At 43.7% G+C, this 220,170-nt stretch overlaps 4 protein-coding genes across 9 annotated transcripts; 1 reads left to right on the top strand and 3 right to left on the bottom strand.

The window, feature by feature from the left end:
- Positions 1-66,572: 66,572 nt before the first annotated feature.
- On the bottom strand, positions 66,573-162,017 carry TBC1D4 (TBC1 domain family member 4). Of its 3 annotated transcripts, none has more exons than XM_079972435.1 (20): positions 161,381-162,017; positions 120,950-121,546; positions 115,850-115,939; positions 112,226-112,330; positions 110,294-110,426; positions 107,273-107,364; positions 106,802-106,912; positions 105,489-105,611; positions 100,247-100,321; positions 97,004-97,230; positions 91,612-91,761; positions 82,814-82,974; positions 79,977-80,186; positions 78,201-78,359; positions 76,886-77,044; positions 75,372-75,616; positions 73,420-73,579; positions 72,596-72,765; positions 70,316-70,492; positions 66,573-69,067 (listed from the first exon to the last, which is right to left on the bottom strand). In XM_079972435.1, exons 1-20 carry the CDS (start codon positions 161,828-161,830, stop codon positions 68,855-68,857), a joined length of 3,807 nt encoding a protein of 1,268 aa, XP_079828561.1. In that variant the 5' UTR covers positions 161,831-162,017; the 3' UTR covers positions 66,573-68,854. The 3 variants fall into 3 exon arrangements, with proteins under 3 accessions (XP_079828561.1, XP_079828562.1, XP_079828563.1); XM_079972436.1 differs by having other exon boundaries at positions 105,489-105,608; XM_079972437.1 differs by lacking the exon at positions 78,201-78,359.
- A 5,562-nt stretch (positions 162,018-167,579) lies between these two features.
- COMMD6 (COMM domain containing 6) lies at positions 167,580-180,374 on the bottom strand. The gene is made up of 7 exons (XM_079973103.1): positions 180,195-180,374; positions 177,588-177,646; positions 174,184-174,249; positions 174,009-174,085; positions 173,048-173,216; positions 171,885-172,037; positions 167,580-168,050 (listed from the first exon to the last, which is right to left on the bottom strand). Exons 1-7 carry the CDS (start codon positions 180,250-180,252, stop codon positions 168,000-168,002), a joined length of 633 nt encoding a protein of 210 aa, XP_079829229.1. The 5' UTR covers positions 180,253-180,374; the 3' UTR covers positions 167,580-167,999.
- A 3,834-nt stretch (positions 180,375-184,208) lies between these two features.
- LOC307214300 (mediator of RNA polymerase II transcription subunit 22) lies at positions 184,209-188,298 on the bottom strand. Of its 3 annotated transcripts, none has more exons than XM_079973132.1 (2): positions 187,913-188,298; positions 184,209-184,971 (listed from the first exon to the last, which is right to left on the bottom strand). In XM_079973132.1, exons 1-2 carry the CDS (start codon positions 187,934-187,936, stop codon positions 184,558-184,560), a joined length of 438 nt encoding a protein of 145 aa, XP_079829258.1. In that variant the 5' UTR covers positions 187,937-188,298; the 3' UTR covers positions 184,209-184,557. The 3 variants fall into 3 exon arrangements, with proteins under 3 accessions (XP_079829258.1, XP_079829259.1, XP_079829260.1); XM_079973133.1 differs by having other exon boundaries at positions 184,209-184,968; XM_079973134.1 differs by lacking the exon at positions 187,913-188,298 and having other exon boundaries at positions 184,209-187,350.
- Positions 188,299-188,443: 145 nt separating this feature from the next.
- UCHL3 (ubiquitin C-terminal hydrolase L3) lies at positions 188,444-217,594 on the top strand. 2 transcript variants are annotated; one of them, XM_079972863.1, is made up of 10 exons: positions 188,444-188,596; positions 190,581-190,592; positions 194,050-194,178; positions 198,940-199,096; positions 199,461-199,546; positions 201,532-201,579; positions 210,356-210,562; positions 214,933-215,008; positions 216,966-217,024; positions 217,376-217,594. In XM_079972863.1, exons 1-10 carry the CDS (start codon positions 188,555-188,557, stop codon positions 217,457-217,459), a joined length of 900 nt encoding a protein of 299 aa, XP_079828989.1. In that variant the 5' UTR covers positions 188,444-188,554; the 3' UTR covers positions 217,460-217,594. The 2 variants fall into 2 exon arrangements, with proteins under 2 accessions (XP_079828989.1, XP_079828990.1); XM_079972864.1 differs by lacking the exon at positions 210,356-210,562.
- Positions 217,595-220,170: the final 2,576 nt, after the last annotated feature.

Raw genomic sequence — 220,170 nt, 5'->3', positions numbered from 1 at the left:
CTTTTAATTTTATTTAAAAAGGACTTTGGTCTTGAGCTTAGTCTGACCAAGGCTGAATTGACCAAATGATTGTTGTTCGCTTTAGCCAGCCAAGTAGCCAACATACAGAATCAACAGTCTGATCATAAGCAGATTTCCTCCTTCGCATGGGACTTACTCCCATATATGTGTGTACAGAATAGCATCCTCAGTTCCTAGTAAATATGCTTTGGATTACAGCTTTATGCTTAACAGCTCAGCAAAAGCATGAACCTGAGAGTTCTGCAGGATCATCTCCAAATTCAACAGCTGAAGAAATAAATCTAACTTCATTATGTCACTTCTCCAATTTCTTTCTCTCTTTAATGTAATGTACAACAGATTTCCTTCTGCAGAGCATTATCCGACTTCACTGTCAGACCAGCTTATTCAGATCCCATCTGTGTGCTTCCAAAAACAATAAAAACAATTTCTTGAACAAGACTCATATTATCATAAAGACTAAAGTTAGCAAAATCTCTCCAAAAGCACACTTTTTTTGGTCTTCTCTGGAAAGAAAAAGACCCTCAGATTAGAGTGTATTTTCCTCCTGTCTCCCTGCAGTAAATTTTGCCATTTTCCTGGGCTGTTCCTGTTGGAGAGTGGCCTGTTTTGACCCAGATGAAGAACCTGCAGCACAATGTGGAGGAGAGAGGCCTCCATCAGTGCCTAAGCTTCAGTTTTTCCAACCATACCTCCTTCTTGGGGCTTGCAGGAAACGGGGTCTTATCCATAGAGGCTAGTGGCTGGACACAGCGCCTCCCAGCATCAACTTGCCACCCTTGCCCTGCCTCCACCATGCCAAGCCAAAGCAGCGCCGTGCCCGGAGCCTCCGTCTGCCGTGGCCACCGCAGCATGAAGCAGCCAGCTGAACCAGGAGACACCACAGCCAGCCTCCGCCTCTTCTCTGCCGGAGGAGCCGCCCTCTAACCACTGCCCACCTCCTCCAGCCCCGCCGGCAGCGCCGTCCTCCCTAAAAAAATGGTCAACAACTCTGGGAAATGGGGGGCGGGGCCTGCTGGAGGGAGCTTTGCACCACAGCGCCAGATATACTTAAGATGGCCCTGCTTGCAGGGGAACTCTGTGTGTGTGTGGTAGCACCCAGTTATGTCAACATAGCTCACATTCCTCCATCTGAGCAAAGGGAGGGGCTTCCACCATTTCCTAGGGCTTCCCAACTGACACGACAAGTGTACAATTGTTGCTCTAAGTTCCCTTTTCTTGGAGCAAAATAGATGAATAAATATTGTAATTGGTATAGGTTGTGACTTCAGATCACGGGATGCTTGGCCAATTAGAAAACAAATCCAGGAACAAAAAGTCAATTTCAAAAGACTTTACAGGCACAGCTTCGCCATCAAGCTGGAGAAAGAACATCTGCAAATAATCAGCTGACGCGTCTTTTGGGGCAGAGTTGAAACAGCAGGCAGTTTCTATTATCTTGGTCACTTCATTACTTTAGTCATCCAGCCCTGTTTGGTGATCCTGGCAGATGTATTTAAGTGCAGAATGGAGCACATAATTCACAGTGAATAATTTCATATGAACAGTTCATTCTCTCATTCGAGTGTACAGGACGCCGGCAAAAGTACAGATACCTCCGGTTTAGTCATTATTTTAAAATGTTTGGCACTGTGTGTTTTTTTCTGGCAGCCTCCATTATGCAGTGGCTTAAAAGTCACAGTATCAGCCAATGAATGAACCAGAATTTTTTTCCAGGGAATAGGATATTAATCTCTTCATGAGCAGGCAAAAGTCCAGCAGCAGTGCTACAGACTTCAGGTTCTTTTCAATGAATGAGCAATTGAGACCCTTGCTGCCTTTGGAATCTATCTACTTACAATTGTCTAAGTAGACTCCTAAAAACAGGCAGCAAAAAAACCACCAGTCCTGAATTAGATTCCCACTGACCATTTGAATGGCCTCTGCAGCGCACACACTTTCCTGATCGCTTTTAATCCAGCTGAACATCAAATCAAAACCTCTCTCCCAACTGGAATGGCAAAAATATCATTTTTCTGCCTCCTCAGTTTTTAAATACCATTTAGAGATCATCCCTGAGTTGGGGAAAAAAAAAATCAGTTTGACAAACAATGAATGCGTATACAAGGAGGCTACATTTCCCGTTCTAAATTGGTCAAAAAATCAAGTCCATTTTTGTATGTGCTGCAAAAATACATAGGAAGATGTGATTAGTCCTCCCGAATCTGAGTTATCGCTCCATCAACTTGCCATTATCAACTTTCGGTCAAAATCAAGCTCTTAAAAAAATCAGAAGAATAATGGTCTTCATATTCCAGGTGCTTACATTAGGTGGTTAAAGCACTAAACAACTTAGGCCCCAAACACCTGAGAGACCACCTCCTTCCCTACAGAGCCTCTTGGGTGTTAAGATAAACAGAGGGGGCTTCCTTGGCAGTTCCAACGCCTTCGGAAGTTCAAGGGATGGTGGCCCAGGAGACAGCATGCTCTCTGGCAGCCCCTAAACTGTAGACTTCCCTCCTAGCAGGGATCTGGCATCTTCATTATCAGTTCTCATTGTTTGCTGACGGTATTATCCTCACACCTCCGCTGGCTTTGCTGCTTCCATGCGGGGAAACCTGATCTTTAGTGCTGAGTTGGAACCAACAACAATTGAGTTTCCCAGGGATTGTTGTTTGTTCTGATTTAGCACTAAAGAGTGCGTTTTCTGGGGGGAAGTGGCGGGCAAAGGCAAAAATGCTCAGAACGGAAGTGTGGAATAGCCTGAAGATCCAGCTCTTCATCCTGGCCTGTGACACCTGACATATTTTGGAGACCCACCCTATTCTTGAGAATGTGGTTTGTTTTACATTGTATTTTAAATTGTTGTAACCCATCTTGAAGCCTTATGGCGAAGGGTGGGTGATAAATTGAACAACTAAATAGTAAATAATGGTGCTATTTAAAATGTATTCAGGCCTCTTAATTTATAGTTCTTCACTCAGTAGCAGGTGGCATGGTGGAGCAGCATTGCTCACCTGAGCTGTAGTTGATTGTGTCGTTGCTTACGAGGAGGTCAAACAGTGATGTAAACAACAGCAACACTTTGGCCAGAGGACAGGTGAGTATCCCCACCCTCATCTGCTCTCAGCCTTCTAGTTTGCCCAATGGACAGCTGGGAACTGAAGCTGAGAAATAGTGTTTGTCAAAATCACACTTAGCTTGTGGTTCTTCGTTTTTAAATTGCATTTATATCCCACCTCCGAAGGAGTTGAAGGTAGAGTACAGGCATAGGCAAACTCGGTCCTCCAGATGTTTTGGGACTACAACTCCCATCATCCCTGACCACTGATCCTGCTAGCTAGGGATGATGGGAGTTGTAGTCCCAAAACATCTGGAGGGCCGAGTTTGCCTATGCCTGGTAGAGTACATCATTCTCTCCCTCCTCGTCTAATCCCCGCCACGACCCTGTGAGGTAGGTAAGGCTGAGAAGGAGTGGTTGGCTCAAGGTCATCCATTAAATGTCATGGCTGAGTGGGGATTTGAAGCCGGGTGCCACAGGTTCTAGTCTGACACTCTCGCAACCCTGGCTCTCCCAGCTCTGCCACTGGACTGCAATTAAACCAGCCCCATTTGAATCCTGATGCTAATTGTCAGATTGGGTTTCCCTGCAGAGATGCAGCCCCTTGCTGTCATATGGAAAGCAGAAATAAGGATCACTCTTAGTTTAGGATTCTGTGCTCTGACGTGCTTTTGCCCGTCGAGCCCGGGCTAATCTGTCTCCTTGCTATTCAACACCTGTCTCATCTATTTCGTCTTTCCATTTTATCTGTTTACTGCAGTGACTGCTCTTCCAGCATTCTGGACAAGCATCATTTCACCTTGCGGCAGAGTTAAACAGCTGTAGCTGCTTTCCTGTAGAAGAATTACTCAGTAGAAGCCCTTTAGGATAGCTGGTTTGAATAGCCAATGACTGCGTCCATATGTTTACCCTAGGACAGCTTAAAACAAAGTAACAGAAAAGGACAGGTTTGAAAACTAATTACAAATACCATTGCCACTCAAGGCAGAACAGCTACTATGTGGAGGCAAGAAAACAGTCAACGTTGCATTTCAAAGCTTTTCTATATAGACAACCAGGCTTGGTAAACAGACGTTCCAGGCAGGGCGCGGTTTGGACTTCTGCCTCCCCAATGCTCTATCAGTTCATCCTTCTTCATCCAATTCTCTCTCCTTCCAGAAACACACTGCCTCAGGTGCATTCTGCTATTTACCTGAACACCCTGTGAATGAGGGGAGGGCTGTGCAGTTCACGTAATACCCCACCCCAAGTCCCTGGGCACATTGGCTCTTCTTCAGACCTTTGTGCATTCGTGCAGGTCACATTCACACAAAGGTCTGAAGGGGTTTTAAGTGATCTTCTCCCTGCCCCATTTGGATTCCCAGTTGCAGAGAGATTTCAGAGGGCATCCGACAGAATGCCTGTAGAAGCCCCCGTTAGACCTTTGCACTAAACCTACAAAAGTCTGTAGGGGAGTTCTCCTGCTCAGGTAAAGGTAAAGGGACCCCTGACCATTAGGTCCAGTCGCAGACAACTCCGGGGTTGCGGCGCTCATCTCGCTTTATTGGCCGAGGGAGCCGGCGTACAGCTTCCGGGTCATGTGGCCAGCATGACTAAGCCGCTTCTTACGAACCAGAGCAGCGCATGGAAATGCCGTTTACCTTCCCGCTGGAGCGGTACCTATTTATCTACTTGCACTTTGACGTGCTTTCAAACTGCTAGGTTGGCAGGAGCAGGGACCAAGCAATGGGAGCTCACCCCGTTGCGGGGATTCGAACCGCCGACCTTCTGATTGGCAAGTCCTAGGCTCTGTGGTTTAACCCACAGCGCCACCCGTGTCCCCCCCTGCTCAGAGCCAAGGCTTATATGCATGTATGTCCCCACCCCGGTGAAGTTTGATCATTCACATGCTCAGATATGTGAATACACACACACTTCTGAGAAAATAGCAAATGCCCCCAAACAGTTTATTGTTAAATAAAGAGTAAATATTGGGATGCCGATGCCGGTGACAGATTTGCCCATGGCTCATTATCTAATTAAAGGTAAAGGTAAAGGTACCCCTGCCCGTACGGGCCAGTCTTGACAGACTCTAGGGTTTTGCGCTCATCTCACTCTAGAGGCCGAGAGCCAACGCTGTCTGCAGACACTTCCAGGTCACGTGGCCAGCGTGACGAAGCTGCTCTGGTGAACCGGCACCAGAGCAGCACACGGAAACGCCGTTTACCTTCCCGCTATAAAGCGGTACCTATTTATCTACTTGCACTTAAGGGTGCTTTCGAACTGCTAGGTTGGCAGGCGCTGGGACCGAACGACGGGAGCTCACCCCGCCGCGGGGATTCGAACCGCCGACCATGCAATCGGCAAGTCCTAGGCGCTGAGGTTTTACCCACAGCGCCACCCGCGTCCCCAATTAGATGGCAGCTAATTTTGAAAGATTACGAACTGCCTTATATTCAACTCGAATCTATAAACAAGAATATTCTAATATAGGAGATAAAATGATTTTGTAACTTCATTTAATAGGAAGCAGGTGGTGGGAAACTCAGGCCTGTGTCAGGATGACTTCATCACTTTGAAGGGGATTCCCAGTTAAAAAAAAGAAAGAAATTCACACCTGGGATTTAGTGGCCTTCAACTTTCAACAGCCATAAAATCTCTTCCATAGTTCTCTGCAAACGGTTGGCAGCCAGTCCAGGTTTGTTATTTCCAAGTGTAGGCAACAAGCTGATTTAGAGTAATCTGCAAAAACAATGATGTGTTTCCTTCACTTGTGATTCTAGGGAGTTTTCTCCTTCCTTGCTTTAGACTCAGACTCTCAGTGTGATGGTTTCTGCACAAAAGGATGGAAACGGGTAAACTAAAATGATCTCAGCCTGGCTTGAACTGTCATCAGGAACATGATTTTGAACAGCTGAGAAGGACTTTGGCAAGTGGTAAGTGAGGGTTGAAGTTCTGGTTTGTCCTTTGGTATTATTAGTCCTGAGACCAAACATCTCCTCAGACCATGCTCATCACTTGCGCCTCAGTAAGTTCCATCGAGTTCAAAGCAGCTTACTCCCAGGTAAGCGTGCCTAAGATTGCAGCCTTATGCAACACAGAGTCATAGCTTGGATGGAGCTAATTGGTGGGATAAAATTTTTTGGTGATTAGTCATTACAGTGGTATCTTGGGTTAAGTACTTACTGTAATTCGTTCTGGAGGTCCGTTCTTAACCTGAAACTGTTCTTAACCTGAGGTACCACTTTAGCTAATGGGGCCTCCTGCTGCCGCCGCACTGCCATAGCACAATTTCTGTTCTCATCCTGAAGCAAAGTTCTTAACCTGAGGTAATATTTCTGGGTTAGCATAGTCTGTAACCTGAAGCGTATGTAACCCGAGGTATCACTGTACTTTTCTAGTCCAATCCGTAACACCACGTTCTGGCAGGTAATCAGTATTGGGGTCTGAGATAACAGTAAAACTCAGAGCTTTGCGCTACTCCTCACTCCACCCCTAGCAAGCATCCAGGCTCCACCTAGTATCTCACAAAGTCCCCACACTGGCTCTGCCATTCATCCCATCAGAATCTGCCCAGGTTCCACCCTGATGCTGCCTCCTCACCTGCCAAATTCAACCCAAGCCTTGAGCTGTCAGAATCTGCCCAGGGGTGGGCAAGTGATAATCTTCTTATATTGCATCATACAGATCAACCCACCCAAACCAGATGACAGTGCAATGCAGTCTGCAGGTACGTAACAGTCTCCCAAAAAATCCTTTCCCACCTTTCAGGCATTTATCTATCATTAGTTGCCTGACCTCAGTTTCAAAGGAGCAATTGTCCCCTATTGCACACGCCCTATTATGTCCTCTAAAACAAATATTGCCGCTAGTGTAATTCTATTCGGCCCGTGGTCATTTCAGCTGAACCCTTCCTGACTTACCTACTCTTGACATTAATGGTTTCCAAACGCTTCAGATTTAAATCATCAAAATGAAAATCTTTGCATCCATATCCGGTTTTAAAGACAGCCTTTTAAAAAAAGAAGTCAATAATCGCTCCAGAGCTTTGACATTAAACAAACTAAACTTCAGATAATACAATGATAGAATAGATTTAATAAACTCAATGTCCAACTTCAGTAGTACTTAATCTCCCAGAATTATTATGTCACCCACTATCACCTCATAAGAAAAATTCCAGAAAGCAATTTCCCAGTGCACAAAAGCACACTATTTTATGCTTTTCTGTCACATTAGAAAGCAGCAGCTATATGTCTAACTGTTAAGGAGTTTCCACTGGCAGCATACGGTATATATGAGACAATAATTTTGGCAATAGGGTATGGATAGATAACTCTTGGTCCAAGGGCCGGATTCAGCCCACTAAATTCTGCAGCCAGGCTGCATTTGCCAAATCTCCTTCCTCCCACCCTCCACCCCACTTATTCCTCCTGCTTCCTCCCCCCAACCCCACCTACCTCCCATCCTAGGTGAAGGGAGGAGGACTGGCCAACGGGGTGAAAAGGAATTGTTGGGTTCACATTTCCATGCAATCGCACCTTCCCAAATGAGTATATGTGAACTGAAATGAGGCTATCCTTCAAAATTTGCACTCCTCTGAAATCTGCAATGCAGTTCTATATCTTTAAAAAAAAAAGCATTTGAAAAGCACGTATTAGGGGAGAGTATATTGGTGAAAATAATGTACAGAATCCATTGCGCTGGGTAACATTGCTTGCAAAGTTGCGCATTTATAGGGAAGCTGCATGTGAACACGTGTACGTCTAGAAATGCACATGAAAGTATATGGATTTTCATGATTTTTTAAAACCACAAACTGAGCTGGAAATGGGCAGAACTCAGCTTAAGATTGGAAACAAATGAAAAACTGAGGAAAAAATGAAATTGACAAACACCTCCGTCTTTGCTGGCTGGCAACTCCTCCCCATTCCCTTCTCCTCACTCAACCTCAGCCAATCAGGAGTGTTGACATCACCTTATTTCCTGTATGTTGGTCAAGCCTGGCATGGCCAGCCATGCCATCACCTCTGTCTATTTCAACACCATTATTTGCTCTCTCTTTCCCAATTTTTTCTGCATGATAGCCAGTGGGAGCTCATACCTGGACCAGAAGCTGAATCCAGAGCTGGAGGACAGGTGGGGTGTTCAGTCCCCAACCTTCCTCATGCTGAGTGAGGGATGTGAGCAGTAGAATTTTCCCTACAACTGAGGAGCCTGTCGTATCGCCTCCACCCATGTGAATTTACCTGTAAGCTAATGTCTTTAGCAGAGGCCTTTTGTGTGACCCTCTGCCGTGTGAAATATAGAGAGTAGGGACTGTGAACAGGCCGAACCCAAACCTTGGGAAGCCTGAGTCTGTCTTTGAGCATGTTCCTCTCGTTTGACAGTCTGTTCCTTTTCCCAGGGAACTCTGCAAAGGGAATAGGGGACCTCCTAACAATTATCAGCACTCTTAACAAACTAGAGCTGCCAGGGTGCTTTGGGGGAAGCCATGGCTGTTTAAAGTGGTGTGATATTGGTTTGAATATATAGGGCAGGTTATGCCTTAGCATGAGGCAGATCCCAAAACCAGGTGGGGAGAAACAAAGATAGATTTCCTGCATTTATCCACTCGCTATATTTATTTACTATACCAAAGAACCAATAGATTCCTTGCCACATAACTGAAACCAGTCAGTATATTTTAAATCAATTTTAAATATTCTGCTTAGAATATTCTGCTGCAGACTGCAATCCTATATCCATTTACCATGGTGTAAGCCCCATTGAATCAAATGGGACTGCTGAGCAGACAAGTACCAAACTTGGAAGCCAGTAACTGTGGATAGGTAGCTGGCATGATGTCATCTTAACAAATTTAATTCTTTCGCACACCTTGAGCAGCCATTCACTTTTGGTAATGATCATGTATTTCACACTCTGGCACAGGTCAACCTAGCAGATTCAACCTATGTATCCTCTTTTCAGAACTTCTACCAGAAGTTCTTCCAGAACTTCTACCACTGTATCCAAAAGCAACTGTGCACCCAAACCAGTTAAGCAAGGCTAAAGAAGATGAAAATATATTTAAAAAATCCCCCGACTGCTAGAATGGGAAAGAAATGGATAACCTGAATTATTTGCTGAAGCATTAAAACAATTGAATAATTTCTGGTGTTCTGATCATGAATACAATGCAATGCATAATCAGATGAAATAATTACTTTCTCAAATGAGAATATCACTCATAATCCCTGCATTGCTTGCGTTCTCACCACCTGTTAGATTTCATCTGTAGTACAGAGACAAAGGGCAAGTGACAAAATTCACAGCATTCTCAGAAAAAAATGCGACAATATATATTCAGGCATTTGCAACAAGAAGACATCCAATATGGTTGGGCGATTAGTAAAATGGAGGGGTATATATATTCCCCAGAGTGGCTGGGGAAACCCAGCCAGATGGGTGGGGTATAAATAAATTATTATTATTATTATTATTATTATTATTATTATTATTATTAATGAACTAAAACACAGCCATCCTTCCAGATTTGCACATGTTGTTATAATAAGGTAAAATGTCCATAAATTAGTGAAAGCAACGCCTTATGTTAGGAAATATCAGTCTATGTATCTATACCTACATCAATGTAGTGTGTGTATTAGGGGAAATATGCTTTGCAAAAATGTGCATGTTATTATTAATAATAATAATTTATTAGGCAAAATCGCATGCGAAATGTGTGTTTAGGAAGAATTAACACAAAATACTAATGAATTTTCATGCAGGCTTTAAAAAAACCCACAAACTGATGTGGAGATGCAGGTGCCTCACATTCTTGCTGCATCGAAACCACATTATTTCTTACAGGCCAGGGTATGGAAATGGTGGTCATCTCCCAAAGGGTAGCAAGGGGACCTGTTGCCAGCTCATGTAGGTCCATTTATCACTCCAAAAGAAAGTAGGTGGGGAGCGGCAGTGAGAAACCATCGTATTTTCAAGAGCAGCCCTCATGTCTCCCCAAGGACTCATCAGAAGCTAGAGCCAGACTCTGCCTGTAAATGAGTCTGGAAGCAACATCCGTTTCCTTCCGATTGGGAAAAAAAAACAAAAACTGAGAAACTGTGAGAAACCCAACCTGACAGATTCGCCCATCCCTAAGTACGCCATCTGTCCTATTTAAAGCAGCTGCAGTTTTACTCGCTGTGCTTCAGAGATTGTCAACGTGATCTTGTTTAGAACTAGTTTCAGAAGGTGGTTCAGGAGGTGGCACTGGCTCCATTTGCAGTTAGTTAGACACATCCCTGAGTGTAATAGATAGATAAAGGTTTCTAGATAAAGGTTACCAGAAAACTCTCTCTCGTGTGCCATTTAATGGAAAGATAAAATTCAGTTTTAGCAGTATAAGCATGATGAAAGGAAATATGCCTGCCAAGTCTCTGACCAGCTTGTGAAGAACAGCCAAATCTTCAGCCTGGCCTTGTTCCTGAAGCATAAGGAAAGGAATTAATTGGGGAAGAAACATGCGAGGCAAAAGAGGTTCACGGCTGAGAGGCCAAGAGATCACTCATCAACTCTCCAGCCAGGGGAAACTCTTAAGATTTATTGCAGGGTGGGAATCTATTTAGGGCTAAACCACTAGATGACTGCCATGCCAAAAGGAGGAGGAAGACAAGAAATAACGCCAAAAAAAAAAAAAGGTGTGGCAGGGTGAATGGAAACCAATTTGTTAATTCAGAAAGCAGCAGCTGCTCCCACCACTCTTCAGATTCTCTTTGCCCATCTCTCTGTCTTTTCCGTGGATGCTGTTTTACCTGTTTCCTTCTCCCTGGCTGGTTTCTAGGCAACCTTTGGAACCAGCAGCGTACCCAAATGAGCTCAGAAATTTCTTGACTTGTAGGCAGCAGGAGAGGATTGGTCTGTTGGCTGCTAATGTCACGAAAACACTCGGGCTGAGAGTCTCGCCAGTTCCTTTCCTCAGTGAAGTGACTGGGACAAAGGGGCTTGTAACCAGGCATATGATGTTATTTCTGTGGGAAGGGTAGCAAGTTCCTCAGACATAGCCAATTAAATGCATGCATGCATGATTTTATTTCTATGCTGCCTTTCCGCAGTTCAAACCAGGCTCAAGGTAGCTTACGACATGAAAAAAATACATAACTACGACATAAGAAAAGTAGTCATAAAAATAAATAAAACATTTTTTAAAAAAACAACCATACTGAACAATTTCCACATAAAGCACAACAGGATTGTTATAAGAATTTTAAGGTCTCAAATATAGAATAAATATTCATAAATGCACACATACCTAAGTATAAGAACCATATGTCTGAAACTGTATGGGAGAGCAATCCTGAAGCCATTTCGACTCTCCCAATGACCTCAAATATTCCTCTGCAGTAAGGGAGGCAAATGGGGAAAGCCTTCCCAATGTCTTTTTGCTTACAAATCCTGTCTTAAGGGTGTATTTGTGTATGAATAGGGTGAGCCTGTGATCTGCATTCAGGAAATAAAGTGCTAACCATCACAAATGAATAGCCAGACTGCCCAGCTAATGCAATTGGTGACCATTATCAGGTATCCCGGCAGACAGGATGTCTGCTGTAGACCGCCTCCTTCTGTGATGTATGTCTGATTTTTTTTTGGGGGGGGGGGCTACAGGGTGGGCAGTTTCAAAGTCTATATAAGGCCTTCGCACCATTGTTCAGGGTTTTCCGCCCTCCTGTGTGTGGTGAGTGGAGACCCTGTTGCAACAGTTCCTTTAAAAAGATCAGGCTTACTAACCGCTTTGCTTCTCAATATACTCTAGTTGGCCTCTGTTATTTTCTCCTACCGATAGGGAACCCATTTAAGGACTCTATACTGACTCTGGAATACCCCATAAGGGAAAGGGAGCAGTTTTTCTTATAAAAGGATCTAAAATAAAGCTACAGAAGACCAACAGCAACAACAGTGATAACACCCTCCAAAAAAAAAAAAAAAAAAAAAACCCTCCCAAAGAATACCCCAGCCCAATATCCTGTTCTGCAATCTCAGCTTTTGCAGTTGGAGTCTGTCCACCCAGGCCAGGTGAATGCTGATGTCATGAATGCTGCAATTCCTCCCTAAAAACAAGGGAAATCAGTGTGTCGTCCTAGGCAGTTCTGATTAGGGGAGGATCTTTGGGGAGCCCTCTCCCAAGTGAAAGGTTGCAGGTTTGCCAAAGAATCTATTCCCGCTATTGGCATTGCTCTTCACACAGACCGAGCAGTGCAGAAGGCATGAACTATGCATGGAGATCAGGAGAAATGGGGTTCTGCTCTCCCCTCTCACTACCTCTGTGTACTCTGCTTTCAGTTGTCTGTACAGGGCTTTAGTTTCCCAATGTTGTGCCGTAATAAATTACTGAAGATCTGGGACTTTGCTTTAGAAATACAGACTGGCGATTTTCAGCCTAAGTAGAAACACTTTTTTTTTTCTTTTTTTTTGTAATGAAGGAGGGAAGGCCTTTCCGAAGAAAGGGATAAGGAGAAACTGCTCTGCGGATTTGGAGAGAGCGAGGAATTTAGAAGTAGCTCCAGCAAGAGATCTCCAAGTAAAATGCAGTAGAAGAGGCCAAAGCTGGGAAATGATTGCGATTTAGCTCAAGTTGCAAAACACGCAGAGGTGGGGTTGGGGAGTCCGATTCAGAAATTTCACCAGGTGAGTAGGAATAATCACACTGGTGTTTTCATTTTGTGGTTGGCAGACTTAAAAAAAAGGGGGGGGGGCGGGAATAGTCTCCTTTATTGTTTCCTCTCCCACTCTACACCCAAGCCAATAATCCTAAGAAATAACATGCTCTCTGTCATTCCGTTTACCAGAAGAACCCAATTACAAAAGAGGGGAGTTGCACCTGAGCAATGAATGAAATCAGCTCTTTGCAGGATTATCGCCTCTCCCCATGTTGCACAATGCACATCTAATTCAAGCCACAAGTAATTTTTGTTTTTTCAAAAACAGTGGTGGTGATTTTAATTTTACATTAAAAATCTTGTCATAGCAAATTCCTATGCACGCATACTCAGCAGTAAGTCCCACTGTGTTCTGGGGGGCTTACTCCTAGGTAAGTGGACATAAAGGTTACTTCCTGCATCTCTTAACATCCCTGATTTGTGTTAAAATGTTTTTGAGCCACAAGAAGAGGCACAAGTACTGGTGGAGAGATCAGAGCAGATTAGTGTTGCGCAAAATTCCATTTGTTTAGAAGCAGTATTGACTGGGAAGAACTAAACTTTAGGAAAATAACAGGATACCCCAATGGAAGGACAACAGGAAACCTTTTGAATCCCATGTACTCTGAGTTGTTTTATTCTGTGTGTTTCATTGATCTTTCCCCACTAGCTGTTCACATTAGCACAGCTTCAGTTCATTTCTTTTGTGTACATACCAGAACTGGAATTGATGTTGGTTGTTGGCATCCAACAATGGACTATGCCTCTGGGGGTGAAGCCAAACTGCTGGGTTAGCAGCACCAAAGTGACCTCCCTGGGGCGCAAGCCTGGGCAGTGTGTATGGAGCTCCTGGGCTGCCAAGACGACAAGACCCCCACCTCGGCCTCGCTGATGTGGTCCAAAGGAAAGCAGAGCAAGACATTTGGCACCAGCTTGGCTGCAGGAGTTGCCAGAAGCAGGCATACAAGACCCCATCCAACCATCTTAGGGACTCCACTCCAGATTTGTAATAATAATAATAATAATAATAATAATAATAATAATAATAATTTATTATTTATACCCCGTCCATCTGGCTGGGTTTCCCCAGCCACTTTGGGCGGCTTCCAACTGAATATTAAAAACAGTACAGCATCAGACATTAAAAACTTCCCTAAAGAGGGCTGACTTCAGTTGTCTTTTAAAAGTAAAATAGTTGTTTATTGCCTTGACATCTGCTGGGAGGGCGTTCCACAGGGCAGGCACCACTACCCAGAAGGCCCTCTGTCTAGTTCCCTGTAACCTTACTTCTCGCAATGAGGGAACCGCCAGAAGGCCCTCGGCGTTGGACCTCAGCGTCTGGGCAGAATGATGGGGGTGGAGAGGCTCCTTCAGGTATACAGGACCGAGGCCGTTTAGGGCTTTAAAAGTCAGCACCAACACTTTGAATTGTGCTCGGAAATGTACTGGGAGCCAATGCAGATCTCTCAGAACCGGTGTTATGTGGTCCCAGCGGCCACTCCCAGTCACCAGTCTAGCTGCCGCATTCTGGATTAATTGCAGTTTCTGGGTCACCTTCAAAGGTAGCCCCACGTAGAGCGCGTTGCAGTAGTCCAAGCGGGAGATAACCAGAGCATACACCACTCTGGCAAGACAGTCCGTGGGCAGGTAGGGTCTTAGCCTGCGTATCAGGTGGAGCTGGTAGACAGCTGCCCTGGACACAGAATTAACCTGTGCCTCCATGGACAGCTGTGAGTCCGAAATGACTCCCAGGCTGTGCACCTGGTCCTTCAGGGGCACAGTTACCCCATTCAGGACCAGGGAATCCCCACACCCGCCCGCCCCCTGTCCCCCAAAAACAGTACTTCTGTCTTGTCAGGATTCAACCTCAATCTGTTAGCCGCCATCCATCCTCCAACTGCCTCCAGGCACTCACACAGGACCTTCACCGCCTTCACTGGTTCTGATTTAAAGGAGAGGTAGAGCTGGGTGTCATCTGCATACTGATGAACACCCAGCCCAAACCCCCTGATGATCTCTCCCAGCGGCTTCATATAGATATTAAAAAGCATGGGGGAGAGAACGGAACCCTGAGGCACCCCACAAGTGAGGGTCCAGGGGTCCGAACACTCATCCCCCACCACTACTTTCTGGACACGGCCCAGGAGAAAGGAGCGGAACCACTGTATAACAGTGCCCCCAGCTCCCAGCCCCTCTAGACGGTCCAGAAGGATGTTATGGTCGATGGTGTCAAAGGCCGCTGAGAGATCCAGCAGAACTAGGAAACAGCTCTCACCTTTGTCCCTAGCCCGCCGGAGATCATCAACCAGCGTGACCAAGGCAGTTTCAGTCCCATGGTGAGGCCTGAACCCCGATTGGAAGGGATCCAAATGGTCCGCATCCTCCAGGCATGCTTGGAGTTGTTTGGCAACCACCCGCTCAATCACCTTGCCCAAGAATGGTAAATTTGAGACTGGGCGATAGTTGGCCAAATTGGCTGGGACTAAAGATGGTTTTTTAAGAAGCGGTTTAATGACCGCCTCTTTCAGCGGGTCTGGGAAGGCTCCCTCACAGAGGGAAGCATTCACCACCCCGCAGAGCCCATCGCCCAGCCCTTCCCGGCTTGCTTTTATCAGCCAGGATGGGCAAGGATCAAGGAGACAGGTGGTTGGTTTCACTTGTCCAAGCAGCCTGTCCACATCTTCGGAGGTAACAGATTGGAATTGAGCCCATGTAACAGGACTAGACAGAACTCTAGCACTCTCCTGCCCTGGCCCTGCTCCCACGGTGGAGTCTACCTCCTTCTGAATCTGAGCGACTTTATCTGCAAAAAACTTTGCAAAAGCATTGCAGGAGATCTTGGGGTCCCTACCAGGCCCCGGTGGTGCAGGTGGTTCCGATAGATTGCGAACCACCTGAAAAAGTCTCCTGCTGCTGTTTTCTGCAGATGCAATGGAGGCGGCGAAGAAGGCCCTCTTTGCCGTCGCCATTGCCACTTGGTAGGTTCGACGTTGAGCTCTAGCCCGTGTCCGGTCTGATTCAGAATGAGTTTTCCGCCACCGGTGCTCTAGCTGTCTCAACGATTGTTTCATCGCCCTCAGCTCTGGGGAAAACCACGGGGCTGTCCATGCTCCATGCAATCGGAGAGGGCGCTTCGGAGCCAGACAGGCAATAGCCCTGGTTAACTCCGCATTCCAGCGGGCCACCAGGGAATCAGCTGAAAGGCCATCAACTTGGGATAAAACATCCCCTACCACTCTCTGGAAGCCAATTGGATCCATTAAGTGGTGGGGGCGGACCATCCGAATCGGTCCCACCTCCCTGCAGAGGGGAAGGGTCGCAGAGAAGTCCAGTTGCACCAAGAAGTGATCTGACCATGGCACTTCTTTTGTTTCGCTTTTAGTTAATGTCAGATTTGTGTAGGATTTACTCCTTAGCCAGAGTGGTGTAGTGGTTAATAGCGACAGACTCGTAATCTGGGGAACTGGGTTCGCGTCTCCGCTCCTCCACATGCAGCTGCTGGGTGACCTTGGGCCAGTCACACTTCTCTGAAGTCTCTCAGCCCCACTCACCTCACAGAGTGTTTGTTGTGGAGGAGGAAGGGAAAGGAGATTGTTACCGCTTTGAGACTCCTCCTCCTCCTCCTCCTCCTCCCAAAGGTATTCTGCAAGACAGTGGAAGTTTAGGATCAGAATCTTCCTTCTCCTTGACGAGCCCCTCACTTCCCTATACAGGATGTGCAGAAACTGCCTTCTCTTGACCATTGGACCCACTATTGCCACGTGCTCTACGTGGGGCTACCTTTGAAGGTGACTCGGAAACTACAACTAATCCGGAATGTGGCAGCTAGACTGGGGACTGGGGGCGGCCGCTGAGACCATATAACACCGGTCTTGGTACATTGGCTCCCAGTACGTTTCCAAGCACAATTCAAAGTGTTGGTGCCTTGGCCCAGTATACCTGAAGGAGTGTCTCCACCCCCATCATTCAGTCCGGACACTGAGGTCCAGTTCCGAGGGCCTTCTGGTGGTTCCCTCCCTGCGAGAAGTGAGGTTATCGGGAATCAGGTAGAGCGTCTTCTTGGTGGTGGCGCCTGTCCTGTGGAACGCCCTACCAACAGATGTCAACAACTATCTGACTTTTAGAACCTTCTGAAGGTAGCCCTGTTTACGAAAGTTTTTAATGTTTGATGTTTTATCTCTTCTTCTTCTTCTGTTGGAAGCCACCCAGAGTGGCTGGGGAAATCCAGCCAGATGGGCGGGGTATAAATATTATTATTATTATTATTATTATTATTATCCTCATCAGATCAATCCTGTCTTTGCATGCAGGGGAAGTCCCTAATTCACTGAGGGGTTGAGACCCATCGGCTAACCTCACCTGGTTTAGTTGGCCAGTGGAAATCATTCTTGAGTATGGCTGCTGTTGCCTGCTGACAGCTTCTAGGAGCCACAGGTGAGTGCTGATTATAGGATGGGGTCAAAAGTGGACAAACAACCCCAGAAGGAGCATGACCCACCAGAGGTACTACCCCTTCCCTAACACCCCCCACACCCCCAGATCTGGAATCAAATACTTTTATCCACATTACACCAAAATTTAAAAAAGTTCCAGGTCAGGCTTGATTTGAGCTACTAGAGGTGACACATCATGGCCGTTAAGTCACCTCTGTCTTGCTTCAGCTCTCGCACGACTTGACGGAAGCTGCGTCTGAGTCTCCGCTTCCTGGAAGGTGAGAGGAGTCATGCGTCCCCTGGCAATTTCCACAAAAAGGCCAGCGCCATATTTTGAGAACCTTTGGGCTTCGGCCAGCTCTGTCCATGGCTCCCAAAGAGAGGATTTTAGGAAGTGTAAAACATAGGCAGCATATAAAGAAATTTATATTTCTGCGAAAAGCCAAGGAACACCTGTTATCCCTTCCTGGCCTTTACAGGATTCATGAGTCCCCAGTGCATAGCACAGAGGAAACTCAAGGTTTTGCTGATGTAATAGTGATTTGGTTTAGTGTGACTGAGAAAGAGCAGAAGGAGGAGAGAGAGAGAGAGAGAGAGAGAGAGAGATTCAGAGACTTATTTACATGCCTTGTTTGTTGGAAGTATTATTAGAAAAGCACCTAAGAATGGGCATTAAAGGCCTAAAGGAGGAAAATCAAAACCTATCTGTAGGTAGCTGGGTAGGTAGAGATGAGATTATATAAATTCTACAGATCAGTGGGTTGGACAAATGGTCTTTAGTTAAACTTTTTCTACAGCAGTTAAGAATAAAGGGATTATCCAGCTTTGGGAAGTGGAAGACTTAGCTGAACTTTGACTTGGGAAACTTCCATAACTAGCATGCACACACACACACACACACAAACACACACACTGTTGGGGTGCTTGACATGTAGATCAATCCAAGTATGTACGCTTAGTGTCTGGAGGTGGTTGGAGGATGGATGACAGCTAACAAATTGAAGTTGAATCCTGACAAGACAGAAGTACTGGTTTTGGGGGACAGGAGGTGGCAGGTGTGGAGGACTCCCTGGTCCTGAATGGGGTAACTGTGCCCCTGAAGGACCAGGAGCACAGCCTGGGAGTCATTCTGGACTCACAGCTGTCCATGGAGGCGCAGGTCAAATCTGTGTCCAGGGCGGCTGTTTATCAGCTCCACCTGGTACGCAGGCTGAGACCCTATCTGCCCGCAGACTGTCTCGCCAGAGTGGTGCATGCTCTAGTTATCTCTCGCTTGGATTACTGCAATGCGCTGTATGTAGGGCTACCTTTGAAGGTGACCCGGAAACTACAACTAATCCAGAATGCGGCAGCTACATTGGTGACTGGGAGTGGCTGCTTGAAAGACCTACATTGGCTCCCAGTACATTTCTGAGCACAATTCAGAGTGTTTGTGCTGACCTTTAAAGCCCTAAACGGCCTCAGCTAAGTATACCTGAAGGAGCGTCTCCACCCCCATCATTCTGCCCGGACACTGAGGTCCAGCGCCGAGGGCCTTCCCTCGCTGTGAGAAGCCATGTTACAGGGAACCAGGCAGAGGGCCTTCTCGGTAGTGGCACCCGCCCTGTGGAACGCCCCCCCCCCCGATGTCAAAGAGAAAAACAACTACCAGACTTTTAGAATACATCTGAAGGCAGCCCTGTTTAGGGAAGCTTTTAATGTTTGACGGACTATTGTATTTTAATATTTTGTTGGAAGCCGCCCAGAGTGGCTGGGGAATTATTATTATTATTATTATTATTATTATTATTATTATTATCAAAAGCAACTCCCACTTAGTTCAGTGGGCATGATCCTGAGGAAGGGACAATCCTGCTTTGAGCCAGCCTGGGGGGTGGCATTGAATTGGACTGAGGCAGATTTAGGGGATTGCAACTGGTTCACCTGCAAGGGGCACGAAGCCTTGGGGACATTGTTTTGCATTCCACAGTCAGAGTACTGTTGGGTTCCCACGGGAATGGGAGACTGGATGTGACGTTCACTGGTTTCCTGTTTTTCACTGTTCTCTCGGTGTTGTTTCCGAGAGGAGTTGCCTCTCTGCTCTCGCAGAGGCAAGATGCATGTTTGTATTCTCTCAGCATAGAAGTGTAAATAAAGTTAAGAATGTGGCACATACTGCTTATCCTTCCGCTGTGTGTGACGACGCTCTGTTTAGGCTCAAGATAAGACGAGCCGGTATCAGCTTCAGCTTCAGATGGGCCGAAGCTGGTCAAAATCTCACACAACTAAGCTTTAGAATGGAGTGCGAGAGGCTGGGGCACCAAATTTTGCCGTCACACAGGGGACAAGTCCCAAAATTCCACCACCGTGGTTGGATTGGGTGGAGGCTGATCTGCCAGCAGTAGCCTTTGGAAGGCCCCCCAAGTGGAATCTTCTGACATCAGGGTTGGAAGAAGGGCTGCTCTGCCGCAGGATCCCAAGTCAGCCTCACTGTGGGCCGGATCGCTGCACCGGCTCAAGGCTGGACCAGCTAGGGTTGCCATATTTCAAAAAGTGTAAATCCGAAGCTTTTTTGAGGGGGAGTTGTTTAACTTTTCTGGCAAAATCGCCCCCCAAAATTTGACGTTTTTGAGCTATTTTTCAGGGAAATCGGCAAAAACGATACTGCCGACATGGGTTGCCATACGTCCAGATTTCCCTGGACATTTTGCCAATTCCCACCCAGACACTGCTTCCGACTGCGATATTCTGGGTCAGGTGTATCCAGGAACCTTCAGACGTATGGCAACCCTAGGACCAACTATTTGCCTGCTCCCACCAGTTTGGACAGCGCTTTTTGATAAATATATAGAACAATTATTTACTTGGGTGTGAGTGTCTACTGAAGGCATATGGCAGGGGTCAATAAATAGGAGGACCTCTTCATGTTATTTCCACTATAACACATTTATTTAAAGTATAAGTCATTTATGTGATACCTTTCTTCTGTGGAATTCAAGAAAGCATGCGCAGGGTTTCCAGATATCCTCTCATCCAGACGCTGAAGAGACCTAAGACTGTATAGTTTCAGAAAGATTCCACGTCATGAACCTTCAGACCATGCCTGGGAGGAAGACCACTCATAGTTTTGTAGCTCTCCATTTCCACAAAAATAAGAGGTTGTACAGCGTAGTTTCTTCTGCCGGGTCTCTTCTGTGGCATTTGATATTTGTTCAACTACCCACCAGTGGGTATTGGACAATTTGCACCTCTGTAGCTCCCCACCCCTCTGTGATGGCCTGGGAATCCGATTCAGAGGCTGAACCGGAGGAATCCCAGCCTGCACAGGAGTCCCCGCCTCCAGGGCCGGCTGAACTGGGGCAGGGCCTTGATTCTGAAGCGCCTGCACCTGTGCCGGATCCTCAGGAGCAGGCACCAGGTGATTCCACTCTGGCTCCAGAGGTGGTTGAGGACTCAGTGCCTACAGGTGAGTCTCCCTCTGGGTCCAATAACCCTTCAGCCTCTCCTGAACTGCAGAGGCTCAGGGCAGAGAGGCGAAGGGAACTGGTTTCTCCCAGGAGGAGTGCTCGCCTTAAGGCCAGGAGAGGCGGGTCTCCTGGGGGCCGAGACCGCTCCTGGCCTCAGAGAAGATAAAGGCCGGTCAGCCCGGTCCCAGGTTGCAGGAGCAACATCGTTGATGAGCTGTTTCGGCCAGCATCCAGTCCTGTTTCCCCCAGAGTTTCTGTCCTTGCCCGGCTTCCCTCTGTGGACCCCGCTTCGCCCGAGGAGGACTGTCTGCCGACCCTCAACTCAGGTCCTGGACCTCGCCCCACGGTACCCTCCCCCCTGGACCAGCACACCCTCAAAAAAATGGTTCCTTGTTTGTTGATGCTCCTTCTGCGTTGTCAGAGCGACAGTTTCCAGTTGCTCTATTAATAGTGCTACTCAGTAGGTGGCTGTGATGCTGTCAGCAGCCGAAGACTAACGATAATCAATGAATCGTCCCAGGGATAGCTGAGAGCATTGCACAGGGATATGCACTGCAGCCAGCGCCATCCATTTTAAACTCAGCAATAAAAGCAGGCAGCACCAATACTGCAATGTTTAATAATGAAAGCATTGGTGAGCCAATTGCCTCTCGATCTGGGGGCACTCGAGACGCAGCTGATGCAAGGGAAGAGGCTGAAAAGCAAGGGGACGACTCTGCGGGGAGAGGAAAAAAGTAAATTAAATGAATGGCGATGGGGGACAGAGATTTAAATCTCAACCTGGAAAGTTAATGGGGTGGATTTTGAGGGACCTGTTTCAGTGGGAAACAGATAGCATAACACTATTGGCTTGGAAGTTGATTGAATTCTTGATTGAATGAAATCTTTGAGCAGAAGAAGCAACACAAATTTATGTCATCTGAAGGTGTAGAAATGCATTTGAGGGAGCCTGTTCTTGAGGCAGAAAGCATAACCTGATGAGATTTGATTGTAACAATTACAACTGATTGGATTTTGAGGGAAACAATACTGGTAGTATTAAATTTCTACTTGAGCCATGTTCCATTTCCATATTTAACACACCTAATTTTTCATCTCGGCCACATGTACTTTGATATGTGGTTCCAAGGGGGTTGGCGGCCCTCAGCCCCCAAATGGTTACCCCCCCACACACACACACACTCTACATGTTGGTATAACCTGCGTTCCATGCTCTAGAACTGTGCACTGGATCTAGCCAAGCCAATTTGGGTTGCCCCATGAGTCAACTGAATTGAGCTGAGGCAGCTACAGATCACCTTGGGTCAAATCGAGACCACGCGGTGGGGGCCACTCTGACAACAAGGAGAGGAGGGGAGAAGGAGACATGCTGCCAAGGATTCAGAGAATCCTATCCCTCCCACAGTGGAATGCCAAGAAGCAGAAAAAACAAGAAGAGTTCTTACCAAGTCGTTTATTCAATATTCACAGAGAGAGAGACGAAGAAATGTGGTCTCTCTTCGATAATGGCATTGTTCCAAGTAAAGTCCCACCCCCTCAGTCCCTCCTTTTCTACGTCACCCCTGCGCCGGCTGATCTGTGCTTTCTGCCTCTGAGTTTTCTGTTCTATTACTCTCAATGCATGCCTTGTTCTGGGAGGGGGGGTCAGGAATGCTTTCAAGAGACACGGAGTCTGTTAGCTGTCTCTCCCCGGTGCTGCTTCTTCCTGCTGCTCTCCCAATATTGTTGATGCTGACCTTTAAAGTCCCAAACGGCCTCAGCCCAGTATACCTGAAGGAGCATCTCCACCCCCGTTGTTCTGCCTGGACACTGAGGTCCAGTGCCGAGGGCCTTCTGGCGGTTCCCTCACTGTGAGAAGTGAAGCTACAGGGAACCATACTGAGGGCCTTCTCGATAGTGGCACCTACCCTGTGAAACGCCCTCCCATCAGATGTCAAGGAAATAAGCAATTATCCTACTTTTAAAAGACATCTGAAGGCAGCCCTGTTTAGGGAAGTTTTTAATGTTTAATGTTGTATTGTATTTTTAATATTTGATTGGGATCCGCACAGAGTGGCTGGGGAAACCCAGCCAGATGGGTGGGGTATTAATTAATTTATTATTATGAATTATTATTATTATTATTATTATTATTACTATTATTATTTCCCAGCTTCTCCCCTCTGCAGCCTCTGAACTATGGCCTTCTGCCAACCACTGTTCTAAATCTGTCCTCCTCTTCTCGGGAAGGTGCAGAAAGAAGGGGTGGCGATTCCCACCATTCCTACTCAGTCCAGCCCCTGACACATGTAGGCAGCCTGTGTGCACCTCCCCACCCAGGAGGGAAGAATGAGATGTGTGTCCCCCTTCTGATTTCATGTTTAATTAGGGTTTTAAACCCTAATATGGTGCAAGTAGATAAATAGGGACCGCTTACCAGCGGGAAGGTAAACGGCATTTCCGTGTGCGGCTCTGGCTTGCCAGAGCAGCGATGTCACGCTGGCCACGTGACCCGGAAGTGTCTCCGGACAGCGCTGGCCCCTGGCCTCTTAAGTGAGATGGGCGCACAACCCCAGAGTCTGTCAAGACTGGCCCGTACGGGCAGGGGTACCTTTACCTTTACCTTTAAAGATATGGTGGGGAGGCAGAAGAGATGCATATCTCCTCCCCTCTCCCAAGCACATGACTGTGCAAGGCCCCCAAATTGCTTCAGGGTCCAGATCCATGTTGGTTCATCCTGGGTCACATAAAGGCCACTTCGAAGTCTCAGATCAAGGGGTGTTCACAGCCCTTCTAGAAACTTATACTAACCGTGCCATTAGGTCCAGTTGTGGACGATTCTGTGGTTGCGACGCTCATCTCGCTTTATTGGCCGAGGGAGCCAGCGTACAGCTTCCGGGTCATGTGGTCAGCATGACTGAGCCGCTTCTGGTGAACCAGAGCTGCGCACAGAAACACTGTGTACCTTCCCGCCGGAGCGGTACCTATTTATCTACTTGTACTTTGACATGCTTTCAAACTGCTAGGTTGGCAGGAGCAGGGACCGAACAACGGGAGCTCACCCCATTGCGGGGATTCGAACCGCCGACCTTCTGATCGGCAGGTCCTAGGCTCTGTGGTTTAACCCACTGCGCCACCTGTGCCTACTGGATAACAATTAGGCTATACAAAATGATGTACCGTAATCTTTTCACTTATGCATAGCAGTGGGACATGTCCCAGTTATTATATCATGTAGCAAGAATCCCTGGATCACTGCATAAGATCATATATATATATATATATATATATATATATATATATATATGCTTGCTACAGGCAGGAAAGAGATGGAAGCTGGAAGCCCCAACAATTCCAGTTTCCCCCCACCCCCTTTTTATTCCTAACACTTCATCCAATAACATCCAAATGTAGCAGTTTTTCAAAGACAGATTTATTGGCTGATAACAAAAGTCTGTGAGGGTGAGACGAGCAAGAAGGCTGACAAAACCCATAAGAATTGTGTTTTTGGTTACAAATATTGCATCCATATGGAAAATGTCATTTTGCTGGATATTTTCCCCTTGACTCTGAGGAGACTTGTCATTGATTTAAGAATCTGCTAGAATGAAACAAAGGGGTGTGTGGAATGGCACAACTGTTTAAGAGGAAAACACTTTGCTGTTGTAATTCCAATTAAGTAAATAATAATATTAATTAATTACTTCCCTTCTTAGCTCATACTGTTACAAATAGTTGCATAACTGGTATCTAGCTTCTGAAACTCACCGCCATATGATACTGTCAATGACAAGTCACTTAGATGACTTTAAAAAGGGATTAGACAAAGACATGCTAAGCCAAACCTTGTCTTACTTTCAGCAGGAAAAGGGATCTGTGAGGAGCAATATGTCTCCAAGAATTTGCATGTTTGTGCAGGTCTCATTAAGCCAAGATAATGAGAGTAAGAGAGTTAGGATTTATAGAGATATAGAAAAGGAGTATTATCTGTTCTAAAATAATTTGTAATAACCTGTTTGGTTTGATCGACGGATTTTCACACACAACAGCAAACCATCAGGCTTCTGTGTGCCCTGCAAGGATCTTGACACAGCCACAAAATAGATGGCTTGTGGGGAGGGGAATGTCCCAGAATGCAGAAAACGGCCCCATGCTCAAGAAATGGGAGAAACACTCTTCCAGGGCAGTTTTGTGATTCTGTTGCTCTTGCCTTTTCTTTTTCTTTTGCATGCTGCATCTAGAGACTTGTGTATGCTAAGTTCTCTAATATCTGGACCATTTAAACCAGGCCGGCACCGATTTATGTATAATCCAGAACAGGTACACAGAAGAACAAGGAGTAGCAAAGCTGGTCAATATCATAGCTGTCAACCTTCCCTTTTTTTGTGGGAAATTCCCTTATTCCAGCGCCATTTCCCGCTGCTATCCCGGGTTGTTAGATATCCCGTAGACTGTCCCCGGGACAGGTGAGGCTGCTGATCCCTTATTTTCAAATCTGAAAGTTGACAGCTATGGTCAAGATCATATTGCAGATATTAATATTGAGCAGTTTGAAGCGGCTGAAAGCATAAGAATCGACTCCTTGTGGAAGAAATCATTATCCAGACCCATAAAAATATTATTCCAAGTTTACTTACAGAACTCCTCGAAAATAAAACAGAAACATCAAAAATACATTTTTAAAAATCCATACAATAGATTGTGTAGTCCAGCATCTTACAAAATATGAAGTCACCCAACAGGCCTATACTGTAAGCCAGTGTTTCCCAACCTTTGGTCTCCAGCTGTTTTTGGACTACAACTCCCATCATCCCTAGCTAGCAAGACCAGTGGTCAGGGATGATGGGAATTGTAGTCCAAAAACAGCTGGAGACCAAAGGTTGGGAAACACTGCTGTAAGCAAAGATCTCTCTCTCTTTAACTGGCTTCCATTTCACCTGGAGCTGTTTTCCTTGAGAGCTTCATTTAGATTTTCACCCCACAGAGTCTTGAGACAAAGGACTAAAGACAACGCCCTTCAAATCGAAGAATTTGCAATTCACCCCCCACACACACACACACATGTTATCTAGTAGAGAACAACAATCTGTTAATTATCAATTACCGGTAGTTAAAGCTCAGAGGCAGCTCTTTTTGCTTTTCTAAAGTTTCAGTGTTCCTGTTAAACCCTTTCACCAGTACACAGGCATTCCCATTTTCAGTGTGAATTAAACCAATTATAATTAACAGATCTTGCAAGTCACTGTGCAATGGGAAAAACCGGATGTTTGAATTTTCACATATAGGCTTGGGCTATAAGGGAATAAGCTGTTGGTGTTGATCCAGAAAGTAATATAAAATCAATGTGCACACTTAAGGAAACACAATCATTTGGTGAGAGAATGGGAGACTACAACCTGAAGCACCATCTATACCCATATAAGCCTACCTGTTAATTCAGATCAGCATCAAAGGCCCTGTTCACAGTCCTGCCTCTAAGGCTGATTTGACTGGCAGGAGCAAAAGACAGGGGTCTTTTCAGTGGCCCCCAAGTTATGGAACTTGTTTCTCAAGGAGCAAAGTTCCAACCTGAAGCACATTTTCAAAACCTATTTATTTCAAGCTGCCTTTTCTTAAACGAGGTCTCTCAATGCTGCATGTTTTAAATCATGGGTGGAACTGTTTTGAGAATGTCACAGTACTCCTAGTATATTCTGGGCCACTATTTTATTCATTAAAAAAACACAATAATAGCTGACTGTCAGGGACTGGCTGGACAAGGAGTGGTGGAAGACTCCAGAGAACCCCTAGGGAAACCTCAGAGGAGGAAGGAGTGGTGGTGAGATACAGGTCCGAGGATGAAGGGGGAGCAGAATGGATGGATGCCAAACAAGCAACAGGCTTGAGTGAGAGAGAGGAACCAGAGGCAGAAAGCACTGCAGATGCAGGACCAGCAGCTGCTGAGGAGGGGACAGAGGATACAGCAACTTCACAGGAGCCTGCTGGTCCTACTATATTCAACTCCCCTCTTCCCTTGCCTCCAAGGGCACAGAGAGCCTTTCATGTAGCAGAACAAAGAGCACAGAGAGCCTTTACCCAGTGGAGTTTAAGGCTGCTGGGAAAACATCCAGCCAAGGAGGAAATGTAGGCGGAAGTGGGAGGCACAGATCCTCAGTTGTGGCAACTGCTTTACTGCGATCTAGACTTGCCCATAGGTTTCTCTCTGTGTATTCTGTTTCCTTGAATAAAGAATTAACTTTACTGCTCGTCTCTAAGTCTCTGTGCTGACCTGCAGCTGAACCAGCCCTGACACTGACCCATGTATTGAAAGATTTTATTCTGGTTTCTTTCCTGCTGGTTTTTCTTACGCAAGCCCCGTTGTGATGGACATCACCTAAAAGCTGGCCTATAAATAAGGATTTAATTACACTCATCACCACCATCTTGGGAGACTTTAGTAAGATAAATCAGCGTCAGTCTGCGGACTCAATGACTGCGATGACAGCAAGGGGAGCTGCAAGAGTTATTGTCACAAGGATCACTGTGAGTCTGATGATTTTCTTCTACAGAGCAAGGATATTTCTCAAGAAATGGAATTTGCCACCTGGATTGACTAGAGATTCTACAGCTTTAAATTCCATAGCAACACATAACAATTAAAGCTATGGGGACAGAAAGGTAAATCCAGAGTTGTTTACCTTCTGTGGGTGTAGACATGTTGCTATTTTATGAACAGAGAGCGGCCTCTTAGAGGCTAGCACATTTATTACAGCATTTGTGGCCTGCGGTTCACTTCATCAGATATACGGTGTTATCTTGCGTTTCAAGTATGTACACACAGCGGTTGTGGCAGCTGCATTGTAGATGGTGAAGTCAGAGATCGCTGAAATGAAGAAAAGGACAGACCATGATCATTACATAATTAAGAGCAGGAATTCACAAAATAGCTGTTTCATTTCTTGTGGTGCTCTGTCACATGGGAGGGGTGACCATCCCAGTCGAAAGTAAAGGGATACATTTACAGCACTTGGAAAATAGTTGAAGAGGAAGTTTTTCTAGTTCTGATGAAGATTTTCAGAATATGTCCTTCAGCCCATTTCCGGCTCAGCCCAAATTTAAATTATATTTCAAACGCTGGACATTCAATTTTTTGCCTGGTTTTTCTACATTGCAACTTAGTGTATATTTGGATGTTGACATGATCTTTGCAATGTCTCACATATCAATTACATATATTTCCAAAGGCCAGATATATCATTTTGCATATAGAGTCATTTTAAAGTGCGTATATCCCTGTGGTTGTAGCTTTGATTGGTGTTTCAGTAATAGGCTTACTAGATGGTCCTGGAGGGCAAATGATGTCTTCAGACTCAGTTTTCCTATCTGTAGTAATGGCCTCATTCATAAGAATGTTGCTGCACAGATCAAAGAAATTAACATCCATATTCCTCAACCAAGTGCTGTAGAGACAATAACAATGGCCACTGAAGGAAACTGGGTCAGTAAAACATTGTAACCATATTACATCTTTCAGCATGGAAGAAATTGGGGCAAATCATTATGATTCACATGCATATCTTAAGCAAACTCATTGGAATGATTCTTCTGCAGGGTCTGAAGTGCTAATTTGGCCAGATTGTTGCAAATTGAGTTATAGCTAAATCAGATCTGAAAATATCCGAATCATTATTTAAAAAAAAATAATCCATGAAGCCAACTTCTGTCCATTCAGTCTTCTACCCAATCAGAGTTTGCTGTTTTTCCTCCTGGCATTTGAATTTAGAAGCTGCAGTAATGCCTACGAAGCAATAGTTTATGCAGAATAATCCTTTTACCACAGAATTTCAAAATCTTTTATTCCTGCAGGTTCCCAGAAGCTCAGTGCTGTAAAATTGGGATATGTTCCTTATTTAAAGGATTAAAGGATTTAAAAGATGTTGAGGGAATGAAAACCACAGTGCTGTATGAAAACGCCATATATTCTCTGATGGACTATGTGTTTATTGTTTAAAGAGGAACAGCGATTCATGAATGAATGAATAATATTGCTACAGATCTGGGGGAAAGGAGTTTAGAGGTGCAACGGCATCCATAACTGTTAGTGTTATAAATTAATAAATGGTAGAATTTAGTCAATATTTTGGATACCGAAGGGGAAATACAGCTTCAGCGGTTCTCCAGAAGTGTGCCAAACATGACATTCCTGGTTTAGCCTATGCAAACTAGCCTTTCTGGCCTCAATGAATGCAAGGATCACTGAGTTGAAAATGCAGAGAGAAGAAGGTATCACCAGAGCCAGGGCCTTTTCAACACTGGCCCCGGCCTGGTGGAACGCTCTGTCTCATGAGACCAGGGCCCTACAGGATCTGATTTCTTTCCGCAGGGCCTGTAAGACAGAGTTGTTCCACCTGGCCTTTGGCTTGGAACCAGCCTGATCCTCTCCCCCTCTTTCCTTTTCCTTCTGTGATGGAACCCCTATTTGGGGACTTCCTTGGCTTTTCTGGCCCATGTAGGACTAGTCTGGATAGTTGGCCTTGGTGAAGATTTGACGTTTTCTCCCCCCCAAACAGTTTTTTTATCTGGGCTTCCACTGAAATGAGGCTGCATTTTAAGTAGTATTTTAATCTTGTTTTTAAGTTGTATTTTAATCAATTGTTTTTATACCTGATGTTAGCCGCCCTGAGCCCGGTCTTGACTGGGGAGGGTGGGGTATAAATAAAATAAATAACAGCACAAAGTCAGGCTCGCTGAATTTAGTTTATACTTCGGCCTTTCTAGTAGCTCCATGCTTCCCTGCATGCATGTTGCCTCCCCATCCTTTAAATATAGATTAAGGCAAGTAAGGTTGAAGCCCCCACCCAACCACAAAATGAAAAACTTGCTTAGGGGCCTTGACCCAGCCTGACCTACCTCACTGGGTTGTTGTAAGGATAAAAGAGGAGGTGGAAGAAACCACTTCCCCCTGGCTCCTTGGAGGAACAGCAGGATAAAACAGAGACGCAAATAAATTTTCTTGAGAACATGAAAAAGGAACCTGTCCTCTAAAATTTATTACAATCTAGAATGCTTTTTCCAGTGCCCAATTCCGTTTGCTATCACTCTATCCAAAGTCTTGAAACACTGCCACGATTAAACATCTCTTAATATCATCACATTCTTGTCACAAGGTTCAGGCAGCAATCCTATACCTTCCTACTTGGGAGTAAGCCCCAAGGAATTCACTTATTCATGTCGACAAGTGGAGGATTGTGCCGCCAGCGCTCTGAAAACTTCCCTCACTGTTGTTGATAAATTCAGAGAGACTATTTTATATCTTTTCTCCCCTCCAAGAAACTATTCATTACAGAAGTTAACGAGCACTCGCTTAGCAAACTGCCTTTAAGACAAAGCTGAGGACATGTTAATGGTGTAATGAATCAGTTGTTACATTCAATGATCAGTTTTCACAGTAAAGTATTATTGCTTTATTGACCCCCACATCTAAAGATTTATCACAGTGGCGTTTTATAGTGGTTACAGGACACACAGTTATAAGGCAACAGGGTGCCGTTTATTTTATATGGTACTTTTTATGTTTCACTGTATTGTGAACCTGTTGCGTTCTGAAATCCCAAATAACGTTTGGCGGGAAATCATTAAGTATGTCAGGTTTCTCAGTGACAATGTGGAGCTTCTGTTGCAACTAGGAAGAATCTTCTCCGCTCCCTCAACCTGTTTCAGTTCCCTAAGAAAAATGTATTGAAGTCCATTTAAATATATGGCAGATATATAACTTGAAAAAAGAAATGAAGAACAGCACTATATATATATGGCTTTTGCCAAACAGCATCTTCAAAACGGAGCCATATATTTGGTCCCAAACCCACCATCAGACCAACTTCCTGCAAGAATTGCATATTGGAGAATTTCAAAGTGGGGTGACCCAGTTGTGTAGAACCCCTGAAGGTGAGTTGTTACTGTTGTTTAGTCATTTAGTCGTGTCCGACTCTTCATGACCCCATGGACCAGAGCACGCCAGGCACTCCTGTCTTCTACTACCTCCCACAGTTTGGTCGAACTCATGTTAGTAGCTTCGAGAACACTGTCCAACTATCTCATCCCCTGTCATCCCCTTCTCCTTGTGCCCTCAATCTTTCCCAACATCAAGGTCTTTTCCAGAGAGTCTTCTCTTCTCATGAGGTGGCCAAAGTATTGGAGTCTCAGCTTCAGGATCTGTCCTTCCAGTGAGCACTCAGGGCTGATTTCCTTAAGAATGGATAGGTTTGATCTTCTTGCAGTCCATGGGACTCTCAAGACTGAGTTAGGTTGGGTTTTACTTTCTCTGCAGGCACAATGTACATTGCAGGGTTGTTGCCAAGGCTTCAGGGAATCCCATCCATCCCATGGTGGCATGCCAAGAAGCAGAAAAAACAAGAAGAGTTCTTACCAAGTAGTTTATTCAATATTCACAGAGAGAGAGACAAAGAAATGTGGTCTCTCTTCGATAATGGCATTGTTCCAAGTAAAGTCCCACCCCCTCAGTCCCTCCTATTCTACGTCACCCCTGCGCCAGCTGATCTGCGCTTTCTGCCTTTGAGTTTTCTATTACTCTCAAGGCACGCTTTGTTCTGGGAGGGAGGGGGGTCAGGAATGCTTTCTAGAGACACTGAGTCTGTTAGCTGTCTCTTCCCTGGGGCTTCTTCTTCCTGCTGCTCTCCCAATATTTCCCAGCTCCTCCTCTCTGTGGCCTGTGAACTATGCCCGTCTGCAAACCACTGTTCTAAATCTATACTGTCCTCCTCTTCTTGGGAAGGTGCAGGAAGGGGTGGCAGTCCCCACCATTCCTCCTCAGTCCAGCCCCTGACAATTGTTCCAAGATGACCCAGGTATATTCCCAGTCTGTCATCAATGTATACCCTACCAACAGTGTATCAGGTTGGCATCAGGCCAGTGAAGGATCTCACATCCAACACCTGCCTTTTCTAAAGAGGTAGGCAACCTGGGGGATGCGGGTGGCGCTGTGGGTTAAACCACAGAGCCTAGGACTTGCCGATCAGAAGGTCGGCGGTTTGAATCCCCGCGACGGGGTGAGCTCCCGTTGCTTGGTCCCTGCTCCTGCCAACCTAGCAGTTCGAAAGCACATCAAAGTGCAAGTAGATAAATAGGTACCACTCCAGCGGGAAGGTAAATGGTGTTTCCGTGCGCTGCTCTGGTTCACCAGAAGTGGCTTTGTCATGACCCAGAAGCTGTATGCCGGCTCCCTTGGCCAACAAATCAAGATGAGCACCGCAACCCCAGAGTCAGTCACGACTGGACCTAATGGCCAGGGGTCACCTTTTAGGCAATCTGGAGACAAAATATGGTAGCATGGGAATGTTTCTCCACCTACTCCTTTTCAACTGCAATTTCTCCCTCTCTCTTTCTGCTTTCCTCTAGGCTGTGTGGTATTCCAGACAGACATCTGGGCCGTCATGCTATGTGGTGTCAGAAGAGGCTAGCATTTGAAAATCATTGTTATTTCTTTAAACAAACCATTGTTGTTTTCTCAGCAAGCATTCTGAGTTTCACTTATACGCATGCCATTGCAGAGCAGTTGCAAATAGAATATTTCCATAACAACCAGGAAAAGATATCTTTCCTTAAAATGAAGAGGCAAAGGGAATCACCATGAGCATCGATTCATTGCCAAATAAATTATTTGGTTTTTTTTCTACTAAAGTTTGAAAAGCATGCACATAGGACTATTAAAACACAACCAGAAAAGAACAAATATTTTGTGACATTTCATTTGTAGGAATGTTCCACGTACATTCATGCTAAAAGAGCATCTTACCATGCCAAGATACCTTCAGTCGTATTTAAAAACATTATTAAAGTACTTTAAAAAGCCAAATATGGTCTCATGGAAAGTGTTGAATACGAACCAGGATTAAATCCCTGGGAATAGGCTAGAATAAGGGCGAGTGAGAATGTCAGTTCTCATTTAAAAGTGAATTTACATAACTCACACTTTCCCAAACAAAATGCAAACCAAAACATAGCCGTCCTTCGAAATTCACACTTCTCTGAGTTTTGCAATGCAGTTCTCCAGTCAAATAATATATACAAAATGCATATATTGGAGTAAAGAATGCATATGTGCATATTTTGTTGTAAATAGCATACAAGCATGCATTAAATTAGGGAAAATTGCTTTGCAATAGTTCATTTTATTAGGGGAAATTGTGCACATCAGAAGAAATTCATGCTAAAATGCTAGTGAATTTTCATGAGGGGGTGGTGGAAGCAGAAGCAGATGAAAGAAACCAAAACTGGCATATTAATCCATTCCTGGTTACAAGTTTCTGAAACTTAAAAATGCCGTCCTATGAATGGCTCCTCAGGATTAAGACCTACTGAATTCTACTACAGTCATACCTCATGTTGCGTCCCCTTCAGGTTATGTCTTTTCAAGTTGTGTCCCATGGCAACCTAGAAGTACCAAAACAGTTACTTCCAGGTTTCGCCACTCGCGCATGTGCAGAAGCACTAAATTGTGCCATGCGCAGGCACAGATACTGCGCTTCTGGATGTGAAGACTTTGAGTTGCGGACGTGCCTCCGGGATGGATTATGTCCGCAACTCGAGGTTCCACTGTATTAGAGTGAGAAACTAAAGATGAGGAAGTCAAAAGTGTGGTGATAAAGTGGGCACAAGACCTGGCACACAACAAACAAACGGAAGATTGGGAAAAATTATGGAAATTTAATTTAAAGTTTACGGATTGTATATTGTTAACAGAGAATTATATGAAAATGATGTATAGATGGTATATTACACCTGTGAAAATGGCAAAAATGTATAGAACAGGCTCTAAAAAATGTTGGAAGTATAAAGAAAAAGAGGTTACGTTTTTACATATGTGGTGCGATTGTAAAGCAATTAAGAAATACTGGGAAATAATATATAATGAAATGAAAATGATGTTTAAGATAACTTTTGTCAAAAGTCCAGAAGCCTTTTTACTAGGCATTACAGGCCAAGATCTGCCAAAAGAGAAGAAGAAAATCTTCATGTATGCTACAACGGCGGCCAGGATACTCCTAGTCCAAAAATGGAAAAGTGACGAGATACCAACTAAAGAAGAATGGCAAGATAAACTTATGGACTACACCAAAATGGCTAAACTGACAGAGATTAAGAGATAAAGACAATAAAGACTTCAAAAAGGAGTGGGAACCATTTACGATGTACTTACAGAAATATTGTAAAGAAATGAACTCACTAGTAGGATTTGACTTCGGAAGAGAAGCTGAAATTACAGGTGTACAGTCTCAAAAATCTAAGACATAATGATGGAAGATCTTAACAGCTATGCATGACATGGGAAGCCAGCATCAAATTGCTGGTATGAGTACACAATATTTAAATTCTAGGCTGGGGAAAAGTTGAAATGTCTGTGCACCTAGGTAGCCAGGGACCTGGGATCTTTTTTGAATCTCTGCTCATTCATTTTCCCAGCCTTCCCAGACACAGCTATATATTAGACCTGATCAGAGCTTCAGCTGCGACTGAGGGGCTAAGGTTCCTGATAATAATAGTCTTTTGCCATCACAAATCAAGCAAATCGAGGCTTTCCGTAAAAATTATTAGTGAAATCCATTACGGTCAAAGGGGGTCGCAAAAGTATCTGCAATAAATGTCGAAAACATATAGGGCATCATTTGATAAACTGTAGTATAATTTCGTTTGATGTTTACTTTGAAAATTGGTGGCTCTGCACAGGGTATTTTCACTACAGCATATAGTCATTTGGGAAATGGTGATTCTCCATTTCATGCCTGATGGCTTTCTGGACATAAAGGTAACATGTTTTTGCCTTCACCTATCCGTTTTTATTATTCAAAACTACCCAGAGATGGCTGAAGGGGGATAGCCTTAGTCGCAAGATTAATTTGCTTTCAGTGACGGCCTGTTTTATTTAGGATGGAGGACATAATAGAAAAAAGGAGGACAGCGTGTGTCTCCGAGCTACAGGTTGAATCTGCTTTGTAACTTTAATTTGTTTGTTTGTTTGTTTTGTATACCACATTTCATCCAAAGATCACAGAGCAGCTCACATTGCACTTTTGAGAACACAAAATGCATAATAGAAGAAGAACAAAAGCAAACCAATAAACGTCAGATCTACATATTAGCGAAACAAATGCTGACTCAGGCATCTGCATGAGGGCTGCTTGTCTTTTTTAACTGTTAAGGGTGAAACATGAATGTTCATGCTTTTTTTTCTGTTTATCTGTTGTTATAGTATTTGGGTGGGGGGTGTAGTTAAAAAAAGAGAGGACAGAACTTGCTTTTAAAGTGCAAAAGGACACTTTAAAAGAGGGAAGGTGTTTCTTACTGACAAAATCTGGTGTGCACTGCACTGCTACCTCACAGAATCTGTTTGTTCCCCTGACCACAACTGTGGGAAGGAACAGACTGAAAAGGTGGGAAACTGCTGACCTAGTAGGCAAAAAATTGTGGCTGGTGGAGCTAAGTTCACCTTGGGATGCCACAAATTTTGCAGGCATGCCACACTACCGTTTATAAATAGGGTCATCAGCAAGCACACAGTTTTTACATATATCTCTTTGACAATTACGAGACAGAGGGAGAGGCCTCCTTCTCCTCTGTTTTTTGTTATTTATGTTTGGTGCCATTGATTTGTGCAATTAGGCAGATTACAGAGAATCATGGGTTCGTACATAAACAGGTGGAATTTGAAATAGCCACATGCGCAGAGGATTTATTATTCGTAGGCCCTAATTGTTTCTTTCAGAATTAATAAAATGGATGAAAATTTTTGTTGAATTTTGGCTATAATTTTGGTGCAATTTCTAGTTAGGTAAAGGGACCCCTGACCATTAGGTCCAGTCGTGGTTGACTCTGGAGTTGCGGTGCTCATCTCGCTTTATTGGCCGAGCGAGCCGGCATACAGCTTCCAGGTCATGTGGCCAGCATGACTAAGCCGCTTCTGGCGAACCAGAGCAGTGCACAGAAACACCATTTACCTTCCTGCAGGAGTGGTACCTATTTATCTACTTGCACTTTGATGTGCTTTCAAACTGCTAGGTTGGCAGGAGCAGGGACCGAGCAACAGGAGCTCACCCTGTTGCGGGGATTTGAACCACCGACCTTCTGATTGGCAAGTCCTAGGCTCTGTGGTTTAACCCACAACACCACCTGTGTCCAATTTCTAGTTAAACACTGAATTAATGCCAATGAGCAGTGTAAAGTCGTCTAATTGGCAGTTTGGTTGGAGTCCAGAGGCTATAACATATTTAGGTGTTTTGGTTTCTAGACACATTTCTCAAATGATTAAATTGAACTTAAATAGACTGGTGACAGAGTCCTCATCTATTGATTCAGAAAGATGGGCATTCCTAACAGAAAGGGCTCTGCCACACTTCAACTTGTTCTGTGCCTTGAAAGTACAGCTCTGTTTGCCTTGCCACTTTCCCCAGGAAAACCCACTCTTTAGCACTGAATCTGAGCAAACGTCAATCTGCAGAAAACCCAGCTGACGTTTCCTCCAATTCAGTGGTTAAGATAGGGTTTTCCCAGGGGAAAGCAGTGGGGCAAGCAGAACCCTTAGTAGTAGGGGCAAAGTTAAGACACATGGGGTGTTAGGGGAAGAGTAGTACCTGTCATGGGCTAGGAGTCAGCTTCACCTGCTGAACAGCAGCCTGAAGGGGGAGAAGGCAGAGTGACTCCACCTGGAGCTGATCAGCCTTCAGTTACACAGAGGAGAAGGCACTGATGAGAACCAGCTGGCTTCAGCCTTCCTAAGCAGAGCTTACAGCAGCAGTCAGATGCTGGCAACAACACTTGTTGCTCCTGGCTTGTCTGTGCCCTTGACCCCACGACCATCAGATTCCTTGACCCCTGGACCATCTGACCACGTGAACTGCTATACACCCAACCTTAGGACTGGACCTGGCTTTGCTTATGGACTCTGTTTCCAGGCAAGTACCCCTCTGAAACTCTACTGGTTGCCTGGCCTCTCACTCCACTGGGCTGTGCTTGTGGGTGTGCAGCACAGGACTATGGCAGTACCTCTTGTGGGAGACATGTTGTGCTTCTTCTGGAGTAGTTTGTCCACCTTTGGTCCCCATCCTTCCCTCAAGGCTCACCTGTGACTCCTGGAAACTGTCTGCGACAGTGGCCACACACCAGGAGACGGCTTCAACTGGCCGGCTAAACCGGGTGAGGGTAGCTGACGGGTCTCAAACGCTCTGTGAGTTAGGGACTTCCCCTGCATGAGAAGACAGGCTGTGGCAGATTGAGAGGACAAGACCAATCGTGGGTTCAGCAATTAAGAAGGTTTCTGCATGTGCTGTAGAGGGAAGTGAGGGGCAAATGTGATTCATCGACCTGTATGGTACATAGGCCATCTGGGAGAAGAAAAAGTCTGATTCTTAACCTCCACTGCCTTGCAGAACATCTTTGAGAAAGGAAAAGGCTAAGGCAGGCATAGGCAAACTCTGCTCTCTAGATGTTTTGGGACTACAATTCCCATCATCCCTGACCACTGGTCCTGTTAGCTAGGGATGATGGGAGTTGTAGTCCCAAAACATCTGGAGGGCTGAGTTTGCCTATGCCTGGGCTAAGGAATAAACCCTGCAGAAATTCATAGTGGAGTCCCTAAGATGATTGGATGGCCTGTTGTCTGCCTCCTTCCAGCAACTCCTGCAGCCAAGTTGGTGCCAAACATACTGCTCTTTAGACCAAATCATTGAAGCTGAGCAACCCAGGACCTCCATACACACTGGCCAGGCTTGCACCTCAGGGTGGTTACTTTGTTGCTGCTAATGCAGCAGTTTGTCTTCACTCCCAGAGGCACACTCCATACTTTTTCCAGACAGATGGATGCCAACAATAGACATAAGAGAAATATTTTTCCACATATAATTTATGTGCTTGTGGTATTCCTTTATATATTTCCTGTGTATTTTCAAAGATTTAATGCAGCATTTTGGAAGTTTTTTGGGGGAACCTCTAAACCAGGCATAGGCAAACTTGGCCCTCCAGATGTTTTGGGACTACAACTCCCATCATCCCTAGCTAACAGGACCAGTGGATGGGAATGGGATGATGGGAATTGTAGTCCCAAAACATCTGGAGGGCCGAGTTTGCCTATGCCTGCTCTAAACTTTGGTGTGTTTTTTTACTTTAAAAGATGCAGTTGTCAGTATTGGAAAGAGGGTTTAATTTTACAGATCTCTGACTATATCATAGGCCATGCCTTTTAGCACACAGAATTGATTGGCAAGTCTGCCTTTTTTTCGCAAATAATCCTGCCTGCGTAGTCTTGGAGATGACGTATTCGGCACCTCTCTACAAATGGATGGCGTTGGGGAAATTTCCACTTGTGATTTCAGTCATGAGGGATCTGTGGCTTATAGTCCCTTGTCAGGTACACTTTGACCCATATGCTCATGCTAAGATAACTTTATGAGGTAATCCAGATTTGAAAATATGGAAGAAGCGGGTTGATAGTGGGATTTATACATTAGATCAGTTAATAGGATGGGATGGAGAACTCTCATCATTTTCAATCTCGTGGCTTCAATACCACTTACCTGCTAGTGTTGAATGGCAGTATCTTCAACTGCAGAACCTTTTAAAGATCTGTTTGCTATTTAGTGTCAGCTTTGAGGCCCTCAGTATCTCTGCTGGAGGACATAATTAGTTATTTGCAGAAAGCTAACCCTGTATTAGTCGCTTATAAACATTTTTTGGAATGTAGTAGGACAGAGAGTTCCATTCAGCTCAGTCTGTTTGTAGTGTTTCTTTAGATTTAAAATTGAGATTGGTTGAACAAAAAATGGATGTTCCTGGTATCTTGGGACTCTGCAGCACCTTTATACGAACCGATTGGCTAGTTCAAATAGACGCTAGTGACTTAATGCTGAAAGTGCCTCTTTGTGTCATGGACTGGCTGGTGGGAGGCACCAATGGAACCCCCCAAAAGATGCTCAGAGTCAGGGGATTGGTGGTGGGACGGTGATGAGTGGTCCGATGGATAAGACAGAGCAGACTCAGAGGAGGAGCTGAAGAGGCAACAGGGTTTAGTGAGCAGAAAGAGGCTGTGCCAGAGAGCATTCCAGAACTAGAGGCAGAAGAGGAGGATGGGCAAGAGGCAGAGATCATGCAGGCTGCTGAAGAAGCCAGGAGGTCTCCCCCTCCTCCTGCGACCAGCTCCCCTCTCCCCTGGTCTCCCAGGACCAGAAGAGATATGAAGTGGGTGGAGCAAGGACAGAACAATGCCGCCTCAGATTCCTTGGGGAAAAAACCGGGGAGGAGGAGCCTTACGGAGCTGTGGGAGCTTCAGTCTCCACAACTGCCTCATAGGGGAATTTCTACCAGGAAGAGTTGCTGTGCTCACTAGCCCTGGCCTCCTGAGTCAACCTTGTTTCCTTGAATAAAGAGTTTTCACTGAAGCAGTGTGATTTATTGCTGACCTACTCCTGGCACCCGCCCCAGTGGTGTCCTCCTCCTGGTTGTAAATTATTGCTTGCATTAACTGTGTTTCGGATAAATCCTTGCTATTTGTGAATGTTCATGGACTCTTAGATTGCAGTCCTGTGGTGTGGGGACCAACAAATGAACAGCAAAAGTGGATTCTGTTAGCCCTTTTGGTGGCAAAGGAGACCTATATTGCATTTCTTTGTTGTTGTTGGTATTTGTCTTGAGAGACCACGGAGTGGGCCTCTGTGAGGTAAAACTGCAGCATTAGCAGCATTGATACGACCTCCCCGGGGCACAAGCGTCTGGGCATTGCGTACAAGGTCCTAGGCTCCCCAGATGACAAGGCCTCACTTGGCTTTGCTGGAAGGACAGATACTCACCATCCATGACTCAGTGGTCTGAACATCTCACTGCCTTTTCTATAATTGTCAGTCTTGGTTTAGATAACTGTCTGGACATATGAAGTGCTTATATTGCTTCATACACTTAAATTAGGATTGATGGAATATTCTTATTGTTAATGTCATCTGCAGATTAAAAAATTAAAAAACAAACACACATACACACAGAGAGAAGGAGCTTTTACAAATAACTCTTTACAATTCCGGGTTAGTTGCTATCCCTAAGCATGTGTATACCTCTTGGTTATCAGCGGGAACACAGAGTCCAGCTGATAAGAGAAATCCTTGGAGTGGTGTAATAGATAACTGAAATCTTGCCATTGAAATATTGCAGGACTTTAAGGCAAAGAAAAAGTCAATTGCATTTCATCGAAAAGTTATTATTGTAATAGATTTTCTGCTGAGGTAAACTAATCCCAGGCATTAGAATTGTAATATCTCTATTTTCTCCGAGCTTTGCTACTTTGGAATCTTAAAATGAAAGGCTGCCGTGTCGTTTTCTTCCTGCCACCTCACATAACGTTTAAAAGTATAAAAAGATGTTCACAGGGGACTCAAGCATAATATGGTAGTGGCAAATGTGTCGTCCCGCGTTGGCCGCCTTCTGAGAGACGCATACCTGGGGGATACTGTTGGTCTCTTCTTGCTTGAACTGAGCCCAAATCTAGATTTCGTCAGAAAATGAAATAATTTGGTGTGGTGTCAACTGCGTTTCTGGCAGGCAAAGTCTATTCCATTATTGCTTGGGGCCTCCTGGCAGCACAGTAAGCTCCCATAATCCTTGCCTACACCGAAGTTGATCGGGAAATAAAGAGGCGGCTTTTCAATGTTTACTGCAGCGTTTGTAGACCTATCATTTTTAATACAACAGTGCAATAGACAGGTTCATCCATTCGAGCTTGAGTGGTGGCAACAGGTGAAATGATGAGGCGAGCCTGATTCTACTACACAACATATACTTTTAGATGATTAATAAAAACTAACTGCCCAGTGCTCTAGGAAGAGGGCTGCCGCAAACCGGCTGTTTGCCAAATGTGGCATTATGCCAGACTGAATGGATATCACATTAACAGGACACACGGAAAAATCCTTTAGAATGGGGTGTGAATTAAAGTGGTAAGATGGTAACCCCCCCCCCCCCCAAAAAAATGTGAAAATAAGGCCTGATGTTAAACACACAGAGACACTGCAACTTGTTTCTTGAAGACTGAGAATTTTGTCCAAGAAAGTCTGTTCTACTTTCATCCATAATACATTGCCTTTTGCACAGTCTTATCAGAAGGAAGTGAAAGACAGAGGGAAATCCTATATAAGATTTCATACTATTAAACTTCTTGTTTATATTTTTACTATTGAAAAACAGGCCAACCTTTTCCCATCTAATACAAAATAATAATACTCTCACAAGAAAGAGGGTAAAACACTGAGAAAATGAAGTTTAAAAAGAAAGTACTGGTCAAACGGAACCATACGGTTGCACTTTTACTTAAGACTTGCCTACTCGTAGTAACTGTCCCAATTTAATGAAATTAATTCCTTCAAGTGAGATACAGTCAACTGCTAAATCAGATTAAGTATAGCTTGTGTCAGTTTAACAAAATTATTCTAAACCCTGTGTGCCTGCATTGGTGGCTTACACCAAATTAAGAGAGGAATCAATTACAGAACTGATTTAGTTAGATCAGAGCAATTTCTGTGTGGAGAAACCTGGTCACCCAGCCACTTACAGCCCAGCCCTGTGCATTTTGCTCAGAAGTAGCCACCACTTGAAATTTAATGGGACTTATTCCCAAGTAAGCACACTTAGGATTGCACACTTTATTACACACACTGGTAGATATACTACCTTGCTAATATAGTGACAATTTAGGGGCATTCTTCTCCATTCACTGTTTTAATATGGAGGAAGTAAGATTTAATTGTATCTTTGCACCAAGCTAAATCAATTGCTATTTATTTGCCATGTGAATTTAGACAACCAGCTTACCATATTCTATAGAAAATGTGGAGAGGTTTGCCCATTTCATTAAGGTGTGGTGTGCTAAAGTGCAGCGACGCATGAGGCTCCATACATAAATACTGACTTTGCTGTGGAGTGGAAAACCCTCTTCTCCCTCGGGATGAGGGAGGAAATTTGATTCAGTTCACATGTAAAGGTGACGCTCTCCAATCCACCCTTTCCAAAACAAGGCATGTTGGGGAACAAGTGAATTGATTTTATGTATGTGCAGTTGTTGGGACGCAGGTGGCGCTGTGGGTTAAAGCCTCAGCGCCTAGGGCTTGCCGATCGAAAGGTCGGCGGTTCGAATCCCTGCGGCGGGGTGCGCTCCCGCTGCTCGGTCCCAGCGCCTGCCAACCTAGCAGTTCGAAAGCACCTCCGGGTGCAAGTAGATAAATAGGGACCGCTTACCAGCGGGAAGGTAAACGGCGTTTCCGTGTGCGGCTCTGGCTCTGGCTCTGGCTCTGGCCAGAGCAGCGATGTCACGCTGGCCACGTGACCCGGAAGTGTCTCCGGACAGCGCTGGCCCCTGGCCTCTTGAGTGAGATGGGCGCACAACCCCAGAGTCTGTCAAGACTGGCCCGTACAGGCAGGGGTACCTTTACCTTTACCTTTACCTTTATGTGCAGTTGTTGATATAAACGGTTTATATATCTTTGTAATTGCTTATATAGATGCAATTGTTTTTAACTATTTTGAGATATCTAACTGCTTTAGATATCTCATCTTAAAAAGCAGAGACATCACCTTGCCAACAAAGGTCCGTATAGTTAAAGCTATGGTTTTCCTAGTAGTGATGTATGGAAGTGAGAGCTGGACCATAAAGAAGGCTGATCGCCAAAGAATTGATGCTTTTGAATTATGGTGCTGGAGGAGACTCTTGAGAGTCCCATGGACTTCAGGAAGATCAAACCTATCCATTCTTAAGAAAGTCAGCCCTGAGTGCTCACTGGAAGGACAGATCGTGAAGTTGAGGCTCCAATACTTTGGCCACCTCATGAGAAGAGAAGACTCCCTGGAAAAGACCCTGGTGTTGGGAAAGATGAAGGAGAAGGGAATGACAGAGGACGAGATGGTTGGACAGTGTTCTCAAAGCTACCAGCATGAGTTTGACCAAACTGCGGGAGGCCGTGGAAGACAGGAGTGCCTGGCATGCTCTGGTCCATGGAGTCACGAAGAGTCGGACACGACTAAAAGACTAAACAACAACTGTTTTAGATAGGCGTTTATTGTATTGTATATTGGGTCCTCCCTTAAAGAGGGCACGTGTTGAGGTGAGACCTCTGCGGGGCATACCAGGAGAGGCAGTCCTGTAGGTACGAGGGTCCTAGGCCTAGGTCCTAAGACAGCTCCTAAGAAAGCTGAGCAGGCTGGCAAAGGAAGTTTTCCTTCAATGCTGGAAACATAGGGTCCTTTGCTTTACCTAAGAGCAGCAGACTGGCGACAAATGACACACACCAAACCTCGCTCCCTGCTTCTCCCCATCCTTTTGTCACTGCCATCTGATGCAGCTGCCTCACTTTTTCTAATGATAGGGTGGGAACTGGACATTTTTCTGTCTTAACTGGTGGTTGTTGGCTCAGCTGCTACGATTGTGAATAGGCCAGGCAGGCAGAGGATTATTGTTTGAGCTAAGCTGCCAGGCTGAGAGAAGAAACACACAGAATTGCTCTCTGGGAGAATCTTATAGCGCAGTTCAAGAAACCTGATGGGGGAACAGAGCACTAAAGCTATGAACGATCTGTCTTACGCTCAACCCTAAATGTGTATGTACAGCGTAAATAAAGCCTTACATAAGAAAAGCTACATCAGGCTCTAGTGATCTTAAGTTCATGAAAACCAAGGTATGAGGTATGAGTGGAAACCCCTGCAACCTCCATTATGAAGCCACACGTGTAATTTTCAAGTATCCACAATGGTGTTGGAATGAGCATGCTGATTATATAGACTAGAGTTGTTGAAAAGTTGTCACTTGATGGTCACGCAGAAGCGTAAAATGTTGCTGTGTCCTGAGGAAGATTCCCTTGCCCCTCCCCCCTTGTTCCCCTCTTTCAGTTGGATCGTCTCTCGCTCAGGGAACTCAAGACCCAGAGACAGGAATCTCTCATTTAGTTTTATTACAGTCATTAGAAAGCTTTGCTTCCCTTCACCCCTCCCACTTCAGTGTCTCTTTTTTAAATTTTTTAATCAATTTTCAAATATATAAACATACAACATAAAGCAATTCAAGATATCGAGATTACTCTGAATCTCCTGGCTCCCCCCCATCCATTCCAGGGATCCTTTTGATTCTATTTTCAACTGCATATCAATACTTTTCCGTTTTTTTCATCTTCCTAAATTATCTATAAGTTGTTACATTACAAGTGTATTTATTATCCTGCTAATGTTTTGACCTTTTTACAATGATTTTGTATATACATTATAAACATTTCCCATTCTTCTTTAAATTTATTGTTGTCTTGATTCCTGAGCTTCCCAGATAGTTTTGCTGTTTGGGCATAGTCCATCAACTTGGTTTGCCAGTCTTCTCTGGTCAGAGCTGTCTCTTCCTTCCATCTCTGGGTTAGTAACATCCAGGTAGCTGTTGTAGCATACATAAACAGTTTTCTCTGGTCCTTTGGTATCTCAGTCTCTATAATCAGTGCTTTTTTTCTGGGGGGACACAGGGGTACGTATACCCCTAAACATTTTGTGAATGTTTGGCCTCATTGAGGGGCAGTATTTCAATATGAGTAGGAAAATGTGGGTACCCCTAAACATTTTTTTAGGGGGGGGGAAGCATTGCCTATAATGCCTAATAAAAAAGCTTCTGGTTTTTTAACAAGTTATTTTGAACATTTTTTTCAATTCAGTATAAATCATTTCCCATAATTTTTTGGTTATGTTACAGATTCACCACATATGATAAAAGTACCTTCTTTTTCTTTACATTTCCAGCATATATTGGTACTTGTTCCATACATTTTTGCTAGTTTTACCGGAGTCAAATGCCAACTGGTACATCATTTTCATATAATTTTCTTTCAATAAAGAACATGCCGTAAATTTCAGATCTATTTTGCATAGCCTCTCCCAATCTGTCATTTGTATAATATGTCCCACACCTTTCACCCCCAGTTCAGTGTCTCTTTTAAAAGGTTCCTCCCCCAATGCAGCATTAACAGGCTAGCACCTTTGGGTCCCGGCAGCATCCAGATTGTGGTGCAAGCACTGCAGTACACAGGGCAAAAGGACCTTTGCAGCATAGGGGTTTTGAGCAACACACTGCATCATGCCTGAAATGAGCCCTAGGTCAGGTTAGCCAATGACAAGGTAGCTGTGAAAAGCTTCTGGCATGCATAAGATCCAGCCAATTAATAGTGACTTGTAGCACGCCATCACTAACCTAAGCAAAGCGTGTTCTCCTTCATGGAGAGCACGTGTTGCGGTGGGGGCTGCCAGGACACTCCAAAGTTGGGGGCGGGCTAATTGATCATTGGCCACTGATGCGATTGGGGCTTCCCTTGTTGTTGGGAAGAAGTTAATGTTGCCATTTATTGATTGACAGCCAGAAATAGTAAAACTCCTTGCATGAGGCTAGGGCTTTCTCTTTTCGCCCGTGCGTTGGATTGCCCGTCCCTCCCTCCCTAGAATAGGGTTGTTTGCTTTGACCTTGCTATGCCTGTCATGGGGTCGTCTGCTTTGGAGTGGGGGCCTGGTAGGAATTTTGTCCATCTGGCTGATTGGCTGGGGCCATTTGGTTTTTGCCTACTGCGTAGCAAATCGTCACAACTTGTAAGGTTCGCGGTTAGGCATTGGTTTATGGTTTGGTTGGTTGAGGGGCACGGATTGGCTGTGCCTGCCCCTCTAATGCTGCTGCTGCAAGGGATTCTGTTAAAGGAATTGGGAGCTAACTATTGCTTGTCCACTCTGTCAAGGGGGCTCGGGCCATAGCAATGAGCTCCTGGTTGCATTTGGGGTGAGGGCAGGTTCCCTGCTCCGCGTAACCCCCAAGTGTATTCCCCCATTCTGACTTTCGCATCGTGCGGAATGTCAGTCTGTCCCCTATGGTGGGTGCAGATAGTCGCAACCAATGCCTATGCAACCACTCACAAATTTGTATTTTAATAAAGTTGTGGCCAAAATTATGCCAAAAATCTTAAACAAAAATTTCTGTGTGATGTGTGAGTTACTGGGGTGGACCTGGGGACCTCGACACGCAACTGACGTTTCTCCCCACAACTTCTGTGGGCTGAGATGGTTGTAGCAATGGGCCTTTGCTGTTGTGTCTTATGAACATTTTCCCTCGAGCCCAGAGGGAACGAGTGAGCGTGGAAAAGCAATTTGCCTGTTTTAGGATGGGGGAATTCAGTTCAGACCTCCACCATTTCCCTAACCTCTTACATAACGGGTGATTTTTCTTTGCTCCCTCCCTTGCCCTTACGGCCAGCAAGCGCCAGCCATTAGTCACCCCGGCATTCCGGTTGCATCCTGCAGTATAGGCCCTTGCCAGAGAGACATTTACCACACAGAACGACAGCCTCACCGAAGTCCTGAAGTGGCCAATCCCTCAGCAGGGTTTGTGGGAGTAATTTCTTCTGTTCTTTCCCTAGTGCAACTGGCCATCATTGCACGATGAAAGCCAGTATGTTGCCTAGTAACAGAAGTCCCTTTTCCATCCTTCCCAGAGCCAATGACACGGGTGGCTGACACAGAGATAAATGGCTGCCAAAGATCTCTAGCGGCAGGACCCAGCCCAGAACAGATGCCCCACCCAGGCTGCAAGGCAATAAGGAGACGACACGCAATCCATTTCCAAGGGTTTAAACAATGCTCCGATGTATTAGCTTTGCCTCAGTTTCCAGTTTCTGCGACATACATATTTAAACAGGCCATTTTTGCTGCAGAACTGAGCAGCCTCTGCCTTTTGTTTTCAAGCTCTGGAATTACTAAAAGCCTAATTTGTATGCAATTTCTTCCAGGACAGTGTTATAATACTCAAAGAATAGTGTCAGGTCTGCCTTCCTTCTGTCATCTATTGAGCTATGATTTTGCTCATTCGATATTCCCTTTTTTTTATAACTATGCTGACTCTTGTTCAACAAATTAGTAAGCTGTGTCATATTGTACTGCTGCTTAATTATGCATGTGAGCATTCATTTTATCAGAGCTCTACCTTTCTTGCGCAGGTGGCAGAAAACCAAGTTATGGTTAAAATTAAACATGAACTGATGTCTTGTTTGGAAGCAATGCCTTTGCTTATTCATGCGAGTTGATAGCCTGCGGGTTTCTGAAGAACCATCATTTGGTCATTTTTAAGAGCCACAGGAGACGAGATTCTGCTGGAATGCCCATGTGGGCTTCTCCTCATGTGAAAAATTGCCAGGGAATTTCATGAGAAGTCAAGCCCAGGGTAACTGAGCTTGTTTTGAACTTGGTGAAAGCAAATGTGGAGGTTCTTCTCCAGGTGCAATATTTGAGGGTGGTGGTCCACTTAGATGGTCATTTCCAGAGGGTGGTGCTTGGAGAGTGCTCTTTGACCTTGTGAAGCCTTCAGTGTGGGGTTCCTCAGGCTTCAGTGTTATCCCCCATGCTGTTTAACATTACATTAAATCACTGAGTTGGGGTCACCTGCAGTTTTAGAGTACAGTGGTGCCCCGCAAGACGAATGCCTCGCAAGACGGAAAACTTGCTAGACGAAAGGGTTTTCCGTTTTGGAGGTGCTTCGCAAAATGAATTTCCTATGGGCTTGCTTCGCAAGACGAAAATGTCTTGCGAGTTCCTGCGGTTCCCCCCCCCTTTCCCCCCTTTTTTCTAAGCCGCTTATCCGCTTATCCACTTATCCGCTAAAAGCCGCTAAAAGCCGCTAAACCGCTAATAGCGCTAATCCACTAAGCCGTCAATGGGCTTGCTTCGCAAGACGAAAATACCGCTAGACGAAGAGAATCGCGGAACGGATTCCTTTCGTCTTACGAGGCACCACTGTATGTTGTCAGCAATATGCTGATGAGGGAGTGCTCTGCTTCTTTACACCTGCAGGTGAGGCAGTGGGTGTGTAGGACCATTGTCTTGCCTCGGTTATGGACCAGATGAGAGCCAATAAACTGAAGCTCAGTTCAGATAAGACTGAGACACTGTTAGTGGGTGGTTCCCTGGACCGGATGGTTGGGAGGTTGCTAGCTCTTGATGCGATTATACTTCCTCTGAAGGAGCAGGTTCATAGCATGGGGATACTCCTGGATCCTTTGCTGTCGCTTGAAGCTCAGGTGGCCTCAGTGGTGTGGAGTGCCTTCCATCAGCTGCACCCCTATGTGGACAGGGATAGCCTAACTTCTGTCATCTATGGTAATCTCTAGGTCCTACATGCAGTGTGTCCTACATGGTGCTGCCTCTGAAGATGTTTGGATACTTCAGCTGGTGCAGAATGCAGCAGCCAGGTTACTCACTGGGACAAGACGATTTGAGCATATAACACCAATCCTGGACAACCATGGGGCCATCATGGAAAAGGCCCTGCCATTGTTGCCTGCTGGAATAAGTTCCCTCCTTCATGGGCATGGAAGTAGAGCCTTTTAAATCTTAAATAAAGCTCTTTGTAACCCAGAGGCAGAGCTAGCACCTGGCACCTGGGGGGCGGGCGAACGGCGAGCGTCCCAGGGGGGTGGGCCGGCAATGTCAGCCCTCCCTCAGGGATGACACCCAGGGCGGACCGCACCTACTGCACCCCCTTCCTCCGCCAGCACTGTAACCTTAGCTATTCTGGATGCATAATAACACAGCCTGTGATCATTGCAAAGGTTGGTTTTTCCATCAAATAGCATTTAAACATTGTTGGTATTCTTGCCGGTTTTGCCATATGAACTTTGCTATCAGTTTCTACCATGTCTGTATTATGTTCCAGAGGGATACTGGTAGATAAAATAATAATAAACTCTTTACAGAGTGCACCCTGCTATCTTTCAAAGCCAAGATAGTTGATCAAAAGAACCCTACTTATTTCTGAAGGTAATGTATTATGAGGATTACATAGATATATCCTTGTGGGATTAGATCCCCAGGTATTGAACTGGAGTCCGTTTAAATCACTAATTTAAACTACCTGCATATGTGAACATTACTTTGAATGACAGACAAGAGACAGTTAACACTGTTTTTATAATTTATGGGCAATGCCTACAAGTTGCAGTTTTCTACACCCATTGTAATGTGGGCTTAAACCACTCTTAAGTGCTCTGAGGTGTACATAGCCCGCAAAGTACAATCTTGAGAAAAGTTCCTACTAAAATATCGTTAGTAGACTGATGTGTTAAGGGACCACCTAACTTTCCCAAACTGGAATTCCAGAAGTTTTTAGTGCACAAATAAGCTGCGTCCATATAGCATTAGCTAGGAGGGAGAAGGCATCTCATCTGTGCCATAAACAATCACTTTTGTAATGATCGCAGTTATTTGATCTTTCATTTTAACTGCATCATAAAAACCTATTTATTATCCAAGCAGCCTGGTTTATGAGATCAGCCCTATGATAGACTTGGCGTATTCAAAGGGACCTTGCAGCACATTTTACTAATTTGTTCAGTGCGCTCTGGGAATACGGAGCAAAAAAACCCCACCCTGCCTCAACCCCCCCCCCCAAAAAAAACCCCACCTTAAAGCCAAGAGAGCTCTGTAAGCAAGTTGCCTCGAAGAAAGGCCTCGCCCACTGGCAGCGAGAGAAAGAGGGAGAAGCTGCAGAGGCTGGAAAGAAAGGAACAAAGAAAGATAGAAATGTACATCGTAATCTAATGGAGCCGAGGCAACAACTAGACTGTCAAATTACTCAGCTGGAGAGGCAAGAGCAGGCTGGGGCTTTTCAATTCTGCTGTCTCCTCCCTGGGGTTAGAATCGAGACTGGTTGCCATGGATATCCTGGATTCCTGCAGCTAATGGGAGGGAGTTCTGAAGCCGTGGTATCCTGGGGACTGTCTAGGGCGGAAGATGAAATGGAGGCCTGTGGGTGTGGTGGTGCGGCACCGGGGAAAAGGAGGTCAAAGGGTCGGCTTCCAACCGCGTTAAAGCTGAAATTTCATTTCAAGTCACATTCATCTGGCAATCTCCGTGTCAGACCTCGTTTGTCCTCCTCTCCTCTCTGTCCTTTTCCAAGGCTGCCAACATTGTTGCCTTAAAACGGCTATTATCAAAGCACTTAATATTGCACATAATTGGATGCACGCCGACAGTTCGGGGGATTTCTGTCCCCTCCCCTCCCTCACACACCACATACCTCCAGTATTTGTATAATTTGAGCCGGACTGGGATTTAAAACCTGAATTTCCAATTTCTAAACATGAGGCAGTAGCAGTGCTATCTGGATTTACATCTGCTACAAACACAGAGGATTATTTTTTAAAACAAAAAAACAAAAAACCCACACCACACCATCTGGAGTTTCTGGGTGTTTTCACTTTATAATGATGTATCGGTCGACTTTTGCAGAGTTTCGTCTGCGAGAGTTTTTTGTTCATGGCTATCCATAAAGAGGAAGGTCATCTGTGGGCGTGTCATTATATTTAGCCAGTATATTTCTCCTCTCCTTTGATCTGTGACAACATTACTGCGTCAACATTTCCCCCCTTCTGGATTTCTCTTCAGGAAAATGGCACTCTTCCATTGGGTAGAATTAAAGGAATCTCTTCCAGTCCCATAAGGCATCCGATATACCTGAGGAAACAGGCTTTGATGCGCACAACCCTAGTTAGGCTGGATGGGGAGTTGTGTGAGGCAGTTCTGCACGTGATTCAGCAGCATAACTTGTGCACAGAACAATTTTTTAAAAAGAAGTTTTTCTTCCTTCCCTTTCAGTAAATCAGCTGGTTCAGGAGAGGAAGCAAGGGCTAGATTCATTCCTCCTTTTCCACTATTTCCACTTTTCGCAGCTGTCTGGCAGGACCACAGCTGCCCAAAATGGCTACATGCACTCAGCCCTACCTGTGCCACAGGTACTCTGTTGGGTCAGAATCGCAATGATGACTTTTTTAAAAATTTAAAAATACTGATTTTCCTTCTTAAGACACCACCATGGGATTAAAATCAACCACAAAGGAACTTTCCCATGATGAATTTGCACATAGACATCCCACAATGTAGTTTTCCTAATAGGTAAAGGTAAAGGACCCGCAGACGGTAAATTCCAGTCAAAGGCGACTATGGGGTTGCGGCGCTCATCTCGCTTTCAGGCCGAGGGAACCAGACTTTGTCCACAGACAGCTTTCCGGATCATGTGGCCAGCAGGACTAAACCGCTTCTGGTGCAATGGAATACCGTGACGGAAAGCAGAGCGCACGGAAATGCTGTTTACCTTCCCACCGCAGTGGTACCTATTTATCTACTTTCACTGGCGTGCTTTCAAATTGCTAGGTTGGCAGGAGCTGGGAGCAACGGGAGCTCACCCTGTCGCACGGATTCAAACCCCCAGTCTTTCGATCTGCAAGCCCAAGAGGCTCAATGGTTTAGACCACAGCGCCACGCGCACCCACACAGTTTTCCGAATAGATTATCACCTGCAGAGTAGTAAGCAAATGTCCCTGAATTTTAACCCCATACCAGATAGGGTTTTCTTCCTGAATATAAAAGAGCCTAGGCAATATAAGCTGATCAGTGCCCTTCTTTTGATGCTACAAGCATGGCTTTGTTGGGGACATATGACTACCCTGGGATACATTGGAAATTGCCTTGGGGTAGTAAAATGTGTTTTTTTTTTAATTGCTTATGTCAGCTTCTGACATAAGGCTGTGATGACACTTTCATTTACCTCCATGCCCTCTTAGCTTCAGCAGTTCTACAAGGTGTATGAAGTGCTCCTAGCTAATTCAATAAGCCCATGTTCATTAGAAGTTACCTGTGGACGTTACCCTAAATGACTGTAGGATGGTAGTTTGGGATGCTTCGTATTAGGCAAACCTGAAAGCATGTTCAGAGTTGTTTATTCCAATATCTGCCTCAGGACTTGCATAGACAATGTCTGCTCGTGGTATCCTTCTGGAAATCGCTGATATTATAAAAAATACTGTACATTGTACATTCATATTATTACCAATTATTATTAATAATAATAACTGAGGAAGCTCTACAGAGACTCATCAAACCTTTTCCCCAAGCCTGCATGGAGTTTTGCCTCACCATCAGTCCTACCAACATATTGGGTCAGGATGTTGCCAGCACTTCATGTATTGTCATGGTGACCACACGCTTGAGGGTAGTAGACACTTTTGCCTTCCTAGGTTCCACCATAACTAGCAACCTTTCCATCACCACGAAGCTTGAGAAGCGTATTGGTGCGACAGCTACGGCAATGGCTCGCCTCCCCAAAAGGGTATGAATGCCAACAACCAATACCAAGATGAAAATCTACCAGATTTGCATATTAAGTACACTGCTTTATGGTAGTGAGACGTGAGCATCTTACACCAGCCAGGAGCGACACCTTAATGCCTTCCATGTGAGCTGCATGGGGAAGATTTTGGGCATCAGATGGCAGGATAGTCTCAAACAAAGATGTGCTCCTTCAAGTCAACTTTCCCAGCATGTTTGCACTTCTGTCTCAGCAACATCTAAGCTGGCTTCGTCATGTCCACAGAAGATGGCAAGATCTCCAAAAATGTGTGCTTTATGGAGAACTGGCTTCAGGTACCAGGCCTGTTGGCAGACCAACTCTACGATATAAAGATGTCTGCAAACTTGACATGAAGGCTGGCAATGTTAACCCCACTGTGTAGAAATCCCTTGCAGACAACCACAGTGTCTATAGACAGGTTGTGTATCCACAACAGTGACTAGAGGAGAAATGACCACTGGGAAGAGGAAGAAGAGGAAGAGGAAGATGAAGAAGAAGAGGAGGAGGAGTTTGGACTTGATATCCCGCTTTATCACTACCTGAAGGAGTCTCAAAGCGGCTAACATTCTCCTTTCCCTTCCTCCCCCACAACAAACACTCTGTGAGGTGAGTGAGGCTGAGAGACTTCAGAGAAGTGTGACTAGCCCAAGGTCACCCAGCAGCTGCATGTGGAGGAGCGGAGACGCGAACCCGGTTCACCAGATTATGAGACTACCGCTCTTAACCACTACACCACACTGGCTTGCATCTGTAACAGTGAAATTGCATGCCTTCATCTGCCCCAACTGGAATAAAACATGTCCCTCCCGTATCAGACTACAGCAGACTCTGAAACTCTCCAACAGTTTGACTTTACTCTTGATACCACTGTCTCTCAAGACTGACGTATGCCAACAATAAAGAAATACCGTACATTGCACATTCATATTATTAATTATTATTACACAGTCTAGTTTAAGCAGAGACCTGCTTAAACAAGGCAAAATTTCCCATGCTGCTTGCAGCGGAGCAGGAAAGCTAAGTTGATGTGTAGCCCCTTTAGGAATGACAAGCCATAGAAATATGGTTGCAGGCTGTTTCTCTGGAGAAAGCCACTCCCAGAGGGTCAGTGAGCACTAAGCAGGCAGGCACACAGAAATAAATGTTCCCTTCTCTTTCCTTAACAGGAAAATGGAGAGTTGTGATTTACCTATTCACAAAAGAGAAGCGGCAAGATTTCATGAATTCAGCCTTCCAGTTGAAACACTGCTCACACACATAGATACCTCACACAAACAATTATTATTATTATTATTTTATAATAATTTTTATTAATTTTCCAATTTTAAAACAAAACAACAACAACAACATAAAACCGTCAACAAATACAAACAAACACACAAATATAAATTCTTAACCTCATTTTCATAAACCTCCTTTCTCGGACTTCCCCATACCTCACCCTTTTTGCATCCTTATTTTACAGTTTTTCAGCAACCCTTTTAGCCAATTAAATTTAAATTTGTTATCTTTCTCAATTTCACCTTAAGTCATCAAACATTTTCAGCTGTAATTCTGCATCTTCCTTCCCCTTGACATTTTAGCACTCCTCAATTTTATAACAGTTCTTAAGATATACTTTAAACTTCTTCCAGTCTTCCTCCACTGTCTCTTTCTCTTGGTCACGGATTCTGCCAGTCATTTCTGCCAGTCCCATAAAGTCGATCACTTTCGTCTGCCATTCTTCCAGTGTGGGTAATTCTTGTGTCTTCCAATACTTTGCTAGAAAAATCCTTGCTGCTTCACACAAACAATTATTGACAGGGGCACGACAGCTGCAGCTACATCTGGAGAGAGTTTTCTGAAGGAGAATTTGCTTTGGCCCCGTGGGATCTGGACACTTCCTTATAGAAGTTGTTGGCCAAAGCAGCTGGAGGACAGTGGGCCACCCACACCCATTTACCACCCCAGGCCTGTGACACTCCGGGACCAGACGAGAACTGGACTTCAGAGGCTCTTCAGCTGTACATCCCTCTGCAAGGACACCCAGGATCCATGGCTATGATCCGCCGAAGACATTTTGGCACCTGAGGCGAACCGCAAAATGGCATCTCTCCTCACCAGGGAAGAAGGGGTGAGTGAAGATCTACATCAGGAAAGAGGAGGGAATGAAGATCTACCTCAAGAACAAGGCAGGACTGGAGACCTACATGGGGAAATCAATCAACTGCACCCATAATAGGGGGGAAAGGGGCATGCCCTGAATCATGTAGGATGGGTGCAGAACCCAGGGGCTCCCAGGAGGCAGCCCCCCACTATTTCCTCCCTCAGCCAGCAGCACCTCCTGAAAGGATGCTGTGGAAGTGGTTTGAGGCAGGGGCTCTGGAGAAGGAGGCACATCTTGGCCTCCAAGGACCACACAGCAGTCACTGCTGCTGCAAAGGCAGCAAATAATGTGTTTCCTCAAGGCTAGATCTGCCACCCCTGTAGATTCTGCCACCAGAGGCAGTAAAATTCCTGGGGATGTTGTTCTAGGGTTTCACAAATGCTACAATAATTACTGCGAACAAAATTTGCCAAGCGATTTAGGAAGGCTTCTATATATAAGTTAATTAACCAATCACTTAATTGAGTAAAATGCTCAATATCGCTGAGTCTCAATAGACCCCCCAGGAGCTTCCTGCTGTAAAGACACAAAACCCCAGAGAATTTGTTCCTCTCTGCTCCTCCAGTCCTAAACAAATTCCCACCTTTCCATGCAGACAGACACACAACCAGTCTGCAGTCTGGATTACAATATTCCTGCAGCAGCTAAGCATGAAATGCAAAGTGCCAGATGCCCCTGACCTTAGTGATTGTTTTTTGCTTTTACATTTTATTATAATGTTTTTAAACTGTGCATGCGTATAAGAAAATAATTACAACGGCATATGACATATATCACCCCGTGGTCCGTGTCAGACCACTTCCTTGAGAATTTTGGACTTAAGTGTTCGATTCTGCAATCAGGGATGGTGGACTAAATATCTGCCCTAGGAAACAAATGGAATCCAATGGATTTCTGAATGCTCTTGGTTTCTTTCCCAGTGGATAGAGCAGGTGACCCTACTGAAACCCACACTGCAGAATACAGTGGTACCTTGGCTCTCAAACTTAATCTGTTCCCAAAGTCCGTTCCAAAACCAAAGCGTTCCAAAACCAAGGCATGCTTTCCCATAGAAAGTAATGCAAAATGGATTAGCCATTCCAGACTTTTAATAACAACCCCTAAAACAGCAGTTTAACATGAATTTTACTATCTGACGAGACTATTGATTCATAAAATGAAAGCAATAAACGACGAACTGCAGTCACACAATCAATCAATCAATCAGTAGCTGAACTGGGTTCCACACAGTCACAAAAACAAAACAAAAAAACAAGAAAGCAAAATAAATAGCAAAAAGAGACTGACCTCAGCATAACACTCAAAACGGAAGTGTGGCACTCAAATCGGAAGCGTAAGACTCAAAACGGAGCACATTTGGCTTCTGAAAAAAGTTTGCAAACCGAAACACTTACTTCCAGGTTTGCAGTGTTTTGGGTTCCAAGTTGTTTAAGTACCAAGGCGTTTGAGAAGCAAGGTACCACTGTACTGAGATGCTTTGAGCTCTTAACAGCACCCTTGAGCACCCTCTCCAGCACAGTGGAACGCATTCTGCATTTTGGTGCACCATAGAACTAAGGGCGATTAAACATACCAGAGAATGGCTAGAACACATGTGGTAAATGAGGCACTGAAAAGTCTGCTGAGCAGGAGGAAGAGCTCACCATCATGCCTGCTGCATGACCTCAAGGGTGGCAAAGAAGACTGCCTGCTCTCCCTGCCTCATATCCTTAAATAGCCATCCTTTTGTATTGTCCAAAGTCTGTTAACAATGGTGTTTTAGACCCTTTGGAAGCCCATGGAGATGTATTTGCAAGGCATTTTGAGGGTAAGATTGCTTGCTTCCATCGCAGTCTTGACCCTAAATCCACGTTCACTGCAGTCTCTTGTGAGGTGCCCGGTACATCTGCTGCAACATTGTGGGATCAGCTTCAATGGATGTGTCTTGATAATGGGGCGAAAGTGCTTGCGACAATGTGGCCAACAAGGTGTTCTCCTTGGTTCATTAAAGCTGATAGACGGGGTGCGATCAGGTGCATTTAGGGTGTGACATATACATCCCGTTCCAAAACATGGCAGCAATTCTTCCTCGGAAATAGGGAAAAAACTTTAGTCAGGCTAATTGCAGGACAACCTCACCAGCAAGGTCCATAAGTTCAGATTCCAAGGTTCTTGAGCAAGGCAAGAGATTCAGAAATCGATGGAAGCTACATAGGAAGATGTCCCAACACTTGGACATACCCTTCCTGCCAAGCTTCTAAAGATGGGGAGGGGCAAGCTCTCCTGCCCTACAAGTCTCCTGCAATTACCGTAATCAAAGGCATCTCCAAGAAAGATACCTTTGACACGATCTGCTCTCCCTTTTTATCTTTTAACCTTCAAAGCCCTATACGGCCTAGGACCCTCGTACCTACGGGACCGCCTCTCCTGGTATGTCCCACAGAGGAACTTACGGTCTGCAAATAAAAACATCTTGAAGATCCCAGGCCACAGAGAGGTTAGGCTGGCCTCAACTAGAGCCAGGGCCTTTTTGGCCGCGGCTCCAATCTGGTGGAACGCTCTGTCACAAGAGACCAGGGCCCTGCGGGACTTGACATCTTTCCGCAGGGCCTGCAAAACAGAGCTGTTCCACCAGGCCTTTGGTCAGGGCGCAGCCTGACCCCCCTCCTCTGGCAATCTGCACAGAATTTTGTTTATTGGTTGCCATAAATTTGATTTTAATTAATTTTTATAATGAAATGTTTTTAGAATCGTTGGATTGTTTTGATTGTTGTTAGCCGCCCTGAGCCCAGCTTCGGCTGGGGAGGGCGGGATATAAATAAAATTTATTATTATTATTATTTATTAAAGAACAGGATATTTCAACGCCATCATCATCACCACAGAGGTGTCTATGGAGGGGATATATTGGTTGAAAATGTCAAGCTAACCAGATTGCTAGTTGGGTTCTTATTGAGGATATTCGGCCAGCCAAGATGACAGTGATGTGGGGTTGAGGTTTATGGAAGTGGACAAAGCTGTATTGTAACTTTTGAACACACACACACACACACACACACACATGTCCCCTGTATGTGCACACACATGCATACTCCAGCTGGCGCAGGTGCATTAGATCCCATGTATGTAGGCGGTGCCAGTTTCTAGGCAACATAATCTCTTGATTCAGCAAATCAAGGTGCAGTTAAATCCATACCTGGCTGGTCTTTATTCTGGCCCTTGATAAGTTCTTACTAGGGAGAGGAGAGTGTGGCTTTCACGGTAACCACTTACTTTCTTCTTTTATATAATTCTGCTACCCTGAGGGCCTTCTAGCCCAACCCCCTGTCACTGAAATCATGTTTTTACAAGCCTACAGCCTGTTGCCATGCTAATAATTGAAATGTCATAAATTCACCATGGAAATGTTCCTCAAAAACAAAGGAGGAGAAAACGACAAGTGTACTGGAGCGAAACAAATAAGTTGTGAAGTATGGAGAGAACTTTGCTAGATAATCAGACAAACGCCCATCCCAAAGGGAGCAAAATAGTTGTGGAGATTTACCAATGGTGCACATTCTCTCCGCTGAGGGAAGCGGGACATTGGCACTCATGTGGAAAACCAACCCAAGGCTTCTTTCACACATGTGGGTGACATGGCTGCTCCCATTTGCTGTTGGGAATGTATTGGAAACTTCCGCCCACATGGCTGAGCTTCCACTCGGATACATAACACAGAAGCTATGTTACAGGGACACGGGTAGCGCTGTGGGTTAAACCACAGAGCCTAGGACTTGCCGATCAGAAGGTTGGCAGTTCGAATCCCCACGATGGGGTGCGCTCCCGTTGCTCGGTCCCTGCTCCTGCCAACCTAGCAGTTCGAAAGCACGTCAAAGTGCAAGTAGATAAATAGGTACCACTCTGGCGGGAAGGTAAACGGCGTTTCCGTGTGCTGCTCTGGTTCGCCAGAAGCGGCTTAGTCATGCTGGCCACATGACCCGGAAGCTGTATGCCGGCCCCCTCGGGCAATATAGCGAGATGAGCGCCGCAACCCCAGAGTCGGTCACGGTTGGACTTAATGGTCAGGGGTCCCTTTACCTTTACCTATGTTACAGTGGTGTAAATGCACGAGGAAGCCCATACATCTGGGTAGACATTTTATATGATGCCATGTTGGGGCAAATGCGTTAACATCCGTGTTGCCCCAGAGCGTGCAAGAGCCTGTGGCAATATTATTTGAGGACCAACCAAATGCTCATATCCACAAGGAAGACTTGCGCTGTGCACACACAGTACAACTAAAGCACATTTAAAGTACCTGGCTTCTCCCAAGGAATCATGGGAACTGCCCCTCAATGAGCTACCATCCCTGGACTTCTAGCAAATTACAGTTCCCAAGGTAGTTTGGAGAAATCTTTAAATGGCACGGAATGAAAGGTCTTTATTCTCTTCGGTTTCAGTGCAACTACGAGAAGCTTCTGAACTGAAGGGGATCTCTTGTATCATGTCTTCTTTGATCTTCAGACGCAAAATTAAAAAAACACACAAGGATCTTTAAATGTGACTGTCGTCTGTGCAAAGCACTTAAATGGCGTTTTATTCTATGATAATCACCTGCAAACCAAACCTGCCTCAGGAATTAGCCTGTAGTCTACTCCTCTGGCCAATAGTCTCAATGAAACTATTTGTACAGTAATAATAACTCAATAGCCTTTCTCAGGGGACATGTCCTGCATTTACAGAGAGATCGCCACAGTCTTAGAGAGCTTTTCCTGGAATCATCTCTCTCTCTGTCTCAAGAACTCTCTAATATGTTAACCTTTCCCCCTCTTTTTTTTTAGAACACCCGCCTTAAAAAAAAAATCAGCTTGAAAAGGTGCATTTTTCTATAATCAGGAGGGTGGGGGGGCAGGGGGGTCTGCTCAGAAGAATTGAGTCTGAACCAGAAGAAAGACAAGAGAAGAGGATGCAATAAAATAGATGAGGAATTTCACTTGATTTGATTGCCTGCTACTGCTTGGGAATCTAGCGAAGGAATGCCTGAGCTGAGAAGGTGACCAAGGTGATAATAAGAGCAATGTGCTATCCCTCTCCCCCCGCACAGCAATTATTTTGTGCAAGAGAATTCACAGGTCCAGGGGAGATGGTCCATGGAAGATCTCATTCTGTAATATCTGGAACAAAGCCAGGATTCAACCACACCCCTGCAGGGCACACATGCTTTTCGAAAGAATTATTTCTCCTGCGCTTGTGCAATGTTTACATCTTTACAGAGCGATAATCTGAAAAATCACCTTGGGAAACAAGTTGCCTTGGGAATCCTCTGTATCAGGCTAGGAGCATTATTCGCCTGGAAATTCTTCTTCGGAGATGGGGCGCCATCTAGTGGCCTCTCTGCAAAACACAAGATTAAGGTGGCTTTTTTTAGAAGGGTGGGCTTGCTGAAATATGGATTATCTAGCCCAGGTTTCTGTTCACACACTGGCCAGCCAGGTGCCAATGGGGAGAGCGCTTTCCCCACTTGTTCCCCCCAACAACTGGCATTCAGAAGCATGCTGCCTCCAACAAGTGAAGGCAGCACATAATCTAGCAATATCAATGTCTATGAAGTGCTTTTGTCTGTCCTGAATTTTCTGACATTCAGCTTCACTGAATAGCCGCGAGCCCGAATAACCCTGTACATTGTCTTGAGGAAAGGGGCATAACATATTTCTTTCCAGAGATGGAAAGAAGAATCTGTACCAACCAAGGAGGAGTGGCATACTAAACTAATGGACTATGTCGAAATTGCAAAACTTACGGAAGCAATCAGTAACCAAGAGGGAAAAAGACTTTGTCAAAGACTGGGGGAAATTTGTGGATTACCTGAAATGGTATTGCACACATATAAGTTCATTAGCAGGGTCAACTTAAACCAAGCAGTTAAATTAATGCTAAAAGAATTAATAATTGGAGTAATGAAGGAAATTAAGTGTTACAAATTGAAAAGTATGAAGCTCCGCCACTGGTCAAAATATGTATGTTTATTGGGAAAATATTGGGCTTTTATTTCTGTTAAAATTCCTTTTTTAAAAAGCTGAAAAATAAAATTTATAAATAAAAAGAGAAAAGGCGCATAACCAGCACTTCCACATAGACCTTTTCCATCTATTGAGGCACTTGCGATGTATCAGGACATCCGCATTTTTAAAACCCAGCTTGATAAAACAAGACAATGACCGCTTTCTATTTTGCAGACAAATTTGTCTGTTTTTCTCATCCAGCAACACTTACGTGTGCTCAAGTAAATCACAGCTAATGCCTATGGAGAGCAAAATTAAGGGGAGATTTTCCAGCGCTGGGTAGTTATCGTAAAAATCTCTACAGGTAGCCGAAAAAAAGAAAGAAAAAGGAAGAGCAAGAAAAAGGAACCACAGCCAGATTCTGTGTGCAGCAAAGGCTTGTAAGTCACATCAGTTTCTTTAGAGGTGGGGTTTGTAGTGAATTTACTTTTCTCCATAGGAGTGAATTTTTACCTCTTACTTTTTTGGGATAATGTAAAGGGGTTCACTTGGAAGTACTATATAGCATGAAGGCGAAATCCAATTTTTGCCCTTGGTGAGCCCAGCAGCTGAGCTTTGTTTCTTCGCTGCACAAAGTGTGATGAAATATTGGTGATGAAATCCAACTGGCCAGCTATAGAACATGCTGGAATGCCTGCAGATGTTCTTCATCTGGCATCAAAAAGACATCAAAAGTGGGCAAAAGATTTACATTCCATGCACTGGGTACCCCAACCTTCTACCTGGGTACCACACACCTATATTTAATGGCAGGCAGGCCTACAGAAAAGCTTCAGATGACTTGGAGTTTGTGGGTGTAAAGTTGTTTTTATTAAGTTGTCCAAAATTCACACATGTATTTCAATACATAATAAAATCATCTTCTTTTTTAAGACTTCCCATCCCCTTTTCCATGATGTTTCTGTTTTTTTCTGCGTCACCATCTTCTCTCTCTTAAACCTTAACAAAACTATTCTAATCTTTAATCCCTTCTGTTGCTCATAGTTCAAATCCTGCTAGGGTGTTCGTCATACAATAATATTTCTTTAAATAATCCGGAAAGGGTTCTTCCAAAAAAACCTTCGTCATTAGGTTCTCTTCTTCTTTTTTGTTGTTGTTTAGTCATTTAGTCGTGTCCGACTCTTCATGACCCCCTGGACCAGAGCACGCCAGGTGCTCCTGTCTTCCACTGCCTCCCGCAGTTTGGTCAAACCCATGTTTGTAGCTTCGAGAACACTGTCCGACCATCTCGTCCTCTGTCGTCCCCTTCTCCTTGTGCCCTCCATCTTTCCCAACATTAGGGTCTTTTCCAGGGAGTCTTCTCTTCTCATGAGGTGGCCAAAGTATTGGAGCCTCAGCTTCAGGATCTGTCCTTCCAGTGAGCACTCAGGGCTGATTTCCTTAAGAATGGATAGGTTTGATCTTCTTGCAGTCCATGGGACTCTCAAGAGTCTCCTCCAGTACCATAATTCAAAAGCATCAATTCTTCGGCGATCAGCCTTCTTCATGGTCCAGCTCTCACTTCCATACATCACTACTGGGAAAACCATAGCTTTAAGAATACGGACCTTTGTTGGCAAAGTGATGTCTCTGCTTTTTAAGATGCTGTCTAGGTTTGTCATTGCTTTTCTCCCAAGAAGCAGGCGTCTTTTAATTTCGTGACTGCTGTCACCATCTGCAGTGATCATGAAGCCCAAGAAAGTAAAATCTCTTAACTTTGTCAGTTCTGCGTGATCCATCGCTTTGCTTATTGATTCTTCTTCAGTGGCTATTTCTGCTTCTTTCCATTTTGTGTGTGTAGAGAATCCTAGCTGCAGTTGTAACGTACATAAATAACTCAATCATCTTTTGGGGGACTTCTGTCTCTATAATTCCTAAAAGAAAAGCTTCAGGTTTGTCGTCGTTGTTGGTATAGATTCCTGAAAGCAATTTGTGCAATCTTCCAACCCAATCCAATCCCTTTTCAGGGCCCGGTTTTCCAGCAAAGTCCAGCTCGAAAGTCTAAGTCCCCCCCCACACACACATTTAAATCTCATGCTCTCTCATGCCATGTACCCAGACCCCACCTGGGCAGGTGCACTGTTGAAGAGGGAAGGGAGCCAGAGTCAGCCACTACGAACCATCCCGTCCTTTTATGAAATCGCTAACCTCCATTAGGGCAAGACCATAGAGATGGGCCAGTCCCAAGCCATAGAGGCTGCTGTAACTCATATACACGAGATGATGGCTACATAAAAGAGCTCCCACTTGGAATGACTCAAAAACATTGTCTTGGTTTTCTACAGGGCTTAGGAATTGCTCCCTTTTGTGGAGTGAAGCTTTCTGTGGGGAATGGAGGAGACAGCAGCGAGCTCTTGGGGCTACCCCTGCGGGGGGGGGGGGAGAGAACAGCCTATTTTAAGCTTGCTTGAAAACCTCTCCCAGCATTATGCGCTCCAACTTCACGGAAGAACGGTTTAATCTCCGTTGCCATCATTAATTTTTGACGGAGGGTACCGCTCAACATCCTGTTTACAGCCCACTAAATCTCCATTATGAAGCTCCGGCTTTGCAGAAAGAGGAACCCTATGAAGGGCTGTGTTAACTTTTACGATTGCATTCCAACTCTGAAACGCACAAAGGAAGGGGCTTAAAATTGCCGCGATTTCTTTCCGGGGGTGGGGAAAACAGCAGCCACACTTTGGGATACAGCAAGAGAGATTATGAGCACGCTGTTCATCATTATTGTCACAGTTGCCATGGTTACTGTATGCTCTATGACTGCCAGGAAGGAGCTGGTGGCGCTGTGGTCTAAACCACTGAGCCTCTTGGGCTTGCTGATCAGGAGGTCAGCCGTTCAAATCCCCACTAGTGAGCTCCCATTGCTCTGTCCCAGCTCCTGCCAGCCTAGCAGTTCGAAAGCATGCCAGTGTAGTAGATAAATAGGTACCACTGCAGCAGGAAGGTAAATGGTGTTTTCATCCACTCTGGTTTCCGTCACGGTATTCTGTTGCACCAGAAGCGGTTTAGTCCTGCTGGCCACACGACACAGAAAGCTGTCTGCAGACAAATGCCGGCTCCCTCGGCCTGGAAGTGAGATGAGCGCCGCAACCCCATAGTCGCCTTTGACTGGAGTTAACTATCCAGGGGTCCTTTACCTTTTCTATGCTCCACTACTGCCAGGCTCTGGCAGAGCAGCAGCAGCAGTCACCCAGCCCCCAATGAACCAGCTGGGTCTGGTGTAACTTTACTCTGGCTTAACTTACTTGCTTTATGCCTGTTTCTTGTGCGTAGATAGCTCCCTTAATAAGTATGAAACTATCAGAGAAAGAAAGGTGTTTGAATGGCACATATGGCAACACATCTATGCTAAGTTAAGTTGCACTGCTGTGGTGTTACGTTGGTCACACACAAAACGCTGCATGTAAAACATATTACAGTGATACCTCGGGTTACATACGCTTCAGGTTACATACGCTTCAGGTTACAGACTCTGCTAACCCAGAAATAGTACCTCGGGTTAAGAATTTGCTTCAGGATGAGAACAGAAATTGTGCTCCGGCGGTGCGGCAGCAGCAGGAGGCCCTATTAGCTAAAGTGGTGCTTCAGGTTAAGAACAGTTTCAGGTTAAGAATGGACCTCCGGAACGAATTAAGTACTTAACCCGAGGTACCACTGTAGTTAATATAGCACCACATTTTCTTAATACTAAGAACCTCAAAGAATAGAAAGTTAAAACATATAGATTTGTTGGGGGGGGGCACTAAGTGTTTCTGTGACTAACGTAACACACTTAAGCAATGAAGTTTTAGTGCCCTAATATTGACTCCGTATTGGTTCAGTAATCACAATGCTGCTGAATATGTATCAACACTTCCAGTGAGAAGGGAAATGTCTAGGAAATTTCACTAGGGTATATGAAAGGTACAGGGCCATCTAGCGGCTAATACAGAGCGAAGAAGAAATTGTTTTAAACCCCTGTGTGCCAGGAGCTCCATACCAAAGGCAGATTTTCAGAGAAATATCTGCAGATATTCATTTTTTGCACTCAGTTTTGGACAGTTTTTCAGGTACTTACAATCAAGTTATCATCTAAGCTATCATTTCCCCCACAAGCAGCCAGTCTTCTTATGTGGTGTACAGCAGTTGATCCTTTCAGAAATGTCAATCAGAGAAACCCAAGAGGTCCTGACTGAACAAATTATTCCCAAGAAGAGATTTTTGGCAGAGATTTGAGGCTGAAACCTATAATGGTATGTTGCTTTGAGACATTCCTGTCATGAGCAATGAATAAATGCAAAAAATAATAATAGCAGTAATAATTACAGATAAGGTTAGATTTGGAGAAAATTCCATCCAACTGTCTAAAACAATGGAACCATGTACATAGGTGAGATCAATGAAAGCTTGTTCCAAAGAATATCTGTGTGCTTAATAATGCTGATTTTCTGGACATCATTTCTTCATGTTGTGGAGTACACAAAGCAATAACCATTATTTATCTTATTTTAAAAATATTTTACTGTATTTTATTTTATTTTTAAAGTGTAGCTTTCATAACACAGTCTCTAGTCTAACCTAGTTAATGTTGAGTATTGACTTACCGTACTTTCTTTTGTTTTTTCTACAAGATTCAGTTAAAAAATTTAAACTTCTTTTTACTCCTAGAGACTCCTAACAGCTCATAATTTATCTTAATGCAGAAGACAATTGTCTAGATGAATGTTTTGAAACTTTTGCTGGTGCCCAGTGCATCTTCATAGTACATTTCTCCTTCCAGAGACCCTGCTGTCAGCATTTCCTGCTGTTTGTTCTTTTGTTCTTTTGTATTATTATAGTTTACTAACTAAGGCATGGTTTTTATTTTTCAGTGCAATATTTGGTTCACATTAAGAACATAAAGGCATCTCCCCTGGATTAAGTCAACAGTCCACCTATTTTTTAACACCCCCCAAAAAAAAAATTTTCAGAAACAGTTTGACATAAATACAATCCAATATTTTCCAACTAATATATGTATTTTGAACTCCCCCCCACTCCTTTTGGGGTTTCTTATATTTTTAAATTTATAACACAGCATCTGCTTCACTACTCCCATTATTAACTGCTTCCTAGTTATCTTTTAACATTAAATACAACTGGTTGGTTTAAGTTAATCCTTCTAATGAACTTATATGTGTACAGTAACATTTCAGATAATCCACAAATTTTCCCTAGTCTTTTATAAAGCTCCCCCTGTCCCACGGTCTCTTGGTTCCTTATTGCTTCTGTACGTTTTGCCATTTGGCACAGTCTGCAACGACTACTTGGCTAGTACTGAATCTTCTTTCCATTCCTGAGCATAAATCATCCTGGTTGCGGTCGTAGCATACATAAACGGTTTCTTTTTCAAACATATTTTGGTAACTCTGTACCAATTAGCCTAAAAGAAAAGCTTCTGGGTTTTTTTTTAGTAAAAGTTATTTTAAGCATTTTCTTCAATTCATTATAATTTCGCAGAAAGCTTTTACACTGGTACCTTGGTTCTCAAACATCTTGGTACTCAAATGCCTTGGTTCTCAAACGCCAAAAATCCAGAACTAAGTGTTCCAGTTTTCAAACGTTTTTCAGAAGCCGAACATCCGATGCGGCTATCAGCTATTGTTTCCGGGGCTCCTGCACCAATCAGAAGTTTCTTAGTTTCTGAACATTTCGGAAGTCAAATGGACTTCCGGAACAGATTAAGTTTGGCGCTTTTGTTTTTGCTATTTATTTTTTGTTTTTGAGACCTTTCAGTTAATTTGTTTTTGTGACTATGTGGAACCCAGTTCAGTTACTGATTGATTGTGTGACTGCGGAAATGGATAAAAGCCCCCCATCCAAACAATGACTATCATCAGTGCAGGTAAGAAAAAAAAATAATTTTAATTTTTATCATCTAGAATGCTGTCTTATTTATTTTATTTTATAGTACAGTACATTGATTATTGCTTTCAATTTATGGATCAATGGCCTTGTTAGAAAGTAAAATTCATGTTAAATTGCTGTTTTCGGGGTTGTTTTTAAAAGTCTGGAACAGATTAATCCGTTTTGCATAACTTTCTATCGGAAAGCGCGCCTTGGTTTTGGAACGCTTTGGTTTTGGAACGGACTTCCAGAATGGGTTAAGTTTGAGAACCAAGGTACCACTGTACACACTTACAAGACCACCACATATGGTAAAAAGTACCTTCTTTCTCCTTAAATTTCCAGCATATATTTGATTTTGAGGTCGAGGGTCTATCCAGGTCAGCATTCAATTTCCCAGAGCAGCCAGGCGGTCAGGTGTCCTGAGGATGTTCATAAACCAGCCAGGAGGTTGGCTTGTTTATAGCCACTGCTACAGAGAGGTCCACTGTGTTTCAATATGGAGGCTTCATATTTAGCTAACAAATTTAGCCACCAATTTCCTTCATGGATGTGTCAAATCTAAGCCACTCCCTTTGGGCAGCTAATTCCATAACCTTTTCCGTTAAAAAGCAGTTTGAATAGATGCTCTCTTTTGCTAGTCCTGAGCTTACTGCCAGTTAATTTAATTGGGTGACCCCCCCCCCCCAAGTATGAGTTTTGCTGATACACAAGAGGAACAAGAATTCCACTCTTCACATGCAAAAGATCTGTATCGCGAATGAAAACAACCAGAGCAAATGCAGCAATGACATTTATTGGAAATTCTCCAAATGATACATGTGAATAAGTCCAACTTAGGGTGAAACTTTCTCTGCCTCTAAAAAAAAAAAAAAGTTCTGAAAAAAATTGCAATGTGCGCCTTAACAAGTTGATCAATGCAGTACACAGTTCAACGGTTCTATGGGACGGGTTCTGTATGCACAATATTGCTTCAAGTGAAATTGCAAAAAAGAAAGAATTACTTTCCCTCTTCCATCTGGGAAAATGCAATTATTAGTATGATTTCACCGGATTCCATGTGAGTTTATTCATTTGGGTAAGAGGCAACAGCTGCAAGAAAATAATGCTAGGCACAATCTCTTAGAAATCTGTCTTCCACAGTGGAATTTCCTACAATGTCACCTATTTGTTTCCTCCACTCCTGCTAGACTGTGCCCCATGATGATCACACCATGGTTATCAACTAACAAGACAAGACTGATACTGCCATTTTAAATCGGCAAACCAACTTTGTTGTCCCTCGGACTTGCTTGTCGCTTGCATTATGCATTTTACAAAGGAAACATTGGCACTCTCTCCGGCTCACCCCACACCTATGAGTAAGACACTTAGCTGAATTTGGCACTTGGCTTCTTATTATTTTTTTATATAAAAAAAAAAATACCTGGAAAAATATAACAAATAAATCCCCACTGGATGTTACGATAATTTGATTCAAGCATGTTCCCACAAATGCAAATTTCCTGCGCATGATTAACTGCTATTTTCATAGCTCCCTCAGATCAAAGACTGACTTCAGGGTCGTGTCTACAAGACAGAAATGGCTTCCAGAAACAACAGATCTTCAGCGCTGTGCAAAAGCAGAGACTGATAAAAGAATGGAAAAAGCCCGGGAAAAGCATTGAACTGTGTCTATTGGTATTGAATCCTGCTTCTAAACCAAACGAGAAAAGGTACGCTACAGAACAGATATTGTAAGCTGAAATGTAGTAACCACTAGATTTGGACGACGAATTCCCTGCTTCTCTGAGGCAAGGGCATTTTTGAGGCATCGTAATAGTCTACATAGAGAATCCTGAAGGTTTGTCAGTGCCCATATCCCAATAAAGGAAAAAATCTGGACGGGTCATTGGCTCTTTGCACAGAGAGAGGCTGGGGACTCTTACAAGGTTTCTCTGGCTCGTTGAAACCATGTATTCATCACATATTAAACTGCATGAAGCAGCATTCAAATCAAAGGTTATCTTATGTGCCAGCAGGCAGGCAGGCAGGAACTCCATGTAACGTATCTGTTGGTGTGCATCATGTGAGAAAATGGGTGAGAAATGAAAACTTCGATTCTTTCCCCCCATAAAATAATTCCTACACCTACAGAGCTAGTGCGTCAGAGGGAAAAGCTACCTTGGAAACACGTGCTAGTTCTGTACATGAAGGGAGTAGTTTATTTCAGGGAGCGTTCACACATTTCACAGCCAACCGGCTATTCATCACGGTGTATCTCCAGAAAGATACATCATGCGAGATTTCCAAGAGCCTGTTTCGGCTCTTAATTTCACACCACAGTGAACGGGGGAAGAGGAACGGCTTCCGACCTTCGCTTTTCCTGCCTCCGTTGGGGAGAATAAGGCATGGCCACTTCTCTACATGCAGGAGAAACATGGCACCATTGAACTCAACAGCTGAGCCGCAAAATGACAGCCGGTCAGGGTTATTCTTGGACGTATGTGGAAGTCAGCAGAATGAACTGCAGGCACATAAGACCTTACAGGGATGTCCTCCACAAAAATGGCCAGAGACACACACACACACACACAGAAAAAAACCTTACACGAAACACAAAAGAAATCCCCAACTAAAATGGAAAACATGCTGTTCTTTGGAGGGGAACAATTACATTCTTGTTTTCTTTTCAAGTATTGATCAATGTATATAAAGACAACAACATGTTCCTTTCACTAGATCCAGAGAACATATTGAAGTTGACATTTAAGTTACCAGCGGTCCAAAAGGGTGGACTTTCATCTCTTTCCCTTTACACCAATCCTAAATATACATCTAATTGTCTTCTTTAGATCCAATCTTCTTTTGCTTTCCATTTTTTGCATTGCTATTTATGTACACCCATTATTAAAAACATTTAACCTGGGATTTGCATATCAAGATTTTAAAAGGCCTCTCCGATGCTAGAAGAATCCCAGTACCCGTGTGTGATTATGCAGATACCTTCTATGTTTGTCATTTTCCCTTTTCTTTATTGTTCGAAACCGTGTTGCCTGCAACGCTTCACTTATGGCTTATTTCTAAATTTTGCTTGGGTTACAGTTTGCTTCCTTTAGCAGCTGTTCACAGTCAGGCAGCACCTCTTCTGGCAAGTATTTACAGATTTTCTCAATAGTCTTTCTATAGAGCGCCTTCTCTTCTTCCAGAGACTGAATTAAGCTCTTCATCTTGCTCTCCCTTTCTAAGACGTCTTCCAGGTTCGATTCCACACTCTGGATTTTAGCATGGGCTGCCTAATCGGAAAGTAGGAAAAGGATTTTTTAAAACGAGTGTCCTTGAGAGCAGAAACACATAGCAACTACCTGCATAAATTGCTTGCAAATACGTTATACAAATTGCTCACTGTTCCCTTCAGGTGCATTGGGGATAAAGCATTTCCTGTTTGCTCGCTGTAGTTCTTGTGATACAGGCATATCTAATTTCCAGCTTACTGAAAAGAACTAGTTGCACAAAGCTATTTTATTGTGGATCTTAACTTCTAGTCATAGTCTACTGCACTTTGGCAACAGCCATTCCAAAACTGTGTGCGGGGGAACCACAGTGTCTAAAGGTAAAGGGACCCCTGACCATTAGGTCCAGTCGTGACTGACTCTGGGGTTGCGGCGCTCATCTCGCTTTATTGGCCGAGGGAGCCGGCATACAGCTTCTGGTCATATGTCCAGCATGACTAAGCCGCTTCTGGCGAACCAGAGCAGCACACGGAAACGCCGTTTACCTTCCCGCTGGAGTGGTACCTGTTTATCTACTTGCACTTTGTGCTTTTGAACTGTTAGGTTGGCAGGAGCAGGGACCAAACAACGGGGATTCGAACCACCAACCTTCTGATCGGCAAGTCCTAGGCTCTGTGGTTTAACCCACAGCGCCACCCGCCTCTCTACTATCACAGTGTCTACCCAGCTCCATATTGTCTACACTGACTGGAAGCATTTCTCCAGGGTTTCAGGCAGAAATAAGTTCCTCTCAGCCCTCCCTGGGGATGCACCTGGGACCTTCTGCACACAAAGGAAATGCTCTCCCACTGGGCTATGGCCCTTCTACTCTGGCATGGATGGATACAACCTGGTGTGTTTTCCTATCCTACCTCAATGAACCTGAAGACCAAACAAAGCTTTCACCATCAGATCTAGATGTTTGACAAATGTGTAAAAAAAAACGGGAGAGGATGGAATTTGAAGAGAACTGTTGGCAGGAGCGGCTCACTCTTCCTCCATAATCCTCTTCCGCAGCCACCAAACAAAGGACTGGGAGTTTTCCTCTGAGGAAGAGAGGCTGGAATATAGGAGGGCGTCAAGTACCCGCTCCTGATGTTTCTCCTTTAGTTTAGCCCAGACCTGGGTCTTCTGCTAAACATTTAGAGAATCAGAGAGCCTGAACGGACCTATTAGGTTTCCTAGGCCAACCCCATGTGCCACACTGGTTCTGCAATAAAGTCACAACATGCAATAAAGTCACAACATGCAGCTTGTTCCTTGGTAGTTTACCTGTAGTTTCTCCAGGAGGTCCATATTCTGCCTCTTCAGCTGATTGTTTGCCCTTTCGAGTTTCTCGGGAGCTTCCCCATCATCGCAGAGATTTGAGTTCTCTTGCAGTTCATCTTGCAGAACGTGGTACTCCACCTCATAGGCGTGCAGCTGTTTGGAAATATCCATCTCAAAGACCTACCGACAGAAGAGAAAAGATTTGGAGAATATTTAAGGATTATACGAGATCATATTGTACCAAGCACACCATATTAGCAGAACTTGAGTGATACTTGTAAACACAATGAATACCGTTTGTGGAGTAGATGGGAACAATATTAAAGAATATAAAACTGTGCGGGAAAAACGACGGTATAAACAGTACAATGAGAATGATTGGAAGACTTGTTTTGTCAGAAGTCTTTTTTATTTAAGTGCTTATTTAAGCATTAATTAGGAAGATTAAGTTTTTTTATGCACATAAATCTGCTTTTTCTTCTTTCTTTTTTCTGTAATGACTTCTTTTCTTTATTGTTTTTTCTTTAATTTTCTTTTTGTAGTATGAGATTGTAAATTCTTTGTATATGTGTGTAATTTGTAATGTGTGTAAAAAAGAAAAGAAAACCAGTTTCCTTATGAGAGGTCCCACCGTGTTTAATTCAGGCAAATAGGACCATATGAACTATAAACAAAGCATGCCTACGAGGATGCCTCATCCAACTGGTTACATGAGTCAAGGAGGTGTTCACACTTCTCCCCCAGAAGGGATGACTCTCAAGACTAGAAGCTGCTTCTGGATAATGAGCCTGAAAGATGGCAATCTTGAGGAATCAGCAGCATGCATGTTCCAAACTGACGTTTGGTGGAACCTGTGCAACTTGGGTTGATGTGGCTACATTAACACACTTTCTGGACAGGCCAATAAATAGATGAATCTTACCAGAGGCAGAGACTAATGTCAGTAAGATAGCTGGGGAATTTTCTTGACCTTTTGCCAACATGCTAACTCAAAGAAGTTTCAAGGATTAGCAGCTAAGTACAGGGACTAGGGTGGCACTGTGGGTTAAACCACAGAGCCTAGGGCTTGCCGAACAGAAGGTCGGCGGTTTGAATCCCCGCGACAGGGTGAGCTCCTGTTTCTTGGTCCCAGCTCCTGCCCACCTAGCAGTTTGAAAGCACCTCAAAGTGCAAGTAGATAAATAGGTGCTGCACTGGTGGGAAGGTAAACAGTGTTTCCATGCGCTGCTCTGGTTCGCCAGAAGCGGCTTAGTCATGCTGGCCACATGACCCGGAAGCTGTCAGCTATCTGCGGACAAACGCTGGCTCCCTCGGCCTATAGAGCGAGATGAGCGCCGCAACCCCAGAGTTGTCCAAACACCCACCCAAGCAACCAACCACACACACATTTGTAATTGCACATGTACATTTTTTAAAACGCACACACATTTGTGATATATTCCGATGACATTTGGAGGATGCTGCAAGTATGCATTTGTTTAAAATGTATTTTGCTGTTAACCTTTGCCATTTGTAAAACATTTATACAAAATACAGCAGGCTAAAAATATACATGTATGATAATAATAATGCCTATACATTAGATAGGCATATATGTAATTGGAATTGCTCACTTCTATAATGATGTAGTATACCTTTTCTTTTACCCTGTTCAGTTAAAATGTTCTTTAAACATTCATTTAAAAAATACCTCGAATATGGCAATATCTTGAAACTCCAAAATAAAGTTATAGCACTGACCCACAGAGAGTGCTCTCTTCAGTTAGTCCTTCACAGAACAGAGTTTTCAGTCTCCTCCATTCGCCCAGATATAAGCTAACCAGCCAACTCCTTAAAGATGGCTTCACACCAGAGCTTTGCACTCCCAGGATGGTGTCAAAGGCACTAACAGCATGTACATGAAATGGTTCACAGCAAGCACCCAGTCTGCTGGCTTGAGGTGGAAACTGAAAGAGCCAGGGTATGAGGAATATGACTCACAGCGTCGGGATTACAACCTAATATTTCTCATTAGAACAAGAGTGAACTTTACAGAGTGCTTCCTGTACATCAGCTCAGTAATCCTTACAAAAAAACCCTGTAAGGAAGGCCAGATATTATTCCCTGTATCCTAGACAGCGGCTTCCCTCAAGCCACCTGGTGAATTTATGGGAGAAGCGAGGTTCAAGCCAGGGCCTTTTGGTTCACAGCTCAGTTCTTTAGGCACTATCATATAACTGAATGGCCAAGTGATGCATTATCAATGCATTATACTGTTTGTGTGGGGGTGGAACAGACTATTACCTGCGTCATAATCTTTTCCATTTGGAGCTTTGTCATGTCTGGTAGAGTGTTTTTCAGAAACTCGACGATGCTTTCAAAAGCCTCGCACATCATGATGTGTTCCTCTTGGCTGCTTAGCAAACTTAGTGCTACTTTAAATATGACTTCTGTTCCCTGAAGAAATATAATGTCTAGGGCAGAGAACAAAACATAGATTAGATTGTGTTTCCCATTTAAAACGTTGTTTTCTATACATATTTATGTTGAAGATTCAAGGGGATAAAAAAGTCATTTTTTTGTGTTCTTACACTTATCTGTTAAAAACATGTTTTATAATTAACATATACATCACAAATGCTTTAGTATTCCAAGTCAAGAAAATGTGTCGTGTCTTCTCAAGTAAAATCCAAGCACAACACATGGCTTGGTTAGCATCAGTGAACCATCACCATAGCCCAAGATCTAATGAAATGTAAATTGTGTTCCTGCAATACACTTTTAAAAAATTCCTGCAGAAGGATTAGTTTCAGGAAAAAAGAAGTCTTAAACAATTGTTCTAGTGCAGAAGGAGTGCCCAAACTACTCAAAATGATGTTTTGTTACATACACACACAAATTAGGGAACTGTTCTTACACATGAGAAGCTGATGTCAAATAAGCCAATGTATGTTAGCCAGCGTAAAGCAGAATAAAATGTGGCTGGTCTGGTATAAATCTGTCACTAAAGGCACTATGATTATGTCAAAGGCATGTTGCGGAATAGGAACCACCCCCCCCAATGAAACCACCAATTTGGAGGGGCCTATTATTGATCTGCCCAACCAATACATAGAAAAGCTTCCTACCGAACACTCTGGCTACAAATCCCAATGGAAACTGCGAAGCAAATAAAGTCAGAAACCAGGGGGCAGCATAAAGGCTGGGGCTGATCTCGTTCTCTTCAAGGTGGTTGTAGAGGTCTCTGTGATAATCATGCAGTAGCCTCGACAGCTGGTACATCTGGATCTGTATTAAAATATGGGAGAGTGAAGAAGAAGAAGAAGAAGAGGAGGAGGAGGAGGAGGAGGAGGAGGAGGAGGAGGAGGAGGAGGAGGAGGAGGAGTAGTTTGGATTTGATATCCCGCTTTATCACTACCCGAAGGAGTCTCAAAGCGGCTAACATTCTCCTTTCCCTTCCTTCCCCACAACAAACACTCTGTGAGGTGAGTGGGGCCGAGAGACATCAGAGAAGTTTGACTGGCCCAAGGTCACCCAGCAGCTGCATGTGGAGGAGTGGAGACGCAAACCCGGTTCACCAGATTACGAGTGCACCGCTCTGAACCACTACACCACACTGGCTCAGATTAAGAATTTCTCTGACTTCTTGTGCAATTCGTACCTGCTATCACAGTTTCCTCAGGAGGAAACCCTGAGGCTGTTTGGGTCCCCTCTCCCTGTGGCTGCTGTTCACATGATGCTTGGTCTGTCCAGAAGGTGTGGCCACATGTGTATATGCGCATAGCTAGAATTCACTGCCATAAGAAGTGGTCACAGTCACTAATGCAGGCAGCTTTTCAGATTCGCAGCACCCAAGGTTGTATTTCAGGTTGGTTTTTCTAAGCTAGAAAATGATCACAGATCTCCCAAATAATGTGTTGTTTGTCCCTTACTCTAACTGATAAACTATGTTGAAACAGAGTACTCTCCTGTGAACTAGCACTCTGGAATTTGTCTTAGGAATTCCAACCAGAGGAGGGAGGGATCTGCACAGCTCTCCCTCAAAATTGAGAAATGAAAAGCAGGGAGATATTGATCAGCTGCCACGTCTTATTACTTTGCCAACAGAGGTTTACACTTAAAGAAAGACACTATTTCTGAGGGAGGGAATAGTTTGCTACATCAGCAGCTCGGCTCTATGCATGCTTCTTGACTTTATAAGCTGCTTCCTGGGATCCAAGTTTCTAACTGCAGGCCTCTCACTTTGCCGCTGCAACAAGTTGAGCGAGGATGAAACCCGGCCAAAAAGCGAGCTAGCTTCTAACACCGTGTTCCTCTCATTCATCGCTTCCACTGAAGGTACCTAATAAAGTCATGGAGCAGCAGAATATTTGCCAGCAGAGTATGCGGTGAATAGTAGTGTATGTAGGAATGATCGCTGGGTATGGAGCAATCTCCCCGCCCGCAGGCAGCCTCAGCTGCCTGCACGCGTTACCTTGGGGTGCGGGGCACACTCCCCCTCACAGATAGTCATAGCTGTTTGAACATCTTGCCCTCTGTCTAACCTTTTGCGATCTCAGTAGTCTGCCATGTCCTGTCTGAAACCTTTGTCTCCTTCGTCATACATTGTGCAAGGGGAAAATGACACGGTGGAAACAGGCTCCAAAATAACTTTGTACCACCCCACGATCTCGAGACCGGAAGATGTGTAAAGGTCACAGCCCAAAATCTATCTGCCTGGGTTTGCATATTGTGTCAATAAAAGGAGCCTCCACAGAGCTGGCTGGCAGCTTGCTTGCAGCTGACCTGTGCGCAGCTCACCTGCATTATCAACTCCTGCCTTATGTCCTTCACTTCAGTGTAAACTGCTGAGGTGGTTGAGAAAAACATAGGGAAGGGAGATGCCCAACAAGCCAATGGGAACTTTTAAGGGACAATACAGGAAACGGTGGTAAGAGAGGTTGTTCTGAGTACGACGAGAGATCAGAAACCAAAGGGAACCAGGTGGCAGGCCACATTTAGTTCATGAGCCTTCTGCAGTGCTGCCCCCAACTCCCAGTGTAACATCTTTCTCCCAAGCAGAAGCCTATTTCTGCCTTACCTGTAGTGACATCATGTCCGGCCTGTACTGCTTCCGGAAGCCGAGGTCGTACATGAGGAATTTGAGCATTTCAAAGGCTTGTTCTTCACTCATGTGGAGGAGCAGCACCCCAGCTACAAAGCTGATACCTTGGCAGTAGCCCACCTCCTTGTCCAGCAAGGAATAAGCTTTCAGAAGATTGAAGAGGGAGAGTTGCCCTGCTCCTAATTGAGCAGAGAAGTAAGGATGTGTTGGGAAGGTCCTCCCTGGTGCAGAGAGAGAGAGAGAGAGAGAGAGAGAGAGATGTCATCTGGAATGAAGAACTCACAGGACACTCAGTCAGAATAAAAATCATCAGAAGTTCTATTACCAGTGTATGTTATCATTTGGGAAGCAAGCCATGACTAGCTCCCAAAGTGATTGCTTATACACACATACACAGATATAACCCTTGTTATATACACTTCCTAACCGTGGGCATTAGTCAATAATAATAATAATAATAATAATAATAATAATAATAATAATAATAATATTGGGCAGCCCCCAACAAAATATCAAAACACAGTAATGCATCAAACATTAAAAGCTTCCCTAAACAGGACTGCCTTCAGATGTCTTCTAAAAGTCTGGTAGTTGTTGTTCTCTTTGACATCTGGTGGGAGGGCGTTCCACAGGGCGGGTGCCACTAGCGAGAAGGCCCTCTGCCTGGTTCCCTGTAACTTGGCTTCTCACAGTGAGGGAACCGCCAGAAGGCCCTCAGAGCTGGACCTCAGTGTCTGGGTAGAACTAAGTTTCACTCAGAGCAAACCCATTGAAATCAATGGACCTAACTTAATCATGTTTGTTATTTTCAATGGGTCTACTCTGAGTAAACCTTCATTGACTACCACCCCATTATCCAATAGCAACAGAATGTTAAACTTCTCTTTCGTCTCTTGGCAGGACTAGGAAGCCTCTCTCTCTCTCTTGGTTCCTTACACTGTGCTGCTACTCCTGAGCCCATGATCACGAGAAGTGTGAAAATCAACCATCCTAAGCAAATGAAAAATGGGGTGCTTATTACTGGGGGCATTTTCCAGGCATAACAACTGGCAGCCATAAAACAATAAATGTAAGCAGGCTGCAAGATTTGGGTGGCACAGAAGAAGTACAGAACTGAACACTAGGCACAAAATTCAGGTTCCCAAAAAACCTCTTTTCTTTGTTGAACGTCAGATTTCTAAGCCTCGTGGCTAAAATATGCATGTTTACAGATAGTGCCACCTAACGTTCCAGAAACCAGAGCGGGTGGCTGAATAAGACTTCAATAGAGAAAAAGCAAGTCTTCAGTGCTCACATCGTTCTTTACCCAGTGGCTAGCAAAACAAAAATGAATTTATACAAAATAAAGAGGCGTTACCCTGGTACTTGTACAATTTATACAATCTGCAGAACCAGATTAACTTGGAACAAGTCCCCTCCCCCGCCCCCCCACACACCTCCACCTCCAACCTGTTCATGACCTAAAGTCCTGACTATGGAAAAAAAGTTACCTAGGTCTACAAGGATCGCATGTTGCTGAGCTGTCAACTGTTTCAGGAGTTCTTTGTAAGAGATATCAGGGGGTTGCTGTTTATTTGGTAGCCGGTGCCTTACGCGATGCTGCACGGCAAGAAACTGCCATATTTCTCCCCGGCGACTTTTGGGAACACCTGAAGACACGAAGATATAAAACAAAATTATTCAGGGGATTGTGGGGTGGTTTAATAGAGTTCACTACAAATATAAAGATTACCCATTTCTAATTTATAACCATTAGGGTCATTATTTTGAACTTCTACACACTCTGTTCCACATGAACACTTTCAACATCTCATTTATTGCAGCCTCGTAATGGGGCAAAAAAATGGGATCCGTTTGCTGGCCCAGTGACATTCTCCAGGAGCCTCAGAATTTTCAGCAGTGGCGTAGCGTGGGGGGTGCAGGGGGGGCCGGCCGCACCGGGCGCAACATCTGGGGGGGGTGCGCTCGCCGCCTCTGGAGCCGCCGAAGAGCCTCGGGCGCAGGCTGTAGCAGAGTCCCATGTCTTGTGGAACCGACGAGCTGTGCGCACGTCCGGGCTGAAGGCGTCCGGCAGGCAGCGGCTCTCAGCGCTTGCCGTGGTCCCTGCGCATCGGGGCCGTGGAGGCCGCGCCAGGCAGCCCCTCCTCACAGCCCCGCCGCCGCTACTGCTGCAGCTGCTGGGCCATGTTGCATTTTCCTCGCCTCTCTGCCCTCCTCCTCCTCCGGGCAAGCGGCGTCGTTTGGGCGGCAGCGCCAGCGGCAACTCGCCTCAGATCACCTGACACAGACCCACCACCGCCACCGTGGCTACCTTACCGTAAATACCCCAGCCCAGGCAGCAGCAAGAAGAAGCTGGCAGCGGCGGCAGGTTAGGGGTTAGGGGCGCAAATTACTTGCCTTGCCCCAGGTTAGGGGGCACAAATTACTTGCCTTGCCCTGGGTTAGGGGGCGCAAATTACTTGCCTTGCCCCGGGTGCTGACAACCCATGCTACGCCGCTGATTTTCAGACCTATTTTCTGAGCTTCGGTTTACTTTTCCACCCAAATTCAAGCGGAGCACTCCCTTTCTCTAGTTACTGTACAGCCCAGAAATCTTTATTTGTCAGCCACTCCTTTTCCAAAACTCAAAGTGACTATAATTTCCCAGTTTTCAACTGGAAATGCAAGGCAACAGAAGCGAGGGAAAATCACCAGAAAAATGTCGTTGCTTTGCATCAGGCTCATTCCCTGCCTATGGTGGTGTTCAAACAGATGAAAAATGCAAGGTCTCAAAAAAAAAAAAAAAAAAAAAGCACTCAAAATTACCATCTTTCAGAGTTGCATGGATATCTTCCATATCGCATCTGATTTTGGCTCTGCAATTCAACAGCTTCTTATCCCAGATATTGATAGCGTCTTTCTGACAAGTACCAACTTCCTCATAGTCCAGCTTAACCTTTCTGGACTGGAGCTCATCTCTGCTTGCTGCAAGAGAGAACACAAGGCACAGACCATTTCAGATGATGGACCACAGACCAGCAGTTAATGCCATGTAGGCCACATATCAGGTTATGTCCTGTCAACCATCCCGAGGTTTAGGAAGGCATGTTTGGGGGCAGTTACCCATAGTAGTGTTCTCTTACTGTGCAAAAGCTCTGCACACTTACAGCCTTGTACAACCAGTTCTTAAACTAAAGATGTAGAAAGTTCGGTAAGACTCAAGAATAAATAGCAGAAGACTTTCTTAAAACCTGTGGGAAGGTGAGAACATGCGCTCAGCTGTCTCCCCTGAGCCAGCCTGGTACACAAGCTCCTTCTGCAGATGATCTGAATTCCACTGTATGGTTCACAATGTGATTATCCTGTCCTAAAGCTAATCACTAGATTTGGTGGAGTTGCAAAGAACATGGCGGTTGAATAGATGGAAGCAGCACATGCAAGAAGTAAAGCTACAATTCCATCACTCAAACTGCGAAAGATTTAGTGCTATTCTACTACTGCAGTGCTTCCAATAGTGAGTTACATATAAGGAGGGGAAGAAAACATTTTGCTTACGTGCATCTTACCTTCTATAAAAGAAAATATAATTCAAGCTTCCTCGACAGCATTAAGAAGAATAGGAAGTATTTTTATTAGTATTTTGTCAACAAATTTCATCTGATGATGAGTAAGCAAAGAGGGTGTACGGGCAGGAATAAATTGCACAAAGGCAGGAGCTTTATCAACTTAACTCTCTGTGCATGGGAAGGTGAGGAAGAAGGGAGGCAGGTTTATACGTTGTCTCAGCCATCGGACGATGCAACGTTAAATGCTGTGTGATATAGCAAAGAATTTGAAGCTGATGCAAATCAGCCAGCTGAAACAGACTGATTAGAAACTTCCACTCAAGCAGAATTCCCACTGCCACAGTTTGTTTTCTCATTTTCACCACTTCATAATTCAACGTTATTATGGAAGAAAGAGAAAGAGGTGTTTGCTTTATGCTTTTTTAAACCCACAAAGCTATGAAAAAGGGATTACAAGGCACTTCTGTCTACAATTTCTTCACAAGCATCTCTGCTAAATGGTGTATGATGCAAATGCCCATATGCACCTCCCAGACAGTTCAAATAAGCTAAAAATAAATAAACAAACAAAATCCAAAATCTGTGGTATTGTTTGAAAAGTTGAGTGTCCCATTTAAGGGCCTGCTTATCCCAAAGCCACATCATTAGAGCTGAAGATATGTGAGTGACTGAGTGGGTGAGGGCTGTGAAGCTGGAGGCAAAACTGGAAGCAGGAACTGCCTATCATCTTACAGATAAAGGAAAATAAACATAGTTATAAGGTGCTGAACTGCAACAGGGATCGCAGGTCCAGCCAGACCCAAAAGCCATCCAGGATGGGCTTCTCATTTGCTTAAACAGTTTTTTCTTAATTTTGTGACACATACCAAAAAAACCTTTATACTGAAGGACAAAATGTAAGCCCATGAAATATGGCAGTCGCACAACACCATTTCATTAGCTACTTCAAATCCGCAGGGAATTCGTTAACTAATTCCTGGGACGTCCAAGCCCGGAAGGCAGAGCAACCATTCTTTATCTTATAACCTTCACTAACCTTCCAATTTCTGGTTTTCCTTTTCCATTCGAAGTAGCAGTATTTGCTGATGGATGGCTTTTCTCCACAGACTCTGAAGCTCTTCAGAGTTCTTTTTCTCCCCAGTCTTATCTTGAAGATCATCGTTTTGCAATAAGGAAACAAGGGGGTCTTCATCAAAAGATCGTGCAAGGGGAGACAGCGGCAACAATTCATTTACATCACCTCCATCTGCAAAATATTGCTGCATTAGACATGGAGTTATTAAATACTATTTGAGAGTTCTAGTATGGTGGCAGAAATATGCATGAACATCCATCATTAGGGTTTTATTTATTATATTACTGTATATGCTCACATTCACCCATCTCCCTTGTCTCTCCTCTTAGGAGAGAGACCTGGGTTACTGGGGTTTTGGTTTTTTTGCTTATTCTGCAGAACTGCCATGCACATTGATGACACTCTATAAATAATAACAGTAGTACGTAGTATTTTTAGTCTGTGCTCCAGCACTCAATAACATATATACTACCCTAACTGAAGGGACGCGGGTGGTGCTGTGGGTTAAACCACAGAGCCTAGGACTTGCCAGTCAGAAGGTTGGCGGTTCGAATCCCCACAACGGGGTGAGCTCCCGTTGCTCAGTCCCTGCTCCTGCCAACCTAGCAGTTTGAAAGCATGTCAAAGTGCAAGTAGATAAATAGGTAACGCTCTGGTGGGAAGGTAAACAGCGTTTCTGTGCGCTGCTCTGGTTCGCCAGAAGTGGCTTAGTCATGATGGCCACATGACCCGGAAGATGTACGCCGGCTCCCTCAGCCAAGCGAGATGAGCGCCGCAGCCCCAGAATCGGCCACGACTGGACCTAATGGTCAGGGGTCCCTTTCCCTTTACCCTAACTGAAGCCCATGGACCTAAGGACATGTTGCTACAAGCCCAACTATACCCTCATAAGAAAGCAAGATGGAACTTTTATAATGTCACCCTGATACAGCCTAACTCTGGGATTATTATCTCATCCAATACTGCTTCTTCACACACCAGTCAGCAAATTTGTTTTAAGATTCTTTGCATCCACAGTTTGCCCTGCTAGACAGACAGACAAGCCATTCTATAACAGTGTCACCTATTGCGTGTAATTTTGGAAATCAAGTTCATCTTCTGTGGTTCTGCTGAATATAACAATCGAGTCAGAAAGTGCAAGCAGACATACATAATTCTGCAAGCTTTGTTCTCGAGAGTAAAGTGCCAAGGCTGTATATTCCCTTATGAGCTGCAGACTGGCTTTAGGGAAAGACAAAAGTTTAAATGTTTGAACCCTTTCTTTCTGGCCTATGGCCTCCCTTGAATAAATACTTCCTAACTGCTAATTGCCAGATGTAATTAGTGTTCCTTTTGATTTAGCATCCAGAACTGTTACTAGAGCACTCTCCTAGCAGCAGAGCCTGTCAATATGATAAGTGGATGTTATCCAACTTAGGCATTGAAAGCAGTACTGCAGCGAACTTGCAATTAGCAGAAAGTTTCCTCCAGGGGTGAAACTTTGCCATTCTTAACCAAGAGTTGATCTGGCTTTGCCCAGTTGGCCTTCATTACCTGAGACAGATCTGGTGATCTGGCACACACCCAACATCTGCCTTTTCCTATGCTAGGAATTTGTATTAAACAGGACACAAAGTATCTCTAACATATTCTTTTAAAACCAAGGAAAGATGGTCCATAGCATCTGAAAGGTGGTATGATACAGGCCCAAATGATGCAAGGTGGTTGACAAGCACGGGGTGAAGAAAGAGGAGAGAGAAGTTTCTGTCCCTCCCTTTTGTCCCTTCCTTTCATCCAGTTTAACTGGCTGGCAGGAGATTCAGAAGAGGTAAAAGGAAGGGATATGATCATTTGCCTCGATGGTCTTAATGCAGACTGGCAAATTCATGGAGGACAGGGCTACATGTAACAATATTAACTCTGATTGCCAGCTGCTGAGAAGCAATTACATAATGCAGGCATGGCCAAACTTGGACCTCCAGATGTTTTGGGACTACAGCTCCCATCATCCCTAGCTAACAGGACCAGTGGTCAGGGATGTTGGGAACTGTAGTCCCAACACATCTGGAGGGCCAAGTTTGGCCATGCCTGACATGAATTTACTTCAGATGCACCTTTCCAGATGCACCTGTGCATAAGGACGATATTGGGCTAGATCAGGAATTCCCTCCAGCTATTTTTGGACTACAACTCCCATCATCCCTAGCTAGCAAGACCAGTGGTCAGGGTGATGGGAACTGTAGTCCAACAACAGCTGGAGACCCAAGTTTGGGAAACCCTGGACTACATGAACATTGGATCAGATCCTGCAGGACTCTTCTTATGTTCATTAGCCTGTTGCCACCAGACATCTTCTCTTGCACCACCCCATACAACTTCCTTAGCTGTAACTTGAGGTCAAGGCAGTGTTGGCGACAAAGATACGTTGCATAATATAGTTGTTAACCAAATGTTACCAGGGAGGTCAGAAGGAAACATGATTCGGAAACAGATAGGAGGAGATGTGGCCATGTGTTTCTGGAGACAACTGAAGTGGTTACTCTTAGAACAACATGTTGAAAGATACAGGGATAGTCAATCATAGACTTGACTCAGACTTCGATGGCATACTGCCACAAAAAGGCCAACTACCTGAAAAAAAACATCCATTTGGAACCTTAAAACGAAACATGCACCTAACAAGCATATCAAATATTCAAACTTGGGTCTTGCAGAACTTGCCCACTTCTTTTAAGAGAGGACTGGAAGCTGCCACTCTTAAACAGAGAAATGAAATCGAATTGTCGTTACATAGACTGCCGCCTCAAATGAAAACTGACCTTGAAATTGCATTGCTGAGGGGGATTTCTTCATGGGCGATGCCACCCTTAGGAAGATTCTCTGCCTCCAGGAAATCCGGCGGGGGGTAAGAGTAATTCCGCCAGCATTTAGAGAGTCATTGCTGCATACAGAGGAGGTCCTTTTTCTTCTTTCCCCATCACTGCAGGATCAGGAGGAAAAGACAACAGCCCAAGTCAGCATCAAGGAAGACTGACAGAAGCCTAGGCATGGCCATGCAAAGCCAGCGGAACAGCCTTGAACACACAAAGGATTACATCATTCCAATGTAATCGCCATAGAGCGAGGCTTCCCAGATCTTTTCATTAAGGACACCGGCCTCATCTGGGCCCAAGTTCTCGCCGTATTTTTGTCCTAGACACTGTCCTGTTTCTACAACCAGAAACCTGGAAGTTTATCCACAAATCTCCAACAAGTTTTTTGTAAGTCCCATACAATTTTGGAATCTACGAATACAGTGGTGCCTCGCAAGACGAAATTAACCCGTTCCGTCAGTCTCTTCGTATAGCGGTTTTTTCGTCTTGCGAAGCAAGCCCATTGACAGTTTAGCAGATTAGCACTATTAGTGGCTTTTAGCGGCTTATCAGCTTAGCGGATCAGCTGATAAGCGGCTTAGCTGCTTAGAAAAAGGGGGGGGAGGGAAAAAACCCCGCAGGAACTCGCAAGACATTTTCGTCTTGCGAAGCAAGCCCATAGGGAAATTCGTTTTGCGAAGCGCCTCCAAAACGGAAAACCCTTTCGTCTAGCGGGTTTTCCTTCTTGTGAGGCATTCGTCGTGCGGGGCACCACTGTATTTAGAGTTGCGGCAAACTATATTGCACATTGCATATTTATTACAAGAAGGAAAACTGTATTTAACAGAACCCTCATTATCAAAATTGGGAATAGACCCTGTGTCTGTGTTTTTCCCTCATGTCCATATATCTGTAATCTAAGCTAAAAATGCTATTGATCTCAACTTCTAGGTTACCTGAAGATTAACAATTGCCTTAGGCTTACTGGATAGATAAGGCTAAACAACACAAGGAACTTGATGTGAAGGTCCAAACAAGCGTATTAAGTCTCTCTTTTTCAAACTGCACCCACATTCCATGAGGCTTGTATGTGCATGAAAGCAAATGAAGTATCAAAATTTTACTTCTTCTGAAGGATCAGAGTTTGTTCTGTTTGCAGCTGCGATGTCAAAAGTTTTCGTAGATAATGTGTGGTAAAGATGACACTGTTATCTCTCAGAAGTGGAGAAGCCCCTGCCATAACTTCTTTCTATTTTATTTGCACCCAAATTTGTACCACCACAAAATGGACAAAAAGGGAAACGCACAACAAGGCTGCATGATCAAGAATGGTTTCTTTGTCCAACTCCTTTGAAGAGAAACTTTAAAAATAATTTTTATAGCATCAATGCACATGGAGGCGCAGGTTGCAGCCACAGCAAAGGTAGCATTTTTCCATCTCCACTGTATTAAGCAGTTGGTCCCTTACTTTTCTCGCCCTGATCTGGCCACAGTGATCCATGCGACGATGTAACTCGCTCTATGCGGGACTGCCCTTGAAGCTGACCCGGAAACTCCAGCGGATGCAGAATGCTGTGGCAAGGCTCCTTACGGGGTCCTTGCCGCGGGATCACATTCATCCAGTGCTTTACCAACTGCACTGGCTCCCGGTGGAGTACAGGGTCAGGTTTAAGGTGCTGGTTTTGACCTTTAAAGCCCTATGCGGCCTAGGGCTCTTGTACTTATGGGACCGCCTCTCCTGGTATGCCCTGCGGAGGACCTTAAGTTCCAAAAATAATAACACTTTCAAGGTCCCAAGCCTCAAGGAGGTTAGATTGGTTTCAACTACGGCCAGGGCCTTTTCAGCACTGGCCCTGACGTGGTGGAACGCTCTGTCACAAAAGACAAGGGCCCTGCGGGACTTGACATCTTTCCGAAAGGCCTGCTAGACAGAGCTGTTCCGCCTGGCCTTTGGTTTGGACTCGGTCTGACCCTTACGTTTCCCTCCCCTTATGGTCTTGATTTATCAGCTACTTTAAAATGAGGCTGCATTTTAAATTGCATTTTAACCTGTATTTTAAATTGGTTTTTCCCCCTATTATGTTTTTACTGTAATTTTACTGGTGTTAGCTGCCCTGAGCCCAGCTCTGGCCGGGGAGGGCGGGGTATAAATAAAATTATTATTATTATTATTATTATTATTATTATTATTATTATTAATGAGGACATACAGACCAATTTCCTAAGTGGATCAATTTCACAGGTTCCAGTTTGTTTCTGAGCCTAATTTAGACTGCTCACTGCCTTTTCTAAAGCATTATATGCGGTGTGGGCTTTTTTTCAGGGGGTACTTAAGAGCATGCAGTACTGGCACCTCTTTTTGCTGTTGTTAAAAAGTGTAGCACTAAATGTAATAACTTCATGGTGAGTATTGGCATCTATTGTTCTAGGGGAAAAAGCACTGCCTATATGGGCTTTGGTCCAGGATATCTGAAGGAGCATCTTCTCCCCTACAAACTTGCCTGCTCATTAACGTCTTCTTTCTGCATGCTGCCAACATCCAAGTTCCAACTGATTGGAACATGAGACAGGGCTTTCTCTGGGGCCAAGTCCTGGCTTTGGAACTCACTGCAGAAGGGGGCTTTCCTTGAAGACCTTCACATTATTGCACAAAGACCTTCTGTTTCCTACTGGAATTTGACCTGCCAAGCTGTTCATCTCCCTGGCATTTCTTCTGTGGAGTTTTCAACATATTTTAACTGCTGATATGAATGGTTTTATTTTGTTGAATTTTGCTGTCATTCTGCTTAGCCACACTGAGGATTTTTTTAATGAAAAGGAATCACCAACACTTGAATATTGGACTCAAAAAGAGAAACAACTAACAGACTTTTAGAAGACATCTGAAACAGGGAAGCTTTTAATGTTTAATAGACTATTGTATTTTAATATTCTGTTGGAAGCTGCCCAGAGTGGCTGGGGAAACCCAGCCAGATGGGTGGGGTATAAATAATGAATTATTATTATTATTATTTGAGGACATACAGACCTAGCAACTGAAGCAAAAAAAGAAAAAGGGTGTGTGTGTGTGTGTGTGTGTGTAAATAGATACATTATAAGTCCAGTGAATGGGTTAGAAAGCAGTTTTTCTTCATCGTGAAGTTGACCAGAACAGCCGCCAATTGTTAAATTCTTAATTCCTGGGCCTTTGTGTGTGCTTTAAAGAATCATGACTGAAATATTCTAGAACCTGAAATTCGTAGACAAGAAAGAGTTTCAGGAGATGATTTTGTACAGCATAACAAGTAGTAAAACACCATGACAAAGAATGAAACTGAATAAAAGCAAGTCCCATCATATTAAACGAAAGAAAGAAAGATGTCTAAAGACCTTTGCTCTCTTATGTAAGCATTAGCTAAGAACCAAAGAGTATTTTCTGCCAGCACCTCAAAAAGGATCTTTAATGTGCCACATTTCTAAGCTAAACAGAATGTGCAACTATTTTTTTAACCTCCACTAATGTAACATTACATTAATATTCTACTTAATAGTTAAAGCTAACAGTACAAGATCAGTACATAAAAGCAATGCAGATATAATTAAAAGAGTTTGGCTGCTGTGATAGAGTTAAAAATCAGACTGATGTATTCTAGACTAATGAAGAGTGAATATAGTCAAACACAGAATTACAAAGACTGAACTACAAAAGAGGAAGAAACTAGAGCCATAAAAAGGAGAAACACATGGATTTTCGGAGAAAACCCTCTAAACTCTCTCAAAATGCATTGCATTATTGTGACGAATCAAAAGTATGTAGAATGCCCTTATTTGACAATCTGAAATATTTTAAATACATAGCAAGTGGGCGTGAGATACCTTTTATATAAATAATGCACCAAGAAAGAACTATTTCGACTTCTTTTGTGGCCCCCACACTCATCACTAAAATGTTAAATTCTAAACGGGATAGCCATAGATGCTCCCTACTTTAGTTGTGCAAAAACTGAGCTCAGATCAATGAATCCTGTGCAATATGTCTTCCCGTAGCCCTTTAATTTTTCTGATCCCAAGTAACCTAGTTTTCTGAGCAGGTAGCAAATGCAAGTCTTCGCTAGGTTTTTAAAAAAAATGGTTTCAACAAGAAATGGCAAAATCCCCTAGAGCTTAGCAAGATCAGTTTCTGGGGGGGGGGGAGTAGTACTACTAACTTTTGCTTGTAAAGTGTAACAGCAGCTTTAGAGTGAAGCAAATATATGAGAGCTGGACCATCAAGAAGGCTGATCGCCGAAGAATTGATGCTTTTGAATTCTGGTGCTGGAGGAGACTCTTGAGAGTCCCATGGACCGCAAGAAGATCAAACCTATCCATTCTGAAGGAATTCAGCCCTGAGTGCTCACTGGAAGGACAGGTCGTGAAGCTGAGGCTCCAATACTTTGGACACCTCATGAGAAGAGAAGACTCCCTGGAAAAGACCTTGATGTTGGGAAAGATGGAGGGCAGAAGGAGAAGGGGATGACAGAGGATTAGATGGTTGGACAGTGTTCTCGAAGCTACAAACATGAGTCTGACCAAACTGCGGGAGGCAGTGGAAGACAGGAGTGCCTGGCGTGCTCTGGTCCAGGTGGTCATGAAGAGTCGGACACGACTAAATGACTAAACAACAAATGCAAGTAAGACTGCCTTCTGAAAGAGAAATGTGCTTATTGTTTCCCTACATTTTAATTTAAAAAGCCCCTACATTGAAGCTCCCACCGAGTCCTTTTAGAGATTGCTCTCACAAGCACACACCACAGTTCCCACACAAATAAAAAGGGCTTCCATTAACCCATACTAAAGCTAAGTTTTAATGCACCTTCTGAGAGACAAAGCAGGATAAAAGGAACCAAATCAAAACTGCAAAGAAAACCAAAGTTCAGTTTCTCACTTTGTATTTTCACTCTTAAGCTGCTGCTAAGTTGTGAAACATCAGAAAGAAATTAGCAAAACACTTAAAACTACCTGGTTGGCCATGAACCCAGTCTCCTATTAGCCAGCTGTGAGATCCTGTGAAGTTTGCCTCTACTTTTGCAAATGTTGACAGGAAAAAGAGGTTCTTTTAGAACGATCTGGTTCCAAAACCACACTGTAATTACAAAAGCCCTTTTCTATTCCTTCATCAGCATAAGCATTGAGCTTCTCCAAATAAATGCAGGGGATTTCCTAAGTGACAAGAGCAACAAGCCCTAGATTTCTTGGTAGCACAGTTCCACAACCGTCTTTCAAAGATAATTTCCCTTATTTTGTTCACAAATGGAGCGTTTTTGAATTTTAACCCGCAAGCCGTAACTCACCCAAAAGTAAATCTTTAGGGCTGCAGCATATGAAAAATCTGCATTGTCTCCCAGCTTTGCTTTCAGTTCAACTTCTCCTTTCCTTTGAAGGAAAGCAGAAAACTAAAAGGGAAATTCACGCCTCAGCCTGTGTATGTACTCACTGATGTTAGCTGAAAATGAAAACACACCCACCCCATGAATAGAAAAGAGCGGCTCAGATGCTTACACCTTTCACTAATGTGTCCTAAGGCTGAAAGATTCCTATCAGTTTTAATCCTGGGTTGACTATGATGTTGCTTATCTCTCTCTGTATTACTCTGAATTACACAAGACCACACATCCAATTTTCCTGGTTGCCCTAAAAGTGCAAGAAGAAAAACCTAAGCCCTAGATGATAGATAGATAGATAGATAGATAGATAGATAGATAGATAGATACATACATAGACAGACAGACAGACAGACAGACAGACAGATTTGCTACTGATGAAATGTCTGAAATATTAAGAAACTCAACAGCTTTACAATTACATATGTAACTTGTAAATAAGATGGCCAGTCAATGAATTGGAGTGCTCATGACTTAAGTCTGTCACTAACGGTTTTTGTGTTTTGTGTATTGTTATTTTTCGATATCTTTCGTGTTGTTGTTGTGTGGAAAATACTAATAAAATTTATATTAATTTTTTTAAAAAGTCAGCCACTAACAGTGATAACCTGTTATGCATGCTAGGAGCAATAAGAGGCCATAGAATAACAGAAATGTGGAGCTGGAAGAGACCACAAGAGTTATCTAGTCTAACCCCCTGCAATGCAAGAATTTTTTGCTCAACTTGGCACTCGAACCCATGACCCTAGAGTAAGAGTCTCGTGCTCTGCCGACTAAGCTAGGAAGATGAGGCCAAGATGTTCCTCCCCACAGAAATATTTAGTAAAAAGAGGCAAAGATCAGGCTGAGAACGGTAAAAGGTTTCCTCCGTCAGGTAGGCGGATTTTAGCTGATAGTTATAGGATAACACAGATAAAAAGAGAACCTATTAAAAGTAGGGCTATAGCCAGATTAAAGAAGCCTTAGTCCACTAATTTAGCAGATACAGTTGATCAATTAAATCTGCATATACAGTGGTGCCCCGCAAGACGAACGCCTCGCAAGACGGAAAACCCGCTAGACGAAAGGGTTTTCCGTTTTGGAGGCGCTTCGCAAAACGAATTTCCCTATGGGCTTGCTTCGCAAGACGAAAATGTCTTGCGAGTTCCTGAGGGTTTTTTTTCCTTCCCCCCTTTTTCTAAGCCGCTAAGCCGCTTATCAGCTGATCCGCTAAGCCGATAAGCTGCTAAAAGCCGCTAAAAGCCGCTAAAAGCCGCTAATAGCGCTAATCCGCTAAGCTGTCAATGGGCTTGCTTCGCAAGACGAAAAAACCGCTAGACGAAGAGACTCGTGGAACGGATTAATTTCGTCTTGCGAGGCACCGCTGTAGTTGCCTACAGTAAATTTTAAAGAAAGACACATGCACGATATGTGTTATCTTATAAAAGGCATTCCTCACACAGAAAAGAATGCTTTTCTTTTGCCTGTGGCATTTAAGCACTTCCATTAGAAAGGTAGTTTTCATAGTTCTGCTGCCTCCTTCAGCCATCGACAGTGCTTTAACTGCTTAAAATCAGGAACAACACTCCTGCTCCTATTAAAATCTGTATCAACCAGAATGCTAACACCCACTTATTGTTTTCAAAGCTCATTGCGGTTTTAAACTTGCAAAGTAAAGAGATACGAGCAACAGTTTGTTATTGAAGTCGCCACAGCTGAAAAATCTTGAGATAGTTTGAAAGCAAATGAGCTTGGCGTGAAAGAGATGCTGGCTAGATGTACTCCAGATTTAATCACATTTTAAGTTATAATATGGTTAAATAATAATTTTTGGTTGCATCAGACAAACACTGTCACTCTAATAAGATGGTTTGCAGGGTGACATTTGGGTTTAGCAGGAAAGACACATCCCCGTGATATTTCTCAACTACAGTTATCGCTGTTCTTCGCTGAAAATCCTGCTAAGCCAATTAATTCCGTGTGAATCAGTGTGCACCACCAGCCTCCTCGATTCTTTGGGTCCAGGTCCAAAGTTTCTTGCATACTCACAAGCCAGTTTGGCAAAGAACGGTACCTGAGACAGAAGGCCACAGGCTGGGGCCAGTGGACACTCTGCTGGGCCTGTAGACCTCCAGTTAAATAGAACATTGCTTTGGTTCAGTGAAAATAAAATCCAAACAGAGACATTAGAAGTAGGCCGGAGCACAATATCCTCCACATCAGGGTCCGCAGACTGCCTACACTTTCGCAAGCAGCAAAAGTGGTGCAAAATCACAATTGTGAAGCCATTCAAGGGCATCACCAAAGAGATGTACCACTGTTACTTTTTGATGCTTTCCTCATGCACTGGGGCTTCACAAAACCTTCATCACCATGCTCAGAAAGTGGAGGGAAATTCACACTTGCTGTATAGTATGTGTCTTTGTGTACTGGAATCTAAACATAGCTGCAGCAGTTGAATCGTACCAGTGACTGGGTGCTTTCAAAATGCAAATATCCAGGTTGGCCAAAGGGAGGTCAGTTCACACAGCCTATAACAAGCCTCCCTGATAGCAGGCACTAGCAGCCCAGTGCAAATTATATTCCTCATTTAAAGCATTAAAAACAACAAAAGCATGCCAATGTTAGTCACACACGGGCAGCCTTCACATTGCCCCTGCCATACAGCACACAATTAAGCAGCTAATTAGTATAATACCAACTAATATCATCAACATTGCCATTTTTCTCTCTCCTTTTTTTAAAGTTCCTGGGTTATTTTCTTTACATTGCTAACTCAGCAATAAAGGTCGTTTATTTTTTAAAATCTGAGACACTTCAAAGTGTGTAGTGTGAAATGCCCTGCTTGTTATCATCTCCTCAAACGAACTTTACAACCATTCTGTGTTGTAGAACAAGATTGTTCCCATTTCTATGGATGGGGTGCTGAGGATGACAGAAAATCTGTTTTATTCGAGCAATAAAAGTGTTTCCACATCCAAGTCTTGTACTAGACTACACTAGGGAGACATGCAGAGATTGTCCAGAGGAATAATTTAAAGTCATATACAGATTTATGCAGGTTTTTTTATAAAAAAAATCCCATCTGGGGAAAAACAACAATCAGTATATTTAGAAACCTTATGATTTTTCACTTACTGGATTTGGCAATGTTGATCTTTTTTTTTCCACATTATTTTGGCATTAGTCAGAAAACAGTGTAGTAGTTATGCAAGATCTCTGTGCTGTAACCCTCAGCAGGCATTTCCAAAGAACGCTCTGTTCACAGGTTTTCCACGAAACAAGTGAAGTATCTCACTTAGAAGCAAGTGGCAAAAATTCCTTATCGCAAGCCGGCTGCATAGGAAGTGCAAAATTGCAGGCCAGGCAAAAAACCAGTGTTCTCACCTCTGGGGGAGCTCATTTTCAGACTGAGGAGATGGTTTTCCTGAGCTCTGGTAAAAGCTTTTCAGGAAAGATGGGGCAGAGAAGGAAGAAGGGAGGCTCGACGGCGCAGATGATTCACTCTCACTGCGAGTGCGTCGGGCAATTGTAAGCCTGACAGCAGGCGATAAGAAAAAGCGTAGCAAATGAGTTTCAGTACAACATTTTAAAGCGTTCCCACACTCCATACTCACCATGTAAGAGGTTCAGTCAAGACCTGAATTGTAATTGCCATTATTACTGTAACAGTGTGAAAATTTGATGCACTTTAAGTTTAATGCACCACGAAATTTTGCTGAAGTTGAGTTGGGGGTCATTTAAAGAAACCAAAAAACTGAGTCATGTACTTGGCTTCACATTCCCTCAACCTGCACATCTAGTCAAGGTAAACTACCCCCTCCTTCCCCTTTCAGGGATATACAGTGGTACCTCGGGTTACATACGCTTCAGGTTACAGACGCTTCAGGTTACAGACTCCGCTAACCCAGAAATAGTACCTCAGGTTAAGAACTTTGCTTCAGGATGAGAACAGAAATCATGCTCTGGCGGCATAGCAGCAGCAGGAGGCCTCATGAGCTAAAGTGGTGCTTCAGGTTAAGAAGAGTTTCAGGTTAAGAACAGACCTCCGGAACGAATTAAGGTACCACTGTAGGGACGTGGGTGGCGCTGTGGGTTAAACCACAGAGCCTAGGACTTGCTAATCAGAAGGTCGGCGGTTCGAATGCCCGCGACTGGGTGAGCTCCCGTTGTTCGGTCCCTGCTCCTGCCAACCTAGCAGTTCAAAAGCACGTCAAAGTGCAAGTAGATAAAGAGGTACCGCTCCATTGGGAAGGTAAATGGCATTTCCGTGCGCTGCTCTGGTTCGCCAGAAGCGGCTTAGTCATGCTGGCCACATGACCCGGAAGCTGTACGCCGGCTCCCTCGGCCAGTAAAGCGAGATGAGCACCACAACCCCAGAGTCGTCCACGACTGGACCTAATGGTCAGGGGTCCCTTTACCTTTACCTTACCACTGTACTAGACCCTAAAGGTTCAGCTTTCATTAAAACTTAAGAAGTTGCAAGTCTTGTGACCTACTGGGAACTAAGAAAAACCACGCAAGCAGTAATTCCAACAGGAAGGTTAGGTGGCACTGAAGACAAGATCCTGATAAAAAACACCAGCACCACACCTTAACTCATCCTTCTCCTCCTATAATATCACATAGAATTTACCCATTGCCTGACATTAGAACATTCGGAGAAGAAGGAAGTTCTGCTACGTGTTACAAGGGGGCGTGGGAGCTGCTGGATGCAGGTCTGCCATTTGTGGTGGCAACTGCTTATCCAGTACTTCAGCCTACAGCATCTCAACTATTAACACAAAACAGGAAAGGGAAAGTTTCTCAGTTTTAGGTCGCCTGCCCTGCATGCAAAAGGTTGCAGGTCTAACAATCAGCATCTCTAGGCTAAGGCAGCATAAAGGGGCTCCCTATGTCCCTAGCACAACTGCCCGTTTTTTATTTTCTCTTATTCAAACTTACCGTATTGGCCTGAATATAAGCTGCACTTCCCCACCCCCCAAATTCCAACTGTGAAAAGTTAAAGTGCGGCTTAAATTCACAACCTTACAAAACCCGGCTTTTACCATATCGCTGCTGAAACAGACATATGGTAAAATGGAACAAAAAAAAATGTTTTATTGCTGATTTGCGAGTTTGAGACTGTTGTGCAATTAATTCTAATGTCATTCGTCGCTTTCCCCGTATTTTACAGTGCAGTATTGATTTTTTATTTGCATTTATGGTGCCACAGATTTTCTTCTACATTTGTCATTTACGGGTGTGTCTGCAGATTTATTTATTTTTTATAATATTTATTAAATTTTAGTTTAACAATACAATACATAGATAGTAACACAGTCTTTTCCAGTATCCACATTTCACATTCATCTTTGGACTTCCTCACGACCCTTGTTCCTGCTTTCTAAACTCATAAATTTTACCAGCAAATTATTAACTTAGTTTGATTCATATAATATAAATTTCCAATATTTAATATCTCAAATTTTGGGATTTAACATACTCTTATTGAAGCTTAATCATAAAATATTACTTATCCACAATTTATCTTTTCATCTTCCAATTAAATTTAAATTTATGTTCTTTATAACTAGTTTGTTGGAGCCATGTTTTTGCTAATCTTACATCTTTCTTAACATTCATACAATTTGCAATATTTTTGTAGATAGTCCTTGAATTTCTTCCAATCCTCCTCCACCAGTTCTTCTCCCAGGAGTGTCTGCAGAATTTTAAGGGAGCGGCTTATATTCGGGTATTGTCCCCCCCCCCGCCTTGAATTTTAAAGGTGTGGCTTATATTCGGGTGTAGCTTATATTCGGGCCAATACGATAATAGATTCACAGTTACTAATTTGCTTATGATCAGGCTTCTATCAACTCATATTGACTTACGATTTCCCCTTCTGCAATGTACCTGCAAAGTGCTACACTGGCATCTTGTTTCAGGTACAGGCTTGCTTTCAACAAGAAAAAACACAACATTTCACCAGAAGATTATTTGGAGTGGGCAGAAAGATGCTACCGGGGGGGGGGGGGAGATACAAAAGCATGCAGTTATTTTACAGTGATAGACTCCAAAATGATGGAGTCGATCAAAATAAACGTGTTCTAGAGTTGGTGGAAAAACTTAAGTATCCTCAGAATTATTTCAGGCTGTTAGAAGGTGAATCATTACAAGCCTCCGCCATCAAATATTTCTGGGGCGATCGTTTTTGAGTCTACACACATGCACAAAAGCAACTTACGATCAAACTGTTGAAGAGTTGCTGTTTTGACTAGAAAACTTGCTGAGCAAGAAAAAAGACAACAGCTCTGCAGCAGTGGGCAAAGAAATGTTGTCAGCAAGTCTAACACAATTATTGTTCAAGTTTCCTGTTTCACCGCAGCATCGTAATGATTAGGGTCTGAGGGTGGGGGGAGCAGCCTAACACGAAATTTATCGGCAAAAGACAAGGTCACTTTGCTGACAAGCTACAAACTGCCAGAAGAGGGTGTTGAGAGGTGTCAACTAACCATGGACACAGAAAGGAGGATTAGCAACAGATACTCCTGCCGGCAACCAGACTTACTACTAGAGGGAATTCATTGGAAAGTTTGGAAAGTGGTTACTACACAGAACTGCAGCAACCTGCTTAACAGGGCAAGATTGATACCAGTCTTTTAGGGATGAAACAACTTGACTGGCTTCAATCACTCTGCAATCCATTGTGGATCCGGTCACAAACACTGGATAAAGGGAAGCTCAACTTGGCGATCGTGTTAATTAGCACTAACTGGGAAAAATGGATTACCTATCTCTAGAAAAAAGGATCTCAACTGCAAGGGCTGCTGTTACAACTGGTCTGGCTGTGGGGCTGACTGTACAATTAGAAATAAATGAATAAATGGTTGTCTCAGTCATTTCAACAGAGAAATACAGTACAAAAAGGCTTGGTGCATTAAACACTTGGAAAATGCTTGCTTTCTCTACCCTAGATGTTAGGGGGAAAATCTCAGCTAGGGGTGTCCTGAACCCAGCTCATTCTTTGCATTAATCTTCTCATCTCAATTAATTTAAAAAGTGACTTGGTATTAAGGCTGCATGGTTCAGGGGGGGTTATGGGAGTATTTGGAATCCAAGCCTTCATCCTACCCTCCTAAGAGTTAAAATGGCACCACCATGTATCTCCTCAGCAGGCCTGACAGAGTGGGTGTCAGAACATAGTGTATTGTGATTCCTTGAAATTGCATGGCCACTGTCTGCAATGGAGGCTCATGAAGACCGCAATTCACCTCTGCACATTGTTCTATGAAGGTACGGTGTTCTGCAGTTTCAAGGAGAAGTTCTGCTTAGGATTACGAACAAAACCGCCTAAATTAACTGAACTTATTGTGTTACTAGTTTTGAAGGCATTTAAGGATTCTTAAGGTGCAATCCTTTCCATGTTCAATGAGACTTACTTCGAAGTACTGGACCACATCTTAAACACTGCAGCTGTTGCATAGGAATTATTCAATATCTGGATGGTGACACTGCCTTCTAGTCAAAATGTACTGAGGCTCTGGCTGTTGTCTTACATGCCTTGGCCACATCCATGTTCAACGGCAGCAATGCACTGTGTGTGGACTGCTTTGGCCAAGTGTTCAAAAGCTGCAGCCATTGAAGAAGGCAGTGGCCAGAGAGAATAAAAGGGGGTGCCTTTTTTGCGAACATGTCACTCAGAAATTATTTGATACTTCCAGCTTGTTTTGAAGCCTGATCCAAAAGTTCTGGTAATAAATTATAACTCCCTAAACAGGTTGGGAATGAAGTTAAAGAACCACCTGCTCCCATATTATCCTCCCTTTGTCCCACCATTTTTAGAAGTGCAGTTGTTGGAAATTCCTCTTCCTCCAGTATCAAAAGACTACACTTATTCTATGTCCTTTTGAGATTAGGTGAGCTATGTCTCTGCTCCCCTCTCCTGGCTGAGAGGTGCCAGAACAGTTCTGTTGCTGACTTTGCTTTTGCATTGCTTAAAATCCTCATTGTTCAGTGTTTGCTTCTTCTTACATAATAATATTTTTATCCAAGATAATTCAAAGTATATTTTTTCTACGGTGCTTTGAGAGTTATTTTGGGAAAGAAAAGCACCCTAAAAATGTTAGTCTGAAATAAACCATTGTATTGTAAATCCCTGAATGGTGGAAAGAGAAAGGGATCTGTACTGCACCAAAGCACAAGAATTGAACCACTCTGGAAAAAACAAGGCAGATCTTTTAAACAAAACTGTTACTTTACTTTATACAAAGCACGAAAGGCCTTAAAGATCTACATAAATAAAGTCCACGAATCAGTGGGTCCAATCGCTTTTGTGCATCTTCCGTTCATTTCAAGAGGTTTGTGCAGAAGAGTGAGCCATGTCCAAAGAGCAGATCTTTATATACCCATATTTGTATTGGCTGGCTATAGCTGCTTTTTGATTTATATAATGTAGAACACCATCATTACAAGCACCTAATTGCTTCAGATACTTTACAGCTGTCAAATGAAAGTGTTTTTATTAACAACAGCAACAACAACTCAATCTCTATTTGTAGGATGCAAAGCCCTCAACAGGAAGAAGTCTCACCACTCACTAGAACTTACTGCTGAGTAAAATATACTGAAGATATATGCTGTAAACTGTTACTCTCCGGTTGCCTGAGATAGAATGAAAAACCCGGGCAACTACTCCAATATTCTTATCCTTGTTCCATCAAAAAAAGATAATGGGGAAATAAAAGATATCCAGACAAGCCTACAAGATTCCTGTGCAGTTGCTTGGCTCAAAACTCACCTGCTATGCTCCACAGAGTTCTGTCTCAGGAGAGGAGACTTGACACTTTGAGACCTTCCGTCTTGGAAAGTAATCCTCTTTTTGGCGCTGGATGGTGGGTGGCTAAAGGTATGAGCTCGTCTCCTGAACTGGGGAGAATCGGAATCCTCTTCGGGGAATGGCTGCCAAGCTGAGGATATGGGAGAAGCGGGGGGCGTTGTAGAAGGAGATTCCCCAGAAGAGCATTCCTGGAAGAAGTCAGCCACAGTCAGGAATGGGGTTGCCCCTTTTACACCCTATAGCTAGTCAGTGAATGTCAGAGTAATCCCAGCAAGTTAACAAGAGACGAGATGAAACTGAGCCTCCTCCTCATGGGCGGAAAAAAACCGAAAGCAAACCCATTGTATGCTAATTAGAAACTATGCCAAACATCCTTTGCCCCTGGAATTGCCATGACCTCTCGCGAATAAAACCGCAAAAAGAATCTGAATAGTTTACTGGCACTGTTACTACATTTTCAAGCCTGGGTTCCAATCAAAACTGGCTTCTTTTCTCGGCCTATCATGTACAGATTTCCTGTCCTGTCAGAGCTCTTTCCTGGAAGAGGGATCAGCTAATAAAAAGTTGCATTAAGAGCAACAGGAAAATTAGAAGTCAAAAGAACCGCTCTGTTTCCACATCTCTCGGAGGAGAAATAATAATAATAATAATAATAATAATAATAATAATAATAATAATAATAATGTGTGTGTGTGTGTGTGTGTGGAATTGCTATGTAAAAGAGGAAATAAATGGAAAATGTACAAGGAGCTGTTTACACATGCTGCACAGGCAGGCTAACGGCAAAGGATGACAGATTTAAAATGTCATTGTTTAAGAGACATGTATCAACTGGGATAGGGGACGCAGGTGGCGCTGTGGGTTAAAGCCTCAGCGCCTAGGACTTGCCGATCGAAAGGTCGGCGGTTCGAATCCCTGCGGCGGGGTGCGCTCCCGCTGCTCGGTCCCAGCGCCTGCCAACCTAGCAGTTCGAAAGCACGTCCGGGTGCAAGTAGATAAATAGGGACCGCTTACCAGCGGGAAGGTAAACGGCGTTTCCGTGTGCGGCTCTGGCTCTGGCTCTGGCCAGAGCAGCGATGTCACGCTGGCCACGTGACCCGGAAGTGTCTCCGGACAGCGCTGGCCCCTGGCCTCTTAAGTGAGATGGGCGCACAACCCCAGAGTCTGTCAAGACTGGCCCGTACGGGCAGGGGTACCTTTACCTTTATCAACTGGGATAAACAAGGGCTTTCAGGTTTTTTTTCTGCTTTACATGCTTACTTCCCCTAAGTAGGTTTCATTTCAATTGGCAATGAGTTATTCTGTTTACCCTCATAAAAGCAAGTAGGATTTTAGAATTGATGGAAAGGTTCTTGAGAGTCATCTAGTGCAACGCCCAGCAATGCAGGAATATGCAGGAGGCTTGAACCCACAACCGTGGCGTTATCAGCACCACGCTCTAACCAATTCAGCTAACTAAAGATCCTCTTACATTAGTGGTGTGGAACCTGAGGCCCAGGGGCCAAAGGGAGCCCTCTCTCCAGGCCACCCCCTCCACTGGCCTTGCATTTCAAGCCCAAATATTTTTGCCCCATGGAAGGTGGGCCGGTCCCCCACCTCTGCGCCCTAGAGAATGACCCAATTCAGACTTCTGTTTTACTTATATTTACTAAACAAAGCTTAAAAAGTTTTGTTGTTGTTTAGTCGTGCCCGACTCTTCGTGACCCCCTGGACCAGAGCACGCCATGCACTTCTGTCTTCCGCTGTCTCCTGCAGTTTGGTCAAACTCATGCTGGTAGCTTCAAGAACACTATCCACATGAGTTTGACCAAACTGCGGGAGGCAGTGGAAGACAGGAGTGCCTGGCGTGCTCTGGTCCATGGGGTCACGAAGAGTCGGACACGACTAAACGACTAAACAACAACAAAAGTTTTTAAGTTTTTTTTAAAGTTTTTAAGCTTAAAAACTTAGCCTTTCCTAATATGTATTTGCAGTTGGCACCCATTGTTTTTGACTAATGAATTTATGAAACGGAATGTTTTTCCACCAAGAAATAAAATATCGGCCCTGCATCACTGCTCCTTGTTTTTCCCCCAAGCCGTCTAGTTACCACAAATGTCTCTTCCAATTTAGACCTTCTCCCCTGCTGGTTTGCCAGGCAGTGACTCTAACCAGCCATAAGCTTACAAGGTAAAGGGCAGTTTTCAAGCACTATTAGGCTACTTATTGTTTTGTTTTGCCTGTAAAAGTAAATAGCCAGCTGTCAGGGCTGCCCGAGGTCCCAGCTCACAAAGGACCAACGCCAGTCCATTGTTATATACAAAAGTCTTTATTGAAACGCAGTTTCGATTTCAAAGCCGCGGCGTGCAGCCCTACGTCTTAAACCCTAGACCGCTGAAGCTCCGTCTGAATCTCCACCCCCCAGACACCAGTTTAAGACTCTAGCCTTGCTCCACCTCTTCCTTTGCTCTTTCCTCCTCTGGGTCCGCCTGTCCGCTGGGGTCTTGCCCTTTCTAGACTCTTCTGACGCTGAGTCCCCTGAGTCTTCCCCCTGCCTCCGGCGGGCTTTAGGACCTGGTTCCCAATCCGGGTTACCTGCTGTGCCCCGCGCCTGTACATTTGAACTTGGCGCGCGCGCCCAGCCAGCAACCTTCCTCCTAACCGTTACACTGCTCCTGTCACTGCTTCCCCCTTCGGAGAGGCTAGCTGGACCTGACCCCCCCTCCGTTCCCTCACTCTGCGATGGAGGCGTGGCCAGCCCTGATTCATCTTCTCTCCCTGCTGGAGGAGAAGCTGGTCCTGATACATGAGATTCTTCCCCCCCACTATGCTCTGGTGGAGGAGCCGGTCCTGATCTCCCACTGCTGCTTTGGGAGTCCCCGCTGGCCCCTTGCTTCTGGTGTGTCCCCCCTGGGACCCCCCTTGCCCTGGCCGTCGGCGCCCCCCTCTGGGAATCTTCTGATTCGCTGGAGAAGCTTATGGAATCTCTCGGGCCACTCTCATACTCCCCTACGCTGCCCTCAGATTCTTCCCCTTCGCTCTCCATTTCCTCTCTCCCCTGTGCCTCTGCTCCTGAGCCCCTGACACCAGCAAACCATAATTTTATCAGAAAGTGAGCTTCTCACAAGTTTTTTTTTTAAAGGAAAACCCAAATAAACTCCTATATCCAGCATAATTTTGCACTTTTTTTCCCCACCCCCCACGCGCGCGAAGCCCGTTACTTACTTTGTCAGACGTGAGGTTGTTGCACCTTTCAAAGCTGTCCATGCTCCCCAACCGGCCGCGCATTCGGTTAGCTCCCTACGGAATAACAGCAAAGCATCCCACCTGTTAAGATCCCATTCTCCACTCTCTGCAATTCACAAACAGCAGCTTACTTTCGGCTACAAGGGAGCAAAGCCAGGAAAACAATTCACAAAAGGATTTCGCCTGGAGCGTTAACGGCTCAACGACAGCCTGATGAGGCCAGAAGCAGCCTGTGGACCCCTCTGAATTTGGGAACTTCCCCATTTTGTAGTTCCTTTGAGGAAGCTGGCAAGGATAGTACAGAGTGCTTGAATGTGCTGTGGTGCTTGAATGTGCTTCTAGCACTATCTGTACCAATATAGCTGTCAAGTGCTGAAAGGCAAGCCATTTAATTCCATGCTGAAGAAATATCCTTGATAAAGAAATCCAAGTTGGAACGTGCTGTGAACCAACCCCAAATTGGAACACTTACTTGAAAACTGAAATCCTGTGCAACTTACATGCGCATTACATGCGCAACTTACATTCATGTGTCAAAAAAGGATACAGTCCTGAATCCTCTGATCCCATAAGCAGAAATCTGTTCATGGGATTCTCCCGCTGGGGAACAGATAGGAAGGCAATTCTCATTGACTCCCCCTTTCCTGTCACTAAACCCCTGAAATTCTATGTCACAGGGATAGGGAGCCATCCAGACAGTGTTCGAAATTAGCTGGGCACCAGGCGCATTTTGCACCTGGCTTTTAACCACTTGCACCAGGATGGTGCCCGGTATCTCCAGCACCTGGGGATCATTGGATCTGGACTGCTTTCACATACTAATACCCCATCTGATAGAATTCTATCAGTTATATTTTATCTGTACAATTGGAATAAATTTCAGGAATCAAAATGCTATTTCTGTGCAGCCTGAGCAGCAGCAGCAGTCACCATTAAGAAAAAGAGATTGGAAATAGCCAATATATATATATATATGTGGACTGTCCCTGGATCAAGTGACTTTTCTTCTTTAAGTACTCAGAACACAAGGTTGTAATCTGTACTTGCCAGATGTTTAAATGAGAATTAATCACAGTCAAGTCAATCATTTGAAAGCTAAGACTTCAGAGCCGCTTTGCCTCCAAATGGCAAATAGACATTCCATTTTGGTGACTGCAAGCCTGCCTTAAGGAGCAGGTGTGGAGGACTCCCTCGTCCTCCATGGGGTAACTGTGCCAATGAAGGACCAGGTGTGCAGCCTGGGAGTCATTCTGTACTCACAGCTGCACATGGAGGCACAGGTCAATTCTGTGTCCAGGGCAGCTGTTTACCAGCTCCATCTGGTACGCAGGCTAAGACCCTACGTGCCCACGGACTGTCTCACCAGAGTGGTACATGCTCTAGTTATCTCTCACTTGGACTCTGCAACGCGCTCTATATGGGGCTACCTTTGAAGGTGACCCAGAAACTACAACTAATCCAGAATGCGGCAGCTAGACTGGTGACTGGGAGCAGCTGCCGAGACCACATAACGCCGGTCTTGAAAGATCTGCATTGGCTCCCAGTACATTTCCGAGCACAATTCAAAGTGTTGGTGCTGACCTTTAAAGCCCTTAACCACCTTTGCCCAGTATACCTGAAGGAGTGTCCCCACCCCCATTGTTCAGCCCAGACACTGAGGTCCCGTGCCGAGGGCCTTCTGGCAGTTCCCTCGCTGCGAGAAGCCAAGTTACAGGGAACTAGGCAGAGGGCCTTCTCGATAGTGGCACCCGCCCCGTGGAACACCCTCCCACCAGATTTCAAAGACAAAAACAACTACCAGACTTTTAGAAGACATCTGAAGGCAGCCCTGTTTAGGGAAGCTTTTAATATTTAACAGACCATTGAATTTTAATATTTGTTGGAAGCTGCCCAGAGTGGCTGGGGAAACCCTGCCAGATGGGTGGGGTATAAATAACAAATTATTTTTTATTATTATTATTATTATTATTATTATTATTATTATTATTATATAATTTGGTGCCTAGTTAATAGATCTGAGTTTCTAACACTGCACCCAAAACAGCATAGAAGGTGCAGGAAGAGTAATTAATGAAGCTGCCTTCTCTCTTTTTGCCAGCGGGATCCTGTTGCCTCAAAAGCAACTGTGAATGGGAGTGAAGCACAGGATTCAAGCCATGGGGCTTAGTACAGAGGGCTGTGTGAACTTCAGTAGGCAATCAGGAACATCTGGGTAGGAATGGTAGGAACGTGTGGGACACATGCAAATCCCACCCTCCACAGCCATGTGTGCGAACTTGGATGCCATTGTGCTTTCATCCCAAAATTGAGTTTGATTGTTAGACATATCAGAAGTGGCCCTTAATGATGACGCCTCCATTTGTCATTAACCTTGCAAGGTAACTGAGCATTGGTGCTATACCTACTAAGGCCTGTTGAACAGAACTCTTGTTAAGGGAAGCAAATATTTATCTGGCAGCAAAACAGCAGGAGATATAAATGAAATTCTTAAGAGGCTCAGGATTTTGCTTCAGGAAAGCATCAAGATTTCCTTTCAATGTTCAAAAAAATGTGCTGACTTCATAAGCTACCCTAAACAGAGTATGGCATGCTTTGAAGACAGGAGAAATATGCTATACTTATGAAACCTGGAGTTTAATAGGTTGTATTTATTCAGTCAACTGGAAACAATTTTTGCCAGACAACCCCTTACCTCTCATATCTCAGCACTTGAGATATGAGCTTGCAACTGTGGAAGCCTCAACTTTTGTTTATTTTTGAAACTAAATACATTTTGGGTGTCTCGTTGCATGGTAGGCTTGGCCTGTTGTTCATCTTCTACCACTTTTAATCTCCTCACAAAATGGCACTTCTGCAAAGCTAGTTGCTGCCCAGGGCCATATATTGCTTATTAAACAACAAATCTAAAATTCAGGGTCAACCCTGCCTTTCGGTTTGATTTCCATGTTATATTTACTGAACTGCAACATACATGCTTGCCATCAATCAATCAAAAGTTCTAGTTTGAGTGAGACTGTCCTTCACCAAACAAAACGCACCCCCAATTTCTGCTCTTGAGGTGTCCTCATGTTTGTTGCTTTCAATACCATGCTATCTTCTCCCAAGGTGCCTAATTAAGTAAGCAAGAGAGGGAATCTGAATGCAAGGCTCTAAGACTATGTGACCCATCAGCAACCACGTTCGGAAACAACGGAATTCCAGAAGGCACTGTGCCAAGTTAATTTTAACTTTCAAATCTGACCTACATACAAAGTGATTTACTGTCCAAGCTACTCATGTTAAAATATGCAGCTTCAAGCCATGCATTATACAACTTATGCCACTAAACCTCCTAAAAATTCTTAATACCTATTTGATAATAATATCAAAACATGCAGATGTTAAATGACACACTCAATACGTGCTCTATGAGGGACTTCCTTGTGCTTGATCCAGAAGAGGCAGTTAAAGCAGAGTGCTGCCTCTGTATAACTCAGTTAGTTAGCGCATGGTGCTGACTGCTGACAGGAGTGAGCCCTTGTTTGCATAGAATAAAGGTAAAGGTACCCCCTGACTGTTAGGTCCAGTCATGGACGACTCTGGGGTTGCGCGCTCATCTTGCTCTATAGGCCAAGGGAGCCGGCGTTTGTCCGCAGACAGTTTTTCCGGGTCATGTGGCCAGCATGACTAAGCTGCTTCTGGCAAACCAGTGCAGCGCACGGAAACACCATTTACCTTCCCACCAGAGTGGTACCTATTTATCTACTTCTACTTGATGTGCTTTTGAAATGCTAGGTGGGCAGGAGCAGGGACAGAGCAATAGGAGCTCACCCCTTCATGGGGATTCGAACTGATGACTTTCCCTAGGCTCTGTGGTTTAGACCACAGCGCCACCCGCGTCCCTTTGCATAGAATAAAAAGGTAAAGGTAAAGGTACCCCTGCCCGTACGGGCCAGTCGTGTCCGACTCTAGGGTTGTGCGCCCATCTCACTTAAGAGGCCGGAGGCCAGCGCTGTCCGGAGACCCTTCCGGGTCACGTGGCCAGCGTGACGAAGCTGCTCTGGCGAGCCAGCACCAGCGCAGCACACGGAAACACCGTTTACCTTCCCGCTATAAAGCGGTCCCTATTTATCTACTTGCACTTAAGGGTGCTTTCGAACTGCTAGGTGGGCAGGAGCAGGGACCGAGCAACGGGAGCTCACCCCACCGCGGGGATTCGAACCGCCGACCATGCGATCGGCAAGCCCTAGGCACTGAGGTTTTACCCACAGCGCCACCCGCGTCCCTTGCATAGAATACCCATGTTCAATTGGCTACCAGGCCAAGTTCAAGGCCCAGTTAGTATTTAAAGTTAGCATTTAAAGCCATTAACAACTTTGGACTTGTGTACCTATGAGATTGCCTTACCCCTTATGTGCCCTACTCGATTGCTTCAACTGGCAGAATTAGCACTGCTACAAGTGCCCCGTAACACCCATTCCACATTTGTTAGAACCCAATCCTTTAGTGTGGTGGCACCTACACTTTTGAACTCCCTGCCTATTGATATCAAGCAGGCAGCTTCACTGAACTCTTTTCTGAATCCACTAAAAACATTCCTCTTTAGTCAAGTCAAATCTCTAGTGACTTCTGGTTAAGATGGCGTCAGCTCAGAAAGTTGGCTCCAGAGCTCTGCAGATCACATGATTTTAACCAAGTTTTAACTGGTATTAACTTGTGCCAAGCCAATTATTTTATCAACCTTTTTATAACTTGGAAGTTTAGTCAAGTCTACCCAGATGCTTAGAAAAGCTGGTGTGAATTTTAATCTGTTTTAGCGTTTAAACTTCTTGCAAGTTTTAATGTATTGTAAAAAAAAATCTGGTCTATTAGTTTTATCTTTTTGTAAACCACTTTTTTTTTTAAAAAAAGCTACCAAGTAATGTATAAATTTTGTGATATAAATAAATAGAGAAGCACAATACATTCACAACAGGCAAAATACCAGCACTCCCAACAGACCACCATTTGCCATACTGAAATTAATTCTTATTTCTGTAGTAGTTGTTGCAAGGACAACTTAATGATTTATTGGTGATCTGTACAATTCAACACAAATTTCAGTTTTCAAGAGAGGGGTGCAAAAAAGAATAGGCCCAAGAAGGTAGAATTTGTCACCGAAGAAGGTAATCAAATATCTAAAAGGTTACAATGATCTTATGGACAATTACATCCCAGGAGGCCTCGCTCCTGAGCAACTTACCCTTGAGAAAATGTTTTCCAGAGAGCTGGTCAAAGATTTCTTAGCCTTGTTTTTCAGAATGTCAAGTTTGAATCTGCCACCACTAGCTGCGTTCTCTGGAACTGTGGTGTTGGAGGCATTCTGCTGAAACAAAAAGGCAAGCTTTGTCATCAATGTTGCCTACAGAAGACAACCCAAAGCCTACAGAAGACAACCCTGCCAAACTGACCCACAGATATAGGTAAAGGTAAAGGTACCCCTGCCCGTACGGGCCAGTCTTGACAGACTCTGGGGTTGTGCGCCCATCTCACTTTAAGGAAACCAGGTCAAACTAGATGCAACATCAGGGCTGCAAAATTCATCGCTGACTTCTTGGTGTTGTTGCTATAATCAATTTGGATTGTGGCTTGGCCACAGGGGAGTAGTGACCCCTTTTTTTGTGTACTGCATCCCCAAAGCAAATCAGAAGGTCCCATTGGCCATTCATTCGCTGAAAGCAAAGCCAGGGTTTCAGATTCCAGGAAGTCTCCATGCATGAATATGAAGGCTCATGGCTCCCTTGCTACATGCATTCACATTAAAACCATTTGGGGGGGAAGTTGTGGGTGGGACTTCTGTCAACACAGGAGCAAAGAATACTGACTAGGGCTTTAGTTTAACTCAGGCTTCCTCAACCTCGGCCCTCCATATGTTTTTGGCCTACAACTCCCATGATCCCTAGCTAGAAGGACCAGTGGTCAGGGATGCTGGGAACAGTAGTCTCAAAACATCTGGAGGACCAAGGTTGAGGAAGCCTGGTTTAACTGCTCTGGCATAGTTAACTTTTGCTGGGTTTTATAACCAAGTTTTGTTTCATAGTAGTTTTTAACTTAACTGCTGCCTTAACAATATTTCAATCAAGAGGCGGTTTATCATTAAAGGAAGCTATTCTTGTGATGCTCAAGATGGTCGCTCAGTAATTTCTACACTATGGTACTTATCATTCACTGTCTTCCTTATTCTGAAAACGAAATCAACTTGCAACTCCCACCCCAAGGCTAGAGTTTCCCACCTCTCTCACAAGGCTAGAGCTTGGGGTCACCCAATGAAACTGATTGGCACAACACATAATTGCCCTTTGGAAACCACTGCCACAAAGTGCCATAGTTTACTAGCCTGACTATACATTAACTCAGAGGGATTTCATTGGGACTAAGCTAAATGTATGCTCAGATGTATGCTGCAGCCCCGGAGAAGGAGCTAAGATGGGAAACCATCCAACAGAAGCACTTGGGTTCATATTCTAAGATGTCTTCCGCCATCACTAAACGACAAAACAGGATAAAGAGTCTTACCATTGGGGCCTCTCCAATATGCACGTGAGCCTTTTGTTTAGCTTCACACAGTTGTCGCAAGTGTAAGATCACCAGCTCATTGTCTTCCTGGTCAGTAACGGGCTTCATTTTCTGTTAGGTGGGAAATAAGCAATATATTTTTGGAAATTTGATATCTGCAATTCTGGTTCAACTTGATTTTTATAGAACAATAGACAATTCATTCTTCTAGAAATAAAGTATCAAAATAAATTAATTTCATTACAGAATAATAATAATAATAATAATAATAATAATAATAATAATAATAATATTTATACCCCGCCCATCTGGCTGGGTTTTCCCAGTCATTCTGGGCAGCTTACAGCTGTTTAACAATAGCCTTCGGAGTACATTTGTGAATGTACTTTTGATTCTTGGTGTCTCTGAGCTAACAACTGGATCCTGTAGTCCCGTTCCAGAGAATGAATGTCAACTGGTTTGGTTTATTACCTGCACACGCTCAAAGATGTCAGCTTGCTCATTGTCACTGAGAGAGGACAGATGTTTCTGAATCACAAGTTTAGCTCTTGGTGGATAAAGACCTTAAAAAACAACAGAGAGGCAGGCAGACATTGATGAGGTAAGTTATATTTATTTGACAAACCATCTCACCATACTTGTTGTAGAACATTAACACTGAATAATGTGCAGTATATTAAGTCATGACAATGTCAAGAAAACCCAGATTTTATGCTAAAAACAAAAGTTTCTGCTCCACAGCTTTTACAAATTCAGTCTTATTGCATTCTTAATTTATGGAAAGGGAGAGGCGGGTCTCAAACAAGCAAGCGGGTAAATAGAACCACCATCAGTGATGTGATTATGTGGTTTTGGGCACTGGACTTAAAGATCTTATGGGGGCCCTCCTTTATAGATGCAAGAGAAGATGGCCTCTGCCATGTGCCAAGTGAGATCCATCTTCTCAGATGCACTGCCTTGCCTCAGAGGATTCGAGAGGGAGTTGATATGACACCAGAGACAATATTAGGATGGCAGCCAGAACTGCCTCCTTCATACGAGCACCATGTGATTTCTGTTTGTGTGCCACATTTTAATAGAGATTTTGTTTGAGAAACTTTTTCTCGGCTGCTCCGAGAGCCTCTTGGCACTATGAAGTGGGCTTTTCCCTTCACTGGTACCCAATATTTAACAAAATTTAATGAGCATACCACCAGGTCTGGCACCTTCTTTCACCTGGAATGCCTCTATTGACCGAAGCACAGTCTCCCAAGATATAGCAGTTCTTTTTTTAAATAAATAAATACCCACCCACCACATGTGATAGAAATCTTCTTTAAGCTGCTGGCGTAGCTAAATCAATGCAAAGTTGTTGTTGTTGTTGTTGTTGTTGTTTGTGTGCATTTTTCTTGCTCAAGGGCAGAATCCTAACTCAGCAGTGGGGTTTCCCCCCCTCCTCTCTCTTAAGGCCAAGGAAAGACGTTCCCATTTCAAAACCCAGGCCTCCCGCAGGATTTCAGTTTGAGCGTTCAATCAGTCAGTCATTCTCGAGAGAGGTGATTATAGGTCCTACATACACCCTTCCAGAACCTGCCAACCCGCCCCCTGCCCCAGACAAAGCTCTTTCTTTTCTTCAAGAAAACATCAGCTTAAGTCACGGGCTGCACTTGCGCAGACTTGGCACTCTTCTCTGCCCACCAGAGGGAGCTGACAACTAAATATGTACTTCTGCTATAAACACATGCCAGCATAGAAGAAAGTAAGCTTTATTTTGGGCTGGGGGGAGGGGGGAGTACCATGTGGGTAGCCTTGTCATGCTGTCAGTATAGTGACTAGCTTCCAACGGCCTCTATTCTGAATAAGGTTTCCACGTCGCGTTCTTAAAATGTGTGAGTCATCCTTTTGATGGAAAATGTTGCCCAGGATGAGTTAGGGCTCATTTAGACTTCCTTTTGCTCTGCACTTTCCAGGCACAGGGTCCATGTTGTGCTTCCCTCGGGGAAACCCGTGTTTCGCCGCTGAATCAGAGTAAACGGCGATAGGGTTGCCCACTGGCTGCCATTTGCCCTGATTCGGTGGTATGTATGCTGGCACCCGCCTGTTCAGGAGACCATATATAAATGCGCCTTTGGGGGTGGTCAAACCATTGGAGTTACAGCACTGTAGAGACCGATACGGGAGAGACAGGTTTTGTTGCAGGTGGGGCTGAGGAAGGTGCCCAGTTTTGCTGTTATGGATGCACCGGGGCATTTTTTCTCTCAGTGTTAAAATGAGGGTTTTCCTGGGGAAAGCACCAAGACAAAAACAACAATACTAGAACCATGCCTAGAAATACAGCACAAAAGGAAGTATGGATGAGCCTTTACAAATATATAGGAAAATAGCACTGTTCAGGTGGAATGACCAGCCAGGGTAGAATACCAAACACAATTGGACCTTGGATCCCGAATGCCTTGTGAGTCCAACGTTTTGGCTCCCAAATGCCGCAAACCCGGAAGTGAGTGTTCCGGTTTGCGAACGTTCCAATCAGAAGCCATGCCTTGGTTTCCAAACGTTTTGGAAGTTGAACGGACTTCCGGAACGGATTCCGTTTGACTTCTGAGGCACCACTGGGTGGTCTGTAGGGAGCAAGCTGTTGTCTTCATTAACTGTTGTGTGGGTTTTGCAAAATAACCTCTCTAGCCACCAATGGAAACACAATTACTGAACGGATTCGCTAGACCTTGGTCTGATTTTGCAGAGCTCTTCTTCTGGATAGGGTTCAAATAGTTCAAGGTATCCCCTCTTCCTTTCCTTTAAAAGGCGACAATCTGGCACATGTCCTATTTATGGCTGTGTCAGGAATCCTATAACCTTATAACAGGAAAGGGGCCTATAATAGGTGGGTGGGCCTTCTTGATACAGAACCAAATATCCACAAGAAAAGTTGTTGTTGTTGTTGTTGTTTGAATTTATAAACTGCCCTATACCCGGAAGTCCCAGGGTGGTTCACAGAATAAAATCAAGACATAAAACCACAAAATACATAATAAAAATAAAAACAACAACCCAATAGTGGCCCCCGCAAAAAAACACATTTTAAAAGAGCATTGGATGTAAATCAGATCATCCAAAGGCCTGGTTAAAAAGGAAGGTTTGTGCCTGGCACCTAAAGGTGTGTAATGAAGGCGCCAGGTGAACTTCCCTGGGGAGAGCATTCCACAGATGGGGAGCCACTGCAGAGAAGGCCCCGTTCTCGTGTTGCCACTCTCTGGCACCGAGGAGGCACAGGAAGGGCCTCAGAAGATGATCTCAGGGTCCAGGTAGTTAAGTTATATTCCCTCACAGTTATGGTATACGCAAGGCAATCTAACATAAATTACAGCCTTAACCAGGTGTTTATGGACACTGGAAGACTTAGCATGGCACCCTAAGCAAACAAGCTTGACTTACTGCAAAACAAAGCCCCGTGGCACCTTTGTGTGCAAAGCACAATGCTCCAGATTCAGAAAGCAAGCAAGGGCTCACAACTACCTTCAATCCTTTCGCAGAGCTTGTGCAGAGAGTGCATTGGGCAGGCCTCACAGAGCTTAATCTGAGTCTTGGCACTCTGGAGGGCTGCAGCCGTGCTGAACGCTTGTTTCAGAGTGAGCATTACTTCATCCACCTGAAAAGGGAAGATTAAAATCCAATGAATCTTATGTGTGCATTTTAATACCAGTTACATAAAAATACAGACATACATATTTAAACCAGACACTAGATTTTCAATCTAGTTAGCAAACCACTGAGTTACCATTAGAAATAAAAAAGCACAGCAAACTGAGGTGATGCTCCTTCAGAAATGAACGCGAGTTACACAATGGCTAAGAACCCTTTCATTTCACTACAGCGTCTGTGGAAGAATCTGCCAGTGTCCTGTGTCCTATTTTCATTTAAATGGGTTGTTAAAATTAGACTGCTTTTGCAGGCTCTGTTTCACATTTGGGTTGCTGTTGTTTTTTTAAAAACAAGTGTCGTTTTTCTTGTTTGTTTTTTTTTTAACACAGCTGAATTGTTTGATAATAGGGATCGGAAACTTAACTTTTCCAATAAGCATAATGAAGTTATTAAATCCTACTCCTGGATAGAATTTAATTTAGAGAACTGGGCCTTTATGCAGTGGGACTAAAAGGGGCTGAAGACAAGCTACCAACTTATTAGTAACCAACTGAACAGCTCGCCAGCCTTTATTGTTTCCAGACGGCAGTCTGGGCCGTGCTCCCCCCGCCGCCCGACACAATCGCAAATAGAGGCAAGCGAAATTCCCACACTCTCCCACGTTAGAGGGGGGCAAACTTTACATTCTCTGTCAGGAAAAGGGTCAGAGGTTACAAGGCTTCCCCTCAAGTGGTATAGAGATTCAAATCCATTTTCATGCCCCGCAAAGAAGTTTTTCAGTATCTCCTTTCCCTTCCTATATTTTATGTTGTGCCGTTTAAGAAAGCCAGACCTCGAGTCTGGAAAAATCTGGAACAAGATTCGCTTTTTACAGTAGCTTCTAGTTTGCTTTGAACTTCTTCTTTTTTGCATTTGGACACGGTTCCACAGCTTTCTTGTGAAAAATATTTGCCAGGCAAGGAAAGCGAGGCCCTCGTCTATGGTTTGTTGCTTAGCAGAGTATTTGGTGGCTGTGCAATTTTCTCTTTCCAAAGATCACATCATCTTTATCATTTAGATCTTAACTCAAAGCCTTATATGGCACAGGAGCCTAGGAACAGATTTCTGTTTTGACTCTTCTGTCAAAACAGCTTTTAGTTACAATTGGAGCCATTCTCACCACCTGAAATTACAGAATAAAATTCTGTCCTGCCGGTATAGAAGCTCCGAAGGCAGTTGTGCATGCATAAACTAGTGTATTAAGTTATTTGTGAGGAATGTAGGAGGTAATGTCAATCAGGCATCAGAACAAGCGATACCCTTTTTGCAACTATGGGTGTTGGTCGTGGGGGGAGGCAGCTATGATAATCTTTTAGGATTATAGTACTTTGGGTGGGTACTGTTGGGTTTTTCCTGGGATTTCCCCTGCTACTGCAGCATCATCATAGACTCTTGAATCCCAGGGTCTCTTTCCTCCTGGCCTTGTGATGATGTCGCTGCCCATATCTTGGTGACGAGAAAAGGGAGATGTGCCGCACTTCATTACCCTGCTCAAAATGGGTATGAAATATTTGCCGAATGTGCCCTGGCACATGAAATTACTGCCATAGGATGTGGGAAGGAAAACAAAGACTAGAAGCGTGTGCTGCTTTTCCCCCCACTGTCCAGAACTAAGAGTCACAAGGAGATCACGCTATGGATTTGGCCTGTGTCCAAAAAAAAAAAAAAAGGGAACACAAATATCTTACCACATTTTTGAAGTTTTATAGCTCTTGAGATACAAATCACTAGATGAACGGAAGAATACAGTACACAGTAGTGACTTACCAGAGATTCGCTTGCACACTGGAACACATAGCAAACATACTGATTGATCCCAGGTTCCGCAGATTCCCGACAAATAAAACCAAAGTGATCTATGTGTCTTATGCCCTGGAGAGAAATAAAACGAAAAGCTGAACATACAGTAAAAAATTATTTGATGCTCATCAACTACTGATCATTAGGACTCTAGCATTTTTTTAAAAAATCAGGAGTAACTAAACCTACTTTTCCTGTATAGTGCTTCCCAATCATATAGATAGAAAAACCATGATCCTTTTGTGGTTTTAAAGAGAGCGTATAAATATATACAAACATTTCTGAATATGTGATGCTCCTTGCTCCAACACACATCTCCAAAAACGAAACAAAGCAAACAGATCACTATTTTGAATTACTACACAGAAGAGTCAGGATCATTTTTCTGACTTTTGTTTATGCTTCCGCTGCCTATTCCTCCTCTCAGTATACATTTATGACACTCCCCCAAAGCCCTGTGAATCAAGAAGGAACCCAAAATGATTTGTGTCCTTTCTTTCTGAGGGGAGCATGAGAAGATACGAAATAGTTAAGTCTCTACTTGGCATAGCTCCTGACTTCTAGGCCCCAGCATACAAAATGAAAATGGCGGCAGCCTCAGCCTGAGTTGAAATGGGTCACATGCAGTGTTTATTTGTGTACACTGGTACATGTATAAAATTTGTATGCTCATCTGGTATGCCGGCCGAGACTGCAACACGCTCTACCCGGGGCTACCTTTGAAGGTGGCTCAGAAGCTACAATTAATCCAGAATGTGGCAGCTAGACTGGTGACTGGGGGGGGCCCGCCGAGACCACATAACACTGGTCTTGGTACACTGGCTCCCAGTATGTTTCTGAGCACAATTCAAAGTGTTGGTTGTTGTTTAGTCATTTAGTTGTGTCCGACCCTTCATCACCCCATGGACCAGAGCACGCCAGGCACTCCTGTCTTCCACTTGCTCCCGTAGTTTGGACAGCTTCGAGAAAAAACTGTCCAACTATCTCATCCTCTGTCGTCCCCTTCTCCTTGTGCCCTCCATCTTTCCCAACATCAGGGTCTTTTCCAGGGAGTCTTCTCTTCTCATGAGGTGGCCAAAATATTGGAGCCTCAGCTTCAGAATCTGTCCTTCCAGTGAGCACTCAGGGCTGATTTCCTTAAGAATGGATATGTTTGATCTTCTTGCAGTCCATGGGACTCTCAAGAGTCTCCTCCAGCACCATAATTCAAAAGCATCAATTCTTCGGCGATCAGCCTTCTTTATGGTCCAGTGTTGGTACTTTAAAGCTCTACAGCAGGCACTCCCAACTTGCGGCCCTCCAGATGTTTTGGCCTACAACTCCCATGATCCCTAGCTAACAGGACCAGGGGTCAAGGGTGATGGGAATTGTAGTCCAAAACATCTGGAGGGCCAAAGGTTGAGGATGCCTGCTCTAAACGGCCTTGGCCCTGCATACCTGAAGGAGTGTCTCCACCCCCATTGTTCAGCTAGGACACTGAGGTCCAGCTCCAAGGGCCTTCTGGCCTTCCTCCCTGCGAGAAGTGAGGTTACAGGAAACCAGGCAGAGGGCCTTCTTGGTAGTAGCGCCCGCCCTGTGGAACGCTCTCCCATCAGATGTCAAGGAGATAAAGAACTACAGTGGTACCTCTGGTTACGTACTTAATTCGTTCTGGAGGTCCGTTCTTAACCTGAAACTGTTCTTAACCTGAAGCACCACTTTAGCTAATGGGGCCTCCCGCTGCCGCCGCAACACGATTTCTGTTCTCATCCTGAAGCAAAGTTCTTAACCCAAGGTACTATTTCTGGGTTAGTGGAGTCTGTAACCTGAAGCATATGTAACTTGAAGCGTATTTAACCCGAGGTACCACTGTACATAACTTTTAGAAGACATCTGAAGGCAGCTCTGTATCAGGAAGTTTTTAATATTTGATGTTTTACTGTGTATTATATATGCTGTAAGCCGCCCAGAGTGCCTGGGGAAACCCAGTCAGATGGGCAGGGCATAAATAATAAAATAATGATGATTATGTTTGAAGTAGTTTTGTAGGAAAATGGAAAACATGAAAAATAAAGTGATTTTAAGAAGCCAAGAACAGCACTGACCACACTAAACAGTTTAAAGGAGGAAGGTATTCATTCTGCAATCCTATGCATGCCTATCTGTGAGTTAAGTCCTACTGAACTCAGTGGGGGTTATGGCTGAGTAAACATGTAAAGGTTTTTGCCAGCAGTTTACAACCCTCCATGTGCTGCTGGTCTATAGCTCTCCCCATACATTATCACCGGTCATGCTGACCAGAGCAGTTGGGAGTTGTAGTCCAACACCATCTTGTGGATCCCTCTTAGTTATATCATAAAGTCCTTGCAGAAGAGAAGTGCAAGGACTTCAGACATCAACAGAAATGGAGCAGAAATTCATACTGAATCAAAAGCAAGCAGACGATTCTCTTTCCTTCACCAGCACTAAGGGAGTGAAAGTAACCACAGGGTTGCTCCTTACCACAATACAGTAAGTGAGACAACTGTGTGTAAGGGGGAAAACCCTAAAACTTAAAACTGGTGTGACTGTCAGTTAGGTTCTCTCCTCTTAGTTCTTCCCTGGGAAGGTTTTTCAACATCCCAAGAACAACAGGTGAGTTTCTTTTATTGTTCTCAGTACAGGGAAACTCTCACAGCTGCTTCTGACAAGCAACGCCATACTAATATGTTTTGATATTTGTGATCTGCTTGTACAAGTTCAATGCATGCAACCTTCCTGCAAAAGTGTCAGTCACTAGAAAACAGCCGGTTGGAAGTGACGTTGCTATTTTAGTCCAAGAGAATGCATGCTTGAGAACTCTAAAACCGGTGATGAGAAAACTAAGAATGCAGTAACCACCTCGAAAGATGATGACGTGATGAAGGTATTTGCCTGCAGGTCTTGCTGGAAAATAGTGGCTGCAACCGAGCAACTGAGAATTGCAAGCAGAAACTGCCTTCCATACACAAAGCCCACAGAAGCATGTATCTCACTATCTCTATCACAATGCACATTCACTGGTCAGGTCCATCTGTTTTGCACATGTAACAGGATTAGCTGTCACGACGAGACCCCATTTTGGGGGGCAGGGGAATGATCAAGAAATATCCCAGCGCGCTATTTCATCATTTATCTCTTTGATACTTTTAATTTTAGATGTGAAGAACAGTTAAGATTTTCACCTGCAATTACCTTAATAAAGAGAATGAACTGAAACTTCTCTTTCAATAAGTAGGCAAAGCGTCATGTCAAAAGTACCCACTGATCATTCAATTTTATTTTATTATTAATTTCAAATTGTTGTTCTAAATGTTCTAAGAAAAAATTATTACAACAAGGAGGAGTGGAAATGAGAAATCAGCAGCAAACAGCATGAAACTTAACAGATGTCTCTGTTGTTGATACTGCAGGATAATTCTTTGGAATTCCCTTAATTCTACAGTAAAAAGCAGGAACAACTAAGCAGATGTTAACAAATAGTTCCTCCCACCTCAGTCCTTCTGCTTACACTTAATTTTCCAAACCTGTTTTTATTCTGAAGATGCCCAGCCTGTTTTATCCAAATGCTATTAACCTAGCTTGGATACCCACCTGAGAACATGAGGAGATATCTTTAAAGTTCTTCTCAAACACAACCGATTTCGTATCTGGACTGATGAGGTTAATTTCAAATCGACCAACCTTGAAAAGAGAGAAAACAACAACAACAACATGTTAAGGCACTCAGAACATCATGGACAAATAGCTATTCCTGAGACTTGAGGCGCCAGAAATTTTTACTCGTGCCTGTTTATCAAAGGGAAGAGTATCAAAAACTGATGTTATACCAACAGTAATGATTGAGGACAGGGTGACAGTTCTGCTAAGCCACCTGAAAGCAGTTGGAATAGAGAAAGAGGAACAGGCATATAATATACTCAGTCTCACTAGTGCTTTGCTTTTGTTTTATTCAGGATTCCATTTTATCTATGGGATGAGTAGTCAGTCATGCAAGCTCCCACAGAAGACACAGGCTTGAAGTCTCAGTAACAAGAAGCCTCTCAAATGTTCCAAAAAGTCAAGGCAACTGGAAATATTCAGAATAAAACTAGGTGACAGAAGATGAATAATGGGAATTATAAGATACAGAAAAATAGTCAAGAGGAACCAGGAACAGCATCAGCATGCAGTTTAAGAATACACATTGATGAATTTGCTCTAAATGCTGAGGAATAACCTTGCCTGCAAATATTTTCAATTTAAGGGATCTTGACGATCATCTTAACCAGTCATCCAGAAGCTAATCTCACAAGTTTACAGATTTAACAAACACCAAAAGCAGAAAGTAAGTGTGAACAGGACAAGTCACAAGGAATTTTATAAGCAGTAAAGGTAAAGGGACCCCTGACCATTAGGTTCAGTCGTGGCCGACTCTGGGGTTGCGGCGCTCATCTCGCTTTATTGGCAAAGGGAGCCGGCATACAGCTTCCGGGTCATGTGGCCAGCATGACTAAGCCGCTTCTGGTGAACCAGAGCAGCGCACGGAAACGCTGTTTACCTTCCCGCCGGAACGGTACCTATTTAACTACTTGCACTTTGACGTGCTTTTGAACTGCTATGTTGGCAGGAGCAGGGACTGAGCAACAGGAGCTCACCCCGTCACGGGGATTCGAACCACTGACCTTCTGATCGGCAAGTCCTAGGCTCTGTGGTTTAACCCACAGTGCCACCCGCAGCAGTTCTGTACATCAAATTGCTGGCTATTTTATCAGTTGAACATGTACATGTACAGTATCTTTTTCAGTATATAATTAGCTTTGGTATGCTTTTAAGGTGGTGGTCAACCAAACAAAAACATAATTTAGAGATACTGCTCCATTATTTAGAGCCATTGCTTCCTCAGTGCTCCAAACTACAAACTTGGCTTCACAGGTCAAAACCTACCAACCATCACATTTTCCTATCAAAATTTATATTTCATTTTGTGAAGTTTTCTCCTCTCGCTCCATTTGCTGAACATATTATTACTTTTTTTTTACCATTTATAATCTGCATACTGGGCCAGGAGAACCTATACAGCATATGTTACAGACAACTCTCTGATTTGCAGCAGCCTATGGCAATGCTAAGGGACGCTGGTGGCGCTGTGGGTTAAACCACAGAGCCTAGGACTTGCAAATCAGAAGGTCGGCGGTTCGAATCCCCGCGACGGGGTGAGCTCCCGTTGCTCGGTCCCTGCTCCTGCCAACCTAGCAGTTCGAAAGCACATCAAAGTGCAGGTAGATCAATAGGTACCGCTCCCGCGGGAAGGTAAACGGCGTTTCCGTGCTCCGCCCTGGTTCACCAGAAGCGGCTTAGTCCTGCTGGCCACATGACCCGGAAGCTGTACACTGGCTCCCTTGGCGAATAAAGCGAGATGAGCGCCGCAACCCCAGAGTCGGCCACGACTGGACCTAATGGTCAGGGGTCCCTTTACCTTTACCTTTATGGCAATGCTAGCCCCAGACCGAGGCTAGATCTACACTGACCTGTAAAAACGCTTAAAAAAAAGTAATATAACTCTCAATGCAATTTTACATTGGCGATGGATCAGTGCTCTATAGCACCCTCTGATGTCAGAGGTTTATAATGCATTTATAATGTTTTAACTGACCACTGTAGATGAATCCTTAGTAAAAAGGTAACAAAAGGGAGAGGGGAGAGGCCTGAGAATAAAATGAAGGAGCAAGTTATTTGTAAGGAAAGATTAAAAAATATCTAGGGGAGGAACAGAAGCAGTAAAGGAAGGGCTGAAATGGCTTTGAGCAGCATGGATCAGCGTGGATGACTACAGTCTCCGCTCTCTCTCTCTCTCATGCATGTGAATGCCCAACCCTGTCCTGGGTCTCCTGGTTAGCTGTAGTAAAATTGAGTTTCAGGTATAAAAGCCCAAGTTCCTGACAATCTAACGAGTGAGAATCAATGGGGTATTCATAGTAAGCATATAAAGCAGGGGTCGGCAACCTAAGGCCCATGGGACACAAGCGGCCCAGGGGGGTCATTTAACCGGTCCATGGACCCCCGCCGCCAGCTCGTTCGGCTCCCGTGCTAAACCGGTGCGGAGCAAAGCAGGGACCGCCTTCTGCGATGCTGGCTGGCTTCCCATTGGTTGCAGGAAGCTCCTGTAGCCAATGGGAAGCTGTGTATGCCTCCTCTGCGCTGGAAGGAGACCAGAAATAGCATTTGTGCATGTGTGTGTGCGCATACACACTCCAGCCCACTGCGGGACCGTGAACTGGCCCAAACCACAAAAGCTTTGCCGACCCCTGATATAAACTATTGCCTGCAAATTCTGGAATAGCATTCATGTTGGCCATAGTCCTATACACACTTGTTAGGGAAAAGTTCCATTTAACTCAACCGGGTTCACTTCTGTAAGGCACTGCACTGTTTCGTAATAAAAACAAGGAGCCTTGCAGCATCTGAAGATTGTGAACTGATGGCACGTGTTTTTGTAGACTACAGTCTGCAACGTTAAGTGTAATTTTTAATTTTAAAATCTCTTAACAGATCTGCCTGCCAAAAATAGTTGCCAGGGCTGTTTAATATCTCTGTGTTTGTACACGTGCAGATATATAGATATAGATATGTAAAAATATTGTTTCACTAAAAGCACAATTAAAGGCTACAGCCCAAAACATAAACTGGGGAGGAAGTCACATTGGAAATTTGTTTCTGAGTAAATATGAACAGGGCTATACTGTAAACAAAGCTGTGTTTGTTTAATAGGTACCGCCTTAAGTTCTATCATGGAACTCAAAGCTGTGTCATTCAAGTTCCCTGACAGTCTCCCATCCATGCACTAAACAGATCCAGACCTGTTTAGCTTCTGCAAAGATCCTGTATCAGATACTGGTAACAACAAAACCTAAACGGTAATCTACCTGGTCAGCAGAAAATTTAATAGACCTGTGGAAAAAGAATAGTTTTACCCTGCCTGCTAAACTTAGGAGTGGTGGCACAGCCTTTAAGGCCTCTTCAGGAAAGGTATACAGAGGTGTGGCATCACCACAGATCCCCACTAACTGTAAAAGATAATGTTGTATTATTAGGAAATTAAAACTATGCATAGCTAACTGTGCTTTCAACAATGAGCGCTTGGGGAAGCTATTGGGTGACTGAACTCTCCCCAATGCAGTGTAGCAATGCTTAGAACTGGCATGACAGCCTTATCTTGCCTCCTGCTTTTTCAGGTTATTTTAGGTATACAGTGGTGCCTCGCAAGACGAAATTAATCCGTTCTGTGAGGCTCTTCGTATAGCGGTTTTTTCGTCTTGCGAAGCAAGCCCATTGACAGCTTAGCGGATTAGCGCTATTAGCGGTTTAGCGGCTTTTAGCGGATCAGCTGATAAGCGGCTTGTCAGCGGATCAGCTAAGCGGCTCAGCGGCTTAGGAAAAGGGGAAAAAAGGGGGGGGGAACCTGCAGGAACTCGCAAGACATTTCGTCTTGCGAAGCAAGCCCATAGGGAAATTCGTTTTGCAAAGCGCCTCCAAAACGGAAAACCCTTTTGTCTAGCGGGTTTTCCGTCTTGCGAGGCATTCGTCTTGCGGGGCACCACTGTAAATTCTAAGGCAGATAGGAATCAAGAAATAGTTATTTGCTTATTCAGGATTTGCTTTGGGAATGCTATATATATATATATACATATGCACACACACACAAAAATAGGTATTCGATTACTATGGTACATTATCTTGCATTCCCTTTCAGCTCTGTTCAAATGCACAATTGAAGTAGCTTAACTATGGCTTGGTGCAATGTCCAAGCTATAAACTATGGTTGATTACTGGCCAGCAAATCAGACTGAGAAAAATACGTTCTGAAGTAGGTTAGCAAACCGTAGTTTGGCATGATGTCTGACTTGAGAAACCATGGTAATATTCACTGTTCTGCTGCAGAATGGAGACAAGTGCACAGGGAGACAAATAACATAAAATGAAAGCAGAAGAACTCTTAACACAGCACTGACCACTCATCAGAAGTTGGGAACCTTGTCTTTCAACCTATTGCACAATTTCAGCCTCTTATTCTGTTCGCCTTATGACTGAAAACCATGGTTGTACCACTAAACACTGATGTTAAGATTCATTTTGTTTTACTGATGAGAGCCACTGTGGTGTAGTGGTTAAGAGCAGTAGTCTTCTAATCTGGGGAACCGGGTTGGCGTCTCCACTCCTCCACCTGCAGCTGCTGGGTGACTTTGGGCCAGTCACACTTCTTTGAAGTCTCTCAGCCCCACTCACCTCACAGAGTGTTTGTTGTGGGGGAAGAAGGGAAAGGAGAATGTTAGCCGCTTTGAGACTCCTTAAAGGGAGTGAAAGGCGGGATATCAAATCCAAACTATTCTTCTTTTGATAAGAGAGCTTATTGTCTGAGAGCAAGTTCAAGCTGCAGCTGGCAAGAAATTTAGAGCAGCTATCGCTGGTACATCTCCAACTTTGATGCGTTGACTGGGAGTCTGTTTGGACTAATAAGTGATCTGTGTAAGGATCTTCCCCTGCTAGCTTGTGTTGTTTGTCAGTGATCAGATTCCAAGCATGTTTGTACAAAAGGACTCCAACTTAAAGATATGAAGTAAAGATACAGCAGTATGTAAATTTGTCTACCTCAATCCATTCCCATTCACTCCACCCTCCCGGCTGCGAATATTCTGGATTATACACAGAGCATACCTGAAACAGCATTGTCCTGTTCTTTTCGGAGTCAGAAGGCTGGACGTGGCTGGGGGCACTTGCGTGACGTCTCCGGGATTGTGTTTTCAAACTATTGTCATGAACCTTCCTTTGCATGACACCTGTAACACTGCTGCACCGGGATCGGAACTCCTGCTGCTCATCAAACCCTGAATCCTCCAAAATGCGCTCGGGGAAAGAGATGCGGGAGCTGGCCAAGCTGGCCAGGTTGGGCTGGCTTCCAACTATGAACATCCCGGGGCTACCACCATTTAGGCCGTCCACCTCCTCAAAGGGACTGTCCAAGGGAGAAGAGGGCAGTTCTCCATCGCACTCCATAAGATCCGTGATAGATTCCGCATTCCTCTGCTCGCTCAAGAGTTTCAGGCGCTGACGCTCGTGCAGGTTGAACTTCTCGATGCAGTCGTCAATCAGGCTGGAAGGCGCCTTTTTGTGTGCCACCATCACTTTGCCACAGTACAGGACCTCAAATTTTTGAGAGTTGTAGAAGGCATCTTCGCTGTCTTTGTTAGGCTTGGCGTCCTCTTTCAGGGCTGCTTTGCAAACCTGTCTTATGCTGCTGATGACATCTGGAACCTTTAGAAAAGGAGAAAGAGAAACATCATTAACAAAACGAAAACAGAAAACTTTTTAACAAAAAGAGAGGCGCTTCCTTTAGGAAAAGGGTGCTGTCTCTGGAGTGGAGGTTTGCCTTACGCTTACCTTGGATGGGCATTCAGAAAAAGGGATAATCCAGTCCTTACACAGAAGGAAGGTCTTATGGAAGATTCAAACAATTACCTATAAAATGACCTGATTACCTGGACTGGACCACCGGTATTAAATTCACGGCATGTAATGCCCTAAGAGAAAATATTATGAAAATGATTTACAGGTGGTACATGACCCCAGTCAAACTTGCGAAGATTTATCATCTGCCCAATAATAAATGTTGGAAATGTAATGAGACTGAAGGTACCTTCTTTCACCTTTGGTGGACCTGCCCAAAGATTAAAGCCTTTTGGGAAATGATCTATAATGAAATTAAGAAGGTACTTAAATGTACTTTTCATAAGAAACCAGAGGCATTTCTCTTGGGCATGGTCGGCCAATTGGTGTCAAGGAAGGATAGGACTTTTTTTATGTACGCCACTACAGCAGCAAGGATCCTTCTAGCAAAGTATTGGAAGACACAAGAACTCCCCACACTGGAAGAATGGCAGACGAAAGTGATTGACTTTATGGGATTGGCAGAAATGACTGGCAGAATCCGCGACCAAGAGAAAGAGACGGTGGAGGAAGATTGGAAGAAATTCAAAGCTTATCTTAAGAACTGTTACAATATTGATGAGTGTTAAAATGTCAAGGGGAAGGAAGATGCAGAATTACAGCCGAAAATGTTTGATGATTTAAGGTGAAATTGAGAAAGATAACAAATTTAAATTTAATTGGCTAAAATGGTTGCTGAAAAATTGTAAAATAAGGATGTAAAAAGGGTGAGGTATGGGGAAGTCCAAGAAAGGAGGCTTATGAAAATGAGGTTAAGAACTTATATTTGTGTGTTTGTTTGTATTTGTCGATGTTTTTATGTTGTTGTGGTTGTTTTGTTTTAAAATTGGAAAACTAATAAAAATTATTATAAAAAAATAAATAAATGATTACCTGGACTGGAGAGCGTGAGGTTTAGGGACTGTATGCTCTCTCTGTTTTTGCATTGATTCTAAATAGAATTCAGATATGCCTCTGTAGTTATCAATTGCTCCATGCATTCATGAACAGGACACACTGAAAATTCCAAGAAAAACCAAGACAGGGAGTGCATCTATCACCTCTCCCCCCACAAAGACACACACTTCAGTTTGGGCAGGGGACAATGACATCTACTAGAGAAGCATTTGCCAGTACTGCAAGCTTGGAGAAGAGGGTTAAGAGCACAAATTTTCTAACTGTGGTCCATGGACCACTAGAGCTCCACAAACTTCATTCTGGTAGTCTGCAGCATGTTTACATTGATTACAATTGTATTTGACTGCTTCTTTTATTTCTTATATTACATTTTATTGATTTGCAATCTGAATTTGATGGAATGCAAACTGAAATATAATAAACTACAGTAAAAGAAATGAAAGAAGTAATAAAATATAATTAAAAACCATACAGCACCTAGCAGAGCACATTACAATTACTATAACAGGCAGAAAAATGGCTAACTGGTTTGCCAAGAACAGTTTAAGCAATTCTACCAACACTTCTAATCACAAGTGTTCAAGCCCTAGAATCCTCAGAAATCACATTCTCCATCATGACTATTAAGCATAAAAAGCATCCTTTCTTACGACAGTAGAATTTTTTGCAATAATTTCAAATTTCAAAGACTTGAGTATGGATAAGAAATTTGTTCATTATAAAGGTGACTTTCTACTTGAACTTCAACATCAGCTTGATCTCACAGGTTTAGAAAAAATACAACCCAATAGTTCATTTATTTACTTTTAGCGTTGACCTATCAAAGGAAAATATGGCATGCTCCCGTAATATAAAAAATTCTCCATTTGGAGTTTGAATACATACAATTTTTGGAGCATTCAAGCGACCATGGTAGGTGGTGGTGGGAATGGACAAGGTAGGGCAGCCAATTTTCATTTGATGGGATATGCATTACAGCAGCACATAACCACCACGGGATGCAAACTTATGTTGACCACCATATCCATTTTGGATACGGAAAATGGGGAATACATAGCAGTACAATACTTCAAGTGCAGAAGCCTGTGAATAGTATTAGTTCTGCCACACATCTCACATATAAAAAGCTGAAGCTATTCTGCTAGTAAATTTCCCCCGAAAGATGAAACGCTATACACATAACACACTAGCTGCATGAATATTTTCTTTATGAATTTTTTAAGATTTAGCAAGCTAGAAGCTTCTCCTATTCCATATGTAACAAAGTGGTACCTTGTTAGCATTTCAGCAGAACAGTGGAGGCATTCTCAAAGTTCTACAGAACTCCAGAAACAGAAAGAGGACTGTATTTAGAAAGACTTTCTTCCTCTGCAAGGAAAAAAAGTGTCTCTTGCTACAGAATTGGCAGCTATTTCATGGCATTTCCTTAGACACTCTGTTCACAGCAACAGTTGCATGGTTTTTCAAGGAACAGTCATTACAGATTCAAAAGCAGAGTGTTTCCTGATATTTAAAACACAGGAAGCACATATGCTGTCAAGCATTTAACTATCTACAGGCCCTTTTAGTTGCATTCTTAAAGCTATATAATTAAAACTAAACTAAAGGAGTCTGACTCACATAGGCAGACTAAAGTTTAAGTATTTTGCAGGTATAAACATGGATGGATTGTAAACTATGGGTAATATATTGTATCATGCACACAGATGTTTAAAATTCTCCTTAAATTCTTCACATGTGAGTATCTCTGAAATACATAAACCCAAGTGTTATTACTTTATTTTTGTTTACACTCAAGTAAACACTGGAGAATGGTGCTAACTGATGCAAAGAGCCCTCACTTCGGATTACATGATTTTATAAACATTAACTCAAATTTCAGCTTAAAAGCATTATCCAACCGTGACTCTGCTTCCAAGATCAAAGTGGAAAGTCTGCCATCTACTCATTAAGTGTTATTATATTGATCATAAAGATGCACATAAAGGAGGTAAAACATATTCTTATTTCTGTGAGCAAGGATAACAAGCTTTGTATCTAAAGGAGCAGGTTTATTGATTGCTCAAGACTGCAGTTGCCAAGGTATGTATTACTTTGCTCTACGAAGAGACAGGTGCAATTTATAAGATTTTGAATTCAAAGCTACTGGGGCACCGAGCTTGTTTAGCAGCCTCTATTTATTGAGAGCACAACTTGTAGGAGATAGCAGGCTGGAGAGAGAGAGAGAGAAGCAAAAAATCAATGTATTGATGCATCAGGTTTGGACCAAATGGATTTTTGGTACGACATCAGCTTTGCTTAGGAGACCAGGGAAGAAAGAGCAAGAAATATCCATATATAAAGGCTCTTCCTTTTGCTAGGGCAAACTTGACATATTCTGCCCCGAGTCGGGGGCGCCTATGTGTTGCTTTCATAGACTTAAAGGCCGCCTTCGACAGTATCCCAAGAAACTGTCTATGGAAGAAATTAGAGAGATGGGTCATAGATAGAAGGCTGTTATGGCTTATAACCCAATTACACCACGGGTCGTCGGCTAGAGTGAGACTTACACCGGCGGGAAACCTATCCAATGAGGTCCCAATAAATAGAGGAGTGCGCCAAGGCTGCATTTTGGCCCCACTCCTCTTCAACTTGTTTATTAGCGACATGAAGCTCTTTCTGAGTGAGTCTCAAGCCAACATTCATGCCCCCCGCCTAGCTGATTTTCGCTGCCCTCTGCTCTTATATGCTGACGATGCAGCGATCCTTTCCTACTCTAGAGTCGGTTTATGCAGAGCTCTAAAGATTTTTGCGGCTTATTGCAAACTCAACCACCTGACAATTAATCATGGAAAATCTAAAGTACTGGTCTTTACCAGGTCTCGGAAAACCTACAGCTGGAAGTTAGATGGAGTCCAATTAGAACAGGTTTTCAAATTTAAATACCTGGGAGTCTTTTTTCACTACAATCTAAGCTGGAAGCCACAGGTACAGTATTTACTGAACAAAGGGAAAACAATACTTTACACTCTACTCCAATTTTTTGCGGTCGACGGAGCCTCCCACATCCCTTCTGCATTGAAGGTGTACCACACAAAAGTGGTTTCCACCCTGTTATGCTGCCCCGCTCTGGGCCCAGGGTCCAATTTAACATCGCTGGGGACATTGCAGAATCAGTTTCTCCGTCGCCTCCTGAAACTCCCCATGTGTGTGAGCAATGCAGCCATACATCTGGAGTTAAGGATTGCATCATTAGAGACGGTCATCTGGAAGCGAGTCTTTGGCTATTGGCTGTCCAGCTGGCATAGGCTTCCCGACCATTACCTCTTTCAGTGCCTCTGGCGGGATGACTTTGTTAACCCGTGGGTAGGAAAAATCCATGCCAAACTTCTGAGCATTGGAATTTCCCCAGAGGACTCCTTAAAGATGAACCTACGCTCAGCCAAAAGCCTTATCGAGCAAAGATTAGCAGACATTGAAAATCAACACAACCTCTCCAGGGGTGGGGGTGTCTGCTCCCCCAGGTATCACGGAATAACCCCACCACTTGGCCTTCCATCATACATGTCATCTCTTTCATCTGTACCACACCGACTTGCATTTATTCGTGCAAGGTTCAATGTTTTTCCATCGAACCTGCTGAGCCTCAGATTTTCCAAGGGTTTGGTGTCTCCGCTATGCGAGTGTGACGGGAAAACAGTTGAATCTCTTCCACATATAATGTTCAACTGTCCCTTACATAGCATAGCTAGGACTAAATTCCTGGGTCCTGCTTTACTGCGCTTGGTTGGCAGGCCTGTTGAGTCACATGCCGCACTGCTTTTGCAGGATACAGATCCTTCTGTAACTCTGCAGGTGGCGAGATTCCTGAATGCGGTTATCTCACACACAAAAACCACCAAAAAACAAACAAAACAAAAAAAACCACCTAATCGGACAGTTATGATGAGAGTGCATGATGGATCTCGTCTCCAGTTCTCCGTTTTCTGTGAACCGTCCCTTGGATCTTTCCGGGCCCCAAGCTGTTATTTGTCACTGCTCAATGACCCACTCTTGCATCGTGGTGTTCCCCTTCTGTTGTTAGATGTATTGGTTTTTTATGCTTCTGTGCTTTTATGTTTGTACATATTTTATGGGCTAATAGCCGTAAATAAATTGAATTTGAAAAAATTTGAATTTGACACACATTGATGATGTAGACATAAGGGGAATCTTTCCATTGGCCAAGCTGATCTCTAAAAAGAGGGGCAGTTGCTGGAGGGAGGCAAACCAAGAAACAGGAATTACAACAGATACATGCAGACCAACTGCAAACTGTGAACACACAAGCAACGCTCAAACATGGCAGAAGCGTTCTCAACATACATTCTTGACCTTGTATGTTTAGTGCAGAGTGTGCAAGTTCCATCAATTTATGCCAAATTTCCGGTCACATCCATTCCTATTTATAAGGGTTGGGGTGGCGGCAAACAATTATTCTCCATTGGCTCTTCTTAACTTCTCATCACCTTTAGCTAGAGTAAATCACAATTGTCTTGTGTTGAACCCTCCTGTCCCATTACATGAGCACTGGTGTTTGTCCTGATCTGTGTACAAAACACTCAACAACTTTATTCTGTCAATCCCTTTTCACACCCAAGTGTTTCGAAGCAATTTACGTAACAGAACCAGAAACAACAACAACAAAATACCCCTTAAAACCAAATAAAAAAAGAGCAGTGAAAGAGGACCTAAAATGCTCATCCAAAATATATATATGAAAGGAATGATATACATAAATATGGAAGAAGAAAAGAGATAGATATAATCAAACATTAAAGGGAAGGAGAAGGTAGAAGGGGGGCAATATTACAAAACTCTCCTGCAGTTATATTCTAACTTGTCTGCCAACATTACAAGTGAAGCAGATAATATAACTCTTATAGTCAGTTTAGGACTTGTTGCAGCTGTGATGGATTTCCACCCTTCATTCTTCCCATCAAAGGATGGAATCCAGATGGAAATGACTATCAATACGGCATCTTTGTAACTCCAACTGCAATGTTGAAGCACAATATTATGCCAACCTGAAGGAACGAGATCATTGCAACCAACTAAATCTTGCTGTCAGATACTGCCATAATAACCATCCTTGCATGTATTTCTTGCACCAAATCAAATCCTAGCTTTTATATTTATTTACTGCACCTGTGGCAAGTATTTTCAAGTTTACTTCAGCAACATAAAGCCCCAACTCTCGATGAAGTGCTAAACCAGTCTAGGATGGAACACATCCGACAGCGGCTGGGCACTAAATAAAAAAATTTAAAAATCCCTGTTGTCAGAGCTGCCCCTAGGTCCCAGCTCACAGAGGACCAACGCGAGGCTGTCGTTATGTACAAAAGTCTTTATTGAGGTTCAGTTTCCATTTCAAAGCCGCCGCGCGCAGCTCTACGTCTTAACCCTAGACCGGCGAAGTACCGTCTGAGTCTCCTCCCCTATGACACCAGTTTAAGATCCTAGCCCTGCTCCACCTTTTACGCTGCTCTCTCCTCCTCTGGGTCCTCCTGCCCGCTGGGGCATTGCCCTTTCTGGACTCTTCCGACACTGAGTCGCTTAGCTCCTCCCCCTCCCTCCGGCGGGCTTTAGGACCCGGTTCCCAATCCTCATTCTCTGCTGTCCTGCGCTCCTGTACATTTGAACTTGCCTCTCGCGCCAACCCAGTGACCTTCCTCCTGACCGTTACACTACTTCTGTCACTGCTTCCCTCTTCCGGGATACTGGCCGGATCTGACCTCCCCTCCGTTGTCTGACTCTCCGATGGAGGTGTGGTCAGCCCTGCCTTATCTTCTCTCCCTGGTGGGGAATGCACTGGCCCCGATCCTTGGGACTCTTCCCCCCCCACTCTGCTCTGGTGGGGAAGCTGGTCCTGATTTCCAACTACTGCTCTGGGAGTCCCTGCTGCCCCCTTGCTCCTGGGGCGTTCCCCTTGGGAACCCCCTACCCCTGGCCACTGGCGCCCCCTTCTGTGAATCTTCCGATTCGCTGGAGAGGCTCATGGAATCCCTCGGTCCACTGTCCTCTTCTCCTACGCTCCCTTCGGATTCTTCCCCTTCGCTCTCCATCTCCTCTCTTCCCTGTGCCTCTGCTCCTGAACCCCTGACACCTGTGCATACTAATTCAGTGCCAGGGAAAAGGTATTTAGCCTAGCCTTCCTTCTGACATGCTTAATAACCATGTGCAGGGAATTGCTCTAGAGGTAGATTTATGGTGTGCAGTGTGGTTTTAGTGGGTATTGTGGATAAGAATAATATTAACTTGCATGCAACTCTCCCGGGGGCCTCAGACTGCACCTCCAGGCAAGCAGGCTCTTTTCAAGATATGTCAGAACAGGTGAGCAACATATACTGGGAATTGAAATATCTCCAGAGCAGGAATCTAGGTCAGAGATAGGAATTGCCATGCCTGTATTTACTCAGTTAAGCTTCAATAAATATCTGGAATCATGTGAAACACAGAAACACCCACAAACTCATAACAGCACAAGTATATACAATTACGTAAGGATATCACCCTCAACCTCAAGATCTTTCTTGAAGTGTGAAGGTTTGTGGCACAATGTGCAAAGGTCCCGTCCCCATGTAGCCTTATCGTGATAAATAGCAAGTTTATCCTTCACCATTACCTACACATCTCTAGCACAGATTCTCTATCAGCCGTTATTCTCCACAAAACCACATTCCAGAATGTCTATGCTGAAAACATTTCTGCTTCTGTTTCGGAGGAAAATAGGCCAGCCTCAGCTTTTGCAATCAATATTACTTCTCATTTTCTGAGCTCTGCATCTATATTTGAAAACTTAATGTTCCACTACCACATCAACACAGACTTCCTCCCTCGTAATGATCTTTTGAAGAGGCTGCTATATTACAACACACAACCCTGAACACCTGCTAGAAATCCATTAAAATTATACTTGTGTTGGCAGCAATTACTGAAGACAAGACGTAAGAAGTAAAGGCAGAAGAACTTCATGCCCAAAATATAACTGAGTGACAAAGCATAACCCTCACGAAACCAAGATAATCCAACACATTTGCTTCCTTTATGGGCATATAACCTCTTTTGCTTCCACACCAACCCCTGATATTGTCATCCTGTTCACTCATTTTTAAAGAGGACTCCTCAAAACACAACTGGTGCATTTTAATTCTGAGGTAGATTTCTTCATCTTAAGTTCAATAAACAAGCAGGCCAGAGTTAAGACACACACAAGCCCTCCAGGCGAACGCAGTCCCTGGTACAGTTTCCTGTTTATTTCAGCTTTATTTCCGAACACAGTCCTAGCAATATGAAAACTACTCTTGAACCGTTGGGCAAAGCATTTCTGTTTACCTAGCAATTTGTGTCTGACGTACTTTAAAACGCTGCCCTCTGCATAACCTAAAGTAGGAATGTGGGCATAGCCATCTACAGAGTTAGGTCTGCAAGAACTTGTCTTGCACACATTTTAATAAAGGTGATTTTATCTGTGGCCTTGAAAGACTGGCTGTTCTGGCTCGTCTCCAGATACTAAATAAAAATAAAAATACAGGTATGTGCAGTGGAGCTTCAATTAATGGATACTAAAGGAATGCAGGTTGTTTCCATTTCCAAGAGGTTCCTGCCTACAAAAGTGTTTTCCAGCATAAATCCCCTGGCAGCTTGTGGTGTCCTTCAGTGAACCCCAAATTTTGCCAGCAACTGCCGCCCCAAGCAATTCAATTGTGAGATACGGCCACTGACCAACTGAAGAAAGTTTACTGACAATATGGAACAATCACTTCCCAGCTGAAGAATGATCAGGAATCTGATACATTTAAGCACCAGCAAAGCATAACTTAGGCCCATTCAGTTCTACAGAGATGAGTTTTCAGGAAAAGTAGAAAAGGCTTTGCAGAGAAACTAGCATGTAGGGATTGGGGTCAGTAAACTCACATTTAAAGACAAACTTTCCAAAACGATCTCTGAAAAAAAGCACAGTCACATCTTTATAAATATGCACTTCTCTGAATTTTGCAATGCAGTTCTCCAGTCAAGTAAGGTAAAGGTAAAGGTACCCCTGCCCATGCGGGCCAGTCTTGACAGACTCTGGGGTTGTGCGCCCATCTCACTTAAGAGGCCAGGGGCCAGCGCTGTCCGGAGACACTTCCGGGTCACGTGGCCAGCGTGACATCGCTGCTCTGGCGAGCCAGAGCCGCACACGGAAACGCCGTTTACCTTCCCGCTGGTAAGCAGTCCCTATTTATCTACTTGCACCCGGAGGTGCTTTCGAACTGCTAGGTTGGCAGGCGCTGGGACCGAGCAGCGGGAGCGCACCCCGCCGCAGGGATTCGAACCGCCGACCTTTCGATCGGCAAGCCCTAGGCGCTGAGGCTTTAACCCACAGCGCTACCTGCGTCCCAGGTGGTAGTAATATGTACCCCAGTCAAGTAATATGTACAAAAAGGCATATACGTGGGCAGTGGTATCCAGCATGGTGCCCTCCAGAAGTTTCGGACTACAAATCCCATCATCCCCAATCAGTGGCCGAACTGGCTGGGGCTGATAGGAGTTGTAGTCCACGACAGCCACCATGTTGGGTACCCCTGTACGAGTGTACATAAGATTGCATACATTGGTGAAATGTTAGTGAAAAATCTCAAGAAAATGCATTGTATTAGGAAAACGGCATTCTAAAAATGACTCTATTAAGAAAAAGAGAACAAAAAATGTGTTCGTCAGGAGAAATTCATACTGAAAGGCATGAGTTTACATGAGGATTTTTATTTTTTAAGGCAGATTTCCTGTAGTAACGCTAAGAACTGATTTTAAGATTGAGAAATTGCGAGTGGCTGGGGCAACCCAGTCAGATGGGCGAGGTACGAATAATTTTTTTTTTTTTGTTATTATTAAATTATTAAAGGGACTCCAAGCAGGGCTTGCAGTCAGAAGTGGTACACCCTGGGCATGGGTTTATTATCACGAGGAAAACTAGGCCAAGCACTTGCTCTCTGCAATACCTGGATCAGAGATGGGTACTCTCTTCCATTTGCAGGATTGAGCCTGATCCAAAACCTCACTTAAGAGCTTTAGTGAACTGGGTGCTCCCAAAGGAACAGGAGGGTCCTTAAGAAAATAAAAATGATATTTCTGCAAGTGAAACAATGCATTCCACCGACAGCCAGTGTAGGACTTACAAAAGGTATTATGAAGAATTCATTATCACAGCTGCATGCTGCAATTTAAGTCAGAACCAAATACCACAGCAAAACAGCATCTCTCTCTCTCTCTCTCTCTCTCTCTGTGTGTGTGTGTGTGTGTGTGTGTGTGTGTGTGTGTGTGTGTGACATATCTCCATGCTGCAAGGTGTCACTGCTCATCACTTACAAGAACAGGAAACTAGTCAAGACATATTATTAGAGTAAGACAGAACAAACAGACATAAAGCTGCTGTTTTCTGCTGCAGCTATATACCTTGGTTCTCAAACTTAATCCATGCCGGAAGTCCGTTCCAAAACCAAAGCGTTCCAAAACCAAGGTGCACTTTCCCATATAAAGTAATGCAAAATGGATTAATCCGTTCCAGACTTTTAAAAACAACCCCTAAAACAGCAATTTAATATGAATCTTACTATCTGATGAGACAATTGATCCATAAAATGAAAGCAATAAACAATGGACTGCAGTCACACAATCAATCAATCAGTAGCTGAACTGGGTTCCACACAGTCACAAAAACAACAACAAAAAGAGCCGCAAAAACAAAAATGCAAAATAAATAGCAAAAACAGACAGATCTCAGTGTAACACTCAAAACGGAAGTGTGGTACTCAAAACAGAAGCGTAAGACTCAAAATGGAGCACGTTTGGCTTCTGAAAAAGTTCGCAAACCGGAACACTTACTTCCAGGTTTGCAGTGTTTGGGTTCCAAGTCGTTTGAGTACCAAGTCGTTTGAGAACCAAGGTACCACTGTACATCCCAAAAGGTCTAATTCAAGCAGCAGTAGTAAGCAGTGAATCAGAGCTGTGTGTTTTTCTGCTGCTCATTTTCTCGTGGCAATTATCCTTTGCACATTTATGGAACAGTGAAACCTCCTCCGTCTTTTTGCATCCATGTAACACGTGTTGCACATTTAATAAGTTAAGGTTTTCAAGCTTTGTGAGGCTTGAAGAGGAAAGAGCCTAAATCGGAACATGGAATTGACTAAAACGACCAGCTCCGACTATTGCTCCGCTGCCTAATACTGTCTGAAACCAAGAGAACTGTTCTGAGTGCCTAATAGGATTCAAGGCTTGAATTTGGCCAATTTTTTTGGGTCCTCTTTGCCACTGAACAAACTGCTTTAGGAACCAAAGCAAGTTTTGAAGGCATTTGCAAAATGGGATTGCAAGGTTACTGTGAAAAACTAATGCAAAGTCCTACTGTGCATGTCAAAGCTCTTGGGCACGCCTAATGCAACTGTTTGGATCCCAGCCATTACGTTTAATCCATCTTGCAAAAATACACAAAGCACCCCGCTTCATAACTTATGAAGCCAACTTTCAACCAAGTTACTCATACAATTCCCACATCAAGATGATTTGGTTCTTGGCCTCAAATGCCTGCATCCAGCAGGATAATTAATCTGATTTATTGCTCTTCGGAGTCTTAAGGTTTTCTCCTACTAACAAGAACTGAACTATATAAGGTTAATTAGTTTTCCCATCAACAGCCTTTTAACTTTCATCAATCACTTCCTTTTTTTTTTTAAAGCAACATCACTTCTGGGAAAAGAACTGTAAAAGACAACAACTTCTAGGGCAAAAGGCAACGGAATCCTGACATTTTTGAATGACCAAGCGGAAAACTGACCGTTAAACTCTGAAGGCCAAATATTCCTCAAGTGTTTTCTTTGTCAGAACAGAAACCAGGATTAAAGTTTCGTTGCTTGTACACAACATTTCAGAATAACATCTCCCACTTCAACACTAGCTGCTATGCTTAAACAATCACCCAGATTTTGCTTTTGAAACATCCTGCTCTCAACCAGGGCTGTACAAAAACCCAAAAAACCAATGACATCTAGTTTCAATTTTACTCAATAGCATAGCAATCTGGTAGGGTAGAACCAGGGCTTTTTTTCAGACCGGCACTCAGTTTTGGCACCTCTCAGGTGGGCGCCAGTACCTGTACAGTGGCGCCCCGCAAGACGAATGCCTCGCAAGACGAAAAACCCGCTAGACGAAAGGGTTTTCCGTTTTTCGAGGCGCTTTGCAAGACGAATTTCCCTATGGGCTTGCTTCGCAAGACGAAACGTCTTGCGAGTCTGGCGAGTTTTTTTCCTCCCCCCCCCCTTTTTCTAAGCCGCTAAGCCGCTAATAGCGCTAATCCGCTGAGCCGCTAATAGGGGTGCTTCGCAAGACGGAAAAACCGCAAGATGAAGAGATTCGCGGAACGAATTATTTTCGTCTTGCGAGGCACCACTGTATAAGAGAACAAGGGTTTGTTCCTGCCCTCTTTTTTCTAGAAAAATAGCACTTGATAGAACTATTTCCTTAAGCACAGCTTTTTTTCAGTCCCGTTTGGTGCCATTGCTTCTACTGGTGGTAGCTATGATATCATGAGTTTTCAACACAAAGTGCTGAATTAATCACAGAGTCATTTCAGCCAAACGGGGATCACACAAATATATAATTAAATTTACATGGATTACATCACTGAGGCTAATGAAGTCAATTGAGCAAAAGGGAAAGGGAAGATCAAAATGTTCCTTTCCTTAGCAAGGAATATAAAAACACACACCAGTTGTTCTTTTCTTTCACACATCGTTACAGCATTAACAAGGAATATAGTAAACATGAGCAAAATAAGCTGTTAACCCCCCCACCACAAAAACTTGCCAAAAAGATAAATCTAGTAAGTCAGAAAAATGTCAAGCCATAAAAAGACACATATATTGTTATATACAGTACAGTACTTTGTCATCATGAAGTTCATAAACTGACAATGTCAACTCCGTAATTCCTGAATTAACAATTTAATACTGAACTTGGCCTTCAATATGAAGTGTGTTTCAAAGCAGTTTCAAGAGAAAGTACTTGAAAACACACTTCAAAGCTGTGTTAGAAACTCAGATATAGAAGCTAATCGCCAAATGGCACCTTAAATCTTGGTTACGGTTGCCACAAGGAGGTGGCATTGTTGTAATCATGAAATTTATTCTTATTACAGTGGTACCTTGGTTTTTGTACGTCTTGGAAGCTGGATGTTTTGGTTTTCGAACACCGAAAACCCAGAAGTAAATGCTTCCATTTTCCAACGTGCCTCAGAAGTCGAACGGCGTCTGCTGCGTGTACCTGTTATTTTTTCTAGTTTTCTGCAGGCCGCCCTTCGCACCTCGGTTTTCGAACGTTTCGGAGTTCAAGCGGTTTTCTGGAATGGATTACGTTCAAAAACCAAGGTACCACTGTATTATTTTATTTTCATTCCTATACCACTTTATATTTAAAAGGGGGGGGGATCTCTCCGTGTTTTACAACACATTAAAACATCAAGTAAAACAATCCAGAATAAAACAAATTCAAGCTTCAAGGAAAATATTTCAGATGGAGTCAATCACAGCCTCTTAACGTCCCTGACAGGGTCATTGTAGGGATAAACTGAGGAGGGGATGAACCATGTAGTTCTTGGAGGAAAAGTTGGAATTTAAATGCAATAAATGAGCTCTTCTGCTTACCTGCTTAAGAAAGCCGGAGGGGCCAGCCAGGTGGAGATCTCATTGCAATCTTGGCATCCAGAGATCTCCATGTGGTTGAAACTGGACCAGCACCAGCTGTAAAACAGGCCTAATGCCTGGGGAATTTCTAGCACTGGCTGAGAGACATTGCCTTTGAAACCACTAGGAAACGCTCTTCAAAGTGAAGGCTGCACCTATACCTGCCTCCCACCCAATGTCTTATGTGATGTCAAGGATGTGTTACAGATCCACGGTTGGGAAGAAACAGACTCACAGGTCAAATGGGGACGTCTGCTGGGCCAACTTACGCCTGCGGGTTGTGGCTTCCTCACCCTTGTACAAAAGAGATGTTTTGATAATTATATCGCACCATTTTCAGTAAAGCTTAAGAGCTTAAGGTCACTCCAATGTCAGTGCTGAGGAGCCGCTATTTTGCCACACGTCAAAACGAGTTATTCTTGGAAATTAACATATTGCAAGAAACTGCACTGTAAACACTGTAAGTCCGTTCATTCCCTCAAGAAAAGAGTTCCTTCCCAAGTAAAGTTACGAGGCTTAATAAACCAACAGCGTTTTGCAATTATGCGGTCTACTTTCCTTCCTCATCTGGACCACAAGCAATAAAACACTCAGGTTTACATAATAACTGAACATATATTTTCATATATGGCAGTAAAATGGAAGAGGAGAAGACGAGGACAAAACCGATCTGACCAGCTTTAGACTGCGGCTACAGCAAAGTGTCAACGTTTATTCAGAACATTCTCATCTGCATCAAAGTAGTATTATTTAGTTTAGACGGGGTGAACTATTTATTTTCAAGAAAATTGGTCCTTGCAGAGAATGGATGCTCTATCAAGTACACAGGGCTTGTGTCAACACCTTGCTAAAACTTGTGAAAATCATTGGTCTTTAATAGCAGCCTGGTGTACAGAATTAAGCAAGCAAAACTTTTTGTTAGTACTTTGGTCTTGATCGAAGAGCTACTCGTGACACTCCTCAGCTTTACCTAACGTCCGCCATTTTGAATAGATGGTTCTCCAGTTTACAGAGTGAAGTGCTTCAATTAATTCTCTTGAGTCCCATAAGTGGTCCATGCTGCATAGGATTGGGAGTGGGGTAGGTGTGGAGAACAGGAGGCTGCTTGAGAAGAAGTCATCCAAAATCTCCTGAGGCAGGCAGAGTTCCTTGGCACACTCCTTGGATCCTGGCATTTGCCCATGCCAGGAATAACAAAGTGTTGCAGCAGCTCAAGACTAAGCAAGTGTATTATGGGCTGCGATCCACTGCCTTAGGTGTGTGCCAAGAAGAACATCAGCTTCTTTATTTCTAGAACAGTTTTGATGGATCTTCAAGACTGTAGGGGCGTTGGCTTAGATGGGTCAGTCCTCTCACATTGATGGGACAGAGAGTATCCATATTGATTGCAGGTTTTTTTATTTTAAAGAAATCACATTTGTGAAATAAAGAAACCAGCAAGGCCAAGCAATTCAACAGATCGTATCGTAATGTGACGTGCCTACTACTAAACACAAACAAAAACAGGTTCAAACCAAGATGTAGCCAAGATTCGGTCAGCGTGGGTGACCCATTCCAGATCCACTAGTGGGAAATAAGTATAGCAAAGTGAATAGTTTAATACGCTTTAAGAGTCACGATTACTTTCAGTAGAGGCCATTTCTAGTCTCTGTTCAAACCAAGAACTACAGGGCCTATCCGATGAGGAAGTCGGACTTAGTAACTTTAGAAACTTTTGGCAATTTTAAAGTCTGCTACAGAAGCGGCCTGGGATACTGAAATGCTCCCCTACTGCTTTCAAATATTTTCAGTGCCTGATTTACGCCACGGTATATTTGTTAGGCTTTGACCTCAAATCTCTGTTTTTGTTAGGGGGGAAAAATATCCAGTCTGCTCTGTCTGAAGCCACCCAACTGATTATACTAAAGTTTCTTCAGGTGAGCCCCCTCAAGATTGGGGGGGGGGACTCTGCTCCTTCCTCACATACTTTGGGGCGGGTATAAGCTGCCCTCAGTCCCACAGAGTTGGTGCGTATGGTGCCAATCTGCTTGTTCTCAAGTCTTCCCAATCTGCTTCTCCTCCTCTTCCAACGGTGGCTGCTAAACCATGTCTGGTCGTAGATCTTGATGGAACCAAGGGTGCCATGACAGTAATTCGTGAACAATACACAATCTCACCACTGATTTACCTACTTGCAGCTACACACTAGGTTTATTTCCTCCACCTACACACCCCTTATCAATTTCAGCTTGGTCCTTGGCTGAAGCATCAACATAAGACTTATTATACGCACAGAATTCCATTGAACTCAAGAGATCTGCAGAGACTTTAACTACTTACAAAACTTAAGACCTTTTGCATGAAGGGGTTATTGCCAGAGTACAGAACACGTAATTCAAGGAGTGCCCATCAGGGTGGCAAACAGATTCCAATTAGTGCTGCAGCTATAGAACAAAAACTGGGCTACACAGCAGACTTGAACATGCTGCCTGCAACGATTAGGCATAAAATCCATTAACGCTTGCACGTTACCCTAGAGTAATGCTACTGACATGAAAGTGTCACCAGAAGCCCATTAAGCTGCCTGTTTTCACATTTCTTCCCTTCCCCAGTAACTAAACAGGGAGAAGAATGATGAACAGCTACTGCATGCTTTGATAAATCCTAGATCTCTGGTGTTTGGAGACTTGGTGGCTCGCAAAATCTTGTTTACCATATTAGTAAATGTTTGAAGATTGAAATTTAGAACAGTGGTGCTCAAGGCATATTCAGAGGAAGATTTTCATTGAGAAGCCTCGGATAGGACCATCAGCACCAGATAAAGTTCTGCAAGGCACAGCTTTGTTACAGATCTTCTCCCTACAACGCGTCACTCCCACAGGTCATGCAATGTGATAGACAGCCCCAACAAGCCAGGACAATGCACTGCATAAACTGAGTGTGCACTTCAAACTATGGTTACCAGATGTCCCCGTTTCCCGGGAACAGTCCCCGGATTTACAAATCTGTCCCCGGACAAAATCCATCCCTAGAATGTCCCTGGATTTCATTTAATGTCCCTGGATTTATATTTTAAGTGTTGCAGATGTAGATTTATTAGTAGGGAATGGATGTTGGTTCAACGGCACAAGACACATTGTATGGGGACTTCCAGCGAGGCAAAATGGCGGGCGCCACAGCAGCGAACCGCTCCTGAAGCTAGCCAGAGACAACTGCGCTACCAGGCTGGCTCTGGGCTGCTGAGACTGCTGCTGCCGCCGCCAATGCCAAGGGGAAACCGGGGGTACATGATACATCAACTGGGGGAACCGCTGACACACACACCCACGACCCAAATCGAGCCGCGAGAGCGCCCGGCCAACTGCCCAGCGGTGCTCCAGCGCCAGGAAAACCCTGGAGCTGCTGTAGGGAAAAGGAGGAGTGGAGAAGGAGAAGGAAGAGAGAGAAAGAGGAAAGAGGAAAAAAAGGAGAGCCCCGAACTTGTCGTGTCACCGCCACTGAGGAGGAGAGGCAGGAGAGCACTGGGAAGGGAAGGGCACGTGGCCGAGCCCAGGCCCGGCTCAAGCCTACTCCACGGCAGCTAGTGCTCCAAGAGAGAAGGCCAGGGCCCAGAGGAAGGCCACGCAACAGAGGAGACCACAGAAGACAAGATATTACTACTTCTTTTTTTAATAACCTTTTTTTTCTCTCTCTCTTTTTTTTAAAAAAAGTGTTCCCAGATTCTTTGAAAAAAATCTGGTAACCTGACTTCAAACACTTCCTAGAATCCAAAGCAAGATGTGCAAGCTTGGTCCCTGGGGCCAGGTTCCTCATGAGACAAGTTTATATACGAAAGGTTCCCCAAAAGTTTCTGACGCCAGCACCGCTCCAAAACAAGAGCACCATATAAAAGGGATGGCTAAATTTAAATTTTTTTTTTCCTTTACCTGCCATTAAAAAGGGGCTATAACAGCATTAAACATGGCACTTGCAATGACACCAACTCCAAACGTAAGAAAGATGCAGTTATGTACTCTGAGTGAGAAAGAGTTGCCATTGAAGCAGCTGTATTTCTATCACTAAAAAGGAAGAAACTAGTCATTGCAAAACTTGCTTTGATTTCACCCATTTACTCAAGGAAAACAGAAAAGCTTAGCTTTATTTTATTCCCTTTCAGGTTTGTTCATACTAATGTTACTTCCTGAAAAGCCAGTACTAGTTAAATATTGCCAGAATTGAGACCCAAACCTTGACATTACTCCCAATCACATAAAAGAAAATGTACAAGGCCCCTTTTCTATATTTATTACAAACAAGGATATCTAACTACAAGTTTCCAGAAATGTGAAAAGTTGCATTTGCCTCTTTAAATGTGCCCTCGGTTACTTATTTATGATAAATCATTCCAAGGCTGCAGAAAAAGAACCAGAGCTATGAATACTTACTTTAGCTAAACGTTTTATTCTGTATCTGGTTACAAACTGAAATACAGCACAAGCTTCCATGGTAAAAAATGCCAGAAAGCAAAGGATGTTGTATCCGAAGTAGAGTAAGGCAGAACACATTTCAGAGTTGCTATTTTAAGGATACTACTATAGGATGGAGACTACAGACAGAAAAAGTATTTAAACCATATGGGAAGTTTTCTAATTCAGCTCTTAAGCAGCAAGATGACTGAAGCAATTAAGCTACCCAACATACAGGGGTGGCCAAATGATTCAGTAAACAAGGCCAGCTGCTCAAGTGCTTCTGTAAGCAATGAGATATCCAGAAATCAGCAGGTCAACCTTTTTTCTGTACGGAATGAAACATCACCACCAAATAATTTCTGCACATCAAGCTGTTGTTGAAGGCACAGCCACAAATAACGGAAAGAATCAGCTAATTCTATTAACCCGCTCCCACTCTGGCAGCTCAGCCTTACGCATGTTGAATCAAAAGAAGCCCCTAATGACTTCAACAGGACTTACTCGCAAGTATGTATGCAGAGGACTGCATTTTCTTTTTCAGCAAATTAAGTTGACTACATCCTAAACAGAACCAAACACTAACATAAACCACTGGTTCTTAACTTGACTTGCAGACGTTCCACAATTAATCACCACTTTATTTTTTTGCTTCAAATATATGGCAGAGCAGCTTTGCTGTAAAGTTGGACAGTGTGTTTCCACCTTTTAAAAACAGATCCCACATTGATTTCCCCCTCCTAAAATACACAGTCTATCCAGGGCTACAACACTGCACATCGTATCCTGCCTGGATCCTTGAAATACAGAATCCCTCTGTTCTTCACACTATTGTTTCTACATGCCAATCATTGACGTAATTAGTACTGCCAAGAGAAGGTTAATTCTTAATCCCAATGGGCCCATTAAATCCCATTACATCACCATGACTTTCAGTTGTCCCTCAAAGCAAGGTTGATCCTACACAGTCTGCAAACTATCACAGCTTTCCTCCCTGTTTTTGCACCACTGCGTATCCACTTGATTTATCAGTTCAAGATGTGCCACTCCAAATTGTGGGGTATCATTCACCACTAGAAGTATCTTTTACATAACACCGGTCTTGAAAGACCTACATTGGCTCCCAGTACGTTTCCAAGCACAATTCAAAGTGTTGGTGCTGACCTTTAAAGCCCTAAACAGCCTCGGTCCAGGATACCCGAAGGAGCATCTCCACCCTCATCGTTCAGCCCAGACACTGAGGTCCAGCTCCGAGGGCCTCCTGGCGGTTCCCTCCCTGCGAGAAGCCAAGTTACAGGGAACCAGGCAGAGGGCCTTCTCGGTAGTGGCACCCGCCCTGTGGAACGCCCTCCCACCAGATGTCAAAGAGAACAACAACTACCAGACTTTTAGAAGACATCTGAAGGCAGCCCTGTTTAGGAAAGCTTTTAATGTTTCATAGACTATTGTATTTTAATATTTTGTTGGAAGCTGCCCAGAGTGGCTAGGGAAACCCAGACAGATGGGCGGGGTATAAATAATAAATAAATAATACATTATTATTATTATTATTATTAAATCTAAAAACCACCACCACCACCAAACTAGCTCAGAACAAAAGACTAAATTATAGAGACGTAAATTCAAATCCTTACTCACTCAAGTTAAGGTTGGAAGAAATCCAGTTTCTGAAACAGAAGGGCACCTGCATGCAGAACGAAGGGCGTGCCTCTTAGAAAACACTTTTTTATTGCGAACATTTTTGTTAACAAAACAAATAACAATACACTAGATATACATGAACAGCTACATCAGGCAATGTCATCAAAAGACGTGCATACTTTGTCCAAGAGCATTTCAGATTGTTCCATGTGTGGACATGCCTTCCACGTAGTCTCATGATATGGACATTTTTATTGGCATCTTGCTTTATTTTGCAACGGCATGGCTCTTTTCAAAAAGCTCAGAAGTAGCAGGCGTACGTAATTCGTACTCTAGTATGTAAGTCACTTGAGAAAGACCAGGTGGAAGAGTGTAATGGAAGCTGATTTATGTATAGAGATGTCATCAGAAGCACATAATTCAATCGCGGAGGGGAGTACCATTTCAAACATTTCGCAAGGACTATCAAGAAGGAATCCCAGTAGCAAAGATCTGGGTCAAGCCATCAGGGATGCAGATAGGCCAACCAATGGATTTTACAAACACTGGGCCTAGACCAGGGTTTCCCAAACTTGGGTCTCCAGCTGTTGTTGGACTACAACTCCCATCATCCCTAGCTGGCAGGACCAGTGGTCAGGGGAACTTTGACCCTCCAGATGCTGAACTGCAACTCCCAACAGCCCCAACAAGCATGGCCAATGGCTAGGAATGATAGAGTTTGTATTTCAGCAACATCAAGAAAGCCAAGGGTTGGTTCCCCACATCTGATCTACAGGGAGAGGGGGAATCTAGGCTGGCCACACGGAAAAGAGGGCAAGATGCAATTGTCGTGAGATGTACCCTTGCTGAAATTCCCTCTTTTTCACACTGCCAAAGGTATGAGGGGCCCGTTTTCCTTCTTTTAACCAGACACTATATATTAGGCTCCCTACAGACTAAGTGGTGTGGAAAGGGATAAAAGGTAAAGGTAAAGGTACCCCTGCCCGTACGGGCCAGTCTTGACAGACTCTGGGGTTGTGCACCCATCTCACTTAAGAGGCCAGGGGCCAGCGCTGTCCGGAGACACTTCCGGGTCACGTGGCCAGCGTGACATCGCTGCTCTGGCGAGCCAGAGCCGCACACGGAAACGCCGTTTACCTTCCCGCTGGTAAGCGGTCCCTATTTATCTACTTGCACCCGGAGGTGCTTTCGAACTGCTAGGTTGGCAGGCGCTGGGACCGAGCAGCGGGAGCGCACCCCGCCGCAGGGATTCGAACCGCCGACCTTTCGATCGGCAAGCCCTAGGCGCTGAGGCTTTAACCCACAGCGCCACCTGATCTACTTGCACCCGGAGGTGCTTTCGAACTGCTAGGTTGGCAGGCGCTGGGACCGAGCAGCGGGAGCGCACCCCGCCGCAGGGATTCGAACCGCCGACCTTTCGATCGGCAAGTCCTAGGCGCTGAGGCTTTAACCCACAGCGCCACCTGTGTCCCTGTGGAAAGGGATACAGACACTTAATACAGTGGTACCTCGGGTTAAGTACTTAATTCGTTCCAGAGGTCCGTTCTTAACCTGAAACTGTTCTTAACCTGAAGCACCACTTTAGCTAATGGGGCCTCCAGCTGCTGCCGTGCCACCGGAGCCCGATTTCTGTTCTCATCCTGAAGCAAAGTTCTTAACCTGAAGCACTATTTCTGGGTTAGTGGAGTCTGTAACCTGAAGCGTATGTAACCCGAGGTACCACTGTAAAAGGGACACACAAATGGAATAACTTCTAGTGCTGAGCTGCGGAGTCTGTTTTCAGCAAGCTAACTCATGCATGCCCATTTCTAATTAAAGCAAATAGGCTACTTGGAAGTATGCATTTCTGGCCTACTTTTTTTTTAAAGAACAAGTATTAGGGTGATAGAGCTGGGGTGTCGAGTGTCATCTCATCTTGTGGCTCTAAATAGGACTTTAAGCAGCAGCAGCAGCAACTAAAGATAGCCACAGTTGCAGTATAAATATCATCAATGGAATTATTTTACCAGAGCCATCTCGCAGGCTGGGGCGAACTTGTTGATGTAAGAGTTGTTTTGGAAAAGAAATTTCCGGTCACTCCGACATTTACGCTTAGGAGCGTAGCATTCACTTGATTCGCTGGTTAATCAATTAAGGCTTCGATCCTATGCACATTTACCTAGGAGTAAGCCCTCTTGGATTTTGGAATAAATATATTCGTAAGGCTGCTACTTGACAAAAATCCAATTGTCCTGATTATTTGAGTTGCTGATTTCTATATAAATAAATCATTCTGCTTATATAAACTGAAGGTGGCAAGTACCATCTTAAAAACTGTTTCCTCTCTCCTTCCACACAAAAGGTTAGTCAGATGCAAAGGGAGAAAGCATATATGCACTTATTGTAGCTGCTTGACAACCTCACCTGCTCAAATTCTTGCTTCTACACCATTATTAAAGCTGCAGGAGCTTTTTCCTCCATTTCAACTGGTTATCCTCCACAAAGAAGGAATGCTTTTTCTGATAATGCCTGTTATAGCAACGTGCAAATAAAAATAAAGATTGTTTTTCTTGCTGCAAAAATTCTGTTTTTACTTATATGCATTCAAACTGACCGATTAACGCACTAAAATTTGCACAATATAATCCTCTGCACTCGGACCTGGGAATGAGCCCAATTAAACTCAATGGAGTTTACTTCCAAGTAGACACCCATAGGATTGCGCTACACCTCTTCTGTAACAAGCTAGCAGCCCTACTGATTTCCTAATATAAAAAGCCGTGTAGTGGAAAATATTTAACATGAGGGTTTGAGAGATCGTTCAGAAATTTGGAATAATTAAAAAGCTATTTTGATTATCAACGGTGTTTGTTTTTTGCCTCTGGCTCTCGTGCTGTGTGCCAGGGAAATCTGGGATTCCTCTGTGAGATCAATAGTGGCATGGGAGCATTGCTGAAAGGCATCTTGGCCACAGTTCCTGATCTCACTTTGCAACATAAAGCCCCAGGCAAGTGCTGACATACAGGCTTGGGCAATGCTCTCCATGAGCAAAGAGCACACCCTGAAAACATGGACCAGAATATTCTGAAATGTGCAGAGCCCTGGGGGCAGCACACAGGTTTTTCATAAGACAAGACACTGTGGGAATGGTTCTCTGAAGGTGGAAAGCTAGAAAATGATGGACTATTGTGGAACCTCAGGTTAAGTACTTAATTCGTTCCGGAGGTCCGTTCTTAACCTGAAACTGTTCTTAACCTGAAGTACCAATTTAGCTAATAGGGCCTCCTGCTGCCGCCGCGCAGCCAGAGCACGATTTCTGTTCTCATCCTGAAGCAAAGTTCTTAACCTGAAGCACTATTTCTGGGTTAGCGGAGTCTGTAACCTGAAGCGTATGTAACCTGAAGTGTATGTGACCTGAAGTACCACTGTACTCCAATGTTAAACACTAATTAAACTTGTTGTTGTTGTTGTTGTTGTTGTTGTTGTTACAGTGGTACCTCAGTTTCTGAACATCTTGGAAGCTGAATGTTTCAGTTTTTGAATGCCGAAAACCCGGAAGTAAATGCTTCCGTTTTCAAACACACCTCAGAAGTCAAACGGCTTCTGCTGCATGTACAGTCATACCTCATGTTACGTTTGCTTCATGTTACGTTCTTTCAGGTTACGTCCCACGAAGACCCGGAAGTACTGGAAAGGGTTACTTCCGGGTTTTGCCGCCTGCGCATGCGCAGATGTGCAAAATGTTGTCACACGCATGTACAGAAGCGGCAAATCGCAACCCACGCGTGTGCAGACACACTGCTGCGGGTTGAGCTCTTTTCATGTTGCGAACGGGCCTCCGGAACGGATCCCGTTCGCAACCAGAGGTACCACTGTACACGTGTTTTTTTCAGTTTTCTGTGGACTGCCCTTTGCGCTTTGGTTTTTGAACGTTTTGGAAGTCGAACGGTCTTCCAGAACAGATTATGTTCAAAAACCAAGCTACCACTGTATTGTTATTCATACTCCATCCATCCAGCTGGGTTTCCCCAGCCACTCCGGGTGGCTTCCAGCAAAATACAAAAACATGATAAAACGTCAAACATTAAAAACTTCCCAATACCTTGCAGGCTGTATGACAGAAAAGGGAAAATTAGACTGCAATCCTATGCACATTTACCTAGGAACAAGTTGATAGGGCTTACTTTGAGGACACAAGAATACACGATAATTTGCAAGATGAATCTGTACATTTTTACTGAAAAGCAAGTTGTCGCTTAAATCTTTGTTGTTAATGATATTTGATTAATAACTACCTTATTTTTCGCCCCATAAGGCGCACCGGCCCATAGGGCGCACCTAGTTTTTTGGGGGGGAAATAAAGAATTTTTTTTTATTTCCCCCCCAGGCGCAGGGTTGGAGAAGCCCGAGCTTCCCCCGACCCCAGCCCCCAGAACAGGCTGCTATCCGCAAGCCTAGGGAGCCCGGCAGGAACTCCCGCGGGCTCCCAAGGCTTGCGGATAGCTTCCTGAAGCCTGGAGAGCGAGAGGGGTCGGTGCGCACCGACCCCTCTTGTTCTCCAGGCTTCAGTGAAAGCCTGCATTCGCCCCATAGGACGTACACACATTTCCCCTTCATTTTGGGAGGGGGAAAAGTGCGTCCTATAGGGCGAAAAATACGGTAATTCATGCCGCAGAAGTTGCAGATATTTGGAATAAATCTAGAAGGCATCTTATCTAAGGCAGGTGCAGTGTTCCCTAAATTTGGTTCCTCCTTTCTCCCCACAACTGCCGGCCAGCTTTAAAGTTATGCACTGGCATTTAGATTCAAGCTTGAAACGCACTAATGTCAGTTTTATTGGAGCCACCATCGCTTCTAGGCTTGGACTCCTTTTGGAATTGTTTCTTCTGCGTCCAGAGCTGGTTTTGGAAGAAGAGTACATACGGCAATGACCGCAGTCCATGTGTATCCTGTATTTTGAGGATGTTTTCCCCAAACCAGCTTTGAGCTGAATTCAGGGGGAAAAGGAGCCAGCTATGATTTAAGCCAGTAATGTGTACATGGCTTAAGTGTCTGCACATGTGCAATATTTGAATCTTGCTGTTTAAAGTAAACTTGCAAACAAGTCTGCAAAGCAATGTTTACAAGAATCTCATTAAATAAAGGCTGTGCATTTCTGGTTTTTCTCTTGAGCACAGAGTTTGGCATTTTTGAATATTTTTTTATCTTCAGCATTACAGTCATAAGAGCCAACTCCTAGGCTTGAAAAACACTTAGCACAAGTAATAATAATAATAAAAAATAATAAAATGGGCGGCTTCCAACAAAACACTAAAATACAATAATCTATTAAACATTAAAAGCTTCCCTAAACAGGGCTGCCTTTAGATGTCTTCTAAAAGTCAGATAGTTATCTATTTCCTTGACATCTGATGGGAGGGCATTCCACAGGGCGGGTGCCACTACCGAGAAGACCCTCTGCCTGGTTCTCTGTAACCTCACCTCTCACAGTGAGGGAACCGCCAGAAAGCCCTCAGAACTGGACCTCAGTGTCTGGGCTGGATGATAGAGGTGGAGATGCTCCTTCAGGTATACTGGGCTGAGGCCGTTTTAGGGCTTTAAAGGTCAACACCAACACTTTGAAGTGTGCTCAGAAACGTACTGCGAGCCACTGTAGGTCTTTCAAGACCGGTGTTATATGGTCTCGGTGGCCGCTCCCAAAGGTACCCCCACATAGAGTGCATTGCAGTAGTCCAAGCGAGAGATAACTAGAGCATGTACCACTCTAGCCAGACAGTCTGTGGGCAGGTAGGGTCTCAGCCTGCGTACTTTGATAATCAATCAAGGGATCATTCAAAGGTGTGGGTTTTTTTAATGCAAGTCAGGGAAAAGGGGCATGAGGATGTCTGGAAAGCAATGTCCTGCTTTTATCCAGGTGGGTTATCCCTGTGATACTTACAACAGAAGTGACAACTTGTTACTGGCCAGAGGCTTTCTACGCTAGGGTTATTTATACGAGAACTTTAATCCTGCCCTCAGGAAAGCTTACAATAGTTAAGATCACAATTTCAAAGCAAAACAGCAACAGTAAGTAGAGACAAGCATAACAAAAAAACAGTGGGTAAAAGGTAGATTATAAACCTACCCCCCCCAAAAAAAAGCTTTCTATAACTGGTGCTAGAGACACAAGTAGGACCACCTCCACCCTAATAATAATAATAATAACAACAACAACAACAACAACAACAACAACAACAACAACCCCATCCTAATAATACTAATACTAATAATGGGAAGACAACACAAGTTTTCATCTGTTTTAGTGTCTCTTAGGCAGATCTATGATTAAGATTTCCTGGACGTAGCCGGGATTCGGCCGTCGCAAACAGTGTCCGGGGAGAATTTGCTGAAGTGTCCGGGAAAATCCGGATGCAGAGCAACCCATGTTGGAAGTGCAGATTTTTGGCAAATTTCCTTAAAAATAGCTCAAAAACTTACATTTTTAAAAGAGATTTTGCAATGAAATCCCAACAGCTTTGCCCAAAAAAGCTCAGCAACTTTTTTTGTCCAGATTTTCACTTTTTGAAATGTGGCAAACCTACTATCATGGTTTCTCTTACTTTCCATGCTGTGCTGTTGGCAGTAAAGAGCTCTCTCTTCCCATGGTAAAGTGTGGACCAGAAATAGGCAAGCAAAATAGTAGAGGATCCCTTGGTAATGCTAACTGCTGGATTGATGGTCCAGTTGGGCAATAAGGTGGCCTCTGTTTCCCACAAATATAGGCTCCCTAACCAGTGCCCGTGGGGAAGCAATATCCACTACATAAACTATTATTAACATTATTATTACTTATTAAATTTTTATACAGCCCAATAACCACAGGTCTCAGGGCCGTTTGCAACATAAAAATCACAATATAAAATCACAAAATACATAATAAAAACAAAGAGTAACCCAATATCCCCCCCCCCAAAAAAAAACCACACACCATGTTTTAAAAGGGCATTGGATTAGCCATGATGCTTTTTCAGGTCTCAAAAACAGCAAGGTTACCCTTTGCCACGTGGGATGCATTCATCCCTGCCATTTCTGAGAAGAAAGAGTTTTTTACTGACCTTGCGGGAACTCCCGTGACAAACAGCAACACACAGAGAACAGCTGCTGTTTCAAGGCTGCAATTGTGCCCATGCTTTAATTCCATCAAATGGTATTTTTGGCATAGCAAAGTTGCAAAGGGGAAGGGGGAAAAACCACACCTCACCCTGCTTATTTTTACCTAGCATTTGGTACTACCAAAAGTGACATAATTGTCCTCTAGTCCAAAATTATCCTTTTGAAAAGCCCTTCCTGTCTGGTAATGCCAACTGTATTAAAAGAAATTACTCATGTGTGTGCGTGTGTGGAGATTGGAGGGTGGAGTCCCAACTGCACGGGCTCCCAGATTACTGTCTCAAAAACAGAGTGCTACATACCTACAAAATATAGAAAGTGGCGATTTCTGCCCTGAAGGCCTTCTGGTGGTTCCTTCACTGCAGAAAGTTAAGTTACAGGGAACTAAGGAGAGGGCCTTCTTGGTGGTGGCGCCTGCCCTGTAGAATGCCCTCCCATCAGATGTCAAGGTGTTAAGTACAGTGGTACCTTGGTTCTCAAACTTAATCCGTGCTGGAAGTCCGTTCCAAAACCAAAGTGTTCCAAAACCAAGGCGCGCCTTCCCATAGAAAGTAATGTGAAATGGATCAATCCATTCCAGACTTTTAAAAACAACCCCTAAAACAGCAACATGAAGACCATTGATACATAAAATGAAAGCGATAAACAATGGACTGCAGTCACTCAATCAATCAATCAGTAGCTGAACTGCGTTCCACACAGTCACAGTGACAAAAACAAAAAAGAGCCACAAAAACAAAAATGCAAAATACGTAAATAGCAAAGACAGACAGACCTCAGCATAATACTGAAATCGGCACCAGATTTGACTTCGAAAAATTTCGCAAACCGGAACACTTACTTCCAGGTTTGCAGTGTTTGGGTTCCAAGTTGTTTGGGTACCAAGGCGTTTGAGAACCAAGGTTTACAACCTTTAAACAACATCTGAAGGCAGCCCTGTATGGAAAGGTTTTAAATGTTTGATGTTTTATTATGCTTTTATGTTTGTTGGAAGCTGCCCAGAGTGGCTGAGGCAACCCAGACAGATGGGTGAGGTTTGAATAAAATAATAATAATAATAATAATAATAATAATAATAATACAGAATGAGTGGACTAACTGCAGTGGGCAGGACCTTTGAAAGGGGTCGAGGCTTGGTGGAAAGACTGCAGGTCAGGAAACTTTTTCAGCAGGGGGCCGGTCCACTGTCCCTCAGACCTTGGGGGGGGAGACTATATTTTGGGGGGGAAATGAACAAATTCTTATGCCCCAGAAACAACCCAGAGATGCATTTTAAATGCATCTACTCATGTAAAAACACGCTGATTCCCAGACCATCCGTGGGCCGGATTTTGAAGGTGATTGGGCCGGATCCGGCCCCCGGGCCTTAGGCTGCCTACCCATGAGCTAGTTCTATCCTATGAGCCACCTGTTTCCTTCCCCCATGCTAAACTATACAGCCATGCAGTGTACCTGGACACAGAACCATAAGAGTTGGATTGGACCCAGAGGTTCAACCCCCTGCAATGAATACGCAGCTGTCCCTTGCAGGAATCGAACCTGCAACCTTGCCGTTATCTGCACCACGCTCTAACCAACTAAGCTATCGACACAGAGCGAAAACCTTCTTAGGATGGAGCCTGCCAACACTGCCCTGACAAGTGCAGTAACACAAACAAACTTATTAAAATAACATGGACGGATTTGGTTTGGGCTGTGAGCGTCTCCCCATCGCATTTCTCAGAAAGTAGAGCTACACTGTGGATTTCGGAAACCACGAAGAATAAAGCTCTCTTACAATCAGCTTGAAACATATATTTCATATGACCAGAGAATTTGGGCCTGTCCATTGGGGGATATAAGAAGCCCTGAACACATATTTTTTAGATGTCCCTTTTACGATGAGGCACATACAGAAACCACTGACCCCCTGCTGGTGAGGCTTACTGACCTCCCGGTAAAGCAGAAATTCGATCTTCTGTTAGGCAAAGACCACAAGACGACTCGGATTGTCGCCAGATTCTGCACACAGATCTGTAGGCACAGACCATCCCCCAATTCAATCTAGTTTGTTAAGAAAATTCCCAAACCCGGATCCACGGGCGACTTTGGGTCATTTCTCTAAGGTAGTCTATTTTAAAGTTTTTATGTGTTTATATGCCTATTGCACTTTTAAACTTAAAATATGTTGTTGTATATTGTTTTAAATGTTTGTTTTGCTATTGGGATTTTGGTTCCATTTGTGTTTCTCAAGCTGGTTTCTGACCGTAATAAATTTCATGTTTCATACGGTGCTGTGTAATCTATCCTTGGCCAAATCTGACTGACTTGGATAAAGATAAGATCACAACACTGCTGTAGACTGATTGCTATTTAATGACACCAAGGAGAATTTCTGAGTGATTTAGGACATTTTTCAAGGGCACATTTCAAGCGCACTGGACAAGAATTATTATTGGTGGTATTTTATCTCAAACACTGACATTAGGGATATCAGAAATTGGTGCTCATTGGCAGTCAAATTTGGGAAGCTGAATCATGTTGCCTTCAGCCCATGTAGCCAAATCAATTATAGCTAAATCAATTAAACTTTCCAAAGAAGTCCAATTTGTCTGCAACACTACAGAACTAGAAGAAAACTAGAGGAGGGTGTTTAAAAAGAGCCCCTTTAACAAGCCCAAAGCACACGGAGTTCACTATTAACAGAACATCCATATTTACCACCTGCAAAAAAACAATCCTGTTGTTACATTGTTCTATTCCGCTGAATGGGAGTAATTTTAAATCTTACAAGTACAGTACGTTCTCAGCTATATCAACAAAAAGAAAGCCATCATCACTGAGCTTTTGCTTCGTTACACCAGAGTCCATTTTGGAGGAATAAAAGGCTTTTCTTATCTAAGTGGGATAATATTGACTTTACAACAATCAAGTTTAACTTAACACTTCAGAAAAACGGGACACAGCATGTGATTCAATATGCCAGCTTAGAAGGTCCATATGGCTGGTGTTCTCAAAATTCACCGTTATCATGTTCAATTAGCTTGAAAAACACTTAGCACAAGTACTTTGATAATCAATCAAGGGATCGTTCAAAGTATTTTTTTTTTTTAATGCAAGTCAGGGAAAAGGGGCATGAGGATATCTGGAAAGCAATGTCCTGCTTTTCCCCAGGTGGGTTATCCCTGTGTTACTTACAGCAGAAGCGACAACGTGTTACTGGCCAGAGGCTTTCTACGCTAGGGTTATTTATACAAGAACTTTAATCCTGCCCTTCTATCATGCAAATATAACTCAGGGAACCTTACAATAGTTAAGATCACAATTTCAAAGCAAAACAACAATAAGTACAGACAAGCATAACATAAAAACAGTGGGTAAAAGGTAGATTATAAAACTACCCCCCCAAAAGCTTTCTATAACTGGTGCTAGAGACACAACCCCAGAGTCGGTCACGACTGGACCTAATGGTCAGTGGTTCCTTTACCTAAGTGTTGCTGTTTCCTAAGCTTCCTGGGACGCGGGTGGCGCTGTGGGTTAAACCACTGAGCCTAGGGCTTGCCGATCGGAAGGTCGGCGGTTTGAATCCCTGCGACGGAGTGAGCTCCCATTGCTCGGTCCCTGCTCCTGCCAACCTAGCAGTTCAAAAGCACACCAGTGCAAGTAGATAAATAGGTACCGCTATGGTGGGAAGGTAAATGGTGTTTCCGTTCGCTGCTCTGTTTCGCCAGAAGCTGCTTAGTCATGCTGGCCACATGACCTGGAAGCTGTCTGTGGACAAACGCTGGCTCCCTCGGCCTATAGAGCGAGATGAGCGCGTAAACCCAGAGTCGTCTGCGACTGGACTTCACTGTCAGGGGTACCTTTAAGCTTACTGATACCACTTTCATGGGCTTAGATGGTGCTGTTTTTGGCTACAAAAAGATCCACACTCAAAGTTTGCTATTTTTATATAGAATTCCAGGATTAATAATTTTTTTAATGCATGCATATCAGGCAAATCCAGTGTCCTTTAAAATCCTACGACGTTAGCAGCCAGCTATCTTTCTTTGCAGTATTAAGTAGGTTATGCTGACTCACTGACGCAAGATGCCTAAAATATATGCAAAGGTGCTGTCGTCCAAGAGGAAGATGAAAAACTAGATAGAAGAAGCTACTGCACAGTTTCACAACTAAGATTCCTTGGGTTGTTTCTTTTCATATACTCCTGGGGAAACAGAGGCCTAGCGCTGAGGGCACTTTTGAACTCAGAACTTTCTAGACAGGCTACTTGCAAGACCGGCTGGTTATGTCCAGAATCCATAACATGTGATTGATTACTAAAAAAAAGTTAGTTCGCAAAAATGAACTGCTTCCTTTCTGAGCGAGCCCCCAATTTTTCAGAGCCAATCTGTTGTTGTTGTTTTTGTTTTTCTCAATTTATTTGTTTCATTTGGACAAACTATCCTATTTGTGATACACACTCTGTACATTCAGATCCCCAAAGACTGAAAATTGAAATCATCATCTTCGATAAATAATGCCCTACACATAATGATAAACATTGGCAACCCTAAGGAAGGCGATTCTGCAATTCACATTCAATTAAGATATATAGCTAAATCTGCTTACCATATACTCTCAGATTTAGACTCTAATACAGAAAATATAAGCCAGGAATCAGAAAAATACAGATTAGCTACTGCAGGTCCCATGGCCAAATCTGATTACCTGCTGGCTCCTCTGTTGCAATTTCAGAAACAGGAGGGGTGTGTGGAAGTAATGGTATCCCTGATAAATGGAGCTTGCTAGCAGTGTACTTAGGATGGCCAGAGTCCAAACACATTTATCTCCCTCAGTGCAGATCAGGAATGAAAGAAAAATAATCTTTAGAAAACTGTTCTTTAATATTTAAGTTTTAGATTACAACTTGCCATTTGAATTTTTCTTATGCTTTTTATGGTAGCATCCTACAATGGCTTGTATTAGAACTTGTCCCAATTTTTATTCCAGCTTCCTCCTACAGTATTCCAGGAATCATCTTATAGGAAAGTTGTACAAAATGGCTATCCAGTAGCCATTTCCCTCCCACGATGTCCAAAATAAGTAAAAATTTTATTACAAGGAATAAAAAAAACCATAAATTTCATTCTTTGTCGAGAAAGAACTTGTCTTTGCAATAATTTTCAACATCAAAATTTTTTGGTTACATCATCCCACATGCTGTAAATTAAGGTTTTCTAAACCTAGTTTTTCCACCAAAAAAACTAGGCTACAAGTGCATTTATAAATAAAAAAAATTAGGCATTTATAAGATCTTTTGAGTGCTGGTGTATTTTTTTCTGAAATCCTCATCATTTTATTGAGCTCTGTGTAAAATTTCAAAGAGATCTGATCATTGGTTATGGAGAAAAAAATACAGTGGTACCTCGGGTTAAATACTTAATTCGTTCCGGAGGTCCGTTCTTAACCTGAAACTGTTCTTAACCTGAAGCACCACTTTAGCTAATGGGGCCTCCCGCTGCTGACGCGCTGCCGGAGCACAATTTCTGTTCTCATCCTGAAGCAAAGTTCTTAACCGAAGGTACTATTTCTGGGTTAGCGGAGTCTGTAACCTGAAGCGTATGTAACCTGAAGCGTATGTAACCCGAGGTACCATTGTAAAATGTACACAAGGGTATCTCGTGCCGAGGGTCTCAAGAGGGACAGACAACACAGATTTAACGAAACTTCGAAGTGCTATAAAATTAAAACCATTTGAGATAGAGGAGGGAGATTTAAGGGGGTTTCTTTCAACCATAAGGGAAGGTTGTACACCAAATTTCATCAACATCCAAGAAGGAGGGTGACCTGATCTTCTTGAAACAACATGGAATGACCCGCTAAATACTTAAGGCACAACTCTTCTGAGAATTAACTGCCCCTGATTCCACCCTGAGTCACAGTGCCACGCACAGCCAATTCTTTAGCTTCTCCATAGCCCACTGCAGATAATGAGATGCTGAGCTAGAAAATGCAACTCTACCCAAATATTTTTGTTTGGAAAGACAAGAAGATACCATGGACCAGAACTATCTATTTTGTCCCCTTAATGCTGATTTTTTCAGAAGGAAGAAAATTACTAGTACAACTAACAAAACAAGATCAGATTTAATGTTCACCCTTAAAGGGGGGAAAAAGTGAAATACAAGGTCACACGTCTCTTTATTGTGAAGTCTTACACAAAAATTTTAACTTGCTCTCTTTACAGTCTTCTTCAGTCAGAAAAATAAAAAATAGAAATTACAGTTTTGTGAGAGCTTTTTAATGTGTGGTTAAAAGGAGTAACTCTTTCCACTTACAAATCATAACCTCTATAAGGAAAGCTATTCTAAAGGCATAAATTAAACCAAGCATTGCCAAGCTAAAATTACGCTCACTTTGAAGTTTCCCGCTTGCTAATATAAAGACTTTTCAGGCCCTACGAACAGACTCGTGGAAACTACAGCGCTGAAATTTATTAGGGAACCATCCTCAGCTTTGCTATCACATATAATCCACAACAGTCCAATTGCTTGAGAAACCTCAAAAACAGGGCAATTGTTCTTCTCTAGCTCAAGGATAGGATATATAATAAAATGTAACCCAAAATTGTTAAGGTACCCTCCATAACTTCCAGAACGCCTCAATCTGAGTGTATGTACAATTTAGGAACACACAGAGGAGGGGAATCTGGCCCTCCAGATGTTCTTGGACTACAACTTCCATCATTCTTCATGCTGGCTGGGACTGATGGGAATTGGAGTTCAATAACTACTGGCTACATCTTCCCTCTCCCTGAGCTACTGCGGGGGTCCACATTTTTGGGATGCCCTTTGCGCTGAGACAAAATCTATGGTTACCATCAGCCAGCCCTGTGTTTCCTCTGACTCAGGGTATCGCCTGGCATCGTGCGGAGCTTTCAAATCACTCAGAAGCAGCAACATTTCTTGCTATTTTCCAAATAATCTCACAGTCTGGTGAGGGGAGAGACAACTACTCTCACCTGTGTCTTCCAAGGCTCAAGACGTGCATTTGAGCACCCTTTGGTGCCAAAATACAACATGGGCCGAGAACACGGTGGATAAAAATCAAAGATTTTTTTTTAAAATGATTTTTAAAAATTTAAATTGGATTTTTAAAATAAAATGATTTTGGAGGGGAAATCTTTCTAAAGATAGTTTTCTATTTAAGTTACATTATAATCTAAAGGCTATTAATCAGAAAATAAGGATTTGTTTTAAGTTTTTCAGTCTAAGTTTGTTTTTTTAAATAGTTTAACCACACCAGTTAACAAACATGGATACATATGCTATAATGTTATTGTTTTAGTTAAACAAATTGTTAGTAAGGAAATGATTATTTTTCTCCCTCCAATAAAGTACAGCAGAAAAGTGGTCCACATATAAACAGTTAACTTAGTAAACCTCACATTAATTTCATAATTATCGATCTATGAATTTCTAATAGTATAACCAAATCAGTAATTTTTGATAGAACTGTAAAAGCTACTCTGAACATTTATTATTTCAAAAACGAAACCTTCATCTGGTTGTAAATATTAAGATTATAGCAGCAAGAATGAGTCTTTTGGTAAAAAAAGAGATTTAAACCAAGTCTTACTGACTAGTGATTTAAACCCAGTCTTACTGACTAGTGATTTAAATCATGATTTTAAACAATTCAATTTAAATCAAATTCACCCTGGCCGGGAACGAGGCATTTCTGCACCTACCCATCAAAATGTGGGCTGCAAAAATCACTTCACAATAAAGTAGCGTTCCAGCACAGAGCGACACTCGTGGACTCAATCCATTGCTCAAATCCATCCAGGAAGTCCATTGCTACTTTGGGCTTTGATCTGGAAGTGACGCTTCCAGTAGCTACCCGGAACTATATCTGGAAAAGCAAAGTTCATCTGCTTTTACACACACACACACACACACACACACACACACACAAATATTCTGTGTCTGTATTGCTAGTTAATTCTGATCAACTGCTGAATATTGTTGCTCCCATTCCTCCTATGACATGCCTGAAACAAGAGGTCAAAACTCGTACCCAGTACATCCTAATAAAGCAGCATTCAGAACACAGTTCCCTCCCAGGCTCCTGGCAGAGTTCCAGGAAACTGATGTGATGCGCAGTCTGGCAGATCTCAGTCCTACACAAAGCCTTTCTGCCATCAAGCTGATTTATTCCAGCAGAACCTTGCAGAAGTCTCTTAGCCTCCATCACAAGTGCTCAGGCTGAAGTTTTCTAAATGTGCTTTTGACTCTCAGGTCATGCAGCAGGAAAACACAAGTTGTTCGTAATGTTTTGTTCTTTCGGAACAATGCCGCATTTTTTGTCATTTAGGGGTAGCTACGTGGGGAAATGAGCTAGAACACAGCAAAGCCTAGGGCACATCTATAAAGTACTTTGTTCCTTTAACATATCTGGCAATTTCCATGCATATATTTCTGAAAACGTTTTCAGAATGTTTTTATATGTTGCTACGTTAAATGTTGGAAACCTCCCTTAATTTTAAGGCGGCCAGGGCAGTGTTAGAAACTGTGATAGAAAAGCTATTTGCCACAAGGCTCCTGGGTTGAAAGTGCCAAAACAAAGTGTATAGTTGCGTGCATATATTGAGCAACACTTTATACTTTTTGAAAAGCATGAACTAAAATGTGCCTATTTTGGTGCTGCGCTACTCTGCAGATCAGCTGATTTGTGCAGCAGCGCAGCACCAAAAGACATGCAAACCAGCTGATTCATGGGGCAGCGCAGCACAAAAAAAATACACATGGCAACCATTGGCAACCATAAAGTATAATTTCGCCACAGGAAGACACTATACAACGCCTGAAAACAGAAGGGGCGATTTTAAAGTAATAGCTTCTGCAGCCAAACATTTATCATCACTTTTATGAGCGTGCACACACACACATACACATCTTCTCTTACTACACCAGTACAGTGAATAATTCTACTAAGAACTGTTTTGGTGACTGATCACAAACTATGCACTAAGATCTCCCAGGTTAACTTACTATTTAAAAAGCCAACTTTTGACAGACCTGCCCGTAGCTACAATGAGTTACCTATTTATAGTCCAGTCCTGCATCTTAATAGGTCAGGCAGGTGGCATGAATGTTTGCTTGACACAAAACGTCCTTCACAGGAGAAATGTGCAGATGTGATGCTGCATGCTGGGCAAGTTAATATTCTGCACAAGGACATTTATTTCATACTTCCTGGAAGTGACAATGAAGAAAGAGGAGCTTTGGCTTAAGTAGTTCTGTGATGGAATAAATCCAAATGACTGAGCTAACTCATAGCAAATCCTCAGTCACAGTGATCTCTTTAAACCATTTCTGGTGAAGCTGAACCTGTAGAATGCACTTGCTTTAGCACAAGCTTGAGACTCACTTCCCAGATCTGTGAAGCAGAGACCCCATGCATGAAAAGTGCAGACTTTTAGATAAACCTCCTATCCATTGTGCATCTAAAAGGTAAAGGTACCCCTGCCCGTACAGGCCAGTCTTGACAGACTCTAGGGTTGTGTGCTCATCTCACTCTATAGGCCGGGAGCCAGGGCTGTCCCTTCTGGGGTCACGTGGGGCCAGCGTGACAAGCTGCATCTGGCGAGCCAGCGCAGCACACGGAACGCCGTTTACCTTCCCGCTAGTAAGCAGTCCCTATTTATCTACTTGCACCCGAGGGTGCTTTCGAACTGCTAGGTTGGCAGGCGCTGGGAGCGCACCCCGCCGCGGGGATTCGAACCGCCGACCTTTCGATCGGCAAGTCCTAGGCGCTGAGGCTTTAATCCACAGCGCGACCCGCGTCCCATTGTGCATCTACTATATGGCTAAAGCGAGATGCTCTATAAGAGGCGTATATAACTTCAAAACTAACGTGGGGCTTGGTCCTCAGCTTTCCATCCCATAGTTTAGCACAGTGATGAAGACTGTGTTACCTGTGTTCTCTTGAGCATTCCACACAGGAGTGGTCACCTAGCTGTGCAGCAAGACTTTTCAAAGAAGTTGGCTTTCAATCCTTGTGAAGCAAAACAAAGCACCCAGCCATTCTTAGAAAACCGATTCTTTTTTTTTCTTTTTTTTAATATCCTGCTTCCTTTGCATTATTTCCCTTTAAGCTTTGTCTGAAGCGGGTTGTTTTGGCATTTCAACTATTTAGCTGAGTAAGGGTAATTGTGGGTCACAGTGAATCAGAACCGGAAAAAAGTTCGAAATTCATCCCATTTTGATTACAATGTGCCTCAAACAACTCAGCTTATTCTAACAGCAGTTATCTTAGAATCATAGCCCTTTAACTTGCTGAAAGGTGTTAAACTTGAGATAGATTTGTGCTCCAAGATATTCTGCAGAAAACTCATCCTAGTTTAACCGAAATAGAGCATCTATACCAAGAGAACTTGTCATTTCATTCCAGGTTTCTGTCCCTGCCTGCCCTAAATAGAACAGATTGCAGGCAGCTGCGATTGCAAAACTGCTGCAGGCCACATGAACGGAGAGGCATTAATAAAAGCTTGTAAAGATCTCCAGAACTTTATAGAGCCAACCAAGTCTTCTAGGCAATAGATGTGACCTCTAAAGCAGCCCTGGTAAAAGTCACCAGAGCCAAGCTTTTAGTGGCTACTGAGTATCTGATACCCCAGACCCACACTTCTCTCAAGAAGCTCAGAGTATCTTACACCTGGTTCCCCGATAATCTCATATATACGGTGAGGCCAGAGCAAGCCAAGACCAGGTGCTCAGCTTCAGCCACAAAGCTGCATCGTGAGCCTTCAGGGTATTCCAGATAAGGTGGAGCTGGTGTTTTATTACGGCACAGAAGCAACCCGGACAGATTGCATATCGCTAGGATAGTACATACTGGCAAGCAGCAGCACTATGAGCCAGCAACACAAATGAAGTTAGTTCTTTGTCGTCATCCTGTAACTGCAAGTGCCAAGCCAAGAAACTGCCCATCTGGTTGCACCTTGAAGCACCCGCTATAGCTGAAGATTCGGGAATGATGGGTTTTTTTCCATTAAAAATTAGGAAAATGCATGTCCAAGATACAAGGTCATCGAGAGAGCCCCGGAAGATCAAACCATCTACAGTAGACCCACATCCTGTTGTCACAATGGGCAACTGGATGCCTGTGATAAACAGGGGAGACCTCATGGTCTCCAAACCATGGACCTATCTCCTCCATTGCATCTGAATGCATTTGTCTTAAGAATTAGCATACTCCTGCATAGCAAACACAACTTGGTATCTTCACATCTCCTGTGTGTGTTTCCTTCCTCCTCTCCAGTCACCTGAAGCAGCGGTTACAGAGGTTTCATCACTCAAAAGGAACATCTGAGCTAGATTTGGGTCCTGATTTCAAAGATACTAATTCTCCGTATCTATGCATAGTTTTTTTTTTAAATCCCCTTAGCTAGAGTTGTCTAAAGCTAATGCAATGAGAGCGTGGTGGGATATAACATGGGGAGAGCTCTAGGGAAAGTTAACTGAAAATACCCAACAATACCATGGGTAGCAGAAGGAATGAACCAAGATTAAGCACAGCAAGGCCAAAATGTGTCCTATTGGAAATAGAACGATTTGGAAGGGAAGGTTTAGTGGCAAAGATGGATACTCCTGCTATTAGCATTTAAGTGACAGTTACCCAGCATAAGTACTGAGGCTCTTACATATACATTTATTCCCAGGGGTGGGGATTTTCTTCTAAGTAAACATGCATTGTGCAATACTCAGAAAATCAAATCAGATTATTTCCCCCTTACAGCTGCTGCTGCTGCTACTGCTGCACCAGAATTTGTTTTTTATTTAGGTGCAATGAAAGCACAGGTGTGGTTTGCATCCAGGTGGCATATTTTTAGGGTTTAATTAGAAACACATCAGGACCTGCATATAGTTTGCTGCTCCACCCACTACTGCCCTATTTTGACTCTTGGCTCAGAGAAGAGCCTGGTTAAAGTCTCCTTCATGAATGCAGTCACTTGTGGGACTCATTCTGTATAGGAGGAGACAGAACTCAAGGGAAGAACAGGCTGCCCTTTTTTCACAGTTCCACTGCCATCCCCAGCACCACATTAACATAAGTGAAATATGTCACCTGGCTATACATTGACAGGAATATACACCTCTGCAAATCTGGAAACCCACCATGATTCACCAGAAAGTTACTTTCCCTTCTGCATGTAACCACAGGACAAAGCAGACTCTGCAAAGAGCCACCTTGGACACAACGCTACTCTCCTGGAATATTAGCTAGGTGTTCACAGCTTCAGAAAGGTGTGCCGACCTAGCTGTCCATCACAGCCTTTGAGAATTACATTTGCAGCCCAATTCTAAGCAAGTTTCCTCCGAAGCTCAAGTGAGTTCAGTGATGCTTTCTCTCAAGTTACCGTGCACCTTGCCTTCAGATCATTTTCACCAGAATGCCAGTCTGCTTTGGGAGACTAGACGAAAGCACATTCTCTCAATCTGTGAATTCATTCCACTTTGGGGGAATCCGGGTGTTTCCCCAAGTCTGGTGCAAGAACCCTTGGAGCTGGGTTCAAATTCCACTTTGAGTTACAGACCTTTGCGGTGGCCCTAGCCTGGACCATTGCAAGGATACAAATGCGCTTTGTTTGCAACCCCCCGCGCGTGGCCTTCCTTCGGGGGAGGGCGGAGGAGGAAGAGGCACGCGCGACATTGCAGAGGCGGACCGAGGAAGCCGCTGCGCCGCCTGGCGCGGGCCGCTTCTTCATCCCTTGCGCGCCCGCGGCCCAAGCGCGGAAGCGGCGCAGCCCACGGCTCGACCCCAGCCCTCCCTCCCGCCGTCCCTGGACTTGCCTGGCTGGGGTCGGTGGCCTTGAAGACGTGGCAAGCCATCGGGGACTCGGGGTCGTCGGGCTGCGCCTTGATCAGGTAGGCGAAGTAGGTGAGGTCGTGGCTGTTGTGGATGAAGCGCGCAATGTGCTGCGCCTTGTGCTCGAAGATGAAGACGGCCGGGTTGGCCGCGCTGCTGGCCGACGGGATGCAGCGCAGGTTGGGCGAGCCCAGCAGCAGCAGCACTTCGCGGGCGGGCACGGCGCTGGGCTCCTGCTTCTGGCTGCGCCGACGGATCTCGGCCACCAGCCAGGGCAGCATGGGCAGCGTGGTGCGCCGGTCCAGGCACGACCAGCCCACGTACCACAGCCTGAAGCGCTTCTCCCCCGACGGCGCCTTGCCGACGCCTTGCAGCGGGTCGGCGGAGGGCTCCAGGGGGTGAGAGAACGCCCCGTCCGAGCTCGCCTTCTCCATCAGGCCGGCAGGAGCCCCCGCCAAAGGCGTCCTCGATTTCCTCTGCGGCGTCCGAAGAAGGAGCGCAGCCTTGCGCGGCCCTCGGAAAGCAGGTCACCTGCAGCTCAGCGCGGCTCCCGGGCGAGGAAACGTGCCGCAAGGGGACATCTCATGCCCTGCCGCCAGCAGCCAGGCAGCACGTCGGGGGCGGCGGCGGCGGACTCTTCGGTGCCGCGATCCCTCGGGGTGCTGCAGGGCTCCGGGGCGCGCCCCTCTCCCAGCCCCCGCCGCGCTCCTGCGGGTCTCGCCTGGAGCTGCGCGACGGCCGTCCGCGCCCGCCTCCTGCGCCCGCCCACCCCGCCGGGCAGCGCCAGGGAGGCGGCCGCGAGGGCTGCCTCCTCCCGCCTCCTCGGAGCGAGGGGTGGCGCACGGAAAGGCGACGCGCCTGGGAGGCGGGCTGGACGGCTTGGCCCGCCCCCCCCTGCAGTTGGCCCGCAGAGGAGACTCGCCGCGTCGTTTCCCGACGGCCCAAACAAAACGAGATGCGCCTCCCTCCCTCCCTCCCTCCCTCCGGGAGGCTCCCCGTCCCCGCCTCGACGCGGCTGCAGAAGCCGATCCGGGCTCCAGCCAGCCTAGGCGAAGCGACAGTCCTCTCGCCGTCTGCGCATCCTCCGCGCCCGGCGCGCATGTGTGCGCGTCGGGCCGCACATGCCCAGCAGCAGAAGGGGAGGAAGGAGCGGGGTCGGCGGCTTCATGCACGCACCCTTCCCGGGCCGCGGGCTGCCGCAGGGCGGATCTAGCGGCGAGATCCGGCAGAGGGGTCGCAAGCGCGATCCTGAGCGGCTTAACTTGGAAGTTGAAGCGCGGGCTTCAGTGGCGTCTTTTGCGCCCGGGTTGCGCGCCTGCCTTCTTGCTTGGTAGTCGCCGCCGTCGAAGGAGCGCAACTTACGCGTCAAGGCTCTAACTTAGGCGGGCGGGGGGGGCGAGAGGGAGAGGAAACAAAGAGGGGGGGGAGGAGCTGATGGACTGAGGGATTTATTGTGACATAAGCCACAATGGGCATAATTCCCAGTCCTGTCGTAATGCAATGAGCCTTGCTGGATATTACTCCCTGAGGTGTTACCAGGTGAAAGAAAAACACCCAAGATTCAATATTAAAAATAAATGAAGCTATGATCTGTAGTTCGGGGCCTTCCCTGCATGTGAAGACAGGCTCCAATGGATTGAGCAGATGAGACCATTAGTCAGTCCAAAGGTGGAAAAGATGGTTTCTGCTCGCGCTGTAGAGGGAAGTGAGGGGCAGATGGGGCTTGTCAACCTGGGAAGGGAGCCCATCTAGGAGAAGGAAAACCCTGACCCTAAACCTCCGCTGCCTTGCCGAATTTTTCCACGAGAGATTAAAGAGTAAACCCTACACCCATCCCCGGGATGGTTGGGTGGGGGTCTTGTACGCTGCCTTTCGGCAACTCCTGCTCTGCTTTCCTCTGGACGGGGGTCCCAGGCCCTGTGGAGGTGCTGCTAAGAAAGATTGATGACCTGGTATTCTGAAGTCAGAGGGACTTCATATGAAACAAGCCCACTTAGGAGGATCTTGCAGCAGGTCAAGTTCAGGGCATAAGAAGCCCCATCGAGCTCTGCCTGGTGTGTCACGCTTGCGCCCAAGGCCAGAACATGGATCGTCTGAGGCGCAGTAGTGGCTGGTGCCCATTGGAACCGCAGAGCCAGTGTCAATTATTTCTAGTTTTGGCCTCCGTGCTGAGTTGTCTGAGGACAACGCTGAGGAAAACTGAAAGCAGGCAGGTGGGGACTGGCTGGGTGGCCGCTGATTGAGGCTGGTGCCCAATTTGCCCTAAACCATCCTGCTCTGTAGGGGTGTTGTTTTAATCATTCATACCTAGGAAGAGATGGGTCTCTGTCCATCTCAAACCGCGCCCCCCCCCAAGTCCACATTTTAACCTTTTATAGGCTATATGGTACACTTCCTCCAGAATACTATAGATTTCCAAGAGGTAGTGTTGTATTTGATTTGTAGGTTAGGGGCTGGTGCCTTAAAGACTACGGCTGCACATCTTATACACTAGACCAGTGGTTCCCAAACCCATGCCTTCCCCTTTTAAAACAATTAAAGGCTGCTACTGAAGCCTGTTTATTTGAAAGCAAGAACTACTGAAACCAGCAGCCTTTTTTTGAGGGTAAATACAAAACGGCACTCCCTCTCCCCTGTCTCACGATCTGGGGATCCATTCACATCAACCCATCCAATAATCCCCCCTCATCTCCTGACAGGCTTATCCACTTATTTCATCATTTGGCTTCTTATCCCTTAATCCGCCTACCGTTTGTTATCCTCAAAGCCCTGCAGTGGCTCAGTACTTGGGAGAAAGTGTTTCAATGGCATTTTGCTCATGGAAGTCAGTGTTTAGGGTTCATATTTGGGTATGCTAGGTTGCGATCATGACTGTTAAAACACAAGTGCACACACATACACACACAGATTGGCTGTGCAGCTCTGCAGCTAGTTTAAAAGTAAAGGTAAAGGTACCCCTGCCCGTACGGGCCAGTCTTGACAGACTCTGGGGTTGTGCGCCCATCTCACTTAAGAGGCCAGGGGCCAGCGCTGTCCGGAGACACTTCCGGGTCACGTGGCCAGCGTGACATCGCTGCTCTGGCGAGCCAGAGCCGCACACGGAAACGCCGTTTACCTTCCCGCTGGTAAGCGGTCCCTATTTATCTACTTGCACCCGGAGGTGCTTTCGAACTGCTAGGTTGGCAGGCGCTGGGACCGAGCAGCGGGAGCGCACCCCGCCGCAGGGATTCGAACCGCCGACCTTTCAATCGGCAAGCCCTAGGCGCTGAGGCTTTAACCCACAGCGCCACCTGCGTCCCGCAGCTAGTTTAGTAATCCTCAAACTATCCTCAGATCCAGTTCCCAGGGGAGGCTGCTGGTGCAGCATCTAGAATCTGAACTCAAATGCAGAAAGTTGCAACACTAGAACAGCACCCATCATCTAGGAGACTGCAGGTAGGAACTTCTGCATCAGAGCTTGTGCTGGCTCCTTGCTGAATGTGATGGAGCCCAAGGATTACTTATTAGTCATTATTGTCACAACAGCTTGAGATACAGATCTTCCTCCTACTCCATGGGTAGGCAAACTAAGGTCCGGGGGCTGGATCTGGCCCAATTGCCTTCTAAATCTGGCCTGCGGACGGTCCGGGAATCAGTGTGTTTTTACATGAGTAGAATGTGCTCTTTTATTTAAAATGCATCTCTGGGTTATTTGTGGGGCATAGGAATTCGTTCATTTTTTTTCTCTTCAAAATATAGCCCGGCCCCCCACAAGGTATATGGGACAGTGGACGGGCCCCTGCTGAAAAAGTTTGCTGACCCCTGTGACCAACTCAGTAGGTTTTTCTATGGAGAGACTGGTTTAGATAAACAAGATAGGACTTAAGCACTTTAAACTCTTATTTCATTATGCAGTTTGCAACTAGGACAGTATCTTATTCTTTTTGCTGGTGGTACAGCGTTTTACACTGTGCTCCATTTTGTTCCTTCTTTTCTACCTGCTTGCTGTATGTTCATCTATAAAATCAGATATATATATAGATATATACGGTATATATATATATAAATCAGCAAGAGATGATAGAGAGAATATAGCCAAAGGTGACTTCAACTTAAGCCTCTTCTCCAGTGAGCCACTGGCCTTATTATTTCAATTTCTAAAAAAATCCAGAGGATTCTACACTGCCCTAAAATATTCACTGCCCCTGTTAATACAATAAGCTGTTCGGTGGTCATTTAGTAGCAGTTAAAAGGCCTCTTAGTAATTTCTATAGGTTTGTGACAAGGCAAGAAACTTGTCAAAATAAAGAGTGAATGAACTGTTGACTCCTACCCAGACCCTCCATTGAAGAGACCATGACTGTGGAAGGGCAGCAGCAGACGGACTGAGGGCTTATGCATCAAATTATAACTTCCTAAACTTAACTGCTGGGTCAGCATTCACTGCTTGCTTCAGGGCTAGTTTGGGAGGAAAGGACAGGAGTTATACATCAGGAAAGAAGAGAGCAATCACTTTAAGCAAGTACTCTGCAACAGAACCAAAGCTGTATTTAATAGCCCATAATGGGCTAGCTGTTGTCCTTGTCCATGGAGTTGTCTTGGCAGGGATACTGGAGTGGCTTGCCGGTTCCTGCTCCAGGTAGATCACGTTTGGGCAAAACTCTCCACTATGACCTGTCCATCTTGGGTGGCTTTGCATGGCATAACTCATAGCTTCTCTGAGTTATTCAAGCCCCTTCGCCACGGCAAGGCGGTGATCCATGAAGCTATGGTTTTCCCAGTAGTGATGTATTGAAGTGAGAGCTGGACCATAAAGAAGGCTGATTGCCGAAGAATTGATTCTTTTGAATTATGGTGCTGGAGGAGACTCTTGAGAGTCCCATGGACTGCAAGAAGATCAAACCTATCCATTCTTAAGGAAATCAGCCCTGAGGGCTCACTGGAAGGACAGATCGTGAAGCTGAGGCTCCAATACTCTGGCCCCCTCGTGAGAAGAGAAGACTCCCTGGAAAAGACCCTGATGTTGGGAAAGATTGAGGGCACAGGGAGAAGGGGACGACAGAGGACGAGATGGCTGGACAGTGTTCTCGAAGCTACCAGCATGAGTTTGACCAAACTGTGGGAGGCAGTGGAAGACAGGAGTGCCTGGCGTGCTCTGGGGCATGGGGCAACGAGAGTTGGACACGACTAAACGACTAAACAACAACAACAATGGGCTAGCTAAGGGACGTGGGTGGCGCTGTGGTCTAAACCAGTGTTTTTCAACCACTGTTCCGCGGCACACTAGTGTGCTACGAGATGTTGCCTGGTGTGCCGTGGGAAAAATTGAATAATTCGAAAGATTTAAAAATAAAGTATTTTATAATTTTTCATATTTCTGTTTACTTACTATTTCATAATAAAGTAATTATAAAATACTTTCTTTGTGTTTATTTGATTCCTATTCAAGAGAATTACTTTATATATAGTCAATATAGGCACAGAGTTAATTTTTTTAATATTTTCTAATGGTGGTGTGCCTCGTGATTTTTTTCATGAAACAAGTGTGCCATTGCCCAAAAAAGGTTGAAAAACACTGGTCTAAACCACTGAGCCTTGGGCTCGCCAATCAAAAGGTCAGCAGTTTGAATCCCAGTGACGGGGTGAGCTCCCGTCGCTTGGTCCCAGCTCCTGCCAACCTAGCAGTTTGAAAGCATGCCAAAAGTGCAAGTAGATAAATAGGTCCCGCTCCCGTGGGAAGGTAAATGGCGTTTCCGTGCGGTGCTCTGGTGTTGGTGTTCCATTGCGCCAGAAGCGGCTTGGCCATTGTGGTCACATGACCCGGAAAAACTGTCTGTGGAGCGGACAAATATAAAGCCTGTAAAGTGAGATGAGTGCCGCAACCCCAGAGTCGTTCGCGACTGGACTTATCTGTCAGGGGTCCCTTTACCTTTAATGGGCTAGCTGGCATCTAAAAAAAAAAAGGGAACATGCATACAGGTGACAGCCAGACAGTTTTGCTTATCAGATGCAGCCTCCTTGAACCACTCCTGATTTTTCAGAAGGCCCAAGGTTCTGCAGTCTGGGGCATGCACGGAAAACTACAAATCCCAGCCTAAAATTACTGTGTTTAAAACGTCTAGCAGCAGACAAGTACATTCACACACAGACTTAAGGTTCATAAGCAAAAGGCAGCAGACAATCAGGGAAATAAAGGTGCAACGATTTTTCCCTTCATTAGATTTAATAGAAAACAACAGCATTTTGGGTTCCCAAAATATGTGGCATGCCACGTTTCATGGGTAATAGGCTAATCAATATGCTTGAGCTAAAAATTAACAGAAACCACAAGCTTTATAATTGTGGCCTAACAGCACTCGGGCAACATCTCCTGCACAGTTCCACTTTTCTGGGTTCTTCTGTATGGTGAAAATCCTACGCCCGCTACATTTGCTCTTAAGCAGCACGTGTGTAGCATTTCAGTATATAAGAAGGCATTTTACAGGCCTTTGAACATGATCAGTCCAGCAGATGGGCAAAGTCGCGTAGGAAATTGAAATGACACCTTCTCTTAGCAAAAACCACAATGTTTTAAGGCAAACAGGAACAGCTCATTCGGTTCAAAACAAACTGCGCAGCAGATGCTCAAACTGTCTCAAGGACGGCTGCCATTTCCTTGAACTGATTGTAGAAGTTCTAAAATGGAAAAAGGGGGGGAGGATATACGATTATTATTATTTTTTATATGTTTTAAACTGTTTTTATTTTTTTGCTTTGTTGTACCACCATAAGCGGTGGTTTTTATCCATGTACTTTTATTTTGTTTTGATTTATTGTGGGTTGGGGTGGGGTGGTTGGGGAGTGGGGTGGGGATTGGTTTTGTTTTCATGTAATTGCTTTTGTTTGTTTGCTTTCATATTTTGTAAATGGAGGCAAGTATGAGGCTTGGGATTCCTACTGTGGAGGGGCGAGGGAGGTATGGCGGTGGGGGCAGATGCTCGTACCCCTTCCAATCTGTGCCCCATCCCGAGAGACGAGGGTAGGGTGAGCAAGGATTACTCACCTCCGTCACTGGTGTTGTGCAATGCCAGGTCTATAGGCAACAAAACCGCCACCCTGCGAGATTTCTTCACCTCGCAGGGGGTTGACCTGGCATGTGTGACTGAGACCTGGGTGCGTGAAGGGGATACTGTTACCCTACGAGAGATGGCGCCCCCGGGTTTCTCCGTCCTTCACCAGTCGAGGACTGTGGGCCGGGGGGGAGGGGTGGCGTTATTAATCCGGGAAGATTGTTCTTTCAGGGCTCTACCATCGCCATCGATCCCCGGCATTGAATGTGTTGGCCTAGTGTGGGGCTCCGAGGTGAGCTTGGCTGTCTGGCTGGTGTACCGGCCACCTAGCGCACCAGCAGCCACCCTGTCAGGCCTGCTGGAGGCGGTGGCCGGCTGGGCCTTGGAGTTCCCTAACCTATTGGTATTGGGGGACTTCAACATCCATGCTGATGCCACTCCCTCCTCATAGGCTCTGGACCTGGTGTCTTCCATGGCGACACTAGGGCTCTCCCAGTTTGTTTCGGGCCCCACACATCAAGCAGGCCACACGCTGGATTTGATCTTTGGCGTCGGTATAGATGTGATCATGTTTCCTTCGATGAAGGTGCCATGGTCTGATCACTATGCTCTGAAAGCCAGGATTGACGTTCCACCCCCACCCTGCTTGGGTGGCGAGCCAATTTGGGCTCGCCCGCAGAGGCTGATGGACCCTGATAGATTCCGTCAAGCCTTGCGGGACCTTTCTCCCCCTGGCGACTCATTGACTGAGCTTGTTGAGGCCTGGAATACCCAGCTCCTGGCAGCCATCAATGAGATCGCACCTAAGCGCCCTCTGCGACCCCGCAGAAACCGGGCTCCCTGGTTTACCGAGGAGCTCCGGAAAATGAAGCGGGACCTCAGACGGCTAGAGCGAGTATGGCGGGGTGCCCGTGACGGAGCCTCAAGAACATCTTATAGGGTTTTTATGAAAACCTATGAGATGGCAGTGAAGGCCGCTAAAAAGTCCTACTTCTCGGCCTCCATTGCATCCGCTAGCTCTCGCCCGGCGCAATTATTTAGTATAATTCGGTCTTTAACGTCCCTCAAAGGACAGCCAAATTTAAATAACAATCTGACACACAGCTGTGAGGCATTTGCGAGCTTTTTTGCGGAGAAGGTCTTGTTGCTCCGCCATGACCTCCCTGCCAATTTGGATACAATAAAGGAACTGGAGGCCCCTCGACTGTCCTCGGGTTCAGTATTGGACCACTTTGACTGGATATCCCCAGCTGATGTAGACAGATTCCTCTGAGCTGGAAAGCCCACCACCTGTCCTCTCGACCCGTGCCCGTCCTGGCTGATTAGAGCGTGTCCAGAAGAGGTGCGGGCCCCCCTGGGGGATATCATCAATCTGTCCCTTGGCACCGGGACATTCCCAGGGGAACTGAAGGAGGCAGTGGTGCGCCCGCTCTTAAAGAAAACATCATTAGATCCCTTAGATCTATCCAATTACCACCCGGTTTCGAATCTTCCATTCCTGGGTAAGGTGATTGAGAGAGCGGTTGCTGAACAGCTTGGTAGGTTTCTGGATGAAACATCAGCTCTGGATCCATTCCAGTCCGGCTTCCGCGCTGGTCATGGGACCGAGACGGCTCTGGTCGCCCTAACAGATGATCTCCGCAGGCAGCTGGATCGAGGCGGGTCGGGGCTGCTGATTATTCTAGACCTGTCAGCAGCCTTCGACATGGTCGATCACGAACTCCTGGACCACCGCCTTGCCGACGTGGGGATCCAGGGCACAGTCCTTCAATGGCTGCGCTCGTTTCTCTCTGGTCGGGGACAGAGGGTGGCGCTTGGGGGGGAATTGTCATCCCGCCACTCCTTGGTGTGTGGTGTGCCTCAGGGTGCAATACTCTCCCCGATGCTTTTTAACATCTTTATGCGCCCCCTCGCCCAGCTTGTCCGGAGTTTTGGGCTGGGTTGCTATCAGTATGCTGATGACACCCAACTCTATTTGTTGATGGACGGCCACCCGGACTCGGCCCCAGACACACTGATCAGATGCTTGGAGGCTGTGGCTGGATGGTTACGTGGGAGCCGGCTGAAGTTAAATCCTTCGAAGACAGAGGTTCTCTGGCTGGGACGGGACGACATGGGACTGAGGGGGCAACTCCCATCTCTTGCGGGGGTGCAATTAGTGCCAGGACCGTCCGTTAAGAGTTTGGGTGTAATCTTCGATACCTCCCTCTCCATGGAGGCGCAGATTGCAGCTACAACAAAGGCGGCATTTTTTCATCTCCACCAAGCTAAGCAGTTGGCTCCTTACCTCTCTCGCCCTGACCTAGCCACTGTGATCCACGCGACGGTCACCTCCAGACTGGATTATTGTAACTCGCTCTACGTGGGGCTGCCCTTGAGACTGACCCAGAAACTCCAGCGGGTGCAGAATGCCGCAGCAAGACTCCTTACGGGGTCCTCGCTTAGAGATCACATTCATCCGGTGCTATACCAGCTGCACTGGCTCCCGGTGGAGTACAGGATCAGGTTTAAGGTGCTGGTTTTAACCTTTAAAGCCCTATACGGCCTAGGGCCCTCGTACCTACGGGACCGCCTCTCCTGGTATGCCCCACAGAGGAACTTACGATCTTCAAATAAAAACACCTTGAGGGTCCCAGGCTTCAGAGAGGTTAGGCTGGCCTCAACTAGAGCCAGGGCTTTTTCGGCTGCGGCTCCAACCTGGTGGAACGCTCTGTCACAAGAGACAAGGGCCCTGCAGGACTTGACATCTTTCCGCAGGGCCTGCAAGACAGAGCTGTTCCACCTGGCATTTGGTCAGGGCGCAGCCTGACCCCCTCCTCTGGCAATCTTTACAAAGCTTTAGTTTATGGTTGCCATCAATTTTGATTTTAATTCATTTTTATAATGTTTTATAATGTCACACTGTTTTAATGTTGTTAGCCGCCCTGAGCCCGGCTTCGGCTGGGGAGGGCGGGATATAAATAAAATTTATTATTATTATTATTATTATTATTATTATACACAGTCCATGAGATGTAGCAGCCTACTTCAAATTGGTGCCCCCCCCCCAAATGTTTAGGACTAGAACTACCAAAATCTCTAACCGCTGCTCACGCTGGCAGAGGCTGATCAAAGTTACAGTCCAAAGCATTGGGATGACACAAGTTGGGAAAAGTTGACCTACAGTGTTTGGCTTGTATGTCCAAGTTCAAATCCCCAGTCAGGGCCTTTTCACACGTCTGCATTTCTTTAACCTCCCTTCTCTGCTCTAATGTCCAAATTCTCTTTTTCATTCTAGAGCCAATCATAGTACACCGTTACACAAAACGTATTTCAAAAAGTCAACGCATTTTCCCAGTTTTCGAGTCTTAAGTTAACAGGAACACAGAAAACCAACGGCGTTTCCATTGCAACCCAATTGATTTGTAACCACGTTGGAACAAGTGCCAACCTTTAGAAGGGGTTATGTTATTATACAAACCTGAAATTGTGGGACCGTCATTTCAAATGTTTTGCTTGTTATGTGGCCTGAGGCGTCTGCCACTTTTACTGCCATTGTAACATAAGGAGACTTCAAAGATTTGCAGCTGTCGGAGCTCACTGCCATCCCCAGCTTCCACTGAAAATCAATAAGCTGCAAATAAAGAGGGAGAGAATTAGACACTGTGGCCAATAGAGTTCTTTAAGGTTGGCAGAATGCGCAAGTAGTGCGTTCAAATGCAGCACCAAACCATGCTTTGGCATTCCATTAAACAGACTTGGGCACATGAGCAGTTTCTTCCCCTTGCATGCTCATGTTCCCTCCTTGATATTCTGGTTCATGGCAAACCAGAGTGTGCTAATTCAGATGTGAACCAAGTTGTCGTCGATGTCAACAGAGCTGCGGCAAACCTTGGACGCCACATTAAAACACAGCTTAGAAACCAATGGTCATTTAATTAATAATTGTGGGAATATGGTCATTTGTCCATAAGAGCATGGGCAAAAGTTCATTATTGCAAGGATGATTTCATAGCAGAAAGCATTGCTTGGAAGCATGATCAACGCGTGGAGAGCTCATGCTGCCCAATGATTGGTTCACGTAGCATAGCATGATCAAATACGTGGTCTGGTGTGAGAACATGAGACTAATGTATTGTATTGTCTTTTATCTGCTGACCGAGGCAAAGCTCTCTCCTTGAATTTGTATCTTTTCGTGGACACACAATAAAGGTTGGGGCTACAGCAGCTTCTGGGAGAGCTGCAGCCAGACTTCTTCAACCCATCTTGGCGTGAGACTGATTATTTACGGATGGCGAGCAGGTTCTCGTCAAATAATGATGTTTTTTGGTCTGAACCCTGGCTCATGGTTTGCTTCCCCCAAACAATCCACAAGCCCCAGTTTGCACAAAACAACATACCTGCATCTGCAGCTCAGAGATAGCAGCCAGAGCCCTGGAAACTTTTGCACAGCATGCAACACTGTTCTGCTCGTTCATGTTAAACCATAGTAGGGGTTTTTTCTAAATAACTATGGTTTAATGTGGTATGCAAACCAGGACACCGTGTCATGGGACAGCAATAATATGCAACTAGAATTTTACACCATGCTCTGCAGAAGGAGGCTACCGCAGTGCAAACTTCCTTTGAAACAAATTGTTTTACCCGTCCAACAACTGCTACATTTTTGGCATCTTCTGACACTGTGATCGAGCTGCCCTGTTCGTTCCAGATGTGACGAAGAACCTGGATGGCTTGTTTCGGCAGAGTACCAGCTGCACCTCCTAGCCTGGTAGACAGGTCTTCTGGCGAGAGTTTATCTTTTGCTGCTGTGCTAAACAAAACAAAACAAAGCAAAAAAAAAAAGAGAGGAGGGGAAAGGAAGACTTCACTGCTAGATTTTAAATAGAAAAGAGCTGATTTTAAATTTTGCTTGTCCCCTAGAAGACTGCTTTACACCTATTTTAGGGTTTTTGTAAAAAAACAAATGAAATAAAATACAGTGGTGCCCCGCAAGACGAATGCCTCGCAAGACGAAAAACTCGCTAGAGTTTTCCGTTTTTTGAGTCGTTCCGCAAGACGAATTTCCCTATGGGCTTGCTTTGCAAGACGAAAATGTCTTGCGAGTTCCTGCGGGTTTGTTTCCTTTTTCTTAAAGCTGCTAAGCCGTTAATAGCCGCTAAGCCGCTAATAGCCGCTAAGCCGTTAATAGCCGCTAATAGCCGTGCTTCGTAAGACGAAAAAACCGCAAGATGAAGAGACTCGTGGAACGGATTAATTTCGTCTTGCAAGGCACCACTGTACAATTAAACAAAATTAGATCATTTATCATACTTGTGGCTTGCTCTTCCTACAGTAAATTCTGGAATTATGTCACTTCAATCTCACAAATAACACTGTCAAGAAAGTTAAGCAGAGCATCATGGTTTGCCTTCGGCCAATGGTGTACCAAAGAGTACGTATGAGGAATCCCTATATATCGTAGATGATTATAGGGCAGGCTATAAAGGTAAATCAGTATTTTTAATTCACAGAAGCACTGCTCATAATTACAGATACTAATTTTCTTCCATGCAGTAAACAGCAGCGATATAGTTAAAGAGATCCGAGGACCATGTTTGCTTACCTGAATACAAAGGAAATGGCGTTAACAACCTTTTCCAGGTCACTAGTGACTATTTCAATCCCAGCTGCCTGAAATCTCTAGGAGAGAAAGGCAGTTCATAGGGTTGTAGCAGAGGACAAATTAATAATGGGTGTTGTTAAAATGCATGCAATATTGTTTTAGCGATTCGGTTTACCTGACATAGTTCCACTGTGTTCACAGCTGGGATCTGACACTGAAGATTCTGAATGATTTGCTGACACTGCAAAGAAAGATTTTAAATGGTTCTTAGATGACAACTACTTGCTAATTGCAAATGCAATTTGTGGAAATTAAAAGGATTCCCCCCCAAACCCCGGAACGAAACAGCATTCATTTGCTTTCAATTGTAATAGAGTGATAAAATGGCGGTAGAAGAATCCCTGGTTTTAAGATCATTCAAAAACATGGCAACTGTCAATCAGCTAGCGACATCAACCTTCTGGTAGGGAAAGCCTAGCCTGGACAATTTTCATAATCTACCCACGGCTACAAGCTTTAACCATAAGTTTTAGCTGACTGATTAATGCATTCACATTTAAATAACCGAGACTGAGAGTTAAAGGGAAGATTTATTTTTAGGCTTCTTTGGCTCTAGTGAGCTACTGTACTAAAGGACGGCCAATAATTTAATGCTGTATTTTTAACACTCAATTGGGAGCCGCCCAGAGTGGCTGGGGAAACTCAGCCAGATGGGTGGGGTATGAATAATAAACTATAAACTATATACAGTGGTACCTCGCAAGACGAAATTAATTCGTTCTGCGAGTTTTTTCGTCTTGCGATTTTTTTCATCTTGCGAAGCACGGATTTTGGAAAAGCTTCAAAAATCACCAAAGTCTTCAAAAACCTCAAAAAAGGCTACCACACCGCGTGCTATGAGTTGCTCCTTGAAGTCAAGTCGCAACTGCACCCCCTGAATGCACGGTTTCAAGAAAAAGGAAACAAACTTGCAAGACGTTTTCGTCTTGCGAAGCAAGCCCATAGGGAAATCCGTCTTGCGAAGCAACTCAAAAAATGAAAAACTCTTTCGTCTTGTGAGTTTTTCGTCTTACGAGGCATTCGTCTTGCGAGGTACCACTGTATAATAAAAAAAAAGATTAAATAAAAGGGCATTAAGGATGTCCCTTGCTTCTATTGTAAATTCTCTCGCATATCCATATTTCCAAGAATGGGTCTGTATCTGCCTTGCTAATATGAAAATTACCTTTAAACGGTAAACAATCAACTAAAGCTAATGGTCTGCCAAGAAAGATTCATTGTGCATCTTGTTTCAACCTTTAAATGTCTGCTGAAAACTTTCCTTTGCCACCTGGCTTAGGCCAGCAATTAAGATTACGACTTTCAATAATGAAAATTGATAGTCTCAGATTTTACATTTTTATGCGTTTTTCTTACACACAGATACTCTTGTGAGCCACTAGATTTTTTTTTTAATGATATAGCAATATACTTCTATAAATTAAATTAAAAAATTAAAAAAAACATTGAATAGAAATGTAGAGTTGGAAAAGACCCAAAGGCTCACCTAGTCCAGCCCCCTTGGACAGCTGAACCACGGAGGCTGTCCTTGGAAGGGGGTCTGTACATAATAGTCTTTACTTGGCCAAGCACTCTACATTTGCCAATAAAGCGATAAGGGCCTGGTTTGCACGTAACACTAAGCCAAACCATGGCTTACATCAAATGGCCGAAGTGGTAGCCGTCTCCTCTCCAGGAACCATCATTTTCACATTAAACCATGGTTTCTTAGAGTTATGTGCAAATGCGGCCATAATATTAACAGGCTAGAACCTAAAAAGGTTTCAACTCTAATGATTGGTTGGAGAATATCATGTTGGCCCGAATAAAAGCCACACTCCTCCTCCCCCCCCCCCCCGCAATTCCGACCGTGAAAAGTCAAAGTGCGACTTAAATTCGTGACCTTATGAAAATTGGCTTTTACAATATCGCTACTGAAACAGACATACGGTAAGACGGAACAAAAAAAGTTTTATTGCTGATTTGCGAGCTTGAGACTGTTGTGCAATTAATTCTAATGTCATTCGTCGCTTTCCTCGTATTTTACAGTGCAGTATTGATTTTTTATTTGCATTTACGGTGCTACGAACCTCTCTAGTACCCATAGATTTTTCTTCTACATTTGCCATTTATGGGTGTGAGTGCCTGCAGAATTTTAAGGGAGCAGCTTATATTTGGGTATTCTCTCTCCCGCCCCCCCACCAAATTTTAAAGACTTATTTGTGGGTGTGGCTTATATTCGGGTCAATACAGTGGTACCTTGGGTTAAGTACTTAATTTGTTCTGGAGGTCCGTACTTAACCTGAAACTGTTCTTAACCTGAAGAACCACTTTAGCTAATGGGGCCTCCTGCTGCCGCTGCGCCACCAGAGCCCAATTTCTGTTCTCATCCTCAAGCAAAGTTCTTAACTTGAAGCACTATTACTGGGTTAGCGGAGTCTGTAACCTGAAGCGTATGTAACCCGAGGTACCACTGTATGGTATTTCTTTAAAATTGTATTATTAAGTTAAATAATACAAACAAATGTGAGGTTTATCCTGGAGACAAATAAATAAGCTTTCCTTAAATATAAAGTGGTAGAGGGTAGAATTGTTTATGAGCTGTGTCACCTATGCATGTTTACTCGGAAGTAAGCTCCACTGTTTTCAGTGGAGTGCATCTCAAGTCTTAAAATATATTCCAGTCCCATGTGAGGAGACAGCATGGCTCCATCCCACCATCCTCTGAAGCAAAACTGTTTTTCATTCATGAAACTGCGCATCAGAAATACTAGGAAGGGAATTTAAAAACCACAAGACACACAATGGAGCAAAATCGCTATAAAATGATCCATGATTAAAAGGGGGAAAGGAGTTACCGTATTTTTCGCTCTATAACACGCACCTGACCATAACACGCACATAGTTTTTAGAGGAGGAAAACAAGAAAAAAAATATTCTAAACGAAACAGTGGATGTATGATTTTTGTGGTTCATGCAGTGGCCACAGACATGTGATCTGATGGTGAGTTTGGGGTAGCAAAAATCCTGAGGATCCATGTGGATCTGTGCTTTGTAACCATGTTTTAAGTGGGGAGGGAAGGAAAAGCACTCAAGGGACAAGGAGCACGCGTGGGGTGGGTGGAGAAGGATGCTGCTAATAATGTAGAAGAGGGGTATAAGGGGAGAAGGCTCCTCTCCTCTCCCGCTTTGCTCCTTTAAAACAAGCAGGCTCTGCTTCTCTCCCTCCTCCCCGGCTTAGAGAGCTGAAAAGTTTTGCTGCTATTTAGTGAGCTGAGTGGGGAGGAGAGAGGGGTTTAAAGCAGCCAACCAGACAGGAGCCGCTTACACCTGTGTAAGCGGCTCCTCTCCCGCTTTGCTGTTTCAAAGCGAGCCACGGAGGAGGGAAGGAAGGGGAACCATGGATCCTCTGCTCACGACTGCAGCAGATCCCCCCCCCCGCCACCCATAGGCGTTCGCTCCATAACACGCACAGACATTTCCCCTTACTTTCTAGGAGGAAAAAAGTGAGTGTTATGGTGCAAAAAATACGGTACTTACTAGCTCTGCAAACAGATCCTGTGGTATTGTTCTGATGATGTCCGCGGTGCTGCCAAAATCTGCAAAACAGAGAGAAGATTTTGAGCTTCACATTTAAATCACTGTGCAACTCTAACCAATGCACCATCTATGTAAAATGGCCACCAGTGGGTATTTCGCTGGCAGTAGCCTGAAGAAAATCCCCAAAATTGTGCACTTTGCTGGCAGGTTTAAACCCCTTAGCTGCACCTGTTTGCCTTGGCACAGCAAAAAATAGAGAATCCCTTTCCCCAAAAAACCTTACACTCTGTCTCATATGAACAGCAGGGCTTCACAAATTTAACTGCTGCACAAATGGTTTTCAAAAGGTCTTTTACTAGAATTCGGGCAGCTGTAGTCACATACATCCATAGAGTAGTTTTATTCTTGGGGATTTCTATTGCTAATATTTCCAGAAGGAATTTTCGTAGCACAAAAGTGGAGAACAGATGCAGGAGAAGAACGGCACCTTAAAATATATAGAACGTTCTAGCATGACAAATAGATATAAGAAATATAGACGATAAGAATTTAAAAAGAGGACTGGGCGTTATATATAGAATATATGGAAAATATAAGAAGAAAGTAAGTGTAACAGACTGGAAAAAAAATACTCAGCAGTAGATGTGACAAAGCAGAATAGTGTAAAGTAATGAAAATAATTTAGTAGAATCAGAAAACGCAGTCAAAAAGGCAACAGATAGGAAACAAGAGAAAGAGTGGAAGGGGAATTAAAATTAAGGCTCATAAGAGTCAATTAAACTGGAGGAATATGTTACTGTCATTATTTAAAGATATATGTCTTATATTTATTTATTTTTATTTTTCTCTTTCTCTCTTACTACCACATGCTTGAGTGTAACACACTATGCATTGATGATATGATAAAACAGAAAAACAAATAAATGTTTTTTTTAAAAAAAACACCAAATGTATTTTACTGTTAGATAAAAGTATAAACATTGTATTATTTAACCCAACTAATGAATGAATAAGGAGAAGTTGTTTTCTGCTCAATAGTGGCTGCAAAAATGATGAATATTGGGATGTGAATCAAGCATCTCCTAGACATCTGTAGTCCACACAAGTATGGAATGGAGTTTTTTTGAGGGGCAAAGCATACGCAGGAAGATGTCAGGAAAAATTAGGTGTTCAGTGTGCGGGGGGATGGCAGGAAACACTTAAGCAGGCATAGGCAAACTTGGCCCTCTAGATGTTTTGGGACTACAACTCCCATCATCCCTGACCACTGGTCCTGTTAGCTAGTCCCAAAACATCTGGAGGGCCGAGTTTGCCTATGCCTGCACTTAAGGGTCTGGAAACAAAACCTTATTTGGAACTGTTGCGGGATTTGGATAAGTTTAGCCCGCAAAAGAGTAGACAGAGGAGACAAGATATTCAAATATCTCAAGGGCTGTTACATGGGAAATGGAGCAAGCTTCTTTTCTCCTGCTCAGAAGGTAAGACTCAAACCAATGGCTTCAAGTTACAAAAAGGGAGATTGTGGCTAAACATCAGCAAGAACCTTCTGGCAGTAAGAGCTGTTTTGACAGTGGAACAGATTCCCTTGGGAGATTGTGCACTCTCCTTCCTTGCAGGTTTTTAAGCAGAGATTGGATGGCCATCTGTCAGGGATGATCTAGTTGTGATTCCTGCACTTCAGAGGGTTGGACTGGATGACCTTCAGGATACCCTCCAAATCTACACTTCTATGATTCTAGGATAAAGAAACTGTAGGGCAATTATTCTTAGGACAACCTGAAGCAGCGATAGAGGATGGGTGACTCTTTTGATGTTATTGCACTTTGATTCCTATCAGTCCCAGGCAACATGGCCAGGGGTCAAGGATGAGGTGTAGCCCTCTCACAAAATCTAAAGGCCCACTAACCACCCTGAGATCTACAGGGGAAAGGCGATATGTAAATTTAATAAACGGCAAATAATAGCAATGCATAGCTTCTAGGTATGGCCAAAAGTAAAAGAGGGCTTACTTCAGAGCAAGCATGTTGAGAAGGCGGCCTGCAAAAGACGCACGGGATAAACACCACCTATGTACTTGAAATAAAAAATAAAAAACTGTCCAGGCAATTTTATTATTATTTATTTCGAATGCGTCAGACCAACACAGCTACTTACCTGAATCTAGAACCACCTATGCAGGAAGTGGGAAGCGCTGTTTAGAGAAGCTTTTAATATTTGAGGAATTATTGTATTTTAATATTTTGCTGGAAGCCACCCAGAGTGGCTGGGGAAACCCAGCCAGATGGGCGGGGTATAAATAAATTATATTATTATTATTATTATTATTATTATTTGGCAGAGGTAGGAGGCAACGCAGCCCAGGAAGCACTTGAGGCGATGGACCGGTTCCCCAGAACCCTCCTCATTTACATCCTTAGCCTTAATTAATAATAATAATAATAATAATAATAATAATAATAATAATGTTATTCCACGCCTTTTTCAATGAAGCAAACCCCACTATGTTCAACAAGGTTTATTCCCCGCCTTTTTTTTTTTTAATAGTCAGCCTCCATGACATGCTTCCTCGTTCAGTCTCCAAAGCGACCCACCTCGCCCCAAACTCACCCCAAGGTCCGAGCGGCTTTCCGATCCCCATCGCGGCGGCTCCCGCAGCCATGGACATCAAAGGACGCGCCTCCCACTTTGGAACGCCTTGGAACGTTGACGAACTACGAGCGGCTCCCTGATTGGTCACTTCGCAGCAACAAAGAATTTTTCTCCTTCCGAGACTTCCCTCTTAGCCAATCAGAAGCCAGGATTTCCTCCGTTGTTTCCGATGGCGGAGCTTCTTCCGCTCTTGGTCGCTTTGGTCGCTTTACGGGCGGCGAGAAGGTCTGCGGTCTTGTGAGCATGCATATTTGCCCGGGGGAATCAGTCGACTCTCGCTGGAATAAGTCGTGGCCGCTTCCCCATGAAAACGCTCCATTCTTCCCTTCCCCCCCCAACTTAATTTTATTTCTTCTGGACTACAACTCCCATAATTCCTGGCCGTTCGTCATGCTAGCAAGGGCTGATGGGAGTTGGAGTCCAACATTCACCCGGCGGTCTGTAGGAATCTTGGGCTGGGCTATCATTTAAGGCGGGGCTTGTTTGGGAGCCGAGTTTTGCTGCTGCAGCTTTTTTGTCTTTCTGTTTTGGATCCTATGATTTATGTGAAAATTGTTCAATTTATTGGGGTACTTCCCCCCCCCCAGCAAATATGTTTAATGGGATATATGTATGTGTAATATAATGTAATATAATATAATATAGCATAACAAAACAATCCTTAAAATATTGCTTTGTTTTGAATGCATCTTAAGATTCCCAGACTGGAAACTCATGGTCCAGTCATCACAGACAGAATAAAAAGTGCTTATTATGTCCAATCCTATGTATCCTATGTATTGCACTTGGGCAAAAAAAAATGAGAGGCACAAATACAAGATGGGTGACACCTGGCTTGAGAGTACATGTGAAAAGAATCTAGGAGTCTTGGTTGACCACAAACTTGACATGAGCCAACAGTGTGACGCGGCAGCTAAAAAAGCCAATGCAATTCTGGGCTGCATCAATAGGAGTATAGCATCTAGATCAAGGGAAGTAATAGTGCCACTGTATTCTGCTCTGGTCAGACCTCACCTGGAGTGCACCACAGTTCAAGAAGGACACTGACAAACTGGAACGTGTCCAGAGGAGGGCAGCCAAAATGGTCAAAGGCCTGGAAACGATGCCGTATGAGGAACGGCTAAGGGAGCTGGGCATGTTTAGCCTGGAGAAGAGGAGGTTAAGGGGTGATATGATAGCCATGTTCAAATATATAAAAGGATGTCACATAGAGGAGGGAGAAAGGTTGTTTTCTGCTGCTCCAGAGAAGCGGACACGGAGCAATGGTTCCAAACTACAAGAAAGAAGATTCCACCTAAACATTAGGAAGAACATCCTGACAGTAAGAGCTGTTTGACAGTGGAATTTGCTGCCAAGGAGTGTGGTGGAGTCTCCTTCTTTGGAGGTCTTTAAGCAGAGGCTTGACAACCATATGTCAGGAGTGCTCTGATGGTGTTTCCTGCTTGGCAGGAGGTTGGACTCGATGGTCTCTTCCAACTCTATGATTCTATGATCTTTAAGGACGCGAGTGGTGCTGTGGGTTAAACCACAGAGCCTAGGGCTTGCCGATTAGAAGGTCGGTGGTTTGAATCCCCGCGACGGGGTGAGCTCCTGTTGCGCGGTCCCAGCTCCTGTCAACCTAGCAGTTCGATAGCACGTCAAAGTGCAAGTAGATAAATAGGTACCGCTCCGGCGGGAAGGTAAACGGCGTTTCCGTGCGCTGCTCTGGTTTGCCAGAAGCGGCTTAGTCATGCTGGCCACATGACCCAGAAGCTGTACGCCGGCTCCCTCGGCCAATAAAGCGAGATGAGCGCTGCAACCCCAGAGTCATCCGTGACTGGACCTAATGGTCAGGGGTCCCTTTACCTTTACGTATCTTTACTCAGAAGCAAGCCCCACTCTATTCAGCTGTGGTCCCTTTCAGCTAAGTGTGCATATGATTGCATCCAAAACCCCAAAGTTCCATATCTTCTGGACTGCAGCCCTTCAGATGCTATTGTTTGACTATGGCATGCTCATACCATGCATACAATACCACTTTAAACAATTGTGGCTTCTCCCAAAGAACTCTGGGAGCTGTAGTTAAGGGTGCTAAGCAATATTAGGAGGCCTTTGTTCCCCTCACAGACCTACAATGTCCAGAGTGACTTAACAATCAATCCATTTTAACAGAGAACTCTGGGAATGAATTGCAATTCTGCAATTCATGGGTAGGCAAACTAAAGCCCGGGGGCCGGATCCAGCCCAATCGCCTTCTAAATCCAGCCTGCGGATGGTCTGGGAATCAGTGTGTTTTTACATGAGTAGAATGTGTCTTTTTATTTAAAATGGATCTCTGGGTTATTTGTGGGGCCTGCCTGGTGTTTTTACATGAGTAGAATGTGTGCTTTTATTTAAAATGCATCTCTGGCTTATTTGTGGGGCATAGGAAGTCATTCATCCCCCCCCCCAATATAGTCCGGCCTCCCACAAGGTCTGAAGGACAGTGGACCAGCCCCCTGCTGAAAAAGTTTGCTGACCCTGCTGTAATCTCTGCACCATTCGAAAACTACAACTCCCATAATTATCCGGGGGAATCAATAACTGTTCAGCCTGGCATCCTAGTGCTTTCAATGTATTGTATGAATGTGGCCTAAAGCTGGCATCTTCATTTATTATTTATTTCATAAAATTTATACACCACTTGATTGTAAAAAATAAATAAATTCAAAGCAGTTTAATCCCACTTAGCTAGGAACAAATCCCATTGAATCCCAGATGATTTACTTCTGACAGTGCCAGATTTACGTATAAGCTAAACAAGCTATAGCTTAGGACACCACTCTCTTGGGGGTCTCCAAAAAATTTAAAGGGGGGGGGACTGGATGTACTTTGATAAAATACATATTTTGTTATGTGCAAATGGCTTTAGATACCTATTACAGTGGTGCCTCGCAAGAGGAAATTAATCCGTTCCGTGAGGCTCTTCGTATAGCGGTTTTTTCGTCTTGCGAAGCAAGCCCATTGACAGCTTAGCGGATTAGCGCTATTAGCGATATAGCGGCTTTTAGCGGATCAGCTGTTAAGCGGCTTATCAGCGGATCAGCTGATAAGCGGCTTAGCGGCTTAGGAAAAGGGGGGGAAGGGAAAAAAACCCGCAGGAACTCGCAAGACATTTTCGTCTTGCAAAGCAAGCCCATAGGGAAATTCGTTTTGCGAAGCGCCTCCAAAACGGAAAACCTTTTCGTCTAGTGGGTTTTCCGTCTTGCGAGGCGTTCGTCTTGCGGGGCACCACTGTAGGTCCATAAATTGCCATACAGTGGACGCTCAGGTTGCGAACGTGATCCGTGCAGGGTGCATATTCGCAACCCACAGCAGCGCATCTGCGCCCGTGCGGGTTGCAATTTGGCGCTTCTGTGCATATACAAAGCACTATTTAGCGCTTCTGTGCATGTGTGACTGCCGAAACCCAGAAGTAACCCGTTCTGGTACTTCTGGGTTTCGGCGGTCCGTAACCCAAAAAAAAAGCAACCTGAAGTGTCTGGAACCCAAAGTCTGATTGTATAGCACATATTCAACACAAAAACCAGCGACAACTTGTTGTTGACAAAGGACAGCTGGACATATAAAGGGCCCCATTACCTTCAGTAGCTTAGGGCCTCATCAAACCTAAATCCAGCCCTGGGTTGGACGCAAAGCTTTCCCTCCCCCACAATTGTCTCTTAAACTAAAGCTGCGTCTGTTAGGTGGGTGTGTTTTGAAGGAATCACTGAAGCAGTCATCAAAAGATCACAGTGGATTATTATGACGCTCAGAATTAAAAGAGGCCCTTGCTTATCTGAACGTGCAATTTGTAAGGCTGGTTTCATAATGCCGGTGAACGAGTTTCTATGACGGCTCGAGGATTCAGCATAACACAGCAGAGCCTTTCATGGCTTTCTTTAGAATATGCTCTCTGGAAATCTGTTTAGCCTTGACCAGTGGTGAATAGCTATGCACAAGAAATGGCGGTCCTGACTTCTGAGTAGAAATGGTTAGGATTGCAATTTACTGGTAATCAAGATCCAGATTCCTGTTTGCAAGTCATTTAGGTGACAAGATCACAATGTCGATGAGGGAGCAGATCTCCATGCAGAAAGTCCTAGTGACATGGTGCACTTGCCCTCAAAAACAGCCACCTCTCACGCCATACATAAAGTACTCAATAAAACTGCTTTGGGGCCAAGATTCTTTGGGATGCTGAGAATTTAGGGATGCTTTTCAAACAAGGACAGTTGTTGTTTTCACACACAACCCCCCGCCGCCGCCCCCCATGTCAGAAACAGGAAATTGTTGTGGTTACTACAGGGGAACGTCCATGGCTTCATTTGTACCTGGAAGAGTAATATTCTTCCTCCAGCTCATAGAGGTCTATGGAGATCTCATCACGCAGGGCAATCAGCTTCTTGTCGCATTCCTCCTGAAGGCTGCGCAACTGCTGGTTCCACTGCTTGATGGCTTCGTTGACAGAAGGGAAGTCGTTGAGGATCAGGAACTGTTTTAGGTCAGAGACAAGCTTCATAAGAGACTCGCCAGCCCGAACAATATTTGCAGCTCTGACATGCATCTCATAGTTGTCCTGCTTGCCTTGGGTTGCCCGAGAAACTTGAGTTTCTTCCTCAATCTTTGCCGTTTTGATTATCTCTGTGAAGTTATCCATGACAGACTTGATGTCATCTTTCAGCCTCTTGTTGTAAGACTGAAGGAGGGTTTCCTTGCTCTGGGGGAGCACGTGCTGCTGCGACATTGTGGGGGCAAGAAAGGTCAGAAAGAGTTACAACTTACTCAATACATGTAATCCTCTTGCAGCCAGATGGCCATTTTCTCTTTTTCTCTTGCGAACGATTCGTCTTTCATTGGCTACGTCCAACCAATGGGGCAGGGAAAACATTGCATTTGGGTACTTTTTGATGTTTTGTTCATTGTTTATGACGACTTTTGTTACGTTTTGTAGTTATGTAATTTTTTATATGTTGTCAGCCTCCTTGAACATGGTTGTACCTTTGGAAAGGCAGCATACATATAAAATGATTGCTTGATTGTAATAAATTTGAACACAGTCCCACCTGGATTGGAAAAGATTATTTCGTTCCAGCATTGCAGAGGCTGCTCTTGTCACAAATCCCCTGTTACCAAACTGTTGTAATTTAGCATTTTCATGCTTGATCTTGACATTTCTGTGTTTGAAAATTGCCATTTTAAGGTCAGTAGCAGGAATGTCCTGAAAGCTTGCCGTTTTCTCCCAGGGGTTTCTGAATAGTTACCACTTCTGATGTCAGGTTTTGTATCCATTTATTGCTACTGACTTTAAAGTGGCTGTTTTTGAACAAAGAATCTTCTAAGGCAGACTCCAGCATTAAGTTACTTAACAAGCTATTCATTTATTGAAGTTGCAATAGAATACAACAGAAGACAGAACATGCACTACAGGTGACTTGCAACTTATGTACATTTAACTTGTGTGCATTCAAGCTTTACACGCTTGGCAAATAAAAAAATAAGAGACGATGGAAAGGATTTAGGTGTCTGAGGGAAAAAAGACTGGCAATCCCACCCACCTTTGAATCCAACGTGTTTTGACCATACATGATTAGGGCCTCACATACTGGAATAAAACCCAATTGAAAGCTGAGGGTCTCCTGTATGTGATGAAACACGCTGGCCACGCTAAGTTGGCTATATCATTGGCAAAAGAAGCTAAACCGAAAAAATGCAGTACTGCAGTGCTTGTTGCTTGGGAACTTCAGATGGGAAAGGGAGGGATACCCCCAGACACATCCAATGGACACCTGCTGAAAGCTGTGTTTGGTTATGGCTCTGTGATGAATGGAAGGGGTACCCCCATCATGTGCATTGCGCATATAAAAATTATGAATCAGCACTGAGGCATCCACGGAAGCTGATATCAAAATGTCATAGTCATGTATTAATTAAAAGCTAATCATAAAAACAATCAGACAGCAGGAAGTACTGCTGTCAACAACTATTATCTGGGATGATCAGGTATTCAGGTATTGGAAGATTTTGCTCAGGCCGTTCCTTTGCTATTAACTGCTAGAAACTGGGGTGAATAACAGGGGGTGAATCATTCATTTAATGGTGTTGTGGCTTCCTTGGCAGTCTTGCTCAATAAAAAATTGATGGCTGGTCTAATGTGTTGCAATGGCATCTTCAATATTAAAAGAAGAAACTACCATATATTCACATTGTATGGGTAAGTGCGCCACAAAAAGCAAGTAGGGTCCTGTATTTAGACACTGGATACCTAAGTATCTGATCGGGACCTTCAAGCCATGCAAACTAGAAACATTTTACTGGCCAATGATGGACTAGCCATACTGACCTTATAGGGAAGATGTCCTAGTTAGATTAAACACTGGCATATCAAACACCCTCAGAAATAACTATTTCACATTCAATGCCTGTTAAATATGCAAAAAGAAAACTACATTAGGCAGTCAGCCCCCAAAATCTACATGTTAAAATGGGAAGGTAGTTTCATTTCAAGCTCTGCCTCACCCTTTCCAGTTGCACTGAGCTGGAGATGCTGGCATGAAATGCTGCTTTTCAATGCAAGAAGTCCCTTCCAACTTTTTTTTTTAAAAAGTTTGATGTTTTATCATGTTTTTAATAATATTTTTGGGAGCTGCCAAAAGTGGATGGGGAAACACAGCCAGATGGGCGGGGTAGAAATAATTATTAATATTATTATTATTATTGCTACTACAATTCTTCTTTTTTTGCTTTTTAATGCTTTATTGAGATTAAAAAGAAGTAACAAACACAAGGATTAATCAGAAAAAAGGAAAAGAAAATAATATTTGTTACCTCACACCACAGTACGTTCTTCTTGAGTCTCCAATGACTTCCCGCCACCCCATCATGTATTCACCACTTAGTCTATCTAGCGCACTATTAATTTCCATTTTCTTTTTGTTAATTTTCATCAATATGATGTTCTCTTATAACTATCCATCATACCACAGAAGTCATTCAAGTCCTGCCACTGACGTCACGTTATTACAGCAGTCCTTAAGGTATTTTTTTGGTACATGCCGCATTTCTTAATAAATGTTTGATCATTATTACGTCTCAGTTTTTCTCTCATTTTTGCCAACTCAACTGAGTACGCGATTATTATTACGATTCTTTTTTTTTTTAAATACTTTTTATTCAAATTTTAGAAATACACATGTCTATATACACTATACAGATCATCATATCACTAAACTTATAAGCATACATATAGATATACAAAGAAAAAAAAAAGGAAAAAAAAGACGCCTTTGGACTTTGTTTAGTCCTGGACTTCCCTCCACCCTATTGGTAAGTATCAAATAATCCTACATTCACGTATTTTCTCTTAGTTTTAAATATTAGTTATTCTCTGTTAGAGTTAATCCAGGCCCACCAGTGTCTTCTACAATTTATTTTCAATATATTTCCAATATTTACTCCAATTTTTATGAAATATTTGCTCATCTTGGTCTCGTATTCTAGCCGTTAGTCTAGCAAGTTCGGCGTATTCCACCATTTTAACCTGCCAGTCACTTATACTAGGTATAAGCATTCTGGTAACTCTCATGGTGCGCTGCTTCTATATGCTTTTATATACTTCTTTTTCACAAGTACTAAAAGAGCCAGAGGCTTGTTTCCCCCAAGGGATTCAACTTTGTTACCAGGTAAGGGCTGGCCCAAGACATTTGGGTGCCTGAAAGGAACCTCAAGAGGGCAGCCGCCTCCTCCTCCTCTCTCCTCCAGGGAAGATCCAACTCAGGAACAAGAGGCTGGGGAAGAAAGATTTGCCCCCGCTCAAGATGCTGCGCCGCCCGAGGCCGCCGCCTCACCTGGCCTCTCAGGTGAGCCGGCCGACAGTACAGCGGAACCTCGAGCTGCGCCCTCTAGAGGCAGCAAGCTGCCCCTGCAGCTGCTCCGCCGGGCGTGGGAGAAACCAATTCATCGCAGAGGAGGGGGGGGTGGGAAAGAGAAGGAAACCAGGCATATTTCCACAACGCCGCGCGGCCCTCATTTTATTCTGTTGTTTTAATACCGGGTTTATTTCAACGGGCGGCGAGGGGGTAAAAAAAAGCCGGGCCGCATTTGTGTGCGTGCGTATTTCCTTTACCGGGTTCACCTCCCCCCCCGTGCGTCTTGGGAGGCGTTGGTACGCGCCACGCCTTTCTCCGGCTGGGAGGCGCGCGGGGCGGGCGGGGCGGGGCGGGGCTCCGGGCGGAAGCGCGTCGAGGGAGCAGGAGAGCGAGGTCTCGAGAAGCCCGGCCGGCAGCAGGGAGAGAGCGAGAGAGCGAGGGGAAGAGAGAGCCATGGAGTCCCACCGCTGGCTGCCTCTGGAGGCGAATCCCGAGGTGAGGGGAGCAAAGAGGGGGCCACGCACACGGCGAGGTGTAGATGCTTATATATATATATGTGTGTGTGTGTATATATATATATAATATTATATATTATTATTATTATATATATGATATATTATTATGTATATATATATTATTTTAGATATATATATATATATATATATATATATATATATATATAATATAGATAGAGAGAGGGGGGATGTAATGCACACAGACTTACATGAATATACACACACACATATTTATTTACATATATATAATATATAGGTAAAGGTAAAGGTACCCCTGCCCGTACGGGCCAGTCTTGACAGACTCTGGGGTTGTGCGCCCATCTCACTCAAGAGGCCAGGGGCCAGCGCTGTCCGGAGACACTTCCGGGTCACGTGGCCAGCGTGACATCGCTGCTCTGGCGAGCCAGAGCCGCACACGGAAACGCCGTTTACCTTCCCGCTGGTAAGCGGTCCCTATTTATCTACTTGCACCCAGAGGTGCTTTCGAACTGCTAGGTTGGCAGGCGCTGGGACCGAGCAGCGGGAGCGCACCCCGCCGCAGGGATTCGAACCGCCGACCTTTCGATCGGCAAGCCCTAGGCGCTGAGGCTCTAACCCACAGCGCCACCTGCGTCCCATATATAATATATATATATATATATATATATTATTAGAGAGAGGGATGTAATGCACACAGACTTACATGAATATATACACACACATATTTATGTACATCGACCCTGTTTCCCCGAAAATAAGACAGTGTCTTATATTAATTTTTGCTCCCAGAGATACGCTAGGTCTTATTTTCAGGAGATGTCTTATTTTTTCCATGAAGAAGAATACGGTACACATTTATTGTTGAACAGAAAAGAAAGAAAGAAGGAAATCTATTACCGGTACAATGCCTTACGGTAGCTTCGGGGGCCTTATGTTATGGGGTGGCCTTATTATCGGGGAGGCCTTATATTAGAGCAAGAGGCAAAACTGGAAGTAGGTCTTATTTTGCAGGGATGTCTTACTTTTGGGAAAACGGTATACATATTTGTACTCACGCACACATATACGCACATATGTATCTACGTAACACACAACATATTTATATTAATGCACACACATATATGTGCACACTCACATATTTATTGACATCTGTATATAAGTATATTTGTACACATGCACATATACACACACATATATGTATACGTAATACACAATATATTTATATTAATGCACACGCATATATGTGCACACATTCACATATTTATTGACATCTGTATATAAGTATATGCACACACGCGTACATATATATATATGTAATAGATATTTATATTAATGCATACACATGTGCATACTCACATATTTATATACATCTATATATTAGTATATTTATGCACACAAGTATAAATATAGGCATGCATGCACATATATATTTATACACACATATATATGCTTGCACAAACATCTATCCATATACATATATGTATACATGTGCATACCGTATATACAATTATATATATACAGTTTATATGTACACACACACACACTTGCATGCACACATATATGCATATAGACAAACAGCTTCATTTTATATATTTAAGTTTGGGGTGGTGGCAGTGGCAGTAGGAGTCAATTCAGAGTTTGTTTTGGGATGGAGGGGAAGGTGGTTGGGAGAGAAATGACAAAAAAACGGGGGGGGGCAGTTGTTTGTTTACTTGCTTGCTTATTAAACCTATATACCACCTTCTATCCGGCGATCACAGGGTGGTCTACAGTATAGAAACTCAATATGTATAATGTAAGGATGACAGCATGAAAGACAATGAAAGGGGGGGGGACTGGGATGAGGAGTTTATGCATAGGGGAGCATGAGCTGTTGGGGATTTCAGGTGGGTGGGGAATGAGCTAAAGTATTTCCAGTTTAAGTTTTACTGCTTAGTGAACGATTAGAACTAAATCACTTTTTTTCTTCCTGGTTTTTTTTTCAGGTCACAAACCAGGTGAGCCTATTTTTATTTATTTATTTAAGATAACAATTTGCTTGTTGTATTCTTGGATTTTGCACCTCTTCTGTTCCCATAACCTTTTGGCTGTGATGTGTACATTCCTCCTTTATTCTGTCTCTGAGTGCATGGATGTGTGTCTGTGTATTGTACACCCACCCACAGGCTCTCTCTCATCCGTCAGCTGAGGATAACACTTGGGCATCTGATGAAGTAAGCTCTGGTCCACGAAAGCTTATGCTGCAATAAATCTGTTGGTCTTTCAGGGTGCTGCAATACATGTTTGCATTTGTTGCAGGAAATTGACTGGCTGCCTTCCCTGTTTTAAGGCCAGGGAGTTTCCCATTCTCCTTCAAGGTCCTGCACAGTCACCACAAAAAATTATACCCTGGCCGCCTCCTTGCAGCCTACTCATTTCATTAGGGAAAGCATCTCCTTGTGGACAATTTAAGTTTGGGAGAAAATAAACTCATGAATGTAAAAATGTATTTTATGGTTTTATAAACAGTGTTAGATAACAGTGTTCATCACTGTTTATCGCATGGTCTCATAATGTTTCTAAGTATAAGTATCCGTATCTTTAATCTTGTTAATCATAATTTGCAATGCTTAGAAACTTGATTCTCAAACATCACTGTTTCTATTAACACATTGTTTTGGTTCTAAAACACTTGGTTTCCCTCACCATAGCTTCGTATCTTTTGCATCTTAACATGTCTTAAGCATTAATGGAATGGGGTATAATCTTCCTTTGCGTATGTCAGCTACCCAGGACAGTTGACTGTGCAGCTTCTGTATTTTGCCATACCTATCATAGTTCTTGCTCTCTCCTGTATAACTGGTCCTAGGTGACTCCACAGGAAGGAAATGCACTTCCTGTATGCATAGGACAGTATCAGTTTTCTAGGAAAGGATAACAATTAAAAGTGATGGAGTTGATGTGGAAGGGTGACCTCCTTATGAATATGTGTATAAAATATGAGGAGTGACTTTTAAAAGTACAAACATATGTAAGTTACTAGTTAACCCTTTGTATAGAGGATAGATAAAGGACCATCAAGGCACTTTCTTGTACAAGATTCAGAATAAAGAATCTTAATTTATGTTGAATCTGAGCTGGATATGTGGAGGAAGAGGTTTGCGGTGTTTGTGAAAAATTGTAATCTAGTCTTTCGAATGTGACGCATTAGGTTTTTGCCGATGTTGCTCAACAGCATCCCTGAGAAGACGAGACAGGTTAATTGCTTATTGCTTGGGTGGTAACGCAATCTTTCACAGCAGATGAGTTTTCTGGCATGCTCAGAAGCTAGTGCATCAGCACATATGGTTCATGAAGGAATTTCCCTTTAGGCCTATGTGACAGATAAGTAGTAGTACAGTAACTCTTGCTCAAGCCATCCCTGTAAAATTCAGTAAATGCAGTTCTTACCTTTACCTCCTCACAATCTTTTTTTCTGGAGAAGGCTTATTCAGCCTTGTAATTACACAGTCACCTGACCTCATGGCAAGCAAGCAATGCCTCCAAGTAGTGCATATTTTCTCCTGCTCGGCATACTCTGGAGGGGGAGGTACAGCAACATATTATGGCAGCTGCTGTTTCTTCTCTCCATGTCCACAGTGCTAAGATTCAGGCAGGCAGGAGTGTCAAGCGACAGTTGCCATGTCACTGCATTCATTTTGCCACCTTTAAACTTTGTGGTGGAAGTCCGCGTCGCGTGAGTGTGAGATGAACTGATTCCATAGCACGGTGCTGGGTTTCCCCAGCTGGGAAAAGTCAGTGCTGGGTTTTGGCAGAGTATATGGAAGACTGAAAGAAGATAAACTTGCAGAGTAAGAGGCACAGAGACCCTGCCCTGAAAAGCCGGCATTGTAAATGCATTATCTACTAGATAAATGCTGTTTGCGTGGGATCAGATTGAGTTCAGCAGGTTCATTAATGTGGCACACAAGTTAAAGGTCTCCTGAATTCTAGTGGCCCGGCTTGTACCATTGGTAACTAGATTTTGACAACCAAGTATAAGTCTTCTGTATCCATGTTCATGCACAGGTGCTGTTTAATTTCAAGCTCTGCATAATCAGTGGTTTATGCAGAGAAGTGCACTGCTTCAGATTTTTGCAACCCTATCTAAGACCTTTTCCTGGGTGGCAATTTATGATTAGTGAAGCATTTGAGAATTACATGCTGCAGGTCCTCTAGTGTGTTTTGTGGCAGTAGAAACACCATGGGTTCTGTCTCCTGAGCCTCTTCCATCAATTGTTCTATGTAGTTTATCTCCTCAGTTCTGTTATAACTTAAGTAGGGATTGGAGAAGCAAGTCATGTCTGTGACCAAGTACAGTTAACACATTTTAAAATCCAGGCACAGGTCAGGATAAGGATTAAGGGGTTAAGCCAGAGGCTATGTGGGAAATGTGGGGTCACCTATGTGAATAGTTATTCTCTTGTGCATCTGTATTGATTAGTGTAAGAGAACTTGCAGATGAGTCTCTGAAGATAAAATTGGTTATCCTCAAGTGTGTTACTTTCTAATTTCTGGAGAGAGCAGTGGGAAATGAAATTAGGAATAGCATAGTTTGAAGGTTGCATCTTTGCGATACTGGGTGGGTGGCGCCCAAAGGCTGTGGAACCCTTGAATTTCTTACTTTGAGCCGAAGATTGCCTTGCCACATCACAAACCGCTTATATAAAAGTCCTCCGAGTTTGAAAAGTTACTTTAAAATGCAGAGATGGGTGGATGTAGGAATGACAGTTTGAGAATCACAAGCCACAGGCAACCTTAAATTTGCAAAACTGACTGCATTGCCCCCTAGATCTTAGCTACACTTAAGTTCCAGAAGCAAAACCATTTTTCCTTGAGATTTGAAGAATTCGGTTTCTTAATAATATATAACTTAACATTGCTGTTTATTACTACCATCCTCTGTCAGTTGTGCTGTCTATGTTGAACCATACTGAAAGATGCAAAATATTAGCTTTTTTTTTTTTTGAAAGAATTTTTTTTACAGTACACTGTGTGAAGGATATAGGTAAAGGTAAAGGTACCCCTGCCCGTACGGGCCAGTCTTGACAGACTCTGGGGTTGTGCGCCCATCTCACTTAAGAGGCCAGGGGCCAGCGCTGTCCGGAGACACTTCCGGGTCACGTGGCCAGCGTGACATCGCTGCTCTGGCCAGAGCCAGAGCCAGAGCCAGAGCCGCACACGGAAACGCCGTTTACCTTCCCGCTGGTAAGCGGTCCCTATTTATCTACTTGCACCCGGAGGTGCTTTCGAACTGCTAGGTTGGCAGGCGCTGGGACCGAGCAGCGGGAGCGCACCCCGCCGCAGGGATTCGAACCGCCGACCTTTCGATCGGCAAGCCCTAGGCGCTGAGGCTTTAACCCACAGCGCCACCTGCGTCCCGTGTGAAGGATATACTTATTGATAAATCCTTAATGTGTATCTCTCTTTTCCTAGTTTCTCAAACAGCTAGGGATACATCCCAGCTGGCAATTTGTGGATGTTTACGGCATGGAACCAGAACTCCTTAGCATGGTGCCAAGACCAGTTTGTGCCATCCTTCTCCTCTTTCCAGTAACAGAAAAGGTAATTCTTATTTATCTTCAACACAGTTATCTTCCCGATGAAGTAATTTAACTTTGGTGCCTTACAAATGACCTAAGGAAAGCAGGCTTTGGTAGGTTCAGATCTTGGTCAGACTAGAACAAAGCTATGTTTCATACATGCTCACTCCCATTTTTCTCTTCTTTCTTCATGAACCTTGTTTGGGTGAAGAGACACTAGCTTCTTTTCTTTTTTTAAAAAAATATTTTTAATTAAGAATTTCAACCCAATAATTTTAACAAAGATACATCATCCACATTATCCCCCCTCCCCCCCCGACAGAAATCCACCCTCCCTCAGCTCCTTTCTCTGGTTTCTCAACACATATTTTTATTTGCATGTTGTCGAATTGTAAAGATCCTGAGTTTGTCTATCTATATATTACCAATAAAGATTTTGTGAGTGTTTATTCAAAACCTGCCAAAGAGTTCAGTTCATTTTGTTGTTTCTTCAAATGTTTTATAAAAGGTTCCCATTCATCTTTAAAATCAGTTATCCTTGTCACGTAGTTTGTATGTCACTTTTGCCAATTCCGCATAGTCCATCAGTTTTTCTGGCCACAGTTCTTTCGTCGGGATTTCTTCATTCTTCCATCCTTGTGCTATTAAGACTCTTGCCGCCATTGTCACATACATAAAAATATTTTTTAGTTTCTTTGGCAGGTCTTTCCCCACAATCCCTAACAAAAAAGCTTCAGGTTTTTTCACAACTGTTAAATGAAACATTTTCTTTAACTCATTATATATCATTTCCCAGAACATTTTAAGTTTACTGCAATCTCACCACATATGATAAAACGTCCCTTCTTTTTCCTTGCATTTCCAACATAGGTTTGAGCCCGTTTTATACATTTTCCCTAATTGTACTGGTGGTATGTACCATCTATACATCATTTTCATGTAGTTTTCTTTCAGTAAAGAACAATCTGTAAATTTTAGGTCAATTTTCCATAACCTTTCCCAGTCTTCCAACATAATATTGTGGCCTATGTCGTGCGCCCATTTAATCATAACTGCTTTCACCTCTGTGTCTTTCATCTCCCATTCTAACAAGATACTGTATGCACCTTTCTACAGTTTTACTTTCCTTTCTACCACTTCTTTTTGAAATCTAGATGTTGTATAACTAAATCCTTTCTTGTTGTCTTCTTTGTATGTTTCATATAATTGTTGATAATGTAACCAACTCTGAAAATGGTCTTTTATTTCTTCGTAGTCTCTTAATTTCCATTTCCCATCTTGATCCTTTAACAGATCAGTACAGTGGTACCTTGGGTTAAGTACTTAATTTGTTCTGGAGGTCTGTTCTTAACCTGAAACTGTTCTTAACCTGAAGCACCACTTTAGCTAATGGGGCCTCCTGCTGCTGCTGTGCCACCGGAGCACGATTTCTGTTCTTATCCTGAAGCAAAGTTCTTAACCTGAGGTACTATTTCTCGGTTAGCGGAGTCTGTAACCTGAAGCGTGTGTAACCTGAAGCGTATGTAACCTGAGGTACCACTGTATATGTAAGCTGCTTTCCTTTCTTTCCAAGTGGTTTGAGCAGCAAAGCTTCGTGTGGTGATCCTTTAATTGCAGAAGCAGGATCTGGTCCTCCAGTTCTTCCTGTTTCCCTTGAACCCCTTCCACAATTCTCTTCATCCCTTTTTTGTTCTTCTCTTAGTTCTCCTACCTCGTCTCTAACTTTTTCCAGTTTCTAATTTATTAACCTTGTCTCCCAGCATCCCAAATTGCTCTTTCAAAACTCTGTTTGGGTTTTCAATATCCTTGTGTACTTGTTCAATCAGTGTTTGATTGGATCGAGTAAATTCCTGCATTGATTGAACCATTTCTTTCCTGAATTCAGAAAGTTGCAGAGCCAGAAGGTCTGTCTGCTCTTTCTCCCCTTTCTCTCCAATCTCTGCTTGTCCACTAACCCTTCTGCTGGCTGCCGCAGCTGCAGCTGCTCCCCTCCTAGTTGTTACTGTACCCTTCTTGCCCACCATGTCTTATCAGTTGGTTCCCAGTGTTATTTGAGATGTTCAGGGTCACACCTGCTAGCGCAGTTCCCTCCAACCTTGAGACTTTCCCCCCTCCCAACTTTCTTGCAGTTTCACTTTCCCTCTTATCTGCCTCCTCCCTCCAGACAACAATAAAACTTATAATCATATAACAAAAGGAATGCACAAACCAAAAGGAAAAAAAAGAAATAAAAACTTCCAATATAACAGGGGACATAAAATATACAATTAAAAGGGTATCAAATAAAAAAGACAGAAGAAAGTAAAAAATAATTTAAAAATCCAGAATACAGACAAAAGGAAAAATTAAATCAGTTTAGCTCTAAATTGGTGTCTTTAAGAAACTAAAATGTTCTTTAATTTGTACTTATCTGCTTGTTATTGTCTCAAACTGTATCGGCTTACAGTAGTTCCAAAGTTCATGTCTCCATATTATTTGCTGTTTGTAATTCCATGGCAAGTTGTCTTATTATTTAATTCAGTAAAGTGCAGGCTCTTTCAGTCACTTGGGGTGTAGAAATTAGTTCGGAAGCTGTTCCAGGCTCTTTCCCACTTTCTGGGGTATCCCCAGATGTGCTAGGAGTTCCCTGCTGGCTTCCTTTATTTCCTTTCTTTCCCTCTTCCTTTTTCAGCTCTGCCAATTTAAAAGGTCTGCTCCAGTTCCTCCAGCTGTCAGTAGATTTTTTTACTTTATAATCCAACAGATAACTTGATGCAGTTACTGTATATATCCTTTGAATGTAACCATTCAGCTAGTCAGAGTAAAATGTATCCATTCTCCATTGCTGTAGTCAGTCTCTATATCCAATTCACAAAAACGTTCCTTTGCAGAGTTGACCCACAGAAATCGGAGACTTCTTAAGCCTCAGTTTCTCATGACACTTGAACTTGTTTAAGGCTTTCTCCCAAATCAGGATTTGATCCTGTACCCTCAATCTCAGTAGACCAAAATACTCCTAAAGCAGGGACCTACAGCCTGCCCAATTTGTCTCACCAGGTCATTGTGCCAAAATTGCTCACCTGCCATCATATGTCAGCCCCTGTCAGAGTGACTTGTTGGAGAACGAAGGACCTGGAATATGCCCCGTCAGGTGGGAACGATTCCCTACCTCTGTCTTAAAGCTTATGGCAGGTCTGCAAAGTGATAATGTGGAGCAGGAGGAAATAGTTAACACCTGCAGTCCTTTACTTTTCCCGATAAACCCTTCCTGGGTATGCAGAATATATTTAGCCACACATTTGCAAATGAATCCAAAAAAATAGTAGCAACTGGCCATGTAATCTAAGGGAACCATTTTTTATTTGATTGCCTGAACAATAGAGGGTTTTTCATATAGTTGACTTGGTCACCTGGAAGCCATGGATGTTTACAAGCCTGCATTGATCAAGTTCTCACAGTACAGTCAAACCTCGGTTTTTGAACGTCTCGCCTGCCGAATGTTTTGGAAGCTGAACGCCGAAAACTCAGAAGTGAATACTTCCGAGGTTCCACTGTACTTTAAACTTCGTTTTTCCATTCTCAACCACAGCCTCTTTGGAAAACATAATTCTTCAGGGGAGAAAAACCTGGATATTTAATTTTGTTGGCCACCAGTGTAGACACTGTTCATATAGCAAGCAGTTCAGGCCAAAACCTGTACTAACCTGTTGGGCCTCCTATTAGCAACTGCAGTGTTGAGTTGCTTAATTGTTTAAATTTTAAAATGTTTTGATCTTCTAAAATGAAATTCCCTAGTAATTGAGAACAGGATATTTACTTTTTAAAGTAGCAGGAAGCAGATATTCTTAGAAGAAAAATAGGCAAATATCTCTTCTAAGGTCATGCTTGTTGCTCAGTGTGTATATTTATTTAACAACAAACTATGTGGTTTTCCGCAAAACAACTGTGTTTGTTGCTATGAAAACCTAAGCTGCTTTAATTTACTAACATTACAGTTCTAACCTTGGACCAAGCCACATTTAATTCAGTAGGGCTTTCCTCTGAGGAGACGTGGCTAGGATCACACTTGAAATACTACTTTTTCCTGGTTTTTGTGACCAGGTTAGCCAAAGGTTTGTTTCAGCATGAGCCAGGCCTTTGCAACAGTCCAATTTGTAGTGTATCTCAGTTGCTGAAATCCGGGAAAGGTTTAAATATGTTTGGAAATGTTAAACACCTGTACAATAGGCTTGTTTGTTTGTTTTAGGATATTCTAATGATTTATATTTCTTGAGTTAGCTTGGTTGGGATCAAAGGTTAAAACATTTGTCAACTGAAGAGATTGCTGGTAGATTTATAACAGAATGTGCTATATAATAGACACAACTAGCTGTCATGTGCTTTGAAGATTATTCAACCAATGAAAGAACTCGGTATAATAGTAGTGTATAGACTTTAAGCATAAGCTAGCAGATGTGAAAACTGGCAAGGTTTAGTTTGCTTCAGTTGACAGTAGTTAGCTTTAGCTTGTGGTGTGCTCTTTGTAGAAGAGGATGGTGAATTTGCCATGGTGAAGATGGTGAACTAGCCATGCTAAGAGCATAAATTGATGCATGAGAGTAAAACAGTCAGTTGGACAATCTGTTATGTTTAGAAAGCTTACTCCAGCTTACTAGTGGCAGTATCTCAAAGCAAGAACAAACTTTATTTTTAGGTTGTATTGCTTCTTTTTGGCCAGGACTGCTTATGTTATAGAATTATTCTTTTAAAAAACAGAATTGGGGAAAAAGCAAATTGCGACATGTTTTTTATTCTTGCCTTCTAGTATGAAACATTCCGAACGGAAGAGGAAGCAAAAATAAAAGCTCAGGGACAAGAAGTAAAACCATCAGTGTATTTCATGAAGCAAACAATCAGCAACGCCTGTGGAACTATTGGGCTTATTCACGCTATTGCAAACAACAGGGATAAAATTAACTTTGGTAAATTACTTCATTTCTACTATGGTGCCTCTTAATGGTTTGAAGGGTAGGGGCGCTCCTGAACTGCTTATTGCTTATACTGAACTGCAGAAAACTTAGAAATAAGCAAAAGTTGGCTGAAATGCTCTTGGAAAACAATTGCCACAATATGAATAGCTGCAGCGGAATAAAATACATAGCAAATTCAGCATGGATTTTTAAGATTAATGTTGTCCTCAGTTCTTAACAGGTACTGTAATTATTTATGTTGTCACTTCATGTGAAATAAATAAGATGTGATAAGTTCAGCAATCCTTTTTGTCGTAGAGTTCAAAGTAACATATTTTAACATATTTTTAAATTCATGTTCTTTTATTTGTTCTAGAAACTGACTCCTCACTAAAGAAGTTCCTAGATGACTCTATGCCCATGAGTCCTGAAGAGAGGGCCAAATATCTAGAAACTTACGAAGTCGGTATCATTCCTTAATATAAATTTGGGAAACGGGAATATTTTGCTTTTAGGCCTATGTATGCCAAGGCAGATTGCACTGGCTTTGGGTGGGGCAATCAATGCAGGGCTTTTGGTTCATTTTTACTAGGGAAGTTTAAGAACTACATGGGACGCAGGTGGCTCTGTGGGTTAAACCACAGAGCCTAGGGCTTTCCGATCAGAAGGTCGGCGGTTTGAATCCCCACGACAGGGTGATCTCCCATTGCTTGGTCCCTGCTCCTGCCAACCTAGCAGTTCGAAAGCACATCAAAGTGCAAGTAGATAAATAGGTACCGCTCCGGCGGAAAAGTAAACAGCGTTTCCGTGTGCTGCTCTGGTTCACCAGAAGCGGCTTAGTCATGCTGGCCACATGACCAGGAAGCTGTATGCCGGCTCCCTCAGCCAATAAAGCAAGATGAACACCGCAACCCCAGAGTCGTCCACGTCTGGACCTAATGGTCAGGGGTCCCTTTACCTTTACCTAAGAACTACATACATTTGGCTGAATTTTATTATCTCTCTGTGTGTGTGTGTGTGTGTGTACACACACACACACACACACACACACACACACACTGCCCTTTGTTGCTTGAAAGACAGTATCAGTGGAATAAAATGAAAAGCATCATCATAGAAGCATTCAAATATTTACACTTGGACTGCTCACCCATATGCCTGAGTTCAGAGACACAACTTCACTTGCCAAAAGCCTCTCAAGGTGCACCCCATTCCCACCCAATCTGGCTGACCACAAGGCCCAGGCTGGAAGATGTGGGAAGAGATGCTCCTTCAAATGGTTTGGTTTGATGCTGTTAAGGGCTTTATATATTAATGCATGCCAGCAGCTCAAATTTGGTCCTGTAACAGATAAGGTGCCTGTGCAGCATCAGTGTGATAATGAGAGATCCCTGATCCAGTCCCTTGCTGCTTGCAAACAAGGTTTCCGGCCCCTGTACAACCTTGTTTGATGAAGATGGTTTGGATAGATGTTGGCTTACTAGTGGCATCACAGCCAGTAGGCACAGTTGTGGGCTCTTAATCTGTGTTTTGTTGGTTTTGCTAGGAAACCAACACCTGTACTCTAGCTGCTGTCTTGCCTGGAGCTCCTCCGTCTCCCTATTCTGCAGTAAAGTCAGGGCCACACCAGCCATGCCAACTGGAAAATTCCCCATAGCATTCAAGTATCTGTAATGGTTCTAGGGGGTTGCTCGTGCGTAAGTTGGCGCCACACCTGGCTGAGTTACCTGGGTGAACCCTTTCTGTCTGGACAGCCACCCACCCGTGGCTGTCTCAATCGCTGGCAGAATCCGTCAGTGGGCGTTTCTTGAACTTCTTCCAGCAAAGAAGTTCTTTGACGCCCAGTCTCCTCCTACTCTCCCTGCGCGGAAGTCTTCTGCGCAGGGAGGGTGTGGGCAGCGGAGGACCCGTGCTCTCCCCGCTGGTCTCCGGCGAGGAGTCCTGGAGCCTTCTCTCCGATTCCCTCATCTGCCCCCCTCCTCCACTGGTGCTATGCTGATTTCCTTCCCCAGCAGATGGGCTGCCTCTCTCCCTATTGGGACCCTCTCCGGCATCCCTCTGGAGCCTTCCCTCCGCCTCTGGCTCTGATGGCAGTTCCCTGACAGTATCCCTTCATTTTCATAAGTCTCTTGTGGGCAGACCATCTTAATTTCCCCCCCAACCCTGGGATGGAGAGGGGGCAATGAGGTTCTCCCACCATCAGTCCAGACCTCATTACAACCTCAGTATCCACCTACACTTCCCCTAAATGCTACTTGGGATCTGAAGGCACATGATTTCATTAAAAAAAAGCTGCTGGTATTTGGTTAAAGAGTTCAGAATGGTATTTTTATTTAGACAGTGGGAGGGAACTTAAAAATCTGGGTTTGGCACTTGCATTATTATAAATCACTGCATAATGTAAGATCTTGCCTATGAACTAATTATTATTATTTTTATTATTTCAGGCTATCCGTGTCACTCATGAATCCAGTGCCCATGAAGGCCAGACTGAGGTATTGAACTTAATGTGTTTTCCCCATGCATAAAATTTTGAGTAGGGATCTTTCTGTATGCAGTTTCTAACAATTTGGGAGGGGGGGTTCTCTCTTTTCTGTAAAAAAAAATGCTACTAGGTTGCTAAAAACTGGAAAAAGTGGTATCTATCCTGCAGGGAAGTAGCAAGCGTCCATATGGATGTATGAAATATATAAAGTTACAAATATAATGTTTCACTGGTAGCTGTTATATTATACTGGCTCATAGTTGTAAAGAGGCAGTGCTTAGGTCGATGTCAGTTCATCCATTAATTTTTTGGGTAAAAAGCCACATCTGCCACCAGTAAGGATAATACTAGTTGTGTTTTATTATATGGGATTTTTTTAAAATGAGGCCTCATATCTGAAGAACCAAATGCTTGGGGAAAATGCTATATGAATATTAACAGGAAGCTTTTTATTTAATATTGTAAAGGCATGGACAACATTTTCTTACCATAGGGACATTGTCTTCTTCCTACCCTTCCTCCTCAGTTCACACCAGCACATACATGATGAGCACATTGTGAGCACATTTAATGCTAAAAGACACTCTTCTCTAATCTAATTTAATCCGATCCCATGTGGTGAGACAGCTGTGGTTATAGGCTGGTGGCTGCGGTTTTGTTTTTTTTAAAAAAGACCCATCTTGTACAATCAATGATAAAATTGAAATGCTTCTATTTTTTTAGTTGATTTCAGCAGGATTTAGCCTTGTCTTTAATTCTGGATCGTGTCCATTAGCCATCACAAATGGCAAAGTATCAATAGGTGAAGGTTTAGGCAGGATACATACAATAAAACTGGCGTCCCACCTGTGTGTGCCACATTCTCCTTCCTGGGCTCTTTGGGATAGGGCTAAGGCAAAAGAAATCCTGAGAGCATTGGCGTGTTCATGTGTTCTCCAGCTCACGATGCTTTGCCTTGCAATGGTTAAGCTTTCCTCATGAGCGTTTGGCTACTAGATGTTGGTCCCCCCTGCAGTGGATCCTTTCCAAAACTTTGTCACCAAAGACCCACGACAGGCAAAATGGATACTTTAGTATTTTGTATTTAAAGATAACATGTAACATTTAAGTTACAATAATAAATTATTATTATTATATGTAGCGCATTAGGCCATCCAAAGCATGGCTGCATACATTGTCTCATATCATTCATATAGCGTAATAACGGAATGAAATAAATTTCAGCGTATGCAGCCAGGTTTGCAGCGTATGCAGCGGAAACCAACAATTTCTGTGTTGATTTTATTTTAGCATTATTTGCCTATGCATTGTGAAAAGATGCAATTAAGGCCTGCTTACAGATATGTTTGAGCAATGATGGGGAGGGAAAGGTAAAAATTGTATCTGGCAGGCTGTAGGATGGAGAACAACGTAGTGCTGTTTACTAAACACTGAAATGCTTCAGTTATTCCCCATTTTGGCTTCGCTTGCAACAGGTTAAATGAATCATTATGGTGAAAACATTGGCAGAGGCGTAGCCATGCTGGTTTTTGTAGCAAAAACAATCAAGGAGCGTTGTGGGCACAGTAAAGACTAATAAATATTAAATGGGCTGGATCTTATGCTGTAATTATTTGTCAGTCCTTAAAGTGTCACAGGACTTCAGTGTTAGTAGCCTGGCTTGTACATCACATGAAACTAAAACTTGGTTTGGGGTGAATGCACAGGTTCTTGAAGATGAGCTTGCATCAGCCTTGTTCCTCCCTGGTCCTTTTGGCTGCCGTGCCAAGCTAAGGTGTGGCTTGACTTAATGTTTCATTTGACCTGGGCCTGTGGTTTAGCGCTCTCCAGACTAACCACAAGCTGTGTGAACCAGCCACTAACTAAAATGGGCTGGGTGCCTGACCTTGTGAGTTTTTAAGTTGGGAAAGCCTCATTTTATTACTGGCTTACACTGTTTGTCTTACAAGGGTGTAGAGAGCAAACTTGTGCTGCGTAACCTCTAGGTGGGGATACAATACTCTGTGCTAAAATATGAAATTCTATTTGCCAGATGCCAGATACATTTGCTAAATGTATACAAGTTGCTTTCTGGGGTGGATGTGCATGACTGGGAAAATTCAAAGCATATTTTCATTGGGCTATATATATACAATGTGTGTGTGTGTGTGTGTGTGTGTGTCCTAAATTTAGTTAGGAATCATTACAAAAAAATCTCAACTAGAAATTGTGACAGAGAGTTTACTTATTGCATTGTATTTGAAATAGGCCTGAGGGGTTACTGTAATAGCCGTGCTACAATGACTGAAAATATGCTATGCTAGCATTAAACAGTGATCCACTGGTATGGATGTCTAGAACACATTTAGTGCTGCTGTTAAAATTGCTTCCTAATTTTGGATGGTAGTAATGCCAATGGTTTTAACTGTGCTTGTAGTGAGCTGTGTGATCATGTGGTTCCTTCCCCACATCTTCCTGTGCAGCATGGATTCTGCTCAGTTCACATGTAACATTAAGCCGAATCATGAATATATGTGAATTTTAGGCATGTGGGCACTCACTGTACTAATCACAGCTGCTCTGCTCCACCGCCAATTACTGTGTTGCCACCCATGGCTGACTTCCAGATTTCATAGCTTGTTTTGATGGAAGCAAAGAATCTTTAAGGTGCAAATTAATATTTTGTATATCCCTGCTGTGCTCCGTAGGGCTGGGCAATATTTTGGTTTTTAACACTGTGATATATCACCAGCTAAACTTTGTGATATATCGACATATCATGGTGTCTGAAGTAAACATGGAACTGTGTAGAGGCTCAGTCTGGGAAATCTTGAACTGCTATTTCCAAAACACTTCTTCTAACATGCTCAGATTTATGACTCTTTTCTGTTGCTTTTGCGCACTCATCTTTTGAAGTTGTGATTCTAGGAGTGCAAAGTTAATCTTCATGATTTCCTCGTAAAACAAAAAACCCACAAAAATAGATTGGCATAAGTTCAAAGAACAGCAGGTCCTTTGTTTGTAAGGTGAAATTGCATCCAAAAACTTGTAGTTAGCAGTTTCCTATTTTCCAAGGATAGCTCAGATAATCCATTTCTGCTCTAAATACAGAATTGCAGTCTGCATTGTGTATAATGTTCACCTCCTTGCCTGCAGATTAGATTGCATTACACATCCAAATGGAATATGTGCTTTCCTCTGAGTATTTGACGTGAGGCAAGAACTTCCTAGGTGAACTTTTCCACAGTTTGCTATATTTTTTGCTCTGGGAATCCCCATAGCTCAGTGGCCTAGCAATTTACTTTTCCTCCAGATGATGCCAGGTTGAATCTGCAGCATCTGGGAAAGCCCAACAGCTGCTGCCGGACAGTGTAGACTGTTCTGAGCTAGATAGGCAAAATTGTCTCACTGGTTCCTTAGGATTTCTAGGAATGACAATTAGTTCATTACCAGAAATATTAAGCAATTCATCATTATTACTTCTGGTTGGTGGAACATACAAAAAATGGGTGCTTGCTATGTACAGTGGTACCTTGGGTTACAAACACTTTGGGTTACAAACTCCGCTAACCTGGAAGTAGTACCTCAGGTTGCAAACTTTGCCCCTGGATGAGAACGGAAATCACGTGTTGGGGGTGAGGCGGCAGCGGGAGGCCCCATTAGCGAAAGCACGCCTCGGGTTAAGAACGGACCTCCGGAACGAATTAAGTTCGTAACCCAAGGTACCACTGTACATGGAATATGTCTTAAAGTGAAGAGAACAGATTTCTGTGGCAGTTCCCTACAGATAAATTTAATGAATGTGCGTAACTTAGGGATGGAGCTCGCTGCTATGAACTTGCCTCCTGCAGGTTCATTCATACATAAACGAACATCTGTTGTTTTTTTAAAATAATATTTATTCAGAATTTTGAAGATTACAAAAGAAAAAAGAAAATAAAAAAGACAGAAAAAATACAATCATTTAAAAAAGAAAAAGAACCGATTAAACCTTTACATAACTTTCTTCCTTTACTTATTTCCTTGACCTCCTCACACCTCCCATTTTTGTATTCTAGTTCAAATTGTTATTTCAGCAAATCCTTCCAACCTTGTTTTTATCTTAATAATTTGATTTAATATATTGTAATTTTACGTTCTCTCTTTCATCAATTCATTTTTACTTAATCCTTTATATCATTTCTACCAAAACCACATAATTTTCTTCCAACATCTTTCTAACAATCCTTAATTTTACAATATTTTTGAAGATATACTTTAAATTTTTTCCAATCTTCTTCCACCGACTCATAAACGAACATCTGAAGAAGGCTATGCATACCTACAAGTGTGCAATACACTGATATACTTGGCCCCACTCACATATTCTTTGTGTAATATGCCGTTCACTTCTACTTTTGCAGGTGGGTCAAAGCTCCCCCCCGCCCAATAAATCTCTCAAGCAATAAGATGTCTGAGAGACAGAATGTTAACAGGGGGAGCTTTTACCATAATTGTATCCACATACTAGAAAAGGTTGATTTGTTGAAATTCTGCCTGCCACACAGCTGTTAAAGCCACAAGAGCCCCACTGTCCCTCAGTGCCTACCCTAAACCTTGCAAGGGACTCAGGTTTCATAAGTTGTAAGCTATTTATGCTATGGTAATGCTTTCATCAATTGATCTGAGACCGGCAATACTGTATTCTGTGCAGGACCAGGCACAGTATCTTACATAGGTGGTGGTGCAAAAGGAGATTAAAAGACACCTACGATTTATAGCCCATGCTTGGATCAATTCAAGATTAAACTGTTATGAAGCATATTATAAAAGCATTGTTGTAGTTCTTATTTATACCTCATAACAGCATTGCTGTAATTATCAGCGAAGGCCAGATGAACATTCTCATCCTTTATTTTAACAGAAAGGAATGGAGTCTTTGATGTGAAAGCCCATTTTAGTATTCATACCAGCAGCACAGCCCATGTAAAACGATCCCTCTACTTTTCTGCCTTGGGTGCGGAAGCATTTAAGAGCCCGCTCTGCCCATGTTGCTGCTGTGATCGAAAATCCCAAAAGCAGCAGTTCCCTAAAAACAAGAAACTGAGTAATAGCTGTGGGCTGTACTTCAGGTTTGTAGTATACAGACCACCTGCCCCAGCAACGTTGTACAGTATGGCTGTATTGGGCTTCATTCTAGAACTGATGTCAGCCTCGCTTTCTTAACCACAATACCCTGCTGCAACATGGATGATGTACTATAATGCTAGATTTAATTTTTATTTGTTGGCGTTTATTTATGTTTACAAACTGTGGAGGGGGGAGAATACCTCTTTTTTTGGCATGAAATTAAACCTCTGTTAGAAAGAATACAAACTCTGTTGCTACCTTTTGGTTTTCGGTGGACATGTCACCATCGAGTCAGCTACGCTAAAATCATGGATTTTTCTTAGTTATCTTCTTTAGACAGTAGTCACTTCCATAGCAGAGGAGATGAAAAGAAAATGGCTTCAGAATGACCCACAAAGTCCATTCTCCAAATGTCTGGAAAAAGTCATTCCTGGGTCGTTTTGACGCCATTTTCTGGTCTTCTGTTAGGTTTGTGCACTTTTTCTCTAGTACTTGTCAATCACAGCTCTGACGGCACTCATTAGAAGGGCAGGAGCAGGTGCATATATCTGAAAGCAATTGCTTCAAATGGCGGCTGCTTTCTAACTTTTATGTTCCGCACAGGCTAGAAACTTCCTTTTAAAAAGAAAAAGAAACACGTTAGAGTGTGGGGCTCCTGGCAGCCATGCAGATGTGTGTAGACCAGCCAGCAACACTTTGTATGTATAAACCATGGATTAGTGGAAATTATATCCAGTGAATTGATGGCTAGGGGTTATCTAATAGTATAATTTATGCAGTTTAACTGAAATTTAACATTTTAAATTTTACATACCCATTTTAAACCCTTAGCTTACAAGTATCAGTTTCTGCTACCTTACAAGTATAAAAGCCGTGTGTTGGATGGGTGGCCTTGTCTCCTGTCTTGATGGGACTCTTCATTGCTGATTTCCTGAAACTTGTTATTCAGAGCAAAGTACACATGCTGTAAAGTTATTTCCTGCCAAGTGTTAACCGAGCTAAGTTATTGCCTTGGCAAAGCTTGTTTTTATTGTGTTTCTAGGCAAGCAATTCATCCACCAGGAAAATGAAGCCAAACCTCCCTTCCCAAATAAGGCTGAGGTGTTCTGGAATGCAGAGCTAAATATGTTATCTAGCTTTGGCATTTCAATTATGAGAAAACTTTGGGCAACTCTTGAGTGATAGGTCTGCATTTTGCAACTCGCCCATCGGGCTGTCAGTGAAACTTTACTGGTTCCAAAAAGACGAATGTGCAGTGAACTGCCCATTAGAGCAGCCTTTTAATTTTAGGGCTCCTGAACGACTTTAAGATGACAATAATTGCCCAGTCCCCCTTGCTGCTGCTGAATTTTAGGGCTCCTGAACGACTTTAAGATGACAATAATTGCCCAGTCCCCCTTGCTGCTGCTGAATTCACTGTATTCCTCTCTGCTTGGCAGGTTGCAGGAGCAATGATTTACACGGGGGAAGGAGGTGTACAGGGATAAGTCTAGCATTCACACTCCCTTTAGCGATAGCTGTAGTATATAGTCTTCCAGTACTCAAATTACAGTATTTTTTTTTAAAGTGTGTGATTCCTTGACCAGATGGTACTCTCCTTGTTCTTCAACAGCTGTGTGAAAAAAGTTGTGCTAGTGTCAGTAACTCCTGTCGGAGCTGGAATTGACTAGTGGACTCATCCTTTTGAGAGAGGAGGATAAACTTGAACCCTTCTCCTTGACACGCTTATTTTCTACATGCTTTATGGGGAAAGTATTCAAATATATAATCCCGTTCCCAGGTGACTTATATTTGTAGAACACAGGGAAAGCTCTACCGCTTGATCCTGCTTGCTATATAAACTGGCCTTTACTAAACTCAATTTTACTTACTTATTTAAACAATCCATATACTGTTTAACTACAGTGTCTCCAAGTGGATTGCAAGGATGCAATACAAAAAAAGAAAAATCAGTTAAAACTATAAAATAAAACTTCAGCTAAAATACCTGCCGAAATAACAACAACAACTACAACAATCTGTAGGTGCCATTAAGTTCAGTAGGGCAGGCACCTGCCTGTCCTCAAGTGGAAGGGACCACGGTACTGGACAGCCATAGGGGAACCATTAACAGGGACTGCCCCCAAAGACCTCCATGATCAGGCAGGGCTTAAGGTGACCCTCAAGGCATTCTTTGGTCCATATTCTTCAGGTTCTTGTAAATTAATACAAGAAACTTCCTTGGAACCTGGCCTGGTAGGGTATGGGTTGCCCGTGCAAACTTTTGAGCACCAGAGGTATGTACTGGTGATCATCTGTTCCTATCAGCAGTCTAGCCACAGCTTTTTTCACCTGCTGTGATCAAGTCTTGAGGTTACCAGTGCATGGTTCCCTGTGGCCAGATTATCCCTGTCCAAGAACAGGTTTATTGGCTGCAGCTGGTAAAAAGCATCCCTAGCCCCTGAGGCCACCTTGAGCTTCCAGTGGCAAAGATGGATCCAGGAGCACCCCCAAAACTCCCAACCTGTTCTTTCAGAGGGATCACAGCCCTATCTAGAACAGGTAACTGGTCAGTCTCCAAGACACGAGAACAACCAATTCACAGGGCCTCTGTCTTCCCAGGGTTCAGGCCTGGCTTCCCTGCCCCCATTTGGATCCCATCTTTTGTGATTTTCTCACTTAAAAACAAAAAAAAGCAACTGATCCTTGAGCTTGTTTTATCAGGGAGACCAACTCACACCAAGTGTGCCCCAGGTAGCAGAGTCTGTTTGAAGGCTGCTAGTCTGCCTTTCCGACCCTAGAGTGCCCATCTCATGAACTGATGAACCACACTAGAGCTTTCTTCTTTCTCTGCACCACCACCCCATGCCCTACCTACCGCCACATAACAGAATGATGGGAAGATAACAGTCCCACAAGAATTTATCACACGGTGTCTGAAATTGCATTGGTAGGTGGTTTAGATGAGCCTTGATGTTATGAAAGATTAAGAGCAGCACGAACACATTTGCCATGGAAAAAAAGAACAGCACAGCAAACGTTTAGATCGTAACAGCTCTTAGATAGCACCAGTTAAATTTTTGTCCCTTCGTATGTGTGGGGCAGCTGTGGGGTCAGGTAGCTTCAGCTAATGCAAAATGCTGCAGCTAGACTAGTGCTAGGAGCAAACTACTGTCAACACTTGACACCGGTGTTCAAAAGACCTGCGTGGTTTCTCATCTGCTACTGTGCCAGGTTCAGGGTTTCTGTATTGGCGTCCAAAGCCCTGAACAACTTGGACCCAGGGTACCTCAATGAATGTCTTAACCTGTATGTCCTAGGCCAACCCCTTAGATAATCTGGGGGAGTAGTATTAGTGGTCCCCTACGAACCAGAAGCTTGAGTCATGTCAGTGGGGAGTAATGTCTTCAGTGCTATGGGCCTCACTCTGTGGAACTCTCTCCCATCCCATTAGAAATCAGGCAGGCAGCGTACCTGCAACGTTTCAGGCTTTCATTTCAGGAGACCTTTGCACCATGGACGCAAGTTTTGTTTTGTTCTGTGATGTTTTAAGTTGTGTTTCTAAATGTTGCTTACAGTGTGTTTTTAATTTTTTGTAAGCTGCTTTGAAACCCGGACGGGGATATATTTTTTAAAATAACATGAGCAAAAACTGTACAGTGACCTCTAAAGCGGGTAAAGTTGTGTCTTCTTTTCTTTTCTTTTCAATATTTGTGTAGTCACCATCATCCTCACCACAGCCTGAGTTTAGCCACTGCAAAATGAAGGCTTCACCCTTGCGTCGCTCTGCTTCCTTGACCCTGATCAGATGCAATCATGTAGCCTCTGCAAAAGCCACAAGCCCTGTAAAGGCTACCAGTCCACCTGTCTCCCTCCAGCGCTGGCGGCCCACAATACCCCTATCATCTATTGGGCTCCATTCTTTTGTAAGTGTAGTCAATCTTCCATCTCTTCTCTGCGGCAGGCGCCCTCGACATTTAGGCTTAATGGCGGGACTCTTTGGCTCTGAATTCCCTTAGGGCTTTTTCCAGTAGACGAAGCATACTGTCTTTGATCCTCATCAGCAGACAAATAGCATTAGGAACGTCTACTTTCCCCCCAAAGATTTTTCCCATCTTCCATCTGGTTTCTCTTATCTCATTGGTGCTTCGTTGGGTCTGCTAATTCTTAGTTCTGTGCCAAATCTGCTCCTATCACATCTGATTGAAAGTCTCTTTGCTTTTTTCCAGGGCCCAGTGCTCTGCGTGCTTTGCAATACTCTCCAGCTCTTCCTGATCTAAATCTTTCATCAGAGATGTACAATATGGCTTAAATGTTGTATTGGCATCGCTGATTGTTTACATTTGCAGTAAATATATGTATATTCTGGTTAATTGTAAAAATCATCCAATATGATCTTGATCTTGGTTGATCTTGTTCCTTTCTTTTGTAAAAACAGGCATTTGAATTATACCAATGAACAAATATTTTTCTGCAACTTAAACAAGCGGTGCTTATCTTGTTTTCAAATTTCCCTTGTCTTTTTAATACTGTATTAAACTGCATTGTGTGTTCAAATTCTAATCTTTTTTACGTCTAGTTTGGGAGCGGCCTAGCTACCAGGAAGAGAGTCTGAACACTGTCTCTGTGTGGTACTGACAACATGAATAGGTTTTTAAATTTCTATTTAGATGCTAACCTTTGGCTTAAAAAAGAGAGCTTATATAAGCATTGAAATTTTGTATAAATAAAGGTGATGGGTGCTTATTGCTGTTACTTCCGTATTAAAAAATTAATATAGACACTGATCTACATAAAACTAAAAATACCCTACTCTGGATAAATATGTTATGCTGTAAAAGTTGGTTTGATGGAGGATGTAAAATACCTCATAACCAACTCAGTAGCAGACTTTTGGATAAGTTAAAAGAGCAGTGATCTGAACTGATTAAGATGTATTGTAAAGAGTAAACAAATATGGACCACGTAGACTCTTCTTTTAAAATCATCAAAGAAGGCAGTTGTCAAGAGATATGCAATACATTCAGAAATTGAATTAACCAGACCCAAATTCTCATAACAAGAAGTGGGATAAGGGAATGCATCAATCTTACGCTTTCTATACAACAGAAACTCCTCTTTGGAACCGTGCATAGACTACTAAGTGCTAACGAGAAGACAAACTTCTAAAAAATCAATATGTCAGTGGTATCTTTCAGCTCAAAGATTAAGCAGGATATACAAGAGCAATAGCACTCCACAGCATCTTGACCAAACGAGATGGAGGCAGGAGGGAGAAGGATGTTCATTCATTGTGGAAACTCTTTTCCTTTGGCTGCATGCTAGTACTCATCCATGTAGTTTGTTGGAAAGCTTGCTAATTCTGTAAGACACTGAATACTTTAGCACCAGGAACATTTAACAACGGACAGTGAATGGTCTTCTGTGATCAGCTGGAAGCACAATGATAACTGACGGATCTGTTTCCCCCACAGTCCTGTCTTTGTTACATTTAAAGAGGTCCGCAGGAACCTGGGAACTCTGTTCAAACAGGGTTTGCGTTCTTTGCATCTACATGATGCATGGTGTGAATGAATCGATTTATTTCAGTCACTGGCCAGAGTGCAGCAATGGTGTCACTCTGAAATGAAAAAGCGCAGCAGCTGATCACCGCTACAAAAGTTTGTCTAGGTGCAATGTCAGTTTGAACACATCAACAACTTTCTTTGCATCTCTGTGCAAACTCATTGCCGTGAGTGAACACTTGCTGGAGGGGACAACAGGAGAGTCACGGGGAAGGCGTGAGAATACAGTGGTTTGGAATTTGTCATTACAATTCTTAGGAATAACTGAGTGGGCAAATGCCATCAGTTTTAGAGAAAATGGCTGCTATAGAAGCACTTACTGTCTAGTTAGAAACTGCTGTTCTTGTCCACACCGACACTAACTTCTGGAAAAGCTGGTAGAGCTATACGTTTCATCTGCAAACAACTTTCAGGCCTGCTTTGTGTTAACGTATTTGTATACCTTTTTCTGAAAGTGACATGAATGTGGGACCGAAAATCTGTGACAATGAAAATTTAAGATCTGAAGGAGACCTGGAACTAAGAAATGCTTTTGAATGTCCTCTAAGACTAAAACTGATAGGGTCTAGAAGAAACCTCTGCAAGTCCCCAGTGTGATACTTCATCAAAGGCACAAAGTTTACATGCCCCTGTGTAAGTAATACAGTGGTACCTCGGGTTACATACGCTTCAGGTTACAGATGCTTCAGGTTACAGACTCCACTAACCCAAAAATAGTACCTCGGGTTAAGAACTTTGCTTCAGGATGAGAACAGAAATCATGTGGCGGCAGTGCAAGGCCCCATTAGCTAAAGTGGTGCTTCAGGTTAAGAACAGTTTCAGGTTAAGAACGGACCTCCGGAACCAATTAAGTACTTAACCCGAGGTACCACTGTACAGAGTTTGAGTGCTAAGTACATGGCAAACTGCTTTGAGTCTTGAGGCACAACTGACCCCAATATAATATTGACTTCTGGGGAAAACATCTTGAGACTATACTCCTGACAGCATCCCCCTATTTTTCCACAATGGAAGTCGCTACAATCTCAAAATTACAAGTTTGTTATAAGATTGGCAATTATAAGTGGCCATGGGTGAAAAGTCAGCCAGACCATGTTTCATATCCATGCTTTTTCCACTTAACATTCAAAGCAGGCGTGGACATATCAGTCACATAGATAGCAATCAGTGGGTCATGTGAGTTTTTCTGTGCATTTCCTGCACACTTTGTGCAACTTTGTAAGCCACTATCGCATCTCCCCTTTAGTTGTGTCTTCCTCCCCCACAAAAATAGAGTTGCAAACTATATATTTGCGCCTCTTTGCAGAAAAAGGTGTCCCATCCTTTGATTTTTTTATTCTCTTTTAACACTTTCACAACTCTTACACAAATCTTTCATCTCTACAGGGAGCTGCTGTTCCAATCTAGAAATGAATGTCTCTAGCCTGGACACTTGTGCTATTATATCTGCAAATGACACTGTCATAACATTACATTAGGTTTGTAGTGTTCTTAACGTGTGCCGTCGGCATGTTGTTGCAAAAGCTATGTACTAACCCAGAGTTTTTGGCACTGAAATGCTTCTTGCATCAATGAGAACACTTGGAATGCCTTTTGGCAGAAATGTGAGACTTCTAAAAAATGGAGTTAATTTTAACCAGCTTCTGGAGCTGTTGCCACGAAGAACAGTGTATTTTGGATGTCTGTTAGACCAATATTTGGTGCATAGGTGGAGTTAAATTACCGTGATATATTTGCTTCAGTTGACTTACACAGCCATTCTATGTTTCTAATTCTTAAGCTGTCATACTGGCTATTTTGTTAAAATTGGATTATCATTATTCTATACCACCCTTCATCCAAAGATCACAGGGCAGTTTACAATATAAAAACTTCATTTTAGCTTTTGTTTTGCACGGGGGCAGGGGGCTGCAGTATAATGATCAATAGCATTTTGTAAACTGTGGCTGCAAAATGCCCAATAAATAGCCATGGCCAATTTTATTATTTGTTTAGAAATATTTGCACCCCACTAATGCACCAAAGGGCTCACAAAAGTGGCTTACTAAAAATCTCACAATAAAAATAGCATTTTAAGTCTAGTATTGGGATCAGAAACAACATAGTTCCCTATAGTGCCAGGATTATTCAAGTACCGTTTCGTATCACCATCCTCTGTTTTTCCTGGTATTGTCCTGTGGCCGTTGCCTGATAACCAGCCCAGCAAAACGGAAGCTGTGTTTTTGTTAGGAAAGGACCATTTCAGTATGAAATTATGTATACAGACTCAAAACACAAGATCTTATGCCTTAGCTGTAGACCTCATTGTGTTCAGTGGGACTTGCATCTGTCAGGTGTGTATGAAAAGGAGAGGGCATACTTTTGTCTAGTGTGAAAATGTATATATTAGCCCAAATTTCAAGTGTGTGTATGTGTTAAAGTACATTTTTTGTAGGTTACCACCTTCACCCTCCATTCCTTTGAGACAGATCTCTTCTCTCTCCAGTGCCAAAGTTCTCAAATGAGAGGTGCCAGAGGTCAAGCCTGGACAGAACCAAAACCAACCCTAGAAGCTGGTTGAGGAAGAGTGTGCTTTTCTTTATTTAGAAGCCCATGTCTTTTATACTTCACATGTATTGTTCAAACCGGGTTCATAGGTTGAGCCCTGGCTCGGGTTAAGTTCTTCCCAAGTGGGTAGAGCAAGAGTTTCAGCTCCTACTAATGATTTGCATGCATGCTGTATTCTCTCGCAGGCACCCAGTATAGATGAAAAAGTAGATCTTCACTTCATCGCATTAGTAAACATTGATGGCAGTCTCTACGAGTTGGGTAAGAGCAATCCTTCTCTTTCAAAACGGATCATATTATCATCTACTTAATGCTTAATTTTTGATATTTTTACCTCGGGTGTATAGCCTGCCTGCCAAGAATGGATAGTGATTATAAGATCGTCCAGTAAAGAATTCTCGGTCAAGTAATTATGTTCTGCCTTTCAAGAACCACAGTTAAGAGGAATTGAAGAATATTGGAACAGCTACTTTTGAAAGGGGAAAGCTGTTAACCTAATGAGCAGGCCTCCGTTTTAGTTCATAACTTGTTTCTGATTTTTTAATGTATGAGTTGGTAATGGTTTTTCCCCTACCTTGAATGTGCCATGGATTTAGAGTGACCTTTTGAAGATGTATGTTGTCTTCCATGAGCCTGTATAAAGTGAAGTCATTGGAAACTTGCAACTGCAAACCTTGCATGTGAAAAAGGCTGTGGATTCAGTCCCCAAGAATATCTGATCAAACAATCTCTAGTAACAGGGTTAAGAGAGGCAGTTGCCTAAGACCTCAGAACTTCTAATACTCATTAGTACTGTGTCATTAGTATAACTTCTTTGATTTGAATCCATAGCACCAAAACTGTACACCCAAAGTTTCCTAAGATCTCCTCTTATTGTACTGTCCTTTTGTGCCTTATTTAGTCTCTTCAGATTGTTTGCTTTTTGAATCATGGAAGACCACCTAAACACTTACGCTTTGCCACAGAAAATATGCTCTTTATATTTATAGATAACAATTTACCAGAATAGACTAGGGAACAGAATAAAAAAAACTTAGCTTGCAAACTGTGTGTGGTCAGCTCTAGGTCTGTGGAACGCAACCAAGAATGTGCATTGCGGAACTGCCTCTTGGAGCGCTGCGTATATAGAAGTCAACCATTGCAGTAAACACATCGAAAAGGTCTAAAGCACATACCTCATATGAAAATAATTTAGGGATTTGTCCATGATGGAATAAAAATAGCTACCAAACTAAATGAATTTACACAAGAAACTGAAAACTGGGAATGGAAGAAGAAGTCTTTCCTGGCATATTTATTGGAAGCTGAGAAGTTGGCTTCATGAATTTGGCTGTCTATGTTGGATAGCTTTAAAAAGTAATTGCCATGGAGGATCGGCCTGTTACTATTAATCAGGTAGTTAAATTGTGCCTCCATACTTAATGGCAGTGAATGTCTGAATTTCTAAAACCAAGCATAGAAGGGCTTTTGCCTTTGTGTCCTGTTTGAACTCGGAGGCATGTGTCTGGGCCCCAGTGGTGGCAATGGGAGGCTAGTCTACAGGGGATCTTGATTCATTTTATAGTAAGTTAGCATGAAAAACCCAGTAGCTTTCCATTTGATTTGATCTGTGTACATGTTTATAAAGGAAGAACTAGAACAATGCCCAACTTTCAAGACCAACTCTGTCAGTGGAATTGGTGTATGCTGTTAATGCATAGTCATTCACATTTTTGTTCCAACAAGCTTTTGCAGCTGGATGAATAGGTCTCTGCCCATAGTTCATAGAATCATGGAATTGTAGAGCTGGAAGAGACCCTGAAGATCATCTAGTCCAACCCCCTGCAACGCAGAAATTTGTAGCTATCCCAGATGTCCATTTTCTGTTGTTTCTAGACTTTCTGTTTTGTTTAGGGGTTGCTTTTGTACAGTTTTGTAACTTTTTTTAGCAGGGCTTATTGCATGTCATACATTGCCTTGGGACATATGTTGTGGAAGGTGATTAAATAATGGTGGTGATGATTTTAAACCTTGGCTACTTGTGCAAATTTAACTAGAGTACAGTTTCATTGTACGTATAGTGGGGGAAATATCAAAGGATTAAATAACCTTAAAATTTATTTTATGGGATCACGTGAGGTGTAGTATTTGCCCCATGAGGAAGATAGCCATGTCAAATTTACTACTTAATGCTTTCTACATAAATTCTTAAGAATTTTCTTTCTGTGTTTTCCAACAGATGGACGGAAGCCTTTCCCAATAAACCATGGGCAATCTAGTGACGACACTTTTTTAGAGGTAGGAATATTGTTTCATATAAGCAGACTTTGACACTTCTTATAGCAGAGCTGTTGTGGGTGGTATGAAGTATTTACTATGTTATTTTGTGAAACTGCTGTTGTAGAATATAGTGCAAATTTAGATGAGCTTCAAATTGCCAGTACTGCTAGAAGCTGGGCATACTGAATATTGTTTTCTGCTTGGTATTATCTTTATGACCAGTCTCCTGATCAGTCATAATTCCTGGTAAACAAATGCAGAACTGTTCTCACCACTCCTAATGTTAGTTAGGCAGTGATTGATCAATTTCAGTTGTGTTTGTTTTGCAAAATAGATGACACATCCTTATCCTTTCTTTCCTCTTATTAGGATGCGGTAGAAGTATGCAAGAAATTCATGGAACGTGATCCAGATGAGTTAAGGTTCAATGCAATTGCTCTAGCAGCTGCCTAAATTATTCTTGCACAAGGACAGAAACTGCCTAATGTATTGTAACAGAATAATGCTTTTGCCATAAATCAGTGATCGAGTTTTTGATACCTTGCAAATAACATGTTGATGTGGATTAAACTTCAAATTTGTCCTTTATCTCATTGTAGCCTGTTTCTTCTAGAGTATTTTGAATGATTGCATGAATGCATTCCAGGAGAGCAGCTGTGTTAGTAGCACAACATAATGAAAAGCGCCATGGACCCAGTTCACAGGTTTTGTGGCTTTTTTTACTGAGCGCAAGCAATCCTGATTATCCTCATGCATAGTACAGCAAAATTCATCTGATGCTGTCTAACTTGGCTACCTTGGATGTGGCCCATAGCAGTTTCTCTGATTGCAGCAGCCAGAGAAAGCTTCGCCCACTATAAAGGAAATTGCTGCAGGCACAATTCAGTTCTCAACATGAATGTGCAACAAAAGAAAGGTCAAGACAACTCCTGTTCGCAGAGCAACTGATCTGGTCTTACGGGTTATTGCATGGACTTTTGGCAAGCAGTTGCCAACTTCGTGAGATGTTGTTAAGGGAGCAGTCCTGTACACAAGAAGCTCATATATGTTAATCCAGTGTAAAGTTACACCAGATCCAAACCCCATTCAGGAGCAAGGCTACTTGCTCTCAGCTGAGCTGGCCCAAATCTGTCAAGAGGGGAAAACAAGCATTTGGAAGTGTTTGACTTCCCCCACACTTTCTTCATTCTGGGATTGCTCTTAACCACAGTAGGCCTTAGAACTGACTCCGTGTAAACAGACCATATTAATAACATATGCCATACACCTCTGAAATGAGCACAGGTTTTTATGGCAAATGACTCTAATAACATGAGCTAGAGCAGGCTTCCTTACCCTCGGCCCTCCAGATGTTTTGAGACTACAATTCCCACCACCCCTGACCACTGGGATCATGGGAGTTGTAGGCCAAAAACATCTGGAGGGCTGAGGTTGAGGAAGCCTGGGCTAGAGCTATCCCTGCCAATGAGGAATATTAATCTCTGACCAATTCATTAATATTACTACTCTTTGTATACCTCTTCTCCTCCCCCCCCCACTGACTTTTCATCTTAATCCTGGTGCATCAAGATTAATAAGAGGATACAGCCTTTCTGAAGTTTTTTATCTGCTATGATGACACTGTTTTAAATAGCCAGCTACTGGACTGAAAAAGAAGAAGAACATCATTATTGTTTTGTGTCTTAATAAAGTCACTGACTTTCTTTTATATGCTTGTGATTAGCTCTTACTTGATTTTGTAACATTTGTTACAGAAGTCAAGCTACTCGGTTCATAATTCCCCTGAGTTTTCCACTGAAGATAAGGAACCACGTTCTTAAGAGATGGCTGCAAGCCTTGGGGGGTGGGGGGGAATCATTCACAGCCATGCTAACTAATAGTTCCCATATTCTTTTCCAACTAAGTTTCAGGATCAATGAAGATGTCATCAGCCCCCTGGTTTTGAATTCATTCAGATGGTCCAACTATTCAACAGACTTCATCACTAGCCTGACCTGTGGCCTTGCCCATCCTTACTCTTGTCAGTGTTGCTAAATGTCTCATTAAAAGGGTTTTATTTTCCTTGCAAAGACTTGAAGCAAAGCAGGCACTGAGCGGTTAATTGAGCTATGGACTGTGTATATGTCTGTGAGCACGTGTGTGCTTCTAGCACGCTTGTCAAAACCTCTAATGGTTAGCCTCATTTTTCTGTTTGTTTGAGCTAGCACTGCTGAGCTTTGGGTTCAGAATGACTTGAATGCCAACAAGGAAAAATGAGAATAAACTTTTTGAAGGTTCCCCTGAAGAATACTGTAATTGGAAACACCTGTCTGTTTCTAACATCTGCTTATTTGTGCTAGCTGTATTTGTGCCTATAATGTAAGTTCTCTATAGCCCCATTCTAGGAATGACGAGTGCCTGCAAAAATCCTGTATGAAAGTATTGGGTAGAAAAGAGAGAGAGAGACAGACAGACATAGAGAGAAGCAGCTATTGTGAGATCTGCTCAGGTGTTTCATTTTTAAATTCAGGAAAATAGCTTTGGCTTTTAGAGCTGCGGTGCTTACAATTTACTTGTGCCCTAAAACAAGTAGAAATGGCAAGATAAAGAACTTGACTTTCACTTCCACGTCAGCAGTAAGCCCATTCCAAAGTCGTATTGTGCTTGTTTACAACTTAACATTCCTCCACCACCGCTCCTTTTTATTCAGCCTCAATCCACTTCCTGTATAAGGTATCCCTTTCTTGAACTCCAGGAGCCTGTAACATATTTTTTAAAAGTTCTCTAAACACTGCAATGAGTATGTCACTCTGTCACTGGGAAGAGGTTATGGGTATCTTGCCATGGAGCAATTGAAATCCCGTATTGCGTATGTTGTTGTTAACAGTAAAACACGGAGCAAGGATAATGCAAGATAATGACTGCAGTCACGAAATTAAAAGATTCCTGCTTCTTGGGAGAAAAGCAATGACAAACCTAGACAGCATCTTAAAAAGCAGAGACATCACCTTGCCGGCAAAGGTCCGTATAGTGAAAGCTATGGTTTTCCCAGTAGTGATGTATGGAAGTGAGAGCTGGACCATCAAGAAGGCTGATCACCGAAGAATTGATGCTTTTGAATTATGGTGCTGGAGGAGACTCTTGAGAGTCCCATGGACTGCAAGAAGATCAAACATATCCATTCT

Source organism: Podarcis cretensis (genome assembly GCF_951804945.1).
Source record: "Podarcis cretensis genome assembly, chromosome: 4".
Lineage (NCBI taxonomy): Eukaryota > Metazoa > Chordata > Lepidosauria > Squamata > Lacertidae > Podarcis > Podarcis cretensis.
The sequence above is the reverse complement of the archived record's forward strand: the minus strand, read 5'-3'. Positions and strand labels throughout refer to the sequence as shown.

Bases quoted from the DNA above. Each gene is read 5' to 3' on its own strand.
- UCHL3 (XM_079972863.1), top strand. From the start codon at position 188,555: ATGGAGTCCCACCGCTGGCTGCCTCTGGAGGCGAATCCCGAG. The intron at 199,547-201,531 runs GTCGGTATCATT...TTATTATTTCAG, and splicing joins AATATCTAGAAACTTACGAA to GCTATCCGTGTCACTCATGA. The intron at 201,580-210,355 runs GTATTGAACTTA...ATATTTGTGTAG, and splicing joins CCCATGAAGGCCAGACTGAG to TCACCATCATCCTCACCACA.
- COMMD6 (XM_079973103.1), bottom strand. From the start codon at position 180,252: ATGTCCATGGCTGCGGGAGCCGCCGCGATGGGGATCGGAAAGCCGCTC. The intron at 174,086-174,183 runs GTAAACCGAATC...TTTCTCTCCTAG, and splicing joins ACACAGTGGAACTATGTCAG to AGATTTCAGGCAGCTGGGAT. The intron at 173,217-174,008 runs GTAAGCAAACAT...TGTTTTGTTTAG, and splicing joins GCCATTTCCTTTGTATTCAG to CACAGCAGCAAAAGATAAAC.
- LOC307214300 (XM_079973132.1), bottom strand. From the start codon at position 187,936: ATGTCTTGGGCCAGCCCTTACCTG. The intron at 184,972-187,912 runs GTAACAAAGTTG...ACAATGTCGCAG, and splicing joins CTTGGGCCAGCCCTTACCTG to CAGCACGTGCTCCCCCAGAG.
- TBC1D4 (XM_079972435.1), bottom strand. From the start codon at position 161,830: ATGGAGAAGGCGAGCTCGGACGGGGCGTTCTCTCACCCCCTGGAGCCC. The intron at 110,427-112,225 runs GTAAGTCACTAC...TTCCCTTTTCAG, and splicing joins AGTGTGCAAGCGAATCTCTG to GTGGATGAAGTAATGCTCAC. The intron at 73,580-75,371 runs GTAAGGCAGAAA...ATTTTAATACAG, and splicing joins CGGACATGATGTCACTACAG to ATCCAGATGTACCAGCTGTC.